Raw genomic sequence first — 210000 nt, 5'->3', positions numbered from 1 at the left:
TCACATGGAAGAAGTAATCTGATTGGCATGGTGGTATGTTTGAAGCAGGTCCCTTGTGTAGCACTGGAACCCAGTCACGATGTGTTTCATCCATTTCATAGGCTGGTTTGCTGCAATAATGCCAAATAATTAGCAACTCTAGAAATAGAAGGTAGTTCTGCAAAATCACTCAGTAGGATGTTTGTTCTACTTTGCTATGACCTCAGAGCGCATCGAAAATAAAACTAATAGGCTATAAAGAGTGATATGAACATATTTAGAACTTACTGGAATGAAAATGTCTGGAGCACCAACAGATATTTGGAGATGGAAAAGAACTGGATATCAGCTCGTCTCACAGCTGCTATCCAGGCTAGACGCCTTCGTTTGGTAACATCGATACACGAGCTGCCTCATGTTGCTTCCAGGTTGGGAAAGAATGAAAAGATAAACCATTTTCAAGCCCCGAACATTGCAGCCGACCACACAGCAAGAACGAATCATGGCTGCTGTGTGTGCCTTCGCTCCTTTTTCGCTTGCGCTTTGGTTGGACCCGGAAAATGCCGCATCAGGCCAAAATCCTTTCCACGCCCACCCCCGTGACATCACGCTCCAAACTCCTGGATGTTTTGGGTCGCTGGAAGGATCGCGACCCCGGAAGTGCCTCTACGTTGGAGGCAGACACACCTGCTGCTCGTTACCCACAGCCAGCTGCAGCAGATTACGCTTGTCAGGAGAGCCGTATTTAGGAGTGTGGCTGCGCTGCAGCTGACGTGGTTTTTCTCAGTAACATGGAGGTGCTGCCCGAGGAGTTCGTCGTCGGCCCAGCACGGCCCCCACGGATAGTTCTCCTTAATCCGGAGGTTATCGTAAGCGTTTATTTTGGTATTTCCATTGATATCCAAATATCTGTTGGTGTGCTCCAGACATTTTCACTCAGGTAAATTCTAAATAAGTTCATATCACTCTTTATTGCCTACTACAGACCAGCAACGACTGCCGCACTCTGACGGGCTGCCAGGACCCCCACGTCGGGTTCGTTCACAGGTTTTGGCGTTTCCTTGGCTGCCGAGCCGCACGTGGCTCGGCAGCCACGACCCCCACGCCAGCAACCACCGCCAGGCCCGGATCCCCTTCTTGAGCAGGTTATCGTAAGCTTTTATTTTGGTATTTCATTGATATCCAAATGTCTGTTGGTGTGCTCCAGACATTTTCACTCAGGTAAATTCTAAATAAGTTCATATCACTCTTTATAGCAGGGGTGCCCAATCCCAGTGCTCGAGAGCTACCGTCCTGCAGCTTTTAGATGCATCCTTGTTCCAACACACCTGAATCAAATGAATGGCTTGTTATCAGGCTTTTTTTTTTTTTTTTTTTTTTTTAACCTGTCCCGTTTAGCTCTTTTGCCATCAGAATTATTGTCTAAAGGTGAAGAAAGATGCCCAACGGATTTACTTTACCAAATGGACCATCCCAGCCTTGCCGTAATGGTCCATTTGATTCACCTTTTAGTGTTTATTTTATTTTCACTTGTTGAATACGGGACAGACTTGACTGGTGGAAAGAAAGGGGAGAAAGAGAAACCTGAGAAGAGGGACGGGGAAAAGGGCAAAAAACAAAAACCAACAGAATAAGCAGACAAAAAATACATATATCGATCACCTGGATCACCTGTGTTGATATCCAAATATCTGTTGGTGTGCTCCAGACATTTTCACTATAAATTCTAAATAAAGTTCATATCACTCTTTATAGCCTACTCCGGCACGGCCAGACCGGCCACCACTTCCCCCACGTCGGCTTCATTCACAGGTTTTGGACCCCCACGCCAGCAACCACCGCCAGGCCCGGATCCCCTTCTTGTGCAGGTTATCGTAAGCTTTTATTTTGGTATTTCATTGATATCCAAATATCTGTTGGTGTGCTCCAGACATTTTCATTCAGGTAAATTCCAAATAAATTCATATCACTCTTTATTGCCTACTCAGCACAGCCGGACCTGCAGCCGCCACCGGGCGCCCTGGCCGCCACGACCACCCCCGCCACCGGGCGCCCTGGCCGCCACGACCACCCCCGCCACCGGGCGCCCTGGCCGCCACGACCACCCCCGCCACCGGGCGCCCTGGCCGCCACGACCACCCCGCCACCGGGCGCCCTGGCCGCCACGACCACCCCCGCCACGACCACCCCCGCCACGACCACCCCCGCCACGACCACCCCCGCCACGACCACCCCCGCGGTCGCCACTCCCTCGACAGCAGTCTGGCCATTTTTAACACAATCAGTTTGCATCCTTTTTCTTGGTTTTATTCTGTCAATAAACTATTCAATTTATTAATATTATGTGATGAGTCCACGCACTTTCATTTTGTGAAGTGAAACATGCTGAAAGTAACAGCAACATTTTTCCACATTTAGCTCAAAACCTTACAAATGTTTTTGTTTTGATTAATTTTTTACAACCTTTAGAAAAATTAACTTTTCATATTTAAAGCACAATTTTAAATGTTAATCATTAAATCTAAATGTTAGCTTTAAATATATTTCCATTTAAGTGTTATAGGAAACTTAAATATTTAGGCTAAAATGCAAATTTATTGTACGGATCAACGGAAATGCCAAAATAAAAACTTGACGAAAACCTCCGGCCCAAAAGTGTGCCGGTAGTGATGAGCTGCTTCACTTCTTGCCGACGAGCGTGTCCAAGCGAGGCTCTATGAGGGGCGTGGTCACCTTTGTTTTGTGATGGAGGTGGTCTCTGGCCAGCTGAACCCGTACCAGAGATTTGGGACCAATCGGGCCTAAAACATGAAGCTATCACCAAAATCTGCAGTTCCTCTACCATCCAGCAGGGACTCCAGCAGCGAGTCCGTTCACAAAGACCGCCAACTTTTTGCAGGTTGATACAAAAACTCCTCGTCTCTTATATTCCACCTTTTCTCCATTGCAGACATAAAACGTGCAGAACGGACCTTCACATGATGCTCAGGCCTGCAGAGGGCAGCTCTGCACAGATGTGCATACTAATTATTCTCCTCAGTGTTTGCAATTTTATGCACCAAAGCCGTAAGTAGACGTCTGATGGCCAAAGCGAATATCTACCTTGATAGCTGCCCAGCAGGCCGCCGTGCTGGAGCTGCACCCCACCTGTACCGGCCCGCTCAGACCCCTCCTGTGAGCGCGACAGTTAGAGAGAGAGGCAGGAAGAGATGTCGGAGGTCTGCAGGAGAGGAGGATGGAGGGAGGAAGCACAGGCGAGGAGCAGAGAGGCTATGATTGCCAGCCAGCGTGTAGCCGGTAATTAAAACGTTGTTTCCTCTCTCGCTCTCAGGCTCGCAGCCATTCACACCTTCCTATTTTACATGCCCGCGTGCTCAAGGTTAATGCAAGGGAAGGCTAAATAAAGACATACACGAACAAACCGGACTTTCAGGACGCTTGATTTCAGACTGTCACATGCCGCTCTGTGGTTTTGGTTAAACACGTTAAAAAAAAGCATATTTCTGCTCTGAGGCTTTCAGTGACGCGCTCACTCATCATTCTTGGTCAGCTGTAAAAGTCCTGCAGTCAGAACATGGCATGAATCTTTTGATGGAAGCTAATAACTTCCTGCTACATCTAACGCAGCCTCATAAACCCTGTTTTTCATGGATGTTAAACTTTATGGTAACACCTGGAGAAAAGCGGCACTGATCTGAGTCTGCAGGTACCTGCAGAAATGCTCATTAATAAAAAAGTATCCTAACTTTTTTGGACTGGCTTTTATTTATGGGGGAATGCGACAGGCTGTAACCTTTCCTGTACTGCACGATGAAGGTGTTATTCCAAAACGTTACCGCGACCTTTTACAGCTGAGAGCCTGATGTTTCTTACAGTGTTTGGGAGGAACCATTTCAGCGGCGCCCGTTGGGTGACGTAGGTGAGAAAAAATGCACGCTACAAGATCAATAAGTCGTTATATTAGTAGTAATGAGATAATTAAGTGAGTTAATGAGGCAGCGGGAACAAAGACTGTATGTCAAAGGTGGAAGTCGCTGCATTTGTTCCTGAAGTTTTGAGTCACAGACTTTGGCTTTGTGGCTGCTGCCATGTTGTTTTGGGTTTGTGACCATACTGTGTCGGCCCTGTGACAGGGTGGGATAGGCTCCGCCCCCCCCCGGTGAAGTGTGCAGAGCTGCTGCTGCTCCACATCGAAAGGAGGTAGCTGAGTTGGTTTGGGCAGGTTGAAAGGATGCCTCCCAGGTACCTGTTGGGTAAGGTGTTCCTACACGCCCTTAGAGGAGGCGGAGGCCCTGGGACAAACCCAGGACACGCTGGAGAGACAACATGTCTCAACGGGCCTGCTCTCACGGCTCACAGTGGACGTTAGCGGTACTGCAGCCGCTTTCGGCCAATTGCACTGAAAAATCCTCCAGCTTTTATCTCTGTGTTGGTCTCTCTGTAAAAACGGTTTCAGCTCGTTTTAATGAAATCTGCTTCGACTCGACGCCTGAATGAACCTCCTCGGCTTCGTTATCACAGCCTCATCTTATTGTTGATGTGGAAAATATTGATGAGGCGATGTTTGAGGCGCATGAATCTTGGATTAATCACAGCTCGGTTTATGACCTGTCCACTGCATCGCAGTGCGTTCTGTGTTTGTAATTGTGCTGTCAGGTGATGTTAGTGTGTGTGTGTGTGTGTGTGTGTGTGTGTGTGTGTGGTCCCCAGGCAGTGGATTTATTGCTTACATGACTGCCTAAAGTGACCGATCAGCTCTGGTATCTCCTCGTCGTTCTCCTCCTTCCTGCGTTTTCCTCTTTCGTTTTCTCTCTGCTGCTGTCTTGCGTCATTTCTTGCCTCCCTCCCTCCTCTCCTCACCCCCACTGTCTCGCTCATTGACTTATCTTTCTGCTTTGCTTGATTCATCTCCTTCTCCCCCTCGCTCTCTCCATCACACACACTCTGTTCCTGCTGCTCTACATAAGTATGTCCTCTCCTCCCTCCTTCTCTCCTCCCACTCATTCACCCCAGTCTCCCCCTCTCCCCTGCCCCTCACTCATTTTTATGACTGCCACAGGAGCCTTTCTCTCTCTCTCTCTCTCTTTGTCTCTGTGTTTATGAGCAGAGCTATATTGAGAGCGTCTGGCTGGTAGACACAGAGGAAAAGAGGGGGCGAGAGTGCACGCTGAAGCCAGAGGAGAGAGGGATGGAGGGCAGGCACGACCAAGATAGAAAGCAGGTTAGATAATGGAGCTCAAACATACATGCATACATGCAACTGATCGATGCGTTTTACATCTGGAGCAATAAAATGTTTTCTGATCAATCCGAGACAATGAATAGAGGAGAAATAATCTAAATGTGGCCAAATGCCATCACAGAAGAGAAATTAAATGCTCGGGGGAATCAATGGCTGCTCAAAGTGGCGCAAATCGATATCTGCATATCAGCAGCGCAGCTATTGATTCAATATGACTACATTTAACCTGAATCAGGTACCTGACTCTGCAGTTCTGATCACCTCAGAGGAACTGCAGAGTATTTTAACTTGTTTTGCTTTAATAGTGCAGAAAGGTCCTCTGATCCGCCACAGAGCCGGGCGTTTTATTAGGCACGCTATAAACGTATATGTGTGGATTTGTAAGATGCATCTTTGCTGCTGCCAGCTTGGACTTGTTCATGACAAAAATCACATGACCAGTCAAAAAGTATCAAGGGCAAAGTTGATTGGTCTGTTGAAGTCAGTGACAGTGTTTCAACCAATCACAGTGGCCGGTCTGTGTTCCTGGCCTCATACTTGATCCAGCTGTCTGACCTCATTGTAAACTCATTTCAAACATTTTTAAAACAAACAGCTAACAGATCATCTGCAGAGGAATGGCTTATTTGAAGAGTTTCAGTCAGGTTTCAGAGCTCATCACAGCACAGAAACAGCTTTAGTGAAGGTTACAAATGATCTTCTTATGGCCTCTGACAGTGGACTCATCTCTGTGCTTGTCCTGCTAGACCTCAGTGCAGCGTTCGATACTGTCGACCATAATATCCTATTAGAGCGATTAGAACATGCTGTAGGTATTACAGGTACTGCACTGCAGTGGTTTGTATCATATCTATCTAATAGACTCCAGTTTGTACATGTAAATGGAGAGTCCTCTTCACCCACTGAGGTCAATTATGGTGTTCCACAGGGCTCAGTGCTAGGACCAATTCTGTTTACATTATACATGCTTCCCTTAGGCAGCATCATTAGAAGACATAGCATAAATTTTCACTGCTATGCAGATGACACGCAGCTCTATCTATCCATGAAGCCAGGTAACACACACCAATTAGTTAAACTGCAGGAATGTCTTAAAGACATAAAGACCTGGATGGCCGCTAACTTTCACCAGTCCAAAGGGATTCGGTGAAGTGGTGATCCTAAATTGCTGATAGGTGTGAATGTGAATGCAACAGGATGGCGACCTCTCCACCCTGTGGTAGCTGGAATAGGCTAATGAATGGTTTTGTTGTGTCTCCTCGCATGTTTGCTCTTGGGTCCACCTCCTCACTCCACACAGTCAGCTTCACAGCCAGACTGTGACAGGAAATAGGCTAATGAATGAATGGATGGGTGAAAACTGACTAAGCAACAGAAGATGAATGAAGAAATTAAATGCTAACAATTTGGTCTATTAAAAATTGGCTCTTTATGTATTACAAACTTTACTGTAATATCCATCTGTTAGGACACGACTGTACGACACAAAGTCACTGCTATGATTTTACTGTATAACATTTTCAAAATAATAATAATTACATTGGTAGATTGCTCAATTAGTTAAAGCTGTAGTGAGGTTTTATTACATATAAATAAATGTTTATAGATGAGTTCCCACATTGAAATCTCTCTGCATTTTATAGTTTCAGAGTTTCAAATATCGTGTTTGCGATGTTTCACATGAAGCAGAGCTGAAGCAGGAAGCAGCCATAGTTTACACCGATGTGAAGAGGAACAGAAAGTCTGCAACACTAACTCAGGTTGAAAGGACTCAAATTTCCGGATCATTGCAGGCGTGCTGGTATCGCTTTCAGTTTCCTGCCTTAGCTTTCTGACTCCTGCTTCTGTCTGAAGTCCTAACACTGAGATGTGTAACCAGCTGAAGACCTGCAGCCCCGAGCAAAGACAATCATCTGATGAGTCATGCCGTCTTTCCCCTCCATCCTTGGGTTTATATTTGGAGGAAGACAAAAAGAAGCCTCCAGCTCCGAGTATCTATTAAAGATGGAGGTGGGTGTGTAATGGCAGCAGCTGAAGTGAATCATTAGCTGGAAAGTTTGCATTTGATTACTGCAAGCGCTCCTCGCCACAGGCAGAATACAACTGAGGCCATATTACAAAACCGGCTTCATCCTATTGCAGCAAATCCAGCTCTCCTTTCATTTTTCTCTTATTGCTGTGCTCTCCTCAACATCTGCGAACTCAAAAGCCAGAGGAGACCAAAGTCCCGACGAAGAGCTGAAGACTGAGTGTCATACGACAGTCACAGATCAAAATGTCCCCAATGCTCTTTGTTTATCTGCCAGCAAAAGTTTTAGGATCACCAGCCGGACTCTTGAATTATTCAACCAAACTCTTAGAATATCTGGAAGATGGAAAAACGAGGACGTGCAAAACCAAACTCTCAGACTGAGAACTGGACCGAACCAGAACCTTTAGACATCTTTGAAATCTCTACAATATAATCTGTAATATCACCTTTATAAGGTCGTAAAGAGTCTGAAAGCACTGCTGGGTCTCAGCACGAGGCTTAAGCTTTAAATCACGGTGGGTGTAGTTTAGGGCAGCAGTGAGGCCACTAAATGGTGTAATGTGCATTTGTTTAAAGGCTTCCTGCACACAGCTCAGTTTCACCCGGTCATCTGTGTAAACACAAATCTGTCTATGAATATAAAGAGTCTGTTTCTGTTTGCAGTCAGACTGCAGGCTGTTGGGACAAAGATCTATCTTTGATGATCGTTTTAAATGCATCTGCATTCACAAACAACAAACGCATGGATGAAACAGCTGCATATCTGCTGGTTGTTCTGGGTCTCAGACTGACAGCTGTACTTTACTCAGAGAAGGGGGACGGGCACATTACCTGTGTTCCAGGACAGGTGTGGTGCTGCAGCAGAGGCTGAGCTGGTGCAGGCTGTGGTGCAGCTCCTCTCCCGGCTCTCGGCCTCCTGTGTGACCTGTGTGATTGCAAACTTCTGCCGAATGCCGATAAAACTGATGATGCTCTCAGGTGCACAATCAGAATCTCTGACCCTCTCACCTGCATCAGTAAAGCTAAAGGCTGAAATGTTTGGGCTCTTAAACCCTCACACTGAGCAGCAGGAGGTAAAAAGTTGAGAGCAAACTACAAACAGACCTTTTATGAACATGCTGGATGTTTGTCATGTTAGCGTCCACCACAGGCTGCTGCCATTCATCAGTAATCTTATCGCTCTTACCCTCCACTGAATCTTTGTGCTTCTGCCTCTGTTGTCCTCTCTTCTGTCACTGCTGTTTCCTTCAGAAAAATGTCTCCAGTCTTTGTTTTCAGTCCTTTAGTCTGATGTGCAGCTCCTTCCGTCATCAGCTGGGAATCCTCTGAAAAACACATCAAACCTTTAGAGTTTCTGTCACCGAATGAATCCAGCATCATTTTAACTGACCTGCAGGCTGCGCTCGCTCCGCCTGGACCTCACCTACTCTGAGTCTCCTGAGCTTTGAACCAGAATCCAGATGTTTTCCGGCTCCTTATCGTCGTGGTTTCTGTCACTTGTTCAGTGTGTGTTCATGTCGGTGTGACCAGCGCTGACTGAACTGCTGCATATCTCGGCCAGGACAGTGTTGTAAATGAGATTTTTAATCTCAAGAGTTGTCTTCCTCGTTAAATAAAGGTTAAATAATAATTTCTGCGGCAGCACAGCAGAGGCTGGGTTCAGATTCATCAGACAGATGATGCTGGTCTGAATCACACTCGTTGTTTGGTGGTTTTATTACAAAGAGGAGCCGACTGAGCTCATGCACTGCCTGATAAACATGAGCGTTACAGGATTTAAATGTGACTGGGTGAGACATGATGATGATGATGATGGTGATGATGTTGTACCTGGCTTCATGACACTCCACGACGGTCAGCAGATCTAAACATCCTTCAGGCTTCACAGAATCACATTTCCACTTCCTTCATCCTTCAAAGAGCTGCAGGCTTTTTTTCTTCGACTGAAAAATTCATCAGAGTTCAGACTGCAGAGTGACATCAGCACAGGAAACTGACCCCACACCAGCGTGCTGTTCACGAACGAGTGTTAAAAAGGAGATGAGGGAGTGGGTGAGGCGGAGGTAAGATTCTGGGGACAAAAAGCTTCTAAATTTCACAGATTAACGTTTAAAAGTTTGAATAAATATAAAAATGTAAAATTCAGAAGGAAAAAACTGAGAGCTTTACATGAAAAAATGTATGAGAGAAAAACAGTGAGGTAACAGATGAAGTGATATTTGTGAAGTAAAACAAATTTACAATAAAAAAGCAGCAGCTTATTCTGAGTAATATTACTTCACTTTTCACAGTTAGGTTGGTCGGAAATGCTTATAAGAAATGTTAATAGAAGAACATCATCTTCTAACCAGACCGTTAAACAACAAAACACAGAGTTTATTTCTTTAAAATCTGACGTTTTTTCTTGTGAATTTGAGCGTTTGTGGAGTTTCTGCTCCCTGACACGTCGTCTTAGTCGTCAGACGTCGAAGGAAGAATTCACAGAATCAGCCTGGAGACATCCAGGAGCAGCAGTCCTGCAGCGATGGGTCATTGGCTGTGTGTGTGTGTGTGTGTGTGTCTGTGTGTGTGTGTGTGTGTGTGAGGCACACTCGTGTGCAGTGGAGCAGGCGTGTGGTATTTGTGCTTTGAGCAGGTGTTTGCTGAAGCGAGGGGGAGCAGGAGTACTCAACCATATGTGATTGAGCAACTGGTCAATAAAGAAGGATGATGTAGGAAACAGCCCTCAAGGTCACTTCATGGAAATTCAGAATCACATCGTTTCTGAAGATCCCTGCACCAGCTTTGAACAATTCCCATCTTTCCCACTTCTCAGGAATGACATTTCCGTCCCAGATCCCGTCCCACACTCAGCATTAATCTCTGTTTTCATCGGGAACGCTCGGGCTCGAGTTTTAATAATGGAGCAAATAAATCAGATCTGTAATTAGGCGAGCTCCACGTCTCTTTGCAAACGTACGTGCTGCAAAATGAGATGCATATCACAGATTTAATGCCGTTCTTCACAAGATCTCTGCTGCTGCTCAACGGCACACCGAGAAACAGCAGCATTAGTCTGAGCACAGAGACTGAATTCCATAAGTTTAAAGTTAAATAAGCGCCGCGCCGGCTCTGTCAAACCTGCGTTTCAATTAAAAAGTGGAGCACAAAGCTGCAAAGTGAAGAGCGGAGCACAGAAATGCAGAATACTAGAAGACGATCTGATCTGCTTTAAAGGATAAACGCTGATCTGGGAGCCTTATCGCTCAGGTTTTTCAATTTTCCCACGAGTGTGTAGCTATTAAGTTTAGTAATGAGAGCTGGGATCAATTCATATTTCAGACATTTACCGTAAGTCCAAGGCCCAATCTCTATCGTTCTAATTTCAGCTGATATATGTCACAAGCAGAGCTGCTGTTTTATGCTCGAATCCCAACAGACAACACACCGACGTCCGCCTCGGCCTGTCAGCCAATCACAGGCGGTGTTCATAGACTTTGTGATGCAGGAAGATGGCACGAAAGTTTACGAGCACTCGAGGAGCTCTTAAAGCAAAGGTAACACCTGCTGAAACAGGTGCTTTGTTTGGATTTGAAGCACAGCCTGGCTAGCAGTTTCCCTTTGTTTCCAGTCAATATGCTAAGCTACGCTAATCTAAGGATCTCCTGGCTGCACAGACTCGAGAACTCATGAGCTTTCAGTAAGAAAGCAACGGTGACGTCACCAAAAATGAGTGAATAATAACGGCTTATTACATATGTGAACCACACAGGTGCTGCACACGTCCTGGTGGAACGTTAAAGAGCTCAGAAATGAAAGAATCAGACACACGGTGTTGGCAGTGTGGTTTAAACCACCAAAATAAAGTCATTAGTTACAGCCAGGCCTGTGAATTATCATTAATAATTATAAGTGGCTCAGACTCGTCATGTTTAAGTTCAATAAAGCTCAAATGGAGACGCAGCAGAGGATCTGAGTTACAGCGGCTCCAGAGCAAAAACACGACAGCAAACTCCTCTGAAGTAATCTGTGCGTGTCCAGTCATTGCATTCATTAGTCTGCATTCAGCAGCTGCAAGTAGTTGCAGCAACCAGCCAGGAGGTTGAGCATGCAACACTCAGCCTTTGCTCGGGTCTGCAGTAGGAGGCAAACAGTTGCAGTCTGACTCAGACTGACTGCAGTCACTCTCAGAGAGATCGGCAAATGTTTGCAAATATCTGCCGTCCAACTAAGAAACACAGACTGCCAACATGTTTCAGTCAGTCTGAGTCAGTCTGCGCTGCGCTGATGAGCACAAATCTCTGCACCGTGTCTCCCTGCTGCAGGGGCTCGACTCAGCTGGTTTTATTTTGGTTTTATCCTGGTTTTATTCTGGTTTTATCCTGGTTTTATCCTGGTTTTATTCTGGTTTTATTCTGGTTTTATCCTGGTTTTATTCTGGTTTTATCCTGGTTTTATTCTGGTTTTATCCTGGTTTTATTCTGGTTTTATCCTGGTTTTATCCTGGTTTTATCCTGGTTTTATCCTGGTTTTATCCTGGTTTTATCCTGGTTTTATTCTGGTTTTATCCTGGTTTTATTCTGGTTTTATTCTGGTTTTATCCTGGTTTTATCCTGGTTTTATTCTGGTTTTATCCTGGTTTTATCCTGGTTTTATCCTGGTTTTATCCTGGTTTTATCCTGGTTTTATTCTGGTTTTATCCTGGTTTTATTCTGGTTTTATCCTGGTTTTATTCTGGTTTTATCCTGGTTTTATTCTGGTTTTATCCTGGTTTTATTCTGGTTTTATCCTGGTTTTATCCTGGTTTTATTCTGGTTTTATTCTGGTTTTATCCTGGTTTTATTCTGGTTTTATCCTGGTTTTATTCTGGTTTTATCCTGGTTTTATCCTGGTTTTATCCTGGTTTTATCCTGGTTTTATCCTGGTTTTATTCTGGTTTTATTCTGGTTTTATCCTGGTTTTATTCTGGTTTTATCCTGGTTTTATTCTGGTTTTATCCTGGTTTTATTCTGGTTTTATCCTGGTTTTATTCTGGTTTTATCCTGGTTTTATCCTGGTTTTATTCTGGTTTTATCCTGGTTTTATTCTGGTTTTATCCTGGTTTTATTCTGGTTTTATCCTGGTTTTATCCTGGTTTTATCCTGGTTTTATCCTGGTTTTATCCTGGTTTTATCCTGGTTTTATTCTGGTTTTATCCTGGTTTTATCCTGGTTTTATTCTGGTTTTATCCTGGTTTTATTCTGGTTTTATCCTGGTTTTATCCTGGTTTTATTCTGGTTTTATCCTGGTTTTATCCTGGTTTTATTCTGGTTTTATTCTGGTTTTATCCTGGTTTTATTCTGGTTTTATCCTGGTTTTATCCTGGTTTTATTCTGGTTTTATCCTGGTTTTATCCTGGTTTTATTCTGGTTTTATCCTGGTTTTATTCTGGTTTTATTCTGGTTTTATCCTGGTTTTATCCTGGTTTTATTCTGGTTTTATCCTGGTTTTATCCTGGTTTTATTCTGGTTTTATTCTGGTTTTATTCTGGTTTTACTCTGGTTTTATTCTGGTTTTACTCTGGTTTTATCCTGGTTTTATCCTGGTTTTATTCTGGTTTTATTCTGGTTTTATCCTGGTTTTATCCTGGTTTTATTCTGGTTTTATCCTGGTTTTATTCTGGTTTTATCCTGGTTTTATTCTGGTTTTATTCTGGTTTTATCCTGGTTTTATTCTGGTTTTATCCTGGTTTTATTCTGGTTTTATCCTGGTTGTCTCTATTTGTGGAAGAATTCTGTCACATATCTGAGGTTCCATTAATCACTTTATCATCACAAACAGACTGCATGGAAATGCCAACTTGATCTCATTCAGTCACAGACTGACTGCAGACTCTGTTTTATTGCAGTTATAACACCGTCTTAATGCAGCAAAGTTGCTTTGTAGATGGCAGCTGACAGCGTGGTTGCAGACCTGGTCTCCTTCTCTGAGGGAAGATTTTAAAGGAAAGAAGTTCATGCAAACAGAATAATTTTGGTTGTGCTGTGATCTCCAACCACTGTTGGATCAGGTGCTCAGGGAGGAACAATCGTGTCTGTAAGGAGAATGATCCAAAAATATGTCAAGAAGCAAATAAAGCATAAACGTCCAGGAACAACAGGAAACACAGACAGTGTATTTACACTCAGGCAAAGACACAAGCAGGACGTGATTCAAACATCATGATGCCTGCAGTGCTAACTTTTGCACGCTCTCTGCAACATCTTAGCTGCTGGAGTCCAAGCTTGACTCCTTGATGGTTAAACAGCCGCCTGTTCACCTTTAATCTGAGTCCAGCCAGAAGGAAACTATAACAACCAATCATCAAAGAAAACAGTTAAACCAAACTAGGGGAAGCACCGCAGAGACCCAGGGTTGTACAGCGGCTGCGTCTCAATTTAACCCATCATCATCTCCTAACACTAAACAAACTGGTTCTAAACTGGTCATGGATGTGAGCTAAAGTGTTTAAAGCTTTACAAATGCTGCTCCATCTCCATCATCAGGGAGAGGGCTCAGGAAAGAGCCGCGGCTCTTACGGAGGGGCTGCGGGAGGTCTGGCTCCTTACTCCTCCTCGTGTCCACGGAGAGCACGCCGTGTTTCCAGTCTTGTTAGAAACAGCAGCACTGGTATGAAACCAGTTTGTGTACCCAGAGTGCATTGCACACACCAAGACTTAGGATTTGTGCATCTTGAATTTTTAACATACGGACAGGACATTGAGAGCAAAAGCCAACATGCTGATATAGTCGGGGTTCCTTTTAACGTGAGCACGGCGGCGGTTCAGCCCCGCCCCCCGCTGCGCCCTACAGAGTCAGCCAAACTTTCTAAGATACTTCACCCCCCCACCGTACCCCCTGTAGCCTATCCCATCATGGGAGGTTTTGATTCACAGGACTGACAACCTTATTATGCGGCACACTTATTATTGATATTACGCCGCAGAGGCGCGGTTGCCATGGTCACCGAGCGAGAGACATTTAATTTTCTCTCCTCCATCATCATTATCTATGGGGCCATCTGTTGTGGAAAATGAATTCAGCCTCATTTGCATGACTGATAAGCACATTCTTTATCTGTCCCACAGAAGGTCATATGCCACGGATTTGGGGACTGGAGAGAGGGAGTGAGGGGGTGAAATGATGCGTGCTCTTACCTCTGCGAGTGAGGTAAATGGGCTGTGTGTTTGCGCTGGGATGTGTGCATGTGTCTGCATAATGCATGCACATGGAATGTTTATGTATGCCCTCTTGCCATGCTTTTGTTCTCACGCCGATGCTTTTGAATTTCCATCAGCACGTGCCTCTGAGCGTGTTTGTGTATGTAGCCGCCGTCATGGCTGCGTGTAGTCACTTTGTTTGCGAACTGCTCGTGTGAGTGTGTGTTTGGTAACTGTGCGTGTGTGTTTGTGGGATCTGTTGGTATTTTGGGTTTCAGATCTCAGAGTAAAGGCCTCTTTCCACTGCACCAATAAGAGGAACATGAGGAACAGCATTGTGACTTGCTGCCGTTCTAACATACCGGGTCTGCAAACCACGTGTCCATCCTTTTTTTCCTATCCGAGGTTGTGGTTTCACAACACTCGGCAGGTATTCCAGACCTCTTCCTCCTCGGGCACCTCATCCAGCTCTTCCGGGGGGGGGGGGGGTCCTGAGGCCATCCTGGATCAGATTAGATATATTCTCTCCAGCGAGCTCTGGATCTATCTCAGGCTCTGCTCCCAGGAGATCCACACCCAGGTCCAGCTACAGGAGTGGCTGAAGCTTCCAGCTGTTGTTGAGGTTTCCCAGCTCTGACTTGTCCGATTGTTTTAGGTTGTTCGATTGCTCTCAGTCCGGCCTCCTCTCCTTGGACCAGTTTGCCTTGCAGGACTCAGTCAGGAGCTTTTTCCCCGGACACCACATCTCTATGCGAAGCTGTCTCTCCAGGCAGGCTCATGGATCAGTAAGAGTTAGAGTGGCCCTGGTCCACCTGCCTGTGTGAAAACACTGAAGGGATTCTGAGTGGCTAAACTTTCAAAATAAGAGCCAGGGATGGTCCAGTGGTAAACTACAGGATGACTGTGTTGAACAAATAAAAAAAAAAAAAAACAGAGAAAAGCTAAAATCAATAACCAAATATACTTTAGCTGCTGTAAATATACCTGAGTGTCCCGTCTAGATGAAGTCGGTGTGGAGGAAACACTGAATATTATCATCTGTTTTTTTCATTAAAATATTCCATTGTGGGCATCACTTTATCTTACAGTTTGGTCAAACATGGAAACAATGGTGTAATGTGAAAAGACATATAATTATCATGTTACTAATGTTTTCATTCTATAGTTTGTAATATCATTTATCAATATCATTTAATCTGCTAAAAACCCTGGCTGATATTGTTACTTGGTTGTTACCTCAATAATTTTGTGATATTTTATTCACTGAAAAAAATTAATGCTCAGAATGGTTTAGTTCATGCCAGGCATATTATACTTGATGATTAATTATTTGTATAAATAAACCTCCGATTTCATATATTTCAGTGAACATTTTATTTATTATTATTCAGACTTATTGCTTTGTGTTTCTCAGGGACTCATTTTTGATGTGAGGCTGTACACAGTAACACCTTGGCTGTGTCCCAATTCAGGGTCTGCACGCTTGAAGTACGCACACTACGTATACTACGTACGGTGCGTACTACAAGTATGGGAAGTGCGGAAGTGAGAGGCTTGTGAAATGGGACGGTCTAGCCTTCGTCGCGCTGTTCAGGTTGCCTAGCAACCATGATACTAACCGCGAGAAATGTTTCATACAGCTTTGTTTGACAGAAATGAAGGAGAAAAAATGTTTTGTTGTTCATTCATTTTTGTCATGACATCACTTTGATCAGCTGAGACCACAGGACTGTAAAACATGATAGTTGGACTTCATTTCTGTACTGAACAGTCATTTAAGATTAGTTAGTAAATGATAATTAGCTAATGTTGTTCATGAGACTAAAGTCATCTCACTGTGGTAATGTTAATATAATATGGACAATATTATATGTATTGTCAGATTATATATATATATGAGCTTGAACTCTGGGTCAAAGATGCAAGTAGCAGTTATTTATATTTCCTATCACCTTAAATCTTCACTCAAAGACAAGTATCTCTGACAGTGTATATACAGATGTATTATATATAAGAGACAAATATTGTTCCTTCAGTATGTTGGCATTACTAAATTTGGCTCAATGCTTACATATATGTGTAAAAAGCAAATGTACGAGCTGTGATAACTGTTTCTGATAGAATGAAGATCAGACTGATATATGAAATATTCCTTTATTGGGTGAGAAAATCAGACCATGTCATAACTGCTTTAAGTCATACAGAATAGATATCAGAGCCTTAAACAGGCTGACTTCTGCTAAATGGGTCAAACTGGGCAGAAAGTCTACAAACACATAACATCCTTATAGAATATGATGTAACACTATAGATCAACTTACCTCAGAATATATAAAGCATATAAACAATTACAGCAATATGATGCAACAAACACAGCAGTGCTACTAATCCAAAATACTCAAAGCTTCATAGAACTGAAACAAACATTTATTTTTAGCTCCATTCTGCTGCTGATACATACTTTAGGTTTCTGAATATTAAACTTGTTGCTGCCTTTCATAGTGTGTAACTTGAAGGCCCTGAGTACTTTCTCCCACACTGAAAACACTGGGATGATAACATTATTTTAACATTACCTAATAAGACTGATTCAGGACAGACAATTAGTTATGTTAAACTTTCCTAGCAGTCCTTCACAAACAGGGAACAGTCTGTCTATTCTCTCCATCTGTCAGCTGCTGCTGGCTCTTCCTCCTCCTCTTCCTCACACACTGCTGAGTTTGTCCTGGTGGATCATCAGGGTGCAAAGCCTCACAGATGATGTGCAGCAGTGGGTCCCTCAGTCTGTCCTCACTCTGGACACTTGCAGTTGTCACACATGGAAATCAAATGTGTGATAAGCTGCAGGATTCAAACACAAGTGTAACTTATAAATACATGTTCATACTTTTATTCCACAATCAGAGAGAAAGAAACAGAGAGAGAGTGCAGGACAGACAGACAGGTGACAGTCTCAGGTGTACACACTGCTACAAAACAGCACAAGAGAAGGAGGATTTAGTGTTTGTGTTATTACGAGTGCTAAACAAGAAGAGTTCCCAGATGGTCCAGTGGACACATGTGTGACTCCTGTGATTAAAGCATCTTTCTTTCAGCTTAACGAGTGAACCGTCAGCTCGTTCAAACACACGTTAAAGTCCGTTTGGCTCGACACCACCGAACAGAGGCAGCAATATAACATAGCTAACATTAACAGTGCAGTGAATCCTGCTTGTGCCGTCATATTCAGGCCTGCAAACCGAGCAGCATCACTGACTTTCAGCTTGTTGTGTTTGTGGATATATGACTGACTTTAATTATCCATAAAATCATCACATTCTCTGTAAGATTAAGGTCGACTATATATATATTTAGAAGTAGAGGCTTTAAAACCAAGTAAACGCTGAAAGTACAAACATCACTAATGTCACATAACTTTGCCGACATGTGGCCAACAGTAATGTTTTAATGTTCTTAAACATTCGCACATAAATAAGTGACATAATATTCAGTACTTGACAGTTCACTCTTCGGCTGCTCCCTTCTGCCGTATTTTGCGGCAAAATGATCCACATCCACCGCCGCGCTATGGATTGTGGGATATATGGGACCACGAAGCGTGCACCGGACCACACTTGATATTTGGGGAAATCGACGGCGCATTTGGAGTATGCATTTGAAGTACACTTTGAATTGGGACAGCCGTCGTCGCGTGGCGGTGACGTAATCGCACTTGAAATGCGTACTTCAAGCATGCATACCCTGAATTGGGACACAGCCCTTATGTCCTTGCTAGCATTACAAAGGTCCTCCAGCCAGCTGCTAACATAACGGCCGTTTATCAATGCCCAAGTACGCGAGTACGTACTCGCGTGCTCGGTGAGTACGTACACGCCGAGAACGCGAGCACGGACTCGTTGGCCGTTTCTCAATTCTCAAGAACGCGAGCACGGACTCGTGATTTGTACAGTCGGAACACCAGTGTACGTGATGATGTCACAGGTCCGGAGTTTTTACTGCCGTCCCCTCTTAATGTAACTGTAAGTAACATGTTATGAAGCTTACCTTTAATCACAGCCAAACCGGTTTACTCAGGAACAAATAACACACTGAAATAAACCAAACATTAACATTTAGAAGTGATCTAAGTGACTTATATATCATTTTTAACCTCAGTAGTGAAACCTCTATTAATAAAAATAGTGTACATGTACATACGTGTACATACCTTAATAAAAACAAGCAGGTGAGATGTTAGAACGCTTTTATTTCTATTCTAGTGGACACTCAATACTATAGACAGCTGCTGGGGTTTCTTTAACCTGAGTAGTGAGAAGACCGCGAGCGGGGAGCGATGCGCAGGGAGTCCGCTGTTGAGTTTTGGACGCAATGCATTCTGGGATATATAGCTGTCCCAAGTCTACACCGATGCATGCTCGATAAAATGGGCGGATCGAGAACACATCCGGGACTTTTTCGCGTTCTCGGCGTGATGCATACTTCGAATTGGAACAGTACTTGGTCTCCGACTGATGACGTATCACGAGTACACGAGAACGCAAGTACGCACAAGTACGCATATTGATAAACGCCCAACGTCGGCACTTTGCTAACAGATGCACAGCATGCTAACGCTAAGCTAGCTAAGAGCCCAGAGTGACGTCAAAGCTGAGTGTATGCAGACTCCAGCCCTGCAGCCAGAGCCTGAACATCAACAGGTAACAGACGTGTTTCTACAGCAGAATCACCATGACGACCGCTTTGAAGTGTCTTTGTGCTGGTTTCATCTTTGCTTTGTGTTCACACCTAAATGCTAAGAGAAGGATGACCTGCGTCCTTGTCAGGGTCGGGATGTGTGCGGTGTGTGGGGCTCAACTTATATCGTTAAATGTTGATTATGAGACAATAAGTTTCAGGACATTTTACCGAGAAAGTAATGTAACGAGTGACTTTGTCCACCTAGCAATTAAGTAACAAAAAAGTAAGTGTAATACATTTAGTGATGAAAAATATGTAGTACAGTTCTTCTGTATATCCAAATTATTACCCATCGTATATTTACTGAGCTGAAATATAAGGTGCAACAGACGTTTTTACAGGATATCATATTTTTTATATTTAATTGTAAAAGTGTAAATGTGCAGTGTTTGTGTGGATTTTACTGACAAGTTTTTACTGTAAAGATGAAAAAAATCCCCTCTAAGCTGAGGGGACTTCCTGCTGAATCAGGTGACACATCTCCGTGGATTTGTGGTGAGCAGCACACCTGACCTCACAGGTAATCATGAATCTGATTTTAGTAGGAGGAAATATTGATTAGCAGATTTTTGCCTATAACTGTGGGTATTAACGAGGGGATTTTAAAACACTGTGCTGGTTTAACAATGAGGAGCCTAATCTAGTCCTTACAAACACAGCAATATACACTGTGTGTGTGTGTGTGTGTGTGTGTGTGTGTGTGTGTGCAGGTAAAGAGGCTCCCTGTGGGTTTGTGTGTGCTCTGGTCTTTCATGTCTGGCACATTTGTCATCCTGTTCCAAAGACCCGAGTATCGCACACACACACACACACACACACACACACACACACACACTCTGTACTGTACATAAGTAGGCTGAAGCTTGTTATTCCTCCTCTTTCTTACTCCCAATACACCACCAATACAACCTCTCCTCCCTTATACATTTCTCTCTCTCGGCTCATTCTTTTCTCCCCCCAACCCCACCCGCTCCTCTCCCTCGGTCCCAGCGAACAACAAGCCTTCACCTTCTCCCACGCTATCATCTCAAGTCCCCAAACACACAGATTGTCTTCCTCCCCCTCCTTTGGCTGCCTGGCGCTCACTTGCTTCCACTCTGCAGCAGCTGCACCTCTAACCTCAGCAGCCTCCCTCCATCCCTGCTGAAGCGCCGGGGTTCCCTTCGTTTTCTTTCACTCGGGAAGTTTTTTTCTTTTAAATTTACAGATGTATATGCGCTGCAGTCGGTGAATACATGATTTTAAAAAATGGCCTCTAAATAGTTCAAGCGCTTTTCATCTCAGGAGATGAATTTAAGACAGTATTTATGTTAAGTAGACTCTTCTTCAGTGGCTTCCATGTCTGAGAAGAAAACCTTGAACTTGAACAATGACTTGCAACATGACGAGTGTGATTATTAACCTTCACTTCTGCTTTTCAAGGCATTTCTGCTGAGCCTCGTATTAAATTCATCCTCAGCTGACAGAAAAAGTTCACTTATCTGCATCTTCCTAAAGTTTAGCACTAAAATCAGATGCATAGCTACGCTGCCTGCAGGATCCAGCAGAGGCCTCACCTGTTTAAATGCATTTTTAGGGGCGTGGTCTGTTTGATTGGCAGGTGCATGGTGGCACAGGCAGCTGTAGCTGCTAGCTGTCTGCTGCTGGAGCCGTGAGGTTATCATACTAGAAAGCTGACCTCCAGTTTTGGTGCACAGGAAAATTGTGGGATTTTGATTGGATGTTATTGATGATCATTGTGTGATGCTTCCTGACAGTCCCTGAATGAAGGCGATGCGGTTGGATTGAAGGACTGAGGAGCACTCAGTAAGTGTTATGCAGATAAAAGAAGTGGTGAGGTTGATGTTCTTAGATTTACTTGGTTAGGTTTGTGCACTGAAAGGGTCAGTTTTAGGGTCCTGGTACAAACTAGCACGTGGTTACTTTAATGCGCTAAAAGATACTTGGTGAGGTTGTGGTTTGAGTCCAAATCGCTCTCCACACTGATGAATGATGCTCGCCCGGCGTGTGGACGTGTGACGAGCTGGGAGCTGAAACCGTGCTGTCGCATGTCTTTAAACACAACCTTGTCATAATAACTCTCATTTGTGACAATATTAGATATGATGAAGTGCAGAAAAGTCAACCTGGGAGCCAGAGTGTTCCCGCGAGAGCTCATTAAAGTGACAGTCAGCGAGCATCAGTTATGCTGATGTCCAGTGACAAAGAGATTTATGAAAGTAAAGATACAAACTTGTATTACTCAGGGTGCACATTTTTCCCATGAACCTTTGCTCTGAGGCATTACGGTCTGAATTAAATCAAAGTGACGAGGGAATGAGCTTTGAGAGCGACGAGAGCGGCTCATTAAACAGCTGAAAACAAACACGCGCTCTGATTTGGTGGATTTTACAGTTTGTTGTACCTGCAGTGCTTCTTTGCATGAGCAAATGTTAGCAGTGGACTGTGGACATCCCACTAAGCCTTTCCTATCACTAACTACACCCACACGTCCCAGCTGACGGACACACATCTGTCCTGTGCCCGTTTTGCTTCAGCAACGTCAACTTTGGACAGAAAGTCTCTGTCCATTCAGTGAAGCACGTCACTTCATTATTAGACCCCCAATAATAAATGTGAGCTGTGGTTGGTTTGGGCCGTCAGAAGCACTCGAACAGAAAGCGCTCACCTATTGGTTAATGACTTGTCAATCACAGGTCTTTAACCAATGAGTGCATCCTGTCTGAGCCTTAGCGTGGCCAAACTGCATGTTTTATTCAGTATCCTCGTATTCAGTACGAGGCCGAGCTCACACGCGTCCACAGACATCGCCCCCTGGTGTTCGTGAGAAGGATTGCAGGTTTAGGCGTCTGTCTAATATTTATGTCCATATTTATGACATCATACAGTTTGTTTCATCAGTGCATATGAAACAATTAGCAACATGTAGGCCAAGAAAAGCTGGTTTAGGTTAACATCAGGATACACATCGAGTTTTTAATGCGGGGCCTTCAGGGCAGCCGTTTGTATGATCATCTCTAATGTGATGAAATTGAACAGAAGTCAGTCCTTTGTGTTCAGCGTGTGCTGCTTTGTTTGGTGTCTCAGTCAGCCTGGCGTGGACGGCGTGGACGGCCTTCAGGTGTCGTCCTACTTCCTGTTTCACAGCAGGAGATAAATCCCACTGTGGTCCCGTCTCAGTGCTCGAGGGTCACCTGAATTCTAAAACATACTCAGGCTCTGTTTGTGGCGCCGGCGCTGTTCTCTTCATCTGTGACACATTCTGAAGTGTTCACGTCGTTAATTATGAGTTTTCATCATTTTCATGCAAAAAGAGTAAAAAAGTAAAATAAAGTTTGACTTTTGTAAGAACAGTTTCAGCTTTTTGTGCAGATGTTTCCTGAGAGCAGGAGCTGAATTATAAAACTGACATTGAAATGAGTTTAAAATGGATTAAAAATATTTTATATGAAACAATTACTACAGAAGTAGAATAAATTTACTTATATTTAAAACTGATTTGAAGATTTTAAAAATTTTCTTTATTCAATTTTATTTATACAGCACCAAATCACAACATCAGTCTCCTCAAGGCGCTTTATAGTGTAAGGTCGACCCTACAATAATACATACAGAGAAAAACCCAACAATCATATGACCCCCTGTGAGCAAGCACTTTGGCGACAGTGGGAAGGAAAAACTCCCTTTTAACAGGAAGAAACCTCCGACAGAACCAGGCTCAGGGAGGGGCGGGGCCATCTGGGTGAGAGAAGGAAGACGGGATAAAGACATGTTATTCCAGTTAGACCTCAATAAAAATCCATTTTAGAAATGCAGGTGTGATGTCAGCATGGTGACTGTGAGCGTGTACCTGTCTGATTCATGATGTCATCACTGTCTCCATCTTTATGACCTCAAACTGAATCTGAACCAACATCTGGTTTGCAGATGTGGAAGATTCAAAGATCCTGTGAAGAATCACTGCTAATCTTTCACTGACCCCATGGCTGAGTTATCCCTCATTATCGAATAATTACCAACAAATTACAATCCAGTCGACGCCTAAAAGGGAAACGTATCCCGTCACTGCTTCCTCTTTCCGTCTCCTGCCTTCGCTCGGTTTATTCGCGTGTTTGTTGGTTTATGGCGTTCTGGGTGCGACTCGCCCGTCTTCCCTCCGGTTCAGCGGATTTCTTGTTTGAACGAATCCTCGGTGCCGAGGCTCTGTGAGCAGCAGATTCACGGCAGGACTCAAACATCACAGCACAGAGACGCAGGGCTGCCGGGTCAGCGCCTCGGTCTGCCTGATAAAGGCTGCGTGCTGGAGTAATTGTGCCTGATTGGCATTAGCATAGCCAAATAAGAATTTGAATTTGGTAATATGGAACACCCCGGGGGCAGCGGCGGTCCCAGCCCCCTGAGTACTTATCGTGCCCTGCTGCGCTGCTGCAGGCAGAGAGCTTGTTGGTTGTGTAAAATGCTGCTGGATGCTTCTGATGTGTTTACTGTTGGAGCTTCATATATGCTCTGAATATTTATGTGCAAACACGAATGTATTTGGAAACGTTATTGCTCGTGTGCAGTGTCTGAGAGGCCCGATTCAGCCGCCCCACCGGGCCGAGCGAATGAATTAGCAACTCTTGTCCGGTAAGAAACGAAGCTAATTTATAATCTAATTATGACGATGTCTCAGGGATCAAATTAACATTGTGTGTGTTTGCATATCTGTGTAAATATGGAAATCAGCGTGTTGTTATTCCCACACATGAATGTCACCCTGGTTATTGTGCACTCCACACGGCTGCAGCTCGCCCGCTTCCACGCTCATTCATCTTCTTCTCCTCTCTTAATTCTGCTGCTCAGCCAGCCTCGGAGCCTGCCATGGGTGGAGGAGGAGGAGGAGGAGGAGGAAGAGGAGGATTAATTAACGGCAAGCCAGCGATGAGGCAGAGACTTCCTGTAAGTTTGCTTCCTGTTTGTCTCCAGTCAGACGAGCAGTGAACCACGAGTGGAGCTCATTCCAGCGTTTTTAGGGCACAAATGTGTATCTGTGCTCCCCCTCTCCTCCTCCTCCTCCCCCTCCCCCTCCCTCCATGTGTGCCCGTGCAGGGCCCGTGGGAAGCACTCGCTCTGGGAGCAGACCGTCTGCAGCCCTGAATAAATGTATGTGGGGGGGTAGAGAGAGTGTTGGAGGACATACATGCAGAGAGACGAGCTTTCAGCTTCCTTCAGTGGTCCCTGCATCTCCTCCGAGCTTCCTCACACACACGCACGCACACACACACACACACACACACACACACGCACGCACGCAGGCACGCACGCACACACACACACACACACACACGCACACTCCTTCAGGGTACACCAGCCGGCTCAGGCAGTCCTCTCTCTCCTTTGTTGTTTTTCTGTTGGTTGGTCTCAGCGACGGCGGAGCAGCGTGCACCTCTATCGCCACCTCTGTGTGTGTGTGTGTGTGTGTGTGTGTGTGTGTGTGTGTGTGTGTGTGTGTGTGTGAGGAGTCTGCGAGGCGGCGTGTGAAGGATACCACTAGCAGCGCCCGGGTAAGTCAGCCTCTTCCTTCCGTGGTTTTTTTGAGCGTTTCTCTCCATCTCGCCTGGGATCCTCGCCTCTCTCCACCTCCTCTCCCTCTCCCGCCCTCCCTCTCTCTCTCTTATTGCTCTGCTCGCTCTCTCTCTCCCTCAGTGTCTCTCTCGGTCTGCGTTACGCCGTCTCCTCCCGACCGCGCTCTCGCCATACCTGCTTCTCTCTCTCTCTCTCTCTCTCTCTCTCTCTCTCTCTCCTCATTGGTGTGTCCTGATTCCTTTTTTTCCATCAGGCTCTGGGCCCCATTGGTCGTCTGCCTTCCAACCATTATCTCCACTCCTCCACCCCTCTGTCATCCTTTCTCGCTCTCCGCGCTCTCTCCACCTCCTTCCCTCATTGCCGGTCACATCTCTCAAGTCCTAAAAATGATTTGCATGCAGGAGGAGAGCGCAACTTTGCAGTGAGAGAAATAAAGGAGAGGCTGAAACCGGGAGAGCGGGAGGAAAAGTTTACTGAGAAGACTGCAGCTGGAAGGTAACTTCTGCCCGTTAACGGCTTCTCGTGCTTCTGCCGTGCCCGTAGACGTGGCGGTGTGATGTTGATCGGCTGCCCGGCACAGCGAGCGTTTCGGCTGCTTCGGAACCTCGCGGTCGCTCCGGTGTCGTATCGTCGGGCTTTGTTTCTGTCATGTTGCTGCAGTCGGGCGGGCTGTTGTTGCGTCAGGTATCGTGAAGAAACTTGCATGCTTCACAAGTTTGTTGTGGAAGTTTGGTGCTGAATGCTGCTCTGCACACTCGTGCTGTGTTTGCTGGAAACATGTCTCATCTTTATGCTTCTGAATGCTGGATTATTGCAAGATTCCCTCCATGTTTCTGTTCCTCGAGTGCTTTGATTTGCACGCACATGTGCTGTCACTCTGATGTCTTCATGGATGAGGCTGAGCGAGCCAATCTGAAGTTCAGCTCAAACTTCAAGCACAGTCACATGCTGTCCCTTCGGTCGGCTCTTCCTCCTGATGCAGATGTTGTGTGTGTGTGTGTGTGTGTGTGCATGCACTCACACAGATGCACTGCAACACGTTTCATTCTGTCATGACAAACAAAGCTCTGCTGCTTTCACAGTGAGTGTTTGTGAGCGTCGCTCGGACACATCTGGAGAGGAGTCCAGACTGAGCCTGCGTTGTCTGAAACATCTGTGTTTTCAAAGTTAAAGTGTGTGCAGGCTGGGATAAATTCATTTATCGGCCGGTGTCAGTAGTTTAGCAGGTTTATCCTTTGTGTTCCTCCTCAAATCTGAGGTTTAGTTGAGTAAATCTGTGATTCAGAGATAAAGTGATGCCAACCTGAGAGACTCTAAATGAGTTGAGTGAAGATTTCTTTCTTTGTTTTCTGCACAAAATGGAACAAAAACGTAATAAATCCCCTAAAAAGCCCTGCGCAGTCTGTCAGTCCTGACTTTAGTGTGAAGTCATCTCAAACCTGTGAAACTGCTCTCACTGAAGCTCCTACAGTTACAGTAAGAAGTGCGTCTCTGAGCCGCTCGGCGAGCTGAGGCGAAGCCGTGTTCTCTGGGATGTTCCTGAAACGGCGGCAGGAAGGAGACGGCGTGTTTGTTAGAGCGAGAGCGCGTGGCTGATGTGCTTTGCTGAGCGAGCCGAGGACAGCGAGACAGCTGAATGTGATTAAATTATAGAGGGAAAGCACGCTACCTGGTCTGACTGAGACCAACACTGCGGGAACCCCCCTCCTCCCCCCTCCCATCTCCTCTGTGTGGTGTGAAAGTGAAAGAACCCAGGGAGGCTCGTCAGAGAGGAAGTCAGGTGTTGATGCTGAACGTGGACTCAGTGTAACGAGTCACGGCATCGACGAAGAGCCGGGTGGGGGTCTTTACTGCTCGGCAGCCTAATGAACGAGCAGGAAAAAGCCTCCCGGGGATCCCCTTCATGCAGCCGCCAGGGTGGGGGCCGGGGGTGTGGGGGCAGCTGCGTGCTAATATTAGCCTCCATGTTGAATGGCTGGATCCCACACGAACACGCAGGCTTAGCAGGACTGCGGCGTGCGGTAACACAGAGCATGACTGTGCACCGAGGCTGGAGTGTCCGTGTGGTCGCATGCTGACGTGCATTTAAAGACACGAGTGTAGGACGTGCACGAGTGTTCGATTGTTAGGCGTTTGGAAAATACTAAAAAAAAAATTAAAACCACTTTGGTTTCAGCATGTTATACCACCACTCACCACTAGGAGGCGGCGCCTCTCTCGAGGGGAGTGAGGCGGGACGTAAAGCCACAAGACCTCCAGTACAATCAGAGCTCTGCTCACTTCCTGTTCCACAGGGGGCGCTCTCGAGCTCGCTCTGTGGACGTTTATGACAGGAGAGCTCGAGACAGAAAAGATTCTATTTGCAGACATTTTGCAGGTTTCTATTGTAGTGAAAAACCCTTCGTATTCACTGCTGCTCACTGACGACGATGTCAGAGCGCCCCCTGTGGAGCTGTAACGATTCTGCGTGTTGGACAGTAAACCCGCGATCAGAGCCGCTCGTTAAAGGGAGGGTTAAAACCCAATCACTGACGGCGTGATCGATGGATTCAAGTGAAACGCGCTCTGGGGTTGAAGTTTAACCTCGAGTGTTTTTTAATTTGTCAGTTCATCTGTGACGCGCAGGTTTCTGCAGGTGTGTCCTACTGAGATAAATAAAGGTTTTCTCATACAGGAAGCAGAAATGAAATAGTGACACGTAAACGACACAGATCATCTCTCTGTTATCATCTCGTCTTTTTTCTACGCTGAAACAAAGTCACAGAATAAGCAAAGTGAAAGTTTGGTGAACGACTCATCATGTGGCAGCGTTTCTGTGTGTTTGATGCTTTTATTGTTTCATATTATAAAACGATGTAAAGTGTATTTAAAGGCAGAGATGGATCAGCGGCGAGGGTCAGCTGACGGCTGCAGCACGAGCTGCTGCTGATGTGAGCGAGAGCAGAAAACGGCGTCCGAGGTTAAAAATGAAAAAAATTGAGTTCCCCGAGGCGAAGTTTGGAAAAACTGAAGTATTCTCGGTGATTCTCGTCTGTGAATCATTTCTGGGAGACGCAGTTTCACGTCGCACGTCTGCAGCACATCTGTTCCTTTAACATGAACGTGATTATGCAACACAAGCTGAAGATGACAGAATGATTCCTGTAGAAGAAAGTAATCCCTGCTGTGACGGCGCAGCGGTCAGTGTTCCACTCACTGTGGACCTGTGGACTCCCACACACACTCCTGTTTATAAAGTTTACAGCAAAAAAATCTGTTTTTTTAAATTCAGCTTACCATGAAAAACTAAACAGCTGATTTATTTCTTATTCAAATGTCAGTTTATCATTTAGTTCATCCTGAAGCTGATCGGGAGTGCTCTCATCATCATCATCATCATCATTAGTATTGTTGTTACAGGTGTTTGAGGTGCTGTAGTAGCTGCGTATCGGCATCCTTTGTTCTTCTCTCACGTTCTGCAGAGTTCATGTGTTTGTTTCTTCATAATTGAGATTTTTATGTGCAAACGATTAAATTATGGAACGCCTGCGTCCACACTCGGCAAAATCTGGGAGTGGAAATGATGTCGACCGTGCATGTGTATGAGTTTGCAAGATGAAAGAGTGTGTGTACAAATCAGGTGACCCTGGTCTGCGCCGCCGGGGCTCTCGTTCCCCGGGATGAATCGCTGATTAGGCAGCGGCCGATCTCGGCTCAAACATTTCATCACGATGTGGATTTTTGGTCTTTTTCGAGTCTCGTTCGGATCATCCCGAGCTGGCGGTGCATGTCTTTGTGGGAATCAATGCGGTCTTCCAATCAGTCTCCGTGACGGGCTCGGGCAGAGGGGAGATGGATCGATTCGAGCCGACACGTCGTCGATGCCGACATCTACTCGGTGTAGGATGTGGCCGCTCCTGCGTCCTTCGCACACGCGCTCCTGTGGCGGCTGATTAATTATGCCGCTGCAACTTATTCACGAGTTGCAGCAGATACTGTAAAACATCAGCAGCGTTTCCAGGCTGGTGACGGGACGAGTGACACGAGCCAACAACAATTCATATCAAAGGTTATTATGATCACAAAGTCACCGCTCCAAGACCTGGAATCATCTCATTCCCTCCTCTGCTCCATCGTTTACATGCAAATCTTAGTGTTTTTGTGCATATCCCAAAAATCTACAGTTATACAGGAAAGAATGAATGAAACAAGGAGACATACAGAAAACTAAACAGGAAGAACACCGAGGGAAAGAGGAAGTACACAGGAAGGTTACAGAAGACGGTAATGGAGTGAACTGAAAAGAAGGAACTGACACAGAAAATGAGGAAAGAAGGAGGGAAGCAAAGAAAGGAAGCACGCAGGGAACAATGATATATGAGGGAGGAAAAAGAGGAAGGAAAGAAGGAAGAATGCTGTAGAAAGGAAGGAGGATTGGCATACAGGAAGGAAATGGGAAGGAGAACTATACAAGACAGAAGAAAGCTTATAGGAAGTAAGGTAGGACAGCAGGAAATAAGGACAAATGTAAATAGAAAAGAAGGAAGTATACAGACGGAAAGTAAGGAGGCGTGCAGGAAACAGGAAGAAGGCAGACATGTTTTGATAACGGAGGAAGTCGTTGAGGAAATGGGAGGTTTTGGATGTGTAATTAGAATATCAGGTAGAAGCAGTCGTGTAACTGTTAGCAGTCGTGTCAGGACTGAAGTCCGACAGCGAAAGGTTAAACCGCTTGTTAGTTGGTAAAAAATCGTATTACATGTGGCGGTTACCACCTGGATGTGGTCGTCCATCCCCCCGTGTGAAAAAGGTCCACAGAAAACAGAGTACAGGGAGTTTCAGTGTGGGTATCCCTCCAGAGACACACACACACACACACCTTCGTGCCTTTCCTCGGGGAAAACGCGATCTATCTCCTGGCGGGCAGGCCAATTAAAAACCAATCAGGCTGCTTGGAGTGCGCTGGTAATGGGAAAGCCGAGGCAGTGAAGGAAGTACGGCTGATTAATGGACATTTTCACCTTGTGGCATAACAGCCTGCCACGGGCATCCATCACTTCGGGGGACGACGCTGGCCCCACACCTATCCACGACCGTCTGACGTGCTGTAAGAGATGTGCGAGCGTGCGACGGCGTGCCTGACGAGGCTGCGAGTGCGCTGCGTTAACCTGCCTGATCTGCAGGCCACGGCGGCGGCGTCACGGCTACAACTGCTTGTTTCCGTGTTCACACATCAGAGGACGTGCTGCTTGTGTTAAACGTGCATTTCTTACGTATTAGTTATAATAACGTGAGCCTTGCAGTGCTCGGTGCCGGCATGGTGAACAGCTGGAATCACTTCCAGTGTTTGTGTTGCTCTGGCGGGTCAGAACCGGACTTTCCCACTGGCAGCAGACACGCTAACGGCGGGTCAGGACGCTCTTACCGAGCACAAACACCGTGTTTGTGCCGTTGTGCGGCGGCGAGCATTCAAAAGGAAAGTATTAAACGGTGTGAGCCGAGCTGGTTCCATTTCGGGAGCCGCTGTGACCTACTTCACACAGCCCGGCAGCGAGCTGTAAATAAGGATTTTCATAACCTGCTTTGGCCTTTTCCCATTAGAGCCACGACGGTGCCTTGAAGAATATTACAAAGAGGTGAGGAGCAGCTGTTTAGAGCGCCGCTATGATATCATCAAAGCGCTGACCTCCAGACTGCTGGAGTCTTTGTCATGCAATTACAATTAGCTTTAGCACCACGTTTAGTGTCAGCGATAGGACGGGACGGAGGGGGCGGGAGTAATTGAATCTCTGTGTGCGCGGCTGCAGTTCAAAGTTGATGCCACTCGGTTTGTGTGTCTATCTGCCCGTTTTACCCGCCTCGCCGTGGAAACGCATTTCCCCGTGAAGTTGCATTTATTTCAGCTTCAGCTTAGTTTGCAGATCTTTTACAGTCGAATCAGCGGCCACGCTGGCACCTGTTGACATTTAGTTTCTCTCTAAACAATGAAACGATGAATCATTAAAGGAAATGTTTCAATCACAGCAACACCCGCCCCCTCGCTAATGACGCTGCTGCCAGAGCGTCATTACCGAAAAGTCAAGCAAGACGCCAGAGTCTTCGGGTCAGAGCGGTTACATCACTGCTGCGAGGGAGGCCGCATGTCAGGGGGAGGGTGGAAGGAACCAAGGAAGGAAGGAGACCAAAAGCACACAAACCAGAAAGGAAGGAAGGAAGTGTACATGAAGGCAGGGAAGTCAGGACGTCACACAGGAAGGAGACATATAGGAAGGAAACAAGGAAATAGGAAATATGAAGGAAGAACATATACAAAAAGAAGAGTTAGGCTTAAGGAAAGGAAAGAAGAAAGCATACATAAATAAAGAATGAAGGGAAGGACGTATGATACAATAACAAAGGAAGGAAATACATAGCTAGGGAAGAAAGGAAGTACGGATACTGAAGGGCATTAAGGAAAAAGGATATACAGAGGAAGGATTAAAGTATACAAACAAAAGAAATGAATGAAGAATACAGGAAGGAAGGAACAAAGGAAGTAAGGATGCATAGAGAAAAATATACAAAAAGGAAGGAAATAAAGAAGGCAGTGCGCATGAAGGAAGGGGAAAAGAAAGGGAGCATATGAAAAGGAGCGAAGGAAGGATGTACATAGAAAGAACATACAGAAGTAAAAGGAGGCAGGAAATGAAAAAAGGAAGAAAGGAAGGAGGAGAAGCTAAAAAAGGAAGTGTCAGGGCAGTCCATGGGAACGTGGCGAGATATTGGAAAATGATTACCAAACAGGCATCCATTATTCAGCAGGGCAATCAGGGAGGGCACGCGCTCCTTATTTATGCGAGCGCTGTAAATCAGATTTGTCGGTTTTGATCACTCTAAAATCTCCCAGTCACACACGGGCAATATTGGGTGAATATTACACTGTCTAATGGGTAATTGATGACGGCATGTGACACCGGTCGAGACGAATGGACGGCCTGCAGGAGCGAGGAGGAGGGGAGGCAGGAGGTGTCGGGAGAGGAGCTGATTACTCAGAGTAGCTTTGCGGGAATAATTCGGGTTCACACGCCGCCGTGCTCCTGCTTCCTCTTTTTTCAAGTGTAAATGTAAATCAGGACGTGTGCGACTACGGACCAATAACCAATCAGCATCCAGGTCACAGCCCGCCTTCATCATCCTCACTTTGTTTTCTACATTTGAGGCACGATGTTCCCTTAACTGAGGATAAGTGATCTGTGGAGGTTTAGGAGGCAGGTGAAGGAAAGGAAATACATCTGTGACTGATTAAGGAAGGAAGGAAGTAAAGAGACAAGTATCAGGAAAAAAATGAAGAAAGGATACATTAAGGAATGAAGGATGTATACAAAAAGGAAGGAAGTATAGAGAAACTGGGAAGGAAGCATGCAAAAGAAAGTAAAGAAGTAAACAGACGAGGGAAATGGAAGGATACAGCAAAGGAAGGATGGATACAGGGAGGAAAGAAGGAAATATAAAAGGACATAAGGAAGGAAGCTTTCAGGTAGGAAGGAATTATAGAAGGAGGGAAGCAAGGCAGGAAGTATAGAAGAAGAAAGGAAATATACAGGAAGTGAAGGAGATCCTGGAAGAAAGGAAATAATCACAGAGCAAAGAAATAAACAATCAAAGAAAGAAGAGAAGCTTGCAGGAAGGAAGAATAAAAGTCTGCAACAAAGGAAGGTATTAATAAGGATACAGGAGAAAGGAAGCATGTATGTATAATGTTAGGAAGAATAGAAGGATGGACAGCAAAAGACATACAAGATGACAGGAAGGACAGAAAGAAGGAAGGAAGGAACTAATGATGTGAGGAAGAAGGAAAAGGAAATGAGATGTACACAAAGGTTATGCAGGAAGCTAAGAAAGGAAGCAATGAAGGAAGGACAAAGAACGTATTAATGAAAAAGGTAACGAAGCAACAAAGGAAGGAGGCAAACAAGACAAAAAGTATACAGAAAGGAAGCAAGGAGGCATACAGGAGAAAGTAAGTGTGTACATGAAATATACAGAAAGGAAGAAGGAAAGGAAGGAAAAAGTATGCATTAAGGGAAGGAAGGAATTAAATATGCAGGAAGGAGGAAGGTAGAATGGATGCATGAAATAGGAAGGAGAGAAGGAAGCATGAAGGAAGAATGATGCTATTTTGTTGCTCAGATAAATGTTTAGCGTGTGTGTGTGTGTGTGTGTGTGCATGCAAATGTATTTGTGATTGATTCGTGCGTGCTGACTCCCTGGTGCTGCAGCGCGGCGGCGGGCGGACATGATGTGCTCTGAGTGGCGCGTCTCTGCGAGGGTGGCCTGACCTCTGCCTACAGCTGCGCTTCACAGGACAGCAGCAAATGAGAGGTGTCATGGCGTGACAGCGGCGCGGCCCTCTTTAGGACTGACGGCCCGTCTGACGCACATAAGCGCTCGCATGAGGACCGAATGTGCAGACCGGCGGTGGGGGAGGGGCACGCGTGCACACACACACATGCAAATATGCAACAGTTGGAACATAAGCAGACACGGGTGCATAAATATTGACGGTGCGGCGGAGTCCGGGGAACACGGCGCAGATCAATAGCTGTGTTTCGTGAACATGCAGCTTTTGTTTGGGGAAACAATGATTTGGCTTCAGTTGTGACCACTTAGCGCTCACGCCTCGCTCCGAAAGTCAAACTCCGACGCAGACGGGATTGTGTCAGGCAAACAAACAGAGCTCCGAGCTCGTCGGGCTAATCTGGGTTTGTGTCGTGCGCCTTTCAGCTGAACCAATCGCCTCGTTTGGAGTCCTGAAATTGTGTTTTTGTTGCTGGTTTTTGTGACGTGTTGTCACAGAGGCTCGGTTATCAATATATCAATCGCACAGAAACACGGAGCAATCTCAGCACCGAGTCATCGGGGTACGAACAGTTAGTCTGCCTCTGCTGCTGTAACTAAACTCACATATGTTCATATTTAATCTCACTGTTTCAGGGGAATAAAAGAAAAGATCAGAATAAGCCCCTCAGCTGTTTGTTCTTATTGCACGTGCCTCAACGCAAACCTGCAGTTCCTCTAATGTCCAGCAGGGCGTCAGTCGCCGTGTTAACAGCCTGATACAGAAAATGTTTTGGTCTCTATATATCATTTCCCCTTTCATAGCAGCTGTTTACACTGAATTAAGGCTTAAAGTGTACGTTATTAGGGGCGTGGCCTCTTTGACAGGTGCCGACACAGGCGGCTGTAGCTGCTAGCCGTCTGCTCACTTCACCTGAGCGCGACCTCTGGGCCGTGTTTGTGCTGTTGGAGCATTTTTAATGATCATCTGACCAATAGCATGGCTGCTGTGAAGTCACTGTACTAACAGACCGCCCAAGAAGGCGGAGCTCCAGTTTGCTGAGTGAAATTTGAGGATTTTAATTGGATGTTATTAAGCACTAATTAGCAGGTACCTGCGTCTGTCCACAAAGCGTCTGTCTTTCAAACTACAAGCCGAGTCAAACTCTGAATGTCCCCATAAAACAAAGTGTCTGTGACACACGCTCACTACGAGGCCGTGCGAGAAATATTACAGGAAATTTTCAGTGGTGAACAATGTCTTCAGTTGGAGTCGATGGCGTCTGTGGGCACGGCGTTATGACCCCGCTCACTTCTGGCTCCACAGACACGACACGCCTCGGTGCCAAAATCAGGTGGTCAAAGGGTTTGCTGTAGTGTCTGCCATCTTTTATATACAGGCTGTGAGTGTAGGTGTGAATCAGTGTGTTAGCAGACGAGGCGCCGCTCCTCAAACTAAACTAGGGCATATCCACCTGCCACCTGCAGGCCTCCCCAGACACAACCCCCTGAAACCGCTGACGAGGCACCGCTGGGCCTTCCTCCTGACACACACACACACACACACACACACACACAGAGTTCCTCCTCATGTCCTTCCTCTGCTCCTCCTGTCATTCCCTTTATCTCTCCCTCTCCCCGTCTCTCCTCTGGCTGCACTGCATCTCTGCTCATTGTTATCGGTCTCTGTAACAGGATTTTCTCCGTCCTGCCGGATGATTAGTTCAAATATAACTCTGAAGGGGTGTGATGGGGGTGGGGGGGAATTTTGCCTTCATTTCTTCATCTCAGTTCAGTGGTTAACGAGGGGGATGGATCACATATTTACTGCTAACAAGGGGGATGCCATCGTTTCTCATTCTCCCTCACCGAGTGCGCCCCACAGTCCCATGCATAATAAATCAGAGCGTGTGTGCCGGCGCCGGCCTCTGCATACAGACAGGAGTCACGGCGTGTAGTGTGATCTGCTACAAAACGCAGGAGGAACGTGAAGCCGCGGCGCGTTCGGGTCGTCGCCGGGTCTCGGCTAAAACGCTCCCGTTCGCTTTGCCTCTGTTAAGCTCCTGCGTCCGCCCGCCCTGGATAAATACCGCTACGCGCATCGCTCCTTTAGTCTTAACCCCTCGCCACCGCCGCACAAGAAGCCGCTGCCCCGCTCCTGTAAGTGACCTAATTTTCCTGCTCGGCCCAGCGTTTTCCGATGTGAGCCGTTCCAAAATAGCTTGGCTACAGCAAAGCGTGGCAAACTCATTTCCATCTTGCATAACAGAGACCAAACATCCCCCCACCCTCCCTCCTTCCTGGGCTCAGTGGCGAGATGGCACACTCTCTCACAGGCTGCATCTCAGCTTCCCACCTCAGTGCATGAGGACGATGGTGATATTATCATTTTCACTTATTCATCCCAGTGTTTGTGCTTTATGTCCTGACTGTAGGCCCGATTCGGCCCATCACATTATTTAGAGACACGGTGCAGGTTCAGTCCAGGATATGTGACGCCGTGCTAAAAGGCATCAGGAGGACATATTTCAGGCACAGCTGATTCTGTGACCCGCGCTATGTCCCATCAAAATAACCATTCAGATGCTATTAAAAGCCCTCTGCGCCACAAACCCGGTGTAATATCACAGCACGGCGGCATTACGGAGCAGTATAACATGCAGCAGGGCCGTATCTCCTCGCTGTCATTGAATCGGCTTTGGATGGAGATAATGAGGAGTGGGGGGGCTGAGAGAGGAATCATTATTTTACCCATGGCAGCGGCGCTTCTTAACAGGGTCTGTAGGGCGCCTTCACAAAGCTAATGTAGAGAAATGGAAACAGATGGAAAGCATGATTATTTGATCTGCCTAGACCGCTCAGAGGCAACAGAGTGGGCTGTATACGTGTGTGTGTGTGTGTGTGTGTGTGCAGTGACTGACGTGCGTTAATGTGCCCGGGTGTGGGTGGCTATTGTTTGCGTGTGTTTTGCGGTCCATCTGTTGCCGTGTTTTTGAATGCGGCGCGCGTGCTTCTGAGTGCGTTCGCGTACTCCTGGAGTAAGAATAAGATTGTTTCACGCTGCAAACATATGGCCTCTAATTAGGAGTGAGCAATGAGCAGTGATACAGGTAGGACTGCACGCAGGTGTCTGCGTTGTGTGCTGAAGGCTGTGCGAGGGAGCTTCGTACCTGCGGCAGACTTTCTGCATAATGCACCATCTCACCTCCACATCTTTAACACTCACGTTACCTATAAAAGTGTAACTGCGGCGACGCTGCGGAGGATTTATTCTTCACTTTGGAAACAGGAGAAAAAGTTAGCATCAACCTTCGGAGCTGAAAAATGAAGCTGCAGTTCCTCTGACGTCCAGCAGGTGCTCCAGTTAAAATAAACGTGTTTGCAGCCTGATGCAAAAACTGGTTTTCCACCTTCATAACAGCTGTTTAAGTTTGTATTGTTAGGGGCGTGGCCTCTGTGACCGACAGGCGGATGATGACACAGGCGGCTGTAGCTGCTAGCTGGACCTCTGGACGTGTTTGTGCTGTTTCAGAGCATTTTAAGTACATTTGAATGTAATTACTGACCAATAATATCGCTGCTGATTTGATGTGGATGTTTCTGAGCACTAGTTAGCAGGTATGTGCATCTGCGTGATGCTCTCATACAGTCACTTGTGGCTGCACGCGCTGAGGATAGCAGCAGCAGTGAGGCTAAAATGACACCTTACAGCCTTTGACAAAAAGCCACAGAGTCTGTTTTGGGAGGTGGAGGTGGTGCCGGTAGCATGAGTCAAATGTACCTGGGAGAGGGAGGTTTTAGTCTCCTGAGGGATCATTATTAATATTATTATCATTATTATTATTATGTTTGCATCATGTTTCTGCTTAATTCTATTTTCAGTCAGTTTTTAGTTCCTCGGTGTTCGAGGCTCCAAGCTGCTCTGTCAGGAAACAGGTCGTGGCTCTGGCTCGAGCTCCAAACGTGGAGCCTTCATCCTAATAATGCTCCATTTGTATGTAGCCGTGACACATTTAGCTGCAAACGCACTCGGGCTGATCTGTTCCCTCCTGCACGGACGTGCTTCACACCGTCGGTACACGCATGTAGAGAGAGATCATTGTCAGAAAGCCCATCCCCACTGTGAAAAACACACGGCTCTATACGCGCTGTGCAGCCCACACACGATACAGAGAATTAGCCAGGCTGTGTGTTACTCTATCGATCCGAGCCGTCTCCATGCCTCTCCGCTCTCGATTCAGCTGCAGTAGCATGGCGGCGCGTTAGCGCTGCACCGATTGGCCTTGGCGTGCTTCAGCCTACTGTATGCACGCAGATAAAGCCACGAACACACACACGACAGGGCACACGCGCTCCCTTTGTCACAGAATGGGGTACATTATCGCATGAGGTTCCCTGTCAGGCGAGGGGTTGGAGGACGAGGCTGGCTCGTGTGTGCGTGCGTGACTGGCGGGCCACACCTGTCAGCAGCGCTCCATAGGCTGGCTGCTGATGCTATCTGACAGCCCGGCCGCCACGAGGATGTGTGTGTGTGTGTGTGTGTGCCGTGACCGTTTGGATGAGTCACTGTTGTGCCTCTGCTGCTATGTTCCCCAGAGGACCCTCTAGTGTCTGACTGGTGGTTTCTGTGTGTGTGTGTTTCTCTGGCTGTGTGTTTAGGGCTTATTAACAGCTGGCCTCTTACTCACACAGTAAACAATCACCATCGAAAATTTTTCGCCATCTAGTCTCTCGTAGTGCCGCGACTCTGCAACGTGCCGAAGCTCTCACACTCTCCATCTGCTGCTCGGCTCTGCGGCGGCGCAATCTGCTTTAATTCATCATTTACGTTAAAGAACAACACGCGTGACGCGCCGCCTCATTGTGATGCAAACTGTGTTGCGGTAAACTTTCAGCCCAGCTGAGGACCGCTCTCTGGTTGCGACGCTCAGACGCCGTTCTTCAATGGCGGCCGCTTGCTGCAGACCCAGCATTGTGAAGCAGCTGTACCCTCCAGTGCCTCTCAGCAGCACATGCATTTGGCTGAAATATTCAGCCCGCTCCCAGCGTTACCTTGCATGTATAATTACCGGATATGCTGCCTGCCGCTGATAACTCTCCCAAACAATGTTTGAAGGGGGAAGGCGGCGATGAATTCCCAATGAAGTGTGAAAAAGACTGATTAAAATTGCCGTGGTCAAAAGCCAGTGCACCAGTGTGTTCTGCTCTCACGGACCAGGGGAGATGAGGAGACAGGCTGCAGTGGAGATTGCTAGCTCTCTTTTTTTCCATACTGTGCCTCGGACTGATTTGGCTTCTATTTTTGTCCTCGGCCGAATTGGAATATATTTGGTTCAGTTCTTAAAGATACAACAGCAAAGCACATTTAGAGGCTCACCTGAGCCTGATTACTGATTCACATACAGCTGAACTGCAGTTTTTACCTTTGCGATGTGTATGAGTCAGTATATCACTGTACTGTCACTGCAGCTGACTTTCAAATGTGGCACTCTGTTGGACAGAATCACACAAACGGTAAAAGCTTTCACGGGAAAATCGTCTTCCGTTCGCAGAATATGTACAAACTCTGAGTCTGAGTCATTGTGTTAAAATCGTAGAAGCTCAAACCAATAACAGCCTCAGAGCTGAAACATTACGATGACACCGAAACCTGCAGTTCTTCAGCCGTCCACTGGATACTCTTAAATTGTGCTTTTGCCACATCGGTCAGGTTTAGGTGGAAACGGGTCTGAGGTGAGGTCTTCACTGCAGTAAACCTCAACACTGTCCTCGGCCGCTCGGAGCCGGAGGACGCCTCGTGCGTAAACGAACCACGTCGGTGGCTTTGGCTCTAACTGATGCCCCGGGGACGAGGACAGGCTGCTTTAGGTGTACGCAGGTGTAGTTTTGAGGGACTTGTTGAGCTCTAACTCTTCATGATCTCTATAAAAAGTCTTAGCCTGAGTATTTGTATTTATATGTTCCCTCGTTGTCTGATTTCATGTCTTTATGTGTTTTTGCATAAATCTGCGTGGGCGAGCTCATCTCCTGTTGGTAGCTTGATGATACATGTATATGCTGCACATGGAAAATATATATAGGTGTGTGTGTGTGTGTGTGTGTGTGTGTGCAGCAGCTTCCAGGCGCCCAGGAGCCTGTTTGCAGAGGCTGAGGGAGGGAGGGGATGGAGAGATGGCGTCTCACTTGAGGCGTGTGGGCGTTGAGCTCTGGGCACCTAATTACAGCCCTGGCCGGCTAACGCAGCCCGCCCGCCTGCTTCTCCCTCGGCCCCCGTGTTTGGGTGGCAGAGCCGGATGACGCGCTCCCCTCGTCTCCGAAGCTTTGCTCTCAGGAGGACGCCACCTTAGCGCGAAACACGGCTGTGTCTGATTAGCCGGCTTAAATGAGATCCCTAGCTAGCTGACGACGTTGTCAGTCTCTTTGTTGACAGCTATGAGAAGCCAGACTGCCACCCGGCACGTTTAGCTTGTTAGCTTGATCAGGAGGCTCCTATGCATCATGTCTAACAAACATTGGAATTAGAAATCTGCAGGGAGCTCATTTAGGCTACTCCAGGAGAGAGACTAGTTAGCTAGCTAGCTAGCCACATGCCCAGAGGCTAACAAGCCCTGACTAACATAGAGAGCCCTTTTTGTTTTTTCTCTTCTCGTGTACAGCTCAGTAATTGGTGGTTATTAGTGAGCTTGCTGGAAGAGGAGCTCTGCAGCAGGTTAACCCTTTCATCCCCAAAAGCACGGCCGCTGTCTTTCATCTCGTTTCAGAGGATTAAAAGGCAGCGAGAGCAGAGACAGAGACGGATGCCTACAGTGGGGGTTGGTTATTATTATTTTCTGCCAACAGCAGATGCCAGGCGCAGCGGTTTCAACCGGGCACACTTTAAAACACAACACAGCTGCCGTCTCTGCATCTGGGCACCGGATCGAAGGAGGAGGGAGGAGAGGAGCGAGGCAAAAATAATAATAATAAGAGGAGCAGGAGACAGGCTGTGGAGGGAGAAACAGGAGGAGGAGAGGGAGGAAGAAACAAAGGCTGACACAGATAACATCTATCAGTGCTGCAGAAACATGGGCCGGGTTTACCCACTGCACCCTCCCGCCTCATCCCCGCGTTCCCCTCCAAAAGCCGGGAACCGCTAACTGGGCCAATCCACAACAGGGATTAGCCATCTCGCTGCAGAGGCATTTAAATGTGCTTCATGTGGGAGTGAGCGTAAACACAAACGGCGAGAGAACAGCGAGACAGGAAACACTTGCTCGTACTCTATTGTTTTTACTTTATTTGTAGCGCACGGGTGGAGACAAAGAGAATGCGGTACGGCGGAATCAGCCTGAACGCAGTGTAGACGCGACCTCTCGTGAAACGACACAGAGAGAAGATTACATGCAGGAAAAATTGGAGGTGGATGGGATGTGTGAAGCATCTTGTTGACCCTGCAGTGAATGAACATAATGCACGTGGCTGTGGTTGTGCAGGAGGAGATGCAGTGCTCATTTGAAGCCTCCTGTGGAGCTGTGCGAGATGTAAAGCACGGGCACACTTGCGTTTCCTTCCCCTGCCCTCCCCACCTGTGGACAGAGGTGTGGGCCAAACGTCGGCGCCACAGACGGGGAATTGCACACCTTTATTATTTTCCAATGATTTCAAAGAGCCCTGCGCCACAGCAGGCTTGTTTCTCTGCTCGCCTCCCTCACCCCTCTTCTTTTGTTCTACCTCGTCCTTGACTGCCGAGCGAGCGCACGGCGCAGCCTTTGGTCGAGAGGAGCCAGTCAAACGCTCTCTCGCTCTCCCGTTGAGACAAGACTAGGAGAGGACATGGGAGAGCGAGACGCAGAAAGGATAGCGAGAAAAGACAGGACAGCCTTTTCTGTTTTTTTAAAACACGGAGCTGTGAATGAGAGCGTGGAGGACTATTAGCAGGACGTTGGCCTGATGAGTAAGCGTCTGAAGACAGAGGAGCGCTCCGGGCGTCTCGTTTGGAAAGACGGTGAATGAAAAGTCGTCGTCTGCCAAGAAAGAAACCCTCACAAACTGTGGTGCATCACTCAGTGAGATTTACAGTCGACAACAGGAGCAGGAAGGTGCTCGTCGTCTGTGAATATGAGATTAAAGCAGGAAAAGACTGAGCCGAGCACAAAGAGCCCGCTCTCTTAATATTTAATCCCGCTGTGCCCAAACCGGCTGAGCTTCATCTAGAGGGCGCTCTGGTGAACAGCCAAACAGTTATTCACACGCGTCTCTCAGATAAAGACGCCATTTAAAAATAATTTTCTCATATAATCTAGTACAGATTATAAATCTGAGCTGGAATGAAACAGAGCTAATGATGGATGATCAATCCTGCAAGCCGCTTTGCAACCCAGTCTGAGTTCATCAGTGTCAGCTGGTGCTCTCCAATCAAAGCAATTTAGGTTCTATAATAAAAGCAAAATAAAAACAAACTTTTTGCATTTTTTTATTAAACAGTGAAAAAAAATCATATACTTTGTTTATTATTATTTCTGTGGTAAACATCCTGCTAAACATAGAGCACAATAAAAGAAATGTGAGATTTAGATTCACATCAGTGTGAACAGACACGCTGAGCCCAGGAAACAACAGTTCAGTCATTTTAATCCAACAGCAGCAGAAAAACATTCACTGTAACCTGTGGCAGGAAGTTAGATTAGAGGATCAAACTATCCTTTCACAATAAAATGTCCTCATCCACCACCATCACCGAGTCTTCTTCTACTGTTTATCAGGGTCGTGACCTCTGGTTTGCCACAGAGGAGGACAGGGTGATCTTCACTCTGGTTGAACTGGTTTCCATCATCGTTCGTACCCAGCAGCACTGGGAGAGCAGCATAACGCTGCAACAGCGAGTCCACACAGTTTAACCTACCTGGGTGGGTTGCACAGCCAAAGTCATGGCAGCCTGTGTGGATGAAAACATTTTTATAACAATGAGAATATTTCATGTGTTTTAACCAGCAATGAACAGAATTCACAGCATCCAGACAGAAAGATGGAGAGCTGAGACTTCCAAAGGGAATTTGATTAAATCCGGTCCTTCAGATTTCCTCCGGAGTGACATCTCTGATGAAGGTCTCACCTGGTGGTGGGTGGATGGTTTCTGGGCTTGGTGGAGTGCTCGAGGATTATCAGAACCACACTGAGCCGATCATCAGCCCGACAGATGCTCTGCATCACCTTCAGACTGCAGATGCTTTAGTTTTTGTGCCCGAGTCTGATGTTTTCATGTCATTTGTTGTTTCCTCTGTTTCTCTTCTTTATGCTTTAGATCAGATTTTTGCTGAATTATTTCACAGGCCGCTACAGAGCGGCAGCAGGGTTCTCGTTTGCCTCTTTACCTGGGCGCAGACAGCCGTGCAGCGAGACAGACAGCAGACAGATGGAGAGGCAGACAGGTAAACAGGCAGATAGACGAGCGGGCAAACAAACAGAGACACAAACAGATGACGAATAGACGGGCAGATAGTCGGGCAGATTGGCAGAGCGGCTGACAGCCTGGACGCTTTCCGCTGTGGAGGTATTGGCTGGAGAAGGAGGCTGGCAGGCAGACAGGCAGATGGACAGGCAGGCAGACAGGAGGACTGGAGGAATAATAGAAAGACCGGCTGGAAGAGAGACAGACAGAAAGGCGGGCGGAGAGGTTGCCAGACAGACATGCACCGTTGGTAGCAGGACAGGCAGTTGGCGTAGGAAGGAGACACGGGGACAGCGAGTGCCTCTGGCAGAGAGGCAGAGCGAGATAGAAGGAGACAGAAATAGAGGAGAGAGAGGGAGAGGGATGAGGTCAGTGCACGGCTGGCTGGCTGACTGCTGATCTGTGGCACTGGGCTGGCAGAAGAGGCTCCTCGGGGAGCGAGCAGCTCCACACAGCCTCCGTCTACACCAACCCCCCGCCTCCGCCAGCCCTTCATCCCTTCAACCTCCAGCCGGGATGGAAGACGAGCCTGTGAGGGGAGAGACTTTTAGCACACAGTGGCACAAAGAGGTGAAAGAAGGCACGAAACGAGGAGCCGGAGCGACAAACGGCGCCGTGTAAAGGTCGAAAACAGAAAGCCGTGAATGAGGCGCAGGGATACAGGAACACGGCCTCTCCTTCGGTCGAGTCTTTAATGTTTTAGTCATGTCGCACCGAGCTGCTATTTTCACCCCCTCGACACATTTAGATCACGCCATGTGACTGCGTCGTTAGGATCGCGCTATTTCTGGACACAGATTCAACCCCCAGATCAGAAGGCAGCACAACGATGCTGCAGAGAGGAGCTGCAGCCAGGCCAGCCCAGGTGTGAGCGTCACACCTGGGCTGGCCTGATTGACAGACAGACAGACAGACTGAGGAGGTTTCCAGGATTGTAACTGTCGAAGCATAAATAATGTAAATGCTTCTATACGACACGTAGAAGTGAAACACCTGGCAGGACGCTGCTCTCAGACGCTGATAGTTTGGCTGCTCCGGGTTAAACCTCCTCGCCACACGACGTCTTTCATGTTGACTTTTGCATGTTCTCCTGCACAGGCTCCTCCCATTATCCAAAGACAAGCGTGTCGGGTTAATTAGGGAGTCACTGGGTAAAAAGAAGCTCCCTCAGCCGCCTCAGGATGTTATAGTACAACTCTGCATATATCCTGATATGCTGCAGGTCTGGAAGAGGAACTCACACTGCAGAAACAACAACAGGACCTGCTGGTCCCTGATCATTGGCTGTAACCAGCCAAGCCGTAGCTGCAGGCCCAGCTCTCATCACCACCGATGACCTACCACGTCAAATCAGGATAAGCTGATGTTTGAGGTGGTGCAGCCCACCTCCAGCCCTGCCCCTCCGTCCCATCCTCTGTTAGTTTCAGGATCATCTCTGTGCTGCTTTCCCTGCATCCGAGATCTCAGAGCATCACTGCAAAAGGGAAACTACCATACTATAATTAAAGTCTAAACTTAGCTCCCTCCGTGTGTCGTAGTTACGTTTATGTATCATATCCTTCTGTATATTTCATGAGCTTCGTGATCAGCAACAATAAACAAGTCAAATAGAGCCGAATGAAGCAGGTTTCTATTTCTGTGGTGATGGCAGTGGAGCAGGTTTAATTTCGACTGTATAATATTTCCCGATCATCACGTTTGCAGAGTTAAAAATGCTGAAGGAAACCTCTCTGCAGAGGCATCTTCAGGACACAGACGAAACGTTAGAATCTGGAGGCCGATTCGACTTTCCTGGTGTTTGGACAGCTGAATTATTGGATCAGCGTGTCGATACGTGATTCGAGGTGCTGAGGAGGGTTTTTTATGGCTTTCTCTCGGCTACAGTTACACGAGGTTAATGTTACAGCCGTGCGTGGGAGTGTGAATGTGTGTGTGTGTTTGCTGCAGGGCGCAAAGCTGCTCCAAATGTCCATCTGTGGAGTTCACAATCCACCTGAGCCCACTCACACATGTGCAGCCCTCCTCCTCCCCCCACTCTCTCTCACACACACACACACACACACACACACACACACACACACACACACACACACACACACACACATGCAGAAATCCACCTCAGAACCTCCAACGCTCGCTGCATACCTGCGCAACTCGCCGGAGTCTTTTTCTGGTTGCAGCTCCGTTCAGGCGCCATTTGCATAAAAACATCACACCTTTTCTCGAGCTGTCACCTTGATGTCGCTGCGGCACGCAGTGTGATATCAACATAACAAGTTTTCTGACAAGGATCCAGAAACGCACATATACATATTTCACAACAGGTGTTGGGAAAGAAAAGACGAGCCCCAACACAGCAACGTATACGCGCAGCCGTTCATGCGTCGCCCTTGTTTGCAGCTCGCTGTAGTCTCAGATTGTGTTTCAGTGTGTGCTGGCACGCCGAGCGCCAAGCTGATAATTACTGAAACGAGCTCCACGTCGCCGGTGCGACTCTGGCACGATCTCCAATCAGATTCATTTGCAAGCGGCGCATTAATCGCCCGTTTCTTTCCTGAGGTTCAGTGTGTTTGTCAGCGACGCTCGTCGGGGATCGGTCGCAGCTTTACGGCTGCTGCGTTCACACCGAGCCTGCCAGCATCAGCTCCACGCACAGCTGAGCTTTTATAGGTCGGAGACTCGGAGGCCGCTTTCCTCTGGAGTTTTGTCTCGTTGCTGCTCTTTGATGAAGAAAGTTGTTTTGATGGGATTGTCCAACGTCCAAAATCACAGATTATTAATGACGTCATTATGATGTTCTCTCATTATTAATGAGATTAAAAGTAAACAGTACAGCGTGACAGCGTGCTTCAGGGTTTCTCCTCGCCGTCTGCACGTGCACGTGAGCAGTGCACATGTCTATCATGTCTGAGTAAATCCCCCCTCCTCCCCCATTAACACAGAGGATCAGAGCTGTCACAATCAAGATAAAGGAAGAATAAAACTTCTAATGCCATTTAATGCAAGATAAATATTTAAACCAGACATCAGTCCAAACTGACATAAATCAGTATTTCTGATATATTTGCTTCTTGTGTGATTTGTATTTTAAATTATATTAATTTATTGTATTTGTTGTTACATTTATTATCTTTTTTTCTTTTCCGATTAATTTTGGTTTGAATTATTTTCAGCGTTTCTCATATTGACACGGTAAAAACAGGCTGCAGTTGCTGTATTTTTAATAAGAATATATGTGTGCTGCATGCTGCGTTGGCTTGCACTGACAGTTGTTGTGCTGAAAGCGTAACGTGACCAGAATGAGGCACATCGTGAGACGTTCTGCTGTTAAATGACTGTAAAGTTGCCGCAGCTACATTTGCTTTGTTACCCACTCCTGTTCATACTGCTGTGATCTATATACATATATAGTCTTTATAGCACAATGCAAACCAACAGCTGACAGTCTGCATTGTTTATTAATCAGTCACACCTTCCATTCTTCTTCTTGATGTTCTGGAACGACGGCACGAGCTCAGCTTTGTTGCGATGCTTTTGCTCAACGCGTGCAGCTGTTGCAGGAATGCTACTCGATCAAACGTGTATTTAATGCATGATTTTTCTGTAAACTCTGAAGACGATTAATCGCTGCAGAATTCCTGGTCGAGGAGGCTGAACCTGCAGATTTGTCTCAGTCACGCAAACATTTTAAAATAACCGTCACAGCTCTGCTAAATGAGCGATTTCTACTTAATTATTTACATCCTGTGAGGTTTTTCCCTGTTTCTGTATGTTAGCGTGCTGTTCTTATATACTGTAGTTTATACTGTTAGAAATGTTACAGCAGCTTCTCCACGTCTGCCAGTAATTAGTATTTAAAAACTGCAATGCTGGTAAATCTAGTAGCAGGACTGTACTGCAGGTTAACAGTATTTTTATTTAAGCGCGTCGGCATTTACAGTTTTCAATAAAATCAACAAATAAATGAACGCGCTCAGTTTTATATGGAAATCAGTGACAGTATTTCTTGTATCTTACAGTAGACACGCGGTAAAAAGAGCAGGTGCAGTAATTTAATGTAATCTAACAGTGAAATTTGACATAATTGGAGTTAGAGGTTCTGCTAACAGGAAATGCATCCAGCTCAAGTGTATAAAAACAGGAAACATGTGAGTCACTCGCAGGTGTTAGTGACTAATAACAACGATGAAGCGGCCTTGCTGTCTTATACGTGCAGTGAATCCTGCAGACTTGGGGTGGAGGGCGCAGCCCGCCGCCGTCCCCCTCAGAGGATGCTCTCTGGCTTTGGGGGAGCCGTTTTTAAATTACCGTGTGATTCATTCAAATCGAAACAAATTCTACTTCGTGTAGCCCGACGCCTTCGAATCCCACACTGGAAATGCGGAGCTGATTTGAGCAGAGAGCGAGGGGACCGTTTCTATCCCGTCCTATTAGGGGCTGCTATTTTTGGTGCCACAGGATACCCGGTGACTGTGTAGAGCCTTGTCAGTGACGAATGTGTTTGTGTGAGAAACAGGGGTGGGGTGCCTTCCCACAGGAGGATGTGTGTGTGTGTGTGTTGGTGGAGATGGATGGAATTGGGGGGATATTCAGTGTTTTTCTGTCTCGCCTGCAGCGCTGTGTGTGTGATGGCGAGAGAGGCAGATAGAGAGACGGCATGTGTGAACGGTGATGGGGTGTCCGCTCGCTCTCTCTCTGCCTCTCTCCCCTGCGGTGATTCGGTGTGTGCGTGCCCATTAGCTTGCCCGAGCGAGTGTATAGCTCTGAATATTTTGTGTGTGCTGCCATGCTTCGGTGGCTGTGCTGAGATACAGCACGCCTTACTGGGAGTACCTTTGTGTGGGAGTGCGTGCGTGCACGCGCTACGCCTGCTGTCATCCTGGGGTAAAGCCTCAGGACATATAGGGTCATGTGACAGACAGCCCTATCTATCTGCAGACTGCATCATTGGTATTCTGGGTAGATGCTGGCAGTCAGGCAGGGGGTGGGAGGGCAGAGGAAGGATGGAGAGAGGGTAGAAGATGGGGAAAAACAGAAGAGAACAATAGAGCTCATCAGTGCATTGAGACCAGGGTGCAATCAAACGCGCACAAACACGTTGATTTAGTCCACGTGTTTGTATACCTGCAACGGTGAGGCGAGCACGCTCATCCTGCTCTCGCACTGCGTCCTTATCAATCAGTCCCGGAGATCCGATACGACTGAGGAGAAGCAGCGAAGGTTGGAAAATGCCACACAAAAGGAGCTGCTTCATTAGCCGGGCCGAAGCTCTCCGGCACAGCATCAGGTTAGCATAGCTTTGGGTTACACTCCCCTCTGACCAGATAAAAGAACGCTAACCTTGAAAGAAATCATTTCACTGCACGATCGTGCAGACGGGCTCTTCACAGTGATCTTTGTGACCGTGTGCTGAGGAAAGATCATATAAACTGTCCCTGTAAACAAGCATTCAGCCTCCAATGACAGGTGGACACATGCAGCTCGCCCACCGCGGCCCGGCGTCTAACATCGTTCAGAGTTCTGAGCACAAAGTGCAGCTAGGAAGATATTCTGATCGATCAGTTTGGACCATTGTTATAGAAAATTCGACATTACTAAATAAAAATGGATCACATTTAATGTTAAAGTGCACAGAAGACACAAACCTCAAAGCCGCCGCGCGCCAAATGTGTGCAACACGGGCAGGTGTAGCACCGCTTTATGAACTGAACAGGACGCTTCAGCTCGTGGCCGTCGTCACACCTTATACTGCAGGTATTGCTGAGTGTTCATGGGAAAAGGATTGCTATAAGTAAAAGCAGAAATGGATGATAATTGGTCATAAAATGTAGCCAAATAATGCATTTGTGTCTGACGCCACCGACACGTCAGCATGACGCCGAGGTCTCCTCTGTCATCCAGTATTTGACCTCCTGCAGGCAGATCAACATACTGTAATAATGTAGCTAATAAAGGCAGGTATGTTTGAATGTCATCAGCGTAGAAGTGTACGGCAGCATCACAGAAAACTGAGCTTTAAATAGATGCTAAACTACAGCTTTAATGTAACAGATTTTGATCCCACAGAGTCAAAGAATAATAACGTGTTACTTTTAGCACCCCTGGCTTGATGCATTGAGATATAACTGCCTGTTTAGGACACTGACTGACGGTTATGACTGTAAATCTGATTTAGATCTTTGTGTTCGTCTTGTTTTCATTAACTGGAGCTTTAGCTCTGAAAGCTGCTCAGTTATTGTCATGAAATCAGCCCTTTAGTGACCCTGCACATGTAATAAATGAAGATTTGGAGTGACCGATGCACCACTGCCCAAGGACACCTCCTGCATAAATTAATGGGCTGAAACATTTGTGATAACGTGTGGTTCTTAAGTCTGAAACAAACCACTGTAAGGCTGAGTCATTGAGCCTTAAGAAGAGACATCACGCCTGGACGTTTGGACCTGCCGGTGTCCCGGGCCGATGGCTGCAAACTGCTTAGAAACACTGAGAAACTGCAAACATAAGATGTACACGAGACCTAACAGTGAACACATCAGATGGGAGCCTGCAGACAGCCAGAGTCTGTTCCTTCTTCTTAAGTGGGAGTGGGCTTTGATTGCATTTCATCCAATTTGATATGGAGCCCAATAACAGCATGCATGTTGGCTGATTAAGAAGGAAGGCAGCACGGAAATGCCAAAGAAGCGCTGAAGGTACTCGGCATCATGTCTGACTCAAGCTCGTCCTCACTGTGAAACGTGTCACCGAGGAAGACTAACCAGATAATGGAGCCATCTTGAAAAACGTTTATGGATCTGGAACTTGTCATGAAGTGTTTTTGGGGAATGATGTCAGCTGGGTTTCTGGCTGGATGAGACAGCAGCCTGGGCTTTTTGTCAGGCAGGCGTCTAAATGTAATCTGCTGATCACACACGGACCTTGGGACCTATCGGCGACCCCCAACAGCTCTGTGGGGTCAAATGCAGATTTGGATTTGCTGGGTGAGAACCAGTGAATGTTTTGAGGGGTTAGCAAGCAGCTGCTGCTGATGCACAGCGGCACATGAACCTGTCACGGCTCGTTCTCTAACTGTAACGTCTCGTCGTCGGGTGGGAGCGCTCCATTGTTCTTCGTGCCACCTGTGATGCGCGGGCGGTTTCATTTTTCCTTTGAGGCCAGTTAGTTTGACCCAGGAAAAGACAACTAGCTGCAGTCACCAACTTGTCCCCAATCTCTCAGCAATTAGTTGGCGAATGAGGTTTTCCTGCAATACCTGATTGCAACAGTTTCACCTAGCAACCTCCCCCGAGCTGATCGACTGATCTGTGTCTGCAGACGTCTCGTTATTCTGCCGGTGAATGGGTCGTTAACGCTTTGTGATTATTTTGCTTTCGCACGTGCAACATACGTCGTCGAGCCCCGGGGACGCGGGGAGAGTCTCCGCCTCTCTGCCGGTGTGAACGCTGCTGTTTTCTATAGGCGGAGGCGCCGCTCAGCCTCCTGTTTTCCTCCGGCTATTTCAAGTCTCCCTCCTCGACCTTGGTGTTCTATAGCTGCCGGGGATGAGAGATGGTGTTAACACTTCTAAAGGCGTAAATCACCTCTCCCTCTCTCTCCCTCCATCACTGCTATGTTGTTCTCGCCGCTCGCTGTCTGTGCTGAGAGGTGATTGGAGTCTTCCCAGTCCGATAATAGGCCGCTATATGCGCTCCCTCTCTGCTTTTTTCTAACAGCCACAGAGAAGAAGAGAAAGAGAGGAGACTCATCAAGTAATTAAGGCCCTGGCTCTCCCTTGGAAATTAAAGGAATGGCCCTTTGCTCTCCTCTCTCTCTCCCTCTCTCCCTCGTCCTGCTGGGCTGATTGCTGTCTGGCTTCTTTCCTCACCTGAGTATTTCGCTCTCTCTCCCAGGCAGCCAACCCATATTGCATTGTGCTGGTGATTACCCCACTGTGGGTAATTGCGGCGGCTGTTCGCCCGATGTTATTTCCCCCACTCTGCACCCTTACAGAGGAGGCGCCTCCCCAGAGAAGGAGGATGGAGGAGTGCACTTTTAGCTGCGTGTGTGCATTTGTGTCTTTTTAGGAGGGGTGCAGCTAATAACGAGCACGCCGCATGTGTTGCCGCGTTGCTTTATTTTCCTCCCAGACTGCTGGCGTGGACGCCGCCCGGCTCGCCGCCTGTGTTTGCGAAGCCTCGGCAGGTCAGGCGCGCGGTCAGTTCCATCTCTGGCGTCCTTGAAGAGAAAAGTGGGTCAGAAAACTGCTTTTACCTTGGCGCGCTCTTCCTCTTTGATAGGTGCAGGGAAGTCATAAAGAGCCAGTCCACTTCACTGCCTGACAGCTCCTCTCACCCTTGAACCTCGGAGTCTCCGACGGCACCGCTGTGTCCAAAGATATTTTGTGGGAGAGATTCAGACCGACAGGCAGATTCATTTTTTAGCTGTTGTAGCAGGAGATCAGCCAACAGTTCCAATCAGATATGTGCTGATTTGATGCAGGTGAGTCTGTGTGTCTCTGCCTGCGCGCCCGGTGTGAGAGGCCCGCAGCCTCACAGCCTCAATAAGATTAGAGAGGAGAGGGATGGAGGGAGGCGGGGGGGTGGAAGGAGCTCGCTCCTGCACTCTGCTTTAACAAGGACATTTCTGTAATAGTCGGACAGCCTCTGGTATGATCCTGGAGGTGTCGGCTATTTCCTCAGTCAGTGCTGCGAGTCGGCTTTAAAATGCACTCATATGTAAACGAATATGCTGCGTGATGCTGTTTTTATTTTTTCAGTGTATCCGATGAAGCAGAATTTTACTTTCACGTCAATATAAAATGAACAGTTTCACTTTCAGGCCCTCACAGTTCACGAGGCCGGCGTATTATTTTCCCGTAGAAAAATCTCAGGGATGAAAAAAATGTTTAAAGATGATCCCGGTACCGCTGCTCTGAGCCCACGTGGTGATTCGAACCCTGAGAGTTTACCCAGAATGCACTTCTTAGTTTTCTCCAGTGAATCATCAGAAATGTGAGTTTGAAGTTTAAATGTGTTTCCACAGACTCGAGTGGATTTCTGCTGCTCTCTGTGACGACGGCTCAAAATTCCCCAAAAAACCAAAAATGTGATGCAACACATGAAAATTTCATTTTTTTATTTTCTATGAATTTTTAACTTGAACTGCGTCTGAATCTTTGTGGCTTAGTGACAATAAAGACTCATAAAGTCATACAGTCAATAAGAGGGCAGATTTCATTGGCTGTCTGGCCAGGCCACACCCCCATTGCTGGATGAAATAGTGAATTAGTGCCGTTTTTGCATTTTATGCATCAGAAGCATCAGAAGTAAACGACAGTTTTCAGAGCTCATTTGGAGAAACATGGGTCTGCTCTGTTTGATCGTCGCTGCCTGTTTTCATGGTCATTGACCAGCTTTTCCACCTCTGTGTACTCGGAGGGTCTCTGAAAATATTCACAGTATGAAGGTTAAATATCACATAGCAACAATCAGCTGATTGGTTGATTTTACGTGGGGTGACTGGATATGAGAAGGTGTGATGAGAAGTTTGAGACAAACGTGTAACAGTGTCGTCCTTGCTGCTCTTCACCTGCAGGAGGAAACGCTGTAATATTAAAGCAGGCTTTGTTGGTTTGTGCTGTATCAATGTTTTGACAGTGTGGTCAGTGTAATGCCTCGCTGGGATTTAGAGGGTTTGGGTGGTTTAGTTTGGGGATATAGTGGATCAGGTCTTTTTTTACACCGAGAACCTCTGTGCTGTCCGGGCACGAGGGAGGGAGGGGGAGCTCCTGCAGACGCTCCGGAGGTGGATCTGCTCTCTGCGCAGCCGGACGAGCAAACGGCGCCGACGTGGCGTTAGAAGGCTCGGGTGCCTTTCAGTCAGAGACGAGATGCGTGCTGCTGGTTTTATCCTCGTGTGTTTGCGGTCCATTGATTTCCAGCGAGCGGCGTGAAGAAGAGAAAAGGCGCCAGCTGGCTTCATTATCAGACCGATCCCATCTCCAATAAACACATATTTGTACGCAGGCATACGTTAATTCCACTTCTCATCACCGAGTTATCTCGCCCTCTGCCTGCACGCCATCGCTCCCCTCTCTCACCTTTCTCTGAAGAAGCTCGTGTCTGCACTGCTTTTGGGGGAATGTAAATATTTTATTCCTGTGGATCCTCATAAAGTATTGAATTAGTTTTTTTAAAAAGGCAGGTCATAAAATGTTTTAAAGGCTTATTTTCACTTGTGAGACATAAAATTCTACATTGTTTTCATTTGCGTGTTACGTGTGCGTTTAACCTGCAGGTTAGAGACACTGCGTGGGTGGTTTGCCTTCTGCAGTAATGAGTAAGTGGTGATCTGTTTTCTAGCTCCACATTTGTACGGTTACACTCTCTTAGAAAGGCTTTGCATGAGTCACAGTTCATAATAAGCCTTCTTTATTTCATAGCCACTCACTTCATTCTGTATGAAACAAGCCTGTGGAGCTCCTCCTCCTTTAAGCCAGCTTCTTTTGCATTGGCTGTCCTACAGTGGCTCTGAACAGCAGGTGGGTGGTGTTTGTAAGTCTCTGTGACATCACAGAGCTCCATGAATAGAAAAAACGGTGATAAAGGCTGGGTTTAGAGCAGGCTGCAGCTTGAGCTTTGGGCTCACAGCGATCACTGAGTTCATTATTAGAAACTATACAAAGAGATAAATCGCCTCTCTGTGACCGAGCTGGAGAATTTAAATAGAAAAGCAGCAGAGATTGGAAGCTGGTATTTGGAAAACCTTGATATAGTGCTGTTATTATATGCCATGTTTTATTTAGCTTCTCATTGACTGGTGATCGCACACCTTCTGCACACTTACAGTTGGTTTATAGTTCAAACATCACTGTTCAAGGCGATTATTCATAAATGATAAAACAGCGGCTCAGATCAAACAGCATGCACTGCTCGATTTGCTGTTTTTCTTCTTTAAAGTCATAAATACCGACGGAATCGGTCCGGGTCGAAAAGCGACGCTAACACTGACGCTAACACAGAAATGCGCTCTTTCTCGTGTCCAGCAGGGGGCGACACCTCGGCTCGTAAAGAGAGGTCTGACTGTGTAGAAGGTTATTAGAAAGCGATCCGACAGGAAGTGTTGGAATTCTGCAACAAGCCAGAAGAGTGATTACCCTGTGCAGAGGCCGAATGCTGATTGGTTAAAAATGATTTGTTTGGTAAGGCGACGATTGATCGTCAGCAGCCGCTGTTCTGATTTCCACGTTTGTTTGTGTCGCTGGCTCTGCGGGTTAGCGGGTTTGTTCGCGTCTTCGTGTCTTCAGCCTGGATAAACCTTGTTTCACAGCTAGCTGCTAGCCCATACTGATACCCCGCCACATCCCAGAATGCAAAGCAAACGTGGCTATGAGAAGGCGTTTAGCTCAAACTTGTAATGTACACCTGGTAGTTCAGATCGAGGTCGGATCAAATTCTCAACATGAACAAACAACTTTGGCGTTCTGATCACATCTGCACGAGTCCAGAGTTTGATTTAAACGCACTGAGCACCGCGGGGTGGAAACGCCTGGTCACAGCAGCTACGACAACACAAGATAAAAGAATAAATGAAGGCAGGTAACTGTCCTCGTCCTCCGTGGCATAAAGCCTACTGAAATGGACACATATGAATGAATAAGTTAGAATAGAACAGAGTAGAGTCGAAATATCCTTTATTTTCCCTCATTGGTGAAATTCAGGTGTTCCAGCAGCAGAGAGACAGAGAAGAAGAATATAGAATAAAAAACAAGAACAAGAAGGCAAATTTACAACAAAAGACAAAAATACTGTAAAGTTATTGAAAATATAAACTCAGATTCAAAGAAATGTGCAGCTCAGTAACATCATTTCTTTAAAGAAATAACAGCAGAGATATAAACAACTTATTGTGTCTAAAAAAGATTATCTCTGTTTTTGACTCATAATTTTGGAACATTTCTTTATATCATGGTGATAAAAAGCAGCGTCAGATCCTCCATCACCCACAGCAGGACGTGTCTGACCAACAGGTGACGGTTACAGTCTTACCTGTGACTCTGAGGAGCAGAGCTTCTCTTATCTAAAGCAGCAAAGATGAAGAATCAGGAATCAGGACATACATGGCTGAGGATGCATCTGCAGCCTGAGTCCTTCTTCATCTCCTCTGTGTGTGTGTGTGTGTGTGTGTGTGTGTGTGTGTGTGTGTGTGTGTGTGTGTGTGTGTGTGTGTGTGTGTGTGTGTGTGTGTGTGTGTGTGTGTCCGAGGCAGTGAGGAGAATAGAGGATGTGGAACACAGAGGAAGAAACAGAGAGAGATTTCATCTCCTCTCAGCCTGTATACATATCGAGAATGTAGGTCAGGCAGCCCCAGTCGCTCTCAGAGGCTGTGAGTGTGTGTGTGTGTGTGTGTGTGTCTGTGTGCGTGCGCGTGCATACACATCACATGAATAAAGCATGTGTCTCTGCTGTAATATGTGCTTATATGTGTGTGTGTTTCTGTGTGACTGGTGTGATTTCTTTGGGTGTGATGTGTGTAGTTTGTGTCACAGCCCATTTCCCATACTGCAGTGTACATCACCATACAATAGGGTATCATTACAGTGAGTGAGAGTGTGTGTGTGTGAGTGTGTGTGTGTGTGTGTGTGTGTGTGTGTGTGTGTGTATGTATGTGTGTGTGCAGCCAGTCTTCCAGCCTATTTACAGTGTGTACTGTGGCTTTGATAGATATAGAAGCCCAGAAAAGGGCAGGCATGGTCTCTTCTTTTTCTCTGAGGAATACACACACACACACACACACACACACACACACACACACACACACACACACACACACACACACACACAGTCTAACAGTCCTTGGTCATATATTCTTCCTTTGTAACAAAGGAGGGGAACAAGAATAGCTGTGTGCACATCCCAGTGTGCAACTGTGTGATTGTGTAAGAGTGTGTGTGTGTGTGTGTGTGTGTTCCCATTCGAGCTGAAGGCCGATTCCTCCTTCGCTTTGCTGCCTGTCGCTGTCCTTGTGCTGAAACGTGCAGATTAGCAAACCGACTGCATGACCGGAACAACATCGACACCACCAACAGCCGCGCTGCATCGCTTTCTGCTGCAGATACACGCCTTTGTCTTTTCTCACACGCACACGCGTGCACACACAGACACACACACACTTCGTGCTGATGAGGAGTCACAGAGCTGTGATTTGTCATCAGCCTCCACATGAAGACCTTCATCAGAGGACAGACCCATCACTTACACTCTGATTATAAAGACCCAGGAGTGTGTGTGTGTGTGTGTGTGTTTGGGTATTTTATGGGGTAAGAGAAATTTACTTGAAATCATTCACAAAACTTGATGAATTCGTCCACAGTTAGGAGACGCTACATGAAACTTGTGCTGATTACTCACGTTAAGCTTGATGAAACTTCACCCGCAGTTCCTCTGACGTCCACCGGAGGCTCCACCAGCCAGTCCGTGCCCACAGACTCCCATGTTAAAATACACACGTTTACAGCCTGATGCAGAAACTGTTTGTGGTGCCTGTTTACATTTAACGTAAAGCTTGCATTATTGGGGGCGTGGCCTCTTTGACTGACAGGTGGATGGTGACACAGGTGGCTGTAGCAGCTAGCTGCCTGCTAACTGTTTGTGCTGTTGGAGCCTTTTGGATCATTTTTAATGACATCATCTGAAAATAACATGGCTGCTGTGAGGTTAAGATAAGTTCTGGGATTTTATGTGGATGTTACTGAGCAGGTGTCTGTGTCTGAGCATGCTGGATCCAGCAGGGTCTGCATCTGGGTTAGTTTGTGATATTTTCTTGAGGACTCTGAGAATTTTTCCCAGTATGCATGTGTGGACGGATGTCACCAAAGCTCCTTAGTAAACAGTCCAGGAAGTTGAGCCAAGGCCCAACTTCTTGACCACACTTGCTAGCCAACAGAGCGACTGAACCAGTCACATGACTTCCTGTGGAGAGAATTACAAGAAAACTACAGTTTTTCTTCATGGTTTAGACCTTGATAAACGTTTTGCACGGTGCTGGCTGTGTGGATGTTTACAGTGAACATGCTAATGGTTATTTGCTGCCCTCTTCAGATTTGTGACTCCAGCGGTTTACTCTGTCATGTGACTGCTGCTGACCTCAAATATAGGAGCTGCTGTAGTTATTGATATTATTGCAAGTAAAGATGGACACAGATTAATTTTTCCAAACCCGTTTAACAGAGAGACGCTAAACAGTTAAAAAATAATAAAACAGGAAACTTTTGAATGATGATGTGAAGATCATGTCAGAATGTTTAAACAGAAATGGAAACTTTGGGTGAGACCTGATTATTACTGATGTTTCTGTGCAGCTTTTTCAAACCTGACGCCGTAGATTTACTCCAAACCGCACAGCAGCAGATTAACGACCTCGTGCTGTGATTGGATCATCTCAGACCTTCTCTGGGCTCAAGTCACCTCCATTTTTGGCGTCTTCAGCCCATCAGGGACCGGCCGCCTGAAGTTTTACTGAGAACAGGCTTCGTGTGCTAATGTCTTTATATTAGCCTGAGCGCTGCTCAGAGGCTAGCATACTGTAGCACGTTACACGTCCAACCCTCCAGTTTTTTTGTCTTTGTTTGCGTCCAGAATTCAAGCAAAAGCTGAAATGCTTCAGTAATTTCCTGCTAAGCTCTCGTAAATCCTTTACTCATAAATACAGAGATCATTTCATCGAAGCTACAAGAACTGAGAGTTTGTTTGATTTGGACCCACAAATGTTTCATGAAGTCGAACTGACGAGGTCTGTAAAAGTTGGTTGGTTAGCAGCGCTAGCAGCGTTTGTCTCGTTGTCCGGCTGCACACTCGTGACTATAGACAGGAGTAAACATGTGCAAGAAAATTCATTTACACTTAAACATTTGAACTTTTTTAACGTTTTCACTGGATGCTCGTTTTCTTAGATTAAAACAATACATTTTTGCACAATCGTCGGACAGACACAGACGAGCGTTCGCCTAAAAAGGTGCTCAGAAACAGGAAGCAAACGGCACGATTGATTCTTTTACCTCTCGAGCTGCTGTTTTATCTGAAGGTTTTACATTTCTCGCAGCCACCCACGTCTGAATTCACTCGACTTTGTTTTATTCCCACGTTTTCTGAATGAAATGCCCCGGAGGCTGTAATCAAATACGAACCGGCAGCCTCTGACGCGTTTTTTTCATGAAACAAAAGGCAGCGGGGCCGCGCTCGTAAAATGAAAATATAGTTTGAGTGTCCCATTGTTTCACATTAGGGTTTCCTGTTAATAGCCACTTTCAAAGTTGTTTGTGCGATCCCCTTACAGCCCCCACCCACGCTGCCTCCACACGCACCATTCAAACTACAAAGAAGAAACACTGCAAAGAAAGTGGAAAGCAGAGGTGTGTGTGTGTGTGTGTGTGTGTGTGTGTGTGTGTGTGAGAGAGAGAGAGTGTGTGTGTGTGGATGGGGGGTAGAAAGAGACCCCCTGCTGGTTCAAAGTAAAGTCCGCTTAAGCACCAGCACTCCTTTTACATAACGCAGACACACTCGGTGTACGGCTGTTACTCCTCAGGGAGCAGCTATTGTTTGGATTCACTCTGCTTTCAGCGTGTGTGTGTGTGTGTGTGTGTGTGTGTGTGTGTGTGTGTGTGTGTGTGTGTGTGTGTGTGTGTTACGGCCGTCTGCTGCGCTCCCTATGGGGGCCTTCACTCTATACACCATCGACACCTCATCTGTTCTCCTTCCATACGTTTTCTCAATTAGCTGCAGCGGATGGAGGAGCATTGACAGGCAGAGGGAGGGTTGACATGTTCTCTCACACCTCCGTCTCCTCCGTCTTCTTCCTTTTCTCCATCTCGGGTCATTTTTTTTTCGGTGACAGAGCGGGGACCCCCCTCTCTGCCTCCTCTTCCTCCAGCTCAGCAGAGGATGGAGAGCCGAGGAGAGAAATCATGGAGGCAGGCACGGATCATTAGCTATATTTGTCCCCACTTCCTGCAGCAGATGATAGATCTAGCTAATTACCCCATGTTGCCAAGCCTATCGCACACGACAAGCGGCCGTCGTTATGGCGGAAATCAGCGTTGGCTTTGGCGCGCGCCGCATAGCTGACGCTATATGACTATTCATGAGCCCGGAGTCAAAGGAGGAGAGGAAATTTCAGATCCTGTCACGGCTCTGTGTGTGAATGTGATTGTTCTGGGAATGATTTTAATGATGCGTGTTCTCCTTCCTCCCTCTGTGCAGAAAATGAGTTTGGAGGAGACGTGGTGAGCCGCTCCTCCCTCGCCGAACGTCAGAAGGTCACGCTGGAAGCAGAGGTCGGGGCCAACGAGCTGTGTCACGCCCACAACGCTTCAGGTACAGCGTCTGCAGGATCATTTCGATTCATGTTGGTTTTCCTCCTGAAATCATGGCAACAATGAGCTTTTATGACTCTTTGTACTGTTTTCTGATTTATTTATTTGCTCACACAAAAATCTGTCGGCAAGACCAAACTGCAGGTTCTGGAGCTTCAGCTTCAGTTGCTGACTGGATATAAAAAGTGGATTCAGCGATCACGTCGTCATCCAATACAAAAGATAAAAAGCCGAGCACTTAGGAGCCAGATTTTTTTATTTTATTTTAGCAGCTTATCGATCACCTGCCCTGAATCCTGTCCTGCTTGCTGGGGACATGACTGAGACCATAAAGTCATCAGGAAAGTGAGCAGGAAGCTTATATTCCATACAGTCAGGCTTCTCCTGCAGCCAGAGCAGTCGCCCCCTGCAGGACAGCAGAAAGAACTGCACAGGTGCATTTTAGTGCTGGTGTTAGCTTATATCTGCACCCTGTTGCATAGATGTGGTCACCTCGAGATCCACCAAAACAGCTGAAACATCGCACAAACATGTCCTGCGTGTCCATCTTTTATGGCTAAGTCCAAACTGTTGTGCAGGGTCAGGTGACTATAGAAGCCCAGATGTTTACAGCTGTCTTCATGTTTAGTAAAGATCAAACGCGAGGCTCAAAGATGGAATATTTTCCAAGCATCTTGGACGGCGAGGCTGAATAAAATCAGAGTTTTATGAAGGATAAAACATGAGACCCGCTTAGGCGTTAAAGAAATCGCGTTAGTTTCACATCCATACCGTTACAGCGTGCTGTCATCGGCGGACCAGCTCATAAATTGTTTTATTATATTCTGATCGCAGCGTTTCAGCGCCCTGCACAGCTGCTGTCACCCACCAAAACCATTTTCATTCCTAGTTAGGAATCACTCCCCAGATTTCAGCCTCACACACACACACACACACACACACACACACACACACACACACACACACACACACACACTGAGCGCCCACTCAGATGCTATCTCGGCGGCCCTTCACACTAATTCAGATGCACTTAGCGTCGGTTTGGCACACGTGTTTACTGCCACTGGATGATGCACGGCGTAAATACCTATTTACAGTGAAATTCGATAATGCCAGCGCAGTTTTGGTGGCTCCCCCCTGCTGCTACGCTGCACGGAATATCAATGTGTGTGTGTGTGTGTGTGTGTGTGTGTGTGTGTGTGTGTGTGTGTGTGTGTGTGTGTGTGTGTGTGTGTGTGTGTGTGTGTGTGTGTGAGGGTGGGGTTGGGCGCCATATGCCTGAAACGCATTCTCCCAAAACTTCAAGGGTAAAACAAAGGGAAGCAGTGACGATGTGAACTGTTGTGACAGATGTCTGAGTCCCACCCCTCCCCCCTCCTCCCCCTCCTCCCCCCATCACCACCTAAATCATAAACACACACATACAAAATGCTTGTTCTGTGTCTCTGTGCGTATTCCAATGTTAACCCCGTTTCTCCTCACTGAAACCTTCATTTTTCTCTTTTTTGATGCATTTTATTTTTGCATTGATCTCGACTCTGATCAGTGCTGCTGCCGTTTCCTATATGTAAGCTGAATTAAGAGTCTCGCTCCCGTTCACGAGCTGGCTTCATGTGTTTGTGCAGCCCAGGCTTAAATTCATGGATGCAAATCAGAAAACACGTGAAGAACTTCCGAATAGGACGCGCTCAAAGGATTGTGCTCGGTTTGGATTCTACCAAATGAACCCGCGAGGACGTGATGCGTGAAATGAAGAGTGAATTACTCTGTTAGCTTCATTAACATTAAGGTTGTGCATCAAAACTCTCAGCCTCTCTGAACTGGACTCTTTCTGCTGCTTCCAGCTCCGTGGTTTCATCCCTGAGCAGCTTTGCATGATTCACTCCTCGTAATAATCCTTCTTTAACCGCCTCAGCTGTCTGAAACTGCTTTAGCTCCACCCCCTTTGAAACATTTTATTTTGATTGGCACTCTGTCACAAACAATGATAAGGTAGGTGTGGCTTCTGTGTCTGGGATGACCATGTAAGGGCCATTTCTGTGACATCATAAAGATCCCGGAGAATAAAAAACAGTATAGTCTGAGCTGTGGCTCGCAGCACTGCTGAACACGTGTTTGTCATGTTCGCACGAACACACGGCGCTCATCAGAGGGTTCATTTAGGCGCCACTGAGTCCTACACCAGTCTGAAATGTGATTGGCCGACTGCAACATTAAAAATGTTCAAGCTGAGATATTGTAGGTTTTTTTTAACTGGCTAACAAACATTTGTGGCTGTCATCCAACTTCAGACTAAATTCTGCTGAAACTTTTAGTTTAGTTTTAGCAGGAAGGATTACTGTTGAGCCCTTTGAAACCTGATGAAGCCGTTTGTTGTTGTCAGTGTAGAAAAATTAAAAAACTCTGCTTATCTTTGCTGTTAAACTTTAATGGCCTGTAATAACTTGTTTTTGAAAAATATCATTTTAGTTTCGATGTTTTGATGCAAACGTCACCAAACATAGTGCATACCGTGACTCTGTAACTCTGAAGGTTACTATTAGATTTAACATATTGTTTTATTATTTTGTAACTGGCTAGCAAACATTTGTGGGTGTGGTCAGGTTTCTCCGTCTGCATCCGGGGCGGGGGGCACTAACCTTGTTCCAAACGGGACATGAATCAGCGGTTGCCCGGTGATGCCAGGGACTGATTGCAAGTATCCAAGCAACCTCGGCCAAGGTCACCTGCTGGGATGCAACCTGTCTCCAAACAGTCTGAGTCTGACTGATGGAGGTTTTTCACATTAATAATCACAGACAGGTCGTCAGCACTCTGTATTCTGGTTTTGTTCTTATATAAAAGCAAAGTTGCTGCGAGACTGTTTCAGGCCTGTGAGCTTCTGGAGTCTGATTGGAGACAGTTGATGTGAGTTTCTGTGGATGATTTTTGATGATTTTTATCACAAACAGCACGTTTCCACTTCACTCAGTCACACACTGATGACTGACTGTCTTATTCCTGTTTCATGGATGTGTTAAAGCACCAAACTGCGTCAAAGACAACAGCATCTTTGGTTACAGTCGTTTGTCTCCAGCTGCCGTCCCCTCGTGTCTCTGGTCCAAAGAGGACTAAGTCCTGCTTTGAATCATAGTTCTTACTTTTAAAACGATGAACGATGAGTTTATGAAAAAGGGAAAATTCATTAACTTAAACATTTACCGAAAGTTCAGTGGACGGTTTTCATTTTGACACACAATCAGTTAGTCGGCTTAAATCTGCTTGCTGTGCAGAAATAATAACACATGCAGAGTTTTCTCATTATTCGAGGTGTTTTCTTAACTAAGCAGTGTGAACTTTTGGAGCAGGGATCAGCGTGACTCAGTGGTCATTCATCTGGGCCTTTAATGCCATTGATCCCAGCTCTAATTGAGACACAGACAGAGAAGGAGTGGGCCTCCAACTAATCCTCAATAAGCAGGCTAACCTTCATTACAGCCGTGACATTTTCCCATGGGGTGCTAAGAGAGAGAGGAAAAGCCAGACAGAATACGCATGACTCGCCAACATATGGCGAGCTGCAGAGGCGTGCACGCTTCCCGGGTCCAAGTCTCCCGAGGAAGCTCGAGGGAAGTAAACGACGAGGCTTCCCGGATCCACTCGTGTTCGGCGGCGACGCGGGCCTCGCTTCAAACCCTCAGAGAGAGTCTGACAGCGTCAGATAGGCTCTGTTAGTATGCATGTGTGTGCATTTAAACACGCCAGGCTCACACTTTAGTCCACAGCTCATATCTCCTCTGCACGCATGGAAAGGCCAGCCCTGTCGCCGCCACGTCCAAATCAGTTCACAGGATGTTGGAGGCAGCTGAGAGATTTGGAGGTGCTTTATGTTGCAGGGCCTCCCGACTGAACCGCACCTGCTGATGTGTGTCGGACTAACATCCTCCTGGAAGCTGCCATCTCCGCTGATGAAGTGAAGCGAAAACCTCGAAGAATAATCCAAAGTCCAAAGTTTCAAATTAAATCAAATTCTCGTGGCCACGCGGTAATGTTTGTCCCACCCATGATACCGCTGGGGCTCATGTATGTCAGACCTGCACATCCCTCTGAGGCAGGTTTATCCTCTCAACGAGCCATCATAAATCCCAACATCTCGGAGCGTCGCTGCTTTATTTCCAGATGTCCCTAAATATTCATGCCTGCCTGCCAGGTTTGGGCTGTGACGGAGGCCCTGTTTGGATGTCTCTTTTTATTAAACGTGATTTATTAACACCACACTTACTTTACTGTAGAGCCCCTCAGCTCTAATGGTGTGTTTCTTTACGAACGCCCATAAATGTTTCGACGGGAGAAAAATAAAATGATGAAAAGCAAGGATACCTCGTAAATCTTATTAGTGCAGTAAGGAGGGACCGGCTGAGCGTGTGTTGTTGGTGTGTGAGAGTGGGAGATTAAAATGAGACTAAAATGCCCAGTGCTCTTCTGTTTTATCAAAGCTTCTCTGGAACAACGAGCAGCAGCGATGCTATCGCTCCAACATGTGTAATCCACCTCAGACTGGATGAAAAGTCACCTTGTGGGTTTTTATACCTCATGTCGGCTCTTTCAGAGCGGATGCTGCAGTATCTGCGCCTTTCATGGAGACGTAAAAGTCTTTGTTCCTTCATGTGCTGGCTGTGTGCTTGCATGGCTCCTGTTAATAATTAGATGATTCCCAACAATCACTTCAAATCAGCAGGAGGAGCTACTAATGCTGCAGACAGGAAGTGCTTTTATTGTGAAGCTCAGTGTTTTGGTATTGGTTTCAGTGATACAAGTAAAATATTCTGTCCTGACAGAACTGCTAATTCGTCAGCTTTCATACGTTGCGGCTACCTCGCACTACGTACCAAAGACTGCTGCAGCCTCTGTGAGGGCACCCATGATGTCCTGTTTCTGTTTGTTTTATGGACGTGACAACACGTGGACGAGAAGGTGGCATGCTACGCTATTTCACTCCTGGTTACCGGGCCGTATCCATGGACTGTGTGAATGCAACCAAACAGAAAACTTCTAGGATAGAAAAAATCAAATCAAATCCATCTTCTTCCACTTATCCGGGGCCGGGTCGCGGGGGCAGCAGCCTAAGCGGAGAAGCCCAGACCTCCCTCTCCCCAGCCACCTCCTCCTGCTTGTCCGGGGGAACACCAAGGTGTTCCCAGGCCAGCCGAGAGATATAATCTCTCCAGTGTGTCCTGTGACTGTACCAGGGCCTCCTCCCAGTGGGATATGCCTGGAACACCTCACCCAGGAGGCGCCCAGGAGGCATCCTTGTCAGACACCCGAACCACCTCAACTGGCTCCTTTCGATGTGGAGGAGCAGCAGCTCTACTCTGAGTCCCTCCTGGATGGATGAACTCCTCACCCCATCTCTAAGGGAGAGGCCAGCCAAAATAACAAAAATAAAACCTGCAGTTCCTCTAACGTCCACCAGGGGCTCCAGCAACGATTGGAGTCCTCATAGACTCCCATGTTAAACTGGCCAGATACACAAACTGTTTCCTCCTTCAGGACAGCTGTACACACTGTGTGACCAGGAAGTACTGTTCTTCAGCCCCACAGCAGGGCTCCATGTGGAAGTAAGGTGGAATATTTATCCCAGTAAATGAAGAGCCGTCTGATATTTGATGAGGTCAATAAATCTGTAACAGTCACATGTTTATGAATAAAAGCTGGCACCGTGGGGCAGATGGAGGATGAAGAAACAGTGACCATGAAGCTTCTTTGGAGTCAGCCCACAAACTCCGTCATGTGTTGTGGTCAGACTTTGGAAATTAATACGGTTCCCAAAGGGTTTCTGAGGAGAAGCGAAGCACAGCATTGGCGTTACACCCGTGGGTTTGGCTGTTTGTCCACATGCTTTCATGAGGTTTTTAGGTCTCTGTTATCCAGTGCAGGGCTTTACGACAACCCAAAGCTTACTGAAGGATTTTAATCATTTGCACAAACGCTGCCGTCAGTCGTCTCGTGAAATGTTCTTTCCAATGTCGGGTGTGAATTGAAATGTTTGACAAGCTGCAGAAAAAGTCGCGAGCACCTGAACGAACATGGATCCAAATGAAAGCTAATTTTGCGACGTGTCTGTTGTGTGTTTAACAGCTTGTTTGTGCCTCTCTGCAGATGGAGGTGGATGCAGATGATAAGCGCCATCGCACACGCTCCAAAGGTATCCGCACACACATGCACATGCACACACACACCATTCAGGGTGACCTTCACTCCCCCAACACAAACACACACAGCGCACACACGCTACTGCACAAATCCCAGACTGTCACACTCGAGTTGGCTTTTCTCGCGGCTCTCTGCTCCTCTATCGCTCGTTTTATATCTGACAGAAACAGAAATCCACATTTTAAGAGCTTTGTTCAAAATGAAATATCTACCACAGCGATATCCACTCCTACGAAACCCTGCAAAGTGAAAACAGGTTATTGAACTTTATTTCAACCAAAGAAACGGCAGCTGTCAGCGACACTCCTTTGGAACATCTCAGTAAAACCGAACCGAGGCTCGGTCCACTCTGTGTGAAACATCTAAGATGCTACATTCATATTTTATCCCCTCCAACTCTGAGTGCCCGACATCTTTGACCAGACGAGGATGAAAGTGGTGACCGCTGCTCCTCCATCACGAGGATCAAGCAGCTTTTCAGTCGTGTGATTGAAGTACAGGCGAAACCAAAGATGTGTCACTGAGATCATCGTTCCCTTCATTTAGACAGAATTATTTAAACAGAGAACATCTGCAGTATAACATGGGACTGACCTTTGACCTTTGTTTGCTAATCCCAGTGATGTTTAACCCCGTATCAGTATCAGTTAAAATTATTAGAACACAAGCATTTTAAAAAATTTACTTTTGGCAGTCAGTGACATACAAATCATCTCAAACTGACTTTAACAGTCCTGCAGGTCACATGCATATAATGAGTCTGCTGTTTGGGTCATGGGTCATGTCTGTGGGCCAAAGGGCAGGATCCCAAACATCACAATAGAAGAGAAGCACTTTATTGCTGCTGTTCATGTACAAGGAAATTATGGGAACTTGCTGACTTCTAGTCCAGGTTTTTAGACTTGCATTTTTAGGAATAATCCATTTTATTATTGTTGTTGTTGTTGTTGTTGTTACTTTCAGAGCTTCCATCATCTACATGCTGTTTATCCCATGAAATTAAAGTGAAGTATTCCAACAAACCAAAGATACATTATGTCAGATTGTTCTCATAGTTAATGATGGCTCAGATCTCACAACGTTACTTTTTTCCTTTCAACGTATTTATTTGTCAATTTATGATCAGTCATGACACTTAAACATTTTGCACTTTGATGTTAAATATAAATAATCGAACCAATTTCTAAAATTCCTTGAAGAGTTTTGTTTTCTTTAAAGTTTAAAGATCGTTTTTCATCGTCACAAACGTTTCTGCTCCGCCTGCCTTTGAATGCAGCAAAATAAACGTGTATCGTCTGCAAACGTGACAGCGTTTGACTTTTTACTAACATAAAACCCAAATGTATGTGTATCATATCATATAAAAATAAAATACTGCCACAGAGAAATAACAAATATATGAAACTGGTTTTATTTTAAAAACTGTGGATCAGCTCCTTTGCCTTCTTATATGTGACTCTTATATTATAAAGTATATTGAATTTTTTACAAGCCCTTTGGTCTTTATAATCCTGAGTTTCCACATATTTGTCACCATGTTGAGATTTTTCCTGCAATAATTCTTTCAATTTTAAAATCATAGATTTGAATCAATTTCTTTTCAGTTTCCGAAATTGTAATTGTAGTCATTTAGATTTAGAGACAGTTAATTAACGTTAAAGCTAATTTTAAAATTTAGACATGAAAAATGTCGATAATGTAAAAAGTTTGAGATCAAGCATCCAATGTCATTTTAAATGTTGATTTTCAGTTTTTATCCAGAGTGAGCGTCTGACAGTAGTTTTTAATGTTTATCTTAAAAGCTTTGTTATTATTAGTTTCAGTTTTTTTAGTTTATAAAATATGATATAAGGGACTTCAGTGTGAAGTCCACTGACTCACAGTCATGTAGTCGTCCTGGTCTTAATACATCTATGAAAGTGATAACTGTGATTGTGACACTGCATTGTTTCCATATTGTTCATCCAAACGACTCATTCAGGTGACAGTAATAAGCTGCAGACAGATTACACACACGTCCTCAGACAGAAGTATAGATGATGAATATACGTGTGTGGTCAGTGATCTTCCCTCCAGCTCCGAGTGTTTCCCCGATGATGTCACAGTAAACCGAGTCACAGTCGTCGCCGTTCGGACGGATTTCACATGTTTCATAATCTCTCTGTGTTTCTCTTCCAGTGCCTGTGGATCCAGCATTAACAGAGCTTTTCAGGTCAGTGGGAATGAACACACACACACACACACACACACACACACACACACACACACACACACACACACACACACACACACACACACACACACACACACAAACCTGCCTGTTTTCCATGATGATCCCATACTCGTGTCCCTCTCTATCCTCTAACAGCAGAACAAAAACACGCACCAGTTTCTTTTTCCACCTCCCCCCACATGAAATATTAAAGAAGAGGATTTCTTGTCTGTTTTGTCTCATGTTTTCAATGTTATTTCGATGATAGTCGATTATCAGTGTATTAAGCATTCAGCACAGTTCCTTCTCTCTTTCTACGCCTACAGCCCTAAAAGTTCTCGCTGGGTGAGTGGAGTGGGTGGAAGGTAGAACTTTATTCTCTTTGTCACTGGAAAAGTTTCCTCCCAGAACAGTTTTAGGAAGTGCCGTCATTTCTAAAACCATCCAATGTGTCAGGAACTACTACAAGATACTAATTAGCTTAATTTACCTGCTTTAAGTAAGGTAACGTGACTGGAGCCACATTTAAGCTGTTAAAGCTCCGTGCTGGGAAGTGCTGCTCGAAAAATAAAATGTTACTGGGTAGGATTGTAAAAAAAATCTTGTTTGCATGTAAAATGTTTGAACTTTATATTTACACGATGTATATTAGTTTATTGTCATCTGCACCTGACAGTCTGAATTCCAACCTTGTAAAGTTTGCAAAGGATTTTATTGCTGAGCCTGCAACTTTTTTCTAAATCTGAGTCTCCAGACTAACATCAGGCATCTTATAAAAGGGCTGTGACCCTCCAGGTTTAAACAGTTATCACCCTGTTAATCTGAAATAAACTCTTAGCTGAAAATATTTGGCTGATATTAATATCTTAGGTGAAACTCAGTCTGACGTTCGACTGGGTCATCGTACGACAGACCAGAAGAATAATTGTGTTGTTATTTTTGTTGATCTGTCCGAGTCGTTTGGTTGTGTCGAGCTGCTGTTAGGCAGACTCAGTGATGCTGCTGGGAGGTTCAGGAGCGACCGTGAAGAGTTTCAGAGGAGTCCACCATGGTTCAGTTTCTGGCCCAGTTTAATTTGCACTATCATTAATAACATATATAGCAAAGAATATGTTTACGGCTGAAGTGCACCTTTATGCAGATGACACCATACTTTACTCAGCTGGCTATATACAGAGTCAAGCTTTTCATTCAGCCTAACGAGACAGCAGCACAAACCTGTTTGTTCGTACAAAGCCACCTGTGCATGTCCTTACACCTTCAAACAGCAGCTGTGATTCACGCTCATCTAGTCGGCTCCTTGTTGGGTACCCGGGACTTTCTCTGAACCTTTGAATAATCTTCAGAGCTCTAAAGCTGGAGGCTTTTGTCTCTCTGGGAGAGTTCACAGCTTTTAGAAAGTATTATGTTATTCATGTTTTATTTGATTTAATGTTGTGCCTCCATGGCCAGGTCTCCCTTGAAAAACAGGACTTCCTGGTTTAAATAAAGTTTAATAAATAAATAAATTATAATAGGCATCATGGATAACTAGTAAATTAAACTTTGCTTAAGTGTTGTTGTTTTTTCTCTTCAAGTTAAAGTTAAATATAGTTACTAATAATGTGCTCATTACAGCAAATTATTTGACTTTTACAAAGTGATAAGTGACGTTAACTGGCTTTAAAGGACAATATAAAGCAACCACGCGTATTGCCCCCTTGTGGCCATTAAAAGGAAGGCACATTTCAGGCACTTCTGCATTGCCAAATAAAATCCTAGAATTTCCCTCAAAATGAGCTCAGACCTGCTGGGCGGTCTGTTAGTCCAGTAACATTCAACATTCAACAATCAATTCTAGAAATCAGTGTCGATACACAGCCCTAAGTAACACCACAGCAGCCGTATTGTTGGTGGATAATGTCATTAAAATGCTCCAAACATGGTTCAGAGGTCCAGTTCAGGTGAAGCCTAGCAGCTAGCAGCTAGCAGCTGCAGTTTCACCACACGTCAGTCAGAGAGGCCACAACCTAATAATGGCCTGACTCAGTTTTTGAGTGGACATTAGAGGAACTGCAGTTTTTGGTCGTTTATTTTCCTTCCCCTGAGGAGGAGGATGACTGGTCAGGACAACCAGTTACCGTTAATGAACTCCAGTTAAAGCCTGCAGCTACACTCCTCATCCCCCTGAGACTGCCGACCTGCTGTAACATAAGTCAATAGTGCGCACTGTCAGCACCACCTCGTCTTAGCCGCCACCATCTTAGGTTTTGGGAGCCAGAAGAGTCCGTATTGGCTAAGAGCTAGCCTGGATTGCACAGTGTATCCACAGCTGTGTTAGGAGCTGTTCAGATATTTCACAGAGTGACACGGCCCGAATGGAGGCGCATAAGCACATAAGGCTCGAATAAACATGTGGCATGCTTGTTTTTCTCTATTAGCCATGTTGTGTAACCTGGTTGAAAGTCTTAGTGCGGATGCTTCAGTGTCCTCTACTCGTCTTTGCGAGTTGTTTCCACCACAGTAATGTGTGAGTTTCACTTTGTCCTTGGTTGTGTGTTCGGGGGGTAAGATAAGGGTTCCTGCCTACCTATATATCAATAAATAATATTCCACCTGGAAGATTACTGCGTAGCCTTTAGCTGATATTCATAGATAGTCCAAGGTGTACTCTCCCTGCTCTCTCCCCCTCTCTTTCAGTCTTTCTCCCCCTTTTCTATCATTCTCACCTCCTCCTCCTCCTCCATCCCTCACTGTGCTGCTGCCTGCAGATAGTAATTAATCAGGGGATCGATGGGAAGCCTATCTCCAGGCTGAGGCGTCTATAATGTCGATAATGCTGCTCGATGGCCTCTCTCCCCGGAGAGCTGATAGTCTTCAGGGCGAACATGCTTGACTTTGCATAGAGCGGGCCGAGCTGGGTCACATGGGCCGTTCGGCTCTGCGTATGTGTGTTTAAGATCCTATTCAGCATGGACGCTACATGATTGCATGATCACAGTTACAAATGCAGTGAGAGAAAAATATAGTGCTGTGGAAAGAGATTAATATGAAAAGATTAAAACTGTTGATTTATGTGAAAAAATCCCAAAAACCAACACAAACCTTTTTGATCTGATTTTACTGATAATACTTTTACATAATTTTCAGTCTTTCTTTTAAAAATATTTATACTTTAATATTTATAGTTTAGTTAGATATAGTTTATATCCTGATCTGCCTTCCTTTGTTATTATATCATTGTTAGAGGATTGTTATGAAAAACAGAAACAAACTTGATTTAAAACATGCTAAAAATATATGAATTCAATATATTTTAAGAAGCGCTCCAGGTTTAATGTGGCTGATCCATAAATAAATGTGTTTGGGTAAATGCTTTTACTGGACCAAGATCGAGTGCATTAACAGTGTTCAGGTAACATTATCAATATCAGGCTTGTATATGGTAAGTGGACCTGTTCTGATTTTGCAGGAGTCACATTCACATTAAACGTGACCAAAGTTTCTAATAATCAGTGGATGTGCAGTAAGCCCTGAACAGATTGTCTCAGTTTTTTCTACTCTTAGATCGAGGTGATGTCATAGAGAGGGGATATTCTTAATATGGTCATCTTGTGCATAGAAGCCCCACCAACCTTTGTTTAGGAGGGGCAGCCAATCAGAAGAAAGGAGGAGCTAAAGCAGCTTGTTTCCTACAAAGGACGAATACGAGCTGCAGCGGTGTGATGTAAAAAAGGATTATTTTGAACTGTGAATCATGCAAAGCTGCTGTAACGGAGTGACAATAAAAATGTTAAGGTTAAAAGAGAAGAAAAGATCCAGTTTGGTGAATAACTGGCATGAAAAATACAGCAGCAGCTGCGCTGTAGCGCACATTTCATCCACTCAGATTAACTTTATTTAAGGCGCTTTCATAGATTATACAGAATGTAAATCATTTGAGGCAGTGGTGATCTCAGGTCTCAGCCACAGTACACCAGTGGGGTCTCTGACTCTCTCGGTTACAGACATCACGTCTGGCTTTTCAGTCACCATCAACTGGCACGGTAATCATAGATGTGCAGGATGGCTAATTGAAGTCAGAGTGCAGCAGAAAGGCACGCATACAGAGCATAATTCAGATTCATGTGGGAAGAAGCTGTTTAGAGAGGGTGCTTTCAGCGTGCGGCCATTGCAGCTGCCTTCGTCTGTGTGCAGCGAAAGCAGCAAAGACACTGAAGGAAAAGGCATCCTTTCATGTTTAAAGCTGCAATTACATGGATGAATTTCTTTTATGAAAGAAAAAAAGCAAAGGTGGCTTTAAGAGAGGACCCCGTCTCCATAAAGCTCACCGTGAGATAGGCGGGGAGGCGAGTTTGTGCAGACGGGAAAGCTCACAGCATAAACATTCGCTCCACATCTCCTCTGTCATTTGCATATTTACAGTCTGCCATGCTAATCATGTTTATTGGGGTGTATAAGAACTGCGCATGGGCTCGACGGTGGAGGACAGCTTTCTGCCGGAGACTGTGAGATATAAAAATTACCCCCAGCCCCCCCATTTCTGAAATAAATGGTTCCTCCTGCGGTAATCCAATTTCAAAAAGACAAAAAGAGACGTCTTACATAACTAGGACAGCACAGGCTTCTGCTAATTATGGTGTTAAGAATTCCCCTGATTTCAAACAAAGGCCAAGATTCGTGCAGATATTTTTACGTTGTGTGCAGTTCTTCATCCAAAAATGGAACTGAAGCTGCAAAATCCTGAGAAACTGAGTGCAAAAAATATAAATACATCAAGGAAATCAAATCCAGATTTGCTCGATTTCACTTTGAACACAGAGATTTCTGCTGTCAGTCCCTCTGTGCTTTATCTCTGAAGTGTTGAGAACAGTTAAGTAAGGAGGATAACGGCTAAAGCTCCTCATTTTTCCCCTGTCAGACTCCTGCTCCCTCACAAAAGAGATGAGGTGGTCACCGCCTGGCCGAGGAAGAGGGCTTTAGATCGTCAGCGTTAGAGCTGAAACGAGGCCAAACAGGAAGCGATCGACACGGCACAGATCCACTCTCCCTCTCTTTGTCTCACCCACACGTCTCCCTCGTCCTTATAGCTCCACCATAGGCTGCGTTACACTGACCCACCCTTTTTTGCTTGGGGTCGTCGCTCCGAGCCGCCCACGGGCTCGAGCCCCTGCAGCCATTCTGCACATCGCCGCGGGGCTGACGGGCGCCGCTGCATCGATCCAAGAGCAGCAAGAATGGAAGTCTTTTCTTTCACCGCTCGTGGTTTTATAACACACCGAGGCACGCTGTGCACAGAGGATAATTAAAGACAGCTAAAATAAACATGGAGATATCAGTTCATCAGCATGCCCGACTCTCCTTCCTCCTCTTCCCCTTCCTAACACTCTATCCTTTCGTGCCTCCTTCCCTGCCTTCCTTCCTCCCTCCCTTGCCCCCTCCCTTTTCTCTCTGGCAGAGCTAATTCCCTCTTCAGATGGTGCGGCTCTCATTTGCATACTTATCAAAGTGTTTGGACTATCCGACAGAAGCTGTAGGAAGGTGGGGTCATTAATATGTTAATTAGCCCCCTCGCTCCATCCTTTTTCTCCCCCCGCCTTTTAGACGCTGGCGCACCATCCGTATCCTCCACCTCTCTCAGCCTTTGAATGTTTGAATACCCTCAGAGGCCCTGCAAATGCCATAAGACTCTGCAGACATGCACACACGGGGTTTAGGTTCACGACGACGTATAGAGAGTCCGTTTGCATGCATGCAGACAAATACACATTTGGGCTGTTGGATTAGCAGCGTTTGTGTTTTGCATAGGAAATTTTAGCACCGTGTAATGATGTGGTTACAAAATTGAGCAAATATCAATCTTTCCCGTCAAGAGAAGTTTGTCTATCTCAGTCACAGTGATGTATAGTGATATGAATTTTAAGTGAGTGGAGGATGATGATGTTTTCTTTTCATTATTATCAAACACAAAATTAAAGACAAATGTAAAATATATGTCTTAAGTAAGCCTCTATTATTATTATTAGCACTCTGAGCTGTTTCCTAAAGCAAACACTGAGTGTTAATGCTAATTCCAAAGCCACCTTAGAAGTAACAATCAAGCCACTAGGTTGACTTGGAGGCGGTTCTGGTTGACATTCCCACCTGACCTGCTTAGAATCAGCTGATTTTTTTTTTAAAATTATATTTAATAGAATATATGCAAAATTTTACCTTAAATGAAATGAATAATTTCTGAGGCCCTGTTTTTAATTTTTAAATCTTTGAAGGTCCCTGTAAGGCACTTAATCTGGGCGAGTTGTTAATGATTGGGGGCTTGTCCGGGATCTTTGAACCCTGTTTGGTTTGTTGAAATGGAGTTGTATTTGTTTTTCTGCGTGCACACTTGAAGTAGCTTTGGTTTTTAGTTTTGTGAATAATATTCTTTGGAGTGTCTTGTAGGTTTGATCTATGTTTAGATTGATTTGCTGTTTGAGAGCTCCTTTGAGTGATTCATAATCAGTATTTTGACTTTTTACCATGTTTGAGAACATGGGCGCATATTGCCTTGGAAGCATTTCCCTTGTTGGTTACCTTTTGGTTCTTGTGGAATCAAGTTCCCAGTCCCAGCTCGAGTTAAGATAAGTCTTAGGTTTATAGGTTGTTCATGACTCCCACTGTGTTAATGTTGGTCCTGGTTTATTTCTGATTTCAGACCAGCATAAGCAAAGCTGTTCTGGTTGTCACTGTATTTGTGGAAGTCTGTACTCCCAGTAATACTGACTGACATGAATAGACACAGTGTCTTAAAAATCCCCAAAGTTCTGAAGTACAGTTTAATAATTGTATTCCCATGGCACTGTCACATTTATTTAAAAAATCCCTTTATCAGGGAGGTAAACAGATTTCAAACAAACGAATCACCTAACTTGTAGACTGTGAAGGAGGCCAAACTGGTTTCCTATGAGCTCAAAATATTTCTCGTAATGAAATAAAAAACAAAAATCCCATAAGCCCATCTATTTGCATTTATCACGTGTTTGTATAGAAATACGGGCTTATTGGTCTTGTTGGTATCAGGCATTATGACTTTCAACCAGGAGACTGCGCTTGGAGTATCATCTCTGATCAATTTCAACTCAACCGCTCCATAAAGCATCATTTATTCTGGCTGAGTTCGAGAGTGCCCTCTATGGAGCAGGAAGTCCAGACAGTGGGAGTTCCCCTTGGCAGGTATAGCAGTCATACACTGCATATGAAATATAGATGAAGCCACCGCGATGTCGGTTTGTAAAATCCTGTTTTGAGAATTCTGGCTGTTGCCATCTTAGCTTTTTGAAGACCTTCCGGTCCTTTTTGACTGTAATGGGATCATAATTTCCTAAATGAACATCATGTCATATTCAATAAGACTAGAAATAAACCATAAATGCATCAGGAATCTTTAATGTTTACTGAGCTCTGAGGTCCATGAGCAGCAGGTTCATTTTATACAATCAGACGAGTCATCCCTGCTGGACATTGGCTTCAGTTTTCAGACTCTGAAGCGTTTCACATACCCAAACCCTAACCCAACTTTTAATTACACTCTGTGGCAGAAATAGGTTGTAACGGTAGCCCACCTCTGAGGCTGAAGCTCATGTAAAAGCTTCCACAAATCTAGAAAGCTGCACTCTGAGTGCAGTGCTGGCCTTCAGCAGGACGCCATTAATGAAGAATATGTCCTGTACATAAAGGTTGGAGGTCAGAAGTCGAGTCTTTCAGCAGCAGCAGCAGGACACCTTGTTAACTCAGACTTATCTGCTCACGAGCAGAGGTTAACGGGTCTGTTCTAACAAGGTTTCTATGGTTAGTCAACACTGATACAGGTGACTGAAGAAGATGCTGGCAGTAATTAAAAATGACAAGGGGAAGTTATCAGCAAATGTTGGCGCAAGGCATCTTGGGAATTGCTGTCCTTGATGCTATTTAAACTCTGTGGTTTGAGCACTAGAATCCACATAATCCTAACGTTTATTCAGCCGTACGCTGGCAAACAAAGGCATGTGGTTCCTGAACGCGAGGCTTGGAAATAAATCAACATTTTTGTGTGGAAACAGAAAGGTAAGCAGCAGCCAGGAGACAGACTGTTACAACATCCTGCTCACCGGGTTTGATTTCAGCTTTTCAAGGACTTGAACAAACAGGATTCACTGAACGCACTCGCATTAGGGAGACTTTCTTTCATGCTTTCACCTCTGGCTTCTGCCATTGTTTTCACAGAGATACCTGCAGTAAATTGGGCATAAACATCAAGAAGTGTTGTTTTCCAGCCCTCGTTCTTTTAAACGTTCTCGTAGAACAGGCCGTTTTGATATTGATGAGCGAAGAATGAGGACGGTAGGAAGGGAAAGGCAAAGAGATTAGGCGAGACAAAAGGTGAGATGAGAGAGCGCTCACCTTGTTCTAAGGAGCAATAAAAGCCTCGCTAATCCACCTGGCCTTGCCTCTGAGGACATATTTCTCTGTGTGCCAAACGGAGAGGGTGTTCAATTCAACCCACACAGGGCAGACTTAATAATTACTCTCGCTTTGAACGCAATTTCCTGGCTGTGGGGATTGATTGACAGATTGTATCCATGGTGTCAGGGGGGCCAGCCACGCCCATCCTGACGAAGGTAGAAATTAGAGAGCAGCAGGAGCTAAATTACACCTTAGCAGAGACCTCTGGCAGGAGGACAGGAGGGGAAGCATGATGAATGAGAAAAAGATCAGAACAGAAAGGTAGCGGGTGAGTCGCGTGGGAGCACGGAGATGATTGGAGGAATGGCTCGGAAATACATTTGAGGCACACGCACGCACACACACGGATGCTGGTAGACACACAAAGGCTCGCGCTGAGGTAATGGGTCTGCAGTACTATTGGAGTGCAAAGGGAGAGACACTTAAATGCCATCTCTGCAGTTGGGATGCTATTTACTCCCTCTCCCTCGCACACAGCCGTCTCTGCTCTCTCCACTATGTCATGCTCTCAAAGCACTCAGACTGATATGAGAGCAGCGAGCGGCCGGCAGAGTGGCACAATGAGTCTTCGGGTATCTACAGTGGAGGAGCTCAACAACAGCAGGAAGTGCACAGAAAGAGTGACGGATCGCTGCAAAGCAGAGAATAAATCTGCAGCGTCCCTCTGAAGAACCTCATTTACTCGTAACGTAGAGAAAAGACCCAAAGAATGATCTGCTTCCACAAATATCCTCTTCCTTTGTGATTAAAAACACATCGGTTACACGAACGCTTCAAAAGTGAGACGTTCCTTCGTTGCCTCCAGCAGTCTGTGGGCTGATTTCTAAGTGAAGGACGAATTGAATGAAGCCCGTTTTTCCCAGCAGGAATTTGATTTCCGGGTGAAAACTACAGCCAGACATTGAACGTCCAATATTTGAAGGGCGGGGTTAATGACTTTCACTGTCCATTTGCAGGCGCTCTAATACAGGCTCGAGGTCCAACCTCCCAAACCGTCCGACCTGATTATTTTATTATGAACTACGACCGTGATGAAAATCACCAAAGCAAAATCATATCTGAGTGAAATGCTAACCTGATGTGTTACACTAAAGTAGAACAGCACTGACTTTATCCTACACTAAACCCGTGATTTCTCTCTGTAGTAATAGTCAGTAGCAGTACGGGGCAATCAGACAGCTAGCTGCACCTGTTCAACCCCGTCACACCAAAAGTGTCCCTGAGTAACGTCTGGAAACTACTCACCCTCGTCTCGTCTCACTGTTTGACACATTTTGTTATGTAGGCTGTCTGAAAATAGCCTACAAGCTGCTGAATCTACAATGTGAGATTCAATGACAGGAACTGGTATGTTACACATTTTAAAATCACAAATACCTACCTTACCCATAATATTTAGATTCAGCTAATTGGACTTTCTCGTGGTTTCTCACGTTGCTTGTCAAGTTGTCTTCTACACTGGACGCAATTCAACCAGGAAACTTGAGTTGTGAGTGATTGATTTCTGCACTCATTAGCAGAGTACTGTGGTCGCAGTTTGCTTGGAAGATGCAGACTTGTCTGCAAACACTGAGTGGCAGCGAAACACACAAAAGTCACACAAACTAAAAATGAGACTGTTCGCCTTCAAAATAAAAGCTTTTCAGAGTTTCACTTGAGCTTGTTAATTTTGTGTATAAATTCCATCCAAACTGTGACCACGGCAACCGGTTAGCTACCAAAGGAAAGAGGTTTTTGCCAAATGGGTGGAGAATCCAAATTGATGACCACTGCAGAGCAGTCTTTGGACAGGTTACACGGTTAGTGATAATGTGCCTGCAAGACCATAATAGTCATGTACAGTGTAATATGTCGTGTCAGTTGCCGTCTTGGCAGATATGGCCAATTCAGGGTTTTGAGCCATAAGTGACCATATTTGGATCAGAGGGTGGAGTCCTACTTTCAGCTCCATCCACAGATACTAATCTAATCAGTCCGCAGTAACATCCAGACAAAAATTCACTCTGGAGCTCCGACTTGTTGGACCGTCTCTCAGTATAATTAGCTGCACAGCAGCCATGTTAGTCAGATATTATATTGGTCAGATGCTTTAAAAATACTCCAAAAGGAACAAACCAGTGTTTGTATGTAGACGTGTTTATTTCTGCTGTAAGGTTGGACATTTTAACATGGACGTCTGCGGGGACTGATTATATTTGAAAGACAGCTTCAAGTGGCCATTAGAGGAACTGCAGCTTCACTTTTCACCCCCAGAGGTTGCTGCTTTGTGCCAAACCACTTATTCCTCCTGTCTGATGGTCCACTAGGAGTCAGATGGTGTACTGTAGGTTTACCTCTATCTGGGTAAAGTGCTTCCATCCTGGCTTTAAGGGCCCTCGACTGGAGCAGAGCCTTCAGAACAGGCTCTTCACCTGAAGAAAGAGAGGGGACAGAGGCGAGGGGCAGCTCACTGACACACATTCGCATCCACATCTACATCGGCGCTCTTAATGCGATCGCACACGCACACGCACAACCTACTTCACATGTAGAGCAGCATTCCCAGCTGAGTGCCGCTCTCCAACCTGGCAATTTGAGCGGAAAGAGAATCCAGCTAAAGTACACAGGGCGTCATGCTGATTTCACAACAGGGGGGTTGAATGGCAGAATGGCCTCACTACAGCCCTCGTTACTGATCCGGCAAGATCCGACTCATCTGTTTCAATAGCACTCTATCATTTGCACTTATCTGTGCATGCACAAAGGGAGGCAGATTGCACAAGTCCAAATTTTTCGCTGGAAATGCTGCTTCTATCTGACGCAGGACCAATTTCACACGGTCAAACCTGCACGCCACGAGCGAGCGACGAGCACACGGAAACGCGTACCCACAGCAACGTCTGACGGGGATGTTTTTGGGTGACATTTAGTTTCTAGGTTGCACAAGATGCTCGTATAAATGAATCATGAGTGAATCTGTGAGGTGTGAATAATAGATGGGAGGAGAGGTAAAAACAAAGGAGTGCTGTTATTATTTGTTAATAAGACACTCTGGAGCATCACTAACTAGATCTCATTACCTCGGTAGTCACAGGCATGTATACACACATTTTCCCACACACCACATGCCAAACTCATGCACAAGTCTCTCATCCTGCATGACTATTTTTACCTGTGAAGCCTGCCGTTGCCTAGCGCTCTGTAATTACAGCCCACACTCCACCAATGAGTGATTAGAAGCAATGATGGATGAGTTAACGCTGTCACCTTAGGATGCCGTGGTGCTGAGCTAATTATACGAGCGTACACGTGTCACATACCTGATAGCCCTCTCAGCCTTCTGCCATAACTCTGGAACAGGTGCGATAAAGGTGGACGATGTGTCTCCTGTTAATCTGCAGATAAGGCATGATGAAGTAACGCCGCGGCTGATTAATAGATCTCCATGGCTCCTAAATGAGTTCTTTGGTGTCACTTGGCACTTTAAATTTGCCTCATCAAACATCTGCTCCTGTGGCGTTACCATTTGTAGGCGGCCACAAGTTTTCCACTTAAAACCAACGCCCTGATTTCATCATCATCATCATCCTCCATGAAAACAGCTTTTCACAATTTCAGTTTTTCTTTTCACCGCCTGAAAAGCTATGGATTTCCTGTCATATATGGACTTTCTGTCTCTGCATAGACAATGTCTGTGCAGGATGGAGATGGAGCGCGCGCCTACTTATACATGCAAAGTGTGTGCGTGCAGACGGGGGATGTGAGGGGTTGCGTTTATGATTGCCACGACTGCAGCTGGGGCTGTGGGCTGAGTAATTGCCTGTCTTGGTAGGGGGAGCGTGGTAGCGAGCTAAAAGTCAAGTGCTCTCTTCCTGCTGTAGACCTCATTTGGATTCCACATAGCTAGCTAGCAAGCTAACGCCAGCCTTGGGCCTGTATTATTCATAGCTTGACAGATAGCTCTCACTAAAAGCATTGGAAGTGGGCCAGGTGGTGATGGAGCGACAGGGGAAGCAGCAACACTGCACCTCGCTCTCTGCCTGGCAGGAAGAGAAACAGATATGGAAATTGAAGATACAATGGAGCAGCAGAGAGATGAGCAGCTTTAACAGAAACAGGGAAATGCTAAGTGGGATCGGTACGGAGATGAAGAGAGTGAAGAGGTGAAGAGGGGACGAAAGGAATCAGACAGAACTATCTGAAGGCCGCGTGAAGCTAAAGGACAGTGCAACTACAAGACATTAAAGCAAAGATAGAGGACGAGCGAGCTCACCGCAAAATGGAGAGAAGACAGAAGCAGAGCAACTGTGAAGAGAGAAAGAGGCAGCCATCCACCCCCGCCAAGCTCAGGAACCCCTCTGCCTCCATGTGCAGAACCAGATAAGGTCGCATTAATCAAAATCTGCCACTTCCCCTTCCAAAAAAACACCGTCTCTGCCATCAGCCCCCCTCTGTGAAGTATCTGTCACCGAAACAGAAATTTCCATATTTAATGGGAAAGCTTTATATCACCAAAAAGACAGTGTGGGCTGAGGGTGAAAGAACAGAGTCGGTCGGATCTGTCAGCTCTGTCATTAGCTTCTACACTTTAGACTTCATGTGGAGCCTCGGGGTTCATTCAGTTTGGCTCCGACGCAATTGTTATCATTCCCACAGTATGATGACGGAGCCGGTCAGACATCGGTCGCTGTCACCTACAACCAGAGGAACTATTGTATAAACAGCACGTTATAAGCTTACTATTGCCTGTTAATGTGCCTACTGCACGTCAGGGCAGTGAGTCCTTTTTCACTCAGTGAACCCGTTCATGTGAAAATGCTCTCTTTTAAATTCATTTTAAACTAGATTTGATTCAGTTTTACATTTACTTTACCAGTTAGTATATATTTAGATTACCACATGTGAACAGTCACAGCCCTTTACCGCTCCATTTAACAGCTATTCATTATGTTAAATCACCATTTTCAAAAGTTCACACAATATGTTTTAGCTAACTATTCCACCATTATTAGCTTTTTACCTGCTCACCTTTACTCGTCTTCTTTCTGTGATTCTTTAATGTTATTTTTCATTGAGAAAATTCACAAAATACACCAAGACCTGGTTTCCGATGTTCCATTTAGCTCCTCCTGTGTAATTCCTCTCCCATCACACTGTTTTGCTGCTTTCCAGCTCCCCTCGGTTACTGATATTTCAGATTTCATCTGTAAGTCAAAACCTTCTACTTGTCAGCTAGACCCCATTCCTACAGTTTTGGTTAAGGCATGTCTACCTTCTTTGCTTCCCCTCATATCTGCTATCATCTGCTCTTCACTTACCACTGGAACTGTTCCTGCTTCCTTCAAAATTGCTGCCATCACCCCAATGTTAAAAAAAACTGGTCTAGATCCCAATAATTTTGAGAATTTTCGGCCTATTTCCAATCTACCATTCCTTTCTAAAATTCTTGAGAAAATAGTTGCCACACAACTCCACTCACATTTAACTAATAATAATCTGTATGAACAGTTCCAGTTTTCGCCCCTCCCATAGCACTGAAACAGCACTTATAAAAATAACCAATGATCTTCTTATGGCAGCTGACTCTGGTTTACTTTCCATTCTTATCCTCCTTGATCTGAGCGCTGCCTTCGACACTATTTCTCACGCCATTCTTCTCAGTAGGCTAGCCTCCATCGGTCTCTCCCATACTCCACTAGCCTGGTTTAAATCATACCTGTCTGATCGCTCTCAGTTCATTCAACTCAAATCCTTTACTTCTCAGCCCTTTCCTCTGACCACTGGCGTGCCCCAGGGATCTGTCCTGGGGCCCCTTCTTTTCATTATCTACCTTCTACCGCTTGGACACATTTTCCGTAAATACAATATCCATTTTCACTGTTATGCCGATGACACCCAGCTTTATCTGTCCACTAAACCCGATTCTGCTCTTCCCCCATCCTCCCTCACCCTCTGCTTAGCTGAACTAAATTCATGGTTCTCTTCTAATTTTCTTAAACTCAATAGTAATAAATCCGAGCTCCTCTTGGTCGGCAGTAAATCAACATTATCCAGAACCAACAGTTTCTCTATTACTATCAATAACTCGCCGGTCTTCGTTTCTTCCTCTGTGAAAAGTTTGGGTGTCATCCTCGACAGTACTCTATCTTTCAATTCACACATTAATAATGTCACTCGGTCTGCATATTTTCAGTTGCGCAACATTAATCGTCTCCGTCCTTTTCTCACCCCACATGCCGCTGCCATTCTTGTCCACAGCCTTGTTACTTCCTGGTTTGATTATTGTAATTCACTTCTTTTTGGTCTTACTCAAAAATCCATCCACAAGCTCCAATGTGTCCAGAATTCTGCTGCCCGTATCATCACCAGGACCCCTTCTGTCCACCACATCACTCCTGTTCTGCAGCAGCTTCATTGGCTCCTGGTCAAATATCGTATCAATTTCAAAATACTCTTGTACGCATTTAAAGCTATTCATCATCTCTCTCCTCCATATCTTCTGATCTGGTTAACATCACCGCCCCATCTCGTTGTCTCAGATCTTCTTCTTCCCTTTCACTCTCCGTCCCCTCCCCCCGTCTTGTCACCATGGGGAGCAGGGCTTTCAGCTGCTCTGCTCCTCGACTCTGGAATTCCCGACCTCCTGATTTAAGAAATATCTCTACCTTCTCTCTCTTTAAGTCCCAACTCAAAACCCATTTGTTCAAAATAGCTTATCCCACATAACCTCTCCACTCTGCTATTTTAAATTTGTTTATGTCTTATGATTGTGTAAACTCCTTGCCTTTATGCTGCTTTTTACTCTACTGTGTACAGCGACCTTGAGTCTTTTGAAAGGCGCTTTCAAATAAAATGTATTATTATTATTATTATTAACAATTCCACCTTAAGCTGTTAGCTTACTCGCCCAGTTAAATCTAAAAAAAAAACACCAAAGCCTCGTCTCTGGAAGCACGGTCACACACTTCGCTTGACAGCAAAGTGTGACCATTATTGTCTTAATCCCCATAGATATTAACAGTTAGCCATGTCACAGAGCTCCAGGCCCTCTGACAGATAGCTCTCACTAAAAGCGTTGGACCGCTCCACTTCATGACAAACATGTGACTTTGTGGAATTTGGTGCATCATTGGAAATTAAAAAGTGTATAAAGTATTTAAAATTAGATCATCCTTAAACATCTGCAGCAATAATATTGATCTATGTAACACTGATGTGGAACATTTGTAGAATAATTGCTATTATTATAATAATATTATTACTGCTGCTATTAATAATTGCTTATACTTTTAATGCGTTATGTGCCGTTTGCCAATAATGCAGTTTTTTGTGTAGTGAGGTGTTTTCATCATGTTTTATTTGCTCCATGTCATCATTGTCAGCTCATGTTAAATATTTAAATTATAAGTCTCAAAGTGAGACAATTTTTTATTTGTGCAGAAATGTGAGGATACAGCAGAAAATGATGAAACAGGATTATTCAGTTATTTTAATTCTGGTCATTTTTATGTTGTTGAAAATTGGAGGAAGATGGCAGGCGGTTAAATCATAATGTTAGCTGGTTATTTCGGTCATCTGCTGTTGGTCAACAGTTATGATTGATATTAGCAGCACTACTTTTAGCGAGTTTACCATTTCTGTCACTTTTTACACATTAGTGCATTTTGGCTGTTTCCACTGTGTATCCATTACTTTTAGGCAGCTTTCAGCTCTTCATGTTTACTCAGTTGTTAAACTGTAATTTCTCGTTTTGTGAGATAAGTTGAATTTATCAGCCTAGGATACTGCAGAAGTACCCCCTGGGGTATTGGTAGGCCTGATTGAGAATTCCTGTGTGAGAGAATAACTGTATTTTTCTGCTGTCTGTTGTTTCCTCGTATGAACCTTTAATGCATTTTAAAAAAGCCTTTGAAAGCATTTCAAAGCCAGGGCTGCTAAATGTACAGTGGCACACACATGCGACTTCCTTTTTGATGACATTTGTTTATTCCCCCTTATTTGCCTCCTGTGCATATTATGACAAGCCTGCAGACTACCTTTCTGACATCACCCGGCGTCAGATAAACAGGTGGTGTTTATGCTTTTTTCATCCTCTTTTTTTCTCCTTTTTTAATAACTGCATCCCTGAGGAAAGACATCAAAGGGAATAACAGATCATGTGCGGTGAGCGCGGAGCGTGCCAGGGGGACATGATGGGCATGAAGAGGGGAGGCGGGGGGCAGGCAGCTGCTCAGGGCCAGCTTCAGGCCCGGGCACATCCTGACCCCTAACCCCTGAACCCACCACCAGCCCTCCCTTCCCCCCTGCCTGCCTCCTCCGGCCAGCCCTTCGCTTAGAGCAGCTGCCAACTAAATTACATCAATGTCAAAAAGCCCTCCTCCTCCTCCACTGCTGGAGAGACAGGGCTTAGTAAACATGGCACAGAGTGGGAATCACAATGAAACACACAAAGGGCAGACGCTTTATTCTGAACGCCAGTATTCGGTAAAAGATGAGGCTGGTGTTTCTTGTTATTGTCAACAAATCTCACGAAAAGAGCGAAAGCAGCCGTGCGTCGGTGCATCCATACGTTCTCTGTTCTCCAGCTGCTCCGTGGCTCTCAGCAGAAAGCCTGCTGGTTCCTGCTGGAGATGGAAATCTGGAGAAATGGGACATGAAGATGTGCGCTTTGATTTAAAAAGACAGCTTCGTGCTGCAGGTTTTAGCAGTATATCCAGTATAAGGAACAAATCTGCTCATCCAAATAAATGGGCTAACCATGAGAAGGAGCTCCTTTCCAAAATGGCTGATAGCCCAGCAGCTAACTCACCGGCTTCTCTGTGCGCTCCTCTGAGTTGGGGGTGATTGATTGAAGTCATTACGCTTGTGGAGAGACTCCTTACCTGGCTAATCCAGGAGTGATTTTAGCTGCAGCATGACAGATAGCCACATTACACCCCCTGATTCTGCTGCCCGATGAGCTCCCTGCCTCCAGCGCCGCTGGAAAATTATGCAGAGTAGCTTGTACGATAAACACAGATCAATAATCGACCAAATCCCCGACCTCGGAGTTAATTCAGGGGCCTCGAAACACAAATGCTTCATGATCTAACATTAAAATACTGCATGTGTGCTCAGAGTATTTAGTCATTTACTCACAATGAGGTACACAGTAAGTGAAAATCACATGTTATTGCAGTTATTTCAGCTTCAGTCCAAAAGACTTTTTAAGCGATTTAAATCTTCACAGTGCAGCAAGGAAAACCTGACAGTTGGGCTAAAGTCACGACGCGCTGCAGTTACCTCGATGCTTTGGTGTAGGATGGTCACAAAGCTCAGAGACCCGCCTTGTTCTCGTTCTGGCATGTTAGATATTAACTTTCATCGGTTCAGGTTTATACAAATTGTAAAGTTCACCCACACGAACATCATCAACAACCAACAGGAGCTCTCCTGTTTCCCCGCAGAGTTTCTGCAGCATCTTCTTTTTCTTTTCGTTTTTCCAGAACAAACCACAGCAGACACAAATGCAGCTGAGGCCAAAAGCTGCTTCTGCTTCTTCTAATGAATTTCCACCAGAAGCATGAAGGGAAATCATCTTAAAGGGACTTTAGCTGCAAAAAGTGACCCTGTAAGATCCTACATCTCTGCAAAACTCTTCTACTCTCTGATTAAAAACTGACTCTTGGCTGTCTTTAGATGTCTTAAAGTGTGTGCTAGGCATTAGTTTAACATAACCCAACAGGACAAAGAACAACCATTGCAGCTCTGAAGCTTAAATTTCCTCCTTCGACTCTTTCAGCATTTCATCTGGTACAATGAGAAAAACTCTGGCTTGTCTCGTCCCATCACAGCCCCGTACCTGCTCCATAATAAAGACACGGAGATGCTCTTCGCTCGAGCGTGGGGCTCAGGCTGATAAGACAAAAGGAGTCAGTCCACCATCTCCCAGTAGAGAACCACGGCCTTAAACTTGGAGGTGCTAATTCTTGTACCAGCTGCTTCACACTCGACTGCATGCAAAAAGCATCTGTCCATGAAGACCACAAACATGACTGTGGACAAGCAGCAAACACCCACCCAGAGTCAAACAGCCACCCAGAGTCAAACACCCACCCAGAGTCAAACAGCCACTGAAAGCATGCTTGACTTTGGGTCAAGGACACAGATTTATGTCACAAACCTGACCAAGGTTAAAACACTGACTACAGCTACTCTACATCTAATGCAGTCAGATCAACGCTGCATAGCCCGCTATCTAACTTCATGTCTTTCAGCCCCAAACTGTATTAGCAGTGTCCAGGAAAAAGAAGAGAAGTCCAGCTGCCTCGGTGACCTGGATGACTGAGCATCGTGCACACACATGTACCAGGAAACATTAGCGTATGAGACCACAGGAATGAGACTGAGCATTGTAGGAGTGAGGGCGACTGCAGGGAGATGTTGCTCAGCACACGTGAGGCTGATTTCTCGCCGCTGTTGTGCATCTCAACCGAGCTGAGCTCCCGGGCTCTCGCCGGGCTCGGGATAAAGGAGGAGGCTCGACAGGCAGCGGGGAGTAAGGACACCAACGGAGGCTCGGATAAAAACAAGAGCAAGAGTTAACGGCAAGAGTCGAGGCAGAGCAAGTGGAGTATTTGACTAAAAGTTGGGTTTAGTAGCTGCAGGCTGCACGTTAGAGCTGCAGCAGCAAGCAGACATGAGCAGCGAGTCTTTGGGGCCCGCTGCCTCTCAGCTACTCCACCACCGCGCCCGCTGTCTGAAATCATTTAAATTACCGGCTGAAGAAACGGGGACTGTGGCATGTTAATGCTTTCTGGAGAAACGAAACACGAAAAGATTACAGTTAAATGATGCTTTTATTATTAACGCGTGTGCATAAATCCACGTGGACATGGAACCGCAACACCTACAAACATCATGTAAGTTTCCCTGACAGTGAGGATTATTCCAAGACCACTGCTCCGAAGTAATATTTCATGAGCTTTAGGACAGTCTGACAGTTATTCTGCTGAATCTGTGTGTGTGTGTTGGGGTGTGAATGGGTGATAGCAGCTGATATCCAAGCTGGAGCCTGAGCCGCCAGAAAACGCCCCAAATTGCAGCGTCTGCCATGCGCTGAGCCTCCTGCACCGAGACGCTACCTTTTGTTCTCGGCTGCTCGCGGGAGAAGCCTGACAGCTCTGAAATGATCCTCTCTCCTCTTTCACACTCACACACACACAAAACTCTTCTTCTCTTTTCAACTCTGCTGCCATAGATTCCCCATATTTCTGCACACACACAGAAGACTGGAGGACATGCATGCAAACATGCACAGAAACATACATTCTCCCTCTGCCTCCCTCCTATAGCCTCCCATTTTGCTCCCCGTCTGCCTCCCTCTCTCATTTTTCCTTCTCCTCGCTGGCTGGCGGTGAGGATGGTGAATCCCTCATGGATTTCTGGAGGGTATCACCATGGAGACAGGGCTCTGCCACACATGTCTATAGATCCTCCTGCTGGATCGGGAGCACAGTTAGAGGTGGTGCATTCCCTCCATCTCTGCTGTGCTCTGTGGAGGCAGACAGAGAGGCTGCGAAGAATGAGAAAATGGGAAAAGGAGGTGGAAATATGGGAGGAAATCCACAGAGCGACGATGCTGAATGTTTCTTTAACGGTTCTCAAACGATACCGAACATCAAGAACATGTTCTGTGCTGCTCTTTAAAGGGCTCTGTGTGACGTTAAGAGAACATCTACACGTTAGTTCCTTTACATTACATTTAGTGTGTTTCAGGAACGTTCCCACGTGGTTCCTCATTGGCCCTTTGAGAACATTTTGTTCAGAACTTAATAAGAATCTTCTTATATCTATTGGAAATGCTCAGTGCAGCACTACACACAAGACATGTGGGACCTACAAAGAACGTTCCCTCATGGTTCCCCTCATGGTTCCACACTGGTCCAGGTCGGTCCTATGCAGACGTTCCCTGTAGAGTTTAAAAGGGGATTCTATTTTTCCTGTTTTAAGCTACATGGATGGCATTTGGGATGTTTAGAGAATATTCCAAGTGGTTCCATGAGAACATTTCATTAATAACACACTGAGCATGTGCACACATGAGGCTCAGCTGTTCTTATTAAAACTTTCCAGTTGTTTTGTTTGTTAGTCTCAACGTAACATGGATGGTGAATTTGGGATGTTTAGGCGGTGTTCCCACATGGATCCATCATTCCCATGAGAACAGTCAGGAAATGGTCTTAAAACACTTCCATATTAAATTTCTTTATTGGTGACATTACACAGAGAACATCAGCATATGGTTCCACGTTGGACACCTGAGAACATCTCAAACATTCACATATGGGTCCAAGTCGGTCTCATGAAATCGTTCTTATGTGACGTTTGTTTCAATAATGTTCCCATATGGTTCCTGAAGGGTGACGCTGAGAGGTTTCATTGAGGACTTAATCAGGATGTTCACATATGGATCTAAGCTGGTCGATTAATGTGCGTTTAAAAGGGAGGTTCAGTTCTGTTTATTCATGGGTCACATGACAGCGTAACACAGAGGACACCTTCAGGATGGACGCCTGTTGGTAAAATGAGAAAATCCCTTTGAGAACTCAAGAACCTTTAATATTGTCTCAGTACAACAATGCAGTGTCAAAGGTTAGCTACGTGCACATGAAAACAAAAAAGTTCCCAAGATGACTTTTAGATGACGTGTGTTTGTTTTTTCTGTGCAGGATTACACAGGAGATATTTAGGAGCATTCCTCCACGCCCTGTTTTGGCCCTTTAAAAACCTGATGGGGTCTGAGTATGTGCTTATTTCATGAACAATGAGAGGACGGTCAAGTTGTTCTTGGGATTTTCAGGGAACCAGTCATAAAGTTCCCTCTCAGCTTCTCCAGGATGTTTGGAGAACTTTTAGTTCATTTCCAAAATGTTCTCGGAGCATTCCTGCTCACGATGTGGAGGCAGACACTCAGTGGACTTTTGGACGTTCTAGGAACATTTAGGAGACGTTCCCTTTCCACAGAGTGTCTGCCAAACATCGAGCGACTTCACAATGTAGCCTCCCGGGATGTTTTGGGAATGTTTGCTGGCAGAATGGATGTTGCCTAATGTTCCAGAAAATTCCCAGTCACAGTGCTGTGTTCTTTAAAGAACAGCTGGATGACAGACATCCAAAGTGTTCGTCCCTGTAGGTCACTACGCTGAAGTTCGGTAACCTTTTCAGAACCTTCTGTGACTCTAAATGAGGATGAAGGATGCCGACCTGTAATGTTATTCTGAAATATGAGCCGAGAAAGGAGCCGGGGTGAAAACAGACAGAGAGATTTGAGGTGGGAATGTTTGGTGACAGGAGGAGATGACGAGGGAGAGGGGGAAAAGCAGCAGCAGCTGCCTCATCCGTGCGTCACGGAGACAAATAGTGTGTGATGCTAATGACTGGCTAAAGCTTTTGCCCCTGCTGCGAACAGCCGCTAATATGACTGCTAATAAAGGCACCGTGGAACGCTGTCGCATTCCAGCAGTCGCTCAACTGTCGCCCAAAATTAGCCAAACAGGAGCTCTCCCTCTCCTGCCGCCGCCCTCCCCCCCCGCCTCACATTAAGTCTCGGGGAATGGGCCCTCTCCGTATCCAAAAGGTTTCTTTTCTGCATTAAAAGGCCACTTGTTCACACTGTAATAGAATTTGTTCCATCTTCTAATGCCAAGGATGCCCACTCCATGAAATATGAAGTGGTCTTTTTGTGATCTGAGGCTCTTTTCTTCTTTGATTACTACCTCTCGTACGGCTCACTCTTCTTGGAGGACTTTGTGATGCTGCCGGGGGGACAAAAGCAAAAGCAAACTCAGGATGGTGCAGAATTTTCTCATCGCCTTCCCTTCTCTGCACAGTGCCTGCAGAATTTCTTTTTAATTATTTCTGGAATTTTAATTGCCAAGTGCAGCGAGTGGGATGCAGTGCCTGTGATGACGAACGTCGCAGCCAAGGTCACACAGCGACGGAGCCAGGGAACGTGGGATGGCCGAGCTGCGGAGGCTTCCTGTGGCTTAGTCATCGTAGGGCAAACACACCTTTCACCGTGTCACAACGAGCTGACGGCTCAGGGACGAGAGGACACCTGAGAGCCGGGCGCTCTGTATGCAGCGCTCCTCAACGGCAGCGTGATTAAAAGTCATTTACATAAGAATCTGTGTGGCTGCTCTCAGCGAGCCGGAGCTCTTTAATGGCATCCAAATGTCTGTTGGACCGTAGGTGGAACTTTCAGCAGCGTCAGGTTTTAAAGCTTGTTCACACTCTGCTAAAAGGCATCCCTGTTTGTACAAGCCTGACCCGAAATAATGAAGCGTACTCGACTCCTTTTAAAACTACAATGAAAAATACACAAGCCAGCGGTTATTATTTGCTATCCATTAGCTGATGTTGCAGAGCAATTATAGCAATTCAACAGCATTGTTTTGATTCAGGTGTAGTCACATTAATACCTGTCAGCCACTGAGCCGGCGCTGAATGCTTGACAGCAAACACCAAGTTAAACGTGCTCCATGCAGCATTTTCAGGCATTAAACGCTTTTTTATTGCCAATTTGTGAACACAGGATAACACAGTCTAAAATACGAGACATTGCCCAACTTTTGTTTGTCTGAAAATCCAGGCGATAAAAGGCTCACGCTCATTCCCCAAGAGCCTCGCTGCAGTGCCTCCCAACACTCAGCGACGCTGGCTAACGTTAGCTTAGAAATGGAACCGACTAATCAGAACGTCACCAAACGACCGCAGCAGACACCACAAAAACCAACACTGGTAGCTTCAGAGGTTTTAGATGAATACAGAGAGCTAGCTAAAGCCTCAGTCACTCAGGCCTAAGCACTGGCTGACAGCCGCCTGACAAACGCCGCTTGTTAGGGGAAAATGAACGGACTGGTTGCGATTGGTTCCTGGTGGTAGCTGTGAAATAGATGGCGAGACACCAATAATGCAAGGCTAGAGACCGGTCAGTAATCCCATGGTAACCACCAGTCGCTAGGGAAAAATATGTATTCCCTGACTGGTTGCTGGAGGTGAAATAGACTGCAAATCCTCTGCTGTGGTCGCCTGTAGTTTTCCAAAAAACGCTGTGAAAAGATTGATGCAAACTGGAAACAGAGACCATGTACCTTCAAAGTAAAAGACATACCTATTGAAAATGTTTAGTGTCAGCGGTGACGCTGGACTTTTACTTTGAAGGAGAACATCTCCATTTCTGGTTTGTGTTGCACTTTTTCGAGCTTCACTACAGCTCAGAGAGCACGAGTCGAGTGTTTGCAGATCAGTCTGCATTTTCCATGCAAAATGTGCATGTCAGCAGCAGCAGTGTGAGCAACCAAAGCAATGACATGGAGGTTTTTGGTGCTGCACACTCTTTGCAACCCACTTCACTAGGCAACAGCCAGCGACCTCAAGCAACCGCTCACCAACCATTCATCAACCACTCACCAATCAGAGGCCTATGTGACTGAGGCCTAAAGTAGCCAACCATCTGCTGTGTTTTGGGGAGGGGCGTGGCTGCTGTCAGTGGCGCTGCTTTGAGTGGATAAGGTGGGCACTTGTAGTTTGAACACGTCAAAGGCTGCTTTGTTGTGTCTACACTGACACTCGGGCGCAGAGTTTTTAGTTGCTCTCTCAGCTGCAGGACAACATGCGTGACATAGAGAACACGCAGGCCGACGGTATCCTGCACACGGTGCTGCACTGGTCGCCTGCAGGACTGCTTCACTGCTAAAATAAAGGTGGAACTGCAGGACCAGAAGACAGAGGGAGGGAGGAGGGGTGAGGTGTTTATCTGCTTTTCACACCGCTCCCCCCCGCTCCCCCCACTCCTCCCACTCACCTATCCCCCTCTCCTGCCAGCCCGCCTGCCTTGGCAGCCGCTAACCTGCTGGGACCGGCCCTTGATTTATTTGGAGAGGGCGCTGGAACAGAGGGGCTGGGATGAGTGGCATTTTAATGTGCTTTTGAGATGTTTGGTCACAAGCACTATTGATCACTGTGCTGCAGCACGCCACCGCCCCCTCCCTCACTGTCCTGCAGACCTTCTCGCTGCCCTGGGGAGAGGTTGTCAGGCAGGGAATGAGTTTCCATGTGGGCTTAGATTAATGAAATGAGCCCCCTGGTTGCGGGGGGTGCAGGGGGTCAGACCATTAAGGAATCTCAGGGCTGGGCGAGATTGAGCCTGCCAGCTGACTGACTGATGGGCGAAAGAAAGAAAGAGAGGGAGAGGATATTGGATGAAGCAGAGGAAGAGAGGAAACAAAAATGGGTACCTGAGACCGTCTGACCACTGCGATGAGTTTTTCTCAGCACAAAAGTAGCTCACAGTGACTAACAGCTGCCATTTTCTCCCTCGCGTGCCGCCCGTGCCATTCGTTCACATCAGGTCTCACTCTAAGTAGCGCAGAACCCGGGGAAACATCCAGAGGTTGTAAAAATGGGAGCCAGGGATATTTCACAGCCGAGTGAACATGCCCAAAGCGTGTTTAGCTCCCTCGCACTCGGGCCTGGACAGGGGGTTTATTTGATGGCCAAAACACTCAGCAGAACTCATCATAATTCTGACTGTGTGGCGCTTTTGTTCTAACGTGCCAAATGTGCGCGCGCAGCCACAACACACACGAACGGTCGCACACACAGGCGGCTCGGGGGGCCCGCTAGGAGTCGGGGCTCTCCGAGGTTTGATGAATCAAATGGATTAAGCCCCTGTGATCAATAGCCGGAGCAAATACACAGATTATCAGATTATCAGATTAGGATCTGTCCCCCTGCTGCCGGGGGGAGCCGGAGAATACATTAAAACCCGAGGTGCCTCGGCAAGATTCAATTAATCAGGCTACAGGTTGTCTGTTTCCCCGTACAGTCAATTCCAGACAGGCAGATGTGTTTTGCTTCACTTGGGAACAAGGACATATCAGTTTGGAACAAAGCGTTTGCAGGGCATGCACAGTGATTTTCTCCTGCCGGAAGAGCAAACTGATGGTACCTGAATATCAATGAATGTGGAAACTAAACCAGATCTTCTGCTTTTTGTTTCCCTGCACAGATAGAGAGTCGACGTCTTTGCGTTTTGTTGTTTATCAGTTAATGAGTGCGTGTCTAATTAAGGCCGTTTGGGCAAAGTTTGATCTTTTCTGAATATTTCTTTGCTCCTGAGCGATGTACTTTATAACCACAGCGTCGCAGCACAGACCCGGGCACAAACCAGAGTGAACGTTTATGGCCAGGTGGTGCTAACGGCTAACGGCTGCCCTCTTATCTCTCCTCTGCAGTGTGTACGGCTGCCCTCTGGCCAAGAAGAGGAAGAGCATAGACAGACAAACCCTGGAAACGTCCCCCAAGAGGAGCACCTACCTTGATGACATGGACAACTCCACAATGGAGGAGTGCTACGAGACGGACGGAACCGAGGAGATGGACGACCGGGAGGAAGAGGAGGAGGAAGGAGCCGTAGAGGATGAGGAAGAGGAGGGGGAAGTGGAGGAGGAGGAAGAGGAGGAGGTAGAAGCCTACATGGACTACAATGTAGAGCAAATGGAGCATGAGGACGGGGAGGTGGAGACAGGGGATGGAGAGGGGGAAGAGGAAGCAGAGGAGGAGGAGGAGGTAGAGGTGGAGCAGGAAGAAGAAGAGGAGGGTGATGAAGGGAGGGTGGTGGAGGCGGAAGAGGTGGAGGAGGAGGAAGGAGTAGAAGAGGTGGATTATGAAGACGGAGAGGAGGAGGAAGGAGAACAGAATCAAGGGCAAGGTGAGAGCACCGTCATTTCCACCTGTTATTGTTATTGATGATTAACTATTGATATAACGCGTTAGGCATAATGGGTAAGAGTACCTTCAGTGAAGGGTTTAAAGGCACTTTTTAATGTCACTTTCCACTGAAGCAGCGGCTGTGCCGGTCCAGAGCCGGCCCCACATATTTACAGTGAATGACGATTGGTGCTGGTGCCACAAAGCAGACAGCAGCTTACTGCTGCACAACAACTCCCATCATTGTGTTTGAGGTGGGAGGTTGTGCCAGTTATCAGTTTCACACCATAGGCCTGCCTCACAGGAGGTGACTCCTCTAATGTCATGGAGATCTTGATCCGGTTCTGTGCATTTCCACCCCTAAAACATTATGTGGGAGGGGCGACTGGAAGAAACTCATCAGTGATTCACAGATGCAGCACACAGACTCTGTCCTCCATGACATAAAGTATCCACACAGTTATCAAGCCTGTCAAAATGTAGGCTAGTTCGACTGGTCATAGAAACCTTGTCACAGTGGAAACACATCCTACAGCAGCGGTCCCCAACCTTTTTTGCTCCATGGACCGGTTTAATGTCACACAATATTTTCACGGAGCGGCCTTTAAGGTGTGGCAGATAAATACAACAAAATAAAATGATACGACCGAGACGAAAACTGTGGCATTTTGTAAATATAATAATAAAAAACATGAATTCACTGTGTAATTGTGTAACTTTATTAGCAGCGTCCTCCTGAAATATGCCAACAACATTGAGAGTAACATCCTCCTCTCTGCCCCTTAATGCTCTCTGGTCGCTATGGTAATGTGTAAACATAAACATTCAAAATAAGACACGACTACAACACGGGAAAAGACCCAGAGAAACCGAGTTCACGATAAAAACCCTGAAAACCATACATTTCAAACTCTCGCAGCCCGGTACCAAACGACTCACGGACCGGTACCGGTCCATGGCCCGGGGATTGGGGACCGCTGCCCTGTAGCACACAGGTCCAGTGGACACGGTGCCTGATCTAGAACTGGTTCCATGCATTTCCATCCCAAAAAGACCAGCACCAGGTCCAAACAGCTGGAACACGTTTGCCCGGCTCAAAGCTGCAACCGAGGTTATGCATGTAACCAAAAGTCAGTGGCGAGTGAAGGCAGCCAGTAACTTTACCAGTGTCGGATGCAGATGTTATTCAGCATTTTGTTCCCATGGAATTTGCAGGAAATTCTGATGCTAATGCTACAAACCTGTAGCAAATACAGCCATCAACAGGTGTGACAGCTAACAAAGCATGTGTTTGAAGAAATAACATTTTAGTGTTTCTGTAGTACCGTAAGTGGAAGGTTAAAATTTCACTCAGCACAAAGGCTGATCATGGCAGGAAGATTATTAACGAATGCAGGCACTGTGTTCCCATCATTGCCCTGTTGGTTATTTTGAACTATGCCAAATGAGCAATACTCATAGCATGGGCATTAAAGCGACCTGCAGCATACCCACCTTTATTGTTCCTTTTTTCCACTCAGTTAAGACATAAACTACAAAATAAGCATCATGTTTTACTCAGTAAGACTTTAAACCAGCGACTGAGACCAGAAACGTATCAGAACAGTGTTTACTGAGCTCAGATGTGAGGCCGCCAGCAGGCTCGCTTTCATATAGACTTCTCTACAGTCAGACAAGTCGCCCTCTGCTGGCCACCAGAAAGAATGCAGGTGAAGATGCTGTCTTTGCATTTCAACTCAAAAACTGAAATACAAAAAGCTTTATGTGTTTAAAATCCAACCAGTGCACAACTGTGATGAGTTTGTGGAGGATAAATTGTTGCTGAATCATGGTGAACATCTCAGGAAGTGCGTCCCTTCAGTCAAAGCCAGATTAGCAGCGGTTGCTGTGCTCAGCTAACCAAATCCACTGCCAAACGCAGAAATAAGAGTGTATTTGTAGGGTAAGAGTTTATATTTTCTACTCATAAAAATGGTTCCATTTACTGTTTCTATTGTTTTTAATGCAGCACTTGTTCTGTTTGCGGTTGTGATGGCTGTAATGTCGTAGTGTTGGGCAGGTACAGGTGAAGCTCCAACGCAGACCTCTGCATTGGAGCAAGATGAAGATGTGCGCCGACAGTCCGATCCACACAGCCTGTTATTCCTACAGTGATTAGTTATTTCACTAATATGCTTTGTTAATGTCATTCATTCATTTGCACCTTTTCCTTGCATATTATTTTCAGAGCCTTTACTGCAGCTGCTCTGAGACCAAATTATCGGTTGGTTTATTGATTTTTTTCAGCGAGTTCCTTTTAAAAAAAAAATAATAATATTAATTGCTTCTTCTAATTATGGATAAATGATCTAAATTGATGGAGTCGCCTTTTTTCAGTTATTCCCCATTGAAATGGTTTGACCTTCATCGTTAGGACAGAGGCTAAAAGGAACTAAATCATGTTAAATTACTCAAACGGCAGCCGGATTATTTTGGAAAACGATTATTTCCTCATTTGAAAAGCTTCTGAGCCCCAGGTTCAGCTGAATGTTGCCTTTCATTTGGATAAAATACAAAAACATCGCCCCTGGTTTGGGACTGGGATTTGAGAAACTCCTGCCCCATATGTTATCTCGTCTCCCCCCCGCCTGGCGTGCCCAACACCAGATCTGGCAGGTTTCTCTCCAGCAGATTCAGCTTTGCACCCCCGCATCACGATTGGACCTGACAGTGCCTTCAAGTCCAATTAAGAGTGAAGCTCAGAGAGAGGAGTGTGTTAACCCTGCTTGGCGCGCAGCTCTACCCACCCAACGTGTTGATGTGGCATCTCGGCAGCCATGTGAAAACATCTCTGCAGACTGGTGTTCATTAGAGCCCACAGCCGAGGTCTTATCCTTAACAATGAGACCGTGGACTGTTGCCACCGCCTCGTCAGCCTGTCAGCAGCCTCTCCCTCGCGCTCTGTGGCTACTGCCTGATTACCATGTATTTTTGATAAGTGCTTTGCATGCTGCCGTGTGCTGTTGTTGCCAAACCCTTCTCTATAATCATCATGATTTTTATTGGAGTGGAAGGACTTCCTGCATTTAAGTCTGCAGAAGGAAAGCAGAAACCTCTTTCTGTCGCTGGGCAAATACGGGCGCTGTTCTGGAGCGTCACCCAACACCACTACTCTGTTTCCTGTTTAATCTCTTTCACGTCCCTTTTGTGCACCTTGATTGCTCTTCAGACTGTTTCCATGCGATCAAAAATGAAACTTCTGGTGCAGAATAAGCAGTCTTGCACTGTCAAAGGCTGGTCATTCGTGACTCTTCTCGCTCCGAAGCAGCGACACTGTGCTGCTCTCGTTAGCTCCTAAGTGTGTTTGTGCAGGGAAGGCAGTGTATGTGTGGAAAGTCATGGTTACCTTTCACCTTTACACAACGTCTAAAATCCAGAATGAACCAGTCACCATTTTGAACATGTGGCTGTGATTGCAGTCAGCGGGTTTTAGGCTGTCGGTCTGAAACGAGGTGAGCAAAAATGTTTGGACGTAAATCCGTCAGCTAAGAACATTCAGCATCGTCACGCCAAACGCAGGATATCAGTGATGGAGATATCAACGTCATGCAACCATTGTAGAAGTTGTTTACAGCTGATTTCATGTAGTCTTCAGAAAAACTGACAGTAGGTTCTTCAAGTCGCACAGCTGATGCATAAATGTTTTCCTTCTGACCCCCCATTGTATGAAAATGTAGATCTCCTCCTTTATAGCTCGACCTCCTTGGAAAAAAAACAAAATTCATATCATTGTTTTGATTACAATTAAGTCTTTGAACCCAGCAGTAATTAATATTTCATCACTAATGAAACAGTCTGCATCACTAATTACATGCTTTTTCCATTATGTTCTATTGTTTTCTATAATTATTGTTATTATTATTAATATTATTTTTTTGCCTTGCTCGTTTGCACCAAAAGTGATGAAATCTCTCATTAGATATCGGTCTGTGTGAGCCTGTGGGTTCATTTTCTCTGCAGGAATGTAAGTGGCAAATGTGACGCCAATGTGAGCGATGTGCTCTTGGCGGCTCGGGGCGGAAATGTGAAAGGAGAGATTGGAAGTGCTCCAGGAGTGAGTGCTTGAAATTACTGACAGAAGAGGTTCAGTAACCTTTCGCAGTCTGTCAGAATCAATTAGGCACTGAAAGGAATTCTAAAGATGTTGTTGATTGAATGAAAAAAGGAACTTTACAGGCGCACGATGAATAGCTGCTGTTTGGGGTTTATGGTGGTGCACAGGGAACATTTTATCTCTTAGATTTTAGACTTTCCTGTGATAAATGTTCACAGTAATGCAATGATTTTCCACATGCTTTCGGTTTTCACACTACAGACTGAATATTTAAAGAATTATCGAGCGATATCATCACCCTCTTGATACTCTGAGGTCTAAGTCTTCACTGATGGCAACCCCCAAGCCGCCAACCGTAACCCTGTATAAGAAAAGGTTGGTAGGTTGGTATATGTCATTTTTGAGCCAAATAACAAAGAAAATAATCATTATAACAGATACATATTTTTTAAAAAGTCTTTCCCACCTGTGGCTAACTTTCACCAGGGAATCATTTGGAGTGAGAGTTGGACTGCTAAGTTAATGCTAAGTAAGCATTGTTTGAAAAAGTAGCCAACGCCACCTTTGAAACAAGGTGTCTCACTGTGTTCTCACAGCTGGGCTAACAGATGAAAAAAACATATAAAGGCATAGATGAAAACCTAACCTTAACCCTAAGCAGCTCACTGGTGATGTGGTGGGTGTTAAAGGATAATCAGAGGACCTGTAAATTAAGAGAGGTAGGGAAAGGGGTAAAACAGACGTAGTACCTGTTTGATAGAGTCTCATTTAGCAGAGCATCTTTCTCTGGAATTTTCCCAAACCACTGCATTTAACTTCCTGTGCTGATTCACAATTCAGAACACAAGCTGCTGTTAAGACTCTCAAAGTAAATTATTAGGGGAAGCAAAGAGTTCCTTATCCAATTTAGATGAACCAAGCCCAGAAATCTGATTTAGCAGTAAAATAGAATGACGGAAATGAAATTACAAGACGCTTGTTCTTTCTTTCCAACAGAGGACGATCAGATGAGCAGCGGTGAGGGGGCCGAGGGCGATGGCGGTGGAGGCGGAGGCAGCAGCAATTCCAAATCCGGCCCGATGGCGGAGAAAGACGACAACAACAACGACGAGTATGAAAACTACGACGAACTTGTGGCCAAGTCACTCCTGAACCTGGGCAAGATCGCAGAAGACGCTGCCAACCGTGCCATGACGGAGTCTGAGATGAACAGCAACTCCTCTAACAGTGCTGAAGATGAAGAGGAGGAGGAAGAAGAGGAGGAGGAGGAGGAAGAGGAGGAGGAAGAGGAAGAGGAGGAGGAAGAGGAGGAGGAAGAGGAGGAAGAAGAAGAAGGGGAAGGGGATGAAACTCAGAGGGGCGATCTGAGTTTGGACGTCGACAGTGACGTGGTTCGGGAAACGGTGGACTCTCTCAAACTGCTGGCACAGGGTCACGGCGCCGTGCTGTCCGACAACTTGGACGGACAGGAGTTCGAGGACGGCACGGCCGACAACGGGGATGCGATTGACTGCACGAACAATGGGGTAAATGCGCACAACGGTGGTAATGGACAAGTTAAGACCACCAGTAATGGCCAAATAGAAAACAGCGATGAGGAGGTGTGTTTGAGCAGTCTGGAGTGTCTACGGAACCAGTGCTTCGACCTCGCTCGGAAACTCAGCGAAACTAAGTCCATCGACCGAAACGCACCGTCCCAGCAAAATCACTTCTCATGCGAGGATCCCAATCAACAGCCCCAGCATCACGGCTACGGGGACTTCCACAACAGCCAGGACGACAGGCGAATGCTCGATAGGAACTATTCCGACATGGACAATCTCATGAAGCTCGAGGAGCAGCTGAGCCCACGCTCCAAGGCCTTCTCCAGTTGTGCACACGACGACCGGTACCACGCTCACCACCGGGACTTCGATGAGGACACGGCCTCTGTGACCTCGGACCGATCAGAAGAAGTGTTTGACATGACAAAGGGGAATCTGTCCCTGCTAGAGAAGGCTATTGCACTAGAGTCCGAACGCGCCAAGGCAATGAGGGATAAAATGGCTGCCGAGGCTGCCAGAAGAGACGGGGTGAGGTATGGCCATGAAGATCACGGCCCGCGGCACGGCTACGGTGTTGAGCGTAAAGCCCGGCTTCCCGATGGTATGAAGAAGCCTTTCTACCATAAAGGTGAGCCATTCTCTCAAACACGGATGCACACAATACGACAACAGCAGCATTTAAGCTGGTTCAGTGAGGTTCCTCATTTTGTAAAAGAAATCCGAGTGTTTGAACAGTTTTCAGTATGAGCTGCACCTGTTCGATCGGTAGGATCCTCCACAGTTTCACAGTGTAGCTCATTTTAGAGAATTAGGACAGTTAATCAGCTCAACCAGCTTGGTAAACAGAAAGTATCACGGAAATGTGAGGATCGCAACACGTTCCACCAGGTCATCGGGAACCCAACCAAGGTTAGGATTAGCATTGGGCTTTGTGCAATGTTTGCCAGTTTGGAACATCTTTAGTTTCAGAAATTTTTGCATGTGACTAAAATAAAACCCAACCTGAACCCTAACCCTGGACCGGTCCCCAGTGACGTGGTGGATGTTAAGACCTTAACAAGCTCAGGTAAAATGTTTTCCTGACAACTCTGTATTTTATCTATCCTGTGCTGGAGACCAGGCAGCCCACATGCATTCTGGGAACCTCGCTGTAACCCCAGGACAAGCTTTTTCAGCCAATTTGGAAATTCGCATCTCGGTAGCAGCGGGAGCGGCAGCAGCAGCTTATGTTGTTAAAATAGGCCAGCATGGAAACATCAGAGGGTAGGCTTGTCAGGCATAAGTAATGGCAATCTGCACGGCCTGTTAGGACCGAAAATCTCATCCCTGTGATGCAGCTTGGGGTAAAGCTGCCTATTTTTAAACCTGTGCAAACACTTGGGAGGAGAAACCACAAAATAGAGGCCTTCTGTCTGCAGAAAGGATTCATTCTGCAGGGAACTCTTTAAATTTGTTGAGAGTAGCTATGAGCTACCATTCAGATTGATACCGACAAATATCAAGCTAATCCTGCAGTACAAACACCGCAGAACACCCTCGGTTCTAATTGTTATGCTGTGTACTGCACACAAAGTAAAGTCACAGAAAAATTACATTGGCATTCACGCAGCGGTCTGATTGCAAACTCCTTTGTTTAACTCTTAATTATTCTTCTTATCATATCCTTTACAACAACAATATACGGGCCTAACAAGGTTAAATTGCTCCCTCCCATAAGGAAGATATCAGATGAGAGCAACAAATAAGAGCATGCTAATTCACAGCAGGATGGTATCACACCTTAAATGCCACACATCTCACAGCAGGTTTATATTGCGACTTAAATGCCACACAAATGCTAATTTCAAGGGCCTTCTGTGGCCTCTGTGTCTGGCTAATGTTGGAATAATGAGAGGACGCAAGATGGCTGCGTCACGATAGCATCTTCCCTCAGGCGAGATAGTAGCAGACACTCGTTGACCAGGGTTCTTGTGCGTGATTTATAAAGTAGAGCATGGCGAGGAAGAGGGCGGGACGGGGAAGAGAGAAGCATGAGGTTGAGATGAAAATTGAACAGCATCAGAATGACCGATAACGAACGACGGGCCTACTGACTGCACATTAATTATCCAGAGATGGTATGGTAATGGGGGCCATTTGCTATGCAAAGCGCAGACCGTCCCCAGCCACAATCAATATCCACTGCTTTCTAATATGCCTTCCACTTGGCTGCCTCCACTCCCTGCAAGAGGAGTGTGGCAGGCACGAGCATCATGTCTGTGTACACGTGCGGTCATGCGTATGGAAGTGGGGAATTATTTCCAACATACAAACATTAACAGCCAATGTAATAAGAAGCCATTAAAAAGAAGCCTTGGTGTACACGCAGGCCGCGTTATCAACGTGATATTACCCTGGTGCCAGACACGAGAGCCAGACATGACGGAGCAGTATGTGCCGTATTCATGGGCCCCTGTAATGTGACATAGATGGACGACGGCCACCGAGGATAACGAGGAGTTTTGTTCTGATGAATGAGATACGAGATTTGGTTTGGTGACTCATTAGTAAATGAATGAGTAGGTGTGCCTTCATGTCCCCTCTTCATTTTGTCTTTTATGAACTCCTTCCACTTTGCTTCATCCACACATCCATCCATCCCTCCCTCCCTCCATCCATCCATCTCTTCCTTCCATCCATCCATCCCTCCATCCATCCCTCCATCTCTTCCTTCCATCCATCCATCTCTTCCATCCATCCATCCATCCCTCCCTCCCTCCCTCCCTCCATCCATCCATCCATCCATCCATCCCACCTTATCGAGATCTAGTTCCAGGGGTCTAGCGCTTGTCTCAGGGTCTTCTACTGGTTGGAAACCTCACCTCATGAGGCACAATGGGCCTCCAGTTATTACAGACATAAAATAAATCTTGAGCAGAGCAAAAGTTCAGGGAATTCAGGTTTCTAAAGATGTTTTTAGACTTAAACTTCAACCACCGAGCTTGCTAATGTGTGTTATTACCTACTGTTGCAGCCTGGAAGAGTTAGTCAGCCAGGTAAATGTTCAGGCTCAGGAGTATTTACCTTCAGTGGTTCAGCTGATCTCCATCCACTTATAGGAACCCGTTCGCTGCACTCTCTGCACCAGCAGCATTATTTCTGAATCTCGCAGCTGCAACTGCAGACAGTTGTTCTGACTTTGCCACACAGTTTGCTCCGTTAACCCCCAGCAGCTCCGGGTCTAACCTCTTTTCTGGTGTCAAACCAACATGCATTCGAAGCCTCTCAGGAGACGGACAGCTGCTGGTAGCACTGCTATTTTCCCACAATTTTCCCAATCAGATGTCTATTTTTTATGGTGAATGGTAAATGGACTGGTATTTATATAGAGTTTTTCTGCTCTCAGTGAGCACTCAAAGTGCTTTTACGCTGCAAGCCACATGGATGAATCGGAGGCAATTTGGGGTTCTGTATCTGGACACTTTGGTGTCAGGATCGAGATGAATCAGTCGACCTTCCGATTACTGGAAGGCCTTTTCTACCTCTTGAACCACAGCCGCCCCCCAAATTATATAACCGTGTGTAAAATATTCTTTTACAGCCATAACTCCGAGTCCTGGTCTCCATCTGAGGCTGAGGCCTGACTTTTAAGTTGAAGCTCATTTCTATAGATTGTATCCTCTATTTTATTCTTCTGCGCATTAACCACATCTGCTGGTGATGGGTGAGGATAGGAATGTAGACTGACCCATGAATCGAAAGCTCACCTTCACGCTCGGCTCCCTCCTTACCACAACAAACTGTAGCAGTCCTCCCCCACTCATATACAGAACCCCAACCTTCTCCTACTCTGCATCTCAGAGCTTTATTTTGGTTCATCACTCCGTGTTTTAGTCGGAGCTTCTGAGTTACACAGGCCTTTGAAACTTTAATCAGTGGTCTGTCTTTCTGTGCAGTGAGATAATTACCCCTCCACTGCCCACTCTTCTAAAACATGCTCCTGGTAAAGGTTTCTGTCAATCCAACGACTCCAAATTCATTCTGCAATCTGACACGGCTCCGAAACTCTGCCATGAAAATGCACAAACCTGTTTTCACTTTCAAATATCGCATATTTACTGCAGCTCAGCTTGACTTTGCACGCGGGGGTCAGAGGATTTTAAAGCTGGATGGTTGCATTTCCAGAAACAATGCCAGTTGGCACAACTTGGCATCGCTGCTTTTTGGTGGTAACCATATCTGCTCTGAGTCTGAAGGAAACAAGAGACCCAGGTTTTGGAAAGGGAAACACAATCTCCTCCGCTGTGTGTGTTTGAGGACAAGTGCATGTACCCAGCAAACTGTCACGTGCAGCTGTGAGCTGGTTTTAATGAAGAAAAGCATGATGCGGCTTTAAAGGAGCCTAAGTTCTTGGAGGTCAAACATGTAAAAGTTCTAATATTTCACAATTCCTTCAGATTTAAACAAACAGTAAACAAACTCGATCAGAATCTCTGCTTCTTCATACAAACACATCCTGGAAATTCAGAAAAGTGTCTGTCAGGTTCACTTTATCGTTCCAAATGAATATCCATACATATAAAATGGAGCTTCAAGTGTACATTCATTCATGTTTACAGAATTGTGGTGAATATTCACAGAGAACTTGTGATAAATAAATGTCAGTGTCTGGTACTGATTTTATTTTTTGAATGAAAACATGTTCAAATCAGAAAAGTTTCAGAGCTGCACTGGTCCATGACAGTCCCTGCATCCCTGCACCAAAGGCCAAATGGTCTCTCCCAAAAGGGGAGAGAGAGAACAACATCACAAATGTTTGGAACGATGAACAGAAACTGTTCCTTTCAGAAAAAGTTAGTTTGGATTTGGTGCATGCTTTCATACTTCATTTGAACATCACCTTTAATATGTGTGAAAACATTCAGGTGATATGAGCCTCGTATATAAGAACCTGCAAACAAGATTTCTGTTGCTGACCTGTAAAACTGTGTTTCTGTGGTCGGTCAGAGATCACACATCCAAATATTTCAGCCTCCATCCACCTGCGTTAACCTCCATGCTCACAGATATTTACCCTGAAACATTTGAAGGACTGAACTGTCTGTGGTTACCTTAAGTACCTTTGACGTTACTAAATCTCAACATGAGGCAGAAGCTGCTGTTCACCTCAGAATAGTTTTATTTGTTTCTTTGCTGTAAATTTAATGTCACAGTTTTCATGGATGCAGTGAACAGTGATGTCCTCAGGAGAGCTTTCATCAGTGGGAGGAGACGGGGTAGGCCGACACATCATATAGGGTGATCGTGGCTCAAGAGTTGGGAGTTCGCCTTGTAATCGGAAGGTTGCCGGTTCGAGCCCCGGCTTGGACAGTCTCGGTCGTTGTGTCCTTGGGCAAGACACTTCACCCGTTGCCTACTGGTGGTGGTCAGAGGGCCCGGTGGCGCCAGTGTCCGCAGCCTCGCCTCTGTCAGTGCGCCCCAGGGTGGCTGTGGCTACAACGTAGCTGCCATCACCAGTGTGTGAATGGGTGGATGACTGGATGTGTAAAGCGCTTTGGGGTCCTTAGGGACTAGTAAGGTGCTATACAAATACAGGCCATTTACCATTTACCATCTAAATACCATCGCTGTTATACTCTGTCATATGTGACATGTTCCAGCGGTCAGTGTTCATATTAAATATAACCAAAGTTTCTAATAATAAGCTCAGAGCCTGTGCAGTAAACTCAGGCTGCCGACTGATGTAAACAGTCAGTCAATCACAGTTTTTTTCTACTCTTGGCTCAATATGAGGTCACAAAGATGTGATAGAAGCCCCACTCATCTACCCTTTATATGGGCAGCCAATCAGAAGAAAGCCGTGTTAAAGAGGGAGGAGCTAAAAGAGCTTGTTTCAGACAGAGGATGAACCACAGGGGCATTATTTTGAAGCGTGAATCATGCAAAGCCGCCCTGCTGGAGTCCAGAGAGGAGTTGTAACGTACAGTCAGCTACCACCTAGGTGCTAATGACCTCTACATCTTTCCCCTCACAGACGCTTCACGTGTGGACAAGAAGGAGAGCCGGTGTCCAACGCCGGGCTGCGACGGCACGGGTCACGTGACGGGCCTGTACCCGCACCACCGGAGCCTTTCGGGCTGTCCGCACAAAGACCGGGTGCCACCTGAAAGTAAGCGCTCAGCAGCGGTGTTTGTTGCTCAGGAGTCGGCATGGTCATGCGTGCGGTGCTGTGAGTGTCTGATGCCTCGGGGATTACACGGGTCACGGCGGCACTTCTTTTGTGACCTTTTGCACGGGGCCGTGGGTTTGCTTGCCGATTGCCTGCCTAATGTGCCGTGGTGATGAGGTGGAAATGAGGCTGTGATAATGCACTAATAGCTGCAATGCAGCGACTGGAGTCAGCTGCATTGACTGACAGCGATCGAGATGTGGGTTGCATGCTTCATCGGTGTATATGTGGCTGAAAGAAAAGGTCTTTCCTTTATTTGTGTACCTTTTTAATTTTTAATCGAGTCCTTCAGTTTTCTCTAAAGTCTGAAAAGCTCACAGACCTTGGTGCGCGCTGCAGCCGTCCACGCCACAAACCCTCTTCATTTATTTGTATTCCTTGCTCAATTAAGTTCCACTGGATAGAAAGGCAGTGTCATATCTCCGAGCCACAGATCAAGTGAAGTGGCAATAAACATTAGCCTTGAATGAATAGTGACGTTTCCCTTTAGAGAACTTACCCCGGCTATTTAGTCTCATTCACCTTGTGCAAACTTCTCAATAAAAGCCCCCTTTACACGTTTCATTAAACGTAGCGTGAAAATCAAGTTATGATCCGCCGTGACCCGGACTGCAATCAAAATAAAAGAGGAGAAATTAGTTACCATTAAAGGCAGGCTTGTAAAGACCAGCACAGTGTCACAGATGTCTCTTGTTCCGTGGAGTGCCGCCCGCACAAGGTCTCCAACCTGAGATGTAATCATCTCCCAGAAATGTGAAGTCGCTCAGGGCAGCTGACCTTGAGCGGGATCAAGAGCCCCAAAATGGAATTTGGAAAGGTCTTGAATTGATTGTCACTGGAGATTTGGGGATATGATATCCGTGTTCCTCCTCCTTCTTCTTTCTCACTGTGTCCGGCTAACTTTTGGAGAAGACGATACCACGGATGATTCAGGCGTTCGGGGAGCCGTCCCACTTCCTGTTATTGTACCGACACTGGCCGCGCATCAGCCAGGAGTGCAGCAGGTGGCGCTCATGAGTGCTTTCACCTGCTTCGAGAGACTGTATTTAAGTTTCCATCAATCCTGAAATGAAACAAGTCTTCTGCCCTTCAGCTTTTCTCTCTCTGTGAATCTTCTTACGATCATAAAACATCAGTTATGGATTTAGGACATGGCGTCCTCTCTCAGCGCACCTGTTTCCAACCAATAGGAGCGCAGGTACAGCCCAGCAGAAACGTCTGTGCAAGCAGAAGAAGCAGCTGGTGGCGTTGTGATGTCACTCATCCTCACAGAAATGTATTTTACTACAATCGAAACGTAAACAATTAGAAAATGGAATTAAATCTATCGTATCGAGACGAGTTGGAGGTTACCTCCTTTTTTTAATGCAGTGAGTCTGAATGTCATAGTCACCTCTCCCTCCCCTGTCTGCGTGTCAAACTCTTTGACCAATCACGTCCATCCTCTCTCAGGATGCAACAAACGGCTCGGGGCTCGAGCTCAGTGTCTTTGTGCGCAGCACCTGCTGTCAGGAATGTTGGAGAAGCCTGATTTTGGTGTGCTGGTTATAAATATACCCGGTACGGGCGTGAAACAAGCTTCAGGGCGTTAGGGCGTGGTACCTGTGCGCCCGTGCACCTGAGCAAACAGATGTCATTCCATCAGGACCGTTGCTGTGCAGAGAGGCGTTATCAGGAGCTTTCAGCGTTATCGGCCATGTCATGGCTGACGTATAAGCGGCCGTGCACAGAGACTCCTGTAAAGACAAATACACGCCACACATGTGACTGCCTGCAGGGCAGATTCAGCGGCGGGCGAGCCTCTCCCCCCCTGTTAACACATTTGCTGTACTGAATGGACGATGTATTATTAATGCAGTGGCTTCATTTAATTGGGAAATCACACAGTGCAGCCACACTCTTCCTTTCCTTGTGAAAAATGACGATTAAATTAGATCTCAAATTCATTAATTCCCGTTCCTGCTTGCCCATTGTAGCTCCGTTCTTGTGGAATATTAAAATATTTCATCAGGGAGTCCTTGTTTTGGTCTTTAAAGTGATTTACCTTTGGTGCACGCGACGCTAGCGCAGCCACATCCTGCTGCGGTTAATATCTGTGCTCACCGATTCTGCCTTTAATTTCTCGGCATTGTGCGCGCGTCCTCGCAGAGGGCAGGAAAAACCCGGGAAATGCATAATGTATTGGCTTTTGGCGAGCTGAGGCGGCGGGCTTTGTCCAATTACCTGCGCCCAACACCAATTAGTATGTAAGGGAAGGAGGATTATGAGGGGTTAAAGTTTAAGGGGGTGATAATGATGAAGCTGGTGCCGATGGGGTTTGGCCCCGCACGTCAGCGGTGTCATGCCGACCCCTTCCTCGCGCCCCCGCCCGCGGTGCTCTGGCGCTTCTCTCGGACATCCATAGATCATTAATCTAATTGGCCGGTTGCCGAGGGGATGCGAGGCAGTTATGGACTGTTTTAATGGTAAACGGTATTGAAGACTGCACTCTTACTCTAACGACGAGCACGTGATAACAGAGCGCACTCCATCACGGCGCTGCGCCCCTCTGTCTGCTTCTTCATTGATTTTAAGGCGGCATGTGTTGTTGTGCATGATTGCTGGCTGTTGGTCGCTCTGCTCTTTGCATGTCCACAAATTTCCCTCCATTTCTTGCTGGCTTTGTCCTGCTAAACTCAAATGACATCTTTTTATTCATGACTGCCCCGTTCCATGAATACTAATTTGAAAGAGCTGGATAAGTGGAAGCAATATGGTGGGAAACCTCGCCTGCCCTTTCAAACTAGTGTTCATTAAAATGAAGAAGAGGTCATTTGGGTTCACTCAGGCTCATTTCTTAATGATGTTTATAATGCCAAGCTCCTCACACTCTAATAGAGCTCATGGCTGATTGTAAGGGGCTCCTAACCTTCCCTGTCTTTCACTCCTATCTCCTGTCTGTGCGAAGTTGTGGCAATGTATGAGAATGTTCTTAAGTGTCCTACGCCTGGCTGCACGGGACGCGGCCATGTCAATAGCAACAGAAACTCCCACCGAAGGTAAGAGCTCAGCCCGGACCCAGCGCCTGCACCCCTCCTTATTTCGGTTATGTTACTGTTGGACTTATTTCAGTTATTTTACTGTGGGATTTATTTTGGTTATTTAACTGTTGGACTTTTTCTGTTCGTACATGTTCGATGGATTCTGTTTGCACCCTTCGTGTCTTTTTCATTTGATTTAATTATCCTTAAACTCGTCATTTTTGCTTTCCTCTCACATTATGTTTATGTGGAAAACATATGGAGGACCAACACTGCCATATTTAAAAATAAATGACTTCATGAAAAAAGCTGGTATGTCCTTAAATACACAAAAACATAGTCTGCTGTGGTTGGTTGCTGGCTACTTGTAGTCACACTACAGTGAAAATTGTACAGCAACTTAATTGCAATCAGTTAAAATTGGTGGTTGCCTGGTGTTTGTGTTTAATTTTTTTGACCAGTGAGACGCGCAGGCATCCCGGGTACCAACGTTGGTTTCTGCTCGTCTGCGCCACAGACATCCCATCATACCAATGCTGTTAGAGAAAAAAACCCTTCAGACTATAAAATGTTGCTGTGGCATCATTAATTATAATAAAGTTGATTGTGATGGGGCCACGGCAGGAAGCTGAGTGAAGATCATGTTGGGACCTCAGAAAAATTCAAGTTTGAAAACCTTTCATAAAACACTTGTTTCAGAGGCTCTTTGAGTCGTTACTTAGTTATTTTTGATTATAGCAGTTTTGGTCTTCCACAGAAAGCCCTGCCTGGAACGCAGGACATAATTAAAGTAGTCCAGCTGCCATATTTTAGCTGAGCCTGCTCCGAATGCAGCAGCTCGGCAGCATAAATCATTTATCGTCTCAAAAAAATGGCATCCGTCAGGTGCAGGTTTGGAGGGAGAAACCGAAATAGCAGGGCGCTCGTGCCTGTCAGACGGGGCGAGGTGACAGTGAAAGAGGAGTGTCACCCTCAGCAGATGCTCAGGGAGTCGGGCGTAGCAACAGCCATTAGCACCTCTCTGCCACTCAGCCGGGGTGACGGGAGAGGTGCAGACCTGGGAGGACCACAACGCCTCCCGCCGCGCTCGGCGACATGGCGGTGGTGCAAAACAGGCGCGCTGCAGACGTGGAGCAGAAAGAGCTGATAGAAGCCTCCATCGTGTGCTCCTTCACACTTCCCCATCTGATGCACCCTGATGGCAGGTGCTCCACGCTGGCTCCGGGCCATTGTCACAGATCATTTTTCCAGCGCTGCGGCTGACAGCCTGGATGGAGAATAATCGGGGTTAAGGATAACAACATGAACTTTTGTCACATTTGGTCAGTTATTTGTCAGGAGGAAGTTGCGCGGCGTTTCCTGTCAGCAGGTGTTTGAAGGAAACGACCGCGTTTGTCCATATGGGAATATCTATTCTGAGAATGATTTTAAGCTGTTCAACCAGAAACATACAAGCTGTTACTGACTGCGTTGTTACTTAAAATGCAAATTCATTAATTTTCCTCACTTTTTAACACTTTGTGAACTACGGTAGACGCTGCAATCGACTGTCTGACAGGCAGATGTGCTCGAGCTGTTTTCAGCCCAGCAGACGCTCTGACAGGCGCTCTAACGAGCCCGACGCTTCGCAGCGTGTGCGTTCGTTGTAACACTTTCACCTATCAAAACGCGTCCTCCACCATTCGCTCTCTCTTTGCAGTCTGTCAGGGTGTCCCATTGCCGCCGCCGAGAAGCTGGCCAAAGCCAAGGAGAAGCACCAGAGCTGCGACGGGCCCAAGTCCAACCAGGCGTCCGACCGAGTCCTAAGGTAGTATTCACTCCACACCCCCAGAATTCAGCACAGTGTGTTGTGAATGCAGTGCAGCGGCAGGCGGGACGTGGCTTTGTTCTGGTTTAAGCAGAATAAAATGCTCGTGTCATGTTGGAACGTTTTGTTCTTTCTTCACGTGCATCCTGTAATTGAGACTTGACGTCTTCCCCTTTTTTGTTTCATGCTCGTGTTCTCCCGTCCCCTGAGAACACATCCAAGAGACCGCATGTTCATCGCTCTGCTCGTCATGGATGCTTTATAACATTTAACAAAATTGGCCTCATTTATCAGAGCGACGGCAGAGCTTTTTGAACGAGTGCCTCTGTGATAGTCATGAAAATGCTGTGATGAAAAAGTCATAAGTAATTGTACGTTTTATATTTATATCTAACTGAACATCAGCAGTTTAAGATCTTGCATTTCATTTCTTCTCGGTCTCCGATTGAGGCCATAAACGCATATCAGATGATGAAAGCATATCAGAAGTATGCAAGAGTAATAAAAGCGTAAATTTAATTTAGCTGTTTTTATTGTCTACGCTTGAAAAATACTTATAGCAGGATTATGTTTTTGAGGGAAGAGCAGAAACATCCATGCTGTGGCACATAAAAGGGACACGTCTCCATCATCCAGCCCCACCCTCCACCCTCTAACCCTCCGGTATTCCCATCTTTCCCTCAGTCTGCCCATTTTTAGCCGAACCCCAAGTTTCCTCTCCTCCCCCCGTGGGCAATGTTGAATGCCTCGGTCCAACTTCCACCCCCTCGTCATTTATTTTCCAGGCCAATGTGCTTTGTCAAACAACTGGACTATCCACAGTATGGTTACAAGAACAATGTTTCCACCAGCACGCCCCGCTCCAACCTGGCCAAGGAGCTGGAGAAGTACTCCAAGACCAGCTTTGACTACAGCGCCTTCGACGGCGGCAACAACCACCACGTGTACGGGAAACGGGCCATCGCTCCCAAAGTGCACGGGCAGAGGGACACGTCGCCCAAAGGCTACGACGGTACGACAAACTTGAGTTGTTCGTGTGACGGGTTTTCTAATGCGCCGATGTTCCTTAGAGAGAGAAATCGGGACCATTTTAAAGATAATGAGTAAAGACGTATTTTAAAAGTCACTGAAATGAGTTTAGAAAGAGAAAAAGAATAAAAATAGACAGCAATTCATTTTCTTTCATCTGGTTCAGTTTGTTAGTAAAAACACTCAAAACCAGTAAAAACTGCACGTTTGTAAATAATACACAGTCCTTACTGTTACAATGTAAGAACCCTGTGAGACTCAGTGTAGCCCCGCCCTGAAGCTTCTCCTGCTTCCTGCTCAGACTCTAGCAGCAGAATGACCTTCATGTTTTATTCAGACCTCAGAGCAGCAACCGAGACACAAACTCATCAGCAACAGTTCACCGAGCTCAGAGGTCAGCTGACCTGGAGGCTCCAATCAGGCTTCAGAGCTAATATCCTGCCCCCTGCTGGTAATTAGCAAGAATGCAGCACATGGGAAAATTTGCCAAAGTGAAGATTAGTGAAATAAAAATCTGTAATTTTAAGCATTCAGCAAAGTTTCACTTTATATTTTTGAGAAATTCTGAAATCTGAACGCTGGTGAAACCTTCAGAGCGATGAACTCTGACATGCACAAACTTCTCAGTAACTTCTCTGCTCTGCTGAGCAAGAAACTGTAAGATGAGAAACAGTGAAACCTGCGAGTTTGTGCCACATCTGCAGCATCTGCATGGAGCACATCTAACCCAGGTTTTGGGCTTTGACTCGCTGTTTCAGGACTGACGTGTGAATCTGACACTTTTGTTTGTATTTCTGGAAAAACCTCTGCTGCTTCTTCTCATGTTGAATTTCTCGTATGCATCCACAGCCAAACGTTACTGCAAGAACTCCAGCTCGGCCAGCAGCACCACCAGCACCTACGCCCCCAGCAGCAGCGGCAGCAGCCTGAGCTGTGGCGGCGGTGGCGGCGGAGGGGGCGCGGGAGGCGGTGGTGGGGGCAGCAGCGCCAGCAGCACCTGCAGCAAGAGCAGCTTCGACTACAGCCACGACATGGAGGCCGCCCACATGGCCGCCACCGCCATCCTCAACCTGTCCACCCGCTGCCGGGAGATGCCCCATGACATGGCGGGGAAGCCGCAGGACCTGTGCTCGCAGGTAGGGCGCCGCCACGATGTCCTTTAAATGCACCTGTTGTAAAGTAAGGTCAGCAGTCTTACTCAGGCGTCCGCCCTCTGATCGCGCCCACTCAAGCCGCGACTTATTTCGCCGTCACGTCAGACGAAGGTAGGAAGTCAGACACAGGAACAGCTTAGAGAATCAGCTCAATTTTCAAAATAAAAGATCCCTAAGCGCTGCTCCTAAAATGCTTGCGGAGTGATGTGACCTTAACTCCTGCGACAGCTCAAGACCGACGTGCACCCGCGGGGTTACACAGGCGCAGCACCGATCCACCGCAAGATTATCTCTGTGCGTCCGTCATTGTACCAACGCTGACAAAGAGCACGCACACACACACACACACACACACACATACACAGATCCAGCCTGTGTCTCACACTCACAGCTCAGCGGGCAGTTTTTTATTTTCCGTCTGGGGATCAGATAGGAGCAGGACGAGGCCCCGTTTGACACGGTGTGAGTCCAGTGTGTCATTTCTGAGGAGATAAGGTGACGGTGTTCCTGTATTATCTGTGCCCGGACGCTGAGCCAGAAAATGGAGGCCGGAGACGAAGCGCACAGCGGCAGGCTAATGCTGGCTTAATGCTAATGTTGACAGCAGAGAGCACGGCGGAGAACGAGGGCGACAGAAGTGAGAATAAAGGAAAGGTGGCAGATTTGTAAATGTCACAGAGGAGAGGAGGAGAGGAGAGGAGGTGTATCGCTCAGGACTCGTGGTGTGGACGGTTTCTTTATGAAGCTTTGCACAAACACACCTCCCTGCTTCTCAGTCGGTCCCTCCACCTGCTCCTCCTCCTCCTCCTCCTCCTCAGCCTGCTGGTTGAAGGATCGGTCTGTACGATGTCGTACAGCACTGACTGTCCACTGAGGTCCAGTCTGACCGAACCGCCTCCACACTGTGAGTTCAGCCAAGTTCACCTCCTTTCCACCAACGCGGTGCAGAGCCGGAGCTTTTGGCCCCTTTTACAGCTCATTATTACACAAGCTGAGGTTTTACAAAAGGTCACTGCTAACCATTTATGCAGGTCACAGGGCAGTGCTGTAAACAGAGATACCTGGACCTCCCTCCGAGCAGCCACCTCCTCCAGCTCCTCGGAGGCATGCCCATGTCCTGGGTCTGCTTTGCCAGTCCAACATGCCGACACACCTCACATAGAAGCCACCCCGGAGGTTTCCTGGTGAGATGAACCACCTCGGCCGACTGTTTTCTACTCCGAGTTCCTCCTGAGTGACCCTGCTGCTTCTGTCCTCCATCTACCACATGGCTGTGGGAACATAAGTGTACCAAGAAATCTTCACCACAACAGACCAGTACAGCGCTCCTCTCTCCCAACTTATTAATAAGAACCAAAGAAGTTGAATTCCTTTATTTGGGGCACCAACTCCTCCCCAACCCAGAGAGGGCGGTCCTCTCTTTCCTGGTTGAACAGCAATCTTGAACTTGGAGATCTGCATCTGCGTATCACTCTCTCGTGGTAGCACCTCCCACCTTCGCCTCAGCCACGTGCTGCTGGGTCTGTTCCCGGTTCTTTATCACTGTGCCAGCTCTTTGGCTCAGGCAGAAGTCTTCCTCAGGTGGCAAAGCTTGCTTGTGCATGTATGCATGTAGAAGGATGTGGACCAGAATCGTGTTGTCATGCTGACTGAGATTGCATCGATTACACTTCTGCTTCTATTCTGTCATCTTCCTGCTCTTTCTGTGGTTGACACGACAGCTCTGTGGGCCAAAGACTCAGGCTGCAGACTTCCTTTTGGCTCTCTGTGATGTCATAGAGATCTGCTATTCAGATCTGTTTACGAGGGGCAGCCAATCAGAGGAGCGTTGAAATGAGCTGGAAACGCGTCACGTTATTATTGTACGTAATAATCATTGTTTGGCCTTCACAGAGGTCTGAGAGGACTGAGAGCAGGACCAAGATCAGGACTCAGAGCAGGACTGAGAGCAGGACTGAGAGCAGGACCAAGATCAGGACTCAGAGCAGGACCGAGATCAGGACTCAGAGCAGGACCAAGATCAGGACTCAGAGCAGGACTGAGAGCAGGACTGAGAGCAGGACCAAGATCAGGACCGAGAGCAGGACTCAGAGCAGGACCGAGATCAGGACTCAGAGCAGGACTCAGATCAGGACTCAGAGCAGGACTCAGAGCAGGACCAAGATCAGGACTCAGAGCAGGACCAAGATCAGGACTCAGAGCAGGACCAAGATCAGGACTCAGAGCAGGACTCAGAGCAGGACTCAGAGCAGGACCAAGATCAGGACTCAAAGCAGGACCAAGATCAGGACCAAGATCAGGACTCAGAGCAGGACTCAGCGGAGGACCGAGATCAGGACTCAGAGCAGGACTCAGAGCAGGACTCAGAGCAGGACCGAGATCAGGACTCAGAGCAGGACTCAGAGCAGGACTCAGCGGAGGACCAAGATCAGGACTCAGAGCAGGACTCAGAGCAGGACCAAGATCAGGACTCAGAGCAGGACTCAGAGCAGGACCAAGATCAGGACTCAGAGCAGGACTCAGAGCAGGACCAAGATCAGGACTCAGAGCAGGACTCAGAGCAGGACCAAGATCAGGACTCAAAGCAGGACCAAGATCAGGACCAAGATCAGGACTCAGAGCAGGACTCAGAGCAGGACCGAGATCAGGACTCAGAGCAGGACTCAGCGGAGGACCGAGATCAGGAGTCACGGCGACGAGATTCATTTTTCCTGAGCAGCAAAAAGCAGTCACAGCAACCAGAGAGCAGAGCGAGCAGCGAGGCTGGTTTTATTTTAAGAACTGGAATTAGAGGGTGGAAATAATGTGGCCAGAACTATTGAGCGACCTGGCCCCTTTACACCCAGCAATGCCATGGCAACGGAGGTCAGGGGTCACCGCAGGGGGTTGGGCGGATCAGGAAGGCGGCCCTCTCTACATCTCATCCTCGTTAACTCGATATGAAGGGGTGGGTCACGTTAATTGGGCAGTGACACACAGTACAACAGCTGACAAGGAGAGGGCGATGTGCTGAGCATGCTCACAAGGGCGACAAGTCAGCGGCACGCACGGAGAGCCACGTGCCGCCGCGGCCGTGCCTCAGACTCTTTGTTTATCACTGTGCTCTGTTTGTAACCACAGCAGCACAAAGGTGCAACCAGTAAAACCAGTAAAACCAACTTTCACTCTCACTTACAATCCACAAGACTTTCATCCAGGACACTGGGGCTCTGCTCAGTGAGGTTTGCACAAGATCCTGTTCTAGTTTCAAAATTCTTTGTCCCGGGCTGCTCCGTATTCTGGGATTACAGCAAAGATGGGAGAAGCAGCCTGATGGGTGATGACGTTTAGTTAAGCCTCGGACATGAGCGAGTTTGTGTGGAGCCCCCTGTGGCGGGCGGAGGAGACTGCAGCTGTAGGGCTGGATAAAACCTGCACAGAGCCTACGTCTGTTTTATCTGACATGTTTTACTGCCAACAAAACACAAAATAGAATTCATGAAACAGACTGAGTCAGTCAGGGAAGCTGGGATGTGGTGTGTGTATAATCCAGAGGACTGTAATCCCAGAGAACAGGGTTCAGGTTCCCTGTGGGGACTGTGTTCGTTCCCTTGCTGGATTATTCTCGTTGTACTTGTTTTTCCTGTTTGTGTAACAGACACAGTGCTGTGGAAAAGTCTTTGCCCCTTTCATGATTTCTTAGTGTTTTGCATATTTGTTTCAGAACCAACTTTGATATCAGACAAAGATAACCTGAGTAAATACGGGGATGATTTAGAGCACCAGACTTTATAAATGATGAATAAACTGTAAACACGTCTTTACTGAGTTGAGCTCCACACCAGCCTGATCGCTGTGAGACGAAGTGAAGCAGGCTGGAGATCAGGTCATGTCCTGAATTCAACAAGGATCCAAAACACGCGGCATGACCTCAAACACGGCGTCTGTTTCTGCATCATTTCCTCGGGTTATCTTTGGAAGCTGATAAATCTGCAGAAACTAAGAAATCATATTTTCCACACGACCCACAGAGACAAACGTGAGCTGCACAGACGCGTCCTGCAGGGAGAAGCCAGGCTTGTATTTCAGCTGTTTGGGGATTTTTAGGAGACGGAACTCGTGCATGATTTACTTTTTATTGTTCCTCGTGTGATGTTTTCCTCCTCGGATAGACGACCCTGCAGCCGGGAAGTTTGTTGGCTCCTTTTGGCTGGAGCCTCGGTTGTTGCAGTTTTCAGGTCCCGAATCTCTCCGCCCGTGTGTTTGAGTGAGCGTGCGTCAGGCTTAAGACACCAGGGGAATCCGCCCCCGAGGGACGCCGTCGGCCGGGATCAGCGTTGACGCGGGCTCTCCTGCTCGAGCGAGGCAGCAAAGAGACTGAGGAGCAAAGGGGGGGGGGTGCTGTTTGTGAGGGTTTCCAATACGACGCCGTGGAGAGAAACGTGCACGATTTGGGATGCGGCCCGCTTCATTCCAGTCCAGTTCTGTCTCTATTTTTGGGCGTCATTTCAGCCGCCGCTGCTCATCACTCCTCCCTAACCCTCAGCCTCTGCTCCCCCCGCCATGTCTGCTCACATTAGACTCACACCGACACACAAACGCACACAAACACACACTGCAGAGTGCTGGGATGGAAGGAAAGAGAGACGGAGACAGAAAGGAAGAGGAGGGTTCGCATAGGGATGCGCTGACGACCTCTTCGTCTTTTTGACCCTCTCCTGAATCTGTTACTGTGCTCTGCTAATGTTTCTTCCTACGCAGACTTGGGCAAAAACACCAAACAGAACTGGAGCGTTGTTTCAGATGTTTGAGCTGCAGCTGCAAACTTTTCTTCCTCCTCAGTGTTTTGCCCATCTCTGACCGTAGAGCCTGAAAATGTTTGACTGCTGTTAATCAGACGCTCTCTCTCTCTCTTTTATCCCTTTCTCTCCATCCCCGCCTCCTCATCCTCCCGACTTTAAACGCACGCGCACGCCGACCCCACGCACCCTCCAGAGTCCCGGTCTAGATGTCGATGAGAACGGTACGTTGGACCTGAGCGTGAGCAAGCGTCTTTGCAGCGGCGGCGCAGGCGACTCGGTGCTAACGCCCCTTGAGCCCATGTCCCCCCAGAGGCAGGCCGCCCTGCTGGGCTCCCGCTGCTACGGCATGGGGGGCGCGGCAGACTGCTGGGACCTGCCCGTAGACTACACCAAGATCAAACACATAGACGAGGACGAGAAAGAGGTAAAGGGGTCACGGCCTAAAGGTCGCCGAGATCACGTCTGTCTCCATCTTTGAATGTTCGTGACAGATGAGTGACGCGCAGGAGGGTGAGGGAGGGGAGCGGCGGACCACAGGCGGCCGTGACACTGCTGGTGATAATTGCAAAGCAGGAGTGTGTCTCTGGAAGCTGATAGACCATACAGTTGGCATGCGTCACTTATGCTGTCTGCTCAGCGAGGCTCAGCCCAAATTATCTCCCTCCAAGCCATTGATTCAACACTCTGTCTCCAAGTCAAACATTTGCACTGCCGTCTGATCGTCTTCGAGGTTTCTTACCTCGCCGTCTGACTCGCTGTTATATTTGGAATCATTAGAAAGTCATATGAGGGGGATTTTTGAGGGAAACCTAATGAATCTGCATGTTAATTGATGTCAGCGCCGCCGTGCGCGGAGTTACCGTCTCTGTTTGCGTCGTGCTCGCTGCATGCTGGCTTTCTGTTTTTACATTTTGCTCCTCTCCAAAAATGAATTATGCAAAGTAGCACCTTGGGAGGGAATCGGAATAGCTCATCTCATCAAAGAACTGCAGGAAATCAATGCACCACTGCTGCGACGGGCGCATGCATGTACAGTACATGTGCCTCTTTTGCTGTGTGTGAATATTCATAAGAGTGTGTGTGTGTGTGTCTCTTTGGGAGTGTGTAGATGCTAGCCTACTTTCTGCATCTCCGAGTATGCCTGCGTCGTTCCCCCGCCTGGCCGCCTCGCAGCCTGCGCTCCCTTTAATTGGCGAAACTGGCTGGCCCGACCCAGCGTCGTGCACCCCGAGACAGCTTGAGTGCTGGATAATTTGGGCTGTATCTGGACCTGTCTCTTTATGGGCATTACTGTACATACACTGCAAGCACTGAGGGAAGGAAAAGAGGATTTGCATCCACGGCCGTCAAGCCCCGGCCGCAAGCACTGCAGACAAAGGCCCACAGAACACAGGCGGCGGCGCTCTGGCGCTTCACCGCAGTGCCATCTAGTGGCCGAAAGCTGCATCGCGTGGGGGCCAACTCCCCGAGTGTTCTCACCATGAATGTGTGCAAAGGCACGAGGGAGGCAGCGCTTCCTCTCAGGGCTTACTTCCTGTCAGACTCACAGTGATGATTGTTTGAACCACACGTGACCACATCAAGCTCGTCCTTCACTCACTTTGGTTTATTGTGTTTTATCAGACGTCTCCTACATTTTAAGATTTCACGCGCGCTGAGAGACGATTATGAATTTATGAGAGGAGAGACGCTCGCGAGAACGCTCCCTCAGACAAACGTGTGCGGCTGCTTCAAAATGAATTCATATATTTGAAACTGCTCATGAGAAACTCAGAGAAAGTATGGAAGATCGAAATTGCCAAAACAAAGGAATAAAAAGACTTTTACATGCATAAAAAACGATCCAAAATAAATACAGGAATTATATAATTTATAAATATGTAATTTATTGATATCTGTGTTTTTATTTGCTTCTCTAATTGTTTCCAGTTTATTTTCCAAGCACACAAAAAATTATACAAAGAATTTTGGCAGTTTGTGCCTCGAGGCTACGGAGGACAGGAATGGCCAAAATGAAAGAAATGCAATAAATATATTCATAATGTCAGTGAATATTTTATAAAATGTGAAAATCATTACCTTCGTTTTAATGTTCCTGTTTATTTAAAAGCACATGCATAAAGAAATGTAACAGGAAATAAATCCATAACTAAATATAGATCATTAAAAACAGCATAGATACAAATAACAATGAAACATCATTAACTCTATTTAAATTATTTCATAATTATTGTACTTGTTTATTTACTTTATTTCTTATATTTAATTTCTTTTATGTGGCTTTAAATTATTTGTTTTGTCATGTTTCAAAATGTATTTATTCCCTTATGGAGCGTTCTACACAGACGTATTTAATGTTTTGGCTGCTGGATAAATGAAGTTTATCTAAAAATGTCTCGCACATTTATTATCGGAGCCGTTTAATTATTTCTGTATCTGTTTAAATTTCCGTACAGAAGTTTGTTCCATCATATTTGGAAATGTGCAGCTGGAAAATATGTCCATGTGATTTGAGGTGAACTGTTCCTTTAATGGAAAGATTGGATTTATTAAAAAACCTTTTTTCCTCTTCCTCTTCCCCCCGTGTCTTCCTGGTCCACGCCCTCGTCCCACAGCCGGACGACCTCGACCCCTTCCACGACCTCCTGGACGACCGCTCCTACACCACAGACGTCAACATGCCGAGCCCCAAGCCCAAATACCTCCAGTGCAAGGAGACGAAGAAGGACCTGATAACGTAAGCGCCCTCCTCCTCTTCCTCCTCCTCCCACCTGACCCCACCTGCCTCTCCCCACTCATGCTCTGCTTCCCCTCCACCTTGTTTCTTCCTCCATCCTCCTCTCGGCCTACCACCTCCCTCCCCTCCCTCCCGTCCGGCGCTGCTGGCAGTGGCTTTGCTCTATGACTTTTATTTCCCAGCGTTATCCGTGTGTCCACGCTGATCTCAGACCTGGTAAATCCTGCGCTGCGGTAGACGCTTTATGGACGCGGCAGCTGTCAGTGTGGAGATGTCAGGAGTATGAAGCAGAGACAGTGAAGCTAAACTGGAAACAATGAAAACCGAACACACCAGAAACGACCCCCCTCCCCCGCTTTTTCTCTAATTTTCACTTTTCCTTCTCCTTCCCTTTGGGCTTATAAATCTGTCTATTTTTCCGGTGGCAGATGTCCCACACCGGGGTGTGATGGAAGTGGTCACTTGACGAGCAATTTCGCCTCACATCGAAGGTGTGACTTCCTTTTCTCCTGGTGGATTCTAAGTCTATTTCTCTTTATTGTTTTCAGCTTACCTCGACTATGCTGTCAGGCACCTGTAGGCTCTCTCTCTCCCTCTCTCTCTCTTATCTGTTAGCCCTTTGACTATTTGACCGGTCACGCTGAAGCGGGGCTGAAATACAGGAATAAGAAGAGACTAGAAATTAATTAAAGATCGGCTACATGCTCATTTTCCTAAGCTAAACCCCGGATGAAGCCATCCCTCGATGGGCCGTGCGTAAAGCCGTCTAAGCTGGTGTTATTCGGTCCTCCAGGCCTTTCCCGCAGCGCGATGCAGACTAAGCATTTAGCATTCAGAGACGGCAGGTGGAAGCAGAAATGCTGAGTGTGGGACGAGTGTTCACGGAGCGAGCGAAGCCTCACACTTTTGGATTCCCCCCATCGAAACTCACGATCCCGGCAAAGTTTCCGGAAACGCTCTTCAGCCCCGTTTGAGCCGAGCGCTGCACCCAACCTTTGGCCACGGGCGCAAATACTCAGAGGGTTAACGTTAAAGCTCAGCTCCCTGCACGTGCATCATGGCTTTATTACATTTCCTGGTTGATATCTTGTGTTTTCTGTGCATGCTTTGGAGCGGGAGTGTGAGTGCAGGCTGCTTGTGTTGTGTTTCAGTAGTGGGAGTGTTGGAGTTTTCCCTCCCTGATCCTTGTGTGACTAACGCTCCACTGCTGTATTTTCCAGTCTCTCAGGTTGTCCTTTAGCCGACAAAAGCATTCGAAGCATGCTGGCCAACAACGCGCAAGAGCTCAAGTAAGGCGTGACATGATTCACTCACACGTGTTTGATTTGTATGTCGAGCTCACACGAATGTACGCGCTGCTAACGGAGAGGTTTGCAGGCAGGGCCTGAGTGAAAGAGCTGACCTGAAGCGGTCCGAGTGGGAAAGACGTGCATGTGATTTAAATCCAACAGTGATGGAGAAAAGAGTGTGTGAGGCCGTAACGACAGCAGCAGGAACTCGCCGCATGTTTTAGAGATTTTATGACAATAAAAGACGTAAATATTGTTAAAGAAGCCTCAGAATTAAGATCAGTGTGGAACACAGTAACGTCCTCACATCTCTAACCCTCAAGTTTTAAAGTGATGACATTTGTTCCGGACGGTGAGCTGATCAGTGCCGAGTAACATCCCAGAATTTCGCCTAAACTGTAGCTCGGACTTGTTGACAGCTCAGTTACTACGGTAACCTCCCAGCAGCTGTGTTATTGGTCAGATGATGTGATTTAAAAAGCTGAGCACGGCGTTATGAAAGGATGGGGATTGGCTGGCTCTTAGAGCCTCCGGTGGACGTTAGAGGAACTGCAGTTTCTGACACTGATCTTAAGCAGACGTCGCAGCTCGTTCCTTTGAATGAATGTAGCGTGTTACAGCTGAGATGCCATAGGCCCTGAGCCCTTTTTGCGTTTTGTGCCCCAGGTGCCCGACACCAGGGTGCGACGGTTCGGGACATATCACTGGCAACTACGCCTCACACAGAAGGTAAAGCACCGCCGCGCCATGCACGTATTAAACCCGCAGATCGCTCTCCTCTCTGTAACGCTGTCATTTATCTACAGTCTTTCAGGGTGTCCACGTGCCAGGAAAAGTGGGATAAAGATCATCCACAGCAAAGAGAACAAGGAGGACCAGGAGCCTATCAGGTACAGTACAGACACTCATCATCCGTCTTCTGTCTCCCTTAAACCCCGGCGATAACTCCTCCTCCTCCTTCTGAAACCAGCTCTGCCCGCCACATATTTCCCGCGTGACACGTGATGTGATGCAAAGGAGCCGTGCACGGCTGTGCCGCTGCTCGCCTCCTGTAAGCAGGAGTCAGTATGAGCTCTGACAGGACGAATGTCCTCGGAGGGCAAAGTTTGTGCCGGAGTGTGAAGGAGAAACTCGGAGAGCGTGGGGTTGTGTGAGTTCACAGGAGGCTGGGGGAGGTTCTGCAGTCTCCTGCAGACACACACAGGTAGGAAAGACAAAGAGAGCGAGACGGAGGCAGAGAGATTGATTGACTTTAGCCGAATCCCGCGATGTGCTTCTCTGGCCTCGGCTCTGCAGCTGCATTGATTTCTCTGGTGGTGCAGAGCACAAACAATACTCCGACGCTCCTCATTCTGCCGGATTGTGAGGACAGTCGGCTCACGCTGACCGCGTTAGGATGCTCCGCGGTTACACGGGCGCGCCGTAAGAAGAAGACGAGCCACTGCAAACGAGAGCTTCTTCCTGGTTTATGCGCACTTATCAGTGAGGCCCACTGAGACGGCATGATGGGCAGTTTATGTGAGGAATGAATGAAGGGGCGGGGAAACGAGATACACCCCAGATGGGGGAGGTGGGAGGTGGGGAGGGGGTGCTGTAGATCTAATCAGATATTTCTCAGAAGGAAACTAGTAAAGACGCTCAGTTTGAGTTCAGACGGTCCTGCATGTGTGAGAGGACTGTCCCATCACTTCAGGGGAAGCTTTGGGCAGAACAGACAGAAGATGAATGAAATAAATTCCTTTAAGTGGAGAAAGCCGGTGAAGCTCCTCTATCTGTTTTCCATGAGGTTGAACTAAAAGCAGACAGAACTGATACGTCCACGGCTTTAGCCGTAATCCGTTGTGCGTGCTGTGACATTTGGAATAATTTACTGCCTCGATGCATCTGATTAGCGCGGGTGTTGATGCACTGTCACCGCCCCCTCCCCCGTGATACTGCCACTGGGACAGCTTTAAAATAAGATGATCGTATCTTTGTTTAAATCGGAGCAAAAGCAAAGACGCAAAGCAGAAAAATAACATCAGCTGTTCAGCGATTCGCTGCTGAGGAGGCACGAGCTCCGACTCGCAGGTCACAGAGACGAGGTTATCTCCTGTATGATGAAAATGTGATTTTTTTCCCCCGCTCAGGTGTCCGGTCCCGGGATGTGATGGTCAGGGTCACGTGACGGGGAAGTATGCATCCCACAGAAGCGCGTCCGGATGCCCCATCGCAGCCAAGAGGCAAAAGGACGGATACCTGAACGGCATTCAGTTCACGTGGAAGTCCGGGAAGACGGAGGGCATGTCCTGCCCGACGCCAGGCTGCGACGGCTCGGGTCACGTCAGCGGAAGCTTCCTGACGCATCGGAGGTGAGTCAGGGGTGTGTGGGCGGAGCTTTTAGGAGAAGGACGTGCACAAAAGTCCCTACATAAATGGATAAGTAGGCAGACAGGCGGGTCAGGCAGGGCTGCATCCTACAGACAAAACATTAGTAGAACAGAACCAGATGGAGGCTTCAGACGATGGACGAGCTGCACAGTCTGCAGACCGAAAGCCCATCGAGCTGATTCAGGATGAATCGGACAGAAGGGGGACGGCCGAGCAAACTGTGGGGACTTCTGCCACAGACGAACACTGTTTCATCTCCACCGTAGGAAAAACACAACTCGACTGCTGAATGAGTCAAAAACTCGAATGAATTATCAGGGCTGGCAGCGCTCGTGCTTCCATGTGTGCAGAAAGAGCTCGCAGTGAATGAGCAAACGTGTTTCAGGACACAAGCTTGGATGGAGAGCTTTTAGCCTGAGCGTCACACATGGGGGTTACATGTCTGACTGCAGGAGGTTTGTGAGACTTCCTGTAGTCAAAAGTAGACTTCCTGTCTAGGTTCAGCTTTTGCATGGAAACCAAATACAGTTAAATGACATATACAGACAGCGCTGTTAGCTCTATGTGCAAACTCAGCTTCTGTTCGGTATCACTTACAGTAGCTTTGTTTAAAGTGTATTGCACATCACTATATACTGCCCCCTTGTGGACATCTTACAGGCAGTGCAGAAACTGCACGTTGCACATAATGATGCAATGAGAATCCTTCATAGGATACCTACAGGGGGCCGTGTCAGTCAGATGTTTGTAGCTGTGGGTGTTTGGACGGCTCTGCTAACAGGGTTAAGGTTAGCAGCTCACAGATCGACAGCGAGTGTTACTCATCCACTCTGAGGAAGCACCAGTTAAACTGTGTGTGTATTTATTGATTTCTTTTATGTAATTGTGTATTTTACGTATATTATGGTTTTATATCTTTAAAAATATTTAATAATTTTTTATATGTTGTGTTTTTTTTTAACTATGGACGTAAAGTCTGTCAATAAAGACTGATTGATTGATTGATTGATTGACAGTATATTAAATATGTGCCGGGCTTCACATGACAGCACTGTGGGCTGTAAACATGTTTATTTCTGGACTGAGTCGGTGATGGAGCCTCTGCTGGACAGTCCAGGAACTGCAGGCTGCTGCTTGGTTGAAGTTCCTTTAGGAAGAACACACTGGGTCGGGGGGAGGGGGGTTTGTGTTTTCCATCTGTGGAGAGCGTTGGCTCGCTGTGTGTGTCTGTGGCGCCCATCATATACTGAAACAATGCTTCCTGTTCTTGTCGCTGCCTCCAGTCTGTCAGGTTGTCCGCGTGCCACCTCCGCCATGAGGAAAGCCAGGCTCTCCGGAGTGGAAATGCTAACAATAAAGCAGCAGCGTGCCAGCAACGGTAACCGCAACTACCACTCACACACACAATGCAGCCAATCAGGAACACGGCCATGGAGTGATTTACTGAAGAGACTTCCAATTCCACATAATGGACCAATCAGGAGTGTGTGTGTGTGTGTGTGAGCGGGGTGTGAATAATGAGGGGAGCCGAGGAACAGGGCTGGGTTTGCTGTAATGTGTCTGTCAGGTTATTGAGTCTTAATTAGCTTAAACGAGCTGGTGCGGCGTAGGTGGAGGCGGTCGCACGCCGAGCGTCCGGCACAATTTTTAATTACTTCGATACAAAAGGTGCTGGTGTGATTGAGAGTCCCTCCTTGTGTGCAGGGCTGGAGCACGAGGAGGAGATCAAACAGCTGGATGAAGAAATCAAAGACTTAAGTGAATCGAATTCACAAGTGGAAGCAGACATGATCAAACTCAGAACACAGGTGAGTCGCTTCCTGTCTGTACCGGGTGTGATTGTAAAGTTCTGCAGCTCCGCCCCTCAGAGCTCAAAAGCCAAACGTTGTTATGGAGATTATAATGAGGTCACGAGGCGGGGCTAAAAAGGTTCTGGGGAAGTGGATCACCTCCTTGAGCACCTCCTCCTGTAATGCTGCCTCCAACTAAAGGTGTAATCTAATTAGATTTACCTGCAAATACTTACAGGTGGGTACACTAGAATAAGGGGTGGCGATCAGCTTGAAGTGAGGGGAACATGCTGAAGTTTAGTCTCACGTAGCTCCTCCCCCTGCATGTGCAGATATCAGTCAGCAAAAAATGAAATAAACAAAAATAAAGAGAAGCAGAGAGCTCCCTCAGGCTGGACTGTTTAGGCGTCCTCACCAAATCCCGGCTTAACTTACACGCCTGACTAACGTTTAGCCTTCCCTTCAAGCTCGTCTCCTTGTGCGGCTCTGGGCCTCCTACCTGTAGATCCCTTGCTGCACCTCGAGCCTCAAACCTGCAGGAAGTAGCATTAACTTAGCTGTGCACACCTGTGTAAATGGTACTACGCCTCCTGTGGACATTAGAGGAATTGCGGCTTGTTCTTCAGCCCTGGAGGCTGTCGAGGTGGATTTGCAGAACTTTCTGGTCACACCTCGTACGATCCGATCCTGCAGTGGTGCGTAGCTGCCCGTGACGCTGTGCGCTAACTCTGCACCGTCCCTCTCTGCAGATCACAACAATGGAGTCCAACTTGAAGTCCATAGAAGAGGAAAACAAGGTGATTGAACAGCAAAATGAATCTCTCCTGCATGAGCTGGCCAACCTCAGCCAGTCACTGATTAACAGTTTAGCTAATGTCCAGCTCCCTCATATGGTAAGGGCCACCAGGAACGGCAAGCCAGCAAGTTGCAGATTAAAGCTGACCGTAGCATTATCTGTGTATTTAAGCTCAGCCCAATGTGCATGCTGCTTAGCCTGAAGTGTGGGACGCTGCTTGTCTCTCCAAACAGCGAGGGGGAGTGGTAGTTTCTCTCAGCATCTCCATGAACTGAAATATTGAGGTTTTTGTCTTTTATTGTTAGTTTATTTCAGACTGTTTTGGAGGAATCAAAGTACACGTTTATATATACGTTCATCTGTTTGCTTTACATGATTAAAAACGAGTTTTATGGTAATCACGCTGCTCTCTTATCCTTTTATTTAACTAACACGTTTCGCTGACAGAGGAATGAGTGAAACTGGAGCATTTTATAAAATCAACTTTTACATTTTCAAATTTCCTCTGGTGAAAAATGTCCACAGCACTGCAGCAGAATAACCAATGAAGACCAGCTTGTGTTGTTTCTCAGTTAAATACTGCCATCTAGTGTTTGATTGTGAGACTACAGCCTGGTTTCTCAAAGCAATTTAAAAGGAGATTGTCCCTCTTTTCCTTCCAGAAACCACTGACGCACAAAGAGCCGCCTCTGAGGACTAACAGCTGCTTACAGATGCACCAGCAAGTAAGTGAGCAGCGATTCACGTGCTCTGATGCAATCTGCTGGATTCTGCTTCGTGTCTGACGCACTTCTGTTGTTATGGAAGCAAAGAAAGGCAATTAAACACCTTAATGTGACTCTTAATCAGCACTAAATCCTTAATGTTGGCTTCAGAAACATTTGGCTGCCAAGTTTGAACTGGTTGATTCGTCAGATATACGAACTCTAGCTTGGACGTCTTTGTTCTGGGGTGAATGAATCCGGCCTGATCCAATCAGTCAGAGCATCAGAAGGTCAGATGTTCCACCCGTGCAGTGTTCCAGTGTCCGATCGAGATGCGTCGATGCCACCGAACTGTTTTGGGGGAGAAAGTCAATGATGAGTCACAGGTTGTGTCTGTCGGCACAGATTTGACCCCAAACCTGTCAGAATGTTCACCGCGTCTCAAAAGCAGACCTGGAGTTTAGGAAGTCTGTGTGTCTGTCTCTCAGGCATGTGAGCTACAACAATGGACGAGTCTCCCGAAAAGCTTTTTCCATCATGAAAGAAACGCCTGCAGTGCTGAAAGGACTCACAAAGTCTGCTGCTAATCTTTGAGCTGTTCATTTATTAAACCACAGAGCTTTCATTCTCATGTCACAGACTTACAGGAAAAGTGGCTGTGAAGGTGTAGAAGAAGTCCTGCAGAGACAGGTCCCGAGTTTCTCTAGTTTCTCACTGACATGGACTTTGGAGGAACCAGTGTTGGACTCCACCATCATCAACAGCCTGCAGGAGGATTTGGGACCTCTGCGACCTCTCGACCTCAGCATCACCTGATCCTCGTGATGCTGGCGCGAGGAGATGATGTCATTAAAGCATGAGTGCAGACGCTAAACTGGCCGAGAGCTTCACCCAGTGTTGTGTCTTCCAATGCAACAATGACAAGGTTGACGTCTTCATCCTGTCATGCTTTACAAAGAACAGGAAGTTACAGCACTGTGCAAAAGTCTTGGGCCACCACTTACTGTTTATTTTTAACAGTTGTCATTAGCAACAGTTCTCCTGCTTTCTGAAGTGTTTTCTTTGGATTCAGTCAGTCTGCCCAACCATCGTCAGAGGAATGGGTTTTATTCCTTTTTATTTTGTGTTAACTCTGACCTCTGAATCATGAACTTACTAACACTAACCTAACTTTGGCTGTTTGTTACCAGCAGCCTGTCACACACACTTTTGTTCCTGTTTCTTTAGCCGACTCTAAAATAGTATTTTTGTACCAACAAGGTGATTCCCAAAGAGCAGTTAGCTGATGATCCGTCTTTAAGAACGAGGGGAACAAGCAGAAAGCTGACAGAGGGCCTGAGAGATGATCTGGACCTTCAGCTGATCATCTTCTGTTCACTGAAGATGAAGGACGGCTGTCAGGAAGCCGGTCTGAGTGAAGGGAAACGCTGAGGTATGAAAATGACACAAGAACTGGACTGAAGACCAGAACAGGTCTGATGGAGAGCTGGTCCTGGTCCGTATGTACGAGGAGGTCCAGCAGTGAGAGTGTGCAGCCGTCTGTGATGCGTTGAGTGGTTTTGGCCTTTCTTTGCTTCCGTACTTCACGTGTCCGTGTTCCTTCTGTTTGTGTTCGTGTACCAGTGATGCTTTAGCACAGGGGTGGGGAACTCCAGGTCCTGCAGGTTTTAGATGTGTCCTGATTTAAATGACCTCCTCAGCATGTCTTGAAGTTCTCCAGAGGCCTGGTGATGGTGTGCGGACCCAGGGTGAGATCTAAACCCTGCAGGACTCCGGCCCTTGAGGCCTGGAGTTAACAGCGTCTTACTCTAACGTGGAGTTTGTGGTGTTTGATGATTTTTTGCCTCTGACAGTGTCCGTGCGGTGCTTTTTGTTTTCCTGCAGGAGCCAATCAGCGAGCAGAACTTTGACGCCTATGTCACCACTCTGACGGACATGTACACAAACCAGGAGCAGTACCAGAGCCCCGAGAACAAAGCGCTGTTGGAAAACATCAAGCAAGCCGTCCAAGGGATCCAGGTGTAACCAACCAATCAGCAAAGGGAGACTTTTTGTTCCTGCCGCAGGCGTGGGCGGCGAATCGCGTACAGGCAGCGATGGTTTGATCTCCTCGGCCCGGCGCACTAAAGTGTTATATATTCTAAATTCTGTTCTCTGAAAAAATTGCGAGGCTCTAAGCGTAGGAACACCTTTTCGTTCTCTCTTCTCTTTCTGGGTCTCGCTGCGAGGGAGAGCATCCGAACGCAGAATTGGTTTTTGAGGACATTCACATTTTGTACGTTTTCATAAGAGCTCACATAGTGTCATGTATGTTTCTAGCTGCTCATGTATGCACATTTTTAGTGTATATTTCTGAACAGTAAGCTAACGCTAACAGAACGTGAGCTCTTTTTAACGCTTGGCCACGAAGCATTCGAGATGGAAAAAAAAGGTGGACGGTGGAAGCGAAACGCAGCGACGGAGGAGGATTTCTCTCCTCGCGCAGTGGACGATTCTGGACTTTTCGATGTTTTTTTTCCCTCCTTCTTCTTCTTCGTCTTCTTCTTCTTCTTGCGTGTAGATTGTTCCAGAACAAGAACTGGTTTTGCAGATCGCTTTATTTTCTGCCAATGCTCGAGAAAAGTTTGTGCTTTGTTTTAAAGAAAAGACGTGCAGCTGCAGGTGGGGGCATTTTTAAAATCGGTGCTGTAAACGAACCCGGAGAGGAAACTGACCTGATGTTTGTATGAATGTATGTATGAACAGTTCTATGGGAAACATCATTACACGGAAACCCGATGGTGGAAATCCCGTTACCTAGGAGAGCCAATTGAGTCCTAGGGGAACGCGTCATGTTCACATGCTCATCGTTAATTAGTAGAAAAGACCTACAGAGACCTCTCTGCTATCAAATCTGCTCAATTTGGAGACTCGTGCGGGAAACGTCTCTGCAATATCAGAACTATGGTTTCTAGCAGGAAGGCGATGCAATCTGCAAAGGAAAAACGTTGGTTGGGTATATGCAATCTCTTGTTTATAAGCATAGCGGGGTAACAGGAATCTTTTTAATATAGCCTGTAATGTAAAATATTGATTTTTATACAAATCTTTTAATACAAAAAGTCTTTTTAAAAAAGGAGGAGGGAACCTGGACGTCGAGTTTTAGGAGCGGAAGTATATGAGTTCCACTTTTTTTCTGTACGACTTTGCACAGGGACACCTTCGTTTCCATGTTTTGATGTTCTTACAGAAGCTAAAAGCAGTACCCGAGAGCCTGAAGCGAGGGTTTCCGAGGGTTTTGTAAAGAGTATTTATAGAGTATGACAGCGGGACTTACAGGGTCACTGTCCCCACTTATGTGCCAGTAGACTATTTGCACTTGTCCTTGAAGATATTATCCTTACGTACGGCGGCGTGCAATTTCCCAGGTGACCTCTCTGGCACACGATCGGATTTCGTACCACTGAGAGAGGAAGAACAGGGACTTGGTTCGAACCATAGCAGTTAGCTGTAGGCTACTATCGAGTGTAAAAACATTCAGTCATTTTTGCTCTGTTTTAGGAAGATGAAGTTATCCCCCGCAGCACTTTATATCTACTCACTGTACAAAGGGTTAAATAGTCAATCAGTTCGAGGTTTGAAAAAAATAAGCGGAAGCGGCGAAGGCGTGCCGGAGCCCGACCTTCGCGGGGCCACGCCGCTGTGCGCGCCCCTCCCTTCTCCTAGTCGTCCTAGTCGTTAGCGCTCACGTTCAGGATCTGCCTTCTCGAGAGCGAATGCAAACGGTGCTCGTCGTCGTTCACCTGACCGAATCTCATCTATTGTACTTTACCGTCCTCTGTCGGGACTCTGCTTCCCATCATCCATGACTGCGTACGCCTTTTTCCACAGCATCGTGTCTGCAGCTTTTTGCCAATATAGTAACGCTTCAGTAGAGTAATAGCTAGTACCAGTTTTTGAATTAATTCTCATTGCCAGTGAACACGGAGGAGGGACTTTAAAGCACAAAGCGGCTGCTCATCTGACGTTGGGACATAAATAACAAGCCTGAAAAAGAGTATCTGTGACTATCTATAGGGAACGCAAAGAGGTCGTCGCATATTTAGAACCTTTCATAGAAACTATTGTGAATTCATCAGAGTTTATTATTTAGTCGGAGCCAGCTGATTTAGTTGGAGGTTGAGTTCAGTGACCATCAACAAAGACAGGATTTTGTATAAACTATTGTGCTCTCTGTGGAACTGAAGTTTGATTTATTTTTGTACTACACAGCATGGATTTGTTGACATTTTAATTTTGCTATAAATGTGTGAGATCACAAGTTGCTGTGATATTTCATTTATAAATTGTGAACTTTGTACAATTTTTGTCATGCTGGATGTTGACACATCTTAAACTCAGAATAAAGACAAATGTGTTGCCAGAGGCCTGGAAACGAATTCTTTGTGTTCTTCATGTGACGCTGCAGCACTTCAGCGGGTTACAGCTCGCGATGGTCGCCAGGAAATGATGCCTTAAACTTTATGAATGAAGTTGAATCATCTCCTGTGCGATGTTGTTTTTGTTTCTAGACCATATCTGGACACGCTAGCTTCACACGTACCTGCTAGTCAGTGCTCAGTAGCATCCAATTAAAATCCGAGAATGTCACCAAAGCTGAAGCTCAGACCTCATGAATGGTCTGTTAGTACAGTGACCTCACAGCAGCCGTGGTATTGGTCAGATGATGTCATTAAAAATGCGCTGAAAGGCTCCAGCAGCACAAACATGTTCAAGAGCTCCAGTTCAGGGACTCCAGTTAGCTCAGGTGAAACCTAGCAGACAGCTGCTTGTGTCTCTGTCCACCTGTCCGTCAGAAGCCACACCCCTAATAATGCAAAGAGGTGGGTTATAAAAACATTCTCCCCCCGTACAGCTGTTATGAAGGGCGAATTATGTTTGGAGACCAGAGCAGTGTGTTAAAGTTTGAACATGGGAGTCTGTGGGGACCGACTCACTGTCAGCTTCATTGTTCAGGTTTATTTCAGCTGTGTTTCACTGATATAACACCGACTCGTATCAGCTATCATCTCAGAATGCTTTATAATGTAGGACAACCCCAACAATCTGAGCAGCACCTGGCGACAGTGGCACAGAAGAACTCCCTTTTAACAGGAAGTGACTCCCAACAGAAGCAGAGAGGAGAGACATCAGTGACATGCAGCACTGGTGTGTAAACACAGTGAAAGGATGTGAGACAGGTGCATCATGGGAAGTCCCCCAGCAGCCTGAGCCTGTAGCATCGCACCTAGTTCAAACGTGTGTCCAGTACAAACTGGAAGCTGGTTCCACAGAAGAGGGGCCTGAAAACTGAAGGCTCTGCCTCCCATTCTACTTTTAAATACTCTAGGAACAACAAGTAGGCCTGCAGTGTGAGAGTGAAGTGCTCTAATAGGGTGATATGGTACTACAAGGTCATTAAGATAAGGCGACCCCTCCTCTGAGGGGGCAGTCCAACCAGCTAAATCTAGTGTTTACTCTATTATTTTATACTTTATGCTCTACCTCATAAATCTCTCCATAAATTGCAGTTAGTTCAAAACACAGCTGCTCGTTTTGTTTCCAGAATTACATCCACTGAACATATAACAGCTGTTCTTTAACAGCTCTGCTGGCTTCCAGTTCACCTCCGTGTCAGATCCTGCTTCTCACTTTCAAAGCGCTTCATAACCTCGCTCCTCCATATTTATCTGATCTCCATACGTACTCGCGCCCTCCTACACTCAGCTTCCCTTCTGTCTGTTCCACCTGCTCGCCTGACTGTCCTGGGACTCAGAGCCTTTAGCTGTTCTGCCCGAGACTTTGGATGCACTTCCACAGATCTCCGGACCACAAACTCTCTACTTTTAAATCTCGTCTCAAAACCATCTGTTCAGGACTGCATACAGATGATTCTGTCTCAGTCCATTTTTACCTTGCTCAGCTTTGATGCTTTCATGCGTGTTTTTTTTCTTATTTACCTTATGTCTAAATTTTATTTAGGTTTTATTATATTGTGCTGTTGCTACTGTTCTGTGCTATTGTAAGGTGACCTTGAGGGTCTCAAAGGTGCCTATAAATAAAATGGATTATTATTATCATTATTTAGCATAAATAACCAGAACGTTTATCTCTGAATTTTAACATTTGTTTAGTAATATGTATGTTTGTTTTTGGACAGTCCTTGTTTTACTACACTGTAATGTGTAAATATTGCACTGATTTATTGTTAAATTTCAGCTCCTGGCCACACCCACCTGTCTGGGGTGTACCTCACCTGTTGCCCTGTGATAGCTAAGGTAGGCGCCCATGACCCTGAGCTGGAGCAGAAGAAGTGATGGATGGATGATATCCATACCATGGGTTACTTTACGACTTTGAATCCATAGTTTGAGACAGCATGACATAACACATAACAATTATTACTATTAGACACTTTCAGGAAACTATCTCTTTTTTTTTGTTGTTGTTTTTTGACCATCACGTATCCACGTGAATCATTCATGCAGTAATTTTGCCTTTTATTACTACTTACCTGCTTTTACTCACATTCTTCTTCAGGTACTTGTATCCCAGGTTGGGAGTTTCTGAAGTCACTGATTGCTTAATTTGAGATCAGGTGGGGCTCAGAGTAGAGGCGCTGGTCCTCCACATCGAAAGGAGCCAGCTGAGTTGGTTCAGGGATCTGAAAAGACGCCTGCTGGGTGAGGTGTTCTGTGACCCACCAGGAGGAGGACCAGGGGCCGACCCAGGACCGACACCTGACTGTTCCCCCTGACAAGTTTGGTTGGGAGAGGGAGGTCTGGGCTTCTGCGCTTCATCTGCTGCCCAAAGACTTGACCCTGGATAAGTGGGGATGGGTGGATGGATAATTTGGTTCCAGTGCTCCTGTCAGCCTGCAGCTGGCAGTGAGGGCTGTTTCAAACTGTCACAGTAAATTGAGTTTCATTGTTTCACATTAGCTGCAGGCTAATAGCTCCACCTGACAGCTCAGACTGGATAAGACACAATTTGTACTCCATCAGTTTCCCTAAAGTCTTCATAGCCTCTGATTATTAACCTGAAAAGAGGCTGGATGTATGAGCAGAGTCCAGCCTCATGGAAGCACCAGGATATAGCAACACACAGGGAGAAAGGTCATCGGGTGACTGAAGAACAACCTGGGAGGCTCAGTGGAGTCACAGTAGCTTAAATTGAGAAGACCGATGGAGTCTGTGAGGGGACAATAGCCCAGTGCTTCCTGATGGGGCTGAATATTCACACTGAAGCTCCACAGAAGTCCAGTCTGCTGCTTTATTGTGGAAACAGAATGTGCTGAGACAAAGCCTCCACAGTTAAGTCACGCCTCCAGACCGGCAGGTTATGGAAATGCTCACAATAGCAATGAGATGTCACTGTTAGAGGTGGAAATGCAAACAATGGCACAGTGTAGTGTTCCAGCAGCAGACACACTGACCCACACAGAGCAGGGTCTATGAGGGGATCGTGACACTGAGCACACAGCCAGACTAATCAACACGACGGCGGGGTTTATTTATTCTTACAGTCAAAGTGTACGTATCCACTTCCTGCTCAATATTATTATTCTTGGACTTCATTAGAACAGCTCTGCATGACTCACAGCTCATAATAATCCTTCTTTATATCACACTGAGCCTCTCTGCTGCCTCTCATTTCATCCTGTTTGAAAAGAGCTGTTTTAACTCCTCCCAAATTACATCTGATTGGCTGCCCCTCAGAAACATAAAATGTGATTTTCAGGTTGGAGGGGCTTCTTTACTGGAGATGACCATGTTAGCAGAAAGGACAGGAAAAAACTGAAACACGAACCTTCAGAAGTCTGATGTGGAACTGATGAAACCCTCAGCTGTCTTTAATGTTTCATCTTTGCAGTGGAAACCTGATCAGTGTTTCTGGACTCTGAATTTTATTGGCTGGTAACACGGACACGTTTGTTTTAATGTTTGATGGGAAGTTCACGGAGCCGGGGGAAACCACGCTCCTGCTGCGAGGTTTTTCTAGAGACTGAAACTGGACTGGAACTAAACCGAGGCGTTTCACTTCCAGGAAATAAAAAGAAAAAGGAAACTTTTGAAACAAAGAAGAGGAAATTCAAACACAAGCTATGGATCTTCTAGAAATAAAGATCTGCTGTTGCTGTGAAGTTGTGCCGTCACATCCTTCATGGCACGTTTCTACGAGTCCCTGAACTCTGGGAGCGACGGCCCTGAGGGTTGTTGCTGCTGTAGGTGAAGCTGGTCTGGGAGTTCTTCTCCGGCTCCTTTTGCCAGGTTGGAGCTGGTGGCGACACTGTGCTTGTAACCAAACTGTGAGACTAATGATTGCTCATGTTTTAGCCAAACTCAGGGTTTACTTAAAAAGTGGGCAGACAGAAGGCATGATGGGAAGAGTCGAGGGAAAAAATGATACTGTAAGTACATTTATGTGGTGGATGAGCAATTCCAAGTTATCCATCACTTCAGGTGTTTTACAGGAAAAGAGACACAAATTATTCTGTAACAGGTTTGAAGTATTCTGTAATTTCCTGGTAATTTAGCCAAAAAACAACAACATATCAGATGTATGCTGTACTTTTTTCGTCACGGGGCTTATTATGAAGCATCTGAACCTTGTCTAACTTCTGGGTATTTTACAGGTAAAGGAGACACAAAGCACTAAAATTACTTACACTATAATTTCTGTCTCCTTGGCAGGAAACCACAGAAAAGATGGTACTACATAAAATTACTTATACACTTAAATCACAGTATTTCTTTGTTTCCTGTACAAACCTGAACTACACCTCCTTATTCTAGTGTACGCTTGTTAAAGTATTTGTTGGTAAATATAATTATACTGTCATTTCAGATGAAATACGACGTTTTAATTACAGGGGAAGTACGCCCTCAGTCCTGCAGGAACAAAGACCCTCCACGTCGTCGTCTTCATACTGTGGAATTTTGTTTGAGTCGCCACTAAATAAGAAACGAGTAAAAACTGAAACTAATAAAAACTGAACAGACAGAAAAAACACTGATTAGAAAGAAAAGGCTGTAGGAGCACAGGGATCACTGCACAGACAACGAGCTCATTATTAGGAACTTTAGTCACGTTTAAGTGAAAATGCATAATTTGGAAGAGCAGATTTAAGAGTGGAAATCAGAAAATAATTAATATTAGCTCAATAAAAACACATTTAAAGCACAGCCATAATAATAACTGAAGATAGTGACGTCATACGTGCAGCTGTAATTCGTACATTTTCCAGCAGATGTCAGCAAAGCCAAACTTTTAACATGTGGCTGCTTCACTGTACCGATAACACAAAGATGAATAGAAACAACAGAAATGACACGAACGTGTCGTTTATGGTTAACAGAGCGGGCGTCCACGCGCTCTGTGGACAGATTACAGCGCAGGCGTCGACGCCTTATTTTCAATCATAACTATAATTAATATCATTAAATAAAATGTTCAGACATCCTTTATCGTCATCATCACTTCAGCCTCGGGAGTGGACGTCCCAGCAAATTAACTCAAAAATCAAACCAGGAAAAAAAGCCCTGAGAGGCTCGTCTGACTCTACAGGCCTCAGTCAACAGGTTAAAGGTCAAAGTTCATGACAGCACAATGAGAAAAAGACTGACCCTGCAGGAGAAAGACTTTTCCTTTAATAAGAACTCGGCAGCACGGCCTGGGTTTGCAAAGCTGCACCAGAACAACGTCCTTTGGACAGATGAGACCCGAGCGGAGACGTTTGTCCGGAAGATCAGTGTCGTCAACACCTGACCTGATCCCTGCTGCCTTGTTGTACAAATACTGTACAAATACAGTTATTATTATGAATGACTGTATCTCCACATGCTGACGTCTTTTCGTGCAGACAGTGTTGGTTACTATAACATAAAAGTTGCTACAATATAAAAGTTGCAGGGATGTTGGAGACGTGATCTCGCTGAGTGATGGTACTGCTGCATATGATCTGCTTACTGCTTAGAAGAAAGCGGGAGGACAGTGTGTGTGTATCCGGCTGTAAACATGTTTGTTTCTGCTGTGAAGTTATACCATGGGAGCGCATGGGGCGGACTCCCTGCTGCCCCCGCCGGTGCGCAGAGGAACTGCAGCTTTGTCCTGCTGAGAATCATTGGTCGGTGAAACTTCAGAAAGTTTCCTTCATTGTTTCAGGAGCTCCGCTCAGAGAAGGACAGCCGGGCTGCGAGCTTCCAGCCTGCGTGTGTGTGTGCGTGTGTGTGCTGCCTGTCCTCCTCTCTGAGTGTGTGTGTCTCTGAGTGTGTGTGTGAGGGGGCAGCTGGTCGCTCGGCTCTGCTCGGTTAGAAATGGCGCTGCGGGCTGCTCTGCTCTCCTCTCTGCTGCTGCTCTGCGCGGTTCGGCGGTTCGGCCTGTGCTGTCCGAGCCGCTGCCTGTGTTTCCGGACCACGGTGAGATGTATGCATCTGAACCTGGAGACGGTGCCGGCGGTCTCTCCGCAGACCACCATCCTGTGAGTACTTTCTCCCGGCGGAGAGCGGCTCGATCCGCAAGCCTGCGGAGGGGGAGGCCCGAGCCACGGTCCGAGTTAGTGTTAGTGAGGGTGGAGGGGGACCTGTGCACACCGAGCCGTGCTGCTGCAGGTTCTGGGGGGTCAGAGAGTGCAGGAAAGGCGCTTTTAGGGTCTCCGAGCTGGAGAACAGGAAAGTTTTCAGGACACCGCAGGCTGAGCTCAGGGATCCGATGGATCTGTGAGGTCACAGGAAGCCTGCAGGTCTTTGAAACAGGTCCAACCAAGCTGCTATGAAGCTAAAGTAGATTCTGGGGCTTGTGTCCCCCTAAACTGTCCCAGCTGGTGTTTTAGGGACACATCAGCAGATCCTGGTGTGGCTTTTTGGTTCTTGGTGTTCATCATATTTGTGTAACTTTGGTTTTGAGTCCAGCCCAGTTATGTGACTGCAGTTATGTGATTAACAGTTTTTATGAACAGAACAGCTCTGATGGTTTATTCACTGTAAATATAAAATAAATATGAGAAACATAAACACAGTGAGGGTGGAGGTCAGCTGATGTCCGGGTGGGTGTGGTCGGTTTTTAGCTGTGACGTCAAAGATCTTTGCTTTTCTTTTTTATTGAAAAATGTAAAGATGTGAGTTATAGATGTGATTATTCTGCTGTGCTTTCATTCTGGGGGTTTGTTGAGGCCTGAGCTCGTGTCTGACGCTGAGCCCGACCTTCAGGCCGGGTCTGAGTATTCAGAGTATTGAGCTAAAAAGTCCTCTGGGCGGGCTGTTCCCTGCCCAGCTGTTCCCTGCCCAGCTGTTCTGTGAGAGTTCAGGTCTTCCTTGTTTGTTGTTTATTTATCGTTTATTTGTTTGTTTATAATCATGGTCTCCTCATGCACCTGAATCAGAGGTTTTGCCATACCGAGCAGCTCCTCGCTGTTCGGTTGAGGACGGCGGTCCCTCAGTGGAGAAGAAGAGCCACACTGGAAGCAGACTGCACATCGGGAGCACGGGCGTTTTCCCACGCTCTGGCGGCCATTTTGACCCGGCGTCGGGAAACAGGAAGGAGCTGATGGTGGTCTCAGAATCTCTGCATCGAGCACGACTGTCTCAGCGAGGAGCACAACATCTGACGGAGCCTCAGAGGAGAAGAAAGGGAGTTTCAGTGAGGGAGGGGGCGCAAACTCTCGCTCTGCTTTTAAAACTGAAGCCTCGCCTCGCACATCTGGATGTGCTCGCTTTGGCGTGTTCGGAGGAGAACCACTGATGGCGTCACGATGCTGCGTCTGCGTGCGGCCACTCGTGGCGTTTCAGAGACACGTTAGTGCGGCGAGGACGAGTAGAAGAACGACGAAGACGACTGTGAGCGACGGCGCTGCTGCTCCCTTCCCCGTGTGAGCTCTGACCCTGTGGCGGCCCTCGTCCACACCGACTCCCAGCCTGGGTCAGCTGATCTCTCCCAAACCGAGGCCCTCACGCCCACAGCGTCCTCGCCGTGGCGTGGTGCGTCTCAGTGACCTCCCCTTCCTTCTCTGATTGTCTTTGGAGCTTTTTGTTGCTCATGTTTTTCTTCCTCTGCCATGAAAGGACGGAAACTCTCCGGCGTGCGCTGGTCAGCATGTCGTAGCGGCTCGGCTCAGCGGGACAACACACAGCTCCACGTCTGTCCGTCCCAAACATGTGGCCCCTTTGTCTTTAAGCGGGCCGTCATACGCCGGACTATAAATAGCTTCATCCAGGACAAAGGGGGCAACTCAGCTAGGCGTGCCAGAATTAGCCGTCCCCTCCCCGTCAGCCCTCGGCGGCGGCGCTGCCCACATACCCCAGAGGAGGATGGAGGAGGATGAATGCCCCCGTGTTCCCACCGATGAAAGGCCTGTTCAAGCGCCGATCTCAGCAGGAAGTCGCGGCTGTTGCGTCGAGGTGTAAATGCAGCTCCCGTGTGGAGTTTCAATGCTCAGCACTGATCATCGTCACCGCTGTGTGTGAGGCGGCGAGCCCCGTTTCACACTTTCTGCGTGAGCTGTGAGGTGGTTTCAGGACGAGCTCACAGCTGCTGCAGATTCTTTCTGACCTCTGGCTCCACAGGAACGGCCTCCGAGTCCTCCTTCCAGCTGGCGGCGTGCCGTGGGAGGGATTTAAAGTGATAATATCACAGAGGGGGGAGATGATGCTTCACGTCAGCCCGCGTCTGTCCTCCTAAACTTTTACTACCTTGGTATTACAGCTCTGTTCAGATATTTGTGATTAAAGTCTAAACAGCACACATGCTGTTCACATGTGTTTATGTCAGTGACCATTAGAGATGATGTCGCTCTCCAGAAGCTCCTCCCACCACCGAGTGGTCTGCTTGGTGTGAAGGTGTGGGCTCAGCTGGAGGATGATGTTAGTGTCACAGAAGCTGGAGATTCTGATGTAATGTAAATGTCAGGCAGAGCTGACTTTGTTTCTTTAGGCCCGCCTGATTCGATGATGTCACAGCCACAGCAGAGCGTGCAGCGCTGTGAGCGTCTGCCTCATTCGGACTTCTTTTCTTTTTTGCATACTTGTCACATGTTAATATTAGACAGAGATAACTCAGATAAATACAAAGTGCTGATTTCCTTTATTAAGAGAAAAGATGATCTCTGTATGAAACGTCTTGTTGAATCTGGGTCAGAACACAAAGAGCCGTCCTGGTTTGTGCCTGCAGCCTTCCTGTTTGGCACTCGGGCCTCGACACACGGAGGCCTGTGTGTATTTGTCAGCTGTGTCCTCTGTGGACGCCTGTTTGAGGCCAAACTGTGACTCACGGTCTCTGCACAGGGGATTTGCTGCAGTGGGACGAATGGCCCTGTTTTGCCAACATGGGGTATAAACTGGTTGTTTTCGGTATTAGTGGCTCACACAGGGATGTGCGCTGTGACCGCAGAGCTTTCAAACTGTAAACAGCCATCAGAGCGCGCTCAGTTCAGTGTGGGCCTGTTTGCTCGAAAGGCCCGAGCGGTGAGTCAGCTCGGCGTGAATCCGTGTCACGGGGCTGAGACACTGCGGTAGTGTCCTCTGCATGACGGGCAGTCGGCGCGGCCGCTGGAATGTGCTGCAGTCAGGGTTTGTGAGGCTCGGTGTCGGCAGCACGGTGGAATGCAGAGCCAGAAATCCCCAAAGCTTTGCTCGCTCAGGCCGACCGGCCGAGATACGAACCAACTCCTCGGGACTCGAGTCGGGGCACAAACCTGCAGTCTGTGAGGGTTTAACCTCGCCTTTCACGGCGCCGCAGGACTCCGCCCTTAAACTTAGAAAGCAGTTTTGAACTTCCTGTTATTAATGGAGTTTGTTTTTATTGGATTTTTGGTTAATTTGAACAAACATTTGCACAGCCCGGGCTCTCCACTGGGCCCCGCCTGCAGCCACCCGCCTCATCAGTGGGTCTGTATGGTGCACGTCTGTGATTGGCTGTTTTGGAACACGCAGACTGTTTGTGAATCGTGTGGAGAGCGTGTCGGTCAGTGCTCGTGTGCACGTCAGGCTGAAGGATGTGTTTTACTCTCAGCTTTAGCTTTGAGTTCTCTGCAGGAAGCTGTAACTGTAATCACATTACATCTTTCTGTAACTACAAAACTACAAACTTCACGGTAACACAAGCCAACACGCCAAACATGGCAGCTCACCTGTTGTGACAGGTAACAGTCTTGTTTTTGTGACTGGAGTCTGAAGGCCGCAGTGATTCTTTCAGGTATTTAAAATCATGGGGGCGTGGCCTCCTGCTACAGGTAACGCATGCATAGAGGCTGAACTTTAAAAAGCGTTAACTTGTGGAGCCGTTTTTATTTTAAAGAGGAAAGAGTCTGCGGGGAGCCGGAGCCCGTCCGACCTCTAAAATATGTTTGCTATGGTAACAAAACAGAGATACGAGCGATATCTCACCGTCCAGCCTTAATAGTCGTCTCCACGCGGGATGTTTTCCAGAGAAATGTCACGGCCATGTTTGGAGCTCCTGCTCTGCGAGGACGCCGTCATGTTCTCATTTAACTCGGTGATGCGTGCAGGCCCAGCAGCCGCTGGCAGCTTGGCATGCGTCGCACAGCCGAACGAGCTCGCCGAGCACAGCGAGGTGCACACGTGGCCCTCAGATGCTGGAGGAGCTGGGAGGCAGCCAGCTCCGCTCGCCGTCCAGCTCACGCCAGATTCATAGAAACCTGAAATCCTCCCAGCTCAGCGTCAGAGCTTTAAAGAGGCGAGCAGAAAATGAAAAGCCAGCAAGTCTGCGAGTCGGTGCCAGGCGAGCTGCAGGTTGCTCGAGTGACCTGATCTGGGGTCAGATTACAGGTGCGTGCAGCAGCGTCATGCAGCAGCGTCGGGCAGCTGCGGGGCAGACGAAGCACTTTCACACAGGACCGGTTGGTTTTGTCTGTGTTTGTGCACCCACCAAGTCCTGCATGATAATTGGCTTTGCCTCGTGTTTGTGATCTGGACGCCGGCCACGTTGGCCTCGTTCACACCGCTCGGCTTCTGCTCCTGCAGCTGATGGTGCAGCCAGACGGGCGAGAACGTCGGGTGCTCACATTTACTCACCTGTGTGGCTGCAGTACCAGACCTCCACCTGCTGCAGGCCCTGGTCTCATCTGTTCGTGGTCTTTGTGAAGCTGTGAACTGATTTCGTGTCTTCGCAGGAACACCGTGCTTCACTCCCTGCGTGTCTTTGGCTGTTTATATGTCAAACGCATCACAGCAAACACAATGACTTCCTGTTACTGCAGCAGACAACTGTGAGTCCCATCATCGTGGAAATGGTTCAGAAATGTCAAAGAAAAATTTTCATTAGTCCATGAAATTGTCTCGGTTTCCATAACAACCATCCAGGGTCACCGCAGACCTGCTGGAGGTCATCTCAGCATCTCCTCTGATTGCTGAGCGCGCTCAGACTGAACCAAGCAGAGCTGACGATGGTCAGGGTCAGAGGAGCGACCTTCAAAGACCTGCGAGTGATGGCGTGCAAACAGAGTGATCGCATCCGGGCGGGTGGCTGGATGAACATGTCGGCTGTGGTGATTGGCCGAGTCTGTCGGTCGGTGTTTCTGCCTCGTTCCTGTTGATCTGCTCGTTTAGTCGTTCCCTCAGAGTTGAGTCTGGTGTGATGTGAGGGAACAGACTGTGTGCAGTGTAGCATACATGGATCTGTTTGAATGTTTCAGGTCGATTGACGGAGCAAACTTAGAAGTTCAGCAGTGGATGAGATCAGGATTTGCCTCCTGCACTTGTCTTTGTGCACCTGAGTGTCTGAGTGAGCCTCTGTGTGGGAAATGCCGATCTTTTTCCACGCCTCCCTGCCTTTGCTCCCATTGTTGTTCGCTTCCCTTCATCTGTGACCTGGGAAGCCGTTCTCAGGCTTGCTGTTGTGTGGGAGTTAGCCTTGCTGTCTGCCGGTTCCTCGAGGCGCGGGACTGTAATGGCTGTTATCTGACTCATTAAATCAGCCCTGCCACAAATAGCATTAAAATGCTGCGTGTGGATTTCGGGCCGGCCTGCAGCGCTGGGTGGACGTGCACGTCTACAAACACTGTTTACTGAGCGTGCTCCACACTGTAATTTCCCCCTTTGTGGACTGACTCACTCGCCTCCCCTGCTTTTCTCTGGTTTCTCCTCTTTCTAAACTATCGAGCGGCTCCAGAGACCGCCGTGCTCCTCCGGCGAGTTATTACATCCTGTTTGATTGTGTTGAGACAATTGAGGGTTTTTTGCTTTCGTGCTTGCAGAAGCAGCGTCGACGTGCACGTCACAAAGCTGCCTCCTCTCTGCGAGCGTGGATTAGACATGTTTGTGGTTATGATGGATGGGCAGCGTCAGGCTTTGGCGCTCACAAGGGTTTCATTAACAGAACGAGCTCTGACACAAACACACGATCCGGTCCAGCTGTAGGACAGCCAGCTTTCAGTCCCGCTGCCTCGGAGCGCTCGTCTGGCCCTCGGGGCCGATTTCATCTCCTCCCGTCCTTCCAGGACATTCTGGTCAGCTGAGCCTCGACAGCTGATGCTTTAAACACACCCCGCTGCCACAGACAAAGCTCTGCTGACCTTATTTAGCCTTCCCCACAAAGAGCCGCAGTCATACCAGCCATGAAAGCGACACACACTCACACTGAGCCAGAATAACACGGCCACCGAGCAGGACGCGTTAAATCCGGTCCAGTTAACGACCTCACAGCCGTCGGCAGCTCTGAGGGCGGCATCGCATGTACGATACGGGCTTTTCAGACCTCCTGACAGAAGTTCATTATAAGGAGAGCTGCCTGATCCGGCACGTAGCTCCCCCTCCTCCTCGTCCTCACAGCCGGAGGCGGTGTAGGCATGACGGCCTCGGCGTGTCTGGACAGAGCGCGCTGTGGTACCATACCTGCTCTTTCCCTCGTGGACCCTCACGGCTCTGTCTTTGAACTGCAGAGCAAACTTTTGGTTTGTCCTCATGTCTCCATTACATTTACTCTCACATTCGTCACAGCACAACATCAGCAGGTGTTTGATTAGACTAGGCGTGATTGGCTAATATTCAGACATTAACTATAAAAGAACTGAATAATTTCTGGGATTATTAGACGTGATATATTTCCTCATTTTTGCCCTGGTAGGATGTAAAGCAGCGTTAAGCCCTCATTAAACAGCACAGGTGGAGGATGCTGCAAACAGCCAGGTGTAGTTCAGTTAAACAGGTGAAGCTTCTGCAAAGATACACAAAGTCAGAGACCAGACAGGAAGTCCCACGACCTGCCCAGTCCCAGCACTCTGGAGCCGGTCCTTTAAATATTGGCATTGGAATTTGAGAACGGGAATGCTGACAGGAGCCTTCAGTTTACCCAGAATGCACCCTGTGTAGATTTCTCCAGTGGAATGGATCAAACGTCAGGTTTAAGCTCCTCCCGAGTGATTGAGCCCACTCGGCCTGATCCTGTGGTGACACTGTGGATCTGGTAGTGATGTTGTCTGTGTTTTTTAGCCCTGAGTTTAATGTAGATATCTGTTGTACTTGTGAAGTTACGAGGCTCAAACATGCTGGAGAAAATCATTAAAACGCAGCCGTGTGAACAAAACATGAAGGGGGGTGGAGTTAGTCTTTAGAGTTGGACTGAAGGGGCTGTCGGGCTCTCAGCACCCGGATGTCTGGCAGTTTGGGTCTGAGTGACCCAGATGACTTCCTCTGCCAGGTCGGCGGATACGAAGAATGCTGGGAGCTCTGCCGGGGGAGGAGGAGTGTTGATGTTTTCCTGTCTCGACTCGCAGCTCAGTGACGATTCTGCCTCATGGATCCGTCCTGACGCTCGTGTCTGTGTGGCGCTGAAAGAACATCACGGCTCAGATGTCTCAGAGCCAAAAACACAACGTTCAGATTTCACCAAGCTGAAGGATCGGCGTGTTTTCAGCTCGTCGCACCGACGGCACGCTCGCTCTTATTAAGGCTGATTAGTGTGGAGCTTTCTGCTCGTTATCTTTGGGCCTAATGTGCTTTAAATCGACCCTCGTGATTAAAGCTCGATAAAAGCATTCCTGCCAGATGAGTAAGACGCCCAGACGTGCTTCAGGATGAGAGCGTGCGGACTTTATGGTCACTGTTGAGGTTTTATCCAGGACTTACATCCTGCTCTCTCACAGTGCTTTATTAATGCAGCACAGCTTTGCATTAATACATTCACTGATTTTGAGCCTTCATAGAGGTGCTGCTCATTTATTTAGCTTTTTATTGATTGATTGATTTTTCGCGTGCATTTTCTCTGATCGTCATTTGGCAAAGCTGATTATTAAAAGCAGTAATTAAAACAAAGGTAAAGGTCACGTTATTTCTATTATTATTGATTTTTATTCATGTCAGTGCATTGTTATTTATTCAGTGAAATAAATGAATGAATAAAGTCCATGCAGACAAACAGAAGGAAATAATTTTTTCCATTTTATTTGTTTCTGTATTTATTAACTTTTTTTACACAGATGCATAAAAATAAATTGTAAAAAGAAAAATAAATGACATACAAATAAATAAAATAAGTGATATTATGTAATTTCTGGATCAGTTTCATTTGTATTGTTGAGACGTTTAATGGTATACACATGAATTAACAGACATTTACACTCAGGTCCATAAATACTTGGACAGACTTGGTTCTGTACACGATCTCAGTGAATTTGAATGAAACGGCTCAGATGCTGTTAAAGTGCAAACGTTCAGCTTTAATTCAAAAAGATTGTTTACAAATGTGAGGAACTAAAACATGTTTCACAGTTCCTTCATGTCAGGGGCTCAAAAGTAATCTGACAACTTAAATAAGTAAAAATATTCAAGTGTAATACTTGGTTAAAAACCCTTTGCTGGCACTGACAGCCTGAAGTCTTGAACTCGTGGACATCACATCTGTCTGAACTCAAGTCAAGTGACTCTATTGTCATTCCAGGCATGTGCAGTGTTACAGTGAAGCGAGACCGTGGTGCTACATATGAGAGACAGTCAACACAGGACTCCATAAAGTGCAAAAAAACAAAACAAAAACAGCCCTGTGCAAAACGTGCTGTCTTTTGAGATGTTTTACAGTAAAGTCCAGTCTGGCCTTGATATTCTTGTCTTTTTAATAGAAATCTCTCAGACCAAACTGGTGTAAATGGATAAATGAATGTCACGCTCGGCTCGTGTTCCTGATTATGAACGTGCTTTCTTCTATTTTCAGAGACCTGAGGTTCAACAAAATCAAGGATTTACAGCCGGGTTCCTTCAGGCGACTAAAGAACCTCAACACCCTGTAAGTGTTCTCCGAACCGAGCTGCACAAGCTCAGCGTGAGGACGAAGCTGAAAGGTTCATGCTGACAGTCATGCCTCGTTCTGCTGCTTTCACACACGTGCAGGTCGGCTCGAGGAATTTAACGTCTCACCTGAGCTCACTTTGTACCTCTGACCCGCTGCGGCTCTTTGCTGAGCTAACACAGTACAAGCACTGAGACTGAAGCAGAAAATGATCTGTGTGTGTTTCTTTCTCTCTCAGCCTTCTCAACAACAATCACATACGGAGGATCCCCAGGGGGGCGTTCGAAGACCTGGAAAACCTCAAATATCTGTGAGTTCAGCCGTCACTTCCTGTGTTTGCTGTGTCAGACTGTTCACAGAAGCTTTTCGCTCAGTCAGCAGAAAGGCACTCGTGCTAGAACAAGCCTCGCCGGGCGCTTCAGAAGCTGAGGACGGCTGAGGTTGCGTTGCGGAAATTGTGCGCATGAAAGGCCTCCTTTTGTCTGATCCTCTGTACTTATGTGTCTGGACGTGGTGACCTGCAGGCACGGCGGAGAACAGCAGGCGTGTGAAGCCTCGGGCTTGGCTTTGTGAGTCACCCGCGCAATCGTCCCGCGGCCTGAGCTGTGCTCGCAGCTGAGATTCGCAGGACAAACTGTCAGCGCCAGATATCGGAAACGTAACGCCATCTTTAGTTCCCCTGCCCTGATCCCAGATCAGCCCCCGCTGACCGCTCTGTAATCATGGACATGATGGAGCCCAAGTGACCTGAAACATGTAGAAACCAAACGTCCCTGATGTGCCTGCCCCCCCCCCCCCCAGCCGTTTCTATTCAGTACGCCAGAGAGCAAACATACACATTCCTGAAATACATACCCCACCCACACACACACACACACACACACACACACACACACACACACACTTTCATGTTGTAATGAAATCCTCAGCTGCTTTGATTACAGAGCCTCGCTCACTTTAAAGCACAGTGGAGGTGAAGCACTGACCCAGCCCTTTGAAGATCCCCCCCCCCCCCACACACACACACACACACACTCGTCTCACCTCTTCACTTCCTTACCACCTCAGTACAGCACCTCCCCCCAGCACTCCTCTATAGTCCTTTTTCAGCTCCTTCATGTAAGCTCTGTCTTTAGTGCTTCATGTTGCTTTCTTTATTACATATATGTGGAGAACCCTTGGAGAACCCTTGGAGAACCCTTGGAGTCCAGTCCTGATTCAGCAGCTTGTAGCTCCTGAATCAGCTGCAGTAACCTGCAGTGATTGGTTGGTCTGGGCGAGCTTTGGTCCGCTCTTCTTCACGTTGTGCAACCCTATGCTGTGCTGCCTTGTTCTTTTAGAGAGACGAGGCTTTCTCCTGCAGCTCGTCCAAACAAGCCATGAACTTTGACCTTTAACCTTCTAACCTGTGGAGTCTGAGGTCTGTCCTCAGGGTGAATTTTTATGGGACGTCCACTCCTGAGAGGATTGTGTGTTAACACAGCAAGACCTGCAAACTGCCAAAACCTGTGCTTTCATAGAGGAGCTCACGCTGATGATGATGATGATGATGATGACTGTAGAGGTTGGTGCGTACCTCGACAGGTGGCTGTGTCAGTAGGTAGCGAGGTGCTTGGAGGGGGAGGTAGTGTGTTGTCCACGTTAGTGCTTCGGAGGCGTTTTACTGCTTCGTGCAGCAGAGGACATGGCAGGAAAGCTGAGTGCAGAGAATGTGGGGTGGGGGTGGGGGGGGGGGGCAGGGTGGGACCTCAATCTTCCCACAGTCATATTCTGCTATTAAACTGACGAGGCAACCGCACACTCTCCAACCGCCGCCGCACTGCCAGCGGTCGTTACACAGTGATGTAACACATGCTCAGAGTCATTAGCTGTTAGCGTAACCACGACCGTGAATCTGTGATGGAGGAGCAGGCGGACAGCTGGAGCCTGACAGGTTACTGGTCCTCCATACTGTGTCCTCCCCTCTGTGTCCTCCCCTCTGTCCTCCTCTGTGTCCTCCCCTCTGTCCTCCTCTGTGTCCTTCCCTCTGTGTCCTCCCCTCTGTCCTCCTCTGTGTCCTCCCCTCTGTCCTCCTCTGTGTCCTTCCCTCTGTGTCCTCCCCTCTGTCCTCCATACTGTGTCCTTCCCTCTGTGTCCTCCCCTCTGTGTCCTCCTCTGTGTCCTCCACACTGTGTCCTCCACACTGTGTCCTTCCCTCTGTGTCCTCCACACTGTGTCCTCCACACTGTGTCCTCCCCTCTGTGTCCTCCCCTCTGTCCTCCTCTGTGTCCTCCATACTGTGTCCTTCCCTCTGTGTCCTCCCCTCTGTCCTCCTCTGTGTCCTCCCCTCTGTCCTCCTCTGAGTCCTTCCCTCTGTGTCCTCCCCTCTGTCCTCCTCTGTGTCCTCCCCTCTGTCCTCCTCTGTGTCCTCCCCTCTGTCCTCCTCTGTGTCCCTTCCCTCTGTGTCCTCCCCTCTGTCCTCCTCTGTGTCCTCCCCTCTGTCCTCCTCTGTCCTTCCCTCTGTGTCCTCCCCTCTGTCCTCCTCTGTGTCCTCCCCTCTGTGTCCTCCCCTCTGTCCTCCCCTCTGTGTCCTCCCCTCTGTGTCCTCCCCTCTGTCCTCCTCTGTGTCCTCCCCTCTGTCCTCCTCTGTGTCCTTCCCTCTGTGTCCTCCCCTCTGTCCTCCTCTGTGTCCTCCCCTCTGTCCTCCTCTGTGTCCTTCCCTCTGTGTCCTCCCCTCTGTCCTCCTCTGTGTCCTTCCCTCTGTGTCCTCCCCTCTGTCCTCCTCTGTGTCCTCCTCTGTGTCCTCCCCTCTGTGTCCTCCATACTGTGTCCTCCACACTGTGTCCTCCCTCTGTGTCCTCCCTCTGTGTCCTCCCCTCTGTCCTCCTCTGTGTCCCTCCCCTCTGTCCTCCTCTGTGTCCTTCCCTCTGTGTCCTCCCTCTGTCCTCCTCTGTGTCCTCCCCTCTGTCCTCCTCTGTGTCCTTCCCTCTGTGTCCTCCCCTCTGTCCTCCTCTGTGTCCTCCCTCTGTCCTCCTCTGTGTCCTTCCCTCTGTGTCCTCCCCTCTGTCCTCCTCTGTGTCCTTCCCTCTGTGTCCTCCCCTCTGTCCTCCTCTGTGTCCTCCCCTCTGTCCTCCCCTCTGTGTCCTCCATACTGTGTCCTCCCCTCTGTCCTCCTCTGTGTCCTCCTCTGTGTCCTCCCCTCTGTGTCCTCCCCTCTGTCCTCCTCTGTGTGTCCTCCTCTGTGTCCTCCCCTCTGTGTCCTCCCCTCTGTCCTCCTCTGTGTCCTCCTCTGTGTCCTCCCCTCTGTGTCCTCCATACTGTGTCCTCCACACTGTGTCCTCCCCTCTGTGTCCTCCCCTCTGTGTCCTCCCCTCTGTCCTCCTCTGTGTCCTCCCCTCTGTCCTCCTCTGTGTCCTTCCCTCTGTGTCCTCCCCTCTGTCCTCCTCTGTGTCCTCCCCTCTGTCCTCCTCTGTGTCCTTCCCTCTGTGTCCTCCCCTCTGTCCTCCTCTGTGTCCTCCCCTCTGTCCTCCTCTGTGTCCTTCCCTCTGTGTCCTCCCCTCTGTCCTCCTCTGTGTCCTCCCCTCTGTCCTCCCCTCTGTGTCCTCCATACTGTGTCCTCCCCTCTGTGTCCTCCCCTCTGTGTCCTCCCCTCTGTCCTCCCCTCTGTGTCCTCCCCTCTGTGTCCTCCCCTCTGTCCTCCCCTCTGTGTCCTCCCCTCTGTCCTCCCCCTGTGTGGGGGTGAACAGTGCTGATTGGAACAGAAAGCAGATCTGAGTTCTAACGAAGTCCTCACTGTGATTATGGCCTGAGATGGCGTTCCCATGAATCTTCCAGTAAATTCCAGTGAAGAATGAAGGTTTTCCTGCGGGAGAACAAATCCTTCCTGATTTTATTACTGTGACAAACTCAGCTGTTGAGCTAAAGGGAGTAGCTGTGCTGTGGTTCTGCTTCATTTCCATGTAAAACGATCACTACAACAACAGAAGTCTCGCTGCCCCGATGAACGCAGCACGGGGAGACGTCACTGCCGAGCGGTGACGTGAAGCCTGACCGACACCGTGAGCTGAGTCAGGCGGACGTGCAAAGAACAGCTTGTCACAGTTGGACTGAGGAGGGAGGTGAAAGGTCGGGCAGTCATTAGCTTTCACATGTGTCATGGAGAAAAAACATGCACATGTCAAAGGTCGTGCAGCACAGGAACAGGAGACCTGACAGGAAGTGGTGAGAACCAGCACAGCTCTGCTTCCCCTGCCTGTAAAATGCTCCATGAGTTCATGTTTTTCAGTTTTCAGCTAAAAAGTCGTAATGCTGTCAGTCCTTCATATTTAAACATCCCATCAACACTCATCTCTTATTTTGTTCCCATTACACGCACACAGGCCACGCCCCCCACCTCTCTGCAGTAGTAGATGTTTAGGATCAGGATCAACCGTGTCATAAAACATCTCAGAGAGTTTAAGAAAGCTCGCGTTGCCGGGCGGTGCACGCAGAGAGGACGGCGTGTAAAAACCTGAAGTTTGAACCGTTCGCTGTGATGATTTCTGCCCCAAACACTCACCTGCTGAACGTCTGACCACACCTGTCCGTGTGAAGCAGGACAGGCTCCGCCCCTGAGACACGTCTGAATACTTCTACAGACAGCAAACGTTTATCCTTTCTGTGTGTGTGTGTGTGTGTGTGTGTGTGTTACTAATGATGCTGATTATCTCTCCTTCCAGCTATTTGTACAAGAATGAAATCCAATCAATTGACAGACAAGCATTTAAGGGGCTTGTCTCTCTTGAGCAACTGTAAGTGACCTACTTCCTCTTCCACCTTTTCCTTCTGCTCGCAGCACCGCTCCTCCTTCTCCTCCTCCTCCTCCTCCTCCTCCTCCTCTCCAGCTGTAAATGCCTCCACCCCCTCCCCCTTTCCTGAAAAACAAACACTCCATAAAGCCTGGCAAAGCCTCCGTCATGTGACGTAATATCTGTGAGCATGTGCTCGTGGCATGACTGCAGACTTTGCAGGAGTCATGTTTCCCCCACAGTGTGCTACGCCCATCCTTCATCCACCTTTCTGCTGCCACCGTGCATGCCGTGACTGCAGCCCCCTCGCAGCTGCGCTCGCCTCCCGTGACCCTTTCTGCATGAGTCACCAGTGTTTCCCCCACAGCTGCCCCCTCACCTCTAAAACAAAGCGAGGAACGAAGGATGGACTCCGCCTGTTTCACGTGCACTCGTCACTTTGAAGTTCTTCCGTTGGCTCTCGGGGGTGAACGTCGTTAGGTTTACTGAGGCCGGATCTCAAATTCAGATCCTGACTCAGTGGGCGTTGTTCAGATCAGCTGATCTTAGCATTAACAACCACATGTACTGTGAAACCTGGACATGAGTGGGGGAAACACTGGCTTCATGCCGTGCGGTCAGGATGGCGGCGATGCTGCGCTCCTCCCTCTCTCCTGTGAAGCTTGCAGCATGAACTCACCTGCGCTGCTGGGACGTCCAGCACGGCTGCTGTGGAGCAGCGTGTTGCACGCCGAAGTTTGACTCGCTTCTGTCCTGCTGCAGAAACAGCTCCTGCTCTGATTCGCTGTAAATTTGCTGTTTATTTGTGTGAAATCTGCATCGTGTGTGTTTCATCTGTGTGATGCAAATCCTGCCTGTCAGAAACACGTCGAGCTCCGTAAACCTGCATGCCCGACAAACCAGACGTGTGTGTGGCTGTAAACGAGGTTGTAAACGTGCCGATAGTCTGCTGTTAGGCTTCTGCTGCTCTTTCTGCTGCGTTTGCTGAGAAAGTCAGGCTCTGTAATCTGTGAGGAGTCTGTGACTCACTGTTCTTCGCTGTAACAGAGAACAAATGGCCAATTCACCGAGTGCACTCCAACATCTGGTTTGAGTTTCACTGCAGCGTATATGTGGGCTTTGAGTTTTAATGGTCCTGCATCATCGGGCGACACATGCCAAAGCCAGAAGAGTGACCCAACAGCGCGAGCTGTTCGAGTTTATCAGCGTGCCTGCGGTTTGTCAGGGAATCGGACCTGTGACGACACCGGAGCAAAGAAACCTCAGGGCTGAACGCGTCACAGCCCACAGAGCCGCGGATTCATGCTTGGAGTTATCAGCTGATCACCGATGACATCAGCCCGTCGGCAGACGTGATGCGATTCACGTATCGGTGACGGTTTTTCAGTCAAATCTAGAAAAATGAAACATTTTAAAACGTCCAGAACATCATCGGTAACTCACCGTTTTATGTCACCGCTGTAACTGAGCGTGCTCAGACAGAGGGTTACTGATGTCCCCGTGTACGCGAGGGTTCCTGGATCATCATCGTAATGTTAGATATCACACTGTAGTGATGTCATAGCATCATCACCCACCACCCCCCGAACTTCCAACCCGGACCCCGACCTGGACACTGACCCAGACTCGGACCCTCAGCGCCCCATTTTTAAAAAATTTTTGCTGAGTGGACAGTTGCAAAACTATGACATCACAGCAGTGTGATTGTGCACTTGAAACCTCGACAAACATGAATTATGATGATCCACAAACCAACGCTGGGACATCAGGGACGCCGCAGGTGACTCGGACCACCGCTGCTTCCTTCCTTCAGTACAACGAAAGCTTGAATCAGCAGTGATAACCTACTTTCAGCACTTACCTGTGTTTGAGTTTCTCCTCGCTCTGCTTTTTGTTCTTTGTATAAAAGTGAAATGAGTGGCGCCTCAGACAGCGACAGTAAACTCCTCCTCCATGTCTGAGTGTCGGAGGCTTCGGCAGAGCTGACAGGCTTTCGCGACACGTTTGAGGAAACGTTTCACCGAGTTAAATATTTCCAGGTTCCCCGCACACACGTTTGTTTGGTTCCCGTAGCAGCCACACTGGGATGGTTCTGAAAGCGTGACGCTATGATCGGCGCGCTCCTTCTGAAATCAGCTGACGGCTGTCTGCAGGTGTTTCTGTTCTAAACTCAGAGGTGTGGTGTACATGACGTCTGTAACAGCCTGTCCTTGTGTCTGCTCTGCTGCTCTGACCCTCGCTTTCTCTCTCTGAATGAGACGCCCGGCTGAACCTCACAGCTGTTGGGTTTGTTTACCCTGAACTTGTATATGAGCTTCATTCTGTTTGCTTTCCAGTAAACGATCGGCGCCCCTGCTTTTCACTCAGAACCAATGATAGAGATTCACACTGTGTAGACAAAGCGGTGTCCAACTCCAGGCCTCGAGGGCCGGGGTCCTGCAGGTTTTAGACGTGTCCACGATCAAACACAGCTGAGTTAAATGGCTAAATGACCTCCTCTCCAGAGGCCTGGTAATGAACTGATCATGTGACTCAGGCTGACCCAGGGTGAGATGTAAAACCTGCAGGACCCCGGCCCTCGAGGCCTGGAGTTGGACACCCTGCTGTAGACAAAGGGCCAGATTTACTAAAGACTGCTTCAGCTTTAAAAAGTACTTCTGTGATTTACTAACGAGCGTCGGTGGCGTTTGTTGCAGAAAGGTCTGGGTACAGTTATTTCCTCGTTCCACTTGATTTAAAAGAGGAGAGTATTTAAACCACACAAAGCCTCGTGAAGGTTTCCATCAGGCTGCATGTTGCACCATCGCAGCGTCACGGCGTGCTGCGCTGACCGTAATCTGTGATTTTTCAGTCTGTTTGTTGGCCACAGTTGGCTGTGAGTCAGATTCCTTCCTCTGACTTTTATAAATCCCTGCAGCCTCATGCAGCACGGAGAGAACAATGACAGCGTGCACGCTCATGCACGTACCGCAGTAACTTTATTAACACACGTGGGTCTGACAGTAATGCTCAGTGTTGTTCTTCTGCACGTCCTGCAGGATGGCTGCCTGCTGCCCAGCCTCAGCGACCCCAACAGTCTCCATCAGTTTGCCCTGATAATAAAAACATGGATTCATGGAGCTACCTCCATGATCCTAACAGGCGCCGGTTTCCAAAGAGGCAGAGACGAGTTAACGCTGCCCTCGCTGTGTTTGTGTGACCTCATCAGACCTGCTCGACTGTGTCTTCTTCATAGATCAGCCCAAACCTTTGCTCTCCCTCTGTAGCATCTTCGTGGTTGCAGCCTGCGTGAAGTAAATCTGGCCCTGTAGCTTTAAGATAAGAGCCGGTGAAGCTCATCAGGACAATAAGATCACATAATCCAGTTTTACTCTGCTTTGTCTACATTCTGCTCTTTTCTGCAGGTACCTGCACTTCAACAACATCGAGTCTTTGGAACCAGAGTCCTTCACTCATCTACCAAAGCTGGAGCGACTGTAAGTTCGTCCCGTCTGAGCGTTCACCAAAAGCTTTTCCGAACGGTAATTTTAAGATCTGTGGAATAATAGAGCCACCGGTGCAACTGGATTTACTGTGACAGTTGATAGAAACCAGAAAGCAATAACTAGCATGATGTACTTGGCGGAGAATGGAAGGAATGGCTCGGAAAGAAAGAACGGAGAAGCTCGCGGAGCCCAGATCTGAATTTGAAGCAGACGGTACATGCCAGGAAGCGCTCGAACATCCTTCAGCTGAAGGAATGTGGACTGGAAGAGCGCTCAGACATTTCACTGAGCTGATGTCAGAGACTGCAGCACGGTTTCTGAGGAATGGCTGCAGGACGTCGTGCAGGGTTGGTAGCATTGTTGCTCCCTGCATGTGTGCGCTGCAGGGTGTGCAGGGGTGTGTGCTGAGTCCCCCCCGCACAGTTGCAGGACCTCGACTTTGGCTTTCAGTATTTTTCCAGCAGTTTTGAGACAAATCCAATAAGATTATTTTTCCCTTACCAGCTTTGACCATCAGTATTATGGGATATATCCCAGTTTAACTATCCTGCAGCAGTGCACCGCCTGTGCTGCGCACACTGTAAGCACATCCTTTAAGTTAACGACGTGTGCCGACTTTCAGGCGTGACGGTTGATCAGCAGCAGGTGTCCCAGTCCTGATCTCTTTCACTCTTTACGAGCCAGCAGGGTTTCCACTCCTCCCAGTCTCCCGAGGGTTAAAGGAGAGGAAGGACACCTGCTGCACGGGGAAAAAACCTGAGGATGGAATTCCCAGGTGCACACTCCGGTCACGGTTGGGAAATTTCTCTGCGGTCAAAGCATCGTGATAGAGAGAGAGCGCGTATCTGTGGATGGCGTTCCTGAGGGCGGGATGGAAGATTACCGTCATTTCATGTTATTAAAAAGCCAAAATTCGGGGGAAATGTGTTTGGCCCGAGACTCGTGTAAACAGGAAAATGTTTTCATGCCTGCGTTTTAGCCAGCGCGAGTCATCATCTGGGAAAACGATCATATTTCTTCTCCCGTTTGGAAATGGAAAAAGATGCTATTAAAGGGAAATATGTCCGCTGTTATTAGTCGAGCAGATAGATTTTGGGACTATGTGATCGCTCAGAGTGTTTCCTCACTGAAACGACAGATTCCTGCTTGTCTGAGTTTCGGGTCGACTGTGATGTTGTTTCTGCTTCTCTCAGGTTTCTGCACAACAACAGGATCACCCAGCTGGTGCCGGGAACCTTCTCTCATCTTCAGGCCATGAAGCGACTGTAAGTGGAAAAGCGCACAAACACGAGGATCTCCGGCTCATGAATAAGTGTTCATAATAAACACGTTTCTGTGAATCCTCCTGAGCCACAGGATCTATATGATGTCATTAGGAACAGACATGCTTACATGGTCGCACAGCCCCGCCTACTGCTCTACATATTTTCCTGGGTAATAATTATGTCATCACAGCATGTTTGTGTGTCTCAGAGGACTCTGATTACCAAACAGAGACTTCCTGTTTGGTTTAGTTACCAAACAGGCTGCAGCTCTTTGATTCCAGACGTCACGTTGTGCCGCACGCCGTTTACAACGCTGCCGCCATGTTGCTTTTGTGGTGCCAGAGGTGACCAGATGATGCAAACAGACACGTATCTGTGTCCAAACAGTGAAACTGGAGCTCAGGTCTGTTAGTACAGCAGCGATGTTATTGGTCACATCACGTCATTAAAATGCTCCAACAGCACAAACACGGTTCAGAGGTCGTGTTAGCAGACAGCGAGCTGCTGCTGCCACCTGTGTCACCAGTCAAAGAGGCCACGCCCCCAGTTTTGCAAACTTTAAGCCTTATTACAATTTAAGCAGCTTAACATGGGAGTCTATGGGGACTGACTCACTCCTGGAGCCCCTGCTGGATGGTAGAGGTACTGCAGCTGGCTCAGACATGAGCGGAGGAGTTTGTGGCTCAGTAATCATGATGCTGAGGTAGAGCAAATAAAAATACAGAGCTATATATGAGCAGGTGGAGGAGGGGCATCCATCAGGCAGTCCACAACAATAACCAGGTTTCCTTTATTACTTATAAATGAGCCTCAGTCATTTGTGAAGTTCTAGATTCAAATAAATATCCGAGAGCCTCGTCCCTGTAAAACCTGCCAGTTACAGCGTTCACGTCAGGATGGGGGCGTGTCCAGTGTGAGAGAGGGTTTACTGCTCATCCAGACCGCAGGCGTCTGTCCACGCCCACTTGTCTCTGTGTTTCTGTGTGTGCAGGCGACTGGATTCCAACTCCTTAAACTGTGACTGCGAGCTGCTGTGGCTGGCCGACCTGCTGAAGCAGTACGCCGAGTCGGGCAACGCTCAGGCTGCCGCCACCTGCGACTACCCGAGCCGCCTGCAGGGCAGATCGGTGGCTACGCTCACCGCCGAGGAGCTCAACTGCGGTACTGAGAACATCACAGAGCGTAGCTTTTCTGACATTGATGACAGAGTCAGCCGTGTGTTCAGTTTTACACGTCTTAAATGGTCCACCTGTCAGACAGAGGCCACACCCCTAATAATGAGTCATAGAAACAGTCTCCCCCCATCGAGTGGCTATAAAGGGAGAAATTGCAGTGTTTTAGCAGCAGCTGGACGTGCAGCTTTCATTCCTGGTTTCAGTTTCTGCCACCTGAACGTCTCCTCTCATCTCTGCGGCCAAAGGAAGCACTCAGCAGAAAGCTTCAAGCCTAACAGGAAGCACGTCGTGACTTCATGCGTTACACACATCCACTTATTTAAAGCCAAAGATTAGCTCAGACAGCCCCCACCCCCCTCCCTGCTGACAGCAGGTAAGCTGAGACACACACAGGTGTATCCTCTCTTTGTGTCTGCAGCCCCCACTTCCATTCTTCACACACCACAAACAGTCTGAGGGCGAAGGGAGCTGAACGTGTCTGTGGGCTCTGCGTCAGACCACCAGCAGCTGCTGAGATGGGCTGGCTGATAGCTGTGTGTGTGTGTGTGTGTGCACGTGTGTGTGTGCACGTGTGTGTGTGTGTGCACGTGTGTGTGTGCGCGTGTGTGTGTGCGCGTGTGTGTGTGTGTCTGTGTGTGTGTGTGTGTGTGTGTGTGTGTGTGTGTGTGTGTGTGTGTGTGTGTGTGTGTGTGGGGATGGAGGCCCACAGGAGGCCTTTGTCCTCATTGTGAGACACTTTAGTTTGAAAAGTGTTTAGTCTGGTGTGAAACCGTCATGTGAATATTTTGCGTGTTTTTCTTATCAGTGGATACACAAATTCAGATTTTATTAAAAGTTGTGTCATCAGTTAACAACTGAACTCTGTAAAGTTTCATTTCTGTGCAGCTCAGTGCCGTAAAAACAAAAGAGAAGAAGAAAATCTGTTCAGCTCTGTCACAGAGAGGCTTCGGCTCAGGCTGAACTGCTTTTCACTTCTCTGCACCTTCCTCGCTCGTCTGTGTCCTGATGTTCACCCGGTTTTATGAGCAGCTGTAAATCCCGCCATCTCAGTTCTGCGTTTCCTGCGGCCATCGCTGCACGCTGCAGGCTGAGGCGGCTGGCAGCTGCTTGTGTCTACCGCCACATTTAAACCTCAGCAGCTAATTTGATGGCCGCCAAACGTGCCCGGGCCTGCTCGGCGTGGCCCCGTCTGGAATGTCTGCCTGAAAATGTGGTGGAAGCCTTTCCACACCTCCCTCCCCCCGTTGACCGAGCGAAACCCTGCACGGTGGGTGGAGGAACTGTCAAAACAAAACAGTCGCCCCGCTGGAGGTGACGTGCCATCTCCTCACACGGGCTGATTCTGGTGTGCCACGCTCGCCTGCTGTGGATGGAGATAAACAGCAGGGCTGTGTGAAGCGTGTGGAGGAGGGTTTCCAAAATAGTCTCCTTTCTGACTCAAATAATGACCAAAATTAACAAAATGAATCCCCAAATCCAGCATACCTGTAACCACGAGGGCGCCCCCTGGTGGTCTGTAAATAAAGTGCAGCTTTAAGGAATCTGGGTTCACTTTTCAGATCTGGAAGTTATGATCATATTTCATCCTGCCTGTGTTTGGGAGCTTTGTCTCTGTTTGTGCCTCAAAATCAGCACAAAGTCTCCTACCAACCAAAAAACAGGAATGAATGAGGCCCTAATATTGAACCCTGGGGGACTCCTTCACTGGTCTCCATGTGCAGCTGCTGAACGAATCGCTCTCCACTCTGTGGGTCAGAATGATGATGGTCTTTGAACAAAAAGCCTCATGAAGTTTGAATCGCCCCTGTCTGACCTCCCTCTGGATTTTAGCCCTGATATTATTGAGACGAGACAGATTCAGTGGAAGCTGGACTCAGTAGTCTAAGAAATACATATGAATAGACGTGTGATGCTGTGTGTTTGCTTATACATTACATCTGTTTCCTGTCTGATCTTCTCCTGCAGAGGTTCCCAGGATCACGTCGGAGCCTCACGATGTGGACGTTACATCAGGAAACACCGTCTACTTCACCTGTAGAGCCGAAGGCAACCCTAAACCACAGATTATCTGGCTCAGGAACAAGTAAGACTAAATATTCAGAACCAAGGACGGGTGGGTGGGTTAACATCGAAACGCATCGCACGCATTTACGAGCTCTGGTTTTTATCGGTGCGTCTTCCTCGTAGCAACGCGCTAAACATGCGCGACGACAGCCGTCTGAACCTGCTGGAGGACGGGACGCTGATGATCCAGAACACCAGGGAGACGGATCAGGGAGTGTACCAGTGCATGGCCAAAAATGTGGCCGGAGAGGTCAAAACGTCCGAGGTCACGCTGCGGTACTTCGGAGCTCCGTGTAAGTGTGCGCTCCTTCCCGTTCACTGTGACAGCCATAAAATACACGATATCCCATTTAGACGTTTAAAGACGGTGAAAGGGAGCGTTGTGATTGTGGTGTTTGCACTGAGAGTTCAGAGGTCAGCAGTTCAGGTAAGTGTTACAGAAACATTCACAGCTACACCTGTACCTCTCAGCCAGACATACCGTCTCATTTAACAAACAGTAACTAGTTAATTACTTATTACTAGTTAGTTCCTTTCACCACTCCAGACTGAGTAAAGTTACTGTGGTTACCTGTTTGCGTATCATCTTCACACTGATGTCAGTGAAATGTAGACGCCATGTTTTTTATGCACTCTATGCAGCTAAAGCTGTGGATGCAATGCATTATGGGATGCAGTCCTGTTTGCCTTTTTTCCTTTCTGTTTATTCTTTCATCCACATCAGATGTTTTTATGGTCATGAATGATGTTGAGGCTGGTTTATAAACTCTTTATGAAACATCAGTGAATTTCACATCTGGTAACCAGAAAAATCAAAGATATCGTTTCACTTTTATCCCAGAACCAGTGTAGAAAAACTTCAGTGCACTTCTGTATATGTCAGGGGCTTTTATTGTGAAAGGAAGCAAAGGAAGAAGCCCTGTGTTGAATAACCAGGTTTCCTGTATGGATGTGGCAGCAACAGCACGTCTGGAGTTCATGGCTGACTGATTTAACCTGCATCAGATTATCTGTCATGTTTCCATGACAACTGAAACTACAGCTGGCTAAACTGGTATTTAAAGTTGGAAAGCTTTGGGATAACTCCAAAGATGGAAAAGGCTGAAACCACATAACTGTGCTAATATCTGAGCTGAAGGTCACGGCCAGCCTCTGGGAGCAGATGTTGTGCATTTCCTGTCTCTGTGTGGCTGTAAACCTCAGGTCCACGGCTGTGTACACACTGCTCTGACTCCACTGTAATCACTGCCAAATAAGGACCGGGCACAGCTGCGTGCCGTGACAAACGGGGATGGTTTCAGAGTGGCATCATCGATCCCAGCACGAGCTGCCGTTTCACATCTTCAGATCTTTATTTTAGAAAAAGTGAGGTCACCGCCGTTCCCATGTCTGCTCCTCCAGCACGGCCCAGTTTTGTGATCCAGCCCCAGAACACGGAGGTCCTGGTGGGAGAGAGCGTGACCCTGGAGTGCAGCGCCACGGGCCAGCCACAGCCCCGGGTGTCCTGGACGAAGGGTGACCGGACGCCCCTGCCCAACGACGCCCGCATCACCATCACCCCCTCCGGAGGGCTCTACATCCAGAACGTGGAGCAGGCTGATGGAGGACAGTACACGTGCTTCGCCTCCAATAATGTCGATACCATACACGCTACGGCGCACATCATCGTGCAAGGTAAATCAGAAGATCGATGAAGGTTTAGATGCCGTGTGCCTTTGTTGACCAATTAAAACATCACTTCCTGCTCTGCCTGCAGCAATCCCTCAGTTCACCGTCGCGCCGCAGGACCAGCTAGCCCTGGAAGGCCACACGGTGGATTTCCCCTGCGAGGCGACCGGCTACCCTCAGCCGGTGATCGCCTGGACTCGAGGGGGCAGCCCGTTACCCTCGGACCGCCGTCATGTGATCCTGCCCTCCGGCACGCTGCGCATCACTCGGGTGGCGGCCCACGATGAGGGCCAGTACGAGTGCCAGGCGGTCAGCCCCGTGGGCACCACACGGACCGCCGTGCAGCTCAGCATCCAGCAGAGAGGTGAGGAGGGGGGCGGAGCTTTAGGCTCTGAGAGCAGGTGGTGCACAGATGAAATATGGCTGCCAATCACAGGCTGTTTGTTTGTGTAGGTGGAGGGGAGGGTGGGAGTGGTGTGCAGCGTTTAAGTCACAGCTCATTGGCTGTTCACGTAAAGCATTACTGAAAGACCTGCATTAAAGGTGTGTGTGTGTGTGTGTGTGTGTGTGTTTGTGCGTGCGTGTGTGTGCGTGTGTGTGTGCGTGTGTGTGTGTGTGTGTGTGTGTGTGTGTGTGTGTGTGTGCGTGAGCCTGTGTGTGTGTGCGTGAGCCTGTGTGTGTGTGTGTGTGTGCGTGAGTCTGTGTGTGCGTGTGTGTGTGTGTGTGTGTGTGTGCTGTGCCTGAGCCTGTGTGTGTGTGTGTGAGCCTGTGTGTGTGTGTGTGTGTGTGAGTGAGCCTGTGTGTGCGTGTGTGTGTGTGTGTGTGTGTGCGTGTGTGAGCCTGTGTGTGCGTGTGTGTGCGTGTGTGTGTGTGTGTGTGTGCTTGAGCCTGTGTGTGTGTGTGTGACCCTGTGTGTGTGTGTGTGTGCGTGAGCCTGTGTGTGCGTGTGTGTGTGTGCCTGTGTGAGCCTGTGTGTGCGTGTGTGTGTGTGTGTGTGTGCGTGTGTGAGCCTGTGTGTGTGTGTGTGCGTGCGTGCGTGTTTGTGCGTGCGTGTGTGTGTGTGTGTGTGTGTGTTCTGCAATGACAGGCCTGGCGTGGCACAGGACAACACGGCAGCCTGTAATCCTGAGGTGACGCCATGTTTTTCCATGTTGTAATGCTTGTTAACACGCTGCAAAGTACCAATTGCGTAATGGTTGCACACTGGAGCACTGTGTGAGCCCACAGCTGTTTCATGGCGAAGTTCACGTAGCGAGCGTGAAGTGACACGAGCACGAGCAGGAAAAGGCTGACGGGATGCAGAGGTGCGACCGCTGCTCTCAGATCGATCCCTGGACGTCCTGACCGCTAACGCGTCAAACGTGCATAAAGAGCAAACATAACCTTAATGGGCCAGAAGCACTCAGGACGCCGGACGACTGGCTCCAACCTGGAGACTGAACCGGAGTTTTGTTAACATAAGAACAAAAGGTTTTTCTAAACACGGCACATGAAGTCATGAAAGCACCTGGGAACCAATCCCAGATGATCAAGTTCAAGTCTAACTTTTTTCCTGTACGATCAAGCCGTGTACAGTTTCAAACTTTTCCAACTTGTAAAACACATATTCATGATTTATTAGAATTAAGAATCTGTTAACAGACTTAAAAATATATATTATAAATATAATACATAAATATTGTAAATGACCTGCAGTACTGTCACTGACCACCAGGGGGAATGACTGCAGAGGTTTGTTAGCTCTGCTTTCTTTATAATGACCCGTAAAAATGAGGCCATCGCTCATCCAAGCAACCTCAAATTCAGCTGTTAGCAGCACGCCGGCGAGTGTGGGTCGGGGGAACGCGCACAGAGAGTTCTTCATCCTCAGGCACAAAGACTTTCACGTGTTTAGATATCGATGAGTCTTTGTGTTCGAGGGAAGTCACGGTGGAAACGCTCAGACATTTTCCAGCTGCTCGCTCTGCACAAGAACCACAGGGGGCGGGGTCAAGAGTCTGACAGTGACGCAAGGTTTCAGTCAGAAATCTGCTATTTGCATTTATGTAATATGTCAGTGTGTGTGTGTGTGTGTGTCTGTCTGTCTGCGTGTCTGTGTGTCTGTGTGTCTGTGTGTGTGGGCAGCAGCAGCTCTGGTGAAGCACAAACACTGTGAGACTAAAATGTTTAATGTCGGCTGTGATTGATTACAAAATGCACTTTACATGTGGACCCTTTAGTGCCCACTCATTAACGCGCGCGCGCGCGTGTGTGTGTGTGTGTGTGTGTGTGTGTGTGTGTTACTCATTCAGTGACGCCTGTTTTCACGAATGCTCCGAGGGACCTGACGGTGGAGTCCGGGCAGGACGTGCAGATTCCCTGCAGCGCTCAGGGCCAGCCGCAGCCGGTCCTCACCTGGAACAAGGTGAGCGGGTAAAGAGGCGACCTCAGTGCAGGTGCAGAGGTCAGGAGGTTAGACCAGTGAGGAAGGAGAAAGAAGGATTTGGTAAAGAATGAATTCATCAGGTCAGTCAGACTGAGAGGGTCATGATGCTCAAAGCTTTTCTGTGTCCTCACACATGCATGCATCAGGAGGCCGAGGGCTTAGTTCAGGCACCAGCTCTCAGCATCGTGACCTCTGACCTCTGTCTGTCTTGCAGGATGGTGTTCAGGTGACAGAAAGTGGAAAGTTCCACATCAGCCCCGAGGGTTACCTGGAAGTGAAGGACGTGGGCACGGCTGACGCCGGACGCTACGAGTGTGTCGCACGCAACCCCATCGGCTACCAAGTGGCTAGCATGGTGCTAACCGTGACAGGTAAGCAGTGATATCAGAGCGCCTTCGGGACCAAAGGTCTGTGGTGCTGCTCTGTGTGTGAGATCTGCTGCTCGTCCGATGCTCTCCGCCCGAGCTGGCGAGCCGTGGAGCTGCGCTGCCGGGTCTCTGAGTGTGTTGCTGTTTCCTGCTGAGACTTTTGGAGGTCAGCGCTCTGCAGCCGAACCTTAAACTCCATCAGCTGCTGGATGTTTTCAGTGGCACACGAAGACGAAGGAGCGCGCCAGAAATCACTCCGGCTCAGGAGGGAGGAGGGAAGAGCTCACAGGATTCAGTGAAATAAAGAACACCGGTGAACCGGAGCCGCTTACAGCCGTTACTTAAGTGTATGGAAGATGGACACGACTTCCTGTGGAGACGGGGACCGCAGTCTGCCTCACGGCCTTACTTGGATACACCTCCATACTTTTATTTTGTGGCTGTACTGGAGCAGCACTGCATGATTCATTGTTTTTATCTCATAACAGGCCTTTGTGCATCTTTGTGCGTCTTTGTGCATCACTGTGAAGAGCAGGAGGTGGGCGGGGCTTGTGTTGGGATGATACCGACCTCTTTATTAGAAACTCTGGTTCTGTTCGATCCACGCCAGAGCTGAGCTCGTGCACTCTAAACAGATCCTGTATGATTTGTGCTTGCTGATGTTTCACCTGTGTGTCTCTGCAGTGCCCGCCGTCAGCAGAGAGGGCGACACCTTCGTCAGCACGTCCATAGAGCAGGCCATCCGTAATGTGGACAGCGCCATCGAGTCGACGAGGAGGCGTCTCTTTGATGGGTAGGATATGACAAACACGCTGCAGTAGCAGCGATATGAGACTGTGACCCTCACGACGGCCTCGAGGATAAAAACCTGGATGGCTCTGAAGTGTCTCCATTTTCCTACGCCACCACGTGTGTCCCTCTTCCCCGCCACAGCAGCCGAGCCTGATCTGAGACGTGTTCTGCTTCGTAGCGAGCTCTGCACAGCGTTTGTTTCCAACACTTAATTAATTAATATTTATGCAAACGATCTGAGGTTTCAGCTCGGTGCTAAAAATCCAGGCGGCATTGCGATAACCTGACGCCCGGCTCGTTTCTGTGCTGCAGCCATCGTTTAGTTTTGACACAAGACGGAAAACAATAATCAGATATGAACCACAGTAATGCGATCACATGACAGTTTAACATCTGATGTTATCAGCTGTGGTTTTTACATCCTGCTGCGTTCGTACTTGGTTCGTGTGCTAACAGCGCGACGTGTCCATTTTTATTTGTACCTGTCGACAGGTGATGATGTCACCTCTGTAACGCCCGTGGTCTGAGCGTTTCCATCCTGCTGAGTGATGTGGTTCCTCGGTCTGAGCTCAAGGGGTTTCCAGCTCGCTGTGATGGCGGTAACAGCCGAGGCCATCTTTGATCCCGTCACGCTCTCATCGCGCTTTCATTATTACTATGAAACGACGTGCGTCTGTCTGCAGGAATGCTGCTGTAACGACAGGAAGACAGATTCAATTCAGTTTTATTTATATAGCGGCAAATCACAACATCAGTATGGCGCTTTATACTGTAAGGTCGACCCTACAATAATACCTACAGAGAAAAACCCAACAATCATGTGACCCCCTGTGAGCAAGCACTTTGGCGACAGTGGGAAGGAAAAACTCCCTTTTAACAGGAAGAAACCTCCGGCAGAAGCAGGCTCAGGGAGGGGCGGGGCCATCTGCTGTGATTGGTTCAGATGTGGACAGATGTGTCGGTTTGGTGCTTGAACCTGACCGTCTTTAAAATGTGGCTGTCGTATTTGTCGTCATTGCTGCAGTGCATCATGGGATTGAGTGTAACAGAAACATGCGGGCAGCATATGATGGGTCAAGATGAGAACATGTTGTGTACCCGTGAGGTGCTGAAACCACTTTCTGCTCTGAGGTTGGAGAGTCCCAGGGTCACGTGACCAGGTTAGAAAGTCCTGCTCGCCAACAGCGCTGGCGTTGATGGCGGCGGCGTGATCGTGGCTGCTGCGCCTCGCTGAGTTTCAACAGCCCGAGGCTCAGTGCAGGTTTAGAAAAGCTGTGAGAGAAAACCGCCGAGCTGATGTTTGGGAGGAAGCAGGAATGACAAAGAGTGAAATGATGGCGGAGACTCTGCTGCGGAGTGACTCAGACGCTGCTGCGTGTTTAAACTCTCTGACCTGCGCTGGAGAAATTCCCGTCTGATTTTCCAGCCCTCGAGCTCTAACGGAAAAACCCCAAAGATTGGAACGATCTTTCCTCCTGCTTTTGTTTAATCTGTCTTTGTCTGTTACTCCCACACGTCTCTCCGTCTGTGATCTGTCATATTTATTGTTCCCTCTCCTCCCTCGCCCTGCAGTCAGCCTCGCACCCCCGGGGAGTTGCTGGCTCTCTTCCGGTACCCGCGGGACCCCTACACCGTGGAGCAGGCGCGGGCCGGAGAGATCTTCGAGCAGACGCTGCTGCTCATCCAGAACCACGTCAACCGGGGTCTCATGGTGGACACCAACGGCACCGGTGAGGCAGATTCAGACTCGCACACACTGCTGAAAATGCAACAGCACACCCTCGTGAACACTGAGCGCGCTCGCCGTGACCCTCCTCGCCGTGACCTTTGGGCTCAGAGGCCTGACATTTGTCCGCTGCTCTGTGACATCATTCAGTGTGTTGTTATTCATTTTAATGACTTGAGTTAACCGCTCAGGTTTCCCCATGGCCACTGTTTTCACCCAGCTCGTTAACTCTAAGCTGATTGGTTTAAAACCCGTCACCGATGGTGACGCCTGTCAGTAACCATCTCTGCTGTGCTGATATTTTGGGCACATATTCAGTTTCAGACTTTGCAGAATGAAGCTGCTGTTCAGTAAACAGCTTCCACCCAGTTTCCTGAGTGGAGTCTTGTGGCTCAATAATTTAATTCTGTCTATGAATCTCTCGCTGCTGCGAGCAACACGTGCACGCCTCCATCCGTGCGCCATTTCTCCTCAGCGCGGGCCGAGGGACGGACACGTGACCACTGCCCGCTGAGGAGGAGCCGTAAACACTTTTATTTGCCCTCGGTTGGTCGCAGCGCCTCACCTACGTGGTTTGTGTTCACACTGGGTCAATTATACCTGCGTGTGGGGGGAGCACGGGTGGGTTTGGATGCTTATGTGCAAAAGCATGTGTGCTTTAACATGCATGGGGGGGCGGGGTCTGTTTTAGTTTATGGTTCATGAAAGCAGTTGTTGTGCTGGGGGGTTAATTTTAACAGCACGAAGGTCAAAGGCTGGGTGTGAACAGAGCGCTGTGCACGTGAGCTCTGAGATATGAATATGAGATGCAATCGAAGCGTTCGCTGTGCGTGCTCGGCGAGGCGCACCTGATCTACAATTCACCATCAGAGTGACAGGAAATCTGTTTTTTCTTAGTTTTTAAATTAAATTTTTCACTTTGATTCTCGTAATTCTGCAAATTCTAAAAAGTTTTGTTCATATATTTTATTGCTATATTTAAATGTGTCAGTGTTTTCATAAATCTACAGTTTTCTCTTTGCAAGATTTTTATTTTCTGCCATTTTTTCACTTCCAGTTTCTTGCTCTTACATTTTTTTTAGCTTTGGGATATTTTCATCCTGGAAATGGTAACAAAGCCTGAGTGTAGCTGACGTCTCCTTGGTGTAAATGTACTGAGACCAATACAGACAAACCTGTACAGTTTTATGTTGCTCACAGGGAAACATTGGAACAGTTATTGATGATGAACAGAAAGAATCTTCAGTTTTATTTGAGGTCGACCTCGTCGTGGAGGGAAACACCGGCTCCCACATTCTCCTTTTAACTCCCCCGTAAACAAACACGCAGCAGTGATCTGTGGGAACGTTCACACAGGAAGTCTCACCTCACACAAGTGCAACACTGCACTGCTAACACACTTTAATGCTCTCATTTCAAAGCTGGGACTTGTTTGTGACGGAGGGCGCCCTGTGGCGTCCGGGGGAGGGGCTCCAGGGTCGGAGGCGGCGGCAGGGCCTGATCCTGTGGATTACCTGATGAATGTGAGCAGGTCTCTAACCCGCGGCGTCTCTAGGAGGTGCTGTGGGCTGAAGCTGGGTGTGATAGACTGTATACAAAAAACGGCCGTATCCACCGTGACATCGCCATCTTGGTCTTTGGTCTGGGAGGTGTTGGCGTTAACAGAGGGGGCGGGGCCGAGTGTAATAACCGGGCTGCTATGATTACCCTGTGATGGATGTTTGTTTCCTTTCCGCAGCATTTCGCTACAACGACCTGGTCTCCCCCCGCTTCCTGGACATGATCGCCAACCTGTCCGGCTGCACGGCCCACCGCCGCATCAACAACTGCTCGGACATCTGTTTCCACCAGAAGTACCGCAGCCACGACGGCACCTGCAACAACCTGCAGCACCCGATGTGGGGCGCCTCGCTCACCGCCTTCGAGCGGCTGCTGAAGTCCGTCTACGATAACGGTTTCAACCTTCCGCGAGGCGCCACCGACCGCGTCCATAACGGCTACAAGCTGCCGCTGCCAAGGCTGGTGTCCACCACCATGATCGGAACGGAGACCATCACCCCCGACGACCGCTACACACACATGCTGATGCAGTGGGGTCAGTTCCTGGACCACGACCTGGACTCCACGGTGGTGGCTCTGAGCCAGTCCCGGTTCTCCGACGGCCAGCTGTGCGCTCAGGTGTGCACCAACGACCCGCCCTGCTTCCCCATCCAGTTCCCGCCCAACGACCAGCGGCAGCTGCGGAGTGGCGCCCGCTGCATGTTCTTCGTCCGGTCCAGCCCGGTGTGCGGCAGCGGGATGACGTCTCTGCTGATGAACAGCGTTTACCCGAGAGAGCAAATCAACCAGCTGACCTCCTACATCGACGCCTCCAACGTCTACGGCAGCTCGCGGCACGAATCAGAGGAAGTCCGCGACTTGGCGAGCCAGAGGGGCCTCCTGCGGCAGGGCATCATACAGCGGACGGGCAAGCCGCTCCTGCCGTTCGCCAGCGGGCCGCCCACCGAGTGCATGAGGGACGAGAACGAGAGTCCCATTCCGTGCTTCCTCGCCGGAGACCACCGAGCCAACGAGCAGCTGGGTTTGACCGCCATGCACACCGTGTGGTTCAGGGAACACAACCGCATCGCTACAGAGCTGCTGAGGCTGAACCCCCACTGGGACGGGGACACCATCTACCACGAGGCCCGGAAGATCGTCGGCGCCCAGATGCAGCACATCACCTACAACCACTGGCTGCCCAAGGTAACGGTTCTGAGCTAACGGCGCCCACGCTGCTCACCTGATCATCAGGTGGGACACAGAGAGGGAGGGGCTCAGTTCATTCAGCTGTTGCCAATAAAAGTTGTTTACTGTAAAAGTTGCACGAAGCCCATAAAATTGTACCGCTGCTGTTTCTCTGATGATGTCACAGCTGGCAGACTAACCCTCCTCTTCTTGCAGATCTTAGGCGAGGTTGGCGTGAAGATGATGGGGCCGTACGGGGGCTACGACCCCAACGTGAACGCCGGCATCTTCAACGCGTTTGCCACCGCCGCGTTCCGTTTTGGCCACACCCTCATCAACCCGATCCTGTACAGGTTAGACGAGGACTTCCAGCCGATCCCGCAGGGCCACATCTCTCTGCACCGCGCCTTCTTCTCGCCGTTCCGCATCGTAAATGAGGGCGGCATCGACCCGCTGCTTCGCGGGCTCTTCGGCGTCGCCGGTAAAATGCGCGTCACCACGCAGCTTCTGAACACCGAGCTGACGGAGCGGTTATTCTCCATGGCCCACGCCGTGGCTCTGGACCTGGCCGCCATGAATATACAGCGAGGGAGGGATCACGGCATCCCGCCGTATAACGACTACAGGACCTTCTGTAACCTGACGTCCGCTCAGACCTTTGACGACCTGAAGAACGAGATTAAGAATCCGTCGGTCAGAGAGAAGCTGCAGAGGTGGGCGTGGCCTCACAGGCTCAGTGTGACTCGCCCGAGTTATGTTATGAGCTCAGCGTGTTTCTGTTTCCTCGTGTTGCAGGCTGTACGGCACGCCTCTGAACATCGACCTGTTCCCCGCCCTCATGGCTGAAGATCTGGTCCCCGGCAGCAGGCTGGGCCCCACCCTCATGTGTCTCCTCACCACTCAGTTCAAACGCGTGCGTGACGGCGACAGGTAGGTTAACCTTTCAGTACCGAACTGTCACCGAGCGTCGCGTGACTGTAACAGATGAATCATATTTTTCTCCTTCCTGCCATGTTCAGGTTCTGGTATGAGAACCCCGGCGTGTTCACGCCTGCCCAGCTGACCCAGCTGAAGCAGGCGTCCCTCGCCCGGGTGCTGTGCGATAACGGCGACAACATCACGCGCGTACAGCGGGACGTGTTCAGGGTGGCCGAGCTGCCTCACGGCTACATCAGCTGTGACGACGTCCCTCAGATCGACCTGCGCATGTGGCAGGACTGCTGCGAAGGTAAGAGTCAGCAAACGCTGCATCAGCTCGCTCGGTTTATTCTTCAGTTTACTCGACAGCTCCGATCACGGTGACCAGGATACCTTAGCAGAAGTTTGTTGTTTTCAAAACACAAACATTTATTTTAAGCTTCAATAAATTAAACTCCACTTAAAAAATCACTGGTTGAATATTAGCATTCGAGTGTAACCCAGATGTGTTGAACAGCTGCAGCGAGGAGCCCTGAGCAAGCACAGAATAACAGATAGAACAGCCTGCAGATCAGTGAGGGCGAGATAAGCCGCTCGCTTTCAGGCCATTGTTTGGTTTTGGTTGTTTTTCTGATCTTCGGCGAGATAAAGTCGCTCTGTGGTCACAGAGGTCGCTCTCCTAAACTCTGCTTCAACCTTTTCAGTTTATTTTTGGTCCGTAGTGTGAATTTGTTGCACAACTCTGATCCCAGTTTTATTATTTTATACTCGTGCATGAAAATAAACCTCCATTATTAAAAAGAGACTTTGATTGTGGTTGGAGTGATCTCAGTGTTTGATGTGAAGGTTTAGTCAGGAGTTTAATCAAAGGACGGAAACATGGTGATGAGTCTCCTCTCTGACTGCAGCCTCTTATATACTGCACATATCGACTGTATGAGGAGAGAGCAGAAACAATAAACAGAGAATATCCTGTGCAGATTTATAACTGTGTGTGTGCTAACAGTGACACTGTGTTCATTTTTACGTTTTGGCATGAGAGAGGAAGTGTTGTTGTTCTCGTCTTCTACAGAACGCAGTCTGTGAATCAACTGCAGCTGAGATGTGAGCGATTACATAAAGACGTGGCGCTCGTAAACCGTCCGTCCTCTATGACCTGAGTCAGAGCAGCTCTGTGGAGCAGATATGCCCTCAGCCGTCAGGGTTTCCTGTTTGTGTGGAGAGACAAAAGATGAAGTCCCCTGGAACAAAGACCACACCCAGGCGTCTGCTGTAGACACTCGAAGGGCTGAAGCTTCTGTTATTGGCTCGTTTGTTTTTACCAAGGTGATGATGCTGTTTGAGAACCAGCCCACAGTCTGAGGAGAGAAGCTGCATCTGCTGACTTGGTGCTGTGACTCTCCTCATAACCATCCACACTGTTGCTCCCAGCATCGGTTTGTGCAACTGGCATCAGCAGTTTTCCCATTAGAGAAACTGGCCATAGACTGGGCCGAAGCTGCGTCACTGTGTCAGTGGAGAAGGGTTTTTCACTTTTTTCATCCTCCAGGAGGGATCGTTAGAGCGGTCACGGTCGTCTACCTCACTGGTGGATAAATTGCTGTCTAAAGGAGCAGAAACAGTGCAACACGAAGCACGTCAGAGAAGATAAACAATTCAAAGTGATGAGAGTACCGTGTGTCCTGTGCTTGAATCCAACACTTCAGTCTAAAAGCACTGCAGTCAGGTCATAAACGCTCCTTCTGTCGGCCTCAGGAACTGTGTTTTCTTCTTCTACTGATTTTCAGTGTGTTGTGTTTGACCCACCAGACTGCAGAACCAAGGGCCAGTTCAACGCCCTGTCGTACCACTTCAGGGGACGCCGGTCAGCTGAGCACAGCTACAAAGAGGACAAACCTGCCAGCAGCTCCCAGGAGAACAGGTAACAACACCTGTAAACTTAAACTGCTCCAAAGCAGGCTCCAACAGCACAAACATGGTCCAGAGGTCCAGTTCAGGGACTCTGGTTACCTGAGGTGGAGTCCAGCAGACAGCTAGCAGCTACACCTGTCAGTCATAGAGGCCACGCCCCTAATAATGTAAACTTTTAGGAAGTATCCATGGAGACCAACCAGTTTGTGTATCAGGCTGTAAACATGTTTATTTGTGCTGTAAAGTTTGAACATGGCTGACTCACTGCTGCCCCCTGTGGACAGTTTCTTCATGTCAGTGTAATCTCACAGCGTTCCCTCGATTTTCACCGGGATCCTGGAACGTGGGAGGATCTGGCATCGGAGCGCCATCATTTTTAGCCCAGAGAATTCTTATTTTACAGCAAAAATAAAAATACATGTAGGCCTCAGAATCCTGCGATATACATTTACAGATCTGTGAGTCAGGTGACCTGCGATGTGGCGAGGAATGCTGTCCTGACAATTTGAGGTGTAGAATAAGTAAAACACTCATTTGTGCATCTTTGTCCTATAAACTATTTAACCGTTAACATCTTCAGTCATTTGGTTTGTGTGTGTGCAGCTCAGTGGAGGAAACTCCGGGCAGTCTGGGAAATGTCTCTGCGACTTCCAGGAAGAGCACTGAGCCCTCCATCAACGACTTCCAGGATTTTGTCTCCGACATGCAGAAGACCATCACCAGCTTACGAAAGCAGGTGTGTGTGCATCCACAGACAGATGTTTGCAGCTGTTCTAACAGTCTTTAAATCCAGATTGTGACGATTCTTCCTGCACAAACTGAGACGTTTGTGATCAAAGTGTCTGAAACTTCTAACCTTCTTAAAAACGTTGCCATGTCTCACTGCTCAGAGCACAGTTAATTCCTCAGGACGGGGTTGGCGTGCCGAGGTCGGCGTGCTGGCTCCGCCCTCTGGTCAGCTGCAGATGTCAGTGTGTTTGGGGGAGGTGAGGTGTGTGCTCTGACTTTTAAAACGTGTTCTTCTCGTGTTTCTGCAGATTAAAAGACTTGAAGCCCGTTTGAGCACCACTGACTGCACTGACAGCGAGGGCCGCGAGCGAGCGGACGGCGACCGGTGGAAAAAGGACCCGTGCGCCACATGTGAATGCAGAGTGAGTGTAACGGGCAGGGCTGAGGGTTAACGCGTGAACACATCCGTGGACGGGCCGTCTGTCAGTCGATGTTCCCGTTTAGATGTTCCTGACAGTCTGGAAGCGTCTCGTCTCTTTCTTGGCCGAAGCGTCCTCCTGGCATCGCGTTCAGTTTCCTCTCTGACTCTGTGTTGAAGCCGCCTGCTGGCGATGGCGCTCCGATGCCAGACCTTCCCTCCTCTGATCTCCTGCAGGCCTGGCCTCCACGCCGCTGTATTGCCATCTTTTGCTCGCCATGTCTGCTGACACACCTGTCGGTGTCTCTCCTCTTCCACACCTCTCTGCAGTCAGAGGGATGAGCTTGGCAGCCAGAAGCAGACGAGGAAGACCGTCTGTGAGCGAGCAGAGCAGCCTGTGGTCGTCACCCCGACGACACTATAGAGCAAAAACGTTTTTATTCCCGGTGTCAGACGGCGTCAGGTGTTTAAGCTGTTGTAAGAAGTGAATCAGAGGAGGGTCGTCGGGCAGGTCAGTCCCAGGTCGGGCGGTCCTGATGGCAGGAGGCGGGGCGACCGGCTGAGGGTCACATGGTGTCAGCGTTATTGTCAGACTCACAAACAAACAAACAGCCCCTAAATCAAACCTGGGTTTGAACGTCAGCAGGTCGCTGTGTCTACCTGCCTAAACGCACTGATTTGCAGCCGTGTGATTGGCTGTTGAACATGTGAGCTAAATGATGTCAGTTCTTATTTATCAGTTTGGGTTTTCTTTCCTGTTTCAGTGTTTTTGGCTTATTTTCTGTTGGTTTCGCCTCAGATCTCAGACGTAGCGACGTCATGACTTGTCGCCCTTGTTTTGTCTTCCCGCCCCGACAGGACGCCCAGGTGACCTGCTTCGTGGAGTCGTGCCCAGCGACCGAGTGCAAACGGCCCGTCAAGCTAAAAGGCAGCTGCTGCCCGGTGTGCCTCGAGCAGCTGACGGCGGACGCCCGCCGCCCGTAACGACCCTCAGGACCCCCGCAAACACGCCCTCTGGCGTCTGAACGTCACACGCTCGCAATCAGACGCATGGAGAGGACATGAGACTCGTGAAATCGCGCGGCTCCACCGCCGCCAACGACCTCGACAGACCCAACAGCCTCGTCTCAGTTTTTCGTTTTCTTCGACCCGGGGAGGGATTTTATTTTGTTTCCTGTTTGTTGCACCCAGCGGCGCGAGGCTCGCTTTGAAATCCTCCGGCGACGAGCCGCTGTCACTATGTGGATTTATTTCTGACCCGACGGATGGATGAGCGGACGAGCGGGCGTGAGACGGGCCGGCCTCTCCTTCCTCCCTGCGCCGAGGCTCCCGAAGAGCCGCGACCAGCCGCCGTTTGCCGTTCTGCGCCTCCCGCTCAACGATAAATCGCAGGAAGTAGATGGAAAGGCGGTCGCCATTTTCTCGTCTCACACAATATTCTCAGGTTAGAGATGCCGAAAACTGGTGCTATCCCCCGATTTTATCACAGTTTAATCACTAAACCTTCAAAGTATTCTTTTATATGCAAAGCAGCCTATATACACTCAGTATGTCCTTAATGCTGCATCACAGTTGAGACGACTGTTGTACTTCTATGAGTAGAGTTACTGCATCTTTTAACCCGCGGTGCTTTTTATCATGTTATTCTCTTCTTCTCCCTTTTTGTATAAAATTGTTGCATATGAAGAAAATGTGAAGCCCTACAAAAATGTTTGTAATGCAAAAGAAATGTCTACTGATCTCTGCTCGTCGGTCCACTGACGACTCCCTCGCCGTCTGTGGCGGAGGCTCGGCCGGCTCTCGCTCCGGCGGCGCTCCTTTCCAACTTTGAAAGAAACCCTGTTTGTACCACTGTGTTCACGTGCCGTGAACTTTATTCCAGTATTTTCCTCAGTATTTTAAAGCCAAAAGTATGATTTTATGAGTTTATGTTTGAATGTTGTCCTGGTTCAGTATTCTCACTTTGACCTGCTCTCGGTTGTTGCTCGTGTTGGCACCGGTGCTTCTGCAGATTAGCTCAGTAATTACAATGAAACAAACATCTGACTGGATCTGAACAAGTTTTAGCAGAAAGGTTTAAAGCCACACAAACGATAACTGTTGGTTTAAGTAGCAGCTGACTGAAACGATGCTTACCTGCCAGAAACCCTGAATCAGCCACAGTCGTGTCAGCGAATATCAGAACAGAATATAAACAATTAGATTCTTATCAGGTGTCTAAATGAGGTTAATACAACCTGTTATCATCTATTCTACAGACGCTAATCTGAAATGCAGAAACAGTGTGAAAAACAGAGTCCACCCTTAATGCTTCCACAGGAGTAATGACAGCGAGGAGCTGCCAATCAGATGCATTGATTCATTGATCATCATCAGCACCTCTGTAAAAGCAGGAGCTTTGTCAGTTTGCAGGTCTGGATCTTCACAGGAGTGGACAACCTAGAAAATTGACCGTGAGGTCAGAGCCAAGCGCTCCGGCTCAAACTCTGCAGGCTTCAGCTAGCATGTCAAAGGTTAAAGGTCACGACAAGCAGAAGAAGACAGAACAAGCGTGGGTCGTTTGGAAGGAGAAAGCTGAGCAAAGACTCCAGAGGGCAGATGTTTGTCCGTCAGCCTAACAGCTGGACCGTGAACTCCAAAGATACATGATGCTGAAACCTCACAGTGATGAGACCCACTGAGACGGTCACACAGGAAACCGTCACGTCAAGTGCTCCTCCACGAATCACAGGGTGGACTCGCATACACGGCGTCTGCATTTTGGCTTTTGTTAAATAACGACTAATGAATGAATAATGAATGAATGCGTCGCTTATTCCAGGTCGTATTTACCTCATTTTAAAGACTTTATTTTGCCCTGATATGTAAGACAGAGAAACTTCCCTTTACCATGATTACACTGATGATTAAAAGCTGCACATTTAAAGCTAACACTGAGCGTCAGTGTGATAAACAGTGAACAGCTGAAATATAACAGCTAACAGAAACGATAGCTAGCTGCTGTCCATAATACACTTAGTGTTATAATAAGTAGCAAAAATATTTCTGCCAGTTTGTGTATTTATTGACAGTTTGGCTAAAAGTTGTTTAGATCCAGTTTAAAAGACTAAAGGGGGGCACAGCCTGAGGCTGCGCTGGTGCCGATGAAGGACTGCGAGCAGCTCTGCTCTGCAGCTCTCGGTCCGAGGACACGCTTGCATGCATTCCTGTGTCCCCCCCCCTCGCTCTTCCAGTTTTTGTTCATGCCCCCCCCCTCCGGTTTGGTGTTTATATAGGTTAGGAATGCCGACCGTGCTCGTGTTTCTCTGAGACATGGAGGCTGACGTCATGTAGCCGAGCATGTGTGGAGCGCAGGCCTCTGACCCTCATTCCTTCATAATTGAAGCCATATGAGAGGAAGTGATGCTGGGGGGAGGGGCGCTCAGGATCGGGGGTGCTGTTTGTGAGACCGATTTACCGCCTTTCACACGTACTGTACATACGGACCACTCCTCGTACTCTCCCTGCACTGACTCGCTCCGTGTAACACATCTCGTCTTCCTGTTTTTCCTCCGATTGTGTCGGAGCGTGTGCGGTTTTCCTTTCCTGTGTTTTCTTCTTCATGTGGTAACATCCTGCGAGCTGATCGGTGACAGTGAAGATGTCAGAGCGCCCACAGTCACACTGGTAAACAGTATCACCTCATACTGGACGAACTGTGTTTACAGTGGTGTCTCCTTCTCCTGCAGCACCAGTTACTGTGTGTTTGTGTCCCCATCCTAATCCTCCTGTTTCTCTCACAGCTACTAGCTTCGGCTCGCGTCCCGAGGTTTGGCCGCCGAGGCTCTGTGAGCTCTTTGCGTTACCCGTCTGTGTGTGTTGGTAGATGTGTGTATTTGTGGGTTCCTCTTTTTTTATTTCCCCTTGAAAAGGTTCCCAGTGTCAGTGGAGCGCACTGCCCTGCAGTACTGAACACTGTCCTAACCAGCGGTCATTGTGGATAACCTAGTGCCTGTCATGACAGTTGTATTGTACCTTTGCCAAAGAATGGTTTGCACTGTAATGTATGCCTCTCAACAGTAATGATAAATAAAAAAGCCACATTTGAATTACAGTCACACATGTTGGTGCCTGTTCTTTGTCAGCACGCGAGCGCGATCATCGGCTCATTAATGAGATGACTTTTTTATTCGCTCATCAAAAAATGACTTTTGTTCCACTGAACATGATTCGTCTGATTTAGTGTTCTGGTTTAAAGCAGGTACTTGATGGAGTCCAAACTACAGCCTAAAAGTTTGCATTTGACTCGAATTACTCTTGAGTTCCTGCACTTCCTGTTTGGTTTGTTAGTTGGTCTGTCAGTAATGACTGGATGGGTCCCATTACAGTTTTAAACCCATCCATCCCACTTATCCTTGGGGAGGGCTGAAACCTATCCCAGGACGAGACGGGTGCAAAATGTCTCTGCAGACATCGGCTATCAGTACGGTGAGTCCCCCGTCCGTCCATACCTGTGAATATTTAGCCTTTTATGAACTTTTTGAAATTCATCTTGACCATGACTCTCACGTGGAACAGGAACTCTGCAGATCTGTCCTCATATAAACCTGCTGCTGAGGTTAAACTGTCGTCTGCATATAAAATGAAGCCTGTCAGTAGATTTGGGGCTGACAGTAGTTAACCCCTCAGTGTAGTACCCACCTGGTCATTTGGCATTCATCACTGTCACTGAGTCACTCTAGTTGGGGCGGGGGGGTGGGGGGGGGTAGACCCTGCACAGGTTGCCAGTCAGTCTCTTTTTGGTGTTATTTGATCCCTGGCTGCTCCATCACTGCTTCTTTGCATTTGCCAAAATATAATCTCAGACTCATCGATGACCATCAGCTTTTAATTTGTCCTTTTCTAACTGCTGAAGTGCATTTCACTCTTTAAAACTAATCTGCTTTTGGAAACTGTGACCAGCAGACAAAACAGGAAGTCTTGGCTCAGATATTTGCTGCTACAGCAGACGCTCCAGAGCGGGCCGGACAATTTGTTCTCCCAACGACACGAGAAACTGGGACTGTTGTGGAGGGTCGCACCAATAAGCTCATAAAGGGCTGAAAGTGGAGCAGAGCTGAGTTCAGTTTATTGGTGTGGCTCTCCAAATGTGAAGATCATCTCCCACGCCTGCTCCAGAGTCGACCGCCAATTCATGCAGCAGATGGAAGAGGACGTCTCGGCCCAAACACCTGAATGTCCCTGAAAACTCGTCTGCGGGGTTAAAAGGCCTCGGTCACGCAGGCCTGCATGTTTCATGCAAACATGGAAACTGCAGCAATCTGCAAACAACCTAAAAACTCACAGGAGCGTTCCTCCTCTTTGCTACCTTCAGGCTCCGGTTCAGTAAATAACCTTCTAACATGTGCTCCACCGTGTCAGGTTAATCAGACCCATCCTTTGCTGCAGTTGCTCACCTCAACAGAGACACCGCCTGCTTGGTGTTGCTAACAGTTACTCCACCTGTTGCTACCGTTCACCATGTCACTGACCTTCGGTGATCGCTGGTCACTCTGGCAGCTGTGTGGAGGAGAGCAAATCAGTAACACACCTACGAACATGAAGGCGACAAGACTGAGCATGCTGTGCCTTTAAACATTAGCATGTTAGCACACTAACTGCCAGCTTTTGCCGAGAGCAACAACAGCATCTAAACTATGTGCAGACAAGCAGAAAGCAGCTGTGAGGGATGTTTGCAAGGTGAGTAATATTAGCAGCTTCAGACTGCAGGCCACATGTGGTTTGAAGCAAATGAACTCTGGGAGTTGTCTCGTTGAACTCTACGCCTGGTCTTCCCCGCTTCTCCCCACAGACTCGGCTCTGGCAGCCGGACCGGAGTGGACGGAGTCTCTGGAAGGAAAACCGGAGCGGGAAATGAGGTTTCCAGCGCTGCACAGATAAAAAGGCCTCCATCTTTTAGCCTGGCAGGAAAACACATTATCGCCCTGACAACAAGGGACCTGGCTCACTTCGAGATCCAAACAGGAATACACACATGGACTGTGTCTGGTTGTTTCCTTATCTGCTGCAGAGTTTAACATGAAAGCCAGACTGAGCGATTCAGAGAGAGGTGGAAAATCTGATTATGTAAATGTTGTAGGCGGGCTAAATTAGACCAGCATGTCTCACACACACTCAGCAAAGCCAATGCAGGCCTACAAAACCTAAACCCTGAGATCTGGATGTCCATGCAGGGAGTTTCAGAGTTTGAGGCAGAGCACTGGGGCTAAATTTCAGGGTTTGGAAAGGACACGAGTCTGCAGCTGCACAGTCCTGGCTACCCGGCGAGCCGCCTGCTTCCCACTCATCACATACTGGAATTTCATTTAGGCAATTGGCTCTCAGCGATGCACCTCTCGCTCGCCAAGGTGGGGGATTCTTTCCCCTCGCTAATGGAACGTCATTCTCATTTCCAGAGCGGGGCGGATGAAAGGCAGAGAAGTGGTGTCCTGCTGAGGGAAAATGGGTTTTGCATCCCAGCACTCAAAGGACTGCGGCGATGGCTTGTGACCCCCGGCGGGTAGGAAATGTCATGAGATGGATTCCCGCTAGTGTTTTTGGCTCTGACACACGAGGCAGAGAGTTTACAGTGCAGGTGTTTGCAGAATGCATAAAGCAGCTGCTGAAATCACAAGAGATGCAGCTAATCGACAGTTTGATGTGCTTCACCGAGTTATTAAGAATTACAGGTGCTTTATGTCATGCAGACGTAATCTTAGTCCTGCTGGAGGCACAGGAGGGGATGTTTTTGAAAGCTCGTGGACTCACAGCTTCCTGTGAGCGTCCTGCCAGAGTCCAGACAAACAAACTGTAAGCAGGTCTGCGCTGATGGACTGCAGCTTCAGTCCAAGCTCAGTGTTTATCTTTTCAACAGCTTTTCAAAAGGTCTAAACTCTCAGCTGGGCTCTCGTCTCTCCCCCTGTTTACATGAGTGACCTGCCCATTTCCTGCCTGTATGCTCACTTTATTCTGGTTTATTACTTTTAGGCTATTAAAAAGCCCAGTGATGTCATAATGTCATTAGTTATACCACATCTTTGTTGGAGTTTGCTTCTTTTGTAAACCTGAAATATTTATTTCAGGTTTACAAAAACACATGAAAATCACCACGATGCCATGTGCATGAAGTGCAACCAAAAAACTGGAAAATAGGTCCCTGAAAGTCAAAAACCTGAAACCTGACCATGAGGTGCTGGCCTGTCACAGGAGCATGCTCAGTTAGTGACTGGGGCTACCCATAATGCACCAGTGAACAACAAAGGAAAGCAACCAACACAGTCACTCCCCACATGGATCACTCATCACATCTCTCAGCCTGTGGCCTGTCCCGCTTCCTGAAAATGAAACTCAAACTGAAGGATCGACGGTTTGATCACGGGAGGCGGTCGAGCATCGATCACAGAGAGACGAGTACACAAATACACAGCAGGACAACAGAAAACAGTCCAGAGCTGCCCGAGAAGATCACCTTGAATGTGAGTGAACAAATTTACATCAGTTCTGTTTTGTGGATGTTTTTTACTGGACCTTTTTATCACAGCTGGTCATTCTCTGAGCCCACGTGAAGCTATCAGCCAGCTCACACCTGCGAGGACGCGCTGATGTGCAGCGTAGCCTTCCTGCACACGGAGTGAACCCGCTGGATGAAACTGGAGGTTTGGGTTCAGTCTCACGCTGTGATACTTGTCCTCAGAATTCTAGCTGCAGACGCCATGAGTGGGTGTGTGCTCCAGTCCTATCTGCCCGCCTGACTCGTCCCTGTGGTGACAACAAACTGGACACATCTTTAGCTGCTGGTTCAGAGCCAGGTCTGCCTTAGTGCCTTTGGAGAACAGATTATAATCATGAGCAGATGTTGGAATCTATAGGCTGCATCTGCTGTTTATTGGTTCCTGTGGGAGCCCGTCCCATTGCCACTTACAGTCACTCAGACTCTGTGTTCAGGCTTTTTACGGGTTCTAGGTTTGGAACCAAGAACTCATCAGTCAGTGAAGGGAGCAAATCTGCTGTGAGCCCCACAGAAAAGTTCTCATCCTTTAATTTTAATCTCAGGTGATTAAAGCTCTCACAGTTTCTGTGGATGTTCAAATGATTCTGACTTCAGGGCACAGATTATTAGTCACCTGCGCTGCCGCGATTTGACTAAGACTGCATCTAAAGTTCATAAACGAGCTTCACTCTAAATGCTTGCGTGCTTATCTGCCAGTGTTAACTATGGCGATCCAAAGCGATCGCAATGGGAGACGGTGATGAGGAAATGTTTGCATGCTCAGTGGAAAACCTGGCAGAGAGCTTATTGGCCTCAGTAACTGCCAATCAGGAGGTCTCTGTGGCGCTTCAGCCTGATGTCCTCAACATTTCTGTTTGTTTCACATCTACTGTGATGTTAGCATCAGCAGCTAACTGCTAACAAAGCATCTTTTCATTTAGCATTATTAATTCCTGTTCTCCGGTCTTTGTGTCCAGTGTGCTTTGGACTGGACTAAATTCATTCAGTGGCAGTGATACTCAGAAAACACGAGAAATGTTTGACTCAACTGGAAGCTGATTTATTCCTCCTGGCTGCTCGATGATCTCCAACATGTTTGTGAAACTCCTCGTGTTTTTGTCCTGGACGCTCGCCTCAAGTGCTTTAAAAAAGTGAAGCAAACACCTCCTTATGTCAGACTGCAGCCTTCCATATTTAGACTCGTGAATCTGAGAAGATGTAGATGCTCACGCTGATTAGTATGGCTGCTTTACGTGCACAAAGACTTCAGTTCAACTTAGTTTTATTTATAACTGGTAACAGATGGGACCACCAGAAATATGCATCTTGCAGGGAGGCAACATCAGCAGCAGAAAAGGTAATCCTAACAAGCAACTGCAGATGTGTTCAGGCATCGTTTCCTCAAACAAAAAGTGTCGTCTTACATAACATGACATAATGCTTCCTGTGCTAATGACAACAGCCGCATCACAAAGTCTAGATGAAGGTGTAGGTGGGGTTGGGATGACATAGTTTGCAGGTTCATTGACCAAGATCATGGGTGTGCATCCTGATGGGATCATAGACAATAAAACAACTGCAATAACAATGTTAAATATGTACAGCCATAGCCGAAATTATCGGCACCCCTGAAAAGTTTCCAGAAAATGCAGTTTCTCCCAGAATATTGTTACAGTCACAAATATTTTGGTTTACACGTTTATTTCTTTTATGTGATTTGGATCAAAACAAAAAATACAAACTGAGAACAAAAGTTACATTTAAAGTGTTTCACACAGAACTCCAAAAATGGGCCAGACAAAATTATTGGCACCTTTTAATTATTGTTGGTAAATTGTTTTATGTCAAGCATCTGATGCTCATTTGAACTCACCTGTGGCAGGAAACAGGTGCTGGCAATGAAGCAATCACACCTGAAGCAAATTAAAATGGAGACCGTTCACTCAGCCTTTCTGTGCCGCACTGAGTCTGGAGAACAGAAAGGAGAGCAGAGGACTGTCTGAGGACTGGAGAACAAAAATTGTGGAAAACTATCAACAATCTCTTGTTTTTTACTTGCTGTTTAGGTTCAGGAACATTTTGTCATTTGGTGTAAAAAGATTTCCTTGCAGGCAGTAAACTGTGTTTTGGCCCATGATGAGCTGAGAGTGACAGATTTGTCTCTGTTGCACGTGCTAAAGCACACGGCAGCACCACCTGCTGCCCCGCTGGCTGGTGCTGCTCTCAGTCCCTGAACTGACCCACTTTCATCACATCTCCTGCAGACACGAGTGGCCCAGATGAACTCCACCACACTGCCCTGCGTGTTGAAAATAGATGCTGAAAGGCTGGAAGCCTGTGTGGCGTTGCTGCATTAGTCTGTGTGAAAGTGAAGGCTGGGTTGTTTGTTCCTCTTTGCTCAGTCTCTGATTTCATTCTCAGCTTTTGCTCTTTCCAGCTTCCAGCGTTTAAGTTACACAAATTTGATTTACAGCTGTAACTCGACGCCAAATAGAGTGCTACATATGACCCCCCTCCCACCAGGGGGACCCTTTCCCCCCTTATGAAAATTCCAAACTGCTTTCCCAGGTCTGTAAAGTGTGATTGCCTAAGCAGAGTGTATCCTGTGGCTGAAACACAGACAAACACAGATAAGAGGAGGTTTAATCGTCAATGTTCTCCAGGTTAGATTATTTCAGACATGTGTGAGTGCTGGGCAGAGTAATGGTTGCTGATAGAGAACCAAGCATGTGAGGACTGGCCGAGCGCCTCGCTGGCAGATGACCGACTGGCAGACGGGATGACTCGGTGCGTGACCGACTGATCGGCCCGCCGGTTGATTTGCCCGCATTCCTCGGTGGACGCCAGCGGGGTACAGTCTGACCCAGCGTGATAATCCTCCCCTCGCCTCCAGGACCCCCTAATCGGCCCTCCTTCAGGCATAAAATGGGCCAAACGCACACTGGAGGAATGTATGTTCACAGGCACACAAACACCGACCGTGACGCCAAAAGAACCATCTGTCTGCATCTCTTAAAAAAGAAAGATAAATTACCTGTCTGCAGCTTTCTTCACAGAGTCTGGGAGAAAATAAAACTCTAAATCAGCAAAACCACCGAGAGACACTTGGATGCAGGACGAATCAAAACAAATGCATGTTGGTTTTCATCGAGTGAGTTCATCTGCGACCGTCTCTCTGAGGCCTGTCGGCGCTGACGGGCTGATGTCAGGCGCACAGTGAGGGGGGGCGTCTGCAGCTCAGGGTTTTGCCCCACGGTTGCCTACATGGCAGCGTGTTAGCATACAAAGACTTGGACGTATCTCCTGGACCCGCGGCGGTCCTGGTCTCAGGGTTTGAGTTCTGCACTCCTGATTGATGCGATTGAGTTTCTGTTTGGATTTCTTGGCTGTTTCAGTGCTCGAGGCTGTTCATTCACTTGGTTTTTCTCGTCTTGTTTGAGGTTTTACTTCATGCTTTGTGTTTCTGTGCCCAGCTGTGCTGTTCTTGGCCCTCACCTGTGTCTCGTCTTCAGTTAGTTCTCTGCATGTTCTCCATGTTCACCTTGTTGGTGCAAAAATGCCCCTTCATGCTGTCTCAATGTGTTATCTCTGTAATTTTTCAAAGATCCGACTAAAGAACGGTGAACAGATGTGTTTGTGTGACAGGCTGCTGATGGCAAAGAGGCCAAAGATGCAGCTCTTTGCTAAGCTGTGACGACACAACACTGGAATGATTCATAGGTCAAAAACACTCCTCTGAAAACGGTCAGATACAAGTGAACAACATCTGGAAATGAGTGAAAAACAGCCAATGTCCAAAAAAACCTTTGAAAGGTTCTTCAAAAATCATATTTTTGTTTACAGCACAGTCGCCCCCTGCTGGACATGGGAGAAAAATACAGGTTTAAGGCACTTTGGCTACACTTTTGTAATCTGTGTAAGAAATGTTGCACGTCTCCAAATTTAACTTCTAATCAACTTGCAAAGAAGCTCAAAGTGTGATTAGCTGTGATTTGTCTCATTAAACCAGGCGTAGATTTGCTAACTGCGACCAGTTAAAGACTGGATAACAAACATGTTGTTCTACCAGGACGATGCGTCAGTGACGACTCCTGGGAGAATGAATCAGCTGTAAGAGAGAAACCAGTGCTTTCGTTATCAGGTACCAGATGTTCTGACGTCCCTCATGAAAAGGCCCCACAGGAGAGACCTCTCTGAGCCACTGAGGCGCCAAACATGGACCCAGCGCTACCTCAGCTCATCCATAATAACTGAAACACATAAAGCGAGTCATCTGGAATGAGCCCGGGGCTGACGAGAGGTGGATGCTCATAAATCAGCTGATGCTGTGACTCCTGACCGCAGAGACCGCTGCCGTTCCCCGCGGAGACGCTCCTCAGATCCATGAAACTACCAACGAAGCTATGCATGCAGTAATGCTCCTATCCTGCCCCCTGGTGGTCATATGTATGCATGCATGTAAGTGGTCAGCCCACCGTGGCTGCAGCTGCATTTTTATACAGTGCATGCGTCTGTTAGAAGCAAAGCAGTGGAAAAGAAAAAGGAGCCGTCATTTCTACATGTGCTCCATCTTTCTGATAATGGCATGACCAAAATGAATGGAGTATTTCTCTGCAATTACAGACTCTGTGTAAACAATGTTGGTATCAAATTAAAGCTAACGCTTTCTTTAGAGGTGTAAACATTACAGCAGATGTTACTGTGTCAAAGGTACCGACGCTGGAGCAAAGAGAAGCAAGAATATTTTGTATCACCTAATTTGTTTGTATTTTATTGCTTACAAACTCCAAATATGCTGCAGTGGACAATAAACTCCAGGAAACCAGGAATCCACACATGAACATCATCTGTGCAAACACAGAAATGTCACAGTTTAATGAGGACACAGCCGGTGTGATTTAAAAAGAAATGATTTAGAAATGATTTAACTTTATTTACAGGCCTAAAAAATGTTTGTGGTTTGAATATTTTCTGAAGAATTACCCTCACACTCAGTATGATGGGATGGTTGACGCCAGCCCCACAGATGACTAAATAGACTGGACCTGAGGGGCCATAACTTCGGCTTCTATTGGCTGATTTGCATGGCTCACAGTAGAATTACGGTAACATCACTGAGTTTACGTCAATCCCACAAGTCAAAAGTTGGAAGGTGAGAAATACATGTGACGCAAAATTTACGACACAAAGTCTCTAACCAGGCTGGAAACGGCTGTGCGTCATTGTCCAAGGTGGAGGTGTTCAGAGAAGAGACGTAGCCTTTTCGTGGAATCACAGCGCGGGAAAGTCTCACTTCATGTTGTAGTTTATCGAACGTGAAGCATGTTTGTGGTCCACTTTTGAGGCGGTTCAGTGACTTTTGGTCGGAGCGTGATGAAACCTGCAGTTTTGGGATCTGCGAGATCTGTTTGATGGTCGTAGAAATGTTTTTTATGAGCTTTTATTTGAGATTCAGGGTTTTTGTGGATCCCACACATGGCTGTATTTCTATAACAGGTAACACAGACCCAGTCACCGTTGTCTGGATCTAACAAACAAAGCCTCGATGTACTTATTAGTGTGACCATGTAAGGATGTAAAAACTATGGGTAAAACCGTAACAGTAATAATACAACAGTGTTACTAGTGCACATTTGCCTGTACTGGAGTAATGTGTTCATAGTTCATGCTGATGCAGCAGCTTCCAGCAGAGTGCTGCCATTGTTAAAGTGTGGACTGATCTGTTATCGAGGTTTCTGGAGCAGTGACTGACACAGTCTGGAGTTTCAGTTTTAGGGCAGCCAGCGTTTGAGTGGTTTATGTCTGAGGTACAGCTGTTCAAACACACACAGTCTAACACTTTGTGATACTTTTGAAAGGTTTTGGACATTTTTCTGGTCAGTACAGCAGCTTTGTCCTCACTTTTTTTATCACTATGGAAACTTTGCAGAGGAACTACAAACCCCAGCTCAGAGTTTGATTGAAACTAATTTAGTGTATTAGAGACACAGTTTCCTGCTCCAGTGATCATAATGTCTCCATTAATGACAGTTTCATATGTTATTTCCTGTCCTGAGGTCTTTACGTCACACAGACAATGACATCTGAGGTACAACATGAACTCACACATCAGTGCTCAATAAAATGTTTTGTGCTTCCAAAAGTCTGACCTGCGCAGAGGTCACTGACCTCCACAGTAAAGCTGCAGGAGCATGAAACAGGTAACTTGAATTTGAGCTGCCTGAAGTAATCAGCAGTGTGTGTGTGTGTGTGTGTGTGTGTGTGTGTGTGTGTGTGTGTGTGTGTGTGTGTGTGTGTGTGTGTGTGTGTGTGTGTGTGTGTGTGTGTGTGTGTGTGTGTGTGTGTGTGTGTGTGTGTAACCCATTTCATACATAGATCTAAAATACTATTAACCAACATTTCTGTGTTCCTGAAGATCCCTCCATCCAAACCTGGAGCCGTGGCTCATCGTCCTGCTGCCTGATAAGACTCAGCCATCGAGTCTATCTGTGCTCATGTCTGTACCCTGTGACACCTCTGCTTATCAGCACATCTGAGAAAGTCATTGTTGGCAACCGCACACGGTGTCACAATCTGCTGCCACACTTCTCCTTTCACTGTTAATCTGATCAAGATCTAGTTTTCCCAGCTTCCTGTTCCTCCGTAGCCCAGTTTAACTGTGGCGTTCCCCAGGGCCCTGTGCTCGGCCCGCTGCTCTGCTCGGGTTACCCACTTCCTCTCAGACATGATACTCAGAACTGATGATCTCTATCCACAGAGAACCCACGCAGACAATATCTTAAAATACATTTTAGTCAGCAAACTTTTGGCACATCCAGTCAAATTAATAATTAATATTGATTAAAACCTCTGATATTTTCTTACAGTTTTATTCAAATAATGCACAAAAACACAGATCTACAAAATGCCAAATATTAAAAGCAGCAGGGCACGTGTACAGCAGGGTCAAGAAAAGAAGATGAGGTTCAAGTGACAGTTACGGGAAGATCCAGAAAATGAGGAAGTTTAGCTTCTTATCTTTAAAAACAGCAGATTTAATCATCATACACAAAAAAGAAGCTCCTGCTGGCGACACGAGAACAGGAATAAACGCCTCGACTGTAATACCAAATTATTCCAACAGGGCGCTTCGTTCTCAGACTGCAGGATTATGTGTTTACATGTTCATGTCACAAAAGCTTTGGAAATCAGAAAACCGACCTCGATGCCCCAAACATCCAAACCTGCCCGTTATAAAAAGTTAGAGATGCAATCTATAGCATCAAACTTCATTAGCAAAGAGTACAGTTAGCAACCTGCATGACACAGTTACTTCTAAATCACAAGAACAATACGTGAAGTCAAAGTGTGAGATTCTGCTGCTGTGCTTATAGTTTTAATAAGCTGCTGTGGTCACCTGTGTTTCTGTGGACAAGTGTTGGACTTTATACACCTGTGAATGAAAAATGTCCAGTTTTGTGTCATATAAACTGGATGCAGTTAGATGAGAACATCTCACAGTCTCTATTATTAAAGCACAGTTTCACAGCAAAGCTTGAGATGAGCGCCGGACTGATTTCCCTTCATAGCTCAAGTGTTACGCGCTGAATGACGACATGTTGTTGGAGCCTTCCGACGACTTCAGCCCTGACATGCAGATCTCGGACGTGCCACGTGACGAGCGAGCGGTGTAGATGTACCTTTTGCTGAAGCACCAGAGGTCCAGCATGATCTGGCGGAAGTGGTTCCTGAACTTGACCCCGACGAAGGCGTAGAGGAAGGGATTGAGACAGCAGTGCAGGTATGCGACGGTCCTGCAGATGTTGAGAAATTTGAGTTTGAGCTTCTCTGCGTCGCAGCTCCTTTGCTTGAACAGAGACAGCGTGTGGATCAGCAGGGTCACGTTGTACGGAAGATGGCAGACAATGTAGACCACAACGACCGCCAACACCACCCGGACAGCCTTGTGCCGCTGGTTGCTCTGCGCCCTCAGCAGCGTGTAGATGATGGAGGAGTAGCAGAATGCCATCACGCACAGCGGCAGCAGGAAGCCAACGGCCATCTGGAGGCTGGGTACCAGCAGCTTCACGAGCGCCGCAGTTTCAGTCTGGTTGAAAGACATCTGACACATCACGGTGACGCGGTCAGACCCCAGGAAGTTCTCTTGAGAGCGTTCGGTGTAGATGAGCGTGGGCAGAGTTAACACCACCGCAAACACCCAAACAGCCGAGCACATCAGGCGGCTGTAGACGAGGGCGCGGGAGCGCGCCCCAAAGGAGCGCGTCGCCCGAACAATCGCGATGTACCGATCGCAGCTGATGCAGGCGAGCAGCAGCATGCCGCTGTAGAGGTTAATGCTGTAGGACGACCGGAGCACCTTACAGGCCGCCCTGCCCATCGACCAATCGTGCTGCTCGTTGTATATGACGAACGGAAGCGTAGCCACGAAGATCAGGTCGGCCACGGCCACGTTGAAGAGGTAGACGTCCGTCATGGTCTTGGTTCTCTTGTAGAAGATGTAAGTCACCATCACCAGGACGTTACCAATCAGGCCGAATCCACAGATGATGGAGTGGATCAAAGTCTGGGCGATGACCTCACTGGGGTCCGGATCCATGATGCAGAAGCCGTCATCGATATATGTCTCAGCATCGTTGCCATAGTCACCGAATGTCGCGTTTGCAGGACTCTCCGTCATGTTTGGGACCTGGAGAAGAAAAGAAACATGATGAGTGAAGCACCGACTGGAGACATTTTCAGAAGGACCTGAAACGTGCTGTGTGTGAAGGTTTGATCGTTTGATGTTGTTCAGGTTCAGCGAGGATCTCCGGCCTCCATTGTTCTCTGTAGAGCTGATGTGTTATTTAATGCTCCATCGCTCAGAGAAACCAGAAGTTGTACACTGTAAAAAACGCTTGTTTATAAATAATTAAAACACAGAAATCGTGAATGTTTCCTAAAGCTGTCCTGCTGCTGCGCTGCCTGGGTTCCCATCCAGGCGCCGTCCTGGAGCTGACCTTTCTCGTGTCTTCGGGTCAGTCATGTTTACATCGAGGATCTCTCCAGCGTGAAGTGTCTGACGCGCTACATGAGCTGAAGCCGCGGCGTCTGCTTCCACCAGTCAGTGAAGGTCTTGCAGTCACATGTGGGTTTTTTGGTCTGTGCCTCTAACAGCTTCCTGTTTCTGCCATGTTTCCACTGAACGCTGCCACAGCAGCTCCGACCTTAAACTTCAGCACAGTGTCTTTGGTGGTTTTTGTGTTCCTGTCTCTGTGCCACATAACGATCTGTTGGCTCAACTCTTCTCTGGATGAGTCGGTCTCATCCATTTAACAGCAAACTCAGCAGAACGAGTCTGACACTCAGATGCAAAAGTTTCAGGACACTGAAGTTGTAAAAGTTTACACACCGTCTGATTTCTAAATGTGTGATCGTGTGTGAATCATTTTGCAATAATAGTTATTAATATTGAACTAAATTTAATTTGAATCAAAGTTTTCCTTTGATTTGAAGGAAAACTTTGAAACATCAGTTGTGTGAATAGTTTGATCTGATTCTCACAAACAGCTGAATTACTGTGATTTCTGTCCTGATCTAAAGCTGCAGTTTTACTTCCAGATGTAAAATCTGTGGTGAAAAAGCCAAAATTGAACAACAGAAGGTTCTGTGTGTCCTGCAGTCAGTGTGATGACACCAAAGGAAAATCCTCGTGCCATCATTAATGCTTAGAAAGCAGGTTTGACCTCGGACAGACCACCGCGCTGTCTGATGAAAGAAGATATGAAGAGTTCAGCACCAACACTACAGATAAATCCGGCACAGCGTGCACCCTGCACACACCGGGGGTAGAAACTCCTCACACCTTTTCTAGTGGTTTTAGAAAATAAACCATCGTTCTGTTTCAGCTGTTCCTCTGGTTGTGAATGACCCACTTTCAGCCCGAGGCGACGCCTGCACAGGTACGCTGTGCTTCGTGCTTCTCTCAGAAAATGATCCGATTGTTATCAGAGGGCATCTCAGATGTAATGAGGTCAAAAAACAAACACTAAGAGCCAAACTGAAGCGAGAAAATCACCAAAAAGGGAGTGCAGAGGCTTTGTGTCTGCACAACTGCACTTTAAGCTGCTCTCATGGTATTTCAGAGTTTTTTTCATTGTTCAAACACAAACGAAGATTCTTTCTATCAGATTCTGATTTCTGAAGAAACCAGCGAGCTCTAACCTCCAGTCCGGCCCACTGGATAACATTTCATTCACTTGCTAATTTATTTATTTTTCAATAAAACTATGCTGTCGGATGAGAAGTTAAAATCGGTCTAAATGCAGATAAACCAAATATAATGATGTCAAATCCAAATAGAATCTTCACAGACTGGCTTTTACTGCTGAGTTTAAGTGTTGGGCCTCTGTTTGTGGCTGTGAAACTGTTTCAGAGCTTGTTTGACTCATTACTAACATAAAAAACAAGATTGATTATTGTTATTATTGAGAATTGGAGAAAAAAATCCACATTTTTTCAGAACTAAGATGATGAACTAAACATGTGGATAAAATGTAACAGTTTCAGATTTACTGAACTAGATTTTATCAGCTCGCTGTTAAATTTTGGGCTTTTTCCAGGAGAAATCTTTAAACTATTTTTAGTAAAAAAGAAAAATTTTGAAGTTTTTTTGTTTCTTTGTTTGTCTTTTAAATAAAGCATTATAAACTTGAGATCAAACCGGGTCGCACGTGGGCCGTGACCTACAGACACTGTGACACCTTAATGAGATTAAAGTACCTCATTTGACCTTTTTTGAAATCCTTCCACTGAATTAAATCATCTGAGACTTCAAACGTCACTCCTTAAACACGACGACTCAGAACTGTTCAGTTTTTCTGATCTGAGCCGATATAAACCAGCGAGGGTGGGAGCAGTGTGAGAGGCAGAGGAGGATGAAGGGAGGAAGATGGAGGGCAGCACGTACAGGCAGACCTAACCCATATAAAAAGCAGAGGACACGCAAAGTGTGAGATTTAAATGTCTCATATTTGATGTATTGATGAACGTGGGTCTGTGCAAGGATCCGTCTGCAGGCTTTGAAGCTGTTTCCCACACGAGCTCGTTCAACGTGTCTTTGAACAACGTGTGATTGCAAAGCTGCTAAAATACAGATAATTAAACAGGAAATTTGAATTATTCGTTTTTGTCCACCAACAGTTAAATATGCCTGTAACAAAAATAAGCCCACATACTACTACTACTACTAATAATTATTATTATTAATACAAAAATCCCAGAAATTACATGAAATGAAAACTAAAAATTAAAACTTATAAATGAGCAACTAAATCAAAAAAACCTCTCAGTTTAAATTTAACTAAAAAAATTCAACATGATAATAATTCTGTTTGTTCTGATGTTTATAATGAAAACAGCAGGAAACAGCGAGACCTTCAAAGTAAAAACTTCAACCAGATAAACAAACTGTTAGAGCTTCAGACTTCAGTTCATTTATTTAAGATGTATTAAGCAGCATTAATAATTAATATTATGTGTTGTTTCTTTGTTAAATCACATTGAATTCATTGATCTGAGGAGACCCACAGCCTGGCGTCTCTCCACGGCCCAGCAGTCACTGGGACGCCGGCTCACATATTTCACATTTTCATATTTTCTCGCTTCCCATCAAGTTAAAATGCTCTTATTAACGCATGAAGCTTTACATGGACATGATAATAATAATATTTGAGTGTGGGGTGCTGTGGTTTCCTCCTGCAGGCCACAGGTTTGCATGTTGGGTTAATTAGTGATTGTAAATTAGCTGCAGGTGTGACTCGTCTGTAATCTGAGGTCCAGCTCTGCTTTTACTTCATGTGTTTGTAGAATTGGACTTTAACACGTTTCTGTAGCTGTGTTAATAATGAAGCCTCTGCAGCGCCGTCATTAGTCTGACTGACTGTGTGCGATCTCCTTCTAATGTGTGGTTTGCCGATAAGACAGTTTTGGTGCATTGGTGAGGTTTGAAAGTTGAGTTTGGGGTTTAGAGATTTGAGTCACAGCAGTTGTGGAAAAACCATCAAAGCAGATAGAAACGAGGGATGGAACGAGTTTGGGCGAGCGAGAAGGCGTCAGTTATTTCACATGAAATCAGAGCGCGTCTGATGGACCCGTACGAGAGGAGGAAACATCAGGACAACTTCATGTTCCAGTCATTTGTCCTCGTTTCCTTTTTTCTCACACAGCATTCGTGCTTCTTATAATTATGACAGATGACACAGAAAAACAAGGTCACGGCTCCTCCCACCCGAACCCCTCACAATCTTTTTTTTTTAGGTACATTAACTCTAGTATTTTTAATGAAGCATTATTATTATTATTATTATTATTCTTATTATTATTTTGATGAAACATTGCTACATGTCACTTTCATGCTGTGGATATTTTCTGAGTTCCAGGCCCTGAAAGTCCACAGCAGGTGGGTTCAGATTTAAGCATTAAAAAAAATGTCAGCATTTTTTTAACAATTTCACGAATCCATCAGATGTTCACATGAAATGTTCAAAGCTGAAAAACACATTGAAGCTCTGTTTAAAAACTAAAGTGTTGGAGCCACAAGAGTCCAGAGCTAAAGACAGTTTCCCCCGACAGGCCGCGAGCGTCAGCATAAATAAACTGCAGCAGTTTGTGACACAGAGGAGCAGAAACCAACATTAGTGTCCTGATGTTTGACCTGTTTCTGATAAATCACAGTGCATTCTGGGTAAACCTTTGAGGCTCGTATTAGCATGTGGAGCAGGTAGCAGTCAGATTAATCTGTATTTGACCCCACGATCGTCTTAATTACGTGATTACCTGGAACAACCTGATATGTATTTATTATTGTGCTATCTACTGTACAATATAAAGCGCCTTGAGGCGACTTTTGTTGTGATTTGGCGCTATATAAATAAAATTGAATTGAATTGAATGTTTCGTTCTGTTTCTGGAATGAGGGAGGCAGGACATGGATGCTGTTTCACAGCTTTGAGGAAACACCTTTAAGTTCTGAGTAAATGGACCCTGCAGCGCAGCGATAAAGACACGAACAAGAACTTCAACTTCTTTAAAAACCTGCTGTGAGGAACAAATGCGACAGGTTGATATCGCTCTCATTTTACCTCTTTCAGTTCTCACTAACCTCAGTGAGGCTATTATTAATGAGAAAGGCAGTAAAGAAAAGACAACACCTTTCTAAAAATGCAAACTGGGAACAAACAGGGTTTCATGTTTTTGCAGAACTGGCAGTTCTCCAAATATGAAATAATATCTGTGAAGGCAGTTTGTCCTTTAAAGTCTGACGCTGATCATTTCTTTAAAACTTTGAAATTAATTCTGTGCTGCATCTAAACAAACGTTTCCCTACATGCAGCACAGTGAAAGCAGACACACTAAAATCACAATGCAGTGAGACAGTAAAGTGTAGAGCATGCATACCTTGCAGAGCGTTCTCCCTGAGCCGATGTTTTTCTGACTCCTGACAGAGCGGCAGCTCTTTAGCAGCTCCTCGCTCTGTGTGGGTACACAGAGGGTGATGGCACCACAAAGAACAAAACCTCAAAGCAGGCGCAGTCGAAGCCACGTTCTCTCAGGCTCGCTGACTGTAAAAAGCTGCTCTGATCTTCACGCTCACACGGAGCTTCCTTATCTGATGGTTTGATCAGCAAAGCCGTCACCAGCCGCGTGGGGACGTCCTTTCTTTACCTGCCCCCACAAAGGTCACGTCTGACACAAAGAATTTCTCTTTTTTGTGGGAAACTAACATTTGATTAGCTGGCTGTATTTAAAAATGATAATTTGTTGCCTTAAAACAAACAAACAACAACTTTAGAGTTATGAGATACATTAGCTAAATAAACGCGGCCTAGATGTGATTTGGAAGGAGAACCCACAATATTCGCATTTAGTGTCACTCTCACATCTGTGTGCCCCATACACCGCACTGTTACAGTAACACCAGTGACAGTGGTTTGTTACAGTAATAGTAAGAATAAAGTACACCTTTCCTCTATTCTGAGGTTTTTACATATCAGGGAATCATGAAATGAATCCTTTATCAAACACAGCAAGAACGAAATTCAGCGTGGAGATGTTTGCAGCACCAGGCCTGGTGATTTGGGCCCCTTGCAGTCGCTGAGTGAGTCATAAATCCTGTTTACATCAAAGTATTCTTTACTCATCTGTGAGGTCGTCTGTTCCACAGCTACAACTGGGACCACACTGGGACCAGACTGGGACCAAGCAATCAACAGAACAATGATCCCACACACAGGAAATCTAAAAAGCATTTCTAGGATTTTTACTAGTTATTTATTAACAGCATTATTAGTGGAAAACAGGTAAATGTACAAATAAATACTGGATACCAAATCAAACATCCAGAAGAATCCAAGTTTCTTTCTTTCTGTATTTTTAATACAATTTTATATAATATAACATATTATACTTTATTTAATAAAATAAATTTCATTCAAAATAACAGTTAATAAGTAAATAAACTTGAAAACATTTGAGGTTTTTGCAGGAAGTTTGCCTCCATCTCTGTTGTTTTCTAACTTTGAACAGAAACTGATGATGCCAAACGTCAGCTGCAGGTTTTCTGAGAGCAAAGCTGAACTTCTGTATTTACAGGATAATATCTGAGACAAAATCAGTGATTGCTCCACAAAGCACCAGGTTCACCAAACTCTAACTTTCAACTCTGAGTTTCCAGTTTCACAGAAACGCATGTAGGTGACAGGACAGATTCACCATGGCAACGGGTAAACAACGAGCAGAGCTTCAGGGAACTGAGGAAGATGAAGATGATCAATGTGGGGCATGGAGTGTATCTTTAAAATTCATCATCATCATCATCATCATCACTCAGTCACCATCTGGCCAACTTGTAGATTATAGATAAAACTGCAGTTCTACCAAATTTCACATCTGAGTTTTAAATCCAATGATTCAGCTTCACGGACATGAAGAGCAGGTGGACAAAACTGGAGATAATAATATGAATCAAACAGATGAGACCCAGTTTACTGACAGACCTGTGAGATAAATGTCAGTCTCATCTTCACTAAGATATTCAGATCATCTCCACCTCTGATTATTTTCCATCCCTGTAACTGATCACAGCCCCGTAAACGATTGATCCCTGATCAGCGTGTGCTCCGTGTTTAGATTTCTCCTTCTCTGTGTGAATGTTCACTGCAGTGCGTCTCCTGTTTCCTCTCCTGCTGCTGTTTGTGGCTCCAAAACAAACTGACAGTATTTGGTAGTGAAATGGCGCCACCTCGTGTCTCTATGCGATGCATTTCACTGACGTCACAGCCAGTTAAAGTTAATCCTTCCTGTCTTTGTTACAGGTGATGAGGCTGTCATTGAAGGCCTCGGGACAGATCTGATGGCTGCAGTCTGTTCTGTTATCTCCTAGATGCGTTAGTATTCTCCACCATTAATCCTTATTCTGTTTTGTGCATAACGTAAATCTACATCACAGAGTCAGGGTATCTAATATTGTGTCCACATCTTATGCAGAAGGTGCACTCTGAAACAGACAGGAGACTGTAAGGTGGAGTCAGGGGAGAGTGTAGGTGGTCAGGTGGAAGCTGAAGAAGGAGGAGACAGTCTCTGGGTGGTAGAGTACCAGATGACTGAAGTGCTGAGGTGTTATATAAATGATATAGTGGTGCATAAACACGCAGAGAGATGCTAACCTGCACACTAACACTGATGTTTATTTATCAACAACATTTTATTAATAATAAACAGGTGTGATGGTGATAAGTAATATAATTCATATCGTTATTATTTGTATTGTAGTTTCTCACTTTGACCACCAGAGGGCAGTGAACACTCATCACAATCACAGTCAGCTGCAAGTAAAAACAGAACAACCTCTGATTCTCACATTACATCAGTCTGTTTAACTCAGTGTTTCTGATGCTGGAAGCTATGATGTGAAAATATAATACAGCAAAACAACCAGTTTCATCACAATTTATTCAAACAACAAGACACGTTTGAGTAAAGGTAGAAACAGCTCAGATAAATTAGGTTCAGTTAAGTCCCTACAAATCAGAGAAAAGCCCAACAATCAGACATCACTCTGTGACCAAAGACCTGGTGACAGAGGGAAGGAAAAACTGCCTTTAACAGGAAGGAGACCCAGGAAGTGCAGCCATCTGCCGCAACTAGTTGAAGGTGGGTCATCGTATCTCCTGATGACTGTCCTGAGGAAGCACTTACACAAAGGAAAAACATGACAATGACTCAGACTTCTACACTTTACACAGTTCATATCTGAATAATATGATGATGTTTGTTTCTGTATTTATGTGATGATGAGAAAAGTTTGAGTGTGTGAAGCTGACCAGCTGTACAAGGAGACTGGTTTAATGAGTTTCATGTGTGAATCCCAGTTTCACTGAGTTTCATTGCCTTTTACTTCCACGCTCAGACCAGAGCCTTCTTTAACACCTTCTGAGCGTCTTCAGCGAGCTGGTTGAGGATAAAGTTCAGAACTCTGTAGGTCGTGACGAAGGAGAGGCTCATGGCTACCGGGATTCCCACTATGGGAATGAATCTGGACACTTCCTCTGCTCCAATTAATCCAGCTGCTCCTCCAAGTTGGGCGAACGCCTTCAGGAAGAGCTCTTTAGTAATTTCCTTCGCAGCCACTGGTGAAATGATGACATCACGCAGCTCAGTGTATGACACAGCTGTTCTGATAGCGAGTCTCTTCAGAGATTGGACATCGAGACCAAACGCATGTACAAAATGTGTGACAGCACCAATCAGCACAGCAACATCAACAGCAACAGAAAGCCCGGGAACGGGAACAGCTGCAGCAGCTGCAGACAGAGTGGCCAAGAGATATAAGTGTACCTTTAAAGCTTTTTTCTTCTTGCTGATGACGTCGGGGTTGACGTTGGGCATGACATACAGCAGAGTGTCCCTCTTATCTTTGGGAAGCTCTCTCTCTAAGGTCTGTAAGAGAGAGAAGTCGAACTTGTGGAGCTGAAAACTCGACATGAGGAAGACTCGTGGAGACTCGATGCCTAAGTCTTTGAGTCCTGCGTCACAGAGGAAACATGTCAACACGATCAGGTTCATAAAAATAAAAAACGATTAAAAACTAGATTTAAATGATTTTGAAAACTCGACCTCACTCACGCTGAATGCAGTCGTCTCTGATTTTTGTGAGAGTTTTCTCTTTGCTGGAGTCTGAAACACTTTCCTCGGCTCGGATATCGTTGTCGATCTTTGAGCGAACAAAGTAGAAATTTTTCTTCATCTTCTTAATCTTCTGAGCGAGTTTCACGTCGTTTTCTCTGAAGCGAGTGTCTGAGATGATGAGGAAGAAGTCATACTTGTCAAACCCAACAAGCTTCAGGTATTTCCTCGCTGGGAAGTCTTTGGTTCCGATTCCAGGAAGATCCCATAAAGTGACGTTGGGATTATCTGGATGGGGGTACGGTGTGACCTCTGACGTAGTTTCTGTGACACCAGTAGGAGCAGCTCCCTCGTCTCTGTTCTTTATCCCCCTGAAGGCATTAATAAAGGTGGATTTACCTGCACCACTTTCTCCTGTGATGGCGATATTTAACGAGACATTGGTTTGTTTTTCTAAATATTCTTTAATCCTTTTTGCTGCTCCGGCCGTGTCGTTGTTCTTCAGGGCTTCTTTAACTCCAGGAATTTCTTCTGGGCACGAATCATCTGGATCCTCCATGCTGATCCTGACAGAAAGAAAAACATAAAGACTTTTATTCTGGAATGCAGACACATACTATTGATTATCAGTAATGTTACTGACGGCACACGGACACAGCACATGTGGGCAGTAAGTCATTAAAGGTAAAACGGTAAATGTCGGTAAAAGACGTGTTTATATGAGAAAACACTGAGCCCACCAAAGTCTCTTCCTGGGGTTTGTTGAGTATTTTTACATCCAATATTAACATTAATTTACAAATAATATCTTTCTATAAACCTGAAAGTTTGCCTTTTCCTTGACTTGAAAAACTAATTTGTGCTTATTCTCATTCTTGTTCTGATAGGACAGCAAACCTGTCACTTAACTAAGTTTAAGGTAACAGCAGGTACTCACTGGATTCCTCGTACTGTTGACACACACACAGCTGGATCAGCAACAACTGCGATCGGTGCTTCACTTTGTTCTCACCTGGTTGTTATACAGGTGCAGTACAGGTGAGGGCAGATCCTTAGAGAGCGACCAATGAAAATGCTGCAACCTGAACCAACCAGTTTGTTTTTACTCTTTTTTTTAACTGCAGGTGTTGTTGGAAACAGAGAGGAGGGCTGTGTGTGCATAACAGAGCTGCACCTGCAAGAGCAGCAAACATGGTTAAGGAAGTGAACCACAGACACTGTTTGGACAATTAGAGTTTAATATTTAAAATCCACGAGCACCGCCTACAACAGAGCTCAGCCAATAAGATCACTGTGTTTGCTGCTGTGATGGGCGATGATTTAAAACCAAAGAATGTTCATTTTGTTGTTTTTAAAGTTTGCCTGGTTGTACCTGAGTTTGGGCGGAGGTTACACACACACACACACACTCCTACCTGGTTACAGCAGGATGAGTATGTGAGTTTAATGAGTCACCTGACTGTCAGGCTGAAGAGTGGCAGCATTCTTACACTCATCAATCACCCAAAAATGTAGACGTAGTTTTAATTCACTTGAAAGCCAGAAAACTAAAAAAACAGTTTTATTTGTTGTTACCGATCGTCCATCTGGGCCTTAGAGTTTCTGATTTTCATACTTTTATCTCATTTAGTGCTCAGTTCTGATAAAATCATCATTGTAGGTGATTTTAACATCCAGATGTTGAAAATCAGTAACAGTAGCCTTTCCATTTAGAATAATGGATTACACATGAGGACTCTCATCACAGTAGGTGTCTTTCTGAAAGTGCTGTAACTAAGTTTAAGGATCTGCTGTAGCTTCTCTGAAAAAAAAGTCTCAAATGAGAAGTGGTCATGGGCCGGCTGAGTCATCTGGATTTTTCCATGGTGTCCCTGTGGTCCCTCCTCTGGGCGGAGCCCTCGTCAGTACACCTGTTATACTCACCTGTGGGAGATCCAGGCCAATCTGCAGGCAGTATTTAAGACTAGAAGAGGAATCAATCTGTTTCACCGTCCCCAACCTCAGCTTCTCCATACCTCCATTAACCAACCTGTCCCTCTGTTCATCGAGCCCCCACTCCAAACACTCACCGCTGTGCTTTAGTTTTACTGTCACTGTTACACACTGAAGGAGGACGAGGTTCATCCAGGTGCACACTGAGGTTTATTGCTCTGAAACACAGCAAAACAGCAGTTCTGTGTTACTGACAGCTTCTGTTACCATAACTGGCCTGTGTTACTTTTGTAAGGGATTACTTGGCCAGTCACTTATTTGTCAGAGTGACTGTCTGCCACTGCCACCTACAGGTTACTGAGTTAAAGCAGATAACTCGTAAGCTGGAGAGGAAATGGTGCGTCACAAATTTAGAAGATGATCATTTAGCCTGGAGAAATAGTTTGTTGCTTTATAAGAAAGCCCTCCACAAAGCCAGAACGTCTCACTACAACCCTAAGAACAACCCCAGGTTTCTCCTCAGCACTGTAGCCAGGCTGACAAACAGTCAGAGCTCTGTTGAGCCAACCATCCCTTTAACACAGAGGTGGGGGAACTCCAGGCCTCAGGTCCCGAAGGTTTTAGATGTGTCCTTGATGCATCACAGCTGATTTAAATGGCTAATTTACCTCCTCAACATGTCTTGAAGTTCTCCAGAGGCCTGCTAATGAGCTAATCATTTGATTCAGGTGTGCTGACCCAGGGCGTGTTATCTAAAACCACCAGGACACCGGGCCTTGGTACCTGGACTTCCCCGGCCCTGCTTTGACTAGTAATGATTTCATGAACTTCTTTACAAATAAAATGTAACCATTACTGAAAAAAAAATCCCAAATTTGATAACTGCTGATATTTTAGACTCTTTCTCTCTGATCGTTCTGAGTTAACTTCAATAATTACTTCCTCCAAACCATCAACGTGTCTTTTAGACCCCATTCCTACAAAACTGCTCAAAGAAGTCCTGCCATTAATTAATGCTTCGATCTTAAATATGATCAACCTATCTCTAATAATCAGCTATGTACCACAGGCCTTCAAGCTGGCTGTAGTTAAACCTTTACTTAAAAAGCCATCTCTAGACCCAGCTGTCTTAGCTAATTATAGGCCAATCTCCAACCTTCCTTTCATATCAAACATCCTTGAAAGAGTAGTTGTCAAACAGCTAACAGATCATCTGCAGAGGAATGGCTTATTTGAAGCGTTTCAGTCAGGTTTCAGAGCTCATCACAGCACAGAAACAGCTTTAGTGAAGGTTACAAATGATCTTCTTATGGCCTCTGACAGTGGACTCATCTCTGTGCTTGTCCTGCTAGACCTCAGTGCTGCGTTCGATACTGTCGACCATAATATCCTATTAGAGCGATTAGAACATGCTGTAGGTATTACAGGTACTGCAATACCTACAACCCTACAACCCTAACCCTATCTAATTAGTGTGTGAAGAGGACTCTCCATTTACATGCACAAAGGTCAATTATGGAGTTCCACAGGGTTCAGTGCTAGGACCAATTCTGTTTACATTACACATGCTTCCCCTAGGCAGCATCATTAGAAGACATAGCATACATTTTCACTGCTATGCAGATGACACGCAGCTCTATCTATCCATGAAGCCAGGTAACACACACCAATGAGTTAAACTGCAGGAATGTCTTAAAGACATAAAGACCTGGATGGCCGCTAACTTTCTGCTTCTTAATTCAGATCAAACTGAGGTTATTGTACTCGGCCCTGAATATCTTAGAAATATGGTATCTAACCAGATTCTTACTCTGGATGGCATTACCTTGGCCTCCAGTAACACTGTGAGGAACCTTGGAGTCATTTTTGACCAGGACATGTCCTTCAACGCACATGTAAAAAATTACATCTGAATGTTAAATCTAAATGTTACAGGAAACTAAATATTTAGGCTAACATGCTAATTTATTGTACGTATCAACGGAAATACCAAAATAAAAGCTTTATGAAAACCTCCGGTAAAAGGACAACACATGAGAACCGTTTGGACTCAATCTACATATGTTTGTTCATTTTCTTAAAATCACTTTGGAAAATAATATTTTACACCATTTAACTGCTGGTTAAGGTTAGGAATAAGGTTAGGTTTAGCGCTGGAACATGTATTACCGCGGGACCGTCATTCCACTGGCATTCAGCCATAACCCGGCGCGGACCATAAGAACGCGGAAGGTCACCTTTCGCTAGTCCGGCCGCGCCGGAGTAAGCTATCAAGAGTGATATGAAAATGTCCGGAGCACACCAACAGATATTTGGATATCAATGGAAATACCAAAATAAAAGCTTAAGGAAACCTGGGGAAGACCATCTGAGCCCGGCGGTCATTGCCGGCATGTCGGACGTTGCGGCTGGTCCGGCCTCGCCGGAGTAGGCTGGCTGCTGTTCTGAGAATGAGCTACCAAAGCTTTTTCTGGATAAATCACTAAAGATCCATTTATGGAAAGCTGCGATGAAGGCAGTTTTGTCTTTTTTTAATTTTTTTATTGAGCATCAACAATGTAGTACAAAGACATACATATAACAAGGCCACAATGCTCCTTTTTATATATTTACCCCACCCCAAGAACATATTGGAGAGGGGGAAAAAATTAAAATAAATAAATGAATAAAGTGAAATTAAATGAGGTGCAAGAAAAGTCAACATATTTACTTGAAAACAAACAAACATGTTTTTGTAAGGTTTTGAGCTAAATGTGGAAAAATGTTGCTGTTACTTTCAGCATGTTTCACTTCACAAAATGAAAGTGCGTGGACTCATCACATAATATTAATAAATTGAATAGTTCATTGTGACAGAATAAAACCAAGAAAACGGATGCAAACCGATTGTGTTAAAATGGCTGGCTGTGTGGCAGACAGAGGACTCACATCAAATGTTTACACTAGTTCATTTTTTAATTTTGATTTTGATTTTTTTAAATATCTGGGGCTGCTGCCTGGACCGCCGCCCCCTGGGACACCGCCACCGCCGGAGTAGGCTATAAAGAGTGATATAAACTTATTTAGAATTTACCTGAGTGAAAATGTCTGGAGCACACCAACAGATATTTGGATATCAATGGAAATACCAAAACCTGGGGACGAAGCCGACGTCGACAGACTGGCGGCAGTCCTCGCTGGTCTGTAGTTGGCTATAAAGAGTGATATAGTTGGGCACATTACAACTGAACCCTGAGCTGCCTCTCCTGTGGTAGGATCTCTAATCCACACAGGTTTAGAGATTCTATGCTGATTTAACTGACCATTTGCAGACTTCACATAAATTGTGCCACTTGAAGGATCAACTCCTGACACATGATCTTTTAAAACAGTTTTATCTGCACCTGAATCACACAGAAATTGAATGGTTTTACCCTGCACAGTTAACATGCGAACTGGTTTTACTTCTTTCCCTGACAGATTTAACAATACTTCAGTTAAGTCTAGAGTCTGAAACACAGGCTGTTGTAAATTCTGGCAAACTAAAGGATCATTTGTACATGTTGGTGGTGGTCAGAGGGCCCGGTGGCGCCAGTGTCCGGCAGCCTCGCCTCTGTCAGTGCGGCCCAGGGCGGCTGTGGCTACAACGTAGCTTGCCATCACCAGTGTGTGAATGTGTGTGTGAATGGGTGAATGACTGGATATGTAAAGCGCTTTGGGGTCCTTAGGGACCATAAAAGCGCTGTATAAATACAGGCCATTTACCATTTACCTCCACACTTTTGTGCTAACATGGACGTCATAAAATGTCCTTTACAGTCAACAGTTTGAACAAAAGGCTTGTTATAATCTGGAAGCCCTAGAACTGATGCTCCTGTCAGCATCTGTTTCAGCATGCACAGAGCTTGCTCCCCCTCAGGGGTCCAACTCAAACTTTCTGACATAGCTAAAGGTTTACTGTACATCATATCTAACAATGGCTGCGCAATTTCAGCGTAATGTACAGAAATTTAACAAACCTAGGAATTGCATCATGTGTTTCTGCTGCCAAAATAGCTGTTTTCCTCTCTGGATGTATGCTCTTCCCTGCTGCACTAAGCAGATGTCCTAAAAATTTCACTTCTGTCTTTACCCACTGTAGCTTTGAAAGTGAGGCCTTGTTACCTGTTTCAGCTAAGTGAGTTAGCAATGCCAATGATATGTCTCTACAATTCTTCTCTGAAGTGGATGCAATTAAAATGTCATCGACATATACCAACATCTGTGAATGTGATGGAATTACAAAATCAGACAGACAATTTGTAATATTCTGTGTGAAAATTGTAGGACTGTCACAAAAACCTTGCAGCAATCTGGTGTATGTGTATTTTTTGCCTTGATACGTAAAACCAAACCAACCCTGTGAATTCTCATGCACTGGTATGGAAAAGAAAGCATTACTTAAATCTACCACAGTGAAGTGTGTTTTGTCTAGCTTAAGCTGATTTAACAAGGTGTGGGGGTCGGGGACGCATGGAGCTATACTCTCCACTGCCTGATTTACAGCCCTTAAGTCTTGAATCATGCGCCACGACTGTGAATCAGCCTTTCTAACTGGGAAGATGGGTGTGTTACACACTGCCTGTGGAGCTTCAACTAGTATCCCTGCTTTAATCATATCCTCTATTACTGGTTTAATGCCTTCCACTGCATCAGGCTTCAAGGGATATTGCTTCACTCTTGGCCTAAAAGACATTTTGGGCTTTATTACTACTGGACTCACTGTGGTCATTAACCTCACATCAGTCTTCCCAGTAGACCAGAGCTTCTCTGGGACCTGTTTAAGCTCCGGGTGATCTCTGACATCTACAATATATCATTCTGTTGTGTCATTCTCACCCCCCTTTAAATGTGTTTGTGGTGTAGTATGTGTCACCCATCCCGGCTTTTTACGAAAGATGCTGTGCTGCATGTCTGTCTCCCAACCCCCTCCAGCTTGCTGCCACATTCCAACACTCTCCCCCTGCCTCACCAAAGATGCTAAGTCTGTCCACTCAGCTGTGCCACTCTTTGTCAGTGAAATATGTGGTGTCTGCCCTGTAAAGAGTTGTTGTGCAGCTTCAGAAAGGATCACACTACATCCAGCCATGGTTTCACCATCAGTGTATATTGCTTTTATGGTGATTCTCTGTGGCCCTAATTTCAGCACTTTATCTGTGTAGGCCTCATCAGGCCCAGGCGTAGTCTTAAATCTCAGTGTGACATGCAAGTCTTCTGGCGCCTGTGTGTTGTGTCTGGTTGTCAACATTTCCTGAGCTGCAGCTAACAGTTTACAGTTTATTTGATCCGGTCTGGAGGCCGACAGGTCAAGTGTCCAGCAATAATGCAAATCCCCACTGTCCTGATGAACCATTGTCTCAGCAGTTTCTCCTTTCCCTGCAGCTATCATCCCAATGGATGTTGGAATTATTGAAATTCCAAGTTTCATCATCATATCTCTTCCCAAGAGGTTCACCGGACAAGTTGGGCACATTACAACTGAACCCTGAGCTGCCTCTCCTGTGGTAGGATCTCTAATCCACACAGGTTTAGAGATTCTATGCTGATTTAACTGACCATTTGCAGACTTCACATAAATTGTGCCACTTGAAGGATCAACTCCTGACACATGATCTTTTAAAACAGTTTTATCTGCCCCTGAATCACACAGAAATTGAATGGTTTTACCCTGCACAGTTAACATGCGAACTGGTTTTACTTCTTTCCCTGACAGATTTAACAATACTTCAGTTAAATCTAGAGTCTGAAACACAGGCTGTTGTAAATTCTGGCAAACTAAAGGATCATTTGTACATGTATGTGTGTTAGCAGTGTCGACAAGTGCTAGTCATTTATTATAATAAGGGTTTCTTGCATCAGGGCGTTTATACTCGTCAAGCATGCGATCAGGACACTCTCTTGCGTGGTGGCCCATTTCCCCACATGCATAGCACTTATCATCTCTTTTACCACGGTTGCCACGGTAAATTGCCATGAGCCTCTATTTCTTCTACTCCTGCCTGTATTTTGCTCTCTTCCAGCCTGTCCCTGAAACAAAATTTCACCTGCTAAAAAGGCAGCGGCCTCAGAGCTTTGTAACTTCTTTTTTAAATTTTTAATAACTTCCTGCGCATGGTGGGCCCAATTCATGCATTCAACGGACCTGTCAGTGTTCTGATTAACATTTTGTTTTCTGATGAAAGCAGCAATGCGTGGATGGAAGCCATTCATCAGAGCATGTTTTAACTGCTGCTGATAAGGGCTGGCCTTCTCTGCACTCTCTTCAAGGCCGCTATGCTCTTTAAAAACTTCCTCTAATCTCGCCCTGAACTCATGAACATCCTCTCCTTCTTTCTGCACACATTGGGCGATTTTGTTGTAATCTACCGAAGCTTTAAAGGTAGTTCTAAGACGCTCATAAACCCCATCAACTTGGCCTCTTAGATTGTCATGGCCATAGGGTAGGACGGTATTACCATCCCTCCCTGTGTAGGTGCCTCGCACCCGAGCCCAGTTATATGTGAGACACTTCCGAAAGGTGGCTTCTGTTTCCTGGCCGTTTAAGCGGTACGAGGAGCAGAGTTGCTTGTGTCGGGCGATAAATTCATCAACATTAGTCAACGGGTCTCCTAAACCTTTACATGCCTCTGCACATTCAGATTCACTCCATGGCCTGTAAACACAAATAACACGGCTTCGGTCACCTTCAACACCAAAATGGGGATTCGCGACCTCCACCATGGGAAACGTATCTAGGACAGGGTAGACAGGCATACCAGCTGCACTCGCCTCATCCCTTTTAGTTTTGGATCTAGTGTTATAAGGGCTTAAATATTGTGCTGCGGCATCCCCAAACTCCTGTCGTACTCTATCCTCCTCCTCTTTCTCCCTCTCTAATGCTGCTCTACGCTGTTGGTCCCTTAATGTCAGCACCACTGAAGTAGACTGTCCGTCTCATCTTCAGGTTTCACAGCTAATGCTTGCAAAGCTGCTCTCTTCGCGTTCACTGCCTCCTGTCTTTTCTGCGCCTGCTCTAACCACGGTTTAGCGGACGCCAGTTGTAACTCTCGCTCTTGTTTCAATTTTTCAATTTCAATTTCAAGTATATATATATATATATATAGTTTATTGTCATTGTCAAGAACAATGAAATTGTGTTTGGAGCTTCTACAACAAATAATAATAAATACTAAATTCCCCTTAGACCCAAGTGTGACTATTTAACCCAGTGTGACTTCAGTGCAATGAGACGATCCTTAGCAAAAACATGAGAATATGACAGGTAATGTTCATGGGACATTCAGACAAAGACCTGAGAAATATGACAAAGTGCAACAGTGCAACCCGTTCAATTATTGTACTGTGAGATATGATAATTGTCTATTTTTCAGACCAGTTCACTGCTATTAATAAGTTGGATATGGTTATTGTCCGTGAGAGGGGGGGCAAAGAGGGAGGGAGGGGGGGGGGGCAGAGTTCAGGAGCCTCACAGCCTGTGGATACAGGCTGTTGGCCAATCTGGACGTTCTGGCCTGTATGGACCTGTACCTTCTCCCTGAGGGCAGCAGGTGAAAAAGGTGGTGCGCAGGGTGATGTTGGTCCCGCAGGATACTGTGCACCCTCCTCAGACAGCGAGTGGGGAAGATGTTGCTAATCTCTGGCAGAATCGCTCCAATAATTCTGCCAGCTTCTTTCACCACCCGCTGGAGTGCTTGCTGGTCGGCCTTGGTGCAGCTGGGGAACCACACTAGAAATCCGTGACGTCAGAACGCTGCTGATGGCACAGTTGTAGAAGTTCAACATCAGAGGTCTGGGAATGTGTGCGCCTCCGCAGTCTCCTCAGGTAGTAGAGGCGCTGTTGGGCCTTCCGTGCAGCTGAGGTGATGTGGTTGCCCCAGGACAAGTCCTCAGTCACAGTTACCCCAAGAATTTAAAACTGCTCACCCTCTCCACCGCCTCACTGCCAATGAAGAGAGGCAGGTGGTTGTTGTGACCTTTCCTCCGAAATCTACAATAATCTCCTTGGTCTTTTTGGTGTTTAAGACCAAGTTATTGTCATGACACCATGACTCTAGTTGTTGCACCTCTGTCCTGTAGTTTGTCTCATCGTTGTTGGATATGAGTCCGAGCACTGTGGTGTCGTCCGGCAAACTTAACAATGAGATTGGACGCCAAGAGGAGGAAATACAGTCATGAGTGAAGAGAGTGTATAGCAGAGGGCTCAGAACACACCCCTGAGGGGCACCGGTGTTGACCACAAGGGTGGAAGAGGTGTTCTTACCCACTCTGACGCTCTGTCTACGGTTAGTGAGGAAGTCCACAATCCAGTTGCACAGGGAGGAGTTGAGTCCCAGTTGATGGAGTTTGGGACGGAGTTTGTATGGCCGGATGGTATTAAAAGCCGAGCTGTAGTCTACAAAGAGGAGCCGTGCATAGGTGTTCTTGTGCTCCAGGTGCTCCAGTAGTGTGTGCAGCACTGTGGCGATCGCGTCCTCAGTTGACCGGTTCTCCCTGTATGCAAACTGGTGCGGGTCCAGAGGTGGTGTAAGGGCAGCTCTGATGTGTTTAATGACCAGTCTCTCCAGGCATTTGGCATTTGGTAATATTGATGTATAAAGAACAACACTGGCTGATGATGAAATACAGTCAGCTAGCATGGTGACCAGAGATGGGCATTAATTCTGCCAATTCAGCAAAATTATTTGATATTGTTTTTAACAGGTCCGCCATTTTTTTGCTGGATCCTATAAAAGTGAGCAAACAGAAGACAGGAGAACAGGAAAGAAAAAAAATACAAACATTGCATGAGTAAGTAAGCATCACCAGCAAACATCTTATAAAATAACCTCCATTGAACAGGGTTTCTCTTTGAATACTCTTTGTGATGGAGCACAAAACAGCAGCTACAGTGTCACATTGTTGTTGAAAAGTCTGGAAACACCAAATGTAGGTCGACTGAAAGTTTTACTGCCCCTTTCTCCAATCTGGCCTCCCATGTTGCCAATGAGCCTTTCATTCCACTGCTGTGTTTTACTCATTGGATTATTTAAAAAAAAAAAGATAATAATAAAAAATGCATCAATCATTTTGTTTAGTTTTAAGAATGTGCAGTTGGTACCTCCAGGACAATAACAGACATTATTTTAAACTCTGCAAACCTTCAATGTATGCTTTTATTCTAGAACAGTATACTTATGGGGCGCGGCGGCGGCTCCAGGGGGCCCGGCGACGGCTCCAGCTCCAGGGGGCCCGCCGGCGGCGGCAGCCTGTAAAAACAAAGAAGTCATTCTAAGCATACTCATCATCATATCATACAGCTCTAATGTAGAGTAAAGGCTAAGCAACATAGCGTTCTTCTGCATAGCATTGTCCTGTTGAACAGCAGCTGTCCATTGAACATTGCTTTGAAATCATTAAGGAAATAACGTACACAGACATTTTGAAATAAGTCATTATAACAGCACACTTGACTGTGACCTACCTCTTACTTTCAGGGGTCCACCATTGCCTCCCCCCCCCCATCCTAAAGGCAGACTAATGATGATAATAATAATAATAATAATAATAATAATAATAATAAGCAGCAAATTTCTTGTAGCTTAACAAGATTTATTGCCTTAAATTTAGCCAGATTATCTTGTCCATCTTGTTTTGAACATTACAAGCTAGTTTCCAGTCTCATGTGTGAGATGATTAGACTTGTTTCAAGTATATATTACTTTTTCTTATTTAGTCTGTAAATCTAAAATGAACCATTTTACATTTATTTCAAGCAAAAATAGCTTTTAGATAGAGTGTAAAACAAAAAAATATCTTAAAATAAGAAACATTCACCTTTTTCCTTGAAATAAGAAAGTCAATCATTGGAAGGTATATTTATATCTGAGACCTGTCACAGATGTATTTGTTACCATGTAAAATAAGCCACAAAATCTTGATCAATATAAGCATTTGTCCAGAGGATTGTTTTAATCTGTTGCCACTTGAAGCTAAACTAGAATTATTATTTTTTTTTATGAATTATAGAACATTTGAGACATTTTATTAAATTCAGTTTATATTCCAAAATCTCTTTTTCCCCAAAGTCTGTTTTTGTTTCATAATGGTGTATTTATTTCAGAAAGTCATTTAACAACTGAATTTCTTATTCAGGCAATCAGGGTCAGTGGGTGGGACCTGAACGCTCATTGGCTGCTGCTTAAACAGGTGCTTAAAATTAAAGTGTCTCAAAATGTTTCTATTATTACAAAAAAAGAATCGTAGTGAAATAAATATTTAATAAAATATTATAAAAATACACAATGTAAAATAAAAATTAAATGACACATTTTAACACTTTGGTGTTCCATAGTCTAGTTCATATTAAAAAGTTAAATAATGTATTAGCACTAGGTTAGGTTCCTGTATTCCTCGGTACAACCATCAATCCCACATATCACACGAAAGTCTGGACTACTGCTATGAATTGTATTAATATGGCTCAAAAGAGACTTTAATGTTAAGGCAAGAAAAACAAAACAAATCCCACACCTCCAACACGCCATCTTGTTTGGGGAAAAGACCTGAAAGAAGTTCTTGGCGGGCAGAGTAGTAGAGGTCAATACCAAGTTTGAAGGGGTGGTTTATACCAAGTCTGCATTTAACTTGTGTAGTAATTAGAGATGGCACGATACCACTTTTTTATGTCCGATACCGATATCATAAATTTGGATATCTGCCGATACTGATATTAATCCGATATAGTGTGTTTTTTAATCAATAAAACCGTTTTTTTAATATCTTGCTGCATTTTGTATAAGTTCATACTCAAGTTTAAATAAACAACAACACTAAAGCTATTCTGTTATACCTGTATGTAAAAAATACACTGCACCCAAAATATTTCATAGTTCAGCAATACTGATCAATCTAATAAACTTAAACCTACTCCATCCTCCCTATTCTGGTATTTTAAAGAGTACTTAGCAGAAATATTAAGCAACCTAACTAATAGGGTTGCAAACTCCCAGCAA

The 210000-nt window shown here is 46.8% G+C and overlaps 6 protein-coding genes across 11 annotated transcripts; 4 read left to right on the top strand and 2 right to left on the bottom strand.

The window, feature by feature from the left end:
- Window positions 1–770: 770 nt before the first annotated feature.
- Window positions 771–2322, top strand: LOC120434947 (gametogenetin-like). Its single transcript, XM_039603621.1, has 4 exons — window positions 771–864; window positions 965–1130; window positions 1735–1853; window positions 1968–2322. Exons 1-4 carry the CDS (start codon window positions 771–773, stop codon window positions 2315–2317), a joined length of 729 nt encoding a protein of 242 aa, XP_039459555.1. The 3' UTR covers window positions 2318–2322.
- Window positions 2323–24472: 22150 nt separating this feature from the next.
- LOC120434946 (myelin transcription factor 1-like protein) lies at window positions 24473–93454 on the top strand. The gene is made up of 7 exons (XM_039603620.1): window positions 24473–24690; window positions 24966–25207; window positions 58673–58786; window positions 64924–64969; window positions 67156–67189; window positions 92908–93241; window positions 93449–93454. Exons 4-7 carry the CDS (start codon window positions 64924–64926, stop codon window positions 93452–93454), a joined length of 420 nt encoding a protein of 139 aa, XP_039459554.1. The 5' UTR covers window positions 24473–24690; window positions 24966–25207; window positions 58673–58786.
- Window positions 93319–131109, top strand: myt1lb (myelin transcription factor 1-like, b). 3 transcript variants are annotated; one of them, XM_039603831.1, is made up of 19 exons: window positions 93319–93383; window positions 98472–99647; window positions 105033–105167; window positions 108175–108265; window positions 109947–110054; window positions 110906–111066; window positions 111933–112219; window positions 117212–117442; window positions 119634–119755; window positions 120184–120246; window positions 120976–121044; window positions 121711–121773; window positions 121851–121934; window positions 123174–123395; window positions 124698–124792; window positions 125119–125222; window positions 125954–126001; window positions 126663–126725; window positions 128589–131109. In XM_039603831.1, the coding sequence occupies exons 2-19, from the start codon at window positions 98483–98485 to the stop codon at window positions 128727–128729; spliced, it is 3252 nt and encodes a 1083-aa protein (XP_039459765.1). In that variant the 5' UTR covers window positions 93319–93383; window positions 98472–98482; the 3' UTR covers window positions 128730–131109. The 3 variants fall into 3 exon arrangements, with proteins under 3 accessions (XP_039459765.1, XP_039459764.1, XP_039459766.1); XM_039603830.1 differs by having other exon boundaries at window positions 110840–111066; XM_039603832.1 differs by lacking the exon at window positions 117212–117442 and having other exon boundaries at window positions 110840–111066.
- Window positions 131110–136538: 5429 nt separating this feature from the next.
- Window positions 136539–176489, top strand: LOC116327989 (peroxidasin). Of its 2 annotated transcripts, XM_031749694.2 has the most exons (23): window positions 136540–137202; window positions 145881–145952; window positions 146194–146265; window positions 150653–150724; window positions 154126–154197; window positions 155400–155471; window positions 156463–156632; window positions 158612–158729; window positions 158834–159003; window positions 160112–160384; window positions 160467–160742; window positions 162670–162782; window positions 163018–163174; window positions 163856–163964; window positions 165536–165693; window positions 167428–168434; window positions 168633–169129; window positions 169212–169346; window positions 169436–169644; window positions 171144–171255; window positions 171849–171981; window positions 172283–172396; window positions 173251–176489. In XM_031749694.2, exons 1-23 carry the CDS (start codon window positions 137039–137041, stop codon window positions 173374–173376), a joined length of 4401 nt encoding a protein of 1466 aa, XP_031605554.1. In that variant the 5' UTR covers window positions 136540–137038; the 3' UTR covers window positions 173377–176489. The 2 variants fall into 2 exon arrangements, with proteins under 2 accessions (XP_031605555.1, XP_031605554.1); XM_031749695.2 differs by lacking the exon at window positions 150653–150724 and having other exon boundaries at window positions 136539–137202.
- Window positions 176490–186752: 10263 nt separating this feature from the next.
- Window positions 186753–193505, bottom strand: LOC116328014 (C-C chemokine receptor type 6-like). Its single transcript, XM_039603031.1, has 2 exons — window positions 193334–193505; window positions 186753–188585 (listed from the first exon to the last, which is right to left on the bottom strand). Exon 2 carries the CDS (start codon window positions 188574–188576, stop codon window positions 187476–187478), a length of 1101 nt encoding a protein of 366 aa, XP_039458965.1. The 5' UTR covers window positions 188577–188585; window positions 193334–193505; the 3' UTR covers window positions 186753–187475.
- A 2362-nt stretch (window positions 193506–195867) lies between these two features.
- LOC120434699 (interferon-inducible GTPase 5-like) lies at window positions 195868–199484 on the bottom strand. Of its 3 annotated transcripts, XM_039603000.1 has the most exons (4): window positions 199129–199484; window positions 197997–198233; window positions 197060–197625; window positions 195868–196959 (listed from the first exon to the last, which is right to left on the bottom strand). In XM_039603000.1, exons 3-4 carry the CDS (start codon window positions 197616–197618, stop codon window positions 196340–196342), a joined length of 1179 nt encoding a protein of 392 aa, XP_039458934.1. In that variant the 5' UTR covers window positions 197619–197625; window positions 197997–198233; window positions 199129–199484; the 3' UTR covers window positions 195868–196339. The 3 variants fall into 3 exon arrangements, with proteins under 3 accessions (XP_039458934.1, XP_039458933.1, XP_039458935.1); XM_039602999.1 differs by lacking the exon at window positions 199129–199484 and having other exon boundaries at window positions 197997–198311; XM_039603001.1 differs by lacking the exon at window positions 199129–199484 and having other exon boundaries at window positions 197060–198311.
- Window positions 199485–210000: the final 10516 nt, after the last annotated feature.

Source organism: Oreochromis aureus, linkage group 19, assembly GCF_013358895.1.
Source record: "Oreochromis aureus strain Israel breed Guangdong linkage group 19, ZZ_aureus, whole genome shotgun sequence".
Taxonomy (NCBI): domain Eukaryota; kingdom Metazoa; phylum Chordata; class Actinopteri; order Cichliformes; family Cichlidae; genus Oreochromis; species Oreochromis aureus.
Note: the sequence above shows the minus strand (reverse complement) of the source record. Positions and strands in the feature narration are given on the sequence as shown.

What these genes read in the sequence shown, in the direction of transcription:
- LOC116327989 (XM_031749694.2), top strand. Translation starts at nt 137,039, where the DNA reads ATGGCGCTGCGGGCTGCTCTGCTCTCCTCTCTGCTGCTGCTCTGCGCG. An exon ending in CGCGTGCGTGACGGCGACAG is followed by an intron (nt 169,347 to 169,435) that starts GTAGGTTAACCT and finishes TGCCATGTTCAG; the next exon opens with GTTCTGGTATGAGAACCCCG. An exon ending in AGCAGCTCCCAGGAGAACAG is followed by an intron (nt 171,256 to 171,848) that starts GTAACAACACCT and finishes GTGTGTGTGCAG; the next exon opens with CTCAGTGGAGGAAACTCCGG.
- LOC116328014 (XM_039603031.1), bottom strand. Translation starts at nt 188,576, where the DNA reads ATGACGGAGAGTCCTGCAAACGCGACATTCGGTGACTATGGCAACGAT.
- LOC120434699 (XM_039603000.1), bottom strand. Translation starts at nt 197,618, where the DNA reads ATGGAGGATCCAGATGATTCGTGCCCAGAAGAAATTCCTGGAGTTAAA. An exon ending in CAGAGACGACTGCATTCAGC is followed by an intron (nt 196,960 to 197,059) that starts GTGAGTGAGGTC and finishes TCTGTGACGCAG; the next exon opens with GACTCAAAGACTTAGGCATC.
- myt1lb (XM_039603830.1), top strand. Translation starts at nt 98,483, where the DNA reads ATGAGCAGCGGTGAGGGGGCCGAGGGCGATGGCGGTGGAGGCGGAGGC. An exon ending in GAAGCCTTTCTACCATAAAG is followed by an intron (nt 99,648 to 105,032) that starts GTGAGCCATTCT and finishes TTCCCCTCACAG; the next exon opens with ACGCTTCACGTGTGGACAAG. An exon ending in AACTACGCCTCACACAGAAG is followed by an intron (nt 121,774 to 121,850) that starts GTAAAGCACCGC and finishes ATTTATCTACAG; the next exon opens with TCTTTCAGGGTGTCCACGTG.
- LOC120434947 (XM_039603621.1), top strand. Translation starts at nt 771, where the DNA reads ATGGAGGTGCTGCCCGAGGAGTTCGTCGTCGGCCCAGCACGGCCCCCA. An exon ending in TATCGTAAGCGTTTATTTTG is followed by an intron (nt 865 to 964) that starts GTATTTCCATTG and finishes TGCCTACTACAG; the next exon opens with ACCAGCAACGACTGCCGCAC. An exon ending in CCCTTCTTGTGCAGGTTATC is followed by an intron (nt 1,854 to 1,967) that starts GTAAGCTTTTAT and finishes TTGCCTACTCAG; the next exon opens with CACAGCCGGACCTGCAGCCG.
- LOC120434946 (XM_039603620.1), top strand. Translation starts at nt 64,924, where the DNA reads ATGGAGGTGGATGCAGATGATAAGCGCCATCGCACACGCTCCAAAG. An exon ending in CCATCGCACACGCTCCAAAG is followed by an intron (nt 64,970 to 67,155) that starts GTATCCGCACAC and finishes TTTCTCTTCCAG; the next exon opens with TGCCTGTGGATCCAGCATTA. An exon ending in GCATTAACAGAGCTTTTCAG is followed by an intron (nt 67,190 to 92,907) that starts GTCAGTGGGAAT and finishes TCTCCTCTGCAG; the next exon opens with TGTGTACGGCTGCCCTCTGG.